Below are 233,930 nucleotides of genomic sequence, written 5' to 3' on the forward strand. Positions count from 1 at the left end.
AATAATAATAATAATAATAATAATAATAATAATAATAATAATACAGTAATAATAATAATAATAATAATAATAATAATAATAATAATAATAATAATAATAGAGGACTTCTTCACCCAATGCATTGTTGAACTCCCTCCCACAGGAGGCAGTGATGGTCACCAACCTAGATGGCTTTAAAAGAGGACGACAAATTCATGGAGAGAGGGTTATAAATGAGAAATAAAGCTGCTCCACTCATGTTCTGCTTGCTCATGAGTTTCCCTTTGTGGGCACCTGGTTGGGCACTGCTGGGCCTGGTGGGCTCCCTTTGGCTTGATCCAGCAGTGGCCTCCTTATGGACCTGAGCTATACAAGGTGATAATAGCTGGAACTGGCATGGGTGGTGGAGACCACAGAGAAGTAGATCTTTGATGTGACTGATCCTGTCTTCTGACCATGTCATGGCTGCCTGTCCTAATTGCACAGATGGGAGATGGTTGCACAGTCAACATGGAGTATGCAGATGTTGGATTTGAGAGCTTGAGCAGATTTTAGCAATGGGAAACTTGCCTTCTTGTCCTGCAGGTGTTCTGAAAATTAACCCCCTTCCAATTTTCCATTTTCCCATCCTCCAAATCCCATCTATTGTATGTAGGATTGCAGAGCAATTAAGGGTTTGTTAGCACACATAGTTTTGGCAGGAAAGGAGCTAGTGGTTTCAATTCAGTCAGGGAATCCGATTCCACTGGGTAATCCTGCCAGCCACTGTTTTGGTAACGAGTTCCTGGGGTCAAGGTTGGACAAAGCTGGAAATGCTGCTTTGTTTTGTTTTTTTTACCCTTTTTCCGCTGTAATGATTGCAAGTTAATTATTTTAAAGGTCATGATAGAAAATATGCAAAGTGATCACCTGTTTCTAGACTGCATCAATCTTGGAAATGTGCCAACATCTGAGCTGTTCACACTCCATCCTTTCATTTATACTACAGGGGCAAAAGGACAGGGGTGGGTTGAGTTGGGTCAGCTCTAATGTTTTTGCTGGGACATTTTAAGTGCTGAAACACGAGAGCATGAGAAGAACCTGCAGGATCAGGCTAAAAAGGGCCCATCCTGCCTGGCACCCTCTTCTTACCATGGCCAAATGCCCCTAAAAGCCTAGGAATCAGTATAGACTGCCTCTGGGCATGGAGGTTCCATATGAACATAAGAAGAACCTACTGGATCAGGTCAATGGCCCACCAAGTGCAGCATTCTGTTCTCATGATGGCCAATCAGATGCCAATTACCGGAAGCCCCCAAGCAGGACCTGAGCACAAGAGCACCCTCCCCTCCTGCAGTTCCCAGTAACTGGCATTCAGAAGCATCGCTGCCTCTGACAATGGAGGGAGAACATAGGAACCTGGTCCCTCAACCAAGAAGAAGGTACAAATTCCAAGGCTTCTCCCATCTTACTTATTTAGTGTCTTTGGAGAGGATGCTGAGCTAAGGACCAGCTTCCAAGAACCACATGCACGCACGCACGCACGCATGCACGCACACGCACGCACGCACACACATTTACACACACCACAAGCCTCCCCATCGGGAAGGCAACAATAAAGTTTTTGATAATTGATCATTGGCTGCTTATTTTGACTCTTGGGTGTTGCTTTTACCTGGGATGGAAAAAAAAGATGTGAAAATGTTCTCTTTTATTGAATTATAAGTTACCTATGCCACAAAAACACATCCTTGCCACGGTTTTGGTAATAAGTTGGTTTTATTCCGTTCAGAGGCAGGCGATTAATTAGCTAATATTATTTAATGGGCTGGCAGCCTTATAGCAGTGACTTTTCTATTTCAGCCTTGTTTCCCGCCCCCAGAAGCCCAGCTTTCGCCCCTGCCCATTGTGTCCAAAATGATGCCTGCCAAATGTTAGCTACAGATCTTTTGTTAATACTGCCTGTTAAATATTCATGCTGGGATATCTTTTAAAAATGAATGCTGGAGGAAACTGAGAAAGGAGGCAGGTCCTCAAGTTACCTGGGGCCACATGGCTGTGTCAGCCTCTGGGAGGCATCAGACAAACACTCACCCAACAGCCACCCAAGAGTGCGTTTTAGTGGCATAAAGAGACAAATGCCTGCAAGACAAAGTGTGTGGGTGTCTTCTGATGATCCCAGTAACCACCAATGCATGCTTGCATTGACCAGACATGTTCCTTAGGGCAATGCTGGACTTAACCCACAGAGTATGGCTGGGTTGGGAGCAGCGTCTTCCTTCCAGGCTGGCAAGGGACCTGCATCCTCCACAATGCTGGAATGCCACCTTCTGCCTCTGACACTTCAACACCCGCTCTGCACCCCAGCCTCTGCTGCCTGAGGCTGCTTCCTCACCCCATCTAACATTAGGGCCGGCCCCTCAGAAGGGTATTCCTATCAAAAAGTTTTGGAAAGAGGTGACACAGTTTATCCTAAGGCTGAACTGCACCCATCGCGGCCACGCAGTTGCAGCGACACTAACTCAGTTGTCACGAAAACCAGTATTTCTCCGTGTCTGGATTTTAGCACAGGTATTTGATTCCTGCATGGAGAAGACACCCCTCCTCTCCCTCCCCCCCCCTCCAATGCCCAATCGACCTCCTTCCCTTTCAGCCTCTCCCTTGCATAATGTGCACAGGAGGGCAAAAGGACAAGAGATCAGGAGTCAGCCATGGAGGGTGTTTGGTTTCCCGTCACCAGATCTGGGCCTCGGAGGCAACTTCCTCATGAATAGCTGGATTACAATGGCTCACGAGGACTTCACTGCTCAACACTAGTGAATTATGCACAAGTCCTGGCCCTGCGGAGCAGATGGCCTGGTGGAGGAGGTAACATGAGCTGGAGTGCCCAGAAGTGGAGGGCAGGAGAAAAGAGGGGGGGGGAACCTCTCCCTCAAAGCCTGGTGGGTACCACAGTTCACTTAAATAAATAAAAAATTAAAAGGAAAAACCACGGAATCCCAGGTGGATGGAGAAGTTTCTACAGAGTTTGCCAGCTTGCTCAAAATGGCAGCCCATGTTGAGGTCTGGCCCATTATGTTTTTCTGCCTGCCTGAGGAAAAGGACAAAATGGTGTCCACCCCACAAACAGTGAGGGGTATGCAGGTGTTTTTTGCTCTCTGCCTGCATGCGGACGGTGGCTTCCCTGCAAGGTCAGAGGTGAAGGGATGTTTTTATGAGGTCTCTGAAGGAACTTGTGTCTTGTAAACAGAGGAGATTAAAGTTAATGCAATAAGTCTATGTGTTCCCAGGTTTCTCCCAAATTAGTTAAGGGCGTATTGTATGCCAGGGCTCCCTGTGCAAAGGCAAAGCTCATTCCCCACCCAATACCCTTTATTGCATCATTATTGAAGGCCCCTGGGGTCACAGGGTCAGCAGCCTTGGATTAAGCAGCCAGCCATGGAGGTCAAAGTGATTAGTGTCAGGAATCAAGACTCAACAACACCCCCACCAGCACACACACACACATACATAAGAATGTAAGCAGAGCCTGCTGGATCAGGCCAGTAGCCCATCTAGTTCAGTGTCCTTTCAGTGGCCAACCAGATGCCCCAAAGGGAAACCCACAAGCAAGATTCAAGCACAAGAGCCCTCTCCTCTCATGTGGTTTCCAGCAACAGGAATTCAGAAGCATTGCTGCCTCCAGCTGGGTAGGCAGAGCTAGCAGCCCTCAATAGCCCTCTCTGTGAATTTGTCTAGTTCTTTTTTAATACCATCCAAGTTGGTGGCATCACTGCCTCAATTAATTAAGCTTAAGTCAATTAATTGACTGTATCTGTAAATGTATACAGGCTGTATCTGTATATATTTGCATATGATAAAGAAAACAAATACACTTGCTTTGTGTTTAGATGGGTTGTAGTATTGTATTCTCCTAGCTGCCCCAATCATCACCATCACCATCATAGTATGCTGTCCCAATAATTGGGGACACCAGGGTTCGAATCCCCACTCAGCCATGAAGCTCACTGGCTGTAACCTTGATCTAGACACAGTCTCTCAGCCTAGCCTACCTCACAGGGCAGTTGTGAAGAGAAAACAGAGAGTTAGAGAAGCATATATGCCACCTTGAGCTTCTTGGAGAAAAGGTGGGATATAAAAACAAACAATACAAGCAAACCAAATGTTGCATCTCTTTTAGACATAAAGGTGAGGTGAGCTGAAAGGTACTGTGAGCGTCACCTGGTCTGGTGGCCAGGACAGCCCCCCAGAACTGAAAAGAGGCAGACAGAAGCAAGCCCACCAGGCTCTGAGTTACCCTAGAGATGTAGCCACAGGTCTTGCAGCTGCCAGCCTCTGCTACTCCATTCCTCATTAACACTGGTAAATAAAAGCATAAAAGGTGTTTAAAAAGAAGGAGTCACATGCTAGTAAGAATCTGAGCCTAGCCCCCTGCCCTTCCACTAGTGGATTCCTTCATTTGCAGGCCCCCTTGCTCTGATCTGCCTTGGACACCTACCCAACCACCCCCTGGTGCCCTTGCGCTGGTGATTTTGCATGCCTTAGCTATGATTCTCGCACTGGAGCAGGTTGGAATAGATGACCCTTGGGATCCCTTCCAACTATAGAATTCTAGGATTCACCCATTACCTGAGCTGGTGCAGCTCACAAATCACCTTGACAGGCCAATCAAGGGGGGTCTCCCCCCTTTCTCTCCCCCCCAAAAAACCCCCACACAGTTCTGCCTTGTTGAAGGATGATTCACCTCCGGCAGTGCATTCTGGAGCCTCCAAATAAATCTGTCCAAAGAAAATATATTTTGCTCAAGAAGCAGCTCACTTTGGGCTTCCCACTGGGGTTATGCTTCCTTCTGCTGACCACTCTCTCACACACATACATGTGGACACAGACACACAGACACACATCCCCCCCTTTGCTCCTTCTCCACTGACAACTTCATCCTAATAGTCTCCCAGAAGGAGCGATGAATGCATAAGCTGCATATTGATCAGGCGGCCCCGTGATTGATGGCCGGATCTCTTTGACAGATGAGCTGGCTAACAGGGCTGCCAATACAGAAGCCCTAGGTGGGTGGGGGTCTCTTCCATGCAGCCCCCCAATGGCCTGTGACCCGAATGGGGCAGGCCGGCAATGTCCTAATTTCGGTGGGGAGAAAAGGCACCCCTTGCTTGTGCGTGATCAAATAATTCATTTGAAACTTAAAACACTTGGACACTGGCAGATTGCAGAAGGGGAAATATGATGGATTGTGGGTTGAAAAGAGCCGACTTGGCGACGTTAAATTGATCCGTTGGAAAATGTTTTTGTCTGCTGTGAAAAATGGGCAATATCTCCGCCGCGCCAAAAAGGCCTCTCATCTGGGAAATAATTTGCTCGTGATTTCCAGCAATGGGGTCCCCGCATTTCCCCCTGAATTTCTTCAGGTTTTAGCTTCTTTAAAGGTTTTGTGTGTTTTTCTGTTTTAGAAGAATTAAAAGGAAAGAAACGTTGCTAATACAGTAGCTTTTAATAGGGCATGGTAATAACAGGGCTGCCCTCCTTCCATTAAATCACAGAGGAGAGTCTTGTTAACCAAAAGCAGCTTCAGAATGTTCACTCTGAGTGGCCCTGACTCTGCAAAGGTTTCTTATAGCCCCAAGTGAATCAGGCTAATAAAGGCTGAGCTCTTTTCCAAGGAAGGATCCTGCAAACATTAGCCTCACTACCACCACTTATTCAGAGGATGCCACAAGAAGTGTGCTAGAGGCGCGAGCCCAAAGTGCATTTGTCTTCACTCCAGCCCAGAATCCTGTTTCACCTGTGGGTTTGGTTGCCCTCAAGGGTGAGTCTAGGGTTGCCAAAGGCTACTTAACAGACTTGCTCCAGGCAGAGACACAAATCTGCAGAAAAGTACTGAGTGCTTCTGGGCAACTAAAGATGATGGGAGGCTTACCCTTTGAGCCTGGATCTATTATGTAAGGTCCAAAGCCCTTTACTACATTTGGACATACTTTCTATACAGGTCACCTTCCTTGGAGAGTTCCTTAGGCATTTGGATGGCCTAGAGCCCTAGATCCACCTGTAGGTGTTAACCAAGAAGGGTGTCCTGATGCTTATTGCATTTTTATTGTGAGCTGAGGGAGCATTTCTTTCTCCCATGAACCCTCTAGTGTGATACTGAATTATTAAGTCCCAAAATGGGTGGTTGCCACATTCTGGAGAGATGCCCAGCCTCACTCTGGGAAGGGAATGTGCACATTGGCACCTATTATGACTTCCTAACCTATGTCCTGTTTTGTGCCCATTTTTGGGCACCACACTTTAAGAGGGCTACTGACAGGCTGGAAGGTGTGTAGAGGAGGGTTATCAAGAAGATGTAGGGTCTGGCAACCAAACCTTGTGAGAAACTGTTGAGGGAGTTGGGTGTGCGTAACCTGGAGAAGAGAAGCCATTGCTTGACAATGGAATAGGCACCCACAGAAGGAGCTGGACTCTCCTTCCTTGGAGGTTTTTAAGCAGAGGTTGGATGACCACCTGTCAGGGATGGTTTAGTTGTGATTCCTGCAATGCAGGAGGTCAAACTAGATGACCCTTGGAGTACCTTCCAACTCTACAGTTCTGTTTCTTTGATAACTACTGGCAAGTCAAACTGCTGGAAGGAAGAGCAGCCTCAGGCAGACTTGAACCCAACTCAAATAGCCAAAAGTCATGGTGTGGCTTCCTCTGGGCCTCTCTCAGTGGGGCATTGGTCACTGCAGTAGAAGACTTCCCATCTGGAAGAGAACCTGGAAATGCTTCATTTTCTTTCCTGGCAATTTCTCTTCGTTTAGCGTGTGTGTGTGTGTGTGTGTGTGTGTGTAAACAAAGCTGGGACAACATTGAAATTCAGTGATCGTGTTTTGCAGAGAAGCCTTTGGCATTATTCAAGGCATTGCTCAGCATGTTAAGAGCCAGAAGGAAATATTTGCATGCTAAAACATTTCTAAGCACCTTCTGCCAACTAAAGTTGCCCAGCCAACCAGTAAGTATGAATTTTTTGTAGCATGTATAAATCACGTTTGTGACAGATCCCCAAGAAATAGGGCAACCAAGATCCCTTGCTAATTCCCCAGCACAACCATTTATTGAAATTAGGCAGCTGGGATAAACTCTGGCCAGATCAATAATTATCTGTCTAACACTATCAAGCCCTTGCTAAGGACAGCTCCAGGCTCTTGCTTGCATGTTTGGAGTGAAGTTTCAGTCAAGGAGTTATTGACTGATTCAGAGGAAGGGATTGCAAGTCTCCAGGCCATTTCAGGAGGGGGATGGCAGCAGGGGGGCATCCGCAGAAAGGTTCAAAAGCCCTCTGCTCTTGGGTGAAAGAAGCTTACAAAATTATGCACGGCTTGGAGAAAGTGGATAGAGAAAAGTTTTTCTCCCTCTCTCATAACATTAGAACTCTTGGGCATCCAATGAAGTTGAAAGTTGGAAGATTAAGGAAAGTATTTCTTCACACAGTGTGTAGTTAACCTGGGAAACTCACGGCAACAGGAGGCAGTGATCGCCACCAACTTGAGAGGCTTTAAGAAAGGATTACACACATTCACAGAGTAGAGGGCTATGAATGGCTACTAGCCATTCAATGCTTCTGAAAAGCAGTTGCTGGAAACTGCAGGAAGAGAGAGGGCTCTTGTGCTCAAATCCTGCTTGCTGATTTCCCATGGGCAACTGTTCAACCAGTGTGAGAACAAGATGCTGGGCAGCTAAGGCACTGGCCTGATCCAGCAGGCAGGATTTGAGCACAAGAGCAAAACTCCCCTCCTGTGCTTTCTAGTACTTGGTGTTCAGAAGCATTGCTGCCTCCAGTTATGGAGGCTGAGCATAGACATTGTGGCTAGTAGGCATTAATAGTCCTCTCCTCCATGAATTGGTAGACTCCTCTGTTAGTGCTAGTGTTAAAAGAGTGTTTCCTCCATCCGATTTCTCCATGCCGTGCATCATTTTATGAACTTCCATCACACCGTTTCTTACCTTTCTTTAAACTAAAGAAGACCCAAATGCTGCAACCTTTCCTCTGAGAGGGGGGGTCACTCCACCCCCTTTCCTAAATCTTTTCCAGCCTCCTTTTTGAGGTGAGGTATACTTTTCCTCTCTGCGATATTAAAAAGGCCAAGCCAGGACTGGGAGTAGTAGTGAGGTGATCATCATACAGACCCTTCCACAATAGCTTCTTCTTCTTCTTCTTCTTCTTCTTCTTCTTCTTCTTCTTCTTCTTCTTCTGCTGCTGCTGCTGCTGCTGCTGCTGCTGCTGCTGCTGCTGCTGCTGCTGCTGCTGCTGTAATTCATGGTGGGAATGATTCATCCCACGAAAGTCCCACCCCCATGGAGAAGCTCTGTGATGGGGCAGGGAGGCTGCCTGACGGAAAGTAAGTTATGGATCACTTTCCAGTATGAGCAAACAAGAAGCAGCCCATGTATGGAAATGTTCACTTGAAATATGCTCCAGATTTGGTGAATCCATATTTATTTTCCAAAGCCTTCTTCTTCTTCCAGCAGATCTGTCATCCTCAATAGCTTAGCCAGTAGAGCATGAGACTCTTAATCTTAAGGTCGTGGGTTCAAGCTATATGTTGGGTGAAAGATTCCTGCATTGCTTTAAAATAGCAAAATGCTACTTCCCAGTCTTTTGAGGTCCCCTTTCCTCCTCTCTAAGCAGAGAAAGGTAGTTGTGATTCCTTTATTTAGTTATTTGAATTGTATACTGCCCTTCATTTGGTTCACAACACAATACAGTTCACAACACAATATAATAAAAAAATGTAATAAAAACAATAAAAAAGAACAAATATCCCCCACAACACATTTAAATGGGCATTGGATGTCAATCAGCCAAAGGCCTGTTGAAGAGGAAAGTTTTTGCCTAGCACTTAAAGGTGTATAATGAAGACACCACGCGAACCTCCACAAATGGGGAGCCACTGCAGAAAAGGCCTGTTCTCTTGTTGCCACCTTCTGGACCTCTTGTGGAGGAGGCACGCAAAGAAGGGCCTCAGAGGATGATCTCAGGAACTGAGTGGAGAGAGGTGGTCCTTGAGATATTGTGGTCTGGTCCTGAGCTGTTTAAGGGTCTTTGGACTATCCCTGTCCAGATAGGGGCACAGCTGGGCAACCAGCTGAAGTTGACAGAAGGCACTCCATGCTATTGAGGCCACCTAAGCCTCAAGTGATAGCAATGGATCCAGAAGTACTCACAAGCTATGGCCCTCCTTCAGAGGCAGTATAACCCCATCAAGAACAGGCAGCCTCCCATCCCTCTGGTTTAGTAAACCACCCACTAATGGAGCCTCAGCCTCATCTGGATTGAGCTTCAGTTTGTTGGCTCTCATCCAGTCCATTACCGAGGCAAGACAATGGTCCAGCAAATCCACTGCTACACTTCTCAAAAGAGAAGTAGAGTTGTGTGCCATCAGATAAAGGAGGTATGTGCATTGCTGACAACATACTCCAAACCTCCAGACGATCCTAGTGAGAGGTTTCATGTAGATGTTAAACAGCATAGGGAATAAAATTTAACCCTGAGGAATCCCACCTTGAAGGCTACACTGGGCTGAAGAACACTCCCCAAGCATCACCCACTGGAAACAACCATCCAAGTAGGACTGGAACCACTGTAAAGCGGTGCCATCTACCCTTAATACCTGCTCCAGAAGGATCCCATGGTTGATGGTATCAAAAGCTGCTGAGAGGTCAAGGTGAATTAACAGGGACACATTTTCCCTATCTCTCCTGATAGAGGTCATTATATACAGTGATCAAAGCAGTTTCTGTGCCAAAACCGGGCCAAAACCCTATTTGATTGTTGGAATGATCTGTCCTGAATCTCATGGCTACCATGGAGAGCAACCAAGGAGAACATCCATATTGCACAGCTCCCCAGGAGCCCAGTGGAGATGGATGGAAGCTCTTGGGGAAGTGATGAGGCAATGGCTAGGGAATATTGAGGTATCCCTATGCCCAAGGTTTCATCATCAGTAAGTTTATTGTGCTAGCCAAAGGCCATGACAAAAGCATAAAAACAAAGAATTTCAAATACAAAATATAAATATAAATAAGTTACCAACTATAACAGACAGAACCACCATCCCCAACGTGGAAGGAAAATCATGGCCTCCTCCCCCATCCTGTTACTTGCTTCCAATTAACTCCTTAGGAATTAAAAGCAAAGAAGCCTTGGGTGATTCCTGCCAGATTTGCAACAAGGAAAAGCCTCCCCCCCTCCAAATCTGTTTGTCTTGCTTCCCAGATTAAGGAATTAAGGATCAACTTAACTCTCCTCAAGTATTTAAGAAACGAACCATCTGCGGGAGAATCTAGGACAGATTACACTTAACCTGATTTCCAAGGCAAAACAGGAAGATGAGTACAGCTCTTGCAATTAAGGCTGATGGCTAGAGATGCATTTTCATAGAATCACAGAACTGTAAAGTTGGAAGGGACCCCAAACGGTCATCTATCCCAACCCTTAGGTGGGATAGATAGCCCTTAGGTGGCTTCCATTCAGTTCTATGGGATCAGTGATGCTTCACACAAGCTGATCTACATGAGAACGTAATAAGAACCTGCTGGATCAGGCCAATGGTCTGTCTAGTTCAGCATCCTCTTCTCACAGTGGCCAACCGGATGCTCAAGTGGGAAAACCACAAGCAGGGTTTGAGCACAAAAATCCTCTCCCCTTGTGTAGTTTCCAGCAACTGGTATTCAGAAGTATTGCTGCCTCCAACTCTGGAGGCAGAGAATAGCCATTGTGGCTGCTTGCCATTGATACTCCTCTCCTCCATGAATTGGTAGAATCCTATTTGAAGCCCCATATTAGTGGCCCCTGCAGGAGTGAGTTCCATAGTTTAACTCTGGACTGCACTAATGATTTTCTTTTATCTGCCCTGAATCTTCCAACATCCAGCTTAACTGAATCATTTTTGTTTCCCTTTCCTGAACGTTTTCCAACTTTCCCAAGGCCTCATCCACCTCAAACTGTCCTCTGGCCAAGCTGCTTCCCCACTGCAGCAATTATCCTCAGTTTGAGTCGTTTCCCAGACCCTGCATATGTCAGTCTTCCAGCTCCCCTCAATAGGTCCCCAGTGACAGGAAGCAAATCGATTTCTCCACCCTGGGATGGCGCAGACAGAATAACACATTGATAAATAGCCAAGGATTGATTTGCACTTAATTGACAATTTGGTGAACCCTGTTTTAAGAGGCCCCCGGGTCAGCTTGGGAGGGAGCACTCAGGGGTGATATATTGCCTGATCGATAAGTCTTGGCCTAACATCCCATAGTCTTAGTGAGGAAGCCGGGAAAGCTGTCAGCTTTCCATTGCCATAAATTAGCGGGTTGAGGGAGGGCAGGCAGTCTTCCCTCTGGGCAACAGGGGGCAGCAGAGACTTAGCAAAGGAGCCCCCCACTGGAAGCTACCCCACGCTCCTTCCAGCTCTACAGCTCTGTGGTTCTATGACTGTTTTCAGATTTATTCTGAAAGTTAGTAAGGATGGAGACAAGCCCATCTTGCAAATGAGGGATTTCCACAAAGACAGAGAGCTACCACCAAGAAGCCCCTGTCCCAGAACGGAGTCAACCAAGCAGCGCCCCCTAGTGGTGGCACTATCCACAAGGTCCCCCACCCTGCCCATCATAGTCTCATATAAATATAGAGTTGGAAGGGATCCTAAGGATCATCTAGTCTAACCCCCTGCAACAATCTCTCTCTGTGTGTGATGCAACAAAAGCCGGCAGTGCCAGTTTGCTCTGAGCAACTCCTTTCCATCCTGCATCTCTTGCATTCCTTGCCCTGCCCAAGTTCTGTTTTCCCCAACCTGGTGGCCTGCCCAGATGTGTTGGCCTGGCTGAGACCAATGGGAGTTGTAGTCCACAACATCTGGAGGGCACCAGCTTGCCCAAGGCTACTTTCAAGGCTTTACTCCATAATCCTAACTGTAAGTAATAATAATATTTAATATTTTATATATATACACACACACTGTGTTAATCCCATGTTTGAACTACAAGATTTGCTTGTCGAAATCAGAATCTGCCAGAGGAATTATCATATTGCATCAGAGCAAAAAGCAATTTGGTGGGAGCTCTGGGCTGTGTTTGGGGGCGGATTTCGAGGTTAGCCTTAATACCTCTTTGCAGGTCAGGAGGAGGCTGCCTCCTGCCTTTGTGGGTCCCCACAATGCTTCAAAGGATCCATTTGATGCTTTCCTCCCTGGGACGCTCAGCTGAAGCTCGTGAGGTTGAGGGAAGGGATGAGGACAACATTCCCTCAAGACATCTGATGAGGTGGCAGGATTTGGCCCTATAAGACACCAGCAGCACTGAGCCAGGATGCAGTCACCCTTAATTTGGAGGGTGCAGCAAGCCAACAAGAGTTAGGCTGCCTTGCTATCAATATGCTGATGACCCAAACATAAAAACAGGAGAACGTTTGAAGAGACTGCTAGATCAGGCCAAAGGGGATCAGGCCGTACATTCCAGCATCCTGTTCTCACAGTGGCCAAATACCCCAAAGAACCTAGGACTCTAGATAGACTGCCTCTGGACTGGGAGGTTCCATAAGAACATAAGAAGAGCCTGCTGAATCAGGTCAGTGACCCACCTAGTGGCCACAGATGCATTAATGGGGAACCTCAAGCAGAAGAGCCTTCTCCCCTCCTGTAATTTCAGAAGCACTACTAGCTCGAACCATGGAGGCAGAGCATAGCCATCCTGGCTAGTAGCCATCAAAAGCACTCTCCTCCATGAATTTATCTTATCCTCATTCAAAGCTGTCTAGGTTGGTGCCCATCACTGCCTCCTGTGGAAAGTAATTCCATAGTTTAACAAAGAAGGACTTTCTTTTATCTGTCCTGAATATCTCATAATTCTGCTTCCTTTGGATTGCCACGAGTTCTAGTGCTATGAGAGAGGGAGAAGGGGGAGGGGAGCTTTTCTCAATCCACTTTCTCCATAGCATTCATCATTTTGTAAACTTCTGTCATGCTTTCGGTCTATGGGAAAGCTGATTCAAAGTTAGGCCAGACAATTTGCAAATGGCAATTGGGCCAAAATGCAGCAGCCAGATTACAGCTTTAAAAACAGCTGCATTGCTTGCCAGTTTATTTCCAGGCATAATTTGAGGTCATTTAAAGCCCTAAATGACACATGCCCCAGTTATCTGAGAAACAGCCTCCTTCCAACACTACCGTTCTATTATTCTATGATTCTATACCAGGCATCCTCAAACTCGGCCCTCCAGATGTTTTGAGACTACAATTCCCATCATCCCTGACCACTGGTGCTGCTAGCTAGGGATCATGGTAGTTGAAGGCCAAAAACATCTGGAGGGCTGAGTTTGAGGAGGCCTGTTCTATACCCTCCAACATTTCTCTGGTGAAAATAGGGACATCCAGTGCTATTTTTCTAGGGGGAAAGGTGCCAGAACTCACCATGAACACCTCTTAGAATGGCAATGGTGCCCACCTGAGAGGTGCTAGAACTGAGTTTCAGTGAGTCCCGGTTTTAAAAAAAAGCATTGGGGGTGCCCTATTCCACACCCTCCAGCATTTATCTGATGAAAATAGGGACGGCCTATGGAAAAGCAGGACATTCCGGAATCAGATGAGAAACTGGGACTGCTTCTGTAAATCCAGGACTGTCCCTGAAAAATAGGGACACTTGGAGGGTCTGTGATTCCTGACAGATCTAGGCCCTTCTAGTCCAGCATCCTGTTCTCACAGCGGCTAACCAGATGCCTGTGGGAAGCCAGAAAGCAGGATTTGTGCACAAGAGCTCCTACCCCTCCTGTTGCTTCAAGCAACTGCTATTTAGAAGCATTGCAGCCTCTTAACTGTGGTGGTAGAACAGAGCCATTGACTTCTCCATGAAAATATCAGCAGAGGGGTCCAGCCTGGTAGTTCCTTTATTCTCATAGCCCTGTGGGGTGGCTGCTCCGGGGGAGAGGGCCTTCTCAGTGGCAGCCCCTAAGCTGTGGAACTCACTGCAGATCATAGCTGCCAAGTTTTCCCTTTTCTCATGAGGAAGCCTATTCAGCATAAGGGAATTTCCCTTAAAAAAAGGGATAACTTGGCAGCTATGCTGCAGATGTGTGCTGGGCACCTTTATGATACAGTTTCCAGAAAATGCTCAAGACACACTTTGTGGACACCTGAGACATACATTTTTGGGGCTCCTCTTATTCTGATAATTGCAATTTGGTTCAAACTATTTTTAATGTAGGTGCGATAAAAGGAATAGCAACCACCATGGGTATCTAAAGCAAGGGGGAAGAGGTACATCTTCAGTGTAGTTTCCAGATGTGGAAATCTCTTTAAAAAATTAAAAATCTATTGTGTATATAGAACAGATGGAAGAATTAAAATAGCAGGTGTAAATTAAAAGATGAAAAGCAAAACTATCAAACAGGCATGTAGAGTGAGTTCAGTGGCACAGGAGTTCAAGTACCAAGGTCCCAGTAAAGAAATTATTTGAAAATGATTCATAGATTGTACCGAACTCTAAGTAGGTTAACTAAGATTTATAAAAAGGAATCAGATATGTGTTGGAAGTGTAAAGAAGCGGAGGGAACCTTTTCTCACGTGATGGACATGTAAAAAGGTAAAAGTATATTGGAAAATGATTTATAATGAATTAGGGGGGAAATGTTTAAAACTGCTTTCCCCCCCCCCAAAAAAAAAAACCAGAGTCCTTTTTGTTGGGAATAACCCAGACAGAAATCCCTAGGTGTCAGAAAAGGTTGTTTATGTATGCAACAACTGCAGCCTGAGTTTTGTTAGCCCCAAAATGGAAAGTGAGCGAGGTCCCAACTAAAAAGGATTGGCAACTTAAGTTGACAGAATATGTAGAACCTATAGATTTAACACATAGAATAAGAGAGCAAGAAGAACATATATTTAAAGAAGAGTGGAAAACATTTATTGAATATATGGAAAATAACTGTATACAGTACAGCTGAAAACGCTGGCAGCACTCAGATAAATTCAACAGAGTAAATAATTTTTGATGGATATAAAAGTGGAAAACTGATTTGAATGGTTTAGTAAAAATATGCAGGATTGTATGATACGTAAAATGAACCATGGAAGGAGAAGAAGGGAAGTCATTGGATATTTTAAAGTGTGTAAAATGTTTATTTTTAAATGTAAAATTGAAAACAATAAAAATTATTGTGAAAAAACAAAGTCACAGTAAAGAATCATAGAATCAGAAGGGAACCAAAGGATCATCTAGTCTAACCACCTGCATTGCAGAAGTATCAGTATTATGAGATAATCAAATCAGATTTGCCAGGCTAAGGATGAGGGTTGCCTTGAAAATGATGGTTCCGCTGTATATGTCATAAAAGAATGCCAAATCCTATGAGAAATGTCTGGCGGTTCTAGTCCTTATGGAAATCTCAAATTATGCATAATTTTCTCAATTATAACCCTGTTCCAGAGGAAGTTGCAGCAAGTGTCCAGTGTAAGATTTCAGGCTGTTTTCCATTGAATTGCAATGACTATTTGAACTGCCAATATCTTACATAGGATGAATTCTTTTGACACTATATCTATGTTGGTATCATCGGAAATAATAGTTTATTTACCAATGTTTATCATTTCTGTCAAAATCAAGTCCCCAAAAATCTTGCACCAACTGACAATCCCACCGTAAATAATACAACCCCTCCAGCAATTAGGCAATGTAGGAGAAAACATTTTTGACATTTGCAAAAGAGGGCAGAAATCTTGGGGTTCTTAACCGTCCTTGGATTCCCTCTGTGTTCAGCTGCTCCCCTCTTGAATATGGCTAAACCATATCTCCCTCCCACTCATAAAAGCACGGGCCTTCTTGATGCTTCCCATTCTGAAGTGCCTCTTTCATGCCTTTCATCATTGCAATCATAAATGCTGCAGCCTGAAAGGTCCCAACTGTGTCTTTTTACATAATTAAAAGATGAAGGAGTTGCTCTCTGCCTGCCTGCCATCCATCCATCCATCCAGAAGGGCACCAAACACTTTGCATAAATTCTGGATCAGGAAAGGAGGTCCTTGCATGCATGCATACATATTTTATATTTTTAAACTTTATTAAAGTGCTGGAAAGGTTGCTTGGTCAATCAGATCCCAGGGGACATAAATCCAAAAGGCATTTGATTTGTTAGTCTTTGCTTGCTGTAAATTAAGCCGTTCTTGATGAAAAGGCTGACGGTAGCCACCACCAGGCTTGACAAAATGGGTTGCTGGAAGCTGGCAGCAGCCAATGAAACCCTGGAGTTGGAGACCACCCCCCATATTTGCCATTTGTCATTCCCTCACCCCACCTCCACAGGCAGCCAAGTCACTGTCAATCAAGGGTAGCCAATGTGGAGTCTCTCAGCTGTTGCTGGACCACAGCTCCCATCATCTCTGGCCAGCTTGGCCAGTTGTGGTCTGGGATGATCACAGAATCATAGAACTGTAGAGTCGGAAGGGATCCCCAAGGGTCTTCTAGTCCAACCCCTGCGGTGCAGGATTCACAGCTAAAGAATCCCTGATAGATGGCCATCTGACCTCTGCTTGAAAACTCCAAATTAAGGAGATGGGAGGTTTTAGTCCAGTGGAGGGATTGCCATTTTTCCAAATGAGCATCATCTTTTCAGGAGAAAAAGGATTTTCCCCAACACTAAAGAATCACAAAGCTGTAATGAACTATGGCTATGCTGCTTCCTAACCTCCTCCTGGCTGCATCCTTTGGCCATCTTGAACTGTAGCCACCCTCTGGGGAGTCTTTTGTTGTGGACCATGGATTTGGCAAGAGAACAGATTTTGTCCTATTGCAACCACACACAGAGAGAGGGGGGGAGGGTGCCTGTAGTCTAGAGCAAGAAAATAACAAAATTAAATTGTTATAGGGACTACATTCCTACATTGCAGGAAATTTGACTAGCTGATGCTTGGGGTCCCTTCCAACTCTACAATTCTATGATACATAACTTTGATGGAGAAGGAATTGAGTTCTGACTAACTTTTAGTTTTTATTGCGTTTACTTCCCACCTTTCCCCCCAACTGAGCTCAAGATGGTGTGTGCATGGTTCTCTTTCTTCCCATTTTATCCTCACAACAACTTTTTGAGGTAGGCTAGGCTTAAAGGCAGCAACTGGCCCAAGGTCATCCAATGAATGTCATGGCTGAGTGGAGATTTGAACCCTGGTCTCCCAGGTTCTACTCCAATACTCTAACGACTATACCACATTGGCTAATCTAAAGAAAGCAAAGGCAGACACCCTTGCTCCTTTTGTCTCCCAGAGGACAGATCCAAGATTTTCAGGTCTGAGAGAAGAGGGAGAATGAAATTATAAGTAGGATGCAACCTAAAATGGATTAGTCAAAACATCAGAGAGATAGGGAGGTCAGCAAAGAGATCAAAAGTACAAGGATAGCCTGGGGATCAGGAGGTCTCTTGCTCTGTCATTCTCAACCCCATGCAACCCCTCTTCAGCAAAGTGTGTTGCAGCCAAACTTCCAGCACACTCAGCAGCATGTTAGCTGATGGGAGTTGTAGTTCAAAACAACTAGAGGGCCCCCAGTTGGTGAAAGTCATACTAGAAAGGGAAGCTTTAATTGTTATTCCTGCATTGGAGGGGATTTGACTGGATGATCCTTGGGGTCACTTTCAACTAGAGAATTCTATGATTCTATTACTCTATTCCTCATAAATCCGGGTTGTCTGCCTGCTTGACTCATGAAGCAGTTAAGGGAACGCAGAGGATTTGTTTTTGTTTTTGTTTCATGGACTTGCAGTGGGGAGTGGGCTTAAAATACACCCAAACACAGTTTGGCGACAGCCTCTCTGTGAACCAGCAGAGCAATCATTTTAGACCAGAGTCATCCATCAGCTGGTCTTTGCTTTGGCAAGTCAAATGGACATTTTTCATACAATTTTGTCAATAGAAAACCCTGAGCTTATAAGGGAGATGAACGTTTTGCAAACTGAGCTCAGGGACGATGGGCTTGTGTAAATAAAACAAGCAGCTACCTGAAGGCTTTATAGTAAATAAATAAATAATTAATTAAGGATGGCCAAAACAGGAAAGTGAGCAGATCACATTTGTTCTTCCAGCATTTGCATTACACCGCATTGCGCTGTTTATTTATTTCATATATTTTTTTACACTGCTACATTGTTTTACAAACCCTCAAAGTGATTTACCCCAGCTGCAAATGTGTAGTGTGGTGGTTAGTGTGTCTGCCTAGGATCAGAAAGCTACAGGTTCAAATCTCTGCTCAGCTGGATCTCTCGCTGGGTGAATTGGGGCTAGCAGTGTTGCTCAGTCTAACCTACCTTACAGGGTGGTTGTAAGGAACCCTGAGCATCTCGGAGGAAGGGGTAGTGTTGTTGGAACAAGCCAGAGAGTCAAGTGGCTTAAGGAAGATCACACACTCCCACAAGAACATTGGGGTTCATTTGTAAGCTTAATATCCTATAACTTTTTAGGGTGGCAGCACCCATACTTTGGAACTGGCTGTAACTCTTCCAGCACCTGCTTAAAACATGTTGACAGTGTAACTGTTTTCAAGGGAATTTGCCTGTTTCATGATTACCACACACTAGGTCAATGTCTTCATCAAGCTATCTGCTTTCTACAGAGATGCAGGTGGGGTGCCCTTAGGGTGGAGGAATATCGCCCAGTGCAGGAGACAAACTCCTAGAGGAATGTGACACACAGAAACAGGACTGATAGCAGCCATGCTGTGTCTCTGGAGCTATAGAACTGATTCCATGTCCCCACTGTGGACATGGATTCTCAGCCAGAGGAGCAAGAAGAGCAGCTGCAGACCTCATAAGATAGTGAAGTGGGGCAGTGGAAGGTGCAGTGTACAAAATAACTCCCCAGACAAGGAAGAGACTTCTGATGGTGGCAGGTGACCCCCTGTGGAGGGGGACAGAGGCAGCAGTGTGCGGAGGAATGACTCATGGTTTCAGTTGTCTCTACATGAATGCACTGAGTATGGGAAATAAGCAAGAAGAGCTTGAGCTCTTAATTCAGGGTGGCAAATATGACCTAGTAGGCATTACTGAAACCTAGTGGGCTGAGATTCATGAGTGGAATGTAGATATAGAGGGGTACAACCAGCTCAAAAGGAAGGGAGGAAGAGGAGCATTATATGTAAAGGATGCGTACATGTGAAGAGATCCATGACTTGGAGCATGGAAGGCAGTTTGAGAGTATTGGGTAAAAACTGTAGGGGAGGGAAACAACAGTGACCTTACTGCAGGTGTCTGCTACAGACCTCCAAGCCAGACTGAACATTTGGATGATCATAGCTGCCAAGTTATCCCTTTTTTACAGGGATTTTCCCTTATGCTGAATAGGCTTCCTCGCGAGAAAAGGGAAAACTTGGCAGCTATGGATGATGCCTTCCCAGAGCAGATTACCAAACATTCTAAAAGGAGATATATGGTTTTCATAGGAGTCTTCAACTACCCCGATATCTGTTGGAACTTAAACTCTGATAAGAATGTAAGTCCAACAAATTCCTCCATTGCCTCACTGACAATTGTATTTCCCAGAAGGTGGAAGAAACAACAAGGGCTCTTGAATCTGGTTGTCACCAACATGGAGAAACTAATTGACAAAGTGAAAGTATGGGAACCTTGAGAGTAAGTGATTGTGTCCTCTGGAGTTTCACAAGTGCGATGCCACATGGTTCTGTCCTGGGCCTGGTGTTGTTCAACATCTTTATAAATGACTTGATTGAAGGAATTGAGAGGGATGCCCATCCAATTTGCAGATGGCACCAAGCTGAGAGGGGTAGCTAATGCCAAGAAGACAGAATTAGGATTCAAGATAACCTTAATAGATTGGAGAACTGGGCCCAAAACTACCATAATGAATTTCAGTGGGGACAAATGTCAGGTTCTGCACTTAGGCAGGAAGAACCAGCTGCACAAAGATAAGATGAGAGACACCTGGCTTGCCACTAGTACACGTGAGAAGGATCTAGGGGTCTTTGTAGGCCATAAGGTTTAGTCAAGATTAAGTGTGTTGCAGCAGCAAAAAGACCAATGACATCAACTTACTAGGAGATTTATAATCAAATTTATAATGGCAAGAACTGTTCAACAGTAGAACAGACTCCCTCAGAAATTAGTGGAAGCTTTTAAGCAGAGGTTGGGTGACCAACTGCCATGGATGCTTTAGTGGAGATTCCTGCATTGTACATAGCTGTCAAGTTCTCTCTTTTTTAAAGGAAAATTCCCTTATGCTGAATAGGCTTCCTCGCGAGAAAAAGGGAAAACTTGACAGCTATGATTGTAGGAGGTTAGACTAGATGACCCTTGGGGATGCCAAAGTCCATTTCCTGTTAGTCACCACCTGTTCAGACCCTATGAGTAGATGTGTGAAATTAGAGGTTTATTTTTTTTTTATTTTACCCCAGTGTGCACATTACATGGGTGGGGAGAGAAATGCAGGCTTTGCTTCTGAGATCATCCAAGACACATGCAATGCACAGGTCTCATTCTGCCTGAAACCTCATCCTGTCTCTGAATGGAGGTTGCAATACCAGAAGAGCCTGGCGGCTGGATCAGCCAAAAGGAGACCCATCTAGCTCAGTGGCCAGTGCCACCACCACAATCCTGATGCCTCCCAGTGGAGAAACATTGGCAGAAGGGATGCAGGCAGACAGCCCCCTCCCCCCAAAAACCCATCACACACACCCCAAGCCCACATCAAAATTTTCCTGACCCCAAACTTGGCAGCCATTTCAGACCCCAAACCTCATCCATCTACTGCGGAGTTTCTCTCCTGAACAGTTCATATATTTCCCATACAGCATTTTAAATTATACGTCTAAATGAGTCAAATAAATTATGGATAATAAAATCCCCTGCACATAATTTCCCAGCAGAAAAGGAGCCTCTAAAGAAATATTTTCTCTGCCACCACCTCTGTTCCCATTCCTTTGCCATATAACATTTATTCTAATATTAAAATGGCAGCCGCTCTATAAATTGTGAATCATTAAGGTGCTCCATCGATTTCTCCCTCCTCCTCTCCCCCACATTTCCTCAGACAGCCTCTGTGTGTGAAGATCAGTCTATTGGATTGAGATTCATAAGCTATTTGTGGGTCAAAGACCAAGACCTCGTGTGCTCGGGCTTCTATCAGCCCAAAGCTGATCAATGCTCATATATATATTTGATATATCCTGCTAAAGTGGAGTAAGTCACCATCAAAACAATTAGGGATGCAGGACCACTTGGATGAGGAATGTGAGAGGGAGGCAGTGGAGTTCCTGTAGAGATCCTGGTGGACCAGCCACAAAGCACCTGACATAAGAAGGTCAAAATAAACTGCTGGATCAGGCCAAAAGGAGCTCATCTAATCCAGCATCCTGCTCTCATAGTGGTCAAATAGACCTATGAACATAGGGATTCAGACTGCTTCTGGACTGGGAGTTTCCATAAGAACAAAACAAGAACCTGTCTGCTGGATCGGGCTAAAGGGAGCCCACCTGGTCCAGCATCTTTTCCTCATGGTAGCTAACCGATACCCTCAAGAGAAACCCACAAGCAGAACCTGAGCCCAAGTAGCAACAGGTCCACAGCAACTGGTATTCAGAAGCATCACTGTGTCTAGGTCTGCCACAATTGATCACTGAAGCTCCTTGACTCTCCAACCCTCCTGTACAGAAAGGGGTTCTCTGCTGGTTGCGTTCAAAGTGGCCCTATCTTAATGACACAACCATAAATGGAGAGAAATCTATCAAAGGTGGCTTCATCTTCAAGAAGGCTTACTGGGATCTGGAATCATGAATTAATGGGGTTCCAGATCTTGGGGAATTTTTAACAGAATCACAGAATTGTAGAGTTGGAAGGGACCCTGTGGGTGCATCTGGACCAACCACCTGCAATGCAGGAACCCCAGCTAAAGCATCCATGACTGGTGGCCATCCAACCTCTGCTTAAAAACCTCCAGTGAAGGGGAGTCCACCACCACAATTGTATATTGATGCCTATTGTTTTGATTATTTCCATCAATCAGTTTGTTCATTTGGCCTAAAACGTAGTATAAGGTAAAGGTAAAGGGACCCCTAACCATTAGGTCCAGTCGTGACCGACTCTGGGGTTGCAGCACTCATCTGGTGTTATTGACCGAGGGAGACGGCGTACAGCTTCCAGGTCATGTGGCCAGCATGACTAAGCCGCTTCTGGCAAACCAGAGCAGCGCACGGAAACACCATTTACCTTCCCGCCAGAGTGGTACCTCTTTATCTACTTGCACTTTGACGTGCTTTTGAACTGCTAGGTGGGCAGGAGCAGGGACCGAGGAACAGGAGCTCACCCCCGTTGCGGGGATTCGAACTGCCAACCTTCTGATCAGCAAGCCCTAGCGCCACCCACATCCCAAAAGGTAGTATACACACACCTAAAATGAAGAGAGAGAAATGAAGACATAAAACTCCCCTTATCACCTTCCACAAACAATGGTCCCGTCCACTTCCTTCCTTTGTTTTGTCTGGGTCTTTCCAGCTTTGCACAAATCCTTGGAACTAGTGGTCCCATTGCTACCACACAGACAATGGTCATCCCATTTAAATCTTTTATTAATGGTGATGCACATGGGATACTGGGGGGATGAGAAGAGAATCTCCTGAAACTCGTAGCAGAACAATAACCGGTTGTGTGTGTCTTTGATCCAGATAATAATGCAAAGACCTGGAAAGTAAGAAGCATTAAAATACTGAAAGGTAGTGAGCTTTGGCACTCAGGGAAATTGCTTGCCCATTTATAAAGTCTATTTACAATTGTTTTCCTTCCCTTTGCAATATTGCAACTAGTGGGAAATGTTCTGAAGTGAATGGATGGGATTTGGATGGTCTGGAGCCAAATCTCGGCAACACTGCACCTTGGGGAGTAAATATTAGGAAATAAATAAATCTAATATTAACGGTTGGTGATGATGAAGACAATGACTCCTTGAATTTCCACTGGGCTTTGCACCTCTAGGCTGGTAAGCGGAAAGCAGGTCCCAGGGAATCACACAGGAACAAATATTGAGGAGGGGAATATGGGAAAAATTAATTTCTGTTTGCTTGATTAAATTAATAGAACACCTTTTCCTCCAAGGTGGTGTATATGGTTCTCCTGATTCCTCGTTTACTCTCCACAACAACCCTATAAGGTAGATTCAAAATGCTTCCCCATTTTCATTGCCTTTTTTCATTCTGGAGCAGTGGAGGGCAGCTCTTGCATTATGGTGCGGCAAAGGTGAGACAAACAATAAACCAAAACAATTTATGGTATAAAATGTTACAGGATTTCTGCAGGAGGTTGCAGGATGTGCACCAATTGGAAACAAAGCAGTCTGTGTCCACCCCAAACCTTTTGCAGATGCACGCAGTCTGTGGGATAACCAGCCTGATATAACCAACAGCTTACGTCCAGATAGATGGATGGATGGATAGATAGATAGATAGATAGATAGATAGATAGATAGATAGATAGATAGATAGATATTGTCCAGTAGCACCTTAGAGACCAACTAAGTTTGTTCTTGGTATGAGCTTTTGTGTGCATGCACACTTCTTCAGATACACACACGATACATGCACACGAAAGCTCATACCAAGAACAAACTTAGTTGGTGTCTAAGGTGCTACTGGACAATTATATATATATATATATCTACTGTGTCAAACCAACACAGCTACCTACCTGAAGCTTAAGTCTAATTACAGAATGAATGGATTAATACCATAGATGGAGGGTGATCCAACGCACAGCATGAGGACTGCATGCGGACCTCAGTGCCTTTTTTGATGGCCCTCTGAAACATTTGACACACCCCAGCTCTCACACTGCCTTCCCAAAGCAGGGCTTTGACAGGGTTCTAGAATCCTCCTTCCTCTTTCTCAAAGTCTGGTTAATACTTTCCCAGCTTTAGGAAACAGGGAGGGCTCTAGAACCCTGGCAGAACCTAAGGCCTCCTTACCAAAGCCCGACACCTCACTCAGCCAGCTTTGAGAAGGCTGTACAACAGCTGTGTGTGTCAGATTTGGGGCTCACTCCCTGTCCCTACCCCCATCCCCATGGGTTCCATGTTGAAGTACACATTTGGTATGAAAAATTGAGCTGCTGTGTCATAGAGTGAGCTGTCATGCCAGGCTCCAGCTCCAAGCAGCAGATAATAACCCCCAGTGCCCCTCCCCAGCTCACCCTTTTAGGGTGTCCACCCTTTTAGGCTGGACAACCAAAAAATGGTGGCACGATAAGAAGGAAGAGAAAACTCTCACGCAGGGCAGTCTCGAGCAGGTAGGGCGCCCTGGTGCTGAGGGGCAGAGATCACTCCAGCGCCCCCACCCTTGCAGGGGGCAGTATGGCTTCCGCACGGCTTTGCCGCGCAGCGCCCCACCTACCGACCTCGCGCCACCGGGACTCTACCTAGAGCCGGCCCTGCTCTCACGGCAGAAATTAAAAAGCTTGAGGTGATATACCACAAGTCAGAAATGGCCACATCTCTTAGAGCATTAAAAGCTGCATGTGCAAAACTGCAGCTCTTAGAAACTGAACAGATACATAACTAGTATGAATTTAGCAACAAAGCTTCTCGACTATTAGCAAACATGGTAAAAAAAATGTAGAAATACAAATCTAATTACTGGGTTCTGCAACCTTGAAAGGACAGTATGTAATCACAAAGTAGAGATCAGCAACATATTCAGAGGATATTAGGCTTCTCTGTACTCATCTGACAACCTGCCTCAATAGAAGTAGATTTTCAGTCAGTGTCAGATGAGCACAGACAGTACCTAAATCAATCCATCTCTCAGGAAGAGGTTCTAGAGTTAATTAATAATTTAAAATTTGTGTGTTTAGACCTTTAAACCTCTCCCCTTAAACAAATTCAGACAAGACTCAAATTTTGGTTTGGTTTTTGGCAGAATTTAGGCCACTACTTTATTGATTACATCAGGTAAGTGGTTGCATAGGCTCTGGTTCATCTAGCTCCCTGCACTGTTGCAGGCAGCGCTGACCCAGGGCACCAGCATAGGTCAGCCTAGGGTGAACACCTGGAATGGCAGAAAGCCAGGGACTTGCTATGTCCACCACCCAGGTGTCCCCCTGGGCTCAGGCACGGGCACAACCCCCTCGCAGGGTTGACCAAACCATTGAGTCCCTGGATTCCTTTAATGGAATAGCCTTCACATAGGGATGGCGAGAGCGTTCCCCCATCCCTATCACCGGAACCAGAGCCTATCCGCAACCTTACAAGTTGTGACGATTTGCTACGCAGCAGGTGAAACCCAAGTGGCACCAGCCAATCAGCCAAGTGGGGGAAATTCCTGCCGTGCCCCTGTCCCAACGACAGACAACACACAACAGCATAGCAAGGTCAAGCACACAAGCCCTAAAAGTAGGGAGAGGTGGGCAGGTGTTCCAATGCACTGACCAAAAGAGGAAGCTCTGGGTCACGTGCATGGGCATATATAGGTCCCTTGATCGGTTTGGCTAGTGTCCCATTGGCCTGATAAAACCCAGCATCAAGGGACCTACCAATAGGGTGTTGTGGCTATCCAATCGTACCCACTCACAACACAAGGGTTTGGTTGCCAGGTCGCACTGCAAGACGTGCCCTCTTTGAGGGAGGACACAATCTGGAAAGTCACCAGTACTGGATGGCTTTATGGGAGAATTTTATAAAGCTTTTTGCAATGAGCTTGCCCCATGGCTGACTAAATTCTACAATTCAGTCCTAGATGGAGGGAAGCATCACAAATGCGGCATTCTTCAAATATTGAAACCAGGGAAAGAACCTATGAGAGCAGAGTCATATGCCAATAGCTCTCGTTATTGTAGATGCAAAGTTGTTCACAGCAATAATGGTCAAATGTCTAAACACTTTTATAACTCAATACATACCTCCACTTTAAATAGGGTTTGTGTTAGCCAGAAGCATCGCAAGTTCCAACAGAAGGGCACTAAACACTATACATGGGTTCAATAGAAAGAAAATAGATGGTGCATTAATCTCTCTTGATGCCTATAAGACTTTTGATAGAATTGATTCATTGATTTATTTGACACACCTGCTAACCAAATTGAAATTTGGATCTAAGTTCTTGCACCTCATTAAGCAACTATACTCCAAATCAAAGAAAGGTGGACCCCTTTCTTTAACTATGTTAATGACCCAAATCAAGACCCAAATCAATATTCTCAGTGGAGAGGTTAAGTAATATGTTTGAAAACTGGATGCAAAGCTTATGTCATAAGTCAATGGCTAGAACGAACACAATTAGATGTACTGCTGGATATGTGTTTAATGGTTCTTGTATTTGTATTCTTTTAAAAACCAACAACATTTTAAAAAGACAAGTTTTTCTGCCTGTGCAATGCTTTCTGAATGCTGTATGGAAAAGCACATGAACCTGATCTTCAGAGTGTTTGTAAGTAAACAAGTTTTAACTTACATAACTTTTAGTCTTTTTCTATGATAAGGGAAGAGGGAAGTACTAGAAGTCATAAGGGCATATTTGAAAGCCTAGATTTCCACGCTTTACTTTGCTGCATGTTTTGTGATTTTAAATCTCTATTGGGGTTCTCTCACCAAGTAGTACTTGCCTCAAACCTGGGTATTGGCACTGAGGAATTCTTCCCTTATATACCTTTTCCTTGCATGGGTTATGAGCCCAGGAAAGAATATTTTCATTGAGATTCCAGTGATGAATGTTTATGTGGACATTTCAGCTTTTTAAAATGAGTTTTTAAAGCCTGCTTTTAAAAGCAGTGAAATATTTTTCCCCTGATCTCTCCCAAGCCATGATGTTCTAGGCAAAGCTTTTCTGTTCTATCATTCTTTTCTTATTCTGAGTTCCAAGGAGACTGATCCCCCCTCCTTTTCTCACCCCTTTCCAAGTAGCCGTTCATTTTTTTCCTGAGGGAGATTTTTGAGAACAATCTCCCATTTTTTTTTCCATTTATCCTGCCATCATCTTTATTCTTTCTGGCTTTTTCTTTCTTTTTACAATGGATATACAATATCCCTTTGCTGCTCACAGCCCCAAACTGCGTAGATTTACAGAGGGTAACTTTACCCAATGAAAGATAAGATACAAAGTCACTCTGAGAACGATAAGGGTTATTTCTTGTGTCCGGCAACAAGAAAAGCCTATAGATGATGCAGCATTAATAATCAGATAGGAACAGTAGGATCATGTAGCAGTGTCTGTTATTATGGGTAGTCTTTCAGACTCCCAGCTACGGTAGTTTACACAAACAACTGTGACACAACCACTCAGATGATTGACAATTTACAGAAAGCCTTTGGATTTACAAGCAAGCATTCTTACTGAGCTTGGATGAAGGAACTATTCAAATTAAAGCTTGAGTCCAAGAGAGACTCTAACAGCCATGTGACACAGTTCCTAGCTATTACTAAGAAGCTGGAACTAGCAGATTTTAAAATGGATAAGTATGCTACTTTAGCCATTTGGACCAAAGTTCGAGACATTTGCCACTTTCTTGGATGACAGTCTAAAGTCAACTCTATTTGATGTCATTGGTCATTTGAGAGAGGAATGTGCTGAAAGGAGAGCAGGACTGATGAACCCAATGACTCAAACTATATGCCCCACTCTTCAGAGGAGTGTTAAGGCTCCATCCAAAAGAATTACTAACAAAGAAATACATATATCCAAATTTTGTGAAGCCCCTAAACCAGCAAAAAACCTCTTCATCTATGCAACCACATCCCAAGGGACAAGAGAATCCAAATAAGGGAAAGAAAGGACAAAGAAAGCAATTTTATTTTGCAAGAGAAGAGTATTGATGTGAACAGCTTTGAAATAAAATCAAACAATTGGTTAATAGATTCTGAATATATGCAGCATATGAGTTATGATAAAGATTCTTTGGAGGCATTGAGGATATTAACCCACAGTGGGTAGAAGCATTCAAATTGCAAACGGTGATAACATAAAGATTTGTGGTACAGGTTTTGGAACCTTAAACTGCAAACTAAGCAATAAATGGAAGGAAAATCGTGGATCAGCTCCTATATGTCCCACAATTAAATTGCAACATGATCAGCATGTCCATTTGGGACAGAAAAGGCTTATTCATACAATATGGAAATGGCAAATGCAAGGTAACCAGAGAAGGGAAGTTGTATGTTGAAACATGTTTGATTTATTATGTCTACAAGACTAGTCTTTCAGCAGACATTGTAAATGTGACACAGACTTTCCAGAAAAATGAAGCAGACCCCGAACTCTGTCATAGAAGGTTTTTTCACAGAGCCATCAGAGCAATCATGGAACAGCAATACAAGGAGCTTGCAACAGGGATTAAGGTAAACCAAAGTGCATCTGACCAGTTTCATATAACCAACATGCTTAAGACTAATTAAGGGGTTAATGCCAGTGCTTTTTTCCTTTAAAAAATGTTTAGGGGTACTCTCATTTTGACTCAAGAAAATCACCATTTTATAGTTCAAATTGGGAAAAATCAATACAGTAAATGGACAAAAGTACAAAGATTCACAAAATGTTTAGGGGTATGCGTCCTCCTGCGTACCCCCAGGGAAAATAGCACTGGTTAATACAGAGGAAAGTGTCTTGCCAGCCTTAGTGAGGTCACTTTCCCTTACCTTGGGAGGAGCTACGGTAAGTAATCAAGCCTATTGTTCAACCTTGCTCCTCACCTGACAAGCTCAGCATATGAAGAGGCAAAGCTGGTTGCTCCAGTTTACCCGCATGGCTCTCACTAGCCACTCTTGAGTTCCTATACCAATAATTATAATTTTAGGAACTTTCACCACTGCAATTTAGTCAAGTTTTACTGCATGTACAACTGTTCTGAATGCTGTATTGAAAAGCATGTGACCTATGGAGAGTTTGTAAGTAAACCCTTTTTAACTTACCAAACGTCTATGCTGGAGGAAGAGGGAAGTCTTGGAACTCACAAGGGCATATTTTAAAGGTCTAAGAGCCTATATTTCCATGCTTTACATTGCTGCATATTTTGTTATTTTAGGGTTCTCTCACCAAAGAATACTTGCCCTAAACCTGGATCTTGGCATCCATGAATTTTTCCTGTATATACATATTTTTCCCTTGCACTAAACAGTCTTCAGATTGTGTATTATTAACCACCCTGAAGAGACTATGTATGCAGTGCAGGAATCACAACCAAAGCATCCTTGACAGGTTACTGCCCAAACTCTGCTTAAAAACCTCCAATGAAGGAGAGCCCCCTACATTCTTAGTATGTTTCACAGTTGAATGGCTCTTGCCCTCAGAAAGTTCTTCCTCATGTTGGAATTTCCTTTCTTCTCATTGGTTCGTGTCTGGAGCAGCAGAAGACAAGCTTCCTTCTTCTTCCATGTGACAGCCCTTCAGATATTTGGAGATGGCTATAATCTCACCTCTCAGTCTTCTGCTCTCCAGGCTAAACAGACCCAACTCCATCAATCATTGCTCATAAGGCTTGAAAGATATTGCATAGGCCCATCTACTCTATTCCCTAGGGCCAAAACAGCATTCAACTCCTGATATGCCATAATTATGGTTTCATGGATCAGAAGCATCAATATGATCCTTCCCCCACTTTGGATATGTTTAGCCTGGAAAAGAGGACTATGAGAGCCATCTTCAAATATCTGAAGGGCTTTGGGAAGGACCCAAATTGACAGATTCAAATGTCAAGAAAGGAGATTCCAAGTAAACCTTAGGAAGAACTTGCCAACAGCAAAATCTGTTGGACAGTGGAAAGGACAGCTCTGGAAGGTGATGGACTCTCCTTCCTCGGGGGGGGGGGGGGTTAAGCAGAGGTTGGATGGTCAAGGGATGCTTTAGCTGTGATTCCTGCACTGCAGGGGGTTCAGCTAGATGACCCTTAGGGTCCCCTCCAACTCTGCAATTCTATGATTCTCCCTGTCCTTTGGATGTCCTTCTGCAAAGGACTTCATTAGCATAAAGAAATCATTCCAGCTTGCTATGCAAGTCCAATGTATTACAGTCTCATATATTTTCTGACATAACCGCAGGTCTTTATTGTTACACACTGAGGTCACTGACAAGTAATATATTCAATCGGTTAAGTTATTAGGGAGATAAATAATTCGGGGGCCATCTGAACTGTGAACCTTTACATTTTCCTTCCAATCTCGCCTGCTCTGGGGTAGTAATTCCATTAGGGTTATGAGTGCAGCTGTACATATATGCAAGGCCTTCCAATACAATTTCTTTATGGAGATAGGAATATTAAATTTTAAGCCAAAGGAGGATGTAATTTAACCAGCATTATTTATTGTGGACACAAATCCTTTACAATAGTGCAGGATAAAAGAATTAGGAAAAGGGAGATTCCGTAAACAATCCATACATATAGATATAGATATAGATAAATCAAATGCATTTCTGGATTTAATGAAATTGGATTTGAGGGTTGCCTAGAAACAAGTTTTCTGCTTGATGTTGGAGCAGAAAATCCAGACCCCTTTTTGCCAGCCTTGAGTTAGATTTTTTTCCCTAGACTACACACCAACACAATTATTCAATATTGATTTATGTGATTGCCCCCCCCAATGCATTTCTGTGATAATCTGTGATTAACCTTTATTAAGAAGCTCTTTTGCATAATAAGATGCAAAAAGAAGGGACCCATTGCAAGCAGCAACAGGAGGAGGGAGAGAAAGTTTTAGGATTGGTTCAAATCAGGAAGAGCCCAGGTGTGTCTGACATCAGTTGGGTCTAGTAGGGCAAAAGGCAAGGGGCCACCTGTAAGACGAGCCAGACCTAGCTGTGTCTCCCACTCCTCCTCCCTGTTGAGGTCTTCAAGGGGCAACTCTGAGACTGGACTGGTTGTAAGTCAAAAGGCAGGCAGTTGGGGGCGGGTTGGGGGCAGACTTGCTGCCTAACAGCCAGCACCTCATGTCCTTGGAGGTTTGCCTTTGGCACATAAGAATATAAGAAGGACCCTGCTGGATCAGGCCAATAACCCATCTAAGTCCAGTATCCTCTTCACACAATGGCCAAATACTCCAAAGAACCTGGGAATCTTGACAGGCGGCCTTTGGACTTGGAGGTTCCATAAGAACTTAAGAAGAGCCTGGCTGTTGGATCACACCAGCAGCCCATCCAGTCCATCACCCTGTTCTCACAGTGGCCAAGCAGACACCTCAGTCAGAAACCCACAAGCAGGACCTGAGCACAAGAGCCCTCTCCCCTCCTAAGGGTCCCAGCAACTGGTACTCAGAAGCATGACTGCCTCAGAGTGTGGAGGCAGTGTAGCCATTGTGGCTAGTAGCCATTGATAGTCCTCTCCTACATGAATTGTATAATCCTCTTTTAAAGCCATCCAAGTTGGTGGCCCTCCCTGCCTCCTGCAGGAGTGAGTTCCATAATTTAATTCTGTACAGCACAAAGAAGGACTTTTAGTTATCTGCCCTGAATCTTCCAACACGCAGCTTCATGGGATGTCCACCAGTTCCAGTGTTAGGAACGAGGGATAAAAGTTTTTCCCTGACCAATTTCTTCATGACATGCATAATTGCACAAACTTCCACCATGTCACCTCTTACTTGCCTTTTCTGTAAATTAAGAAGTCCCAAAAGCTGCAACCTTTCTTCATAGGGAAGTCACTCTGTCCCTTGATCATTTGGATTGTCCTTTTCTGTACCGTTTCCAACTCCTCAATATCCTATTTGCTTCCACCTGCCTGTCTGCTGAGCTCTTCCACTGAGGTCCTCCTGCTTCAGATGAAGTACAGTGGGGATGAGCCACCCATGGGTGTCATTTCAGCACCAGGCTTTTCCATCTGACCTAGTTTATCTCTTCTGATCTCTTCTATGCTGCTTTATTTTAATTCTTTATTTCATAAAATATATATACACTGCATGATTGTAAAAGGGGGGGGAGAAACCCTCAAAGCTGGTTACAAAATAATAGAAAAAGAAAATCGGGGGGGGGGAACAACAGTACTTTAAAAGATACACAAGCTTAAATTCAAAAACAGATTAGAATTAACATGGTAACAATATTGTGGCTCCTGGTTTGCAACTGGGGTAATGATGGACTGCAATGGGCCCTATGCAGATCTGGATGGGTTGCAGATTCTGTTTTCCTGGGACATGAATCTCTCTCTCTAGTGACATCATATTGCATTAGGTGTTTGTCTTCCAATCCTACATGATATGTCAAGAATTTCACCCAATATTTCATGGGTTCTGACAACCAATATGCTGTTTCCGAATCCCTTTTCTTTGCCATTTGGGTGCCTGATGCAAATATTCCCCAGCAATGTTTAAAACTGGTTGTCAAAATAATTAAACTTTGGAATAAAGTACCGGTATTTTGAACGGGAGGCTGTGCAGGGAAAGCAGGGGAAAGGGGAAGCCATAAAACTTCCCCTGTCAGTGTTATTAATTTCCTCATAGCAATATATTCAAATATCTCCCATATTTTAATAAGACACTTAGTTTAATGAAAAAGGAATTTGCATAAGAGGAACTCTCTAATTAGATCCTAAAGTCTTGTCCACCTAGATCCTTTACATATTAGTCCGTGTTCAGAACGACAAAAGGAAACTGGGTCTTTTCATACAGGCAGATGGATTAACGCAATGAGGCAGACTCACCGGAATCAGGGGCTTACTCATAAGTAATCTTGGCAGGCAGGGTTATGGGGCCTTCCCCCCTTTCCCAAGCACTGGAGGATCTGGTATGATATAGTGGTTAGAGCAGGCATCCCCAAACTGCGGCCCTCCAGATGTTTTGGCCTACAACTCCCATGATCCCTAGCTAACAAACCAGTGGTCGGGGAAGATGGGGATTGTAGTCCAAAACATCTGGAGGGCCAAAGTTTGGGGATGTCTGGGTTAGAGCATCAGACTAGGATCCAGGAGAGACCAGTGTTCAAATCCCTCACTCGGCCATGAAGCTCACTGGGTGTATCTTTGAGGCCTCTCAACCTCACCTACCTCCCGGTGTCGTCGTGAAGATTCAGTGAAGAGGGGAGGGCCATTATTGTTGTTATATTTATTTATACCCCACTTTTTTCCCTGACAAGACTCAAGGCAGAAAAGGTGGGATATAAATGGAAAATATTAAAAAAGTAAAAAAACAGATCAAGGTTTAGGTAGCTGAATAACCCATTTATGACAATTCTTCATCATCATCATCTTGGGGAACACACACGAAGACAGAGCATTGCAGCCAACTAAATTCTGCTCAGAGTAAATTCACTGAAATTCACTGAAATTTATTGAGTCATGCCCATCAATTTCAGTGGGTCTACGGTAAAGGTAAAGGTAAAGGTACCCCTGACCATTAGGTCTAGTTGCAAACGACTCTGGGGTTGCACGCTCATCTCGATCTATGGGTGTTTGTCCGTGTACATGCCAAGCAAAGTTTTGGGATCAGCTGAGTCGCCGATCGCTGGTGCGGGGCGGGGGCCGGTGAGTGTCACCCCCTCCAGGGCGGTACCCAGGGCAGCCCCCCCCCTGCCCTCCGTAGCAACACCCCTGACAGGCCTATGTGGTTTTTAGTGATAGATTAGAACAAATTGCAATCCAGGGGAGACCCAATTTGCCCTTTTTCTCCAATTGAGCTCTAAAGAGCAGTTTTGCCAGGGGGAAAGTAGCATGACAAGAAGTGTTGTGTGAAACACACGTCAGCATTCTACATGTGTCTGAATAGGTTTACCTAAACAAAATAAGATTCTTGCAGGTAGCAAAAAGGACAGTGAAGGTGTCTGCCTCATATAAATAGGCCAGAAGTTTCAAAGTTTGAGTGGTGAGCAAGACTCACAAGAGGCAGGACTCAGAGAAGCAAACTCAACATCCCCTTCTAACTAATACCAGTATATGTATCTGGTCCAGCCTTCGCAAGCCTGGAGCCCTGAAGATGTTTTGGACTACAATTCCCATCAGCCTCCACATCATATGGCTGTCCTGGCTGGGACTGATGGGAGCCTAGCTGTGCTTGACTGGGGCTGGTGTAAGGTAGTACAAGGCACATGGAGGGCCCCAGTTGGAGGAAATGCAGCCTTCTGACTCTGTTGCTGCTGCCATTTTCATATGGCTGGGGAGCGAGTTCCTTTCGCCCTGGCCTGTCTGTTGAGTCATTTAGGATTCTTCAAGCTCATCATCACCTAACTTGAAATGGGCACTAGGGTGATGACTTTTTTACAACCTCATTGCCCTGTATCATAATTTGATGAGCTTTCATTAAAGATTAGATAAAATCTTACTTTCAAAGAGATTTGATTTAAAAAACCTCTCACACAAAATGATTTTAAAAATTTTATTTATCAGTTTTTTGACCATTTTTGAAGTCACTGTAAGCTGATATAAAATTGAACCCAAGCTCATATATACAACATTATATACGGTCATCAAACACTCAAGGAAGCTTTTTTTAGCTGCAGTAACAGTATAGACGCCGCTAGAGGACGATGTTTTGCTACCTCTCCTGTAGCTTCTTTTCCCAGCATGCCCGGCAGGGTCTGCTGGCTGAGTTTTGAGGTCCCAAAAAGGGGCTTTTACCTTGCGCAGGTGTGACATTTGTATACCCTATGTTGCTAAGAACACTCCCCATTGTGGAATGTGGTGGTGTGTCCAAATTTGATATGAAATATATATATATAGAATTGTTAATACAATTTTATGAAATGGTAAAACGGCATACAAAAAAATTAAAAACTGTGCGTAACCTTTTTAAATATTTCAATGGAATATACCTCATTTTAGTCATTAATAGGCAAAAGTTCATCCATTTGTGCTACAGGAAATAATTTTTGAGGGGGGAAAATTGAAAAAGTCATCACCCTAATGGGCACCAGCCTTGACCACCCTCAAAGCTCTACTAGGCTCCCAGGAATATAGCAGCCTATCCAGAGTTAGGCCATCTGTCCATCTAGATCAGAATGCAACACAAGTGGTGGGGGGAACTCTGGTGCTTTGCTACTGAGCTACAGCTCTTCCCTGAAAATATAAAATAAGATTCTGGTCCTCATGGGCTGAATTAAATAGGAACATAGGAAGCAGCCTAACACCATGCCATGAGTCCATCTAGCTCAGGATAATCTGCATTGACTGCCATTGGCTCTCCGGGGTTTCATTCAGAGGATCCTCCAAGCCCTGCTTGGATATGCAATTTGAAGCTGGGACCATTTGCTTGCAAAGCAGTTTCTCTATCGTGGAGTTTTGGCCCTTCCTCGTCTAAGACAAAGCAAGATTCTAGTCATCATGGTTCTGAATTAAAGACAGGTCTGTGTGACTTGGAGGCCTCCCAGCCCCCTCACCATTAAAACCTGATCCTTATCCCAGGGAAGCAGTGTCGTCAAAACAAAGCACCAGATGACAGTAATACCAATTCACATCCATTTTCAGTCCCCAGGGATTAGCATCTTCTTGCCAGGGCAGGTAGGCTTTGTTGTGACTTAGAGAGATGCCCTGTTTGCAACCCAGCAGGCCCTGCTTAATCATCCCATCTCACTGCACCTTTTAAAAATATATTCAAAGGGCTGGCAGTTTAGGATTGACGACATCCAGGGCAGGCTGGTGTCAAGCGCTCCTAATGAAAATGGCCCCATTTGCTTTGGGTCCTGCCAGCTGCCATGAGTCTCAGTCCACAGGCATATGGAGCAAGCTGGAGCAAGGTCATTACCAGGAGGGCGGAAATTTATGGCATGCAAAGCAACATCTGTGGCTGCACCTTCTAGCTTCCCAGCCAAGTCAGGCTGGGAAGGAGGAGAATCATAGAATTGTAGGTTTGGAAGGGATCCCTAGGGTCATCTAGCCCAACCTTCTGCAATGCAGGAATCCCAGCTAAAGCATCTGTTACAGGTGGCCAACCAAACTCTGCTTATAAACCTCCAACCAAAGAGAATCCACCACCAGCTTCCTCTCTCCTTCTTCCCAGACGTAACCTTCCTCTTTGCAAACTTTTCACTGCATTTTTCACCCAGCCCTTTTGTCCTCTTCCAAATTAAACCACGTAAGCATTTTTGATCCCCCATCCATCAAAAGGCAACAGAGACTCAAGGAGAAAAAATTATATATGCCCCCCCCCTCTATGGATCTCAGTCTCTATTCCGTGTAAACTATCAATCCTTTGCAGCCCATAATTGTTCGCATTACTTTGGTAACATTAATTTCAAAAAAACCACTAATAGGGAAGAAGCTCTTTAAATTGGCAAGGAGATAAATGAGATCCAGTGAGGTGACCTTTCCCCAAACCGCAACGCCATGGAATCATTTTAGTGCCGTTTACATTTTCATCGTTCCTTGAAAAAATGTTGACAAGGCTTTCAGGCAGGGGCCTAATGTCTCATGTCCCCAGGAAAATGCAGCTAGAGAGCCAGCCAGCCAGCTAGCCAACCCTCCTTTTACAGGAGGCTTTTAATTAATGGCCTTCATAAATGAGAACTTTCATTAGTGCCACACCATGATTGCTGCTTCCCCAACATATTTCCCCAGAAGAGGGAAGGTGGGTAATTTTTTACTGCCGACACAAACCACCTCATCCATCTCATAGAATCATAGAATTGTAGAGTTGAAAGAGAATCTAAGGGTCATCTAGTCCAACCCCCTGCAATGCAGGAATATCAACTAAAGCATCCCTGACAGATGGCCATCCAACCTCTGCTTAAAAACCTCCCAGAAAGGAGAGTTCACCACCTTCCGAAGGAGACTGTTCCAATGTCGAATGTCTCTTGCCATCAGAAAGTTCTTCCTTGGATATGTTGCTTGCAGGTAGGTGGCCATTCCTTCCTTCTATGGGAGTGAGTTCCACAGTTTAACTCTGTGCTATGTGAAGAAGGCCTTTCTTTTATCTGTACTGAATCTTCCAACATTCAGTTTTATTGAACGCCTGCAAATTCCAGTGAATGTGGCCCTGTGGGGTTAGTGGAGTAAGCTGGGTCAGGCCCCAGGTCCACCTAGCTCTGTGTTGTCTGCATCATCTGGCAGTGACTCTCCAAGGTTTCAAGATGGAGTCTTTTCCCAGCCATACCTAGCTGTGCCATTGGGAAATGAATCTGGGATCTTCTGGATGCAAAACAGATGGTCTCCAACTAAGCTATATTCCCCCCCTCTGAAGTCTCTAGTCCTCATGGTGCTGAATGAAGGTCTGGTTTTAAAATGTCGGACCATTGGACGAGATGGTTGGACAGTGTTCTTGAAGCTACGAACATGAGTTTAACCAAACTGCAAGAGGCAGTGCAAGTCAGGAGTGCCTGGCGTGCTATGGTCCATAGGGTCACGAAGAGTCGGACACGACTAAACGACTAAACAACAACATAAACTCAGTACTGTCTACAATGACTGACAGGTGCTCTCAAGGGTTTCAAGGTGGCATCTTCCTCCAGCCTTATCTGGAGACACTGGGCTTTGAACCTGCTCTGCCACAGAGCCACAGCCCCCTTCGTTATTTCCCCATATTTGTGTATCGGAGGAGATCACACCTCTCATTTAAAAATAGTGGAATAGTGTCTATCTAAAGTGTGACTATCACACCGTCATTAATGGATCTGCTCCTGGGTTTAAAAGTATTCCTTATTATATAATCTTACACACACACACACACACACACACACACACCTTTCTCTTCTCCCCCAGTGCAATTCTCCTGTTTCAATGCCTTCCAGAGGCTTAAAGCAACAACTTGCCATCAGGAGCAGCAGAAGCGATTCCCAAATTAATTTAGATTTCATGCATTCTTGCTACGCCAGCTGGATGCAGCAGGCTCGATCTTATCTGTGAACAGTTCGGTCTGTCCCAGGAGGACACTTAGCAGTTTATAAATCTGTCCGGGCCTTAATGCTGATGACTAGCTTTCACCACAAAAGGTTTTTAAGGGGGTTGCACTACCCACAACCTACAAGATACGAACTGCAGTTCACAAAAACAGCACATGATGAATTTGTCTTGCAGATAATTAGTGTTTGTGGTCGATTCCCCTGCCATATCCTCCTTCTGAACCAAGGTGCAAACATACCTACCCCAGAGCGACATTTAATCCCCATCACTTGGGAGTTCCAAAGATATATTTACATGGTGAAGAAGGATCCCTCCCTTAGGCAGGCCACTCTGGTTTGCAATTATTGTTGTCATTAAAAAATCTCTTTGCCTCTCTTTAGCAAACTTTCGAAGCTGTTTAAGAACATAAGAGCCTGCTGGATCAGGGATGGCTGAAGTTATATCATTTTGCAAAGAAGCAACACTCTGGCCCCAGATGAGGTACATGCATCTAATGGTATGTTAAATGCCATTAGATGTCATGAGCTGAAACACCTGTCTCACCTAGACTGTGAGGAATTGAAGAGTAGAGCTGTGGGGGTGATCCTCCAGAGGGGTGTCCCCTGGCCCCCACCCTCCCAGCCTACAAACATAAGAACATCAGAAGAATCGGCTGCATCAAGCCAATGACTCATCTAGTCCAGCATTGTCTTCTTACAATGGCTCAACAGTTGCTTGTGGGCAGCCAACAAGGAGGTCCTGAGTGCAATAGCCCACTCACCTTTTGTGGCTTTCAGCAACTGGTATTCAGAAGCACTAGTACCTCCAACTATGGAAACAGGACGACCATCGTGACTAGTAGCCATCACTAGCCCTATCCTCCCTGAGTTTGCCAAATGAATACATCTCTCCAGGGCCTGGTGAGCAGCACCCAAGGATACTAAAGGAACTTGTGGGTGTAATCTCAGTGCCTCTGTCTATAATCTTTGAGAATTCTTGGAGAACAGGTGAGTTCCCTATGATGGGTTTTATTAGGTAGGTGAAGGAATATAATTAACTAAATATTACCCCTCTACAGACCCACAAGTGTGGGTTAACAGTCAAAAAGATCAGCTTACTGCTTGCATTTGAAAGTGTGGGGCTGAGCAGTGTTTAAATCCCATCTTAAGTAGTTTAATTGAAAGCACAGGATTTAGCCATTAGCCTGATCTCCCCTTTATTCCCCTTGAATTGACAACACATAAATAAAAATATTGCTTGTGTACTGCCTATGAAACTTAATAAGAATGTACCACTGGACAAGTTGATGTATATATATGTTGTTCTTGTATATACATGAAAATCAATAAAATTATTTGGATAAAAGAAGAAGAAACAGGCTAGAGACTGAAAAGTAAGTTTAAAGCATGTATTTTACTCACAGTCAAGCATTTGTCCTTAGCAGCAGCTTCAAGGGGGGAAGATGGCAAACTAGACATCTCCTGTTGATGGTTTCTTGACAGAGATAATTATGTGGTGATTAATGACAGCCAAGCAGTAAATCTTTGTTATCAGATTTCCTCTGGAAATACAGAGGGGAAAAGGAATCAACCTCTGATACTCTGAAAAAGTGAGAGGTGGCAGGACAGAAGTTTTTAAAATGATGCACGGCATGCAGAAAGTGGATAGAGAAATGTTTTTTCCTCCTCTCTCCTAACAGTGGAACTCGAAGCTGCAGGTTAGAAGATTCAGGGCAGATTTTTAAAAAGTCATTCTTCATGCAGTGCAGTGTTAAAATGTGGAACTCAGTCCCTTAGGAGGCAGTGATAGCCACCAACCTGAACGGCATTAAAAGAAGATTACAGTACACAAATTCACAGAGGAGAGGGCTATCAATGGTGGATGACTATGCTCTGCTTCCACACTTAAAGGCAGCAATTCTGAATCCCAGTTGCTGGAAACTGCAGGAGGGGAGAATGCTTTTCTTGTGCTCAAATCCTGCTTGTGGGTTTCCCGTAATGGGCATCTGGTTGGCCACCGTGAGAACAGGATGCTGGACCAGATAGGCTATTGGCCTGATCCAGCAAGGCTCTTATTATGTTCTTAGGCTTGTCGCCTTTGTGCCTTCTTTTAATGGCTTCCTAGAGGCATCTGACTGGACACTTTGAGAAATAGGATGCAGAGGCAGGTGGCTTTTGTAGGGTCTGATGTGTTAGGATGATGGAAGGGCACAGCCAAGGGTTGCATGGACCCTGTAGGGACAAGCAGGATGGTTAAAGTAAGACAGGTTGGGGATAGCAGAGAAAATAATTATTTGGGATGAGCCCCAGTGCCATAATGGGTCAGTGTGTCTGCCTGTTAACCAGAAGGTGGTGCTTTGACAGCTATGGGACAGCTATGGGCAGGATTTCTGCATTGCAGGGAGTTAGACTAGGTGACCAAGGTCCTTTCCAACTCTACAAATCTATAATTATGTGTACAGTGGTACCTCTACTTACAAATTTAATGCGTTCCGAACACACATTCGTAAGTCGAAAAAAAATGGAAGTCAAATCCCATAGAAATGCATTGGGAGAAAAAAATCGTAAGTCGAAGCAACCCTATCTAAAAATTCGTAAGTAGAAAAAATCCTATCTAAACTGCATCCAAGATGGCGGACGGAGGTCCGTTCGTAAGTAGAAACATTCGTAAGTAGAGTTATTCGTAAGTAGAGGTACCACTGTAATCCTTTCCTCTTCCATGAGGGTTTCCATATGGAATGAAACAAACTCACCACAGTTGTTACGAGAGTTGTAGGTTTCCTCTGAAAGTTTTTGTTCACTGTGGGAAAATAGTTTCTGGACATCTCCACTGTTTCACTTTCCTCCTTGAGGAAATACATCTAGGAAGAATAAAATGTACTTATTTTTCCCTAGTGAGGGAACATTAGATTGGATGTGCCTGAGCTTGATCACTACAGTGTGCTTAGGGCTTTTCACTATATTTTGTATTCCAAGATTTTCTACCTGTGCTATTCTTGATGCTGCATGGAAAAACACATGAACAACACATGAATTTGACCTTTGGAGTTTGTAAGTAAAGCTTTTAAAATCACTAATGGTCTGTTCATTGTGAGGGGGGTAGAAACCAGAGAAGCACTTTAAGTGGACTAAATGGGATGTTTAAAAGGTCTAAGTCTATATTCCTCAAGCTTCACCGTGTTGCATAATTCTGTGATTTAAAATGCTGCTGGAAGCTCTCTCTTGCTGGGGCGTGTGTTTAGCCCTATGCTTTGGATCTACGGATCCAGCCAATTATTTTATTAATTACCCCACTTGGGTGATCTATATGTCTATTTCCCCCCATAACCTCTTTCTTCTAAGAAAGAAGTTGCAAACACTACAATCTTTCCTCTGAGGGGAGTCGCTCCACTCCTTTGATAATCTTGGTTGCCCTTTTCTGAACCTTTTCAGGGTAGTTATTTGTACTGTGGTTACTTGACGTATTTATTATTCCTTTTATTTTTATTACATAATATTGATACATTGCTTGATTGTTTAAAAATACTTCAAAGCCGTTTACAAAAAGATAAAGCCAGAAAATCCAGAAAAAAAATGACAAAGGTACTTTAGAACATGCAAAAAGTTAAAATATAAAAACAGGTTAAAATTCATACAGCCTTAGCTGTACTTTTTGCAGCATATGTCAAAAGCATTTTTTGTTTAAACCAGCCTGTGCAGGTGGTTTTCTCTCCCATCCTTATGAATGAGTGGGAAGCTAAATTGACACTAGAGCACTCTATGATTCTATGATATCAAGAGGCCGGGAGTTCCAAAGTGTAGGCGTTGCCATACTAAGCAACCCCATTCTTACAAACGCAGTATTGGGGATGATGATGTGCACTCATCGACCTTTGCCATAATCATTACTAACTCCAAAATGACAAACACCTGTACTGCTGAATACATTTTTTATTATTCTGGACCCAGTTTCTCTTATTGAAAATAAATAAAAATATACCACCCCCACCCCAAAATAGTGTGGTGTGTGAACAGTCAAAGGTTTTGCAAAACAAAGGGCCTTTTTTGCTTGACAGTTCAGTTGCCTGCCTGCCTGTCCTTGCCTCTCTCCTGCCGCCCTCCCCACACTCTATGCCCCACCACATGGCTCTGTCCTCGGCACCAGAACAAGGCAGCCCCTGATGGCATCTGTGCTAGTCAAGGTCCCAGGAGAGGCCGGCGTCCCAGGAGGTGTTGGCCACAGCTCGGCAAATCTCTCCGCTCCATTAGGCACCAAATTGTGACATTAATTCTAACGGCTCTGTGGAGATGTAGCTGTCAGGAGTGATTTACTCCCCTCCAGATGACAGGGGGACATTTACAAGCCTTCCTGTGAGGCGGGGCAGGTGGCCTCGGGTTGTATTCATGCATCCCAAGCTTGGTGGCGGCAGTAGCAAGTAGGTGGAGGGTTTAATCCTCGGGAGGGGGGCTGCCAAAATGAGTGGGCTTGAGTGCCCTTGAATGATAACTGGATACAGAGGGGGAGAGTTGGTATTAAGGGCTCCCCATCAAAATAGCCCACATAAATCTCTGTGTATGTGTTTAAATGCAGCAAAGTTTTGGGTTTTTTGCGTGCTAGAGAGAGATCTTTTCAAATGTCCTTTATTACTGCCTCTGCTTACCGTAATTCTACATTCCAGTAACAAGAAAAGAATCAGCGGTGCCCAAAAGATGACCAAGAACATGCAAGGAAATTATAAACCAAGGAAAGTAAAAGAAACAATCAAACACATAGTTTGCTAACACTAGAGCTTGAAGACATCTAATGAAACTGAACGTTGTAAGATTTGGGACGGATAAAAAGAAACCCTTCTTCACACAGTGCAGAGTTAAACTGTGGAACTCACTCCCACAGGAGGTAGTGAGGGCCACCAAGTTGGATAGCTTTAAAAAAAGGACTGGGTAAATTCATTGAGAAGACTATTGAAGGCTACTAGCCGCAATGGCTATGCTCTGCCTCCACAGCAATGCTTCTGAATGTACCAGTTGCTGGAAACCACAGTTGGGGAGAGATACTGACAGTAGCAGAAGCTGTCCAGGGGTTCAGACAGGGGTCTCTCTGAGCCCCACCTGGAGATGCCAGTGTGGATTGAAGCTGGGATCTTCTGCTTGCAGGGCAGGTGCTCTGCAGCTGAGCTACGGCCCTTCCCCTGGCGTTAGATCTGCTTGGCACAGTGCTGCAGAAGCACAGAGATCACCTAAAAGTCATCCTGTGAGTTACACACAAGCTTTGTAACAAAGGTTGCTCGCTAATTCACACCCTGATCCCATGTTGTTTGTGATTCACCTGGTTGCCAGGTAGACGCAACCTGCCTGGAAACCTGCCGCACCTGCCTGGAAACTGTTTTGATGAGAGGATTGGGTTGGATTAGCAGCTCTTCATGCGACACGTCCTCTCCTGTTTTTCCCATTCTGTTTCCTTATGTTCACAAGGATCAGGTTTCCTACCACCTTGGCAATGAGAACGATGCAGGGTCAGGCTGCCCCAACATCTTTCTCTCTGCTGAAATAGAGAGCTTATGAGACTTAGGAGGCAAATGAGGAATTGTATTTATCCACAGGGTCATGAGGAGGTTTAGAGAAGGTTCATTTTCCATCCTGATGGAACCCAAGTGTGGCTAGTGGCACTGAAAGTGGCTTTATTGAGGGATTCCTCCATGGAAGGGGATCCCACAGGAATGGTCTTTGAGACCATCAAAGGAATGGGTCCTGGCTTCCAAAGACACCTCAGAAGGACATCAAAAGAGTCTTGTGGCTGAGGCCAGCATCCTGTCATCATAGTGGCCAATCTAGGAATCTAGATAGACTGCCTGAACCTGGAGGTTTCATACAGACACACTGGTCACACAGAAACCCATGGAAACCCCACAAGCAGACATGAGCACAAGAAAACACTGCCTTTCTGTAATTCCCAGCAACTGGTATTATTCAGATTTACTGCCTCCAACAGGGGAGGGAAAACATAGCCATTGTGGCAAGTAGCCACTACCACTGACCAGGCCTGGGCTGCCTTGACTTCAGACCCCTTCAGTCCACAGCCTGGGATGAAAAAACAGACACAGAAGACAGTAGGGGTCATTGGAGTGCCCCCCAACACTCCCCCCAATAGTGACCAGTAAGTGTGGGAGGTTTATGGGGTTAAAACCAGGAGAATATTTGAGCACATTGAGCATGAGGCCTCATTATTCTTTTGCTGACAAATTTATTGAAAGTCTTCACGGTATTTGGTCAGAGAGAAAGAGACAACAGACAGAACACATAACCAACAGGTAATATTCAGCATTACAGGTTATGATATACAGGAGTCTGCTTTGGAAAACACAGGGGTTCCTGGAAGAAGGGGGAGGGGGGATGCTTAGAAAACACCCCTTGCGTGTCCCTTGAGGGCTTTAAGATGGGTGCTTGGAAAGGGTCTGTCTCCAACGTACAGAAAGTCTTTGCCAGAGACTGTGTTAGGGAAGCTTTTGGCAATCAGGCAGCAAAGAAACGAATTCCTTTGCCATGACAGCCTCACAGAGGGGACTTTATCCCTAGCAAACTAATGAAATATGGACCTTGATTTGCAGTAAATGTTTAAGCTGCCATCCTGGATATACAGTACTCCGATGTACATACCCCATTGAGCTCAGACTTACTTCTGAGCAGACATGCATAGAACCTTAATTGACTCATTTGTTTGATTGCCCAGTTAAAAACCTTTTGCTCTCCAGTAAATAGGGCATATGCTTCTCTTCCCCCTTTAGAACTATGTTTCAAATCTTACACACAAATTAATGCAAGGGCCGGGTGGCTTCTTAAAGGACTAGCAACCTAATTATGCTATAAACTTTTACAGATAAAGCCCACAGTTTTATCTGCTGAAATGGATCACAATCCATCAGAGAGGATGCCACAATCTATTTGCCCTGCCTTTCCCTGACCAGTAAGATTGACTTCTGTTTTACATCTTTGGATCATCCAAATTTCTGTTTTATTCACCCTGCCATGCTTTTGCATGTTTTCATATTGATGAGTTGCTGGTTTGGGGCTGTGTGTTTTAATGAAATATTGTTCATTTTTAGATAGTTCACAGTGTCAGCTTTTTTAAAACATTCAAGGGTATTATAAATGCTTTTAAATACATTTATAAGCCTTTGAGGTGCCACGAGGCTTTTTGTTGCTGAAGGGAATAAAACCCTTACAACGAATTGACAGGAATTCCTTTGATCAGGGAATCAGCATCCCATCCCCCCATTTTATGTGGAATTGCAAGGAAATAGGAAGCCTGCAGGTGAAAAAAGGTAAAGGACCCCTGGACGGTTAAGTCCAGTAAAAGGCGACTATGGGTTTGCGGCACTCATCTCACTTTCAGGCTGAGGGAGCTGGTGTTTGTCCACAGCTTTCCGGGTCATGTGGCCAGCATGACCAACTACTTCTGGTATAACGGAACACCGTGACGGAAGCCAGAGCAAACGGAAACACCATTTACCTTCCCACTGTAGTGGTATCTATTTACAGTGGTACATCTACTTACGAATTTAATGCGTTCCGAACGCACATTCGTAAGTCGAAAAAAATTGTAAGTCGAATCCCATAGGAATGCATTGGGAGAAAAAAATCGTAAGTCAAAGCAACCCTATCTAAAAATTCGTAAGTCGAAAAAATCCTATCTAAACCGCATCCAAGATGGCGGACGGAGCTCCATTCATAAGTAGAAACATTCGTAAGTAGAGTTATTCGTAAGTAGAGGTACCACTGTATCTACTTGCACTGGCATGCTTTCGAACTGCTAGGTTGGCAGGAGCTGGGGTAAAGCAATGGGAGCTCACCCTGTCATGGGGATTCGAACCGCTGACCTTCTCATCGGCAAGCCCAAGAGGCTCAGTGGTTTAGACCACAGAGCTACCCACACCCCAAAACTGCAGGGAAATAGGAAGCCTGTGACAACAGAGGACTCACCCCCATTGGCCTCCAGCAACCACCTTCCCACCCAGTTGCCTACACTGCTTGGAGAGAAAGTAAAGAAGTGTGGGGAGATGTGTGGGGTGAGGTGTTTTCTTTCACCTTCTCTCCAATTAGGAAACATGGGTGGAGTGGAACAGAGAAGGCGAGGGATCACAGTTATTGCAGGGGGTTGGACTAGATGACCCTTGGGATCCCTTACAACTTCTATGATTCTGTGTCACCGCCATTCCTGGCAACTACGCCAGGCTCCCTGACAGTCCACAGAAGAACCACTTTTAAAAGGAGTAAATTGAAAAAGCACACAAACCCCATTTCCCACTCCAGGAGATGAATGACACATACAGACCACTGATCTCTATGAGCCTATGATAAAATGAGAACCGGTTCTGTAATTAATACACCTTATTCACAGCATGATGGAAATAATACAGCTAGTAGCCTACAAATTAGGGCCACCTTGGCCATTAAAGAAAAAGAAAGAAAGAACATTGCATCATTGGCGTTTGAAAACCTATGTCTTGGGTGCATGCATTTTTTATAATTAAAAAAAAAGGAAAAAACCCATTCTCCCTCCCTCTCTCTCTCTCTCTCATATTCTTTTAAGAGTCCTCTTAGAAGGGTATTTCCTCAAAATATCTCACCTCTTGGAAGTATTCACACACACACACACACACACTCCTTTCTTCTCACTGTGGAAAACTATTTTGAAGCTATGCAATTTTTTTAAGAGCTTCTGATGGGCCTGGGATGGCAGAAAGGTCAGTCCTTCCATTGAGACATGTATGGAGAACAGCATTATTTTAAAAAATAGAAACAAAACCAAAATCAACATCCCTCCCCAGACACACATATATCTTATGGAAAGCACAAGGTCTGTTAGGTGCTCAGCAGCACAGCACCCCGTGCAGAAGCTGCAACCATCCTTGGGGGAAATACAGTAACTTCCTGGCATTTCCCCATACCATTTGGTGCCATCAGTAGGGTTGTCTGGCCCTGTGGTTCAATGGCAAGTGGCCCAGCCCAGGAAGCACTTCCAGACTGTCAGTCAGGCCCAAAAGGCATCTTGGTCCATATATTTTTCTCACACACATGCCCCTAATATGGGACTAGTCCTGCAGTTGGGGCAGTGGATGTTGTAAGAGGATGTCCTCCATCATCTTTGCTGGCTGATCCCAACGCCAGTTGAAATAACATTGTCATTCCATTTTTAAAAAGTCTCAAGGGAGCGCGCACACCCTAGCCAGAAGTGATGGGCTCCGTCAAAACTGGGCATGATCCACTTCGTCCAGCCATGAGGCAGGACTCGCAGGGAAGTCTGGGTAGCCCCCGCTGCTCCCCGTGGAGAGGTCCGAGCCAGGTCCATTCCCTGCCAGCACCCTCATGGGCTGGGGCACGCCCTGTCCGCTCTGCCCCACCAGGCTGAGGCCACCATCAGGGTAAACCAGGCTGGACATCAAGGGCTGGTGGCCAGGCAGGGCCTGCAAAGGGCTGGTAGGGCGGAGGTCATGATACTGGTCTGGAACTGGGAGTCCACTGTGCTCCAGGGCAAAGCCTCCATTGCCCCCAGCCGGCCGCCCCAGGGCAGGAGAGTTCTCCCCAAGGCTCCCATAGACTCCGTTGGTGTGGCTGATCTCAGAAATAGATGGTTCATCTGGAAGAGAGGGGGAAAGAGAGAGCAGCTTTATTTTTATTTTATTTTATTTTATTTTTACTAGCTAAGAGGACTAGTGGTCAGGGATGATGGGAATTGTAGTCCAATACATCTGGAGGGCCAAAGTTTGGGGATGCCTGCTGTACAGTCATACCTCGGTCTGAGAACACTCTAGTTTGAGTACTTTCAGTTTAAGTACTCCGTGGACCTGGAAGTGTTCCATGGCGCGTGCATGCGCAGAAGCGATCTGCACAGTTCGCGCATGCGCAGAAGCACTCTATCAGCACTTCGCGCACACGTAAAAATGGCGCTCAGATTAAGTACTTTTCAGGGAGCAAATGGCTCTCCGGAACCAACTGAGTACTTACACTGAGGTATCACTGAATGGGAAGTTGTTGTTTTTTAAATGCTTAATGTTTTATTATTTTTATATATATGTTGGAAGCTGTCCAGAGTGGCTGAGGCAAACCAGCCAGATGAGTAGGGTATAAATAATAAAATTGTTATTAATATGAAATAGGGCGTCCCTATTTTCATTGAAGAAATGTTGAAGGGTATGCAATTCTACAATTCAATGTACCTGTGAAGGAGACCTCAGCGTCGCTGTCCGGGCCCTCTTCCTGGATGCTCTCCTTGTCGGATTTAGAGTTCCCTCTCGACCGCTTCATATTCCGGAAGTATTGCCCCCACCTCTGCCTTCCAGCGTCTTTCTTTAGCCGCTTCTCTTTCGCTCTCCGATTCTGGAACCAAACCTGAGGAGGTGGCCAGGAGAAGCTCTTAAATCTGCAACATTTAAGTGCTCCTGAGAAAGCCACTGGCATCCTGGGAGCTGCAATTCACCTCTCGCTGCAACATGGGCATTTCCGCAGAGATGTCCATCTCTCACTTATTTTTATTTTTCTGAGGGTTGAGCACTTGCTGCTCAAGCTCACATTTACAATATACAAAACCTCTGAAGTTGCGGGATTCTGTCACCACAGAAATGCTATTATATATAGTTTCCATCAGGTATAGGTATACCTGTGAGTTTAGGGCGGTATATAAATGTCATAAATAAGAATGAGAATAAGAATAAGACTAAATCCCAGCATATGAACTTGATTCTTTAGTGTAGCAGCAACTGCACTTTGGAACTCCCTGCCTCTTGATATTTTGGCACTTAGAAAGTTTTGTACATTTTCAAGTATTGTTACTTGATTTTATTGTTTTATCTTTTTGTAATCTGCCTTGAATGGTCTTTTTTAACAACCAGGTGGTTTATAAATTTTATAACATAAGCAAATAATATAATATATTGAAGATGCACCACTTTACCCTGGCCTTGTGACAGTAACTTGTTTTAAACTTTGGGGGGGAGTATTCAACTAAGTTTTATTCAGTGTAGATATGTTTGAATTAATGAAACTACCTTAGCCATGGTCATTCATTCCAATAGGTCTACTCTGAGAAAAACTTAGTTGAAAAAAGCCCTGTGTTTTTAAATTGCTGTAACCTTGTGGTGAAGGGCAGAGAAGACATTGAATAAATAAGTATTTATTTGCATTTCTACCTCCAATTAGCCATTTGTTACCTTAAGGTGTCCAAGCAGTTAATTTTTTATTAACAGTTAATTATCCAAGCAGATAAATATTTTTATTTATCACTTTTGCATTACAGTACAACAATTCAAAACATGCATGTAATGCAACAAATAGACAATATTTAACAGCACATTTAAATGCCAAATTGCTTTGATGAATTTATTGCTGTGTTTGCTTTATTTGCATGTTATTGCAATCTTTTGTTGTTCTTAATGCTATTGTGATTATTGTGCTTTGAGCTCAACATCCATTATTGGAAAAGCAAAACAAAAAATATCAAAGCAAAGCAAATATTTATATTAATAATTGTTTGTTTCATAAAAATTATACACCACTCAAATGTAAAAAAAAACCAACCAAGCAACCCCCAAAACAGTTTACAAGAAGATAAATCAATAAAATCAAGAAAAATCTGAAACATACAAATATACAAAAATAGATTAAAATCCACAACAACTTTCTAAGCATCTGGACCCCTTTGTCTTAACGAGAATGTTTTTAGCAACTAAGCAGTTTTTAGCAGCTGCCGAAAAGAGTACTGTACAGTGAAAGCACCTGCTTGCTTGATATCCAGAAGCAGGGAGTTCCAAAGCTACCACACTAAAAGACCAAATCCTTACAAATGTATAATGGGTATTATGTGCCAATTATGTGCCACCTATATTAGTGCCAATTCTGCTGATTGAAGCACTCAATAGGGTGTATGAGGGTAAGGCAATCTCATAGGTAAACTTGTCCCAAGTTGTTAAGGTTTTATATATACTAACACCTTGAACTTGGCTCAGCAGCAAATCAGCAACCATAGCAGATCTCTGAGCACAGCTGTTATATGCTGACAATGCATCAGTCCTGCCAGCAATTGTGCTTCAGCATTCTGCAGTGGCTGCAGCCTACAGTTAAAGCATAAGGGAAGCCCCACAAAGGGCTCAGTGCAGTAATCCAACCTTGAAGCAACCAGTGCATGAACTACTATGGCAATGCTTTCCCAGTTCAGGAATGGCTGCAGCTGTCGCAGTTGGGTGACAGTTGATATTAATAACATATCAGCAACTATTTTCCCAACCCAGCACAAACTCTTCTCTCTCTTTCTCTTTATTTAAACAGTTTATATACACTTAACTATAAAGGTCTCTAAGCAGTTTGCAAAGATGCAATTCCAGAATCAGTAAAAAAAAAAATACAATCAAGCATTAGTTAAAATGTTTGCTGGAAAATGCCTGCCCCCTCCCTTGCCCCACACACCCACCCTCAGGTGGGGTCACTCACCTGGACCACCCTCATATCCAGGCCAGTCTCGGAGGAAAGTTGCTCCCTCACATGTCGGGCTGGCTTGGGGGAATTGTTGTATGCATTTTTCAAGGTTTCCAGTTGTTTGGCTGTGATTGTCGTGCGGGGTCTCTTTGCTGTGGACTCCGCTTCTGCAAATGTCCCCAAGAGGAAAGGCATCAAAGATCCCAAAGCTCCAGGAACCACAAACCTATGACCCTAAATCAGCCCCCAGCCCATCCAATTCTCTGGATGGTGTTTGTTTATATTTTTAAGAATTCTTTATTGGTTTTTTTTCACATATCCAAAACAATACAAGCAAACATCTTTTCACCCCTAACCTTGTCTCCCTACCCTCCTCAGAAGAAAAGGTGTCTAGTAACTTTTACACGTGTGTGTGTCTGTGTGCGTGCGTGCACACTTTTCCATAAATTTCCAATAGGCAGTTGAAAGCCATATTCCTTAGACATTACAAATGAAATAAAGGCTGCCCAAACTTTTTAAAAGTCCTTTGTTATGTTGTTTTTCCTTCTTGTTCTAATTTTACACGTCTGGTTTTCTTCCAAATCTGAGCTGTCTGTTCAGTCCACATAGCTCTGGAAAGAGTTTGCCAATGCTTCATTTCTCTGGTCTCTTTTGAACTAATGGAATAAACAATTCAACATAAATGGGACTGAACTCTATAACAAATCCTGCATAGCAGGAGACTGGATGAGGTGACCTTTGGCATCCCTTCCAAATCTACAATTCTATGATTCAATTCTATGGAATCAATTTACAAATTGTACTGTTCATATTGTACTGTTGGAAAACCTGGCAACCTAAACATGTATTTTTTTTCCAGCAAAGGAGAGATAATTTGGGAATCCAAATATTTACACATGTAGTGAGATTTCAATACCAATAATCAGCCTCCATTAACCCAATAAAATAAACTTTTCCGAATCTTAACTCAAGCTGGATTTAGTTTAATCAAATAAATAGTTTTATTATAAAAGAGTATGTAAAAATACAAGCTCTGAGGCCTCTGACAAAATTTGAAAATTTATTAAACACAATGGATAGAGGCGGGGAAAGAGTTAATTTCAAAATGATACTCTTTATTGCTTAATGTAACTTACGGATCTATGGAACCCCTTCAAAAGATATGGGAACCAGATATCGGAACATAAATTCTTCTAATGGATTGGAATAAAATTTAGGAATCAACACCTCTAAAATCTGTTTCCAATTTTCTTAGGGAAACTGACCCAGTGACTCTGGCTCTGCCCATTTCCACCATATACCCCCTGACAGATTCCCCCTGATAGAATGTGGCCCTCAAAGAAAATACCTCACCCACCCCAGGTGTAAAGAGAGGTTGGAGAACTTCCAAAGCAGATAAAAACTCCATGTGACAATGAGTGTGCCAAGCCACTCCCTACTAGGGGAGGCAACCCCCTCAAAGTAAGCACTACTTTGTGACCATCTATAGTGAAAATGCTCCATAAATATTGGAGATGAAATAACAGGGAGCCTTCTGGGTGCAACCCACCTCTCTGCTTGGCTGTCTCGTAGTCTGCTTTGCAAACCAGGCGACTGTCCTCCATGAGGTAGAATTCGTCCCCTGTGGCCAGCTGCCGCTTGCAGACAACACAGGAGAAGCAGTGGAGGTGGTAAACGAAGTCCTGGGCTCTCCGCACAACCTGCGTTGGAGGAATCCCCTGTTGACAGGCCGCACATTTGGTCCCAAACCTCCTGTTTGGTCATTGAAAGGAACAAAGCTTTAGTTGTGATTCTTGCATGGCAGAGGGTTGGACTAGATGATTCTTGGTACCCCTTACAACTCTACAATCCTATGATTCTGTAAATTAATATGTTCTGATTCCTTCCTTGAAATTTTCCTTTCATTGCTGAAGAAACCATATTCCTGTTGTGGTCCAGGATCATTAGCCTTGCAGAGGGTTGGACTAGATCAGGCGTTTCCCAAACTTGTATCCCCAGCTGTTTTTGGACTACAAATCCCATCATCCATAGCTAGCAGGACCAGTGTTCAAGGATGATGGGAATAGTAGTTCAAAAATAGCTGGAGGCCCAAATTTGGGAAACACTGAATTAGGTAATCCTTGGGATCCCTTCCAATTCTATGGTTCTATGATGCAAAGAAAATGATCCCATGGTCAATTGGCAGCTCCTGGGTGTATTTATTATTTACTTATTTCATAAAATATTGTATGCTGCTCAATTGTAAAAATAAAAAATCTCAAAGTCATTTCACAAAAAAGATAAAGCATTAAAATGATCACTAAGAAAAATTAACAATAATGTAAGAAATTCAAAAAGTTAAAATAATAATAAAGACAAATTAAAACTCATCTTTAATTAAACAACTGCAGCAAAGTCTTTTGAAATAAATCAGCAGGGAGAAATTTTATCTCATAAAATTTATACATTGCTTGATAGTAAAAAAAAACAACCAAAAACCTCACAGCTGTTTCCAAAAAGAATGAAACAATAAAGTTACCAATAATAAGAATTAATAAGAATTTAAGACTTTTGAAAAGTTAAAATAACAATTGACTAAATTAAAACTCACACCAAGTGTCTGGAGAGGTTTGTCTAAACAAAAAAAAATGTTTTTAGCAGGTGCCAAAAAGAATACCCTGAAGAAGGTGCCTGCCTGATATCAATAGGCGGGGAGTTCCAAAGTGTAGGTGCTACCACACTGAAAGATTTGAGAACTTACAAATGGGGAATTTATTGTACAATTCTGCTGTTGAAGAGACCCAAGAGCATGCTGGGACACCTTCCCAAGAAATGGACACAGAGTGAAATCTGGAGTCAAGCGCACTCATCCCCCTGAAAGTCCATAATGCAAGTGCAAGTGGTACGGGGAGCTGGCTGTCTTTATTCATGCTGGGAGGGGAGTTCTGTCCATGCCCAAGCAAAGCCTGGTTGTTGCAGGTGGATCAGGCCAAAGGGGACGCATCTAGTCCAGCACCCTGTTCTCACAGCAGCCAAATGCCCCCAAGAACCTAGGAACTGAGATAGACTGCCTCTGGACCTGGAGGTTCCATAAGAACATAACAAGAGCCTGGCTGCTGAATTGGGCTGAAGGGAGTCTATGTCATACAGCATCCTGTCCTCACAGTGACCAACTAGATGCCCATTTTGGGAAGCCCACAAGCAGGACCCAAGCGCAACAGCAACTCTCCTGTTCCCCACCAGTGTTCAGGTAACCTGGCCACAATGAAGACAGGTGGCTGGACTAGACAGGCCACTGGCCTGATCCTGCACGGCTCTGCTGGTGTTCTTATGCCTCCAATGGACAACTCTTTCTTTTGCTTTTGCAGGATATGAATTGGCCTGAGTCCTACCTCCGGACAAGGCTTGCGGTTCTTTAGTTGTGATTCCTGCATTGTAGGGGCTTGAACCAGGTGGTCCTTAGGACGATCTCTTCCCCTTCTGTGATTCTTTGATTCTGTGACCTTATTTTGTTGCACAGGGGGTGGATCCCAACAGGGATCTCCCCTTAGGAAACGCACCCCCTTGTGGCCCATTTGATTCCCCCTCCTCCTCCACCCCCAGGACTCACTTAAAGAAGTCCTCCTTGCAGTAGACGCTCTCCCCGCGACTGAAGCACTTCTCCGCTAGCTGGACTTGACAATCACTGCACTTCAGGCACTTGCTGTGCCAGTGCCGGTCCAGCACCTTCAGGATGAAGCGGTCCACAATGTGCTGGTTGCACCCTGCGCATAGCGGGACCTCTGTCAGGGAGAAAGACACAGAGACACCTGTCAAGCCAGGTGTTTGCAACCTTGCAACAGGTTTGATGCAGCAGCAAAAATAGCTAATGCGATTTTAGGCCAGAGCAAGGGAAGGAATAGTACTGCTCCATTCTGCCCTGCTCAGACCTCACCTGGGGTCCAGTTTTGGGCACCACATTGCAGGGGGCTTAACTAGATGGCTTCTCGGATCCCCTCGGTGTAGGACGGAGTGTGAGAGGTGGGGGCACTGAATTTTTTTGCTTTGCACATGGTGCTGCTGAAATTTGAGAGCCCAAAGGCTGCCACTGGCCCCCTTCTAGAATGCTATGATCCTTTAGCTGTGATTCCTGCAGTGCAGGGGGCTGGACTAGATGGCCCTCATGGTCCCTCCTAATTCTGCAATGCTATGATCAATGATTTGAGAAAAAACAAAAAACAAACCATTTTTAAAGCATTCTAAAAGAAGTTTAAAATGTTCTCCCAGCCACTGATCTCAATGTTTCCAGAAACAAAGACTTTCCCTTCAAATTCAACGATTCTATGATCCCCAAAGGCCTTATGGCCGGTAAATACAGTAATAAATAAATTTTAAAAAATTAAAAACATAATAGAATATATCCCTTACAGGTGTTAAAAAGAAAACCTGGAGATTTTAGAGACATGCAGATTAGTTCGCTCAATTAAGTAATTGAGTGATTAATCTAGGCATCTCGCTCTCCCTTCAATTCTGCCTCTTGTACGCCCAGTTCTTCTTGAGCGGTCGCACAGTGCCTTGTGGATGGATGCCGGTGAGCCTTTTGAGGGGTGGGGGAGCGCAATATCTATCCTGCCCCCATTTCACTTCCACTGGGAAGCGAGCCGCTCATTGGCATCCCCAGGAACAGGGAGGTGGGGAAATAGAGAGAAATTGTTTGCTTAAGGCGCAAGCCGATCCTAAGGCACGGTGGCTCAGAAGCAAGGTAGCAGGATCATGGCCTTGGGAGCCGGGTCACCTGTTGCATTGCTCACTTTTACTGTGGCTTCCTCCGCCGCCCCCATTTGTCCTTTTTTTTAAAAAAAGTATTTGTTGATTTTCCTAGGGGCTAGTGAGCAGAGGAGGGGTCTTCCTCCGCCCTCCATTGGTGTGAACCCACCCACATCGCCTTCCTCCTCCACCACCGCCATCAAGTCCCATCAAGAAAACGAATCAAGTCCCATCAAAATCACCGCCAAAAATAGGAAAGCTAAATTATTGCTGTTCATTTTTTCTTACTGATAATTTTATGGTTTGTGTAAACTGCTTTGAGAGTGTGGGTGTGGGTGGGTGAGTTTTTAAACAATACAGCGGTGTATAAATTTTACGAAAGAAATATACGATAAGGATTCCCTCCCCCACCGCGCGCGCGCCCAGTCGCGGGCAGGGTGCGGAAACAAATCAAGGCTCAAAATGTGGTTTTAAAGCATCCAGCCCTGCCTCGTTTTTTCCTGGAACTTTCCTTGCTTTTCCTTCGCGTTTTGTTTCTTTTTTGTTTATTATTATTATTGTTATTATTATTATTATTATTATTATTATTATTATTATTATTATTATTATTATTTATTCTGTTGTTTGTTTATTTTCCACTCTGGAAATTTGGGTTTTGACGAGTTTCAAGTTCCTCCCCCGCCCCCCCTCTTTTTAAGGGAAGGCTGGTTTTCGTTTTCAGTCGCGGCACTCGTCGTATCCCCGAGAGTATTTTTGTGCGCGCTCCTGATTTATTTTAGATCCTTTCCTTGAACTTTTTCTGGCGAAAGACGTCAGCGCTTCAGATGCATTGCTTCTGACACAGAGGTTCGGGATTTTAGGACTCACCTTAAATTTAGGGTCGTGTGTTGTTTTAAAATTTTTTATAAAATACTGGGTTTTAGTGTTGCAACCCGCCCTGGGACCTTAGGGTGAAGGGCGGGCAATGAATAAATTCATGATGATGATTAATCTATTTGACGTTTATTGTTGTTTTAACCATCACAGTCGCATCAACCACAGGAATACACACACACACACTACAAAATGGAGGAACAGCTTCAACCGAAATATGCCTTTACATTAATTTATAGCAAAATAATATGAAAATGAATGAAAACTGTTGTTGTTGTTAATTCGCATTTACCTATATCTATAAAATTGAAAATAAATCCTGATAGCACTTTATTTAGAAAATTGTACAAAACACAGTGTATAATTTGAGGAGGGCGACAAAAAAGAAAGGTTTTGTCTTTCTTAGTTCAGGGAGACACTCAACTAAACATATAAAGTGTTGTTGTTGTTGTTGTTGTTGTGATGGGGAAGAGGATCCAAGCGCTTGAACCCAATCAAGTTTTTCCCCTCCTGGGCCGGAACTTGACTCCACCCTCCACCAAAAAAGCCGGAATGACTCGTTTGAGTGTCAATTTCTACACATGATTTCCTTTCTCTGGGTTCCAGACACGTTTTGTGAGAAGAGCAACCAACATCCAGGACGGGTCATTTCTTAATCTTTTCTCATGAAAAGCGACCACAAAGACTCTGTGATTGATTCCTGTACTGCTGAGGGCTGTACTAGATGGTTTTTTGGGGCCCCTTCCAACTCTACTATGATTCTACAGTATTAGTCTTCGCAAACGAAATAAATAAAAATACTTTCCAAAACAAAATAACCTTCCCCAAACGAAATTTTAAAATTCCCCAGGTTTAAAATAATAACAATTCTCCAGCTTGACCCTTACTAGGCTCAAGTCTCCGGGGGGTGGGGCTTGATTTCTTTTTACGGTTTTTAGTTCCCTTTTCGCCGGAGAGCAGCTGGAGAAAGGTTCAGGGGCGAAAAAGTCCCCGCCCCCAATCACAAGCCGATGCATTTACCAGGGTCGGGATAACAGTTGCATGGACCAGTAAGACTCTCAGGAACCCTTCCATTCCATCCTTTCTTTAAAAATATGTTATTAATATACAAAATAAACCACAATTAAATAGCATTAATAAATAGTTACCACCACCCTATTTTAGCTATTATTGGGATTTTTTTCTTTAAGAAGGCAGAAAACACTCCGGTCCAATATTTTCTCCGCTGCGACTAAAACAATCTTGTGTGTGCGACTGGCCGGTTGGAATTCACTCTCTATTTTACTTTTTAATAATAATGATAATGATAATAATAATAATAATAATAATTGAATTTTTGATGCCTTTGTAAATGCAAACACAACTCAAAATCGAATATCAAGAACATCCAGGGAGACATTTCTGTATATACTAAAACCCACTCAGTTTCGGAGAAGGTTACATTATATTATTTGCTGATTTCTGATTATTGATATTCATTGTTTCTCTTTCTTTATTATAGGAAGCAGCTGGCTATGGGAATAATAATAATACGGATTGATTGAACCAGACCATACTATATGATGAAGCAATAAAATCATGGCCAACAGCATGGAAATTATGGAGGGAAAATTGTCCCCTTTTTGCCTTTAGCTTTTAAGATAATTTTTCATTTCATTTCATATAATATAATATATACATTATACACAAACATATAATCAATCAATGAGTTTATTGTTCTAGCCAAAGGCCATGAGAAGTCCGTAGCAATATATTCATAAAATAATACAGAGGATACACCCATGATATAAACCAACATCCATTGTGTGAGATAAAAATCTGAAATAATTTCCCCCTGTTAAAGTGGTTCAGTTCTAGAGCTTATGTTGATAGTTTTTAGGCACCCGTTTCCCTTTTCAACCCGTTCTCCTCGTGTGTGTTCCTTTTGCGAAGTATAAGAGTCGTTTATATGATTTACATTAACCGTCCATCCAAGTGCGATTGTGCGCATATATATATATAGTGGGAAAGGTCCAATTCGGAGGACTTTCCAAATCTTCCTCCCTCGCAAGAAGTTTATTGGCGGCCCCGATCCACCGATCATTCTTTTCCCTCTCCCGCTCAGCCAACACCCCCAGCCCTAGCCCCTTTCCGATTTCCCCTTTCCGAGATGGACGGACAACTCTTTTCCGGACGTCTCTCCCCGCACCTCGCATCTGGAGGAGGGGGAGCAAATCCGAAGACAGAATTGGGGGCGCGATCCCTTTCCAACTCCTTCTACCCCGCATTGCCCGCAATATTTTATTTGGGTGGGGACTTGTCTCCCTTCAGATGAGCGCAGCGCCCCCCCCCATCTTACCTCTGCGGGCCAGGAGGGCGAGGAGCGTCTGTGTGCCGACGGGGGACTCCATCCTGCCGCACCTCCAAACTGGGCAAGACGGACGTAGGAGACTGGGGGCGGGGCGGTGAGGACAACTGCGGGACCCGCCCCTTTAAGGTGCGCGGTCGGGGGAAGCCCGGCCTGCCCGCTCACCTCCCCGCCCGCAGCTTCAGAACCACGGACAGCGACAGTGCAGCCGGGTACTGTTTTCTGAAGCAGCCGGCAGGAAAGCCGCTCTGAGTTTTGTTTTACAATCAACTTGTATACGTTTTACTAAATTTTACTAAATAAATAAAGGCCCGGGGGAAACATAAGGAACATACAATTAGCAGAGAACTAAAATGTTGTCTTAAAGGTTTCGAAAGAACTAATAAGAGGAGACTAAAATATTATCATCAATATTTCAAAATAAAAAGTCTTGGCTGCTGGGAGTTCCAGCCAAAGCGTTGCTTCCCTGAGTGAGTGCCTGAGTTGGTTTATTTGCTTCACGGTACACCGTGAAGGAGCCCCTTTGACGCAGAAGACCTAAGTATTCCTGACAGGTGGCCATCGAATCTCTGTTTTAAAACCTCCAACGAAGGAAGTTTACGGTTTGTTTTTTTTAAAGCGAGGGAACAACCTGCCATGCCATGGAGAAGCTGAGCTTTGGGCGTGTGGAAGATTCCTGTCTTCAAATTGGCTTGATCTGCATTCGTGTATTTCTTGTGAGCCGCCTTGAGACCCAGGTGGTCAGACGGATTAAAATATACATAAACCTTACCTTTAAACAAAAAAATAAAAAAATATAACAATAAAGGTTTTAGAAATCACTCAGTCACTCGATCAATCAATCAATCCTTTTTTGTTGCTGCTGAAAGAATCCATGTCCCTCTTCGTTGTCTTTCTATTATTTATTTATTAATTTCATATTTATTTCATACAATTTACACACTGCTTTGAGGGGGGAAACCTCAAAACAGTGTCCACAAAAGATGATTTGACTGAGAAAAATTTCGCAGCGAGAGTTTGAAACTAACACAGAATTAAAACGCTATAACAGGTTAACATTATTTCTGTTATTAATTATTAATTAAGCCTATATTATTTATTATATGTATATCCTGACTTTCCCTTAGGCTCCAGGTGGCCACAAATTAAAAGACAGAGAAAATACAAAAAGTTAAAAACATGCAAAAGAATACATATAAACCAGCCTGATTGTTTCATGGGGAAATGGACTTTTTGTGATGTTTTGGAACAACAATTTCAAACCTTATGCTGCTTTTAACCAGCTGTGACACGATTTCTTTATGTGCTTTATCTTTGGTTTATTATGTTTAATAATAAAAGAGAATGATAATAAAAACATGCAAAAGGTAATCACTGAAAAGGGAACTGAACTTTTCTGCATGCCCTTATTAAGCCTTTGCTCGGACTTTGCTCCCTTGGACGTGAGACCCGTTGACAGATAAAAGGCACTTTGCCAAAAGCCCCTGCCCCCGCACAACTTTCTGCAGCTAGAAATCCTGCCCTTTGGGCTCTATTACTCCCTGAGCTGCTGGTTTTCTAGTGGCAAGGGTCAGTTTTACCAGTGTTATAAATGCCCCGCCCCCACTGGCAGACCCCAAAAGGCGACTTTCTGCACCCTGGCAGGTCCTCAAAGGCACTAATTCCTGCATTGCAGGGGGTTAGGCTAGATTACCATTGGGGATCCCATCCAGCTCTGTAGTCCTATTACAGTACAGTACCTCCAAAGGTGATGGATTTTCCTTCCAAAGGAAACGCAGGAAGAAAAAGGAGCGCAAGGAACAGGTGCCCCCCCCCTACAAAAAAGGACGGCCCTTTGCTCGGGCTAGAGGCGTCTCCCACTGCCCATGGATCAATGGGTGGGGGTTGCCTGGGGAAATCAAGGCGAGAGCCCAATATCGATGGTGCACAGCAGGCAGGTGGGGTCGAGGAGTTCCCCAGAAGGAGAGTGAGGAAAACAGGCAGGAGAAGATGGATAGGGGTGTTCCTCTGGGAAGGGCCAGGGAGGCCGGACTCCGAAGGGACCTGGTCTTCGAAGGTCCCGGTTTGCCCCGAAGAGGTCCCGAAAGTCCAAGCCTGGGACGCTTTTCCCGTAAACAGAATCATAGAATTGTAGAGTCATAAGGTTTCCCCAAGGGCCATCTAGCCCAACTCCCTGCAACGCAAGAATCGCAACTAAAGCACCCCATGAATCAAACCAGCGTTCCGTAATTTTGCTTGGACTATGTAGATTGACGTCAGATCCTATCTGCATTTTGCAGAATATTGTGTAACCTTTTAAAAAAAAAAACTAAATACACATTATGTGTGCAATGCAAAATATAATTTATGTAACATAAACATTCTGCAAGTCTGCTTTGACGCCATGTGGGTGACAGCATGCAAGGACTATTGCTATTAATTATTCATTAATTTATTCACTTTATTTACCGCCTTTCATCAAGAGACCTCGGGGCGGCTTATAGCATAAGACAAAAAATACATTTTAAGATCAATTTCAGTTACTTTAAAAAGAATGTTGCTGTTTTACTTTTGAATGTATTAATTTTTCCTACCAATAAATTCATGGTTTTATTCTTCTCATAAACCACTTTGAGGCTTTTAAAGCATCAAGTGGGAAATAAAGATTATGAAATAAATAAGTGATAAAACTACATAGTTAGTTATTCAGTTTATATCCCACCCTTCCCCTGAAGGATATAAATTGAAAACTTAATTTATTATTATTATTATTATTATTATTATTATTATTATTTTGGGAATTTTTTTAAGGAAAGCGCTGCTGCTGCTCTCTCTCTCTCTCTCTCTCTCTCTGTGTGTGTGTGTGTGTGTGTGTGTCTCTGTGTGTGTGTGTGTGTGTGTTTAATTGTTTTTAATGATTGCTTTCCCTCCCTCTCTCTGTTTACACTGCATTTTGTTTGTTTCTCTTTTAACTGTGACCTACCTCAAGTTCCTCTCGGGGGGAAAGGCTATCAAAAGGGATATTATTATTATTATTAGTAGTAGTAGTAGTAGTAGTAGTAGTATGTTCGCCTCACTGCCAGGCCGATCCCAGCGTCTAAAAAGCGGCATCTCTCTCTCTCTCTCTCTCTCTGGCTTGCCTCATGAGCTAATCTCAGGTCCTTCATACTGTGTGTTGGCAATATGCAAAGTTATTTAAATTTAATTTGCTAATGGGTCGGAGGAAGGCAATTTAATCAGCTAAAAGGTTCCCCAGCTGGATGAGTTACTGCCCGTTATTCTCCAGCCTTTCCTTTTGGGGGTCCTTTTCCTCGAAGGCAGCATCCCACGACGGGTGGGGGAGAAAAGCACCACGACTCTCACCCAGGAAGAGCGAGCTGGCCCCACCCCCACCCCAAGAATTCACGACTGGCAGTGTGGAAGACACCCCTGTCCCTCTTTTGGATGATATGGGGAAAGGTGGCAAAGTGGGGAGGGGGGACGGACAGAGAACACTAGAATCATGTCGGGCTGGTAGAGACCTAAAGGTCATCTCCACCCCCTTGTCTCACAATGCAGGAATCTCAGCTAAAGCATCCTTGACAGATGACCATCAAACCTCTGCTTAAAAGTCTCCAATGAAGGGGAGTCCATCACCTTCCAAGGGATTTGGATGGCTTTTGCAGTCAGATTCTGTCCCCCACCAATGTTTATTGGAATCACCAGGCTGGGTGCTGAGAAATTCTGTTCAGCCCAAAAGCTTTCCAGTGCTATTCTGGGCCACCAGAAATCCACCATTCTTCTTTACCTTTTACCCACAGGGTGTTTGCAGCTCCATTCCTCTGATTGCAATCTGGTTAAACTTCGGGGGGGGGGTTAACTTGTACTCCACCCTGGAAGCTGTTGGTGAAGGGTGGGTAATAAGTCCTATAAAATCACATTGCATTGCATTGCATTGCACTGCACTGCACTGCATTATGTCCTACCTAAGACTATTTTCAACCTGCTGTAACAGGATTTATTTCCCTTTATCTTTGGTTTATTTTGTTTATTAATAAAATTAATATTTTTAAAAGCCCAAAAGGGGGTTATGGATGACTCACTCCTGAATTTCAAATATGTCTTTTTGACTTAGATTCAGCCAGACTTTAAAAAAAAATCATTCTCAGGACACGAAATTCACTGCCCCATTCCAGTTCCTTAGAGTAGAGTGTATTTAAACAAGAAGAAAAATTGAAGATGAGTAGCTGAGAGTCGTAAGTTATCAGAGAAGGCAAAAAATCCCAAAACCCAGAAATTAAACATGGAGAAATGGAGGGAACAAAAATCAATTGGATTTTTGTGGGGGAGGAAGTCTCAAGATGCCCCCAGAGGCAGATGACTGCCTTGAATGGGATGGCATCAGAGGTCATAGATCTGGCTGACACCCCTGTTTTCTTCCCTCAGCATTGGAAAAAAATACATTTGTGAAGGCCATTTAAAAGTATTACCTGTCTATTGGCAGGCCCCACTCAGCAGCCCAAAAACAAAGTCTGCTGGACCCTCGAATTCCACAGAGATTGCCAAAAGGATTTACTCTTCAGGAAGGACAAGGCCAGGAATTGTGCACTTTGATTCTGGCTGTCCATCCATCCATCCACATCCCATCTGGTGTAGAATTCTCATGCCTAAACGTACACAAAGATAATTGTGCTTAACCTAAGCTACCTTGCAGGGCTGGTGTGGAAATTCAATGAGGATTAGAACCCGGGAGATAACCAAGGTACAAATCCCCACTTGGGCATGAAGCTCACTGCGGGACATTGGGCTGTTTACTGGCTTCTCTCAGCCCAACCTACCTTCCTCATAAGGTGACCAAGGGTCTGGAAACCAAGCTTTATGAGGCTACGTCTCTCACATGGAAGATGGAGCAAGCTTGTTTCTTCCTGCTTCAAAGGGTAGGACCTGAACCAATGGCTTCAAGTTACAAGATAAGAGGAAGAATTTTCTGAGTGTAAACAATGGAACAGACTCCCCCAAGAGTTGGTGGACTTCCTTGGAGGTTTTTAATGAAAGGTTGAGATTCCTGCATTGCAGGGGGTTGGTCTAGATGACCCTCAGGGTCCTTCCAACTCTACATTTCTATGATTCTACTGTTCTGGGTACTCAGTGAGGACTAAAACCTTGGAGAGGCCAGGATTCAGATGAAGCTCAATGGGCCATGAAGCTCAATGGGTATGAACTTGGAGGTCTGTCACTGCCTTCTCTCAGCCTAAACTCCCTTGCAGTGTTGTTGTAGGGATTAAACCAGGCATAGGCAACTTGGCCCTCCAGATGTTTTGGGACTACAACTCCCTAGCTAGCAGGACCAGTGGTCAGAGATGATGGGAATTATAGCCTCAAACATCTGGAGGGCCGAGTTTGCCTATGCCTAGATTAAACGAAGAAAGGGAGAGAACCATGTATGCTGAATTGAGATCATTGGAGACAGAAAGGTTGGGGGGGGTAGAAAGGCAATAAATAAATGAATAGTGCAAAAGGGGGCAATACTTTTAAGTCATTTTAAAATTGTACTTTAATGCTGAAATCTGCCCTGGGCCCTTTGGGAGAAGGGCAGGTAATAAATAATAATAATTTCAATTCAATACGTTTATAGCATTAGGCAAAGGTATTGACAATTTCATTGTGATTTAGCAACCTACCAGCATAGCATTAATACTGTAGTGCAGAACATACAAAGAATCCTAGAATTGTAGAGTTGGAAGGGACCTCAGGGGTCATCTATTTATTTATTTTATTTTCTAAAATTTATACATCGCTTGATTGTAAAAAAAACTAACTAACTCAAATTGGTTTACAAAAGGATAAAACAAAAGAATCAAGAACAATTCACAACCATACATCAAAACATACAAAAACATAAAATACTAAATCCAATTTAAATTACTTCCATTCTCTAAGCATCTACAAACAAAGAATGTTTTTAGCAGTCACCAAAAAGAGTTCAGCAAAGGCACAGACTTCATATCAATAGGCTGGGAGTTCCAAAATACAGGTGCTGCCACACTAAATGATCAAGTTCTTACAAATTTGGAATGGGTATCATGTGGCTCAAACATTCTATGGTGTTTAAAACGTGTTTGTGGGTGGGGGGTTGGTTTGTTTTTGTTTGTTTTTTTATGTATTTTGTGTTCTCATTTAGTATTTTTATGTTGTGAACAACCCTGTGATCTTCAATGAAGGGCAGTATACAGTTAGTATTAGTAGTAATTCAACTGCTCAAAGTGGTTGAAAGGAAAGGTTGAGTAGGAAACTGGTCCCAAGTTGTTACGGGCTTTATATACTAACAGTAGCACCTTGAGTGCGTTGCAGAAATCAGTACTGAAGGAACCAATGCATGAACTACTGCGGGCAGCCTTTCCCGGTCCAAGCATAGCCGTGCAACCAGCTGCAGTTGGTAAAAAGCACTTCTGACAACTAAGGCTTCCTGAGCTTCCAGTGAATGACAGAGGTGGATTCAGAAGCACCCCCAAAGTGCAAACTTGCTCCTTCATGGGGAGTGCAAACCCACACACAGGAGAGGCAAATCACCCGTTTCTCGGACTCGGGACATCTAAGCCAACCTCCTGTAATGCAGGAATTGCAGACTTCCAAATAATAGTAATAGAGTAATAACAACAGTGACAAAAACACTTTAAAAAAAACCTCTTAATTTGAAAGACAAATAACAAATGAATAAAAAAGAATGTTTTTTTAAAAAAACAAAAAACAAATTCCTTGTGGTGCAAGCCTGACAAACTTTACTCTAAAGTAAGCCTCACAGAGTTAAGCGGATCTTACTCCTAGGAAAGCGAGTGCAGGGCTGAGGCTCCCAGACCCACCACCTCTGGGAATTGTCCCTATTTATTTCCTTGGTCCTATTTTATTTTATTTTATTTTTTATTTGGGGGTTTAACTTAGCGCCCAAAAAGTTTAACGGCACCCAATAGGGGTAACGTGTGTGTATTTCAAGGGATAAAAGGGCCGCCTGTTATATTATTATTATTATTATTATTATTATTATTATTATTATTTGTTATTATTATTTCTTTCTCTCTCCCCCCCCCAAAAGCACCCCCTAAGGAACAGGCAGGGAGGGCCTTTATGGAGGAGAGAAAAGCCCTAAGGCGCGAAAAATTGTCCTTCTTCTTTCTCCCCCCCCCTCCAAATTTGGTCTTATGTCCACACACAAAATAATTACACCCTCCCCCCAAAATCAGGCCCTCCATTTATTTATTTACTTCTTTATTTATAAAAATATTTATGATTGGCACAAAATATTTGAAGGACTCCTAACCTACATACCCCGCCACCCCGTCTATGTTTCTTCTTTCTTTCTTTCCTTCTTTTTACTCTTAAAAAGAATTTCGATTGCTTTGGTACCATCCGAATAGAAAAAGCGATGCGCCAAGAGGATTGGAGCGGGGGTCTCCCCAGACACTGCTCGATCCCCTGCCGGGGAGGATGAACTTTGGAAAAGGATTCCCTCCGTCGCTTCAGGACAACCCGCCCCCTCCAGCACCAAAAGAATATTTTTTAAAAAATGAATACACTGACATCCAGTAAATAAGGTCGCTGCAGAAAAAGGCGGAAGGAGATTAAAAGCCTCGAAAATTTCCTTACAAGAGATCAACCATAACTAGGAGGAGAAATCAATAATAGTTGTTACAATAGTAACGATGGTAGCAGTGATAGTCATAATAGTTGTAATAATTTGTAGTAGTGCAAAAGTAGTAATAGTAACAGTTGTAATAAAATCAGTACCAATAGTCCTAACAGTTCCGAATATAATAATAGCACCAAAAAGTAGCAACATCCTGACTTGGATCCCCGGCGCCTCCTGCGCTGCTCTGCCCGTCTCCAAAAAGCGACTTGAGGCACCTGCAGCCCCCACCTGCCCTCACCGGAGTGCGGAGCCCCCCAAGTTGTAGCAGCGTCTTCCTGGAGCTCCAACTTCCCATCCCCGCTAACACCGGTTGCCTTCACCTCCATAGATCTCCCCGCAAAGAGGACATCCCCGCAGACCTGCTGGACGCTGAGCGCTCTGCGGGTTTTTTCTTTCCTTCTCTTTCTTTAAAACCATTCCTTTCTTCCATTCTGCCTCCTTTTCTTTCAAAGTTCTTCTCAACCTTTCCTTCCTTAATTTATCTTTCCCCGTTTCTCTTTCCCCCCTTCGGACGCCCAGGCCAGATGGCCGCCCCAACGGCCAAGCCGCCTCCTCCGCGCGCCGCCGCCGCCCCGTCGGGTCCCCCTTACCTGCGTTCCGGCCGAAGGCGCAGGCCTCGGCGGGGGCCGCTTTCTCGGCCCGGGCTCGCTCCAAGAGCATCGTGCTGGGGCAGAAAGTGAGTCGAGGTTCCTGTTGGGGTTTCAGGGAATGGGAAAGGCACGCAAAGACACCCAACCCCAGAGGGAGCTCTGACTGCCAACCTGGAGCTCCGGGCGCTGCTGTTGCGGCTGCAGCGGGTCCTTTTTACATTCCCTCCGCGGAGCCCGGGCTGCGTCAGGTCGACCTCTGGCTATTCCCTGCGTTGCTGGGAACGGTTTGGGGTGGGGGAGAGGGAGGGGGTGACAGGACTAGCAGCAGCGAGGGATATCCCCTGGCAAAGCTTGTGGGCGTCACTTGAGCGGAGCCCCCTCCCCTCCCCAGGGGGCGCTCCTCCTCCTCTTCTCCCCACCTCCCCTCCCCCTTCCCGGGTTCACTTCCCATACCAAGAAGCATCCTTAACATAACAAAGCCCCCCAGAGCCGTTGGCAAGCCAGGCGAGGCGCCGGAGTTGTCCGCGGTGCTGAAGGGACGCCTGGCGGGCTTTTATCCACCTTCTCCTTCATCATCATCATCACCATCATTTAGGTTTCCACTATCTAGGACTCTGTCTGGAGGCGACCGGTCTAGACACCTCAATGAGGACTAGGGTCACGGTGTGTATTTATAAATTTATTTAGTTATCCAGTTGCTATTCTGCCCTTCCTCCAAAGGAGCTCAGAGTTGCACATGGGCTCCTTCAAAGGAAGGGTGGAATGAAATTGAAACTGAATAAATCATTATTATTGGGGTGCAGCTCTGAGGAATTTGCATCCCACCCACCCCCATTTTTGGCTTCTGAGTGCCAACTTTTTGTCCTCTTCCAGAAGACACACTGTTCGACCAGCCGCACCTTCCTAAAAACTTATCTAAAGTTGGTAAAAAGATGCTATTGATACCTAAGACCCAGCACAGCTTTCTCAAAAAACAAACAAGTCAGGCCAGATGAATATCATTTCTTTCTTGGTGGGTCAGGACAGGAGAATTCTGTGGACTTAAGTTTTGATTTCAGCAAAGCTTCTGACATAGTCCCACAGTATATTATTGTGGAGAAGTTGGTAAAATGTGATCTGGACAAGGTAACTGTTAGGTGGATTTGTAGCCAGTTGACTGACTGAACTGAAAAAGTGTTCACCAATGGTTGCTCATAATCCTGGGGAAAAGGGACAAGTGGGGAGCCACAAGGTTCTGTTCTGGGCCCATTGTTGTTAAATATATTTATAAATGACTAGGACGAAGGTTTTGAGGGGATGCTAATCCAATTTGCAGATGGCACCAAACTGGGAGGGGTAGCTAATGCTGCAGAAGACAGAATTGGAATTCAAGATGGCATTAACAGATTGGAGAATTGGGCCCAAACTAACAAAATGAGTTTCAATAGGGATAAATGTCAGGTTCTACACTTAGGCAGGAAGAACCAGCTGCACAAAAGAAGAAGAAGAAGATGGGGAACACTTGGCTTGCCAGTAGTACATGTGAAAAGGATCTAGGGGTCTTAGCAGACCATAAGCTTCATATGACTCAACCTGTAATACAGCAGCAAAAAAAAAAAGAAAAGAAAAGTGAATGCTACCCAGTGTGGCAAATTAGTAGCCAAACCTAACAAATGCATATTCTTACGTAGTTAGCATGAGAAAGGGCTAAGGCCATAGAGCTGTATTGCTGATGCACAGATACTCAGACCATAGAAACTGTAGAAATGGCTCTGTGTGATGTCATTTCCCCTCTTCTCCAGAAGATAAAGTAGTATTCTTGTCCTGCCTCCCTCTCTCTTCCTTTGACCAGTGTTAGATGTAGACATGCCTCTTGCTCCAGCTTTAGGCACAAGCCTGAAGCTGGTTATAGCTGTTACTGCTACTGTTGCTGTGAACCAATGCATGATTATAAAATGAATCTTATTTTTAAATTTACTTTACAAGTTTTTGCCTGATATTTTTGTTAAGTGGGGTAAGAAAGGGGGAGCCAGCTTACTTCATAGCTGAATCTGCTGGAAACAAGGTTTTCCAACCCAATTCCCATGCTTTTAATTTTGCCCCAAGTATTTTGAAACTCTGTCCAACCAACACATAATGGGTGCCTGGAATGATGAATTGCAATTAATATACTGTATACTCTTCTACTCATTAAAACCCATCCCATACAGAGCAGGGTGACCAAGATTCTCAAAGATCTTTAAACCTTATGAGGAACAGTTGAGGGAGTTAGGGATGTTTAGTCTGGAGAAGTGGAGAGGGGATATGACAGCCATCTTCAAATATCTAAAGGGCTGTCCCATGGAAGATGGAACAAACTTGTTTCCTCCTGCTCTTGAGGATAGAACCTGAACCAATAGCTTCAAGTCAGAAGAAAGGAGATTCTTACTAAACATCAGGAAGAATTTCTGAAGGTAAGAGTCAATTGGCACAACCTTGAAGATGGGAGACTCTCCTTCTTTGAAAGTTTTTAAAGCAGAGGTTGAATGGCCATGTCAGTGACTCTTTAGCTGTGATTCCTTCACAGCAGGGGGTTGGACTAGATGACACTTAGGGGACTCTTCCACCTCTACAATTCTATGATTCTATGACCATCCTTGAATTGAAGGGCAGCCAGATGAGACTCCCACCTCTACCTGGTGGAGGAGCTCAGTTTCATTACCTGGGGCAGGGCAAGGGCTTCTATGGTAAACTGTGTGATATTGACCAGATCACTGAATAATTGTGACCATAAATAACAATACTCCACGGTATATGAGGTGTTAGAGGAGGAGTAATACCTCTGGTGAGCATGTCCTGCTCCTTCTGGGATAGTTTGCCCACCTTTGGTCCCCACCCTGTCCTCAGCTCTTACCTATGTCTCCTAGATGCTGTCATCTTCTGACAGCAGCAACACCCCATTAAATTACTTTGACTGGCCAGCTAAACCAGGAGAGAGTAGCTGGTGTATCTCAAACCCTTGATGAATTAGGGCAGAGGTTTCAAACTGTGTGTGTGTAGGTGTGTCATGTGAACACACCCCACACTCCTTCCAGGGCTGGAAATTGGCTAGTCTAACCCCTGCTTTGCTAGTAAAATTTAATTTCTGTGTCACAAAATGATGCATGTCTAAAAAGTGTGTCACCAACACAAAAAGTTTGGAAAGCTCTGAGTTAGGGATTTATTCTGCATGCAAAGACAGGCTCCAGCAGATGAGACCAATAGTGGGTCCAACGGTGAAGAAGGCAGTTTCTGCATGTGCTGCAGAGGGAAGTGAGGCGCAGATGGGGCTCATCAAACCTCCACTGTCTTGCAGGATATCTTGGGGAGAAGAAATAGTTAAGATACAAACCCTACGCAAATCCAGAGTGTAGTCCCTAAGTCAATTGGGTAGCCTCTGATGCTTCCAACCAAAATCCAGCTGCTCCCTCATTTTTATTGGAGGTTTTAAAGCAGAGCTTGGATAGCCATATGTCAATGATGCTAGCTGGGATTCCCGCATGGCGGGGGTTGGGCTGGATGGCCCTTGGAGTGCCTTCCAACCATACAATTCTGACTATGTGAAGAAAGCTTGCATACTAATAAGAGCAAGATAACTGGTGCTTAAATTCTAGGAAGGCATGGGAGAACCTTCCTTCTTCAACCCTTCTCTTCACCAACGATAATCAATCCTGAAGCAGATTCAGTTTCTGCTGCCTTCCAGAGTGTACAGGTTCACCAAAGGGGGTTGATTGATTGCTATTCTATCCCACTTTTCTTCCAAGGAGCTCAAGGTGGTGCACATAATATACTCACAGTGGCCAACCAGATGCGCCAGAGGTAAGCCCATAAGCAGGATCTCAATATAAGAGCACTCTTTTGCTGGGGTCAAGTGAAAGAGGCGCAAAAGTGAGGCAGTAAGAGAGGACAAAAACCACCACCTGCTTTGGTGGAAGGAAGGAGAAACATGCAGATGGCAGGTTAGAATAATAGAATGGTAGGGTTTGGAGGAACCCCCATGAGTCATCTAGCCCAACCCCCTTCAATGCATCCCTGACAGATGGCCATCCAACCTCTGCTTAAAAACCTCCAAGGAAGGATGTTCCTTGCAAACTTGGTAGCCAAACACCATACGGATTTGCAAAACTGCCTGCAAAATCTCAAAACAAAATCAGAACCACAAACCTCGAGATCAAGCACCACTGACCACAGGAAAGCTCACTGCACACCCAGTTCCTTTTTCTAAAACGTTGTCCATGTTGGAAGGGCCTAGTCCACAGCAGCCTTCTGCATGTATTTAAAGAATGTGGCTTCTCATAATAAATCTTGGGATCTGTTGTTTACCTATCACAAATCTAGTTTCCAACACCCTCAACAAACTATAGTGCCCAGGATCCTTTGTGGGAAGGATTAGGGTTTAAATGTCCACTGTGTCTGAAAGATTGTATTCTTCGTCACTGCTCCCAGACAACTTTGGCACTCCCATCCTAGTGAAATTAGATTGGCTTCTTCCTTGCTGTCCTTCACCTGACAGGCCTTTGGGCCTGAAAATAATAGTAACAACAACAACAACAACAACAACAACAACAACAACAACAACAACAACAACGGTTTCTCATACTGCTGTATGTGCCTTTGTTTTGTTTTATTCTTTTATGATTTAATTACTTTTTACCTATTGATAGAATCATATAATTATACAATTGGAAGGGATGTTGAGGGTCATCTTGTCTAACCCCCTGCAATGCAGGAAAATCAACTAAAGCATCCATGACATCCAACCTCTGCTGAAAAACCTTCCAAGAAGAGTCCACAACCTTCCAAGGAGTTCCAAGTCACTATAGAACAGCTCTTACTGCCAGTAAGTTCTCCCTGGTGTTTATTTGGAATCTCCTTTCTTGTAACTCGAAACCATTGGAGTCCTACACTCCAGAGCTGTTAAGATCAACTTCAATCCCTTTAGTAGGTTTCTGGAGCACCAACTCAGTTTCTTGTGCATTGATGAAGCTATTGTCCCCAGATCCAGGTGTTTCCCTGCTGTCTGTAATATTGTCTCCCTCGCCCTCAAGATTTAGCTTACAGCCCTCCTGATCAAGTTCACGAGACCCTTAGCAAACACATTCTTTTCAACACATTTCCTGCCAGAAGGCCTTCCTCAAGGAAGCAGAGACCCTGGTCAAAGAAGCCAAACTTTCCTGACACCACCTGCACAGCCAATGGTTTACTTCAGAAATTTTCTTCTCTCTTCCTGGGACACTTCCTTTAACAGGAAGGTGTGTTGAAAAAACCACCAGTGCTCCAAGGATCTTCAGCTTCCTGCCCAGAGTCCCCTGCTATACGTTAAAGGCTGCCTGGCAGTTTTGTTTGCACCCACATGAATCTAAAGGAAGGGGTTGTGGTCAGTGGGCTTTATAAGACTCTGTGCCACTGAGGCCACCTGAGCCTCAAGGAACCACAAAGGATCCAGAAGTACCCCCAAGCTATGTATATGCTCCTTCAGAAGGAATGTAATCCCATCAACAGTAGGCAACCTCCTAACCTCCTACCGATACTATTTAGGGAACCACCCCATAACAGTGCCTCAGTCTTATTGGGATTGAGCTTCAGTTTGTTGCCTCTCCTACAGCATATTACCAGACCAGCACATCCACTGCCACAACTGCAGATGTAAAGGAGAGTAGAGCTGTGTGTCGTCGGCATATTTCTGAAAACCTACTCAAAATAACACCAGTCCTCCCTATGGGCACCCCTCCATGTCACTGTTCCAGGACAGTCTACTCTGCTCCATTGAGAAATTCCTCATCTTGCCCGGTGGCTCCAAGTGTGGATAGGTCAGCCTCAAGTTGCTGGACCTTCACTTCCAGCAAGGCAACCAGCTTCCACTTGTTACTAGTGTACTTTTGCACGTTCTCCAGCAGGAAGACAAACATGGCACAGGTTGCAGGTCACTGCAGCAGCTCCCTCACTCTCCATGTCTCTTGGTTCTACACACACTGAGACAGCACTCTGGGCTTCCTTATACTCTCCCACTAAACACCCTCACAAACACCCTGTCCATGAGCTCCCAGAAGCTGCAATCAGTTAAGCAGAACTGCTGCTGGCTGCTAACTCCTCTTCCAACTTACTGCCTCCTTCAGCATGTCTTCTTCTCAACAGTGGCCACAGCCCCTCAGACCATGTGCTCTAGGAGAGCTCACAGCCATACCCACAAACTCACAATCAAGCTTCCAAACAGCTCAGACAAGCAACCAGCCTTAATCCAAAAGAAACAAGCTCACACTCTTCAGACTCCTCAAATCCCCCACAGCCATCCCTATTTACAAGACTTGGTCATGATCTCACAGAGGCTGTAATCAGTAAAACAGAATTATCTTTTAAATAATATATTTTAGATGTTTTTGGCTTTTCACATTTCATCCGTGTTGTTTTAATTTGTGGAAGCTGCTTAGAATCCCACCTGGGATATAAATATAATAATAATTATAATACTATTATTATTTATAGTACAGTACTTTCTCAAGTTGCTGCCCCCTGGCTGCCCCATCATTCCAGAGTGATCCATGTTTCCAACAGGCTGAGCATCCCACCGGGGCAAGCTGGATTGGCAAGCTTCCCCACAGCAGAGTATTCAGGAAATATTTGCTATAGAAACTGTTTCCCTTCAGAAACCTGTTTCAAAAGCAAACTCCCTACACTTCTTCAAGAAACCAAGGTGTGCAAGACCAGCAGAAACACTTTAATGTCTGGAACACTTTAATGTCTGTGTGTGATGTGTGTGTTTGGCAGTTACAGGCACGTTTCAATCCAGTCCGTCCCACAACAGGGAGCTCCAGGAAGAGCAGTAGATGAGCACTTGGAAGGAGGGAAAGCACTTTCCTAGAACAAGAAATACTGCTTTTTGAGGAGAAGAAAAAAATCCCTGATCAAAAACCTTAAAGCTGCAGGCCAAGAGAGAAACCGGGGCTTCCTTCTGGCCTAAACATATGGACGGGGATGCCACAATTTCCGGCGCTTGGACCTCATCCGGAAAAAAAAGTACATGATCATCAGGAAGAAAGAGGATGCAACGTAAAGGACAATGCAGAGGCTCATGTCAATGTTGGAGAACCCTATCCCTAGGAAGTAGACAGCTGACTTCATTTCCTCCTTGGCCAAAGGCTTGTTTTGGTCTTTGGCTAGCAATATGTCCAATACGTGAGACTTGGGATCCAGTTGTTGTTCCCTATCAGGGATCCATTCTTCATTCCTTCTGGTGTGTTTCTTATGGGAGTTTTTGTCTGCCTCTTCTTTGGATCCCTCCTCAGTGTATGTGTAGAGAATGTTGCCACTGCTGTAGTGGTGCTTCAAGAACTGAAGGACTTGGGCTTCATTCCAGGCGTGCAGGCCATTTCTTTTTTCGTGGCAAAGAGGGCAAATGTCTGGGGTCGGCCACTGGAGTTTAGGGAATTTTGGGTCTTCGTTCGAGCCGCCTGTCAAGAGAGGAGCAGAGAAGGCCCCAGTTGGAGCAAATTAGTTCAGGAGCCCTGCATGAATCAAAGAATCATATAATTGTAGAGTTGTAAGGGACCCCAAAGGCCATCTATCCCAACCCCCTGCAATGCAGGAATTGCAACTAAAGTATTCATGTCAGATGGACAGATTACAAACCAAAGAATTAAAAAAGTGAATTTGCTTTACAAATCATTTGTCAAACTGCCAATATAATAATACTGTTAATACAAATCTTTGGTGCAATGACGTTTGGAAGGCTGCAGACAGTTCTGGTGGGCTCACTTTAAAAGGGATAAATGATTGGAAATGAATTTTAAATGTGATATGTTTTCTTCTTTTTTGTATTGTATTGTTGTTGTTTTTTGTATTGTAGGGTTTTTGTATTGTATTGTTTTTTCCTTTTTTGTTCTCTCTGTTTTTTGTTTTTTCTTTGCTCTTTTCAGATTTTTCATTTATTATGCTATGTAAAGTATGCAAATTTCTTTTCTCTTTTAAAAATTTGAATAAAAATTATTTTAACAATAAAAGGGAGATGGAAAACAATCAAGGGGATTGCTCCCTTATGAAGCAAGTGGAGAAATGGGGAGGGCTCTTGTGCTTGGATCCTGCTTGCAGGTTTCCCATTGGGCCAACAGGTTGGTCACTGTGAGGACAAGATGCTGGACACTGGCCTGATCCAGTAGGCTCTTCTTATGTCTTTATGTTGTTGTTTTTATGTCTTTATGTTGTTTGGAGCTATAGCTTTCATTCTTTAATACTTGGTGTCCATGCAAGTGGGCCCTGCAGTCCAATGGTGCTGCTTGGAGTGCCTCTTGTTCAATATTCCAGTCCGCCATTCTGTTTCCCAGGACACTTCCTTCCATTCTCAGTTTGGAGGAAGAGACTGCCATGGTTTGTTAGACCACAGCTTCCTCTGACAGCTTCCTCTGACAGAACATAGAACATAAGAGCCTGCTGGATCAGGCCAAAGGCCCATCTGGGGCAGCATCCTGTTCTTACAGGATGTGAACAGCTGCCTGTGGGAAGCCAGCAAGCAGGAACCAAGTGCAAAAGCCCTCTCCCCTCCTGCGGTTTTCAACAACTGGGATTTCAGAGGCATTGCTGCCTCTTACTGTGGACAGTGTATATAGCCACTGTGACTGGTGAATTTGTCTAATCCTCTCTTAAAGCTATCAAAGTTGATGGCTGTCATTGCCTCCTTCGGGAGCAAGTTCTGCAGAAGTACTTTCTTTTCTCTCTACTAAGCCTTCCAACACCAGATGCCCATGAGTTCTAGCATCAGGAGAGAGGGAGAAATATTACAAACTCTTATCATGTTGCTTCTTACTTGTCTTTTCTCTAAACTAAAAGACTCAAACACTGCAACCTTTCCTCATGGGGGAGTCACTCCATCCCCTTGATTATTTGGGTTCCCCTTTTCTGAAAGCCCAAGGTAGAGACTGGTCATCTTGCCCCAGTCCTGCTTTCACACCTGCCAGACGGGCGTTCACGACATTGTGCTTCTCCCAGAGCCACAGCACAGCCTCATCCAGGGTATTCACATCCTTCAGTGACTCCTCAGCCATCTTTTCAAAGTGCTGAGAGCACGCCTGGCACCCAAAGAAATCCCGAAGGTACTTCCTCAGGACCTGCAGCACCACCTGGGGGTTGTATTCAAAATCTGCAATGAGAGGTAGGAGGCCAGCAAGGCTGAATCAAAACCAAACTCTAAAACAAGCAGTGCCCATCAACATCCCCCATCGCATTTGGGCTGATTCACCTGCAGCTCAATAGAAATGGGACTACAGGGTGATTTGTCATCCATCATTGAGGAGGACTTAGAAATGTGTGGAATGTGTTGGCAATAATCAGACAAAGTCCACAGATCCAAAAAGGAGCACAAGATATATATTACATTAACATTTTCAAATATTTTTTAAATAATTGGTTGTGAAATTCGAGAGATGCCTTAAGCTAGGCAATTAAGGGAAGAGGGGTTTTTTTGGGGGGGGGGGTCACACACATACACAAAACATTTTTAATTATTTATTATTTTTATTGGTCTTGCTCTGCTTCTCCAGGACCTCAACTTTCTGAAGGAGTCTATTCCACTGTCAAGTGGCTCCTACCATCAGAAAGTTACTCCTAAAGTTGAGTTGGAATCTCCTTTATTTTAATTTATCCTCATTAGCTAATACCATAGAAGACTGAATCGGGATTCAAGATGACCATAACTGTTTGGAGAACTGGGTCCAAAGTAACAGAATAAATTTTAATAGGGACAAATGTCAGCTTCTGCACTTAGGTGGGAAGAACTAGCTGCACAAATATCAGATGGGGGACACCCGGCTTGCTAGTAGGATATGTGAAAAGGATCTAGGGGTCCTAGTATGAGCCAACAGTGTGATGCAGCAGCAAAAAAAAAAAAAACTAAGGCTATTCTAGGCTGCATCAACAGAAATATAGGATCCAGATCAAGGGAAGGCATAGTACCACTCTATTCTGCCTTGGGTCAGACCCCACCTGGAGTCCTGTGTCCAGGTCTGAGTGCCACAATTTAAGAAGGATATTGGTAATCTCGAACGTTTGCAATGGAGGGCGACCAAGATGATCAAGGATCTGGAAACCAAGCCTTAAGAGGAACAGTTGAAGGAGGTGGGTATGTTTAGCCAGGAAAAGAGACAGATGAGATATGATAATCATCTATAAATATCTAAAAGACTGTCATATGGACAATGGAGCTAGCTTGATTTCTCCTACTCTGAAGGGCAGGATTCGAACCAATGGATTCAAGTTACAAGAACTTGACTAAACAAGGAAGAACTTTTCAATAGTAAGATCTATTTGACATTGGAACGGAGTCCTTTGATAAATGATAAACGCTCCTTTGGATGTTTTTAAGCAGAGGTTGGATGGCCATCTGTCCGAGAACCTGTCTAAGATGCTTTGGTGGAGGTTCCTGCATTGCAGGGGGTTGGACTAGATGACCCTCAGCATCCTTTCCAACTCTACAATACTATGATTCATTTAAATCCATTGGATCAGGTCCTACCCTGTGGAGCATAGAATCATAGAACAAGGAGGAATACAGAATCAGAGCAGCAAAGAATTGTATAATTGAAAAGAACTCCCAATTGTTATCCAGTCCCCAGTCTAACACCCTGCAAAGTGGGAATCACAACTAACACATCCCTGACAGGTGGCCAAACTCTGCTTCGAAACTGCCAATGAAGGAGAGTCCACTGCCTTCTGAGGAAGTTCAAAATCTCTCCACAGAGCTGTTTTGCAGTAAGATTTGCAGAAAGATCTTGGGAAGCAAAGCACAGGGCTTGCTCATCTGGATAAATATGGGTGAATTATTCGGAGGGGATTGTTTGGATTGCAATTTCTCTGCACCACTCTTGAGGAGTTTAAGACAGACGGAAAGACTCCATGAAAAAGGCTCCTTCCTTTGACCAGGCGAGGGATGCATCTTGTGTAAACAGCTGCCGTCACCCGCCCCCGAACTGCTGCGATTCAGGGTAACCCTAATCTTTAAAGTGGGCAAGTCCCATCAAAGCCCACCTGCGGCTGGCAGGATTAGGGGGAGAATCCGGCTTTTTAGTAGATGGGATTTAAAAGCAAGCAATAAGGGGGGGAAAACACCTCCCAAGACCTAATCCAGCCGCCTGACCCAATTCTTTTGCCGTAAGAAGCGATAAAAAAATGTGGCCTGGTTTCAACGGACAGCAAAGTATGTGGAAGACACACAGAGACATGCAGACCTTCAACTTTCAACCTTCCTCTGGAATGGAAGAGTTGGCAAAGGAATTTCAATAGGGACAAATGCCAGGTTCTGCACTTAGGCAAGAATAACCAGATGCACAAATAAAGCATGGGGGACATCTAGTTTGACAGCAGTGCATGTGAGAAGGATTCAACAGTCCTTATATAAGCCAAAAGTGTGATGCAGCAGCAAAAAAACCTAATGCTATTCTACACGGCATCAACAGTAGTGTCTCAATCAATGAAAGTAATAGTACTATTCTGCCTTGGTCTGACCCCCCTGGAGTCTTGTGTCCACTTAAGGGTACCACAATTTAAGATATGGAAAAGCTGGAATGTGTGGAAACAAGGACTTATGAGGAACAGTGAAGGGAGCTGGGGATGCTTAGCTTGGAGGACAGGACACTTAAAGGATATATAATAGCCATCTTCAAATATCTAAAGGATGTCACACAAATATGGAGCAAGCTTCTTTTCTGCTGCTCTGCAGGGGAGGACCCACACCAGCACACTCAAATGGCAAGAAAGGAGATTCTGACTAAACATCAAGAGAAACGTTCTGACAGTAAGAACTGCTTGACAGTGAAATGGTTTCCCTTGGAAGGTGGAGGACTCTTCTTCATTGTGAGTTTTTAAACAGACGTTGGATGGCCATCTGCCATGGATGCTTTCATTAAAATTCCTGCGGGGGGGGGGGGGGGTTGAACTAGATGGGACTTGGGGTCCCTTCCATCTCTACAATTCTACGGTTCTATGATGCTGAATTGCAGCTCTAGCCTGTCATACACTCCTCATCTTTTTATGATGCAGCCTTTTCTGCGACTGAGCCAAATATTTTTCCAAAGATGCTCATCACACAAAGACAGCACTTAGGCAGCTCCCTTACTTTGCTCTTGTGCAAACAAGTGATCCAGCTTTCAGTGCATGGTTGCAAGAGGCAGGGAGGCCAGTGCTTTCCCCAGAACCCCAACACGTTCTGTTGCACTTGAGCTGACTGCTTCCAACTGCAGTGCATGCCCAAAGGATGCCAGACCCGCTCCCACACTCCTAAAATCAGCCTTCCTCTAACTGGTGCCTTCCAGAGAGGCTTTGGACTACAGCTCCCATCAGCCCCAGCCAGCAATGATGCTGAGGCTGATGAGAGTGGTAGTGCAAAGCATCCCTGGAGAGCTGCCTTAGAGTCTCAGAGGGACCAGCCATCTCCTACCTGTGTTGAACAGGACCTGTGGCTGGACAGCTGCCTGGACAGTCAGCACATGAAAGAGCTTCCAGAAGGAGCAAGGGTATCCCCGCAGCTCTGCCCGGCTGCCCTGGCACCCGACCCACTGGATGCGGCTGGGCAGGAACAGCCCAGAAATCTAGAAAAAGCCAGTATGTGTTAAATAAAACTACCATCATCATGCCATTAAACAAATCTTTGGAAGACAGTATGCAGTTCTGATCGCCTCAACTAAAAAATGGGATTACAGATTTGGTAAAAGTTTGGAAAAGGCCAACCAAAATGATAAAGGGGATGGAGCATTTTCCCAAGGAGGAAAGGTTGCATTGTTTGGGACTTCTTAATCTAGAGAAAAGGTTTGTTAAGAGGCAACCTGAAAGTTTTTCTACAGGGTGGATAAAAATCAATGATTTTTTTAAAAAAATAAAAAAAATGGGGTTTTTTGATTTAAATCGATTTTTTTGATTTAAATCAGATTTTTTAAAATAAAATGCTTTTTGAGGAAAATATATTACCATCCAAAGGTTATTCCATCATGAAATAAAGATCAGTTTTTTTAATTATGTAGAATAAGGTTGTATATGTTTAATTTTGGGGGTAAATAAATTCCATTAATCCATTCACAATGTCATGCTCTTCCAGAGGTTTTTGTAAGATTATTGGGCAGTTTTTCTGCCTACAAGATATTATCACAGATGCTTGGTTTACTTTTGCAGTTCTCAAAACTGAATTTGACTCAACAGAGATCACATGCCTCTTCTTCACAGCAAAAATGTTATAACATGAACAGGGTTGAGAAAAAGACCTTAATCCTATTGTTCTGCAAACCTATGAATACAGAAACAACCCCTTCAGTGCTAAGTTTCAAGTGGACAGTATTTATGGAGTGGACAGTATTTATGTTTTTCATGTGTAGGCTGGGCTGACAGTCTAAGTTTCTTAAAATATATATACCGGTATTTTGTTTTTGTTTAGCCAAATTAGTTAACAAACATGGATGTTTGTTGTTTAAGCAAATAACATATGCTGTAATGTTATTGTTTCAGTTGAATAAATCTATTTAAATTATTATTATTAAGGTAATGATTGTTTTTCTCCTTCCTAAGCACAACAGTAAAGTTGTCCAAATATGAATGATTAACCTATTAAACTGGGGATAAAAAACTAATATGAAAGGTTGTTATTCTAAAAATCTTCATCTACTTGCATATTAAAGTTATACCAGCAAGAATTAGTCTTTATGTAGAAAACTATGATTTAAATCAAGCCTTACTGACTAGTGATTTAAATCGTGATTTAAATCGTGATTTAAATCAGTTTGATTTAAATCAAATCCACCCTGTTTTTCTACCTCCCATAACACTAGAACTCATGGACATCCAATGAAGCTGAATGCTGGAAGATTCAGAACAGATAAAACAAAGTCCTGTTTGACTATGGAATTCCTTCCCACGTGAGGTACTGGGGGCCACCAACTTGGATGCTTTTAAAAAAGGATTCAACAAATTCATGGAGGGGAGAGTTATCAATGGCTACTAGCCAGGATGGTTATACTCTGCCCTCCACAGTCAGAGGCAGCAATACTTCAGAATCCCAGTTGCTGGAAACCGCACAAGACTGCTCTTGTGCTCAAATCCTGGTATCCCACAGGCAACTGTTGGGCCACTATGAAAACAGGAAGCAAAGCTAGATCGGCCACTGGCCTGATCCAGGAGGCTCTTATTATGTTCATAAATACCTGGACAAGCTGGGATTATTGTAACTGACTGTCATTTCAGCATCTGTTTGAAAAGCTCAAAACACCACCAACACCGATATCAGCAATAGTGACAAGACCTGTAGATGATTCTGCCAGGAGACCATGAGGGGCATGTACAATCAGCAGGGCAAATTGCTTTGAGGTTTTCTTTCCATAAACAGTGAACTACAAATTTTCTAACCAAAATAAATAAAAATATCAGGCACTGGGAGGTGGTTACACCTCTCTGTACCAGATTGCTGGAATCGGAAGTGGGGCGACTGTGCTCATGGTCCAGCTTGAGGACTTTTAAAGTGGTACCTGGACGACCACTCTGAGCACAGGATGCTGGCCTAGAGGGGCTTTGGTCTGATTGAATGCTATTAACTAGCTAGAGGGTGTGCAGAGGAGGGTGAGGAGGAGGATCAAGAGCTAGTCTAGAAACCAAGCCTTACAAAGGAACACTTGAGGGAGGTGGGTATATTTAACAGAGAGTTGAGATCACAGCCAGCTTCAAATGCCTGACAGGCTGTCACATGGAAAATGGAGCAAGCTTGTTTTCTGCTGCTTCAGAGGGGATGACTACATGACCCTACATGACTCTTCCAACTCTATAATTCTATGATCCAACTGCCAGGCATTATGGGACACACAGCTCACAAGGACTGTTGAAAATGCTATTTGTGAAGTGAAGTTGTCAGGCAGCAGTGTATTGGATCACACAGCTCCATCCCACATTTGCTATAGCAGCCATTTATAGCTAGTTGGGGCTAGTTGGGGCTTACCCGCATCTTGTTGTTCAGCAGATCAAGGATGGCATCATATGGAATTCTGTCCAGTGGGAGGCTGTGTAGCCACACTTTCAAGGTCTCCAACAACTTCATCACGGGCTGCTGGCCAGGAAACAGCTGCATGAAAGATGAGAAGGTTAACCACATCTTAGAAGTTTATTCTCACAGACAGACACTGTCCGCCATCTTTGCTCCTTCCACTATGAAGATTAAACAGAATTGGAAAAAGTGGTGATGGAAGGCAGTGCGAGCATGATCCATGCATTGCAAAAAGCGGCAAAAAAACAGTCCTGCTTACTTTCTACACTAGAAAGCAGATGCAGGAGAGACAAAACAAGAAGCTGTTCCTTCAAGTAATGAATAATAATTTATGGAACAGTGCCTCAAGATAAAGTGATGAACAGTGTCTTTCTTTCTAAGAAAAATATTTATCTTATTTATTTCCTAAAATTTATATACCACTTGAGTGCAAAAAAACACCCCACCCTGAAGCAGATGAAGATAAACCAAGAAAATAAATAGTTTAAAACATACAAAAAGTTAAAATACTAAAACAAATTAAAATCCACACATTCTAAGCATCTTGGTAGGCTTGTCTAAACAAGAATATTTTTAGCAAGTGCTGAAAAGAATACAGTGAAGATGCCTGCTTGAGATCAATAGGCAGGGAGTGAGTGACAAAGCCTAGCTGCTGCCACACTAAATGATCGAGTTCTTACAAAAGCAGAATAGGTATTATGTAACAGTGCCAGTTCTGCCAACTGAAGCAGTTAAGCGGCCCCATGTGGGGCAAGATGATCTCAAAGGTAAACTGGTCCCAAGAGGCTAAGGGCTTTGTATACTAATGGCAACCCCTTCAACTTGACCCGGTAGCAAATGGGCAGCCAGTGCAGATCTCTGAGCGGGGGTGTTATATGCTGACAAGTCCTCACTCGTGTCAGCAATCATGCTGCAGCATTCTGCACTGATTGCAGCCTCTGGATCAAGCGCAAGGGAAGCCCCTCATACACTGCATTGCAGTAATCAATCTAAGTAACCCAATACAGTAAGGCTAAAAATAAGTTAAAACTATAAAATCACAATACAGCTAAAAAGTCTGCTAGAATAAATAAATCTTCACTAAGTGCCAAAAGTTCAACATGAAGAGGTACTGCTACCTGACCTCAGGATTTCCACAAAACCTGGTGCACAATAATGGATGCAGCAGGGGCTCCTGGCAGGTCAAAGAAAAGTGGAGCAACCCACTTGTTTACCACTCAGGGGTTTCTCGATCAGCTTGATCCAAAATTAATGAGGCTGAATCTTTTTGAAAATCCTAATGTAGATAGATATATTCTCAAAAGAATTTGTCTTGGCAGCTTGAATAGTCACTGCTACTCAATGCATATATCTATATCTATATCTATATCTATATCTATATCTATCATAAAGGAATGCCAAAACATTTTAAAGTGGCTGGAGGTTCTACTTCTCACTGAAATAAATTATGTTATATATTAATATTATATTATATTATATTATATTATATTATATTATATTATATTATATTATATTATATTATATTATATTAGAAATAATGATCTTCCAGCACTGCAGGTTGTTAGACTAGATGACCCCTGGGATCCTTTCCAATTATATTATTCTTTACTGGAAACTTTGCTACTTTAACTTCTGTGCAACTGAACTCATTCAATGAGCCTGTTGTATGGCTTTGCTTTGCATCTTCTCATTTTTATCTTTTGTTATAATTGTTCTCTGTTTTATATGCATTATAAGACGAAACTTTACAGCAACAACAAAGAGAAAGAGAGAAGGCAAAGGATCAGTTTGATCCTCCTTACTGCACATGAAATAAGGAGAGGCAGCTTTCAGGCAACAAAATTCACACCAGATTCCCCCACACAAATCTCAAAGAGCACTCAGAAGGCTTCTCAGAGGGAGCAGAAAGGAGCTCAGGTCTTATGAAGCAGAGTTGCTGCAAGCAGCATTAGCAGCCAAGGAGCTAATCCTGCAATAATCAAAATCCGAAGCCTGAACACTGAGCAAAGATCCCAGCGACTTAGCGATGCTCTGAGTGCTATTCTTTAGAAAAAGCAAGTACAGTATAAGACACCCAGTAATCTGGCATCAGCCCAGCTGTTTTCACACTGAGATATTTAGGCTCAACAAAATGGAGTTAAAATCTTAGGGATAGGGGAGGATAAAGCCCAGGTCACATCAACAGAATGCAGGCTGCAATTCCCACTGCTCTGTTGGGAGAGAAATACATGTACTCTTAATTTCAGAAAATGCTTGTCTGGATTTTTCATAGAATCATAGAACTGTAGAGTTGGAAGGGACCCTAAGGATCATGTAGTCCAACCCCCTGAAATGCAGGAATCATAACTAAAACATCCCTGACAAATGGTCATTCAACCTCTGCTTAAAAACCTCCAAGGAAGGAGAGACCACCACCTCCTGAGGGAGTCCAAACCATTGTCAAACAGCTCTCACTATCAGAAAGTTCTTCCTAATATTGATTGGAATCTCCTTTCTTGCAATTTGAATCTGTTGGTTCAGGTCCTAACTTCCAGAGCAGGAGAAATAAAGCTTGATGTCATGGACTGGTTGGACACAGAAGAATGGTAGGAGGAACCAGTGGAGCCTGGGGAGTGGCGGTGGGAAAACCATGAGTGGTCAGAGGGAGACTAGGAAGAGAAGGTGTCAGAAGCTGAAGAGGTGACGGGGCTTAGTGAGCAGGGAGAGTCTGTGGCAGAGAGAAGTCCAGAAACAGAGGCAGAAGCTGAAACAGGAGGGTGGTAGGAGAGAGGCTAAGAGAAAGAGAGGACTCAGGCTGCTGAAGAGTCATGGGTGTCTCCCCCTCCTGCTGTGTCAAGCTCCCTACCACCCAGTCTCTGAGAACCAGAAAGAGGCATGAAGCAGGAAGAGCAAAGACAGCCACGCAGGCACAGTCATCCAATGCTTTGATTTTTTTTTGGAAAGCAGACATAGGTGGCTGTGAGGAGGCAGGAACCTTAAGTCTCAGCAACTAATTCATGGGGCAACACCTAGCACAGTGTGATTGACTGCTGGTTCGTCCCTGCCAGTTGCTCCATCTTCTACATAACAGCCCTACAGATATTTGAAGATGGCTCTCATATCATATCCTGTAATCTGCTTTATAAAGAAGCCTTTTTCCACAACTTTTTTGATTTTGTTGCTTTTGAAAGGCAGCAAAAAGCAGCCTTGGTTTTAATTTGACCTTTGTGATGGGCTGCAGGGTTGGTGGCTGTTAATTCTTCCCCTCCACATAAACACATCAAAGTTTACTTTATTGGATGTTTACTTCGGCTGATGCAGAGTCCTCCATGGGGCCAGATTTATGGTGCTCTTACCAAATGCAATAAAAAAATCAGAAACGTTTACCTTGGCAAACAGCAAAACAACATCCTTGAAGGTATTCAGCTTGTCTCCTTCCAGAGTCTTATGAGTGGCGAGCTCGATCCTGAGCAAGTAATGCAATCCGGACTCAAGGTCAGCCATGTACAACTTGGATCTGGAAAACAGGCAACACACATGGAGAATGGGAATTTTCAAAGGGGCAGATGAGTTTGTTTGCCAGGAAGAAAGCAAAAGCACTGGAGAACTGACATCACCAACATGTCAAAAAGAGGGTTTATCCTTAGCAGTCTGTGCTCTGAGGTTGCTGTATCTTCCCAGAAGTAACCAATATGTGGTAGATTCATTCCTTGCCTCAGATGTGGGGGTATTCCCCTCTGGAGCAGCAGAAACTGTCTTCCATGTGACAGCACATTGGGGATTTGAAGAGGGCAATCAAATCTCTTCTCAGTCACCTCTCCTATATGCTAAACGAAGCCAGCTCCCTAAACAATTGCACATAAGGCTTGGTTTCCAGACCCTTGATCATCTTGGTCACCCTCCTCTACATGCGTTCCAGCTTGTCAATATCCTTCTTAAATTGTGGCACCCAGAACAGGACACAGTACTCCAGGTGTGGTATGACCAAGGCACAATACAGAGGTGCTATTACTTCCTTGCTCTGAATGCAAGACTGCAGTTGGTGCAGCCTAGAATTGTATTAGCTTTTTTGCTGCTGTACCACACACTGTTGGCCCATGTTAAACTTGTGATCTACAGCATTCTTGAATGATTTGTATATACCTGCTTGCTTCAGAGGGCAGATCTCAATGGACAGAAGATTTGCCAGGTCATAAACTGCTTCTTTCACCACAAGCCTCCTGTGGGGTACTCAGCTGCTCAAAAACGTCCACATCCCTCAAGGCTGGACACGGTCCAGACATCTATTAGGGTTTTTTAGTGGCTTTTGAAATGTCAGAGTTTCAAAACTTTTGCTGGGGGTTGGGTGTCATCCAAGCAAAACCAAGTATCATGGAAATGCTTTCACAACAACCTGGCTTTTGGGCAGAGTTCTGAAACGGTGATGTGCCCTCATCTGCTGCAGGTGCATGAACAAGGGGGCGACCACCTGCAAAACCTTTGCACTTCATTTCAGTATCAGGCATGCAGAATCACTCTCCCTCTCTCTCACACACAAATGCCTGGGGGAGATCTGCACACCCCAGGACCTTTTGTATGCTGCATCTTGGGGCAAATACTGACACTACCTCATCCCTTGCAATAAACAAAAGCATGTTAGCAGCAAACCTTCCTCCCCCCTCCCAAAAAAGTTGAATTATACAAAATTTTGGTGTCACCACATTTGCAACACTGTAAATAGTTCTAATGGCCTCAAAAAGGTTATTGTAGAGTTGGAAAAGGTTCAGAAAAGGGCAAACAAAATTATTAAGGGAATGGATTGACTCTCCTATGAGGAAAAGTTGCAGTGTTTGTGACTTTTTAGTTTAGAGAAAAGGCAAGTAAAAGGTGACATGGTAGTTTTAACAATTATGCCTACATGGTGGATAGAGAAAGGTTTTACACCCTCTCATAACAATAGAACTTATGGACATCCAACTAAAGCACATTTGCCAGATGTCCATATCTCAGGCCTTTTCATTTCAGGGGGTCTACTCTGAGCAGAGTTGAGCTGTTGCCATGAAAGGGGGAGCCGAGCAGCACCACTTACTTGTCAAAGTCTTTCCATTCTTTGATGTCCTGGTTTTCTTCTTGGTTTTGCCTGATGGCTGTTGGTGGAGGTTTTCTTCCGATGCCAGGGAGTGACTTTAAATAGGAAGAAAAGAAAGACCGAAGCGGCTTCAAACTGTGTATGGAAGGACAGTGCAAAAGTTAAGAACAACTGAAGCTCAACAGGCAGAGAGGAACAACAGTGCATTGACAGAAGACACAATCTTCACTGGGCTCAACAGAAATTCTCCTCTGCAGGTTACAGGGGAAAATACTGCCTCTGAGAAAATATCTCTCTACACACAGATTAAGCCATGATGCTTATTATTATTATTATTATTATTATTATTATTTATTATTATTATTATTAAAATTTATATACCACTCTCAACCTGAAGATCACAGGGCAATTTACGGTACAAAAACACAAAAATACCTAACATAGTTACAAACAAAATAATTACCCACCAACCCCCAACCCCCCACAGTTTAAAAGGCCAGGGAGAATAAAAATGCTTTTGCCTGGCAGTTAAAGATATGTAATGAAGGCGCCAGGCGAGCCTCCCTGGGAACAGCATCCCACAAACAGGAAGCCACCACAGAAAAGGCCCATTATCATGTTGCCAACCTCAGGAACTCTTCAGAAGTGAAGAAGGGCCTCAGATGGTGATTGCAGGGTCTGGGTTGGTTCATATGGTTAATAGGAGAGATGGCACTTGAGGTATTATGGTCCTGAGTCATTTAAGTCTTTATAGGTCAAAACCAGCACTTTCAATTGGGCCTAGAAGCCAATTAGCAGCCAGTGCAGTCAGGTCAAGATTGGTGTTACATGCTCAGACTGCCTTGCCCTAGTGAGCAAGCAGGCTAGCAAATTCTGCACTAGCTGAAGTTTCAAACCATCTTCAGAGGCAGCCCCACATAAAACATGCTGCAGTAATCTAACCTAGAGGTTTCCAGAGCATAGACAACAGAACTTAGGCTGTCCCTGTCCAGATGGGGGTGCAGTTGGGCTACCAGCCAAAGCTGATGAAAGTCACTTTGCACCACCAACATCGCCTGAGCTTCAAGCAACAACAATGGATCCAGAAGCACCGAAAAAGTGTTTACCCATTCCTTCAGAGGGAGTATAACTCCATCAAGTGCAGGACACCCCCATCCATCCACTCTAGTAAACTATCCACTAACAGTGCCTCAGTCTTATTGGGATTGAGCTTCAGTTTGTTAGCTCTCCTACAGCATATTACCAAAGCAAGATAACAGACCAGCACTTCCACTGCTACACCTGCAGATGTAATGGAGTAGAGCTGTGTGTCATCAGCATATTGCTGACAACATACTCCAAAACTCCAGATAACTCCACTCAGCTGTTTCAGGTAGATATTAAACAGCATGAGGGAAAAGATCAAACCCTGAATAATCCTGCATTGAAGGCTGCACATCCAAAGAGAACTCCCCACACATCACCCTGTAGAAACGACCATCAAAGTAGAACGAGAACCACTGCAAAGAGAAGCCACCCACCCCTAACTCAGACAGTCACTCCAGAAGGATCCCATGATCAATGGTACAAAGAGGTCAAGGAAAATTAACAGGGAAACATTTCCCCTGTCTCTCTCATGACAGAGATCATCATATAGGGTGACCAAAGCAGTTTCTGTGCCATTTTATTAAGGTAGCTGTTTCTAGATCCCCCTTCCCCTCTCCACAATAATCACTGGCAAAAGGTTTATTAACTGTTCACAGGGCAGGGGGTTGCTTTCAAGAACTTGCACATTTGTAACAGGAAATGTTTATTAATCTCCACACTCTTCTTACATTCAGAAAATTGTAGAGTTGAAAGTGACCCCCAAGGGTCATCAAGCCCAACCCCTTGCAATGCAGGAAGCACAGCTAAAGCACCACTGACAGATGGCCACCCGACCTCTGCTTAAAAGGAAGGAGAGTCCACTAGCTTCCGAGGGAATCCGTTCCAGTCAAACAGCTCTTACCCTCCGAAAGTTCTTTCTAACGCTTAGTTTTAATCTCCTTTATTATCATTTGAATCCATTGGTTTGGGTTTTCCCCTCTGAAGTAGCAGAAAACAAGCTTGCTTTGTCTTACATGTAACAGCTCTTTAAATATTTGAAGATGGCTATCCTATCTCCTCTTCTCCAAGCTAAATATATCCAGCTCCCTCAACTGTTCCTCATTAGGCTTGGTTTCCAGGCCCTTGATCATCAACTGGACACAGTACTTCAGGTGTGGTCTGACCTAGGCAGAGGAGAGCAGTACTGTCACTTTGCTTGATCTGGACACAATACTTCTGCCAAAACTAGAATAGCATTAGCTTTTTTGCTGCTAAATCACACTGTTGACTTGTGTGGTGTGAACTTTACAGTCTACTAAGACCCCTGGATCCTTTTCACATGGACTGCTGGCAACCCATCTTATATTTGTGCATCAAGTTATTCCTGCCCAAGTGCAGAACCTCACATTTGTCCCTATTGAAATTCACCACATCACAACTCACCCCTGCTCACACTTACATGTTGATTAATCCATGGGATCCATTGGGATAGATCAGGTAAGACGAAGGGACAGAGGTAATGCTGAGCTTCTTGAGAAAAGCCGTGTTGGAATCCAGCACTCGTTTTACCACAATGTTTTCATACTGACTCAGGTCCAAGATCACCTGGGTGTGGGTAGAAAAACACAAAGGTTATATGCATGCTGCTGCAAGTTGACCTTTCTCGCTGCAAAGAAAGCCAAAGCTTACTCAAAAGATGTAGACATGCTATGGTTCACTCGCCAGAGAGAGACCAGGACGAAGAACCCACACATATTTCTGCATTGCAGTGGTTTGGACTAGATGACCCTGGGTTCCCTTCCAACTCTACAATTCTAGGATTCTATGTTTACTCTCAAGTATATCCCACTCTGCTCAACAGGATTTATCTGCAATGATGCACAGGATTATAGCCTTGAGCGGCTAACCTAACCCCCCATAGGCAAAGGGTGACCTCAATTCCTTGGCCAGTTCTTGGAACAAAATGTCTTAATATAGGGACATAAACCCAAACACAAATCCCAGCTTCTTTCCACTTCCTACTGCCTCAAAACCTTTTATCGTCACGTTTTCTAATGCGATTCTGCATTAATGAGGACCAGAAATGGAAGGTTAAGTCTCAGGTCCCAGTAATAAGGCCAGATATAATGTCATAAACACCCAGCTTGCAGAAAGGGCTCCAGTCCAAAGACACACAAACACTCATAGCCCAGTGGCCAGTGACCTTCCTTGCAGTCAATAAGCTTTCCTTAACTCACTGAGGCATTTCAAACCCCACAAAAGCTTTTTCCAACATGAGGCACACACAACAGCATGTCTGCCTGCTGCACCCCCTAATGAATTAAGCAATGCATACTCAAACCATGGAACTCCCTCCCACAGGAGTTGAGGCAGTAATGGCCACCAACTTGGATAGCTTTAAAAGAGGATTAGACAAATTCACAGAGTGCTATTAATGGCTACCAGCCACAATGGCTGTGCTTTACCTCCACAGTTGGAGGCAGTAATGCTTCTGAATACCAGTTGCTGGAAACTTGTGCTTGTGTTCCACACACTGGTTTCCCACAGGCAGTTTGTTGGTCATTGTGAGGACAGGATGCTGGCCTAGATCAGCCCCTGGCCTGATTAGGTAAAGATTACATTACCTCTCGCCCAACATACGAGTCTGCGCTTTCAAAGATGACAGCAGTGAAATGCTGAAAGCCTTTATTCAAGAGAGAAAGCATTTCTTCTGGCCTTAAAAAAAAGAGACAACAGTCATTTGACAGGGAATTTAACTGTTTCACAAGTGCAGGATCATCTTTCTTGTAATTACCAGTATGCTTTAACAGATCCTCTTCTCTTTCTCATTCTCTCTCTCTCTCTCTCTCCCCCCCCTTATTCTCTCTCTCTCTCTCTCTCTCACACACACACACACACGTTTATTTCTTTTCTATGTTTTTAGGTTTTCAATTTTGTCTGGAGGCCTCCTTTAGTTCATCAGGGAAAGAGGTGGGATTAAATAGAATCCTAGAATTGCAGAGTTGATAGGGACCAAAGGCCATTTAGTCCAACCCCCTGCAATGCAGGAACAAATAAAGATAATAAGTAACAATAATTTCTCCTTCACTTTGCCCTACTGCCAAGTCCATTGGAGTCCAAATCAATTGCGGAGTGATAAAACCATGTACTGCATGTAGCAGTGTGATTAATCAACAGTAGAAAGGATTCTGGGAGCTTTGATATGAACAGTTAGCAAACAGTTTGGCAAATTTGTTTGCTTCCCAGGAGTAAAAGAAAGTCTTCTGTTTTCGCCTGGCACCTAAAGATATGTGACGGTTGTGTCAGGCGAGAGCATTCCACAAAATGGAAGACTCCACTGAAAAGTGTGGGAATGTTCAGGAATGTGGATGAGGAGATATTGTTTAATATATCCTATCCCCGCTTGCGCTAGCAAGCACAAAACTTTAGCAGAGTAAAACATTCCCCTTTTGCAAAATACACAGCAGAAGAACGTTTGCGCAGGCTTGATTTAAGCCACTAAAATAAAGTGTATTTTCCTGGTATTTCCCCTTTTTCCCTCTTAAAAGAAAAGACACAACACAATGCTCTTAAAAGTATAAAAGATGTTTACTTACAAGCATCTCGAGGTACAGCACACTCAAGAGGTAGACTTGCTTAGTTAAAAGGTAATATATACATTGTGAAGTTCACTTATAAGAAGTGAGACTCCATCTCATCTCTCTCTCTAGGCTGGAGGCCTTGAGGGAGAGACTCACTAAGATGTGTGTAGTCCAAGAGGTCTGGTCCAAGAGAGGGAAAATGGCTGTTTCCTTCAGGATTTATCTGCCACTTCCTCAACTCATTTGCATGTGAAGGAAGAGGAAACTACGCTTAGTCATATCCTCCTCCTCAGTCCTCCAAGTGGACTATCTAGGGATTGTTGTGACTTGACTGCACTTAACCCTTTGCATCCCACAAACCCCTTCTCAGGCAATTCACAACATACACAAAAACATACATAAATAACTTTAATCAACCACCCAAGAGTCCCAGCTTGCCACGAAGATCCTGGAACTTCTCTCTTGGCAGGGGCTTTGTTAGGACATCTGCAGTCATCTGGTCAGTGTTGCAGTAACACATTTCAACAAGTCCATCCTCGATCACCTGGCGTATGTAGTGGTACCTGACCCCAATGTGTTTGGTGCGTGCAAGGAACTTTTCACTTTGTGTCAGCTTCATACTGCTCTGATTGTCCTCCATCAAGCTGACAGGTCCCGTTCTTGGCACGCCAAAGTCCTTCAGGAGCTGATCCAGCCAGGGGATCTCTCTGCAAGCTTCCGAAGCCGCAATGTACTCAGATTCTGTGGACGATAAAGCTACACATTTCTGTTTATAGCTGCCCCATGCAATAGCTCCGTCCCCATACATAAAAACATAGCCACTTGTGGATTTATAATCCTTATTGTCCCCAGCCCAATCCGCATCAGTGTACCCAAGCAGTTTAGGGTCTCTGACAGCTGGCAGTTTTAATTTACAGTCCATGGTTCCCTTTAGATAACGAACAACCCTCTTAACTCCAGCCCAATCATGCTCAGTGGGACAACTTACTTTCCTACTTAGGATCCCCACTGCACTTGCCAGGTCAGGTCTGCATGTGGTAACCAAATACAAAAGTTTGCCGACCGCTGACCTGTATTGCGTGTTGTTTGGCAGCAACTTCGAACCTTGTTGATTCTTCAAGAAGTCTGTGGCCATCGGTGTCGCAACTGGGTGTGCGTCCTGCATCTGCATGCTTTCAATCAGTTCAGTTATCTTTTGCCTTTGGCTGAGTAAGAACGATCCATCCTCTTCTCTCTCAACTTGAATTCCCAAGTAGTATTTCACTTTTCCAAGTTCCTTGACCTCTACTTCCCTGTTGAGGTGTTTGACTATGTCTTTATAGTCTTTCTCATTTGACGTAGAAATTAAAAGGTCGTCAACAAAGGCTAAAATGTACGAAAACTGTCCATTCCTTTGTTTGGTGTACAAGCACTTATCAGCAGTCCCTTGCTTGTACCCAAGCTGCACCAGCATCTCATGGAGTTTCTGGTTCCAAGCCCTCGCTGCTTGCTTCAAACCATAAAGTCCTTTCTGCAGCTTGCACACTAGATGTGCCTCATTTGGTTTAATGAAACCTTTGGGCTGCTTCATATAAATCTGCTCAGAAATTTCGCCGTGAAGAAAGGCTGTCGCAATGTCAATATGGTAAACTGACATTTGCTTAGATGCTGCAATACTTAAAAGTAGTCTGACACTGCTGTATCGAACTGTCGGTGCAAACACTTGATCGTAATCCTCTCCATACTTCTGGGAAAAACCTTGTGCCACAAGCCTAGCTTTGTAGCGTTGCACCTCCCCTTCTGAACCCTTTTTAACCTTGAACACCCATTTACTTCCAATTGCTTCCTTACCAGGAGGTAGTTCTGTGAGTGTCCAGGTCCTGTTCCGATGAAGTGCATCTATCTCCTCCTGAGCAGCTTTCCTCCAGAGACTGGCTTCATCTGGTGGCATCCTCTCTATCTCTTCCCATTTGGAAGGTTCCTGTGGAGACGCCGACCTTGTAAGGTAGGACAGCCGTAATGGTGGAACACCTCTGTTGGTTCTGGATGAGCGTCTGACCTCTGGTCTTTCGACCGCATCAGCTTCCTCATCCTCCTCCAGCAGTGGCATATCCCCATACAGCTGCTCGTCATCATCTTCGTCTCTGGTGCTGCCAGGGGCCTGGACCTCCACGTCTTCTCGGGTGTCACCTATAGGGGGTGCTACGACACTAGAAGTTGGATTAGTACTTTGTATTGGTTCAAAAGGAAAAATCACAAATTCCTCATCCTGTGGCTCCTTGGAACAATCAATGGCAGTGTCCTTTGTATCAACTTTGCCTTGCTCATCGAAGTAAATTACATGCTGCGAACTTGTCTTGCCAGTTTGCGGATCCAAGACTCTATATCCTTTTCCTCCAGAAGCGTACCCAACTAGGATCCCTGCCTTCGCTCTGGAATCAAGTTTGTGTCTGTGCTCCTTGGGCACATGATAGTAGCACAAACTTCCAAATACACGTATATGTGACAAATTTGGGGCTTTTCCATGCCAAAGTTCAAATGGTGTGCGCTCTGCGCCTTTTGTGGGCAGTCTGTTCTGAAGATAGACTGAGCAACGAGCCGCTTCACCCCACAGCCTGTGTGACAAGTTAGCTTCCTTTAGCATGCACCTTGTCATTTCCAAAATGGATCTAAATTTCCTCTCTGCAATTGAGTTTTGTTGGGGTGTGTAGGCAACTGTGGTCACGTGTGATATGCCTTCTCTAGCCATGACGGCCTGCATCTCATGTGAACAAAATTCCCCACCATTATCGGACATTAAAATGGAAGGGGCTCGCTGGAACTTGTTCTTGACCATGTTAAGATAGTCCCTGAACAATTCCACTGTCTCACTCTTCTCCTTGATAAAGTAGGCTACGCAGAATCTCGAGAAATCGTCCAAAAATATCAAAATATATTTATTACCTCCTAGAGAAGACACATTCATTGGTCCACATAGATCTGTATGGACAATGTCCAATACTTTAGTGCTTCTCTTCTCTGCACAACGTGGGAAAGAAGGTTTAGTTGCTTTCTCACTAACACAAGTTATACATTTTGATGTTGGTGTATTTGTGTTGCTTTGCTTTACCTGCAGACCTCTCACAAGATCACCTTTCTGTAGTTCCAGAATAACGTTGGTGTCTCTGTGTCCAAGTCTCTTGTGCCAGAGTTCCAGACTTCCTTCGTCCTTTTGACTTGGTTGCGCCACCTTTGCAGACTGGTTCTGCTGGTTCTCTGAAACATTAAGCTCATATACACCATCCTTTAGTGTGCCTTGAACATAAACTTCATCATGCTTAGTCACAATACATTGTCCTTTTTCAAATGTAATTTTAAAACCTTTCCTGTCCAAACTGGACACGCTGAGTAAGTTGCAATTAAGCTTTGGTGCAAACTTAACTTCAGTTATCTTAGTATTAATTGTTTCATGATCTACGTTGAATTTCAAATTCACAGTTCCTGAACCAATTGCCTTTACAATGTTGCCATCAGCAATCTCAATTTCAGAGGTTTCATCCCCATTAATCTCATTAAAATACTCCTTTTCATAACAGAAATGAGAACTCGCTCCACTGTCAAGAATCCACTTATTGCGCTTATTTTCACAATCCTGGACAGCTAAACTCCTCTCCTGCATCAACATGGTTTGCTCATGACTCCCCTTCTTAACACCTTGTGGTTTTGAGGGGTGGGATTCAACTTTATCCCCATTTTGACTCTTGCAGTTCCTTGCTATGTGGTTTTTCCCATTGCATTTAAAACAAATTATTTCTCTAGATGTCTGTCTGGACTTTCCAAAATGCTTGGATGCATAGCTGCTATCCTTCCTCCTTGGATTCCTTTCTTGAGAATCAAGGCTATCTCTGCATTCCTCTCTTAAATGGTTGATAAGCTCATTAAAAGTTAAATCCTTTGTGTGATCCATTATACTTTTAAATGGAGCAAACGTAGGTCCCAATGATGCAAGCATAAACGTTACTTTAGTCACATCATCAAAGGCTCTGGGAGTAAGGGCAATTCTTTGAACAATCTCAGAAAAATTCTTAAAATGCTCTGTAAATTGTGCATAAATGCGTTCAATGTCCTCTAGGATCTTAGATGCATCATCTTCAAAATTTATCATTGATAGATGCTCATTCCTCAAACTGCTCAAAATTATGTGCTTGGCTTCATCATTTTTAATACTCCAAGCTTCTATCTTAGCTAAAGCTTCTGCATCGGTTCCTGTAGGCTTTTCTTCCTTAATGGCCTGCAGAACACGCCTAGCAGCAAGATAAACTAAAACGCGCTGCTTCCACTGCACAAAATTATTGTCATCCAGCAGCATAAAACTTGGTCTTGCCTCACTATCAAAACTGGAGCTTGCCATCTTAAAACTTCAAAAATTTCCAAAATTCAAAAATCTTTCAAAAATCAAATTCAAAATCTCAAAAATATCTTCACTACCTCTGAGCTTTCTCAGTGCTGTAAACTCTGAGGGAGGGGAGGGGTAGTTAATCCCCCAAGCACACTGCAGAACAAAGAGACCATGTGCTCAACCAGGAAATCCTAACTGGAAAAATCCTACAGAGTTCAAAATCACAATCCAAATCAATCCTTCAAAAATACACAAAATACGCAACTCTGGGCCGCAATAACCCTTTGTGGGAATGTTCAGGAATGTGGATGAGGAGATATTGTTTAATATATCCTATCCCCGCTTGCGCTAGCAAGCACAAAACTTTAGCAGAGTAAAACATTCCCCTTTTGCAAAATACACAGCAGAAGAACGTTTGCGCAGGCTTGATTTAAGCCACTAAAATAAAGTGTATTTTCCTGGTATTTCCCCTTTTTCCCTCTTAAAAGAAAAGACACAACACAATGCTCTTAAAAGTATAAAAGATGTTTACTTACAAGCATCTCGAGGTACAGCACACTCAAGAGGTAGACTTGCTTAGTTAAAAGGTAATATATACATTGTGAAGTTCACTTATAAGAAGTGAGACTCCATCTCATCTCTCTCTCTAGGCTGGAGGCCTTGAGGGAGAGACTCACTAAGATGTGTGTAGTCCAAGAGGTCTGGTCCAAGAGAGGGAAAATGGCTGTTTCCTTCAGGATTTATCTGCCACTTCCTCAACTCATTTGCATGTGAAGGAAGAGGAAACTACGCTTAGTCATATCCTCCTCCTCAGTCCTCCAAGTGGACTATCTAGGGATTGTTGTGACTTGACTGCACTTAACCCTTTGCATCCCACAAAAAGGCCCTGTTCTCCCCCCGGCCCCCTCCCATGGGGGGGGGCATAAAAATAGGCCTCAGGCGATGATTGCAGGGTCTGGGTCAGTTCATTCAGAGGGGCTGTCCTTGAGGTCCTGGGTCCTGAGTCGCATAAGAGTTTATGGGGGAGGCAGCTACTGATGGCTACTAGCCAAAAGGTCAAAGCTCTGCCTTCACAGTTGGAGGCAACAATGCTTCTGAATACTAGTTGCTGGCAACCACAGGAGGGGAGAGGGCTCTTATGCTCAAATCCTGCTTGCTGGCTTCCTACAAGCTGCTGTTTAGCCACTGTGATAACAGGATACTGGACCAGATGGGCGACTGGCCTGATCCAGCAGGCTCTTCTTATGTTTGTAGATGAAAACCAGCACTTTGAATCAGGTCCAGAAACTAATTGACAGCCAGTGTAGTCAAGCCAGAATTGGTGTTATATGCTCAGACCATCTTGCCCCAGTGAGCAACCTTGCTCCCAAATTCTGCCTCAGCTGAAGTTTTTAAACTATCCGCAGAGGCAGCCCCATTTATTACACATTGCAATAGTCTAATCTAGAAGGTTACCAGAGTGTAGGCTGTCCCTGTCTATACAACTTATTATACTGAATGCAAAGTACTCACATGATTGGCTCTAAAGGGGGACAAGCAGGAGGTTTCGTTTCCCGGGAGTGATTCTGCAGGAAGTCGATCATGGTCTGACGAACTGTCTGCAGTTCCCGATCAGAGCCTGCTAAGGAGAGAGAACAACAATGAATCATAGATTTCTAGAGCTAGAAATGTTCCCAAGGGTCATCTAGTCCAACCCCCTGCAATGCAACAACAATACAGTCATACCTCGGGTTAAGTACGCTTCAGGCTGAGTACTTTCAGGTTAAGTACTCCGCGGACCCGGAATGTTTACTTCCGGGTTCCGCCGCGCGTTCTATCGGCGCTTCGCACACGTGTGTTATCGCCGCTCAAGTTAAGTACTTTTCGGGGTGCGAATGGCACCTAGGAACCAATTAAGTACTTAACCCGAGGTACCACTGTACACCTCCGTGCAGATTCCTAACATACTTTGTTCTTTCCCCTGCTGACAAGCAGAATGGCTCCATTCACAACTTTCCTCTGATCTGGTAGAGGAGGCACACAGAATTTTGGAACACTTAGTTGCCTGAATCACTCAATGCCACCTGGTGTCTCTGAGAGGAAGATCTGGAGGTGACTACATCTGCCCAAGAAGACCCTGTCAAGAGTCGAACACAGGAAACCCTATTTCAACATTAACCTATGACAGTGGTTTTCAACTGGTGGCCTCTGTCCCTCTTTCCTTCCCTCCCTCCTTTGATGCCCTCTCGCATCTCTGCCTCCCAAAGGCTTGCACGGCTGTTTATTGCAGCAGCCCTGGCTACAACCTCAGCAGGCAAATGGTGCCTCTGGGGTTGGTCAGGGGGTGGTGGTTGCCAGGAGCTGAGGCAGCCTCAGAGTGAGCAAGCAAGTGGGCAAGGGAGCCCAGTCAGTCCACTAGCAGGAGAGGAGGTTGAGGGAACACTCCACAAGGGAGGGTATTCAAGAAAGGGGAAGAGGCTGCCAACTCTGCAGGCAAGGGGTGACAAAACTCGGCTCCTGAGCCCCACAGGGTTGCCACCGAAAGAATGTAGCTCATCAAGGGAGCCATGGACTCAAAATGGTTGAAAACCTCTGATCTATGAGATCACATTAACCTATGAGATCACCTTACTCCACATGTGCCCACTCGACCATTTTGATCAGTGGAACTGGTGCTACTATATGTGCCACATAATAACCATTCTGCATTTGTAAGATCTTGATCATGTAGTGTGGCGGCACCTGCACTTTGGAACTCCCTGCTTATTGATATCAAGAAGGCGCCTTTACTGTACACTTTTCAACACCTGCTCAAAACATTCTCATTTAGACAAAGCTGTCCAGATGTTTAAAAAGTTGTTGTGGATTTTAATCTGTTGCAGTATTTTAACTTCTGTATGTTTTAAACTATTGTACATTTTTATTGATTTTCTTGTTTTATCTTTTTATAAACCAATCTGAGCAGTTTTTTACAATCAAGTGGTAAATGAATTTAATGAGATCATAATAACCATCTTTTGCTTATCAGGCTTTGATGATTGCTGCTTGAGCGTGTGTTTTAAATGTTATGGGCTTAAATAGAGTTTTCTCTTAAGCCAACTTGAGTATTCTTTAGTCTTTTGATACAGGAGTCCCCAGTGTTGCTGCTTTGAGTAAATAAAGCGCATATTCTAGAGAATTGGTCTTACCATGGTAGTTTTCTCCTGTTGTGAAGTCTTTGGCAAAAGCCCTGAAATACTGGAAGAGAAAAGAGAAGAGGGTTTTATTAGAATAGCCACCATCACTGCTCATAATAAACAGAATAACGTAAGAAGATCCTGCTGGATCTGGCCATTGGCCCATTTAGTCCACCATCCTGTTGCTTGTGGGAAGCCTGCACAAGAGCACTCTCCCCACTCCTATGTTTTCCAGCAATTGGTATTCAGAGGCAAAGTCCCAAACGCTGCAAACTTTCTTCATAGGAGAACCACTCCATCCCCTGGATAATTTGATTGCAATCATGTCAAGCACCTCTAGAGCAGCTCAGCTCATTAGACACCAATACTTTTTTTTAAAAAAAAGCAACCTTGAAGCCTTTTAAGTTTGTAACTTGCAGGAGAATCACTCCCGATCATCATTCCTCAAGACATCCAAATGCAAATGAACCACCTCGTGAATTTTTGAATGTTGAAGCTGGTTAGGTAAGCCTGGCAAATGAGAGGATGGGTCTTTCAACACTCATCCCCCCCCCCCCGGAAAAAGATCCTCTTGCAAATCTCTCCCTCCCTCGTGGCTTGCCCAGCCCTTTTTCCTGGTTGGGCAACTTCTGAGAACAGGATGCCAGACTAGATGGGTTAATGGCCTGATCCAGCAAGGCTCTCCTTATGTCACCTGGGGAGCCCTAATGACTGGCTTTAGGATCAAACTGGTACCACAAGATTCAAAAGGTGGGGGAGAGTACTCACAAGCATCCCTGTCTGTTTGAATAAGCAGAAATGTTTCTGCCAGGTGTGTTCCTGGAGTCACTTACCCTAAAAGTGGGATAGTACTGAACCCCATAATCTTTGCAGGTCTCATAGTTCACTTCATCCCCGCAGTCCAGCACCCCAATTCTGATGGCAGGTTCCCACTCTGAAAGGAAACAGGCAAAGACTTATTCCTGCATTTCCAGGAAGCAACTGCACTCCATTTCCCCTAAAGACCACTTGGGACCAGTTTACCTATGGGTTGGAATATATGATCCTAGGGTTCTCTTCCAACTTTACAATTCTAAAATGAGCCAATGTGACAGTAACATTTTATGGCACTCCAAGCAATCGGCTTAATCTCTCCCACAGGAGAAGGCGAAGGCTACAAGACTCATTGAGTCAAAATCCCCTCAGATTCTCAAGTTGCATTCATCAGACATGGCACAGTTAATAATACCCTCCTCTGTCAGAGCAATTCCAGCAGTTATCAAATCCAAATTTCTCTAACTGGTGTAAAATCTGGCAATGAGAACCTAATTGGTCTGGTTTTATTATCCCTTTGCCATCAACAACGATCCTGCAAGGTAGGTCAAGCTGAGAGTTCCTGACTGGAAGTCACCTAGCAAAGCTTCATGGCTTGAGCAGAGAACTGAACCCAGGTCTAACTTGTGAAAACCTCAACCACTGTATCACCACCTGGTGAGGGGTGAAATATGGCCAAATATCAGGGGCGTGTGAATCAATGAAAACTGACAAAGCAGTGTAGCCAATTACAGATTTCACTTTGAGGTCCAGGGGCCTCTGGTTGTATGCATGCATTTGAGCCCACCCAAACAAGAACCTGAACTTCTCATTTTTGAGGATACAATGTAGCTCGAATAGTAATTGTAACTCAATGGAAAATAGCTCCAAATCTTACACTGGACAGTTGATACAACTCACCCTGGAAGAGAGATATAATGGAGAAAATGATACATAATTTTATATCAGTGATTTGACATTGTTTTATGACATACGACATATATAGTAGAAGCATAATTTTCAAGGCAACCCTTGTCCCAAGCCTGGCAAATCTAGAATTATTCCTGCAGTGCAGGGGGTTGGATTAGATGACCACTGGGATCCCTTCCGATTCTATTTTTTATTGCGACTTTATTACTTTAACCCATATGCAACTGTACTTATTCTACAAGCCTATTTTCTAGTTATTTTTCATCCTTTAATTTTCCCATTATAATTGTTCTATCTGTTTTATATACATTATAAACTGAAATTTCAAAGAACTTTACACTAAAAAGAACCTGAATTTTTCTTTTTTAAATGTATTTATTGAAGATTTTCAAACACAGAAAACATACAAAAATACAAAACACAAGAAAAATACAAAACACAAAAAATACAAAATACAAAAATACAGAAAAACAAAAATTCTAACTTAAATCTTGATCATAACACTTAAGACTCCCTCGACACTCCCCACCTTGGGTCCCTATTACAATATTATTTAGACAGTATTCATTGTTATTTAACACATCTTAAACATTACTCTCTCAATCCTTTATTTCTATATTCAACTATAATTTATTAATATCACCTTTAATCTAATATTTCAAACCAAATATTTCTACTTTCCCTTTATTCATTCTATTAAAATTTTCCCTTCTGCCTATAATTTTTACTAACAATGATTCATCATTCTAATATTAGCTCATGTATGATTATATTGTTTTAGACATAATAATGTATCTCCCCCCTTCCCCCAGATCCAGATTCTCCAAGAGTTTTCAGCGAAATCCATATGTCATACCAGTATTGGGCCTTCCATTCCATCCTTCCTAACAACATTTATATTCTACTGACCCGCTCCCACCCTTTCCCATAATTTCCACAAGACATTTTTACCCCACTTCTGCTGTTTCGTCCCCCATCCACCTGTACCCTCCTTTCTAACTTCCCAGAGCGTGCCCTGTCCCCCCTCTCTCACTGGGAGGGCAAAAGCACACCCTGGTTCCTCCTTGAGGTGTTCTTGAATCCAATCCTTTTGTGTTCCACATCTCCCACTTGTGGAGCATTCTGCCATTCTTCTTCCTCCTCCTCTTCAAATTGTACAGCTTCTTCATACACCATGGAAATGTCCAATGTTGGTGATTCCTCTTTGTTCTCAGCATCCAATTTTACAACTTCATTTCCAGTCCTATTTTCCGTGCAGCTTTCTCCCTTTGCCTCTTTTACTTGTTTATTATATTCACGCAGCTGCTTGGTATACGAATTCAGTTCCTTTCTAATGTCAAAAACTTCTATTATACTCCATTTTGTTACCCAGTCTGGGTATCCTTTTAATTTCACAAAGTCCAATCGCTGGTCCCTCCAGGGACCTGGACCTGGCTTCCTGGGGAGCTTCTTTTAAGTCCAATTGTTAATAAATTAGATACTTCGTTTCACCTTCCCGACCAGGGATCAGGTTACTGGATCACAGTCTCTCAATTGGAAGAGGTCGACTCCGTTTTTAAACCTCTTCCGTGGCCAATTCTGTTGAATCGTAAACTTTTAGAGTTCTTTTACTCACGGTTGCCAAATTTTGATTTCTTTTGCATGGGAGAATCCACTGCTCTCCGCCGCTGGCATGAAGCTTCGCTACCGTGAGGGTGACAAGGACACTCAAAATGGCCCCCACGACTACCACCCCACTCTACCCGGGGCTCTTAACCGAGCTTACCAGAGAGTAGAGGAGTCAGAATTAGGGCACTGCTGAGCACTTCGTCCCCATAAAGCACAATATGGGGCTCTTTCGGGTAGCCGTGTCGCTTTCGCGGCTTCTCCCCCCCCCCTGCCCCGCTGTGCCGGGTTGCCTTGGAGCTCGAGGCGAACCCCGCCGGACGGCGCTGGCAGCAGACCGGAAGTCCAAGAACCTGAATTTTTCTTTTTGATTAGCTTAAAAAATCCAAGGATCTTCTAGGGAACTTGCCCTTTCGAGTTTGGTGAAAATGTGTGTTCCTAACATTATAAGCCGAGCATTCTCTTCTTGCTACATAATGAGATGGGTAGGTTTTCAGGGAGTGGGAAAAGGGTAAAGTATTCTGCAAAACTTTTTTCCATATAGTGTTGGGATGGGCCTAATCCTCCCTTAAAAAAAGGTAAAGGTAAAGGACCCCTGACAGTTATCTCCAGCCGTGAATGACTCTGGAGTTACAGCGCTCATCTTGCTTTACTGGCCAAGGGAGCTGAGGTTTGTCCGCAGTTTTTCCGTGTCATGTTGCCAGTAAGACTAAGCCGCTTCTGGCGAAACCAGAGCAGCACATGGAAACGCCGTTTACCTTCCCGCTGGAGCAGTACCTATTTATCTACTTGCACTTTGACGTGCTTTCAAACTGCTAGGTTGGCAGGAGCAGGGACTGAGCAACGGGAGCTCACCCCATTGCAGGGATTTGAACCACCAACCTTCCGATCGGCAAGCCCTAGGCCCTGTGGTTTAGACCACAGCGCCACCCATTTCCCAATCCTCCCTACCAGACACAATAAGACCTTTTCGGGACTGAGGACTGCATCTCCTCACTGCAACCCCTTCAGGGGTCACCCATAAACCAAAGAGAGGGAGCTGCCACCCACAAAGTCACTTTGACAAACACACACACAAACTAACTGCAAGTCTTTGGATGCTTGGGGTTTATGGAAGTTATTCCTAGAGAAAAAAATAATTTTTAAAAAAGGAAAAGGAAAACACCCATTTATAAAATTATGCATGACCTGGAGAAAGTGGGTAGAGAAAAGTTTTTCTCCCTCTCTCATACTACTAGAAATGTGTGAGCATCCAGTGAAGCTGAAAAAGAAAGTTCTTCTTAGTCAAATTGTGTAGGGAGGCAGTGCAGGTGGCAGTGATGGAAACCAACCTAGATGGCTTGAGAAGAGAGGGCTTCTGATGTTATGGCTATGCGACTGCTACACTGCCCCTATGGAGGCTTCTGAATAGCAGATGCTAGAATCCACAGGAGGGGAGAGAACTTTTGTGTTCAAATCCTGCTTGCTGGTTTCCCACAGGCAACAGTTCAGCCATTACGAGAAGAGGATGCTGGACTAGATGGGCCATTGGCATGATCCAGCAGGCTCTTTTATCTCTTACTTTCCTCAGAAAAGGGACAAGTGAAAATATGGAAGCCTCATCAGCCCAAGAGAAGGACTCTCCATTATAGGTTTTTAAGCCATCTGTCAGAGATGCTTGTGATTTCTGCATTGCAGGGGGTTGGGCTAGATTATCCTTTGGGGTCTCTTCCAACTCTAAAATTCTATGAGTCTCTGAAACTTGCTGAAGAAATGCCTCCTCCCCTTATCTTTTATTTTCCTTTGGAAAAGCTGCCATACTGACAGCTGAGCAGACACCAGACTAGCTACCAACATCCCAGAGCAGATGGGGGAGCGTTCAGGCAGCCACACAATAGCCACCAAGCCACATTTGTCCCAGGAAACACAAGCACGGAAAGTTTGGCTTGGGGTGATCTGCCTCATTCATGATTCAGCACTGCACTCCCCTTCCCCACCTGTCTCCTCAGGCCTCAAGCAGAAAATGAGCCAGGGGCATCACAAAACCAATGCAAATAGCTTGTCTCCCAACAATGCTAGCCCATCTCCAAACAAATACTTGGTTAAGTGCAGCAGCTGGGAGATGGGTTGCTCAGCCTTCAACAAAGGGAGGGGGGTGGAAGAAGGCAGCCATGCTTCAATTCACCCTTCCATTCACAGGCTCATAGTTATGTTGCAGGCTAGAGATTTAGATCACAGAAGAGTTGGACAGAACCCCAAGGGTCATCTAGCCTACCTCCTACAATGCAGGAATCACAACTATAGCATCTCTGACGGACTGGCATCTAACTTCTGTTAGTCAGCACAAGTTATGTTACAACAGCAAACATATCAACAAAAATCAAGCAAACCTAAATGCTAAAGTTGGGAGATGGATTAACGTGATTAGTTTGTCATGGAGCAATGAAGCCAGCCAGCTTGTTTGCTTACGGTAGAATCCTAGGCAAGTGTACTCTGAAGTAAGCTCCACAGAGTTGAAAATCCATATAACCTAACTCTAACTGGCACATACAGTAGTTATATATAAAACTTGCTCCCAAAGGAGGCACTGACCACCAGCTTGAATGGCTTTAAGAGAGGACTGGGAAAATTCATGGAGCAGAGGGACAGCAATGGCTACTAGCCATGATGGCTATGCTCTGCCTCCACAGTTGGCAGCAGTAGTGCTTCTGAATAGCAGTTGCTGGAAGTCACAAGAAGAGAGTGTGCTTTTGTGCTCAAATCTTGTTTGCTGCCTTCCCACAGGCAATTAATTGCTTGGCCACTGTGATTATGGACTGGTGTGATCCAGCAGACTCTTCCTATGCTCTTTATGTTTAATAAAAATCAAGCGAACCCAAGATGGCTTAACATTATTTATTTGTCACAGAGCAAAAACAATGCTATGTCACATATCCAACCAATTGTTTGCTTATGGCACAATCCTAGGACACCTACTCAGAAGCAAGCTGTGCAGAGTTTAGAGACCATATATGCAAAAATGAGGCAGGTGAATTACAAAAAAAGCTTTAAAAGTGTGAATAACCTTAGCCCTACACCCCAAGAAAAGTCTGAAATTCAACTGACCCCCAAACCTCAATTGCCTCTCAGCCAGTAGTGTCTCAGAGGGGAGTGTCAAAGCAGGGGCCCCACCACCAAAAAGGACCTCCCACATATGAGCATACCACAATCCTCAGAGTCGGAATAGCCAAAACAAAAAACCCAGATGTATATGGGATTAGGTCTCTCGGGTATCTAGGCTTCAAAATGCATATATAGCTTTGTAAACCAATGCAAGTAACCTGAAGTGTGCTCAGTACCACATTGACAGCCTGCGTCATCCTTTTAGGATTGGCCCAGTGTTCATGGCAGGCAACCTTGACAGCAAGCCAGAGCTTCTGAGTCAGCTTCAAGGACAGCTCCAGGTAAAGTACATAACAGTAATCCGATCTCAAAGCTACCAGCATACCTGGCAAGACTCTCTCAATCCAAGGACAGTGATAAGCCAGCAAACTATATTTTGAGAAAATTATAAATTCATTGACAACTACCCTTGGAGATATGTAGGTTCTGTTACCATGATGTACACAGAGAATTTGATATACTTTCATGCTGCAAAGGCCAAGTTCTGAACTCTTGAGGTTACCAACAACAAAAATTTGAAAGCACAAAAGCAAAGGTCTTTACAGCCACAGCAGGCACTGCAACTTTCCAACAGCTTGACCTCACTCTTCCATTGTCTCCCAAGACAAACAAATACCAACAACTTCAAGATTTAACTATCTGGAACCCCTATTGTTTACTAGAGAACCTCTTTTGGTCAACTCAGTAAAGAATTTATTATTATTATTTTTTGCTAACCAATCAAAAAATGTAGGAAATGACTAAGTTTGTCTCCTGTGTCTCACCAAATTGTATCCTGAAAAGACCTCTCAAAACCCACCCACATGCTTTAATGTTTTTCCCCAGAAGATAATCACAGCAGAAAGAGTCCTTCCATAGAACCACAGTTTGAAGGGACCTTGATCGTCATCTAGTCCAACCTCCTGCAATGCAGGTGATAAACAATCTCTGCATATTCCAGCATCTGCACACAGCCACCCTGGAGAACATTTATACAGGGCAAAGCCACACATAAACACTCTGGAGTGGCCTTCAGTTTTACACCCTTACTGCCTACCTGGGATGCAGAAAGTCATGGGCTCTTCTTGTGTTCTCATGTTTTAAACTAGATTTGTACATGTAAACCACATACTTCCCCCAAAGAATTATGGGAACCACAGTTTATCCCTCCCAGAGCTACAATCCCCAATGCCTTTAATAAACTACAATCCTCAGGATTCTTTGGCCATATGCTTTAAATGTCTGGTGTTTCTCCAGACAGCTCTCTCAGCAGAGTTTTGCTTTCTGCATAATGACATCCTATGCAGAATTTAGAGAGCTGCAACCTCTGTGGTTACTAACCGTGATGGCTATGCTCCACCTCCACTGTCAGCAATGCTTCTGAATACCAGTTATTGGGAACTGCAGGAGCAGAGTGTGTTCTTGTGCTCAATTCCTGCTTGTGAGTTTCCTACTGGAGCATCTTGTTGGCCACTGTGAAGCCAGCAGGCTTTTCCTATGACAGAAGTCTGCTGAGCGGGTTTGGGCAGGGTATGTAATCAGTTAAGCTTTTAAAAGTGGTAATCACAATGTCCTCAGCTGGGAAGCCCCAGGGGAAGGTGGATAACTTCACTGCTTTCTTTCTCACACCCTGAACCAGGAGCTGGAGGAGAATTTCTCATGGTAGAGCCATCAGGAAGCTGAGAAATGAGAAGGGCTGTGGGGTGTAGAATGGCTCCCCACCAGGTCTCATACAGGACAAGAGAAGACTACAATTGTTGAAGCTATACACTGTTATCCCGCTTGCTGCAATGTCTTCTCAATTTGGACAGAGGCCGTCACTGGCATCATCTCAGTCCTAGAAATGGATCTAAGTTTCACATACAAGCCAGCTATGGTGGCCTCTCTGTCAGCCATTTAGAACCTGCAGCAATAAACCCTAATCTGTTACATCCCCCAATTAATATGCCAAATGCATTCAGTTGTAGCCCTGGAGAAACAAGCACTCTGCAAAGAAAGCTGCCTTGCATCCCTTCAGACCATAAACAGCTGCACCCTGCTCTGTTATCTAGATATATCTAGATCTGTATATCTATTTGTCTATACATACATTTTATAAGTAGCAATAAGTAAAATAAAAGGCCTGTTTGTTGTCACCTGCGGCCGTCTGACCAGCCTTCCACAACCTGCTGGCCCCTACAAGATGTTCTGGACTCTACCAAGCACCAACTTGGGGAAGGACTGGGGGAGGAAGTGCCAGGTTTGAATCCCATCCCAAGCCATGGAGCTCATCGGCCTATGCACTCTTCCCACTCTGGCCTACCTCATAGGGCTGCTGTGAGGGGGGGGGAAAGCTCGAACACTTCCCTCCCAAACATCCTTCTCCTCCTCCTCCACCAACAATGATGCTCACTGGAGTGGCCCCTGGACCAGCCACTCTCCTCCACCACCACCACCTCACAGCATAACCTGCTTAAAGTGTGGGAGCCAGTGGTCGAGTTCTGGTTAAGAGTGCCAAAATAGGATCTGTGTGGGACACCAGGGCTCAAATGAACACCCCTCCCCCACTAAGCCATAAAGCTAATGGGGAGAAGATAAATGCATAATAAATAAGGCTGAGAGAGTAAGGGGGAAGGGGAGGGGCGCGCCCCAATCTATTAGGCGCCCCCATCCTCTTAGCTCGCTCACCGCGGACGTCCCCGGCCAGCGCCTTCCAAGTGGGCGCGAACGCGACGCAGTGCCCGCAGGCCGAGGAGTAGAACTGCACCAGCCAGGCCGAGGGCGAGCCCCGCAGAACCTTCCGTATTGTGGCGGCCTCTAGCACCCACACCGGGTCCGCGCCCGCCTGGTACAGCCGCGCCCTGGCGGGAACCACAGCAATCATCATCGACGCCGCCAACAACACACGCCATAGCGGCAGCACCTCCTGCCACCACCCCCATCGCCGGCGCCCGTAGCCGCCGCCGCCGCCAGCCTCCATGATCGGGTGAGCCTGGCTGCTAGGCCGCCCTTAGCAACGGACAGCCGGCCTTGGAAACAGGTCTGGTGAGGACCGATGGGGCGCGGCTACCCGCCCGGGTCACCATTATCCACTCAGAAGGCGAGAACTGGAGCGGGGGCGTGGCATCTCCTCCCCCTATCTCAAATGCCTTCTCTGTTTGGATGTGAGAGAGAGAATGAGGGAGCCCGGCAGCCTTAGCAACGGGCCGTCCCCGCCGGGTCAGGACCAAGGGGGCGTAGCCACGTGTCCGCGTTCTAGTTGCCCAATCAGCGGACATGGGGGGCGTGTTACGCAAACTGGCACGTCGAAGCGTTTGTCGGGTCCGCTGTGACCTCATGATTCGCAACAGGCTTGTATGTGTTTGTTTGTTTTTAAATGAGCAAAAATAAGTCTCTCCTTCCTCAACAGAAATAGGTTCATTATTTCTGGTGAATCGGAAGTACCCCAACTGATACCGAAATACAAACATGGCATACTCATATACATACACAAGCACACATGTATTGTTATGAATTTGTGGGTGCTAGGCGCCCTAAGTTACTGTGTTTAAAATGTAAAAAAATCCTTCAGTAGCACCTTAAAGACCAACTAAGTTTTTATTTTGGTATGAGCTTTTGTGTGCATGCCGAAGTGTGCATGCACATGAAAGCTCATACCAAAATAAAAACTTAGTTGGTCTTTAAGGTGCTACTGAAGGATTTTTTTTTATTTTGTTTCGACTCAGACCAACACGGCTACCTGCCTGTAACTTAGTGTGTTCAGTAGGTGTTCTAATTTAATTAAGGCTTAGAATGTTTTAAACTCTGTAAGACCCATGTGTATTTCAGCCTGTGTATTAGACACTTCTTAATCCTCTAGAATTAGCATGTGTTATGGGCTAATTACCTCCTGTATTGAGGTAATCACCTGAGGGACAGGTATTAGGTTCCAAGTTGGGGCTGCTTTCACTCTAAAGCCAATAGCTTACAAAAGAGGAAGTAATGTGAGCCAAAAAGCTTAGTGAGCAGGAGTTATGTGACAAGCAGAAAGAAAGAGGCAGATAAATGGCTGAGGGCTGTTTGAGGATTGCAGCTATAGAAGAAGCCTCTTGGAGTGTGGTGCAGGAAACCTCCAAAGTAGGCTCAGGTTGTATATATGGGTAAATAAACCATATGCCATACAGACACCACTGTCTCCACTGTGCCTTGCTTTTCCAAAAGGAAATACAGACCTTGGGTAAGTGTACCTGGAATCTGACACCCTCAGAGACTTGGGTGGTGTGTAACAATATACACACAGAGACACAATCTACATTGCTATTTAAGTTCTGCAATTTTCATTTCCCCCCTTTTTATGTGTTACTGTTTCAGATTTGTAATGTATTAGTCTAGTAACATTGCTCTACAATGCTTAAAATGTTAACAAGCTTGATGTGATTAATATGTTAAAAACACAATAATAAAAATGAAATTGTGGAGGGCACCAGGTTGAAAAAAGCTGTAGCAGCACATACAAAAATCTAGAATGGCCGTGTGTGTGTGTGTGTGTGGTATACAATAAAACAGGACATACAAGTACATGGTATAAAAAGAGCAATCTTAGATTTTAGCAAATAATTCACTATCCCTTGTAGCTGTTTTTTTTATTCCAACACTTTATTTATTTCTATACTGCTAAATTACCAAACATATCAAAGCAGTTTAAAACTTTAAAAAAGATAAAAACTATATAAAAGCATTTTAAAATTAATAACCATTTTAGAGAGAGAGAGAAAATCTGACAATAGAATGCACTCCCTCAGAAGGTGGATAGGACTCCCATTTGTTTTTAAGCAGAGGTTAGATGGCCATCTGCCATGAATGCTTTAGTTGAGCTTCCTGCAATGCAGGGGGTTGAACAATATGACCCTCAGGGCTCTTCCAACTCTCTAAGTCTACTAGGATGTGAAGCACCACACCATACATTTAAACACACATTCAAAATGCATGACTTCCAAAGAATCATGGGAACTGTAGTTTTCCCCCTCACAGAGCTACAACTTCACACGTCCCCAGGAAGAGGGATTGATTGACAGTGGAATGAACTCCCTCAGAAGGTGATGGACTCTTCTTTGTTGAAGCTTTTAAAGTAGAGGTTGGATGGCCACTTGTCAGGGATTCTTTAGCTGGGATTGCAGTATTGCAGGGGGTTGGACTAGGTGACCATTGGGCTCTCTTTCAACCCTACCATTCTATAATTATTAAGCCACTCTGGAAATACTGTAGCTCTGTGAAGAAAATAAGAGCCTCCCAACAATCCTCAGCACCCTTAAACTACAGTTCCCAGGATTCCTTGAGGGAATCCTGACTCAAATGGCTGGTGTGGAACCCTTTTTCATTTCAAGTTTTAACCAAGAGACTTCTCTGCTTCCATGTGTGCCGCTGCTTCTTTTTAAAACTGTTTTCAGTGCAGGAAACCACTTTGTGGTCCCTGAACGGAATTTAAATGAACCCAAGGCATTTCAAGGGATGGAGAACAGGACGCCGTTTATACCTCATAGAGGCCCTTGTTTTCAGGAAGGATTGCTGCGTGCGTCAGTGTCTGAAAAAGATGGATGGTGGGCAAATGAAATGCAGAGTTTAACGGAGAAATAATCATTTCCTATGAAAGCTAATGACTCCTCTGGAGGCCGCTACTAAGATTTATTGACCCAAGAGGTTAATATTGATCAAAGGCAAGGCAAAGAAAATATTAGACCTTGAAAGAAGGAGAATCACGAGACGGAGGCCTCGCTGGTAACGATATATCTGGCTGTCAGCCTGGAGAGTGCTGGGCACATAATGGTAAAGGGAGTTTAATATGTCTCCCGTGTTCCGCAAGCCCCATTTTGACTCTCCAATCCGTTATTTTATAGCTAACTCCTTCCCTGGCTCAGCTTCCTGATTAATCTGTTCTAAAGGGCCGCTCTCCAATTGCACCACTTGCTCGAGATGGGTCCTTTATATCCTCTTCGTTAATTTAAAAAAAACTATAAATCGCCCCCCTAAAATGCCACCCTGGCTTTTGATTATGCCATTCCTTTAAAAAAAAGGGGGGGAACATGTGGGTCAAACTTTTCTCCACACCAACAAAGCACTTGAAAATTGCTAAGGGTCTTGATGGACCACTTAATGATATTCTCCCCCTGCCCGCCTTAGCAACTGTAGATGCTGTACGATTCTTTAGCTGTGATTCCTGTATTTCAGGAATCAGATCAGGTGGCCCTTTGGGATCCCTTCCAACTCTACAGTTCTATGATTCTACTAGTTGACCTTCCCACGCGTTGCTGTGGGTTATCCCTGTGGCTGCCCCCACCCTGTGACAATCCATGACGTGTTGCTGTGCCTGACTCAGGGTCCTTGTTTCCCAGGAAAGGGGGAGGGCGTGTCCGTTCCCCCCTGGACTATGTGTTTTTTCCTCTCCCCCCCCCCAGTGGTTGTGTCTCATCCCTGTGATTACTCCCATCCTGTAGTGACCCATGAGGTATCCCGTCCCCCCTCCCCCCACCCTGTGGCTCCCCTCACCCTACATCAGCCCATGACTTATTTGGGCCCCTCCTCCCACCACCACCACCCAGGGTTCCACTTGGGATAGTATTTAAAGGGCTGTAGAGCTGAGGCCTAGTCTGTAATGTGGAGCCGAGGCCTAGTCTGTGAAGTAGAGCCAAGGCCTAGTCTGTGGGCTTTAATGTAGAGGCGAGGCCTAGTCTGTCGGCCTTGACTTGGGCTAGTATTTAAATGCGAGCCGAGGCCTCAGCCCTGTATCTTCATTCCTTGACCCTGGCCTGACTCTGTGGGTTGTCTGGTAATGGCCGCCTTGGTGGTTTCAGTTGCTTGGTTGATGACATCATTATTTGGCGCCGTCCTTCAGAGCTTTGGCTGGTGACAGTGCACGATCTGCCTTTCTATTGGATGCTGCTGGAGTCTTCAGAGTTTCTGCTGGTGATGTCTAATTTGTGCGCCACTTTTTTGTGTTTAATCATTCTTTTAGGTATGAAAAGTATGCTTCTCTGGAATTTTTTTTTTTAATGCCAGATCCCTCCCTGATGGGCTTTGTCCTAAGCTGTTGCATTTTGGTTCAGCGGTTACAGAGGAAGGGTGTTACATCCGCGCACACAGTGGGAACATAGATAGATAGATAGATAGATAGATAGATAGATAGATAGATAGATAGATAGATAGATAGATAGATAGATGGACCTCTTGTAGCCTACACACTTCAGATGAGGACAAGTCATTGGTTTTCATGGAGGTATTTCATGGAGGGAGTAGAAGTTGCTCTGATGGAGACTCATGGGGTGCGGGAAGATCCTCGCCTTGGCAGGAAAAGGAGACATCTTGTTCAGTCAGTGATGGCATATCATTGCTTCCAGATGTCAGAAAATCGTCAAAAGGTGATAACAGATCTTCCTTCATTTGAGACAGAAGCTCATCGCTGAAAGTCGCTTCGTCGCTTCGCAAAAGGCAGCTCTTGACTTGGGGTTCCTCCACAGGTTTGGGGGAACTTGAACCAGGCACTGCCACCCCAGATTCCTCTTTGCTTTGACTATGTATGGCATTTTGATTTCCTTCTGCTGCCAGATCTGTGGTTTCAGGGGAATGCAAACAGGCGCTATCCTCTTCATCACCCAGTGATGCTCCAGTGATCTGTGCAGCAGCACCTTCACAAAGCCTGCTGTTGCTGGAGCAACTTTCATCACCTGAATTTTCTGTATAACTAATGGCACTCTCCAAAACGGACCGGGATTTGGAGGAACCGAGTGAATCCTGGAGTTGGTCAGTGATAGGATTCACACTTTTCAAAGACACTTCAGGTGCTTCTCTTACAGGCATGTGTTGGCTTTTAAATTTGGATGTGTTTCGATCTTCACCATCCACTTCAGCTTTGCTGGGGGTTGATAAAGGGTCCTGACCCTCAGGATGCTGAAAGTCCCAGCTAGGTGAGGAGGTGTTCTTCTCTGTCCCAGTCCATATATGAAACAACATCTTGCCCTTGCTGTTTGCATGAGGCCACTGGTCTGAAACTCTGGAAGAGTTTGCCTCTTCTCTGGTCTCTGGTGTCTGGGCTTGAAAGAGAAGGGGTCTTGGCCTTCCACGGTTTGATAATACCACAGAATCAGATTCGCTCTCTGGCCTGCCTTCTGGGGCCTTTTCCTGGCTGCACATAGGTGGCATGCCATCTTGATTTGAATGGGCACTCCAAGAAGCAGCTCGGAAGTGGTGTCTGCTGCCAGATGACAGCAACTCTCCATCCACACCAGTTTCCGCCTGTGGCACAGCAGAGACTGTAGGAATCCTGTTGCCACTACAACTGTCAGGGGGCTGTTCCTGGAAGGCAAATTCCTCTGGCAGGCTCACATCCGTGTCTTGAGAGGAGTCCTCCTCTTCGAAATCAGAGACAGAAAGGGAACTTCTGGAGATATTGACTAGAACCGCATGAGCCTTTAGAAATTCAGAACCAAACCGGGGACTCCCCAGCGTTTGAGAAAAGCCAAATGATTTGGCAGAGGATGTTTCAGAAGACAAACTCCCTGGACTCCTGTCTGAGGTGGAACTATGAGGATTGTTATCTTCTTTGGGATTCTCTGTCAGGCAAACGTTCTCCCTGCAACGCTCTTCCTCATTTTCCACATGATCTGGAAGGAAATAGAAGACAAGCAGTTCTTACTTGCTAACTGATTTTTTATTTTATTTTATTTTATTATTTTGTCACAAGTAACAGTGCAAATGTTTGAGAGGCACAGAAAAAAAATCAGTGTGCCTGTTTGATATTATCTGGTCCACAACTTAAGGATGCAGAGTGGAGAAATGGTTATTGCACAGAGAGAGAAATGATACTAAAAATATAAGGTCATGATTTTGCGGAAGCACAACCAAGTGGTCAATAACATAACCAAATCCAGATAGAATAGGAAAAATTATAGCCAACCGGATGTCCCAATGGGACAGCTGCAGGCAGGATCCAAGCACAAGAATCCTCTGCCTTTACTGTGGATTCAAGCAATAGGTATCCAAAGCATTGATGCCTCCAACAGTGGAGGAAGAGCATAGCCATTATAGCCAGAGGCATATGAAGTGTGGGCGGAGGGGGTGGTCTGCCCCAGGTGCCACTCGGGGGGTGGGGTGACAAGAGGCGCGCACAGTCCGTATGGGCTGCCTCTCGCATGGCAACCGTATGGGCTGCCGCTCTCGCGCACCATCCATATGGGCATCCGTACAAGCTGCCTCTCGCACAGCGACAGTACGGGCTGCTGTGCATGCGCACTCCATATGGGATGCTGTACATGCACACTCCGTAAGGGCGTCACATGTGCGTCACTGGGCGGTTCGGCCCGCCCCTCGCCGTCCCGTCCCAGGTGCCAGAGAGGGTTCCTCCGCCGCTGATTATGGCAAGTAACCATCAATACTCTTCTCCTCCATGAATTTGTCCAATCCTCTTTAAGCCAGCCACATTGGTAGCCACTACCTCTTGTGGAAGCAAATTCAATAGTTTAACTATGAAGGACTTTCTTTTATCCGTCCTGAATCTTCCAACACTCTCCATTGGAGTTCTCGTGGTATGAGAAAGGGAGAAAAAGTTTCCTCCATCCACTTTCTCCATGCCATGCATTGTTTTATAAACTCCTATCGCGTCACCTCTTGCTCATCTTTTCTCCAAAGTAAAAAGTCCCAAATGCTGTAAACTTTCCCCATCACAAACACATTCTGCAACGTGCCCCACAAGCATCTTTTCTATCCTTACCTGTGATCTCTAAGCCACCAGGCTCTAGGATGGGACCTGCAGATCCTTCCCTGGAAGAATTAAGATGCTCAGCCTCTTGACACCCCAGCTGTGGCTTCCAACCAGGGGATGCTGCTGCCATCACTTGATCCCTGTGTGACAACACTTTCCCACACTTAGTGCCAAGGCTGCATACAGAGAGAGGGCAACAAATCAATTGCGGGGTTATGGAATCATAGAATTGTAGACTAGATCATCTAGTGCAGGCACCCCCAAACTTCGGCCCTCCAGATGTTTTGGACTACAAGTCCCATCCTCCCTGACCACTGGTCCTGTTAGCTAGGGATTATGGGAGTTGTAGGCCAAAACATCTGGAGGGCCGCAGTTTGGGGATGCCTGATCTAGTCCAAACCCATGCAATGTGGGAATCCTAGCTACTACTAGTCCTGTGTCCAGTTATCACAGCTAGCAACCATTGAGAGGCCTCTATGTATTTGGTTACTGTAATTTGTTCCACGTGGGGTTTTCCTCGACCCAGAGGCTGCAGTCAAGGAAGAATTCTTGCCTTATCAAGGAATGAGGACTTGTCGACACCTGTGCTCAGAGATCTGGACTAGTTATTGATCTGCTACCAGGCCAAGTTCAAGGTGTTCCCATTAGTATACAAAGCCCTTAACAACTAGGGGCCAGTTTACCAACAAAATCCCCTTGCCTCACATGTGGCCACTCAACTGCTTCGATCGGTGGAAGAACACGAATCTTTTAGTGCAGCAGCACCTACACTTTGGAACTCCCTGCCTATTGATTTATCAGGGAGGCACCTTCATTGTATTCCTTTCAATGCCTGCTCAAAACATTCTTGTTTAGACAGGTGCTTAGAAAGTGGGTGTGAATTTTCACTTGTTTTAATATTTTAACTACTTGTATTTTTAAAATATTTATTTTTTTCCTTGGTTTTCTCATTTCATCTTTGTCAGCTGCTTTGAGGGTCCCCCCCACACACACACACACAATCAAGTGGTGTATAAATCTCATGATATAAATGAGTTATGGAAACGGAATAAGGTGTCCAAACACTTCCAAGGACAGTGTGTTTGCGGTGGAGCTGGGTTAGCCATCTCTCCCCATTCCTTGCCCCATCAACAAGAAGCAAAAGTGAAGGCAGCCATACTTTCGACAGGCCCGGCTGACCTATAATCAATAGTGACGTGACTTATAGATCAGCTCCATGCAAAGATTTATTGGAGAGCCTTTCCATTAACAAAACATGTAGCCTTCCGCTGGCTCCCAATGCTTGGTTTATGGGAACTGACAGTACATGAAGGGTTTGCGGGGGTAGGATTTGTGGTGGGCTTGTGGAGCAGAGAGTGTGGGCAACGCCTACAGCCTCCCCACTGGAGCATCACAAAGAGCCCTTGGCACTTCCTCAGTGTCACACAGGCAGGCCCTCCTGACTTGACGTGCTCTGGGGAGACAGTGAGAGGCAGAGCCAGGAAATGGAGAAACGGACAGCCCTTGGATGGGATCAGACCAACAGTCCATCTCTCCTGGGCATAAGAATGTAAGAGCCTGCTGGATCAGGCCAGTAGCCCATCTAGGAGGGGGAAACCATGCGTGATACCCTTAGCTCCTGGGGAAGGGGCTAGAACTACAACAGATAAATAAAAATAAGTAAATAAGTAGCACATAACAATGGGGAGTTTTTAACTTAAGTCCTTGTCCACTTGACAGCTCAGACCAGCGGCCACTTTTAAGCCAAAAAAAAGAGAGGAGGGTTTATCTTTTTATTCCTTACGTGTTGTTAGCCTCTTCCTGGAGTCCTCGTCTGCTGCTTCTGCCTCCTGAACTCCCTGAAGATGCTACACTGAAGGATCCTGGACCAGAGGTCTCCTTCTTGCCCCCTTCCTTCTCCTCCTCCGTCCCCAGCACAAGAGCTCTTTCAAAACATACTGGTTCTCCAACATCCTGAAATGGGAAGGGAGAGAATTTATTTTGAGGGAATAAGGCTGAGGTTCCTGCATTGCAAGGGGTTGTGCTAAGACTACCCTTCCTTGGGGGGTCCCTTCAACCTCTCCAGTTCTATGAGCTTGGAAGATGGTGGCTTCTCCTTCATTGGAGGCTTTTAAACAGAAGTTGGATGGCCATATAATCCCCGTTCTGCATTTGCAAGTAATCAATCTTTTAGTGTGGCAATCTTTGGAACTCCTTGCCTGTTGATATCAGGCAGGTGTCTTCCCTGCATTATTTTCAGCACCTGCTAAAAACATTTTGTTTAGACAAGCCTGTGTTTAGAAAACTGATGAGTTTCAATCCATTTATTACTATTTTAACTTTTTGAAAGTCTCAATTTATTGTCATTCATTGTTTTGTAAACGACCTTGATATTTTGTTTTGTTTTAGGATTAAGTGATGTATGAAACGAATAAATAAATAAATGTGAAGTTAGCATCCTGCAAACAGCTGGAAGGGAGAACCCCTGATGGGTCGCTAACATTAGGTACAGAGGTTTATTTATAAAGCCCTATATTTATGCCCATTTCTCACTGTATTCATGACCATTTGAAAAAAGGGTGCACAATTTTTCCAGGGATTGGAGTGGAATAATGTTGGTAATATTGTAGGTGCTAGTCAAAAAGTGGTCTCCACTCCACAGCTGGTGTTTCCCTGGTTAAAACAAATCAACCTGCATAAGGTAAGTATCAAGGCATTATCTTTTTAGCATCAGGTGAATATCTTTTTATTTTTTATCTTCTGGGACCTGTTTAATTGTTTTAATCTTTGCTGCCTGTTTTTAATTTTTGATACTGGTTTTTTCATTTCATTATTATTTTTCCAAATCAAATAACAGTGTGGTGTGGTGGTTTAGAGTGTTGGGTTATGATCTGAGAGACTAGTGTTCAAATTCCCACTCAGCTATGATGATGATGATGATGATGATGATGATGATGATGATGATAAAGATAATAATAATAATAGTTTGCTGTGCAAATGTGAAACTTATATCCATTGCTCTGCCTGCTTTTGCCTCTGGCCCCACCACTACTATCATGTGGCCCTTGGATGGTGGTTGAGAATGGAATATGGCCCTTGGGCTGTGTTGTCTTTAGCATATGCGCCGCTAGGGTGCAAAGATCTGTCCCAGAGCGGCCAACATCATGAAAAGAACACAATAAGCATAAAAACAGACATCAGTTAATTAAAATACATCTTAAAATTAATTCAGACAAGTTAAAATCCAGGCATGTGGCAATTATCAGGGTGGAATTGAGAGTGGTTAATAATTGCCAGGGCCAACTGTTTTCACTGATCATACAAGGACCTGTGAGTGGGTTGGGAGCCTCCTTCGGGCTTGTTTTATACAAAGGAAAGTAAGTCAAACTGCATACTGCCAAAGGCTTGGCTATGAAGCTCACTGGGTGACTTTGTGCCAGTCACCATCTCTTAGCCTAACCTATCTCACAGGGATGCTAAAATGGGGAGGAAGAAGAGAACCATGTACACTGACTTGAGGTCCTTGGACAATGAAGGTGGTGTATAAATGTAATAAATAAATAAATAAATAAATAAATAAATAAATAAATAAGAACTCAGGGCCATCTAATGAAGCTGAGTGTTGGAAGATTCAGGACAGATAAAAGAAGGACTTCTTAGTTAAACCATGGAACTCACTGCTACAGGAGGCAGTAAGGTGGGTGGCTTAAAAAGAGGATTGGACAAATTCATAGAGGAGGAGAAGGCTAATGATAGTTACTTGCCACAATGGCTATGCTGTTCCTGCACTGTCGGAGGCAGAAGTGGTTGAAGCTATAGCAGGGAGAGAGGGTTTTTGTGCTCTGGTCCTGCTTGCAACTGTTCAGCCACTGTGAGAACAGGATGCAGGATTAAATGCATTAGACTGATCCAGCAGGGCCTTTTCTGGTGCTCTTATGGAACCTCCAGATGCAGAGGCAGACCATCTGGGTTACTAAGTCCTATAGCCACTGCAAGAACAGGATGCTGGGCTTGGTGGCCCATGGGCCTGATCCAGCAGGTTCTTCTTATGTACTCGTGTTCTTAACTTCCATCTCCTGTAAAAAACCAGAAGGATCTTCTCCTGCCCAGAGGCCAGAGGGGGGACCTCTCTGCCAGCCTGAGCAGCTGCTGCCAGCACTGCGCTGTCCACCTCTCCTCCTGCAGGAGCTCATTCTGCTGCTGCAAGAGGAACTGCCTCTCCTGGTGGGAAGACCTGGAGAAGTTCTGCAGGTGCTGGATTTCCACCTGAAGGGAAGCAGAGGAACAGAGGGAATAAGGCTGCCTCCCCTTTGACCTAAGAAGAGCCAGCTGGATCACAACAGTGGCCCGCCTAATCCAGCATCCTGTTCTCACAGCGGCTGAATACTGGGAATTGAGATAGAGTGCTTCTGGGTCTGGAGGTTCCATAAGATGACTCTTGGGTGCCCTGATCAACTCTATGATTCGATGATTCGATGATGATGATGGTGATACTAATAATGTAGAATATCAGCAGCCCTGAAGGAGACCCCCTTTTATAATCCCAAATCATATATGGCTTGGAAAGGAGTGGGAAGTGCAAGCCCCATACCTGGCTGGTGGGATCCGTTGTCTCACTCATTTCACCAGATTCTTTTGCAGGGATGGTTCTGCCAAGGAGCTGGTTGGTGGGAAGGGACTTTAGGCCAGAGACCTGGTGCCCCTGGGGGGGAAAGCTGCCAGCAGATGCCTTAGGCTGGAGCCCTAAAGAAAGAACATACGAGCATCAGAAGAGTCTTTTGGATCAGGCCGAAGGTGGCCCATCTAGTCCAGCCCCCTGTTCTCAAGCAGGACCCGAGTGCAAGAGGACCCCCCCCTTCCTGTGGTGTCCAGTAACTGGCATTCAGAAGCATTGCTGCCTCGTCATTGAAACAGAGAATGGTCATGGTGACTAGTAGCCCTCAATATCCCCTTTCAAAACCATCCTTCGCTGTGGGAGGGAGTTCCACAGTTTAATTATGTGCTGTGGGAAGAAGGACTTTCTTTAGAATCTACCCAATACTATTTGTGTTTGGCAGTCATCAGGTGGTGGCTTTTCTTGTCCTGTTCTGACATTTGCCTGCATAATGCCCTCCTCTCCTTTACGCACATGATCCTGAGTGTTTTAGAGCACAGAGAGTCTCGCATTAACTGTCTGAAGTGTCACACGCCCTATTTAACTCTCAGGAGGAGCAGTTTGCATCTCAAGGTATTATTCAAAAAACACTCTCCAGCCCCAGTCTGCTAAATTGCTTCTTGCTGATGACACCCTTGCAAGGTTTAAGCAGAATCCAACAAAATTCCTAATTAAGATAAGCAACAGATTAGCGTTTTTTTCTTATTTTAGGCTGGACAGCAGTCTGTTCCATCAATGGCAAATTCTCTGCCCTGTTTTAAAAACAGTGTCAGCAATAACCACTTAATCCAAATTCATGAGGCTTCACTTTTAAAAACATCGCAAAATAAGCTGCCTTCTATCTATCGCCACTGGCCCATCTAGCTCAGCATTACCTGCACTGACTGGTAGCAATAGCTCTGCGGGTATTCCCAGCCCTACCTGAAGCAGCCGCAGGGGATTGAATCTGAGAACCTTCTGCACACATTGGCCTTCTGCAGCAGAACAATGGCCCATACCCTACAAATAAAGATTATACAGTAGTCCTTGTGGTTCTTGGGAAAGGGCTGAAGATGCTGGGAACTGAACCTGCAAATCAGGTGTCTGCTTCAGGGATGGGAGGCTATTGCTCTCTGTTTGGGATAAGTGGGTGGTTTAAACCTTGCCAAAGGCACTACTGTACAGTGTTTTTATCACCTTGTGCTTAACTAGTAAGAGAACAGCGCTCTCTGGTGGCATAAAAAAGACAGTGGAGCCCCTCCAGAGGACATACAGTATATTACTGTATAGCTTGCATTAGTGGAGAACAGTAATTTAAGAGGCACCTAATGAGCTCAGATATTGGAACTTTGGAACTCCCTGCCTCTTGATATCAAACAGTTGCCTAAATTGCACTCATTTCAGTGGCTACTAATAACATTCCTGTTTAAACAAGCCTGTCCGGATGCTTAGAAAGTTTAAACTATTGTGGCAAAAAGAAAATTGATATTTTTTTAAATTATGTATACCTTTGTATACATAATTATACTGGAAGGACAGATCATGAAGCTGAGGCTCCAATACTTTGGCCACCTCATGAGAAGAGAAGACTCCCTGGAAAAGACCCTGATGTTGGGAAAGATTGAGGGCACAAGGATAAGGGGACGGCAGAGGACGAGATGGTTGGACAGTGTTCTCGAAGCTACCAACATGCGTCTGACCAAACTGCGGGAGGCAGTGGAAGACAAGAGTGCCTGGCGTGCTCTGGTCCATGGGGTCACAAAGAGTCAGACAGGACTAAACGACTAAACAAACAAAAAACCTTTGTATACCTTTTTGAGCTTTTGATTTGTTTTACAATCAAGCAGTATATACATTTTATGAAATAAATATAAAAATAGAAAATATATGCTGTCTTAATTAATTAATGAGTATTTTATTTCTCCTTTTTGCTGTATGAGCTTGATAAGCAGCAAGTTTCACATTAAAAAGTGATTGCTGCTTTGCAGGGGGTTGGACTAGATGACTTCCAACTCTGCAATTCTATGATCTAAGTGCCTTTACAAATTGTCTAGGGGCAATAATATTTTTTTCCACTCTAAGGTCCAGCACACAAAGAAAGGTCTCAGATGATGATTGCAGGGTCCGAGTCAGTTCATATGGGAAGACAGGGCCCTGAAGGTATTGGAGTCCTATGTAGGTCAAGACCAGCACTTTGAATTGGGCCTGGAATCTAATTGGTAGCCGGTACAGCTTCTGAACTGTCTTCCTGGGCAGCCCCACCTCACTTCTAGGCAGCAGTCTAGCCTAGAAGTCACCAGAGCATAGACACCAGAAATTAGCTGTAACTGGCTTGGGTGTAGCTCGGACACCCAACACCAGAGGAAGGGAGGGAGGGAAGAAAAGGTTTCACAAGTGCATCTCCTCACCCTGAATCTTCTCATGATAGGGCTTCTCCCTGGGGTCTTCCATTCTGAAATTCTGGTGGGGGGAAATGCAGGTTTCCACCAAGGGGCTGGTTTGTGGCCTGATATGAACAGAAAGGGAGAAACATAAGCTGCATTTATTTATTTGCTGGACCGTACTGATTAAAAGCAAAGACCCCTTGGCAGTCAACATAAAATAAAAGATTCTTATGAAAAATCGCAATAATAAAAATAGGCCATGGAAATTAGGGATGTAAGCAATCAAGTGGTGCATACTTTTTATTAATTAATTTGAAATCAATATATCAATCAGGTTCCTCTCCAATAACTAAACAGAGGATTTGTTTCTAGTACGAGAGAGATCAAGACAGCTACTCATCCAGAAAGCAAGGGAAAGTAATTACTTTCAGACTTTAGCATGCCACACACCCTAAGCATAGAAACATAGCATTGCAGAGTTGGAAGGTACACCCAAGGCTCATCTAGTCCAACCTCCTGCAATGCAGGAATCTCAACTAAAGCATATCAGACAGGTCCTCTGCTTTAAAACCTCCAATGAAGGATGGCCCACCACATTCTGAGGTTTTCTTTTGATGAAAATAATAAGAATAACAAAATTTTCATTTGTTGTTCTGCCCTCTTTTCCCGTGGCCCTTCCCACCACTGGCAGGTGGCCCCAGAAGGCTTCTTAGAAGACAATGTGGCCCTCAAGTTGAATAAAGTTCCCCCCGGCCATCCCTGTACAGAAGACGGAAGAGCATCTGACATTCCTGGCAGAGATACCAAGGCCAAGTCAGAGGGACGCAACAAGGAAGCCCCTGGGATCCTCTGCAAAGACTTGACTGCCAAGCTGAGCTAAAGGGATTAGAGGGAAATGTGTGAAAAAGCAAAGAAAAAAAAGGACATTTTATGGAACTCCAAGAGAAGGGACAGAACAGCAGCGGATAGAAGGGAAATGTTTTTATATCATCCACAATTAAATAGGATTGAATTTAAAAGGAGAATATGTAAGGAGGAGCTCTCCCACTGAGCTATGACCCCCTAAAAATAAAGTAAGACTCTGTTTCTCATTTTTGCTCGATTAAACAGGGAACACAGGAAGGCACCAGCCCTACCTAGAAATGCATTTGGGGATTGAATCTGGGACCCTCCTGTACCTGGGATGCTTGGCTACTGCGCTATATGACCTTTCACTGCAACCCCCCCCTTTGTTGATGGTAAAGGAGCAGGGTGCCATGCCCTCCTGCTCTCACCCCCCAGCTCCCAAAGAGAACACCTTAATACCTCTAATCTCTCACCCCACAAAGGATGAGTTCAGAAGAGACCAGGAAAAAGAAAACCCAGCTCAGCCTTTTCTGTCTGGTTTCTACACTTTGTCTCCCAAGCCTGGTCAGCCACAGCTGAGGATCTCTTCCCCCATCTGGACAGGAAGGCGTTTCCTGGGTCTGAAGACACCCAGCTGTTGCTGTCATAGAGACGCCCCCCTTTTTGTGGGGGAGAAGGAATAATAACCCAACCCCCTGCAATGCAGGAATCACAGTAGAGAGACTAGGAAATTCACAGTTGTGCCAAAAGAGTTCAACTGAAAGAAATGGAATCCGTAAGGATTGACCACAGGATCTATCCCAACCTCCTCTTCTCATGCAGCTGCCCCAAAAGGAAGTCCCTGAGCATCTGTGGGGATCCTTTGGTGCACCCAACTCACATGGCCTTTGCCTGGGCTAGCAGTGCCACCCTGTGGTCAATTGTAGAACTGTTCTTCTTTCTTTATTGCATTTAAAGGTAAAGGGACCCCTGACCATTAGGTCCAGTCATGACCAACTCTGGGGTTGCGGCGCTCATCTCGCTTTATTGGCCGAGGGAGCCGGCGTACAGCTTCCAGGTCATGTGGCCAGCATGACAAAGCCGCTTCTGGCTAACCAGAGCAGCACATGGAAACGCCATTTACCTTCCCGCTGTAGCGGTACCTATTTATCTACTTGCACTTTGACGTGCTTTCAAACTGCTAGGTTGGCAGGAGCTGGGACCAAGCAACGGGAGCTCACCCCATTGTGGGGATTTGAACCGCCAACCTTCTGATCAGCAAGCCCTAGGCTCTGTGGCTTAACCCACAGCACCACCCACGTTATTGCATTTATAGCCCACCTTTTTCTCCAGTGAGTTCAAGGGCGGTGGTGATTAGTCCCCTTCTCTTCATGGAGTCCCCACAACAACCCTGTGAGGTAGGTTAGGCTGACAGCGAGTGACTTGTCCAAGTGAGCTTCATGGCCATGTGGGGATTTGAACCCTGCTCTCTCCCAGGTTCCTAGTCCTCATTTAATCCCCATGGGGGTTAAGATGAGAGGCGGTGACTGGCCCCAAGGACACACAGTGAGCTTCATGGCTGAGTGGAGAATTGAACCCTGCTGTCCCAGATCCTACTCTGACACTCTAAAACTACACAACACTGCTCCTCTTCTCTGGGTTCATATTAAAACACACACACACACACGAGCAGGCACCACACAAAGCCAAGCTTTCCAAACTGTGTGTCGCGACACATTAGTGTGTCAGCTGCACTGTGTAGGCATGTCGCGTGAACGCTCCCCAAGCTCCTCTCAGGGCCGGAAAGGGGTTAGTTTAACTTCCGGCACGCTAGTAAAACTGGATTACTGTATCGTGAAATTATGCATGTGTAAAAAGTGTGTCACCAACATGAAAAGTTTGGAAAGTTCAGCCATAAAGGAACTGTTCATGAACAGAAAGTCACTGTGCTTCCCAAAATCCTTGGACTACCATTTGCAGAAGCTGAAAGCCGCAAAGGGGCTCTCCGGGAAATGGAGCACCCAAAATCCTTTTTAAAGATATTTGAATTTTGCATTTGGCAAGGAGAGTTTAGAACAGGCATCCCCAAACTGCAGGCCCTCCAGATGTTTTGGCACACAACTCCCATGATCCCTAGCTAAGAGGACCAGTGGTCAGGGATGATGGGAATTGTAGTCCAAAACATCTGGAGGGCCGGAGTTTGGGGATGTCTGGTTTAGAACATAACAGCATAAAGAGAGACCTGCTGGATCAGGCCAATGGCCCATCTAGTAAATATAAATAATAAATATAATAATTTATTATTTATACCCCGCCGATCAGGCTGGGTTTCCCCAGGCATTCTGGGCGGCTTCCAACAAAATATTAAAATACAATGGTCTGTTAAACATTAAAAGTTCCCTAAATAGGGAAGCCCAGCATCCTGTCCTCACCATGGCCCCCAGCCACATGCTCCCAATGGGAAACCTACAAGCAAGATCTGGGCACAAGAACTCATCCCTCCTGTAGTTTCCAGCAGCTGGCTTTCAGAAGCATTGCTGCCTCCATCTGTAGCATCAGAGCACAGCCATCGTGCCTAGCAGCCATTGATAGCCCTCCCCTCCATGGATTTGTCTAATAATTTTAAAGCCATTCATGTTGGTGGCAGCAGCGACTTCGATAGTTTAACTCTGTGCTGCATGCAGATTAGACCAATTCATAGAGGAGGAGAGGGCTCTGGGTGGCTACAAGCCATGATGGCTCTGCTCTACTTCCACAGTCAGAGGTAGTGCCAGTTGCTGAAAGTCACAGGAAAGGAGAGGGCCCTTGTGATTGGGTTCTGCTTGTAGGTTTCTTGCAGGCATCTGGCTGGCCACTGTGGGGACAGGATGTTGGACTGGACTGGCTATTGGCTTGATCATGCAGGCTTTTCTTGCATTCTGATGGGGCACCACAGCAGCAGTGAAGGTCCATGAGGGTCAGGAGGTGCTTACCTTCGGGTGAGGAACTGCAGGTGTGGTGTGGCAGGTGAGGCACCTGGCGTCTCGGGGGAGGGTCCTCTTTCAGGTCCCCTACTTGCAAAAAAACCTTTAGAAGAAAAGGAAGGATTACTGTATGTTCCTGCGTATTAGATCACTTTTTAACCCAGGAAAATTTTCTCAAAAGTCAGGGGTCATCTCATACGCCGGGTCGTATTTCTTATATGGCGAGTATATCCCAAACTCTATATTTTAACTGGAAAAGTTGGGGGTCGTCTTATATGCCCAGTCATCTTATACGCTGGAATATATGGTATGTATGGACGGCTTTGAGGCCCAAGCTCAGTTTTTTTACAATGAGGATGACGTCTAGGTGTCAAATGGGTTTTAATGGGTAAGAATTGTAGAGTTGGACGGGATCCAGAGGATCACCCAGTCTAACTTCCTGCAATGCAGGAATGTGCAGCTGTCCTGTTGCAGGGATCAAACCCACAACCTAGGCATTATCTGAACCACACTCTAACCAACTGAGCCACCTTCAGTTAGTTTCAATTTATCCCTCCAGGAACCCATGTTTGTGGGTTAAACAGAGTTTTAAAATCCCATCCTTGGCAGCAGATGGGATTAGAAGTATAGGAATTAGGCTGCAAAGCTTCTTCTTGAGCAAGTCCAGCAACAAAGTAATCTAGCTTCCACCTTTCTTACCCCTCTAAGCAAAGAAATCGGACAACAGACTATGATTACTAACTCAACAGTCTTGCATTGGTCTTCAGCTACAGCAGTAGTACAAACAATGCAGGTAAAATACTTAAGAGACTTTCAGGCGGTTCGCAATTTAGCAGAACCTGCTCCATTGGGTACAGTACAGGCCACATGATCTCCTGCAATGATTTTGCAAAAAAAAATGCAGATAAAGTCGCTCAGATTCAGGAAGAGGTAGACTCTACCGTGGGAGCAGGGCCGGGGCGGGGGAGTGCTAGAGTGCTGTCTGGTCAAGTTGCGTGGGATCAATTCCAATCTGTTACTTCCGAGGATGTGGACAGGCTGCTTGGACGAGTGAAACCAACCACCTGTCTCCTTGACCCTTGCCCATCCTGGCTCATGGGTGTAGACAGGGGGGGGCAGGAGGGGGCAGCTGCCCCCCCTAGAAGCAAAAAATTATTGTATTTTACAGACCATAACCAATACTTTGCCCCTCCAAAAACTGAAGTGGAAAGGGCTTTGCTTTAGCAAGAGCAGCTCTCCACTTGCTGGGGGCGGGAACACAGCTGTAACAAAAACACATCAAATAAATAAAGCAAAGTGGCTACCAGTACTTAAGCAGTTAAGACAATGGAGCAGAATATCCCTTCAGGCAAGGTCCACCCTATTCACCCTATTGTTATTCAGTGGGAGTTGTTAATGGGCATTCAGGGATCGCATTAACAGTTCTATTGGCGATTTAATGAGGGTGCAGAGGATTCAATTTGACTAAGGTGGCCCTGCAAGGCTAAAAGGAAGTGAATAAGAAGGGCTGTAGCTTTGATAGACACAGTGATGTTTATAAAAAGCATTGGTGTTCCAGTCTGCCCCTCCTCCTGCATCTGTATACTGTAAATCAGGGGTGGCCACCTCCCAAGAGACTCTGATCTACTCACAGAGTTAAAAACTGGGAGTGATCTACCCCCTTTTGGGGGGTTCAGGTCAAAGCTGTTGAGTTTTTTTAAGGAAGGGAAGCCCTGTTTTGGGGGGTTTAGGTCAAACTTGTTGAGCTTCTTTTAGGAGGGAGGGAGGCCCATTTTTGTTTAGGGCTTCAGGTCATAGTTCAGCTTTTTTTAGGGAGGAGGAAAAATTTGGGTGAGCTTTTTTTAGGGGTGCCAGTGATCTAGCAGTGATCTACCACAGACATCCAGTGATCTACTGGTAGATCACAATCTACCTGTTGGACGTGCCTGCTGTAAATCAAGCAGAGAGAAAGCTGCTTACAAGGCTCCTGTACAGGTGTACCGGTATCTTCCTCTTGCTGCAGAGTTCTAGCATCACAGCGTCACCCAGAGGCACCCACAAATGTGAGTTATCCCTCTCTCTATTTCTTCCTTCCTTTCCTCCCTCTTCCATCCTCAATAAAATACTGGGGGGGCAGATAAGCCCCACATAGAAAGCCCATCAACATGGGGGGGGGAGGACTCTTTAAAATACAGTATTTACCAGTAATTTCTTTGGGGGGGGGAGGCACCTAGGCCTCTAGGAGTTGGCTGCTATGCCTAGGACAATTCAAGAAAGCAGAATCCTGCATATGCTATGGTAATATATCAATAGAATCATGGAATTGTAGTCGGAAGGGACCACAAGGGTCATCTAGTCCAACCCCCTGCAATGCAGGAATTTCCCCCCAATGTGGGGCTTGAACCCACAACATGGTTGAAATATTATGCTGATATGCAGCAACGCCTCGGAGCCATCGAGACTGCGGCCCTGTCTTGCCTCGCCCTCGCCTGCCCTGCCACCCCCTCTCCCCTGCCCGACCCTCCCATCCTCTTGCTGCAGAGTTCCAGCATCACAGCATCACCCAGAGGCACCCACAAATATGAGGTATCCCTCTCTCTATTATTCCTTCCTTCCCTCCCTCTTCCATCCTTAATAAAATACGGGGGGGGCAGATAAGCCCCACATAGAAAGCCCATCAAAATGGGGTGTGTGTGACTCTTTCAAATACGGTATTTACCAGTAATTGGGGGGGGGGGAGAGGCACCTAGGCCTCTAGGATTTGGCTGCTATGCCTAGGAGTAGGACAATTCAAGAAAGCAGAATGATGCATATGCTATGGTAATATATCAATGGAATCATAGAATTGTAGTCGGAAGGGACCACAAGGGTCATCTAGTCCAACCCCCTGCAATGCAGGATTTTTCCCCCAAGGTGGGGCTTGAACCCACAACATGGCTGAAATATTATGCTGATATGCAGCAACGCCTCGGAGCTGTCGTGACTGCGGCCGTGCCTTCCCTCGCCCTCACCCGCCCTGCCACCCCCTCTCCCCTGCCCGACCCTCCCGTCCTCTTGCTGCAGAGTTCCAGCATCACAGCGTCACCCAGAGGCACCCACAAATATGAGTTATCCCTCTCTCTATTTCTTCCTTCCTTCCCTCTCTCTTCCATTCTTAATAAAATATGGGTGGGGGCAGATAAGCCCCACATAGAAACCCCATCAAAATGGGGTGTGTGTGACTCTTTCACATACGGTATTTACTAGTATTGGGGGGGGCACCTAGGCCTCTAGGAGTTGGCTGCTATGCCTAGGAGTAGGACAATTCAAGAAAGCAGAATGATGCATATGCTATGGCAATATATCAATAGAATCATAGAATTGTAGTCGGAAGGGACCACAAGGGTCATCTAGTCCAACCCCCTGCAATGCAGGAATTTTTTCCTAAGGTGGGGCTTGAACCCACAACATGGTTGAAATATTATGCTGATATGCAGCAACGCCTCGGAGCCGTCGTGACTGCGGCCGTGCCTTGCCTTGCCCTCGCCCACCCTGTCACCCCCTCTTGCCTGCCCGACCCTCCCGTCCTCTCCAGCCAAGCAGGGTAGCCGCCGCCGTTGCCAGCCCCAGAAGCACAAGGTGGCCGCTGCCGCCGCTGCCGCCACCACGATGTCGTCAGGCCAGCTGGCCCTGTAGCCCCGCCCACGTTCCCACTTTGTGGCCCCGCCCCTGAATGATCATGGCTTGCCCCCCCCCCCCTAGTTTTGATCCTGGCTACGCCCTTGTCCTGGCTTATAAAAGCAATCCAGGAAGGGCTGGGCGATGGGCTTCGCGGGTTGGTGAATGCTTCTCTCTGTGAGGGAGCCTTCCCAGACCCGCTGAAAGAGGCGGTTATTAAACCGCTTCTTAAAAAACCATCTTTAGATGTGGCCAATGTGGCCAACTATCGCCCAGTGTCAAATCTTCCATTCTTGGGCAAGGTGATTGAGCGAGTGGTTGCTGAACAACTCCAGGCACACCTGGAAGCAGCGGACGATTTGGATCCCTTCCAGTTGGGATTCAAGCCTCAATGGGACTGAAACTTGGTTGATGATCTCCAGTGGCCTAGGGACAAAGGTGAGAGCTGCTTCCTAGTCCTGCTGGATCTCTCAGCGGCTTTTGACACCATCAACCATAACATCCTTCTGGACCGTCTAGAGGGGTTGGGAGCTGGGGGCACTGTCATACAGTGGTTCCTCTCCTTCCTCCTGGGCCATGTTCAGAAAGTGGTGGGGAGGGATGAGCGTTCAGACCCCTGGGTTCTCACTTGTGGGGTGCCTCAGGGTTCTGTCCTCTCCCCCATGCTTTTAAACATCTGCATGCAGCCGCTGGGAGAGATCATCAGGGGGTTTGGGCTGGGTGTTCATCAGTATGCGGATAATAATAATAATAATAATAATAATAATAATAATAATAATTTATTATTTATACCCCGCCCATCTGGCTGGATTTCCCCAGCCACTCTGGGCAGCTTACAAGAGAAAAATGAAATAAAATAATTAAACATTAAAAGCCTCCCTAAACAGGGCTGCCTTCAGATGTCTTCTAAAAATCTGGTAGCTGTTTTTCTCTTTGACATCTGATGGGAGGGCGTTCCACAGGGCAGGAGCCACCACCAAGAAGGCCCTCTGCCTGGTTCCCTGCAACTTGGCTTCTCGCAACGAGGGAACCGTCAGAAGGCCCTCGGTACTGGACCTCAGCGTCCAGGCAGAACGAGGGGGTGGAGACGCTCCTTCAGGTATACTGGACCGAGGCCATTTAGGGTTTTAAAGGTCAGCACCAACAACTGTGCTCAGAAACGTACTGGGAGCCAATGTAGATCTTTCAAGACCGGTGTTATGTGGTCTCGGCGGCCGCTCCCAGTCACCAGTCTAGTTGCCGCATTCTGGATTAGTTGTAGTTTCCGAGTCACCTTCAAAGGTAGCCCCACGTAGAGCGCATTGCAGTAGTCCAAGCGGGAGATAACCAGAGCATGCACCACTCTGGCGAGACAGTCTGCAGGCAGGTAGGGTCTCAGCCTGCGTAGCAGATGGAGCTGATAGACAGCTGCCCTGGACACAGAATTGACCTGCGCCTCCATGGACAGCTGTGAGTCCAGAATGACTCCCAGGATGCGCACCTAGTCCTTCAGGGGCACAGTTACCCCATTCAGGACCAGGGAGTCCTCCACACCTGCCCACCTCCTGTCCCCCACAAACAGTACTTCTGTCTTGTCAGGATTCAATCTCAATCTGTTAGCCACCATCCATCCTCCAACCGCCTCCAGGCACTCACACAGATGATACCCAGCTCTACCTCTCTTTCAAATCAGAACCAGTAAGGCGGTGAAGGTCCTGTGTGAGTGTCTGGAGGCAGTTGGAGGATGGATGGTAGCAGGCAGAGGGCCTTCTCGGTAGTGGCACCCGCTCTGTGGATTGCCCTCCACCAAATGTCAAAGAGAACAACAACTACCAGACTTTTAGAAGACATCTGAAGGCAGCCCTGTTTAGGGAAGCTTTTAATGTTTGATGGATTACTGTATTTTACTATTTTGTTGGAAGCCGCCCAGAGTGGCTGGGGAAGCTCATCCAGATGGGTGGGATATAAATAATAAATTATTATTTATTATTTATTTATTTATTATTATTATTATTATTATTATTATTATTATTATTTTATTATTACAGTCAAAACTGTTTCAGGCTTGTGCCTGGGAGTGGAGCAAGCATAGAGCATGTCTGGTTGAGGAGAGAGAAAGGGAGGAAACAGGAAGTTACATATTGGGTGCTGAGATAGCTCAGCTGGTAGAGCAGGGACCAGCAACCCAGGAAATGCCTCAGCTCACCTTTCCACCTTTCCTTGATGTTTTTTGCACTGGCTGCATGTTGCTCTTCCGCCTCAGAGGAAAGATCCCACTGCGGTCCCTGACCATGAACTCTGGCAATGGACAAGAAGGCCCAGATCCTCTCCATGGCGACCTGGGTTGCTACTGCTGCTGCTCCTTCTGGACGGAGAGAGTTCTCCTGAGCATGCAGTGATGGACTACGGAAATGGTTGGGCTCCCAAAAGGCATTTTCACATGCTGCAGGTGGAGCTTCAGGCTTTGAGGTGGCAGAAGGTCCCTCTGACAGAGATGGGGGTCCCGTTGGCCACCCTTGGTCCCCTGAAGATTCAAGTGGCCTGTTTCTGGCTCTCAGGCTTTTTGTCTCATTTTCTAGCCGCTCACTGAGGCTCCTGGCGAGAAGGGCAATGGCTCTGACTTTCTCTTGTTTGCTTCTGTGGGGAGAAAGTCTGGACAGTTCCGGTGGGGCAACGTCCAGGTCCCTCAGCCTTAGAGGGCTGTGACTAACACTAATGCGAAACAAATCTGAGCTTCTGGTCACCTCTGCTATCTTGGACACCTCTGGACACTCCTCACTGACAAGACAAAAGAACCAGAAAGGAAGGAAAACATTTTTCAAAAACCCCAAAATAGGACTGGTTGCTTCAATTCTATCCCTCTTCTCAGCACCTGGGACCGATGGCAACCATCTTACCTGGGAAACCCTACCTCACCCCTCAGAAGAGCATGTGATGTTTGGCGGACCCAATGCGAGACTTCCGATTCCTGAAATGGAAAAGAGCATCCACTTTGCAAAAATGCTGGATTTTATTCCCCCCCCCCCCAAAAAAACCTGGTGCCCTCCAGTTAGAATCTCCTTTCCTGTCATTTGAATCCATTGGTTCAGCTCCTCCCTTCCAGAGCAGCAGAAAACAAGCTTGTTCCATTTTCCATGGGACAGCCCTTTAGATATTTGAAGATGGCTATCATCTCTCAGTCTCCCTTTCTCCAGCCTACCCAGCTCCCTCAGCCATTCCTCTTAAGGCTTGGGTTCCTTTATCAACTTGGTCACCCTCCTCTGTCCACATTCCCATTTGTTAATATTCTTCTTAAATTGCAGCACCCAGAACTGGACCCAGTACCCCAATTGGGATCTGACCAAGGCAGAATAGAGCAGTACTATGACTTCCTTTGATCTGAACACCATACTTCTGTTGATGTAGCTAAAAATAGCATAGAGGGGTTTTTTTTGCTGCTGCATCACACTGTAGACACATGTTAAGCTTGTGGTCTACTAAGATCCATAGATCCTTTTCATAAGTACTACTGGCAAACCAGTTGTTCCCCCCATCTTATATTTGAGCAGCTGGCTATTCCTGCCTACATTTGTCCCTATTGAAAATCATTTTGTTAGTTTGGACCGGCGCTGTGGGTTAAACCACAGAGCCTAGGGCTTGCCAATCAGAAGGTTGGCAGTTCGAATCCCTGTGACGGGGTGAGCTCCCGTTGCTTGGTCCCTGCACCTGCCAACCTAGCAGTTCGAAAGCACTTCAAAGTGCAAGTAGATAAATGGGTACCGCTCCAGCGGGAAGATAAACGCTGTTTCCGTGTGCTGCTCTGGTTCGCCAGATAGTCATGCTGGCCACATGACCTGGAAGCTGTACGCTGGCTCCCTCGGCCAATCATGCGAGATGAGCACCGCAACCCCAGAGTCGGTCACGGCTGGACCTAATGGTCAGGGGTCCCTTTACCTATCCAATCTGTTAAGACCATCTTGAATCCCGATTCTGTCTTCTCCGGCATTACCGTAGCTACCCCTCCCAGTTTGCTGTCATCTGCAAATTTGATGAGCATCTCCTCAATTCCTTCATCCAATTTGTTTATAAAGATGTTGAGGAACACTGGGACCAGGACAGAATCCCGCTGCATTCCCCTTTTTTGCTGCTCTCTCTTGGACTTTTGAATTACAGCTCACCAACCATTCTTTCCACCACTCAAACACACATCTTATATCCTTACTGGGCTCCAGTGACACTTGGTGTACTTTGTGGACGTGCTTCCCCGGTTGAACTTCTCACCCACTTCCTCCTCTGGGTAAGCCTTTCTCCTGCTGCTGTTGCTGAAGGCTTCTTTCTGCTTCCTCTCCACCTCTTTTAGCCTCCTCTTCCTTGCCTCCTGCGCCTCCCTTAAAGCTCGCTTTTCTTCCTGGGCCATCTTTCTCCTTTCTGCCATCTTCTGCACCATAAATTCCCGGACCTCATCAAGATTGTAGGGGATCCTCCTCCTCTGTCCCTCCAACCTGGGCTGGTTCTCCATTCGGGAGGTCTCCTTCATCCTCCCCTTGCGGATGGCTGAGAGTATTCTGGGGCACATCCACCCAGTGTCTGCAGATGCACTGTGGACCTTGGGGGAATCCTTGGTTTCCATCCCATTGGAGCAACCTGCTTTACCCTTGCTTCCAGTTTGCCTTTGCAGATTTCCTGCCTCCCTTTCTAGATCTGAATATTCCTGGCTCCTGCAGCCTTGGCAGATTTTGTTCAATCCTGCAGCACCATCTGCTTCTCCAGCTTCTGCTGTTCCTCTCTCCATGGCATGATCTTTGTGGTGCGTGCCACCTCTCCTTCCTAAAGAGCTTTGTTCTACCTGGGACATGGTCAACAAACCTTTTCCCGGTTCTGTGGAAAGCATAAGAACATCAGAATAGCCTGTTGGATCATGCCAATGGCCCATGTTATCCAGCATCCTGTCCTCACAGGGGCCAAATACCCTTAAGAACCTGGGGATCAAGACAGACTGCCTCTGGAGCAGTCACTTCCATAAGAATCAATCCAAAGGGGGCCCATCCAGTTCAGCATCCTGCCCTCACCATGGTCAACAAGGTGTCCACAAACAGGACCCACTTTCCCTTTCTCTGGTTTCCAGGAACTGGATTTATTTTGTTAAACCACCAGTTAACCACGAGGCAGCAATGCAGCAAACCATGTGTCATGGAACACAGTATGGGAATTGTAGTATGGACAACTCTGAATCCTTGGTTTGAAGCAATGTATGCTGGGAGAGGCAGCAGGGCAGTCTGTGTCTTTAACAGCCCTGGCCGTGTCTCTCTCTGCTTCCCAATTAGCTGCCTGCAAAGGAATGTGTTAATTGCCCTTTCGCAGGAAGAAGACCCAGGTGATACCTGTTACCTCGTGACATGTAAAGGGAGGGGGATGAAAGGCCAAATTAAGGAATCCCTTCCACCTGAGGTCGACTCGCCCTCTACGGAATTAAGAAGGAATGAGGGAAATGTCTTTACCACCTGCCAATATACAATTAGAGAATAAAGTTAAGACAGCTGAAAATGGATGGGTTACATCTAAGGCCATTGGCAAAAGTTAATTGATGTGGTGTTCTCATTGGTGGGATAGCGCAACCCCAGCTGTAAGAGGGGAAGGGGGGGCCTGGGGGCTCTGCCTTCTGACTGTTTGCAAAAGGATGATATTTACTGCCTTACGTATTTATTCTTAGTTAGAGCAAAATTATATACTTATTTTATTGTTTTCTATATCTGTAACCTTATAAGAAATGTGCACCGCTATTTTAAGTTGTATGTTTTATACTTTTTAAATAAATCCTTGAAAAGGAATATTGTTTGGACCCTGAGTGCTTGTCCAGGGTGGGGCAACTAGTCCAGTCCCTTAACCAATTGGCCACATACTGAGTGTTAGGCTGCACAAGCGAGTGGGCCTGGGTTTGAGTAGAGAAACCAAACCAGTTGAATTTCTGCCTGCTTCATAAGGAGTAGCCAGAGGCTTGCAACCTAGTAACAAGACGGAGAGCTATCCCTTTTAGACTCTCTGGCCAGGTGCGAGTAAGAAAGGGTGGTGATAGCGAACTACTGATAATTGTTTTGACTACGGTTCACAAGAGACGTGCCGAGTTGTGTGTTTCCCACCAGCTGCCCAAGTCAGGAGATTGGCTGGGAGGGGCAAGTAGGAGCCAGCATTCATTACACCATGCTTGTTTCAGTGGAGATCTATTTTCACAATTATTTTTAAAGCTTTGCTCTCAAGAAATGGGAGTGGGGAGGAAATGTCAAAGGAGGACCATACCTGGGGTGCCCTTTTCTGCCATCCATAGAGAGCTGCTGTTCCCCGGCTTTGGGTATTTCTGGGGTTGGCCCAGGATCCTCCTGGCCAGCTTCTGGCCTTCCCTCCAGGCAGAAGGACCAAATAAATGGGCTCCTAGATTAAACACAGCAGGAAAAGGGTCTTTGAGGAGTGAGACACTCTCCAACTGCATTTGTACCTGCAAAAACTCTGGAACTCCCTCCTTATTGACATCAGGCAAGCACCTTCACTGAAATCTTTTCAGCACCAGCTAAGAACAGTTTTCTTTAGACACGCCTGTCTAGGTGTTTAGAAAGCTGATGTGCGTTCAAATCTATTCTCACACTATTATTAACTCTTCAGATGTACTAAATTACCGTTGTTACAGATAGTTTTGTTTTGTCTTTTTTTGTAAATCACTTGGAGGGTTTCTTCTATGATCAAGCAGGGTTGTGGACAACGTAAGGATAGCCTGCTGGATCAGGCCAGTAGCCCATCTGGTCCGGCCTCCTGTCCTCACAGTGGCCAACCAAATGCATCTTGGGAAACCTGCAAGGAGGGTTCAAGCACAAGAGCCCTCTCCCCTCCTGTGGTTTCCAGAAGCAACTGGTATTCAGAAGCATTGACCATGGAGGCAGAGTAGAGCCATCCTGGCTAGTAGCCATTGATAGCCCTCTTCTCCATGAATTCTATTCCTTGTTTAAAGCTCTCCTTCACTGGAAGTTTTAAGTGGATGTTGGATGGCCATCTGTCAGGGATTGTTCAGCTGTGATTCCTGTTAAAGACCGGCAAGACTGAACCTGGCTTAAAAGCCAACTATACCAGTTGAACTCAGCAGAGTAGCGCAGGCACAGCGGAAACTTCTTGGTTGCAAGATGAAAGCAAGTTGCAGGAACACAGGTACTCACTGCCACTAGTACTGTGTAACTATATACAGCTTTATTTACAAGAACAAAACAACAAACGGTACATAGATCAGTACTTCTATCTCTCTACAACACAATAACCACATCAGAAACACACCACCAACATAGCTGCCAAGTTATCCCTTTTTTTAAGGGAAATTCCATTACTGTATGCTGAATAGGCTTCCTCGCGAGAAAAGGGAAAACTTGGCAGCTATGCACCAACTCTCCACACAACCCCACAAATTCACCCTTAGTCTAATAAGGTTACTGAACCAATCACCAAGCTGTTGCTAAGGCTCTATCACTAGGCAAATTATCCAGCCCTGGAGATTGCTGAATCACTCTTCTGGGCATGTTGCCAGCTATTAATTGTTATATGACCAGATGCACGTACTCACACAGTGAAAAAACCTCAACAATTCCTGCATTGTGGAGGGCTGGATTAGATGACACTTGGGTGTCCCTTCCAACTCTACAATTCTAGGATTCTTTGCCCACCTACCTGAGCCTCCTTCCCCGCTCCTCCTTCCCATGAATAGATGAATATTTTACAGCCAGTGTGGCTTAATTTTTCATTAACTGCTTCAAATCACTAATTCATCATGGTGCTAAGCACTTTGCCTCTGACCTCTGACTTCCCATCCATCTCACCACTGACAAACGACGAAAGGGACCTTCCTGGGGACTGATGCTGACAGGTTCCCTTGATGAATGTGGGTGGTGGCAGCCCTCCCTGCAAGGGAGGCACGCTAGTCATTTTTCAGACCACTCGTTAAAACAAAGCAGGAGGGAGGAGGAAATTATTGTCTATTTCATACATTTTAAACAGGGTTCAGCGAGCAAAAAAAAAAACCCCTCTGCTGATGGACCAGAAACAGGGGATAAGTTTACAAAGTTATGCCTGGCATAGGGGGAAAAAATAGATAGAGAAAAGTTTTCCTTCCTGTCTCATAACACCAGAACTTGTAAGAATCCAATGAATCTGAAAGTTGGAAGGTCCAGGACAGATAAATGAAAGTCGTTCTTAGTTAAACTGATGGCCACCAACTTCAATGGCTTTAAAATAGGATTAGACAAATTCACGGAGCAGGGAAGGTTTATCAATAGCTAACCCTCATGAGAGAATCAGTGTGGAAGGTGTAGTGGTTAGAGTGTTGGTTGGGAAACTGGGAGAGCAAGGTTCAAATCCTTCCACTTGCACATGAAGCTCACTGTGTGGCCTTGGGCCAGTCACTTTGCCTCTCAGCCTAACCACCTTGCAGGGTTGTTGTTGTGGGGATTAAATGAGGGGGGGCATGCTTGTGTTGGGAAATAACTGGGGAATACCAGTTAATCCTGAAGTCCTGCAAAAGAAAAGAAAAAATGGCTAGCTGGCTGCATGGAATCAAAAAGCATGAAATGCAGGAATGAATGAATGAATGAAGAATTGGTCCAAGCAGCACACATGCAGTCCACCATGACTTTACCTCTCTCTTTCCGAGACATCTCAGGGGGAGGAATAATGTGCGATTTGCGCCTCTTCTCCTTTCCTGGCATTCCTCTGCGACCTTCACCAGTGAGAAAAGTCACACAATACATTAAACTCAGATTTTGACAATGCACCACAAAACCACAAATAAATATATATTTTGGGCAGATTCTCCAGCAGCCAAATCCTGCTATCACTTGGACATCCCAGCACCTTCTTTCCATCAAAGAGTTCTGGGAACTGTAGTTTACCTCATGTTGCCCTGCAGTTCCCAGCAACCACCAGCAGATTACACTGCCCAGAATTCTTTGCATGGGGAAATGTTCTTTGAATGAGCACACAGCCGTTACAAGTGAACTGGTGCAACATTAATAATTTTGACAAAATGGGCAAATTCCTGCACAAGAACAGCTATTAACCATGGTGGTTACTCTCTATCAGAAGCAGTAGTCCTTTGAATACCAGTTCCTTGAAGCCACAAGAAGGCTGATCATGTGCTCGCATCCTGCTTGTGGGCTTCCCATAATGGGCACCTGGAGGGCCACTGTGAGAACAGGAGCCTGGACTAGATGGGGCCCCTTGGCCTGATAAACCAGGGCTCTTCAGGTGCTCTTGTGAAACCTCCAGGCCAAGAGGCAACCTATCTTGATTCCTAGGTTGTTAGAGGCATTTGACCAGTGAGAACAGGATGCTGGACTAGATGGGCCATGGACCTGATCCAGCAGGCTCTTCCTATGCTCTTAATAATAATCCTTTGCAGGGATTTCTGCATTGCAGGAGGTTGGACTATATGATCCTGGCGGTCCCTTCCAATGCTACAATTCTGAGTCCAAAGCAATTACCTGTGTTAACTCACCTTCAGAAGCTGGATCCGGAGTGTCAACAATGTGGGCAGCCACCTTGCCAACCTTCCTCTTGAGAGGCCTTGTACCCAGAGTGGGGGCTCCCTCACCAGGACAAGGGGTCTTGGGCCTCCCCCCTCCCAGAGCACGGACAAGACACCGCCGTTGCTGCTCCAGTATCCGCTGCTGCAACTCCTGAAGCTTCTTGTCTGGAGGGAACTTGCCTTTGAGAGCCTCCAACAACTTCTGAGCAATATGGCAATGTCCCGGGATGCTGGCTTTAGATTTTGCCAGGTGGCCACCACCCTCCATCCCCCAGCCTTCAGCTGGGGGGACCAAGGAAGATGGGCAGAGCTCCATGGACCCCCTTCCGATGGATGGATCTTGGCAAGATGAAGCAAGCTGGGAGTCTCGTTGAGGGGCCAGCCTCTAGCCCAGAGTCACAGGATCCAAGGCCCCAATCCTGGGTGAAGGGGTATCTTGTCCATCCCAAAGGAATCCTCCTTCAGCCTAAGGAAAAAGCCAGGAGAGTCATTGCAGAGTCCCTTCCACCCATTTGCAGAAGAGAGGAATCCAACAGGTGCAGCTTCCCAAGCAGGTAGGAGCAAGGAAAGGAGCTGGGTAATTCAGAGCTGGCCCTGGCGTTTGGCTGCCTAAAGGGGAGGTCAAGGTGACTCTCTGCCTGGACTGGCGGTGGGAAGCAGAAGCTCTGAGACCCTTAGCACCATTCAAAACTTCATTAAACACAATGGGTAGAGGGGAAAAGGATTAGTTTCTGAATTGTACAATATAGTGCTTAATGTAAATTATGGATCTATGGAACAGCTTAAAAAGATACAGGAGTTGGATATTGGCACACAAATTGTTCCTGAGGATTGCAATAAAATTTCAGAATGGCAACCATTAAGGTCTGTTTCCAGTTTTCTTAAGGAAAACTCCTTGAAATCACTACACAGATGGAACTGCATTCCTTTCCAAACGTAAAAATAATAATAATGTTTTCTTCTGTATCACCTTATTGGTGTAGTGATTAGACAATAGAGTGTCGGGGTAGGACCTGGGAAAGACCAGGGTTCATCCATGAAACACACTGGGTGATATCTTGGGCCAGTCACTCACTCTCACCCTAGCCTCCCCACTCTCCATTTAATCCTCCCAAGGCCAAGAGAGCTTCATGGCCGAGTGGGGGGATTTGAACCCTGTGCTCTCCCAGGTCTGAGCTTACAATGGAAAGGTTCGCAACATTAACACCCCTGAAGGTAACAGGTTTGGATTCAAGTAGAAATCAGGCATGGCTCTGTCTCCCAGCTGCCCAGCCTGCAATCTCACATAACTCAACTCCCAACGGTGGCTTTTGTCCTAACTACCAAGGGCGAAGGTGCAGGGTGTCAAGGAGCAGTTTGCCAACAGCACTGCTCGAGCACCGGACAGACGGCGGCAGGATCCTCCACTCACGGCTGCAGCAGCGCAATGACGGCAGCTCATGCCACCACGGCCGGGGGCGGTGGGGCGAGCCCCCCCGCGAGGTGCCATCTTATCACCCCCACCCCTCCTTCCTCCGCCACTGCTAACTACCAGTTGAGGGAAGAGGACTCACCCATTTGTCATCTGGCACAGAGCCACTTCCTTGGTTACTTTAACTACCGATACTTAGGCCATTAGCTCACCAGGAATCTAGCCTGGCTATTTCAGAAATTAAACCAGTACTGGATCCAGGAATTAGAAGGGGGCTCAGGCCAGGGGTGCCAATCTGAATAAAAGATGGGGGTGCAGGTAAGCCCCGCCCCACATATTTGATCACATGCCTCAGCAATACCCATCAACTTGGGGGAGGACGGCCCCAAATCTTTTATGGGGCGGAGCAGAAGGGACCTTGGTCCCCAGGAATTGACTCCTATGGGTCAGGCATACAGTCTAATACCCTCCCCAAATGAATAACAATATTTTAAAACGCCACAGAGGCAGAGACTCATAAATAAATAAATGGGATTTCTTTGTGGGTTACCTGCCTCTCACCAGGACTTCCTGCTGCAGGATTTGGCTAACATTTCATGCCTGGGTGAGGAAACGCATTTCAGGATCTGTATCTCTGCAACATATAGTTATGCTATGGACTCCTGCAAGAGGCAGGTGTGGCTGTCTATTTAGATGGCTTTTTAAAATTAAAGGAGAAGTGGGCTATTGATGGTTACAAACTAGTCTTGATAGCTATCCTCTGCCTCCATAGTCTGCAGGAGGGCAGAGGGCTCTTGTGTTCTGGTCCTGCTTGCTGGTTTCCCACAATGGGAATCTGGTTGGCCACTGTGAGAACAGGTTGCTGGGCTGGATGAGCCACTGGCCTGATCCAGCAGGCTCTCCTTATGCTCTTACAGTTAAAACAGATCATAGATTCACAGAATTGTAGGGATTCCAAGCGTCACCCTTTAAAAACCTGATAAAATAAAGGATACTGTATTTATTTGCAGGTTACCTGTCTCTTCCTGTGACTTCCTGCTGCAGGATTCGGCTAACATCGCATGTCCTGGATCAGTGAATGTGTCTCGGGATCCCTTCCTCTGCATATGCGGAGAGCATATGTGGGGCATTTCATCGCTTTTTCTCTGCTGGCAACAGGCAACACACGCCTCCGGTTTATGTTTTCCCTGACAGCAGCTGTGTGTATCAACACTTGCCTGCCTGGGCTTGCCAGTCCCTGGCACTTCCTTCAGTTGGAAGGAAAGACGAGGAGGAGGACCTTGGCAGCATGCAGAGTCAAGCCTGCACACCTCCCTTTCTGCTGCTCTCTTGTCTTAGTTTGATGCTCTGGGCCCGGAGAATAGGCATTCCACAAAGCTTAATGTTAAACTGTGGAACTCCCTCCAGCAGGAGGCATTGAGAGCTACCAACCTAGATGGCTTTTTAAAAGCAATGCTTCTGGATACATACCAACTGCTGGGAACAGCAGGCGGTAAGAGGGCTCTTCTGCTCAAATCCTGCTTGTGGGTTTCCCTAAGGGGCATCTAGCCCTACAACGCATTCCTGACAGGTGCATAGCTGCCAAGTTTTCACTTTTCTCGCGAGGAAGCCTATTCAGCATAAGGGAAAATCCCTGTAAAAAAGGGATAACTTGGCAGCTATGCAGGTGGCCATCCAGCCTCTGCTTAGAAACCTCCAGTGAAGGAGAGTCCAACACTTTCAGAGACCACAGAATCACAGTGGGAAGGGACCCCGCCAAGGGGTAAGCAAGGCAAGAATCCTAGCTGGCCCAGGATGGGGAAACGGCGGCCACCTGCGGCGAGGCCCCTGTGCGTTCAGCAGTGGGACCTTCATATTTAAATTTTAAATCCAAAGCCGGAGATGGGGTAGAATGGGAAAGACGTTGCAAAGGAATCAAGTCCTTTAAATTCAAGACAAGTTTCCAGTCCTCATGACCCAAGAGGATTTTATTTTGGGGGGGCGCTCGGGGTGGTTGTGGGGAATATAGCCCTGCGTCAACCAGCCCCCCAACTTCATCCTTACAGTTAAGCTTACTTTCTGTATTCGAGGTAGGGAGACACAAGCGCCCGCCCTCCCGCGAAAGCGCGCAGGAGGGCGGGCGGGAGAAGAGGTGGGCGTTGACGTCAGAGCCGGGGGCGGGTCGCCCTGCCTCCAAATAGTCGGGGGTGCGGGTGAGCCGCCGTTGCCGGCCGGCTGGAGACGGAGGAGGTGCTGCCCGCCCCTGCTAGTCTGCCTGCCCTCCCGCAGCGATGTCCCTGCTGGCCCCCGAGAACGCCTCGCCGGAGACCCCAGACAAGAGATTGCATTCCAGGTAGGGCAGAGTGGGGGCTGGACAGACAGCCGAGGCGAGGGGCGCCTCCTCCTTTTCGCTACCCCCCTCAGCGCTTTGCGTTCGGGGGCGAAAGCTTGCCGGGTTCCAGGAGACATGGGGCTCCTCCCCGCTCGGGCCTTGGGAGGTTTTCCAGGAAAGAAGGATGGTTCCCTCGCCCTCGGGGCTGGAGAGAGCCCCCTCCCCGTTTCCCCTTTGCGGGGTCACCCTAACCCCAGGACCGTCTGCATCTCGCGCGCTCTCTGTGTGGTTCTTAGCCATTAATAGGAAATAGTCTACAGTATTTCCTTTTGGGGTGTTTGGAGGGAAGTGTTCCCAAGGAGCTTTGCTGCTGGTTGCAATAGAGGGTCTGCCGAGTCGGACCGCTACAGGTTCCAGCACTCACTGGCAGCAGCTATCCGGAGTTTCGGGCAGAGGAAACTCTTCTCCCCTCCAAATATATATATAAAGTAAGGTTCTGCTTCTCCTGGGATGAATTAAATAGGAATGAAGGATTGCGCCTTCTACCGAGCCAGACTGCTGTCCCATTTAGCTTAGTGTAGTCTACTACACGGACTGGCAGCGGCTCTCAAGAGTTTCAGGCAGTGGGGCATGCTCAGCCCTTCCTCCGAAAAGTACAGTGAAGTTCTAGTCCTCATGGTTCCGAATAAAGGACTTAATTAAACAGGAAGCATAGGGGCCTTCCACACCGTAGCTTGTGGGTGCACCACTGGGGATGCTTTGCAACCCACGGTGACCCCCAAAATAAATTGGGTGAAGCAGGGCTGGACAGCAGTGAGGATCCTGAGGTGCTTGACTTTTTCTTAGGATGTCCTAATGAGATCCTGGAGTCATAGGCTGCACCTGCATTTAAAGTGCTGCAATACCACTTTAAGACAGCTTCCCCTAAAAACTCCTGGGAATTGTAGTTTAAGGGTGCTGAGAGTTCTTAGGAGATTCCTCCACACCCATCCCAGAGCTGCAGAACCTAGTTCCCTGGGGAAGAATTAAACCACTCTGGGAATGGGGAACAGGGGCCTCCTGACAACTCAAAACCCCATAACAAACGGTTCCCATGATTTTTGGGAAATCGGCCACAGCTGTTTAAAATGGTATATAATCCATTTTGTTTAAAGAGCCACATGTTTAAACAGCCACAGCTGTTTAAAATGGTATATAATCCCGCTTTAAATGTCTAGTGCTGGTAAGGCCTCAGAAAAACTGCAGGTGTGTATCTGTGGTTCTTGCATTCCAGGGGGTTGGACTAGATGACCCTTGGGCCTTTCAGCTCCATGATTCCATGATGATTAAGGGCCTGATTTTGCAGAGTCAGAAATGCTGGGGTGTGCTTTAATTGTGTATTGCAGTGAAACTCCAGGATTTCTAAAAAGGCCTTGGGTGCTGGGTCTGTGTCCGGGGGAAGACCACCCTGCAAAGGGGGGTGGGTGGTAGAGAGAGCATAGCCATTGTAGCTAGTATCCATTGATAGCCTCTGCCATGTCACCTCTTCCCTCTCTTTTTCTCTGCCTGGAACCCTGGAGAGCTGTTGATGCTACCGGCCAGAGCAGGAAATGCTCATTTGCATTGGGAAGCTCCCTTATGTACTGAGTCCAACAAGCCCAGCATTGCTTACTTCGACCATCAGCAGCTCTCTGGGGAAAGTCCTAGTCCTCATGGTTCTGAAGAAAACATAACCCGGGGCGTTCTGCATGCAGCACAGATGCTGTGCCACTGAGCTACAGCCCTTCTAGGTTGGACTGAGTTGACTGCCTGCGTTCCTGTGCCATTTGGAAGCCATTTTCCATGGCCAGAGAAGCCTAGACCAGGGCTACTATCTCGCTGCTGGATCAGGCAGCTGTTTCTCTGGGCCACAAGCTGCCTTGCTGCCCCACCCCTTGGCCCAGAAACCACAACCATGTTGGATTTGGAACCTGGTCCCTAGAATGTGGGCTCCTCGGGGAGGCGGGAGAGAATGTCAAGCGTGAACAGAGGCGAGCAACCACTTTTGGAGGGGGCCAGTGTTTCCTTTTCCTTAGCAATCCTCTACTTAGCGAACATAAAATTACAGGGTTCATTCCAGGGACCTGCAGTGAGGCAGCTTCTGGATTTACAAGATTTGCCAGGAGAGGAGAGTCCATGATCCCCAAGCCCCCATGCAATGCTTGCCTGATACTGGAGCATATTTCTCTCTCCTGTTAGAACTCCTGGCTCCCCTTTAAACAGAAAAATAATTACGGGGGGCAAGGGGAGTTTTTTAAAGAAGAGTCTGCTGGATCTGTCCAGCATCCTGTCCTCACAGTGGCTGAACAGTTGCCTGGGGAAACCTGCAATCAAGACCCGAGCACAAGAGCAACACTCTCCTCTCCTGCGTTTCCCAGCAACTGCTGAGAAGCATTGCTGCTTCTAACTGTGGAGGCAGACAATAGCCATTGCGGCTAGTAGCCTTGACAGCCTTCGCCTCTTCCAAGAAATTACCTAATCCTGTTTTAAAACCATCCAGGATGGAGGCCATACTGCCTCCTGCAGGAGGGAGTTCCATAGTTTTGGGCCAACAACTATTCCATCATGGGATTTGAGTTACTTACCTGATTGTGTATATGTGTGTGTGTTTTTTAAAAAATATAGATGGTTTTTTTTTAATGGCATTCAGGGCGGATAAAAGAAAGGGCTTCTCCACGCAGCACATAGTTAAACTACGGAACTGTCTCCTGCAGGAGGAAGTGATGGGCACCAACTTGGGTGGCATTGAAAGAGGTTTAGGCAGATTCACAGAGGAGAAAGTTATCTGGGGCTGCTTGCCAGGATGGCTGTGCTCTGCCTCCACAGCTGGAGGCAGCAATGCTTCTGAATCCCAGATGTTGGAAACCGCAGGAGGGGAGAGTTGCTCTTGTGCCTGAATCCTGCTTGTGGGCTGCCCATAATGGGCATCTGGTCCTCCACTTATGTGGAGAGGATGTGAGGGTAAATGGGCCACTGGCCTGATTCTTCTAATACTCTTATGGAACCTCCAGGTCCAGAGGCAGTTTAACTGAATTGCTAGGTTCTATCTATGGGGTATTTGGCCACTATGAAGAAAGGATGCCATTGGCCTGATCCAGCAGGCCTTAAGTTACTCTTGTTTGCATTGGTGCTGTTCCCACCCCCAGCTCTTTCCAGATCCTTCCACGTCTCTTGCGTATTGAGTAGCTTCTGAAGGAGCTTGCAAGAAAGCAGGGCCGGCCCGTAGGCAGGGCTGGGTGGCGCAATGCACCAGGGCGCCGGACTGCCAGGGGCGCCGAGCCGCTGCGTCCGCGGCAGTCGTCCGGCGCCCGAGCCGTGTGGCGCCTGAGGCGCCCGCCGGAGTCCACCACAGCCGCGCAGTGTGGGAGGGGGCAAGGGCTGACGCTCCCGACGTTCGGGAGACCTTTGCGCACGCGCAAAGCGGGGCGCATGTGCACAGCGCGGCTGTGGACTCCGGCAGCCGCCGTGCAGGGCACATGCGCACAGCGCGGCTGTGCTCAAAGGTCTCCCGAACGTCAGGAGTTGTCCGGCGCCCGCCAGACAGCCGCGAGCCGCAACGACGACTGTGGGAAGAAGGAGGTAGGCCAACTAAGGCCACCTTGTGTGAGCCCCTCCCCTTCAAAAACCAGGAAGTGCCCAAATCTGAACGTGAGCACACAAAGTTACATTATACCAGCTGCCTAGTACCCAGCCTGGTGCCCTGGCCTAAAACGCCCATCATCCCCTGACAGCACATTTGTGCTAGCTGAGGAAGCCAGGACTTGCATTCAAAAACATGTGGACGGCATCAGGTTGGGGAAGACTGGTCAAATGGCCCAGCTAACTCCAAAGGCAGCAGCTCTCCACAATCTTGGACTGAACTGTTTCCCCATCTCCTGTAATAATAATATTTGTTTTTATTGTTACCCTGCCCATCTGACTGGGCTGCCACTCTGATATCCTTTAGCTAGAAAGTGAACTTGAGACTTATGTAGTCAAATTATAAGTTCTGTCACTAAGTTATCACAGGGCGATAGATAGCTTAGTGATAAAACTTTAGAAAATCCAGTACCAATGGTATTTGACTCCATACAAAGTTTTTTTATTTTTATTAACTCCATACAAAGTAATTTTATTGCAAGATTAATTAGATAGTAGTAGTAATAATAATAATAATAATAATAATAATAATAATAATAATAATAATAATTTATTATTTATACCCCGCCCATCTGGCCGGGTTCCCCCAGCCACTCTGGGCGGCTTCCAACAAAATATTAAAATACAAAAATCCATCAAACATTAAAAGCTTCCCTAAACAGGGCTGCCTTGAGATGCCTTCTAAAGGTCTGGTAATTGTTGTTCTCTTTGACCTCTGGTGGGAGGGCATTCCACAGGGTGGGTGCCACTACCGAGAAGGCCCTCTGCCTGGTTCCCTGTAACTTGGCTTCTCGTAGCGAGGGAACCGCCAGAAGGCCCTCGGTTCTGGATCTCAGTGCCCAGGCAGAACGATGGGGGAGGAGACGCTCCTTCAGGTATACTGGCCAAGGCCGTTTAGGGCTTTAAAGGTCAGCACCAACACTTTGAATTGTGCTCGGAAACGTACTGGGAGCCAATGTAGGTCTTTCAGGACCGGTGTTATGTGGTCTCGGCAGCCGCTCCCAGTCTAGCTGCTGCATTCTGGGTTAGTTGCAGTTTCCGGGTCACCTTCAAAGGTAGCCCCACATAGAGCGCATTGCAGTAGTCCAAGCGAGAGATAACTGGAGCATGCACCACTCTGGCAAGACAGTCCACGGGCAGGTAGGGTCTCAGCCTGCGTACCAGATGGAGCTGATAGACAGCTGCCCTGGATACAGAATTGACCTGTGCCTCCATGGACAGCTGTGAGTCCAAAATGACTCCCAGGCTGCGCATCTGGTCCTTCAGGGGCACAGTTACCCCATTCGGGACCAGGGAGTCCTCCACACCTGCCCGCCTCCTGTCCCCCACAAACAGTACTTCTGTCTTGTCGGGATTCAATCTCAATCTGTTAGCCGCCATCCATCCTCCAACCGCCTCCAGGCACTCACATTGCCTGGCACTCACATTGCCATAAAGCTCCAAAATATTACCATGAAATTGTTTAAAAGACAGGGGAAGTCTTGGGAGCACAGTATTATTAAATTTAGTCTCTGCTGCTTAAGCTTGGGGCAAGGAAGACAGCACCTCAAGTTTCAGATAGGTTTTTAAATATCTAGGTTTTAAAATATTCCTGCGGTTTTCCGCAACTGGTCTTTGGAAACATTGCCCCTTCCGACTGTGGAGGCAGAGCAGAGCCAGGGTTACCAGTAGCCACTGAGAAGCCTTACCCTCCACAAATCTGCCCACTGCTCTTCTAAAGCTGTCCGAGTTGGTGGCTGCTTCTGCCTCCAGTGGGAGGGAGTTCCACAGTTTACCTATGTCCTGCTGCCTCCCTTGGGAAGCAGCAGTTGTGGTGTGTCCTGCCCGGGGCCCGAGTGACGTTCAAAGGTTCAGCAATTTGTTGCTTTCTCAGTAAACAGTTTATTGCCTTTGTAATTACTGTGGTGGCAGGCTGCTTTTTCTGGTGTGGCAAGTGAGTTCCCTGCCACAACAAAGGGTGGGTTGCTTTCTGCCCCCCCCCCCATTCCACTGCCCTCCTACTTTCTCCCAGATCCTGGCATGCCCTCCTGGTGGTTGTGTTATTGTGGGTGAGGAGTTGTTTAAGATTGGGTGGCTGTCTGTAGGCAATGAAAGGTCTTCCTCCCAGAGCTTGAGAAAGAGAACTGTCATTGTCTAGGAGAGGTTGTAGATCTCTGATGATGCGTTGTACTGTTTTAACTTGGGAGCTGTATGTGATGACTAGTGGTGTTCTGTTATTTTCTTTTTTGGGTCTGTCTTGCAGCAAGTTCTCTCTGGGTATCAGTCTGGCTCTGTTGATCTGCTGTTTAACTTCATCAGGTGGATATTTTAGTTCTAAAAAGGTTTGCTGTAGATCTCTTAGGTGAGAGTCTCTGTCTGTAGAGTTGGAACAGGTGCGGTTGTAACGTAGGGCCTGGCTGTATACGATGGATTGTTTGGTATGTTTGGGATGGTAGCTAGAAGCATGTAGATATGTTTGTCGGTCAGTTGGTTTTCAGTATAAGGTGGTGTCTATACGCCCACCCTGTGTTTTTATAGTAGTGTCCAAAAAACGTATTTCTTGCATAGATTGGTTCATTTGTTTGGTTGATGGTGGGGTGAAAGTCATTGAATGTCTGGTGGAAGGTTTCCAGGGTCTGTTGACCATGTGTCCAGATAATAAAAATATCGTCAATGTATCGCAGGTACAAGAGAGGTTTGAGTGGGTAGGAGTTTAGGAAACATTCTAAATCTGCTGTGAAGATGTTGGCATACTGTGGGGCCATGCAGGTGCCCATGGCTGTGCCGCTGATCTGGAGGAACAAGTCATCACCATATTTAAAGTGGTTGTGGGTAAGGACAAAATGGCAGAGTTTGGTAGCAAAGTCCGCTGTGATTTTATCTGAAATGGTGTTCCTTATGGCTTGTAAACCATGTGTAAATCGCAGGCTTGTATGTGTGGAGTGTGTTTTACTTTGAGGGGTGGTTTGGGGACCTCGGCACACAAAAAAACAGTTTGTTTATGTTTATGTTTCCTGTTTTCTTTCCCCAAGCAGAGATAATATGTAAGTGTGGTGTCAGCTCCCTAAAAAGGTCAACAACTCTGGGAAATGGGGGGGGGGCGCGCCAGAGGGATCTTTGCACCATGGCGCCAGATATGCTTAAGACGGCCCAAATCTTAGCACAATTTAAATAAAGAAGAGTGAAGCAAACACATGCACACTACTCATGCGAGCTGGGAACAGAGATAGCATTATGGGATTCCGGGGGACAGATGCACAGGGTGGGCAGAGAAGCATTCCCAGAAGCATGGTGGCAGCATCAGAGAAACAATAGTGTCTTTAAGAAATGTGGACAGAAGACAAGCTCTTGTCAGAATTTGGCCAGCTGGGAAAGGGTCAACAGGGTGACTGTCAACTTCAGTTTGTCTGGAGTTTCACATTTCCCTTCTCTTATCTTTAAGAGTTTTACTCCTGCATTGTAGGGGGTGGGGCTAGATGACCCTACAGTTCTACAATCCCATGAGTCTGTTGACTTAATGCAACAACAAATCAATGCAATAGGGGGGGGAAAGAAGTGCAAAAAAAGCAGTGTGTGATATCTGGGAGAGACTTCCTATTAGGTTGAGAGAGGACTTGAGGCCGTTGGCTGAACTAAATTTCATGTTGTACTGTGGAGAGGGAGTCCTCTGTGCCTGTATTTAGAACCACAGAACCGTAGAGTTGGAAGGGACCCCCCCCCCAGGCTCATCTCGTACAATGCTCCACAGTGCAGGCATCACGACCAAAGCATCCAACCTCTTTTTAAAGATCTCGAATGAAGGAGAGTTCACCACCTTCCGAGGTCATAGAATCATCAAATTGCAGAGTTGAGGGAACCCCAGAACAGTCCAGCACTCTGCAAAGCAGGAATCACAGCTAAATCACAACAGCAACTTGTGACATATAAGACAAAATCTTGCCAAAAGAGCACATAATTTTCCAGGACCCTCCAAGCCTTTTGGCAACACTTATTTTTATTTTTATTTTATCATCATTATCATCACCACCACCACCATCCTCTTATTTCATTTCATAATGTATGTAAAACAGAGAACCATTATAACAACAGATGAAAATTAAAAGATGGAAAAACAAAACTATAAGGTACATAGAATGAGTACAGTTGCACAGGTAGCAAAGTTCCAGTAAAGAATCATAGAATTGGAAAGGATCCCAAGGGTCATCTAATCCAACCCTCTGCAATGCAGGAATATCAGCATTATGAGATTATCAAGTCTAGTTCCAGATTTTCCAGGCTTGGAATGAGGTTGCCTTGAAAATGAAATGTCTGCTATATATGTCCTAAAACAGGCATTCCCAAACTTAGGCCCTCCAAATGTTTTGGACTACAATTCCCATAATCCCTGACCACTGGTCCTGTTAGCTAGGGATCATGGGAGTTGTAGGCGAAAACATCTGGAGGGCCACAGTTTGGGGGTGCCTGTCCTAAAAGAATGCCAAACTCCTGTGTAAAGTGCCTGGCGGTTTTAGTCCTCATTGATTATCAAATTTGGTGTAATTTTTTCTATTATAGCTATATTCCAGAGTGGTCCCAAGGGCCCAGTGTAAGATTTTGGGCTGTTTTCCATTGATCTTCTATATCCTTTTTGAGGTGAGGCGGCCAGGAGGGCTGTGCTAACTCTGGGGAGGAAGGAAGGTTTGCGCAGCGAAGTCTGTTGAGCATCTGGTTGCCATTAAAGACCCAAGTGGGTCAGAGTGCCTCAGAGAGAGGAACAGGAGAAGCTCCCCCTGTAATTATCCAGAGCAAACCCTGACCATGTGATCTGCAAACGGATGTACAGGGCCTGGACGCCGTGTTCCTGGCGAGATGAAAAGAGCAGCTCCCTGGCAGCCGGCCGGACTTGGCAAGGGCTGTCATCATGGATGGATTGAGCCCAGCCAGAAGCCAGCCCAGGCACCTTCTGCACCACACTGGGTTGCTGTGGTTAGCTAATACAGCCTCTGATTTCTCACACTCGGAGGAGCGGCCCAGAGGTTGCTTGGTGTTGCAGAGGCTGCTTTCCAGAGTAACCAAAGAGCTGGAAGACCAATTTTCAGCATCCTTAAGAAAATGCCATCCAGTCCAGTATTCACTTCTCACAGTTTCCAAATGCCCCTAAGAGCCTAGGAGTCCAGATAGACTGCCTCTGGGCCTGGAGGATAGACACTAGGGCTAGTAACCATTGATAGCCTTCTCCATGAATTTGCCCAATCCTTTTTTAAAGCCATCCAGTTTGATGGCCACCACTGCCTTCGATGGCAGTGAGTTCCACAGTTTAACTATGCATTGTGTGAACAAGAACTTCCTTTTGTCTATCCTGAATCTGAATGATCACCTTCTGCATTTTCCCTTCTGGGTGACACATGGCTTGCGAGTAAGTCCCCTTTCCCATGACCTTCAGGAGCCCTCCTCCATTTTCTTTCACCATGGGGGTTGCAATCAATCAATTCCCCATCCCACGCCAACCTCTGTTACTCAACAGTGAACCCTGCGTTTGATCAACACAGCTTGTTGAGGTTAATCGATTTTGGCTAATGTGACACCCAATGAACAGTGTCTGCTTTGCTGTGCTTGGAGTCCTCATTTGCCTTTTATTTTATTTTTAAAATGAACACCCTGCCTTTCTGCTTCAAGGATGAGCTTTCAGAGCAATGCATAATGATGGATAATCAAAATGAGTTTTAGACAACGGCAGATAAAAAGGAAAAGACAGCAATGAGTTAGCAGTAAAAACATACTATTTCATTTCTTCAATTTATATACTACCTTTAATCAAAAGACACAAATCTCAGTAGATATACATATTGATAATGTGATCTTGGCAGTGCACATCATCATGGGAACTCAATGGGAAACAGCCTAAAATCTGACATTGGGCATTTGGGACCCCTCACGATGGACTATAGCTATAATAGAGAAAATTGCACTTAACTGTGATTTTGATGAGGGCTAGACCCTCCAGCAAGGGACCCAGGTGGCGCTGTGGGTTAAACCACAGAGTCTAGGGCTTGCTGATCAGAAGGTTGGCGGTTTGAATCCCTGCAACGGGGTGAGCTCCTGTTGTTCGGTCCCAGCTCCTGCCCACCTAGCAGTTCGAAAGCACGTCAAAGTGCAAGTAGATAAATAGGGACCGCTCCAGCGGGAAGGTAAACGGCGTTTCCGTGCGCTGCTCTGGTTCGCCAGAAGCAGCTTTGTCATGCTGGCCACATGACCCGGAAGCTGTCTGCGGACAAACGCCAGCTCCCTCGGCCTATAGAGCGAGATGAGCGCCGCAACCCCAGAGTCGGACACGACTGGACCTGATGGTCAGGGGCCCCTTTACCTTTACCTTAGAACCTCAAGACACTTTTAAAATGGTTTGGCATTCTTTTATGAAATAATGCAGTGAGACCATCATTTTCAAAAAACAACCCTTTTCACAATCCTGGCATACCGGGAACAAGACTCATCAGATATGCTGATATTCCTGCATTTTCAAGGGTTGGATAATAAGATGACCTTTGGGATACTTTCCGATTCTATGATTCTTTCCTGAGACTTGGGTATTTTAAACCCTGTGCTACTGGACTCATTCTACATTCCAGTTTTATGGTTTTTTCTTTTTCATCATCCTTTAATTTCCATCTGCTGTTCTCATACATTTATATAAAGTGATACACACACACACACACACACACACACACACACACACACACACACACATCCCCAGAAATATCCGAATGTCAGTGCACAAAAAAACTTAAGCAAGATAAAAACCTGAACAATACTAGTAATAAATAACTATAATAATATATTTGCTGTACATGTTTGCCCCCATAGGATGGAAGCCTCTTGCTTGGAGCTGGCCCTGGAAGGAGAGCGTTTGTGCAAAGCCGGGGATTTCAAGGCTGGGGTTGCCTTCTTTGAAGCGGCTGTTCAGTTGGGAACAGAGGACCTGGAGACACTCAGTGCCATCTATAGCCAGCTGGGCAACGCCTACTTCTACCTGAAGGAGTATGGCAAGGCTCTGGAATACCACAGACATGATCTCACCCTAGCTAGGTAAGTGTCCTGCTGCCAGAAGTATGTGTTTATTCTCTCATTATGAACATCAGAAGAGCCCTGCTGGATCAGGCCAATGGCCCATCTAGCCCAGCATCCTGTTCTCACAGTGGCCAAATACCCCAAACAACCTAGGAATCTAGATAGTCTGTCTCTGGAGCTCTTGAGGTCCCATAAGAGTGTCAGAAGAGCTTGGCTGCTGGATCAGGCCAGTGGCTCGCCTAGGCCAGCATCCTTTTCCCATGACGGCTGAACAATTGCCTCTAGGAGAAATCAGCAAGCAGGATCCGAGCACAAGAGGCCTCTCCCCTCCCGTGGTCTCCAGCAACTGGTATTCAGGAGCATTGCTGCCTTCATTGTGGCTAATATCCATCAATAGCCTTCTTCATCCTTTAATCTCTCCACTCCTTTTTTAAAGCCATCCAAGTTGGTGGCCGTCACTGTCTCCTGCAAGAAGGAGTTCCGTAGTATCTGTCTGGCAACGGTCAGCTTCATCCATGCCATGCATATTTTTTATAAACTTTCCTGCATTGCAGGGGGTTGAACTAGATTACCCTTGATTAACATTATGGGCTGTATATATTGGCTAGAGTTAGGACTGGCTGTTATGCTCAGTTTCCTTGAAATAATGGATAGACATTTGTGGGTGGTGAGAGCAACAACAAATACATATAATATACAAAGATTATATAATTTGCCTACGAAATCAGCAGCAGGTACCTTCAATGTATTCCGTTCAGCACCTGCTGAAAACATTCAGGTGCTTAGAAAGTGGATGTGAATTTTAATCTGTTTTAGTATTTTATCTTTTTGTATGTTTTGAAATATAGTAGTGTAAAATTTTATTGTTTTACCTTTTGTAAACAGGTTTGGGGGGGGGGTTTCCTTACAATCAAGTGGTGTGTATACATTTTGTGAAATATATATTCCACAATAGTTCATCGATGTCTGTTTTTAACTTAGTTACAGGTAGGTAGCCGTGTTGGTCTGACGTAGTCGAAACAAAAAATAAATTAAAAAATTCCTTCCAGTAGCACCTTAGAGACCAACTAAGTTTGTCATAGGTATGAGCTTTCATGTGCATGCACACGAAAGACAAACTTAGTTGGTCTCTAAGGTGCTACTGGAAGGATTTTTTTGTTATTTTTTGTTTTTAACTTATTATTCTACAATTTGGGGAGGGGGAGTTTCTGTAAACCACTGAAGTGTGTGTGTGTGTGTGTGTGTGTGTGTGTGTATAATGACAAATATTTTTGTTAATAAAGGACATTATTAAAAGTGGATTGAAATGGAATCAAAAGTCAATGGTTACCTAGTCAGAGGGAAGGGAAGAAAGGACAGAAGGAGACAGAAAGAAGGAAGGGAAGGGCCCCATTGGGGTGCTTCATTCCTTCCCATCCCTACCTGGGTCTTCTTTGTGGTTTTGCTGGAGTGGAGCCACCCAGGACTTGCCTTCTGCTTTCTCTCTGCAGGACCATTGGGGACCGCATCGGAGAGGCCAAAGCCAGTGGCAACCTGGGAAATACGCTGAAGATCCTCGGGCTATTTGATGAGGCCCTGGTCTGTTGCCAGAGACACCTGGACATCTCCCAGGAGCAGGGAGACAAGGTACCTGCACACTAAAAATAACACCACAGGAGGGAAGAAATGCTCTGGGGCCTGATCCATCATGGCCTGATCCATCATGGCTCCTCATATGGATGTCAACAGTGATAGCAGAGCTTCCATGCCCAGGGGCAGTCTTCCTGTGAATGACAAGTTGGGGTGGGTGCTGCTGTTGAGCTCAGGTTCTGATTGTGGGTTTTCCATAATGGCTACCTGGTTAGCCAATAAGGACAAGATGCTGGACTAGATGGGCCACTAACCTTATGCATCCATGCTGAAATCAACCAGTGTAAGAGAGAAACCCAAGACAGCATGAATACCTTTTCTCCCCCACCTCTTCTAGGTTGGAGAGGCGAGGGCGTTATACAATATTGGGAACGTCTACCACGCCAAAGGCAAGCAGCTGTCTTGGAGCTTGCCCCAGGAGCCCAACTACTTGCCCAAGGAAGTCCAGGAGTGTTTGGAGAAGGCTTCCCAATTTTACGAGTGAGTGGCAACCCCATATTGAGGCAGTGAGCCTAGAATTATAGAATTGTAGAGTCATCTAGTCCTTGCAATGCAGCTCCAGTGCACCTAATATCCAGCGGAGGCCGGGCTGCGGGGTCTTTGTAAAAATGCCCCATTCTCTTTCAGCCTCACTTCATTCAAAGATGCTACCCTTGTTGCTCGCCTGCTGTGCCTCAATGCCCCCTTTCATGTGAGATCTTCCGTCCTTGAGGATGGCCCCCTCACCAGAAGAGCCTGCTGGATCAGGCCCATGACCCGTCTGGTCCACCAGCCTGTACTTGCAGTGGCTGAACTGTTGCCTGTGGGAAACCAGCAAGCAGCATTTGCTCACAAGAGCGCTCTCCTTCCTGTGGTTTCCAGCAACTGCTGTTCAGAAACATCATTGCTTCCGACCATGGAAGCAAAGCATAGCCGTTGGGGCTGGTTGCCATTGACAGCCCTCTCCTCCTCCATGAATTTGTCTACTCCCTTTTTAAGGCCATCTAAGTTAGTGGCCATCACTGCCTCCTGTGGGAGGGAGTTCCATAGTTTAACTAAGAAGTATTTGTTTTTATCATTCTGTCCTGAATCTTCCGCCATTCAGCTTCATTGGATGTCCACCAGTTGTAGTCTTAGGAGAGAGAGAGAGAGGAAAACTTTTCTATATCTGCTTTAACTTTTCTATATCTGCCAGGTCAATGATCCACAAGACCACTGCCATCCACAACCTGATTGTGGATGGAGGCTTTGGCCTGGCATGTGTGACAGAGACCTGGCTGGATGAAGCAGATGGGCCTGTCCTTGCCGCTGCTTGTCCACCAGGTTTCTCTTATGCACAGCAACCCAGGCCATCTGGGCGGGGAGGGGGGGTTGTAGTGATTTTTAGGAAGTCATTAGTTTGTACCAGGCGTCCTATTGGTGAGACCAGGTTTTCTGAGTGCATATTCTGGAATTTGGGCAATAAGGGCAGTACAGGATTCCTTTTGATGTACCGACCTCCCCGCTGCACCAAGGATTCCCTGCCCGAGCTGCTTCAGGTCGTGTCGGATGTGCTCCTGGAGACACCTGGCCTGGTTGTCTTAGGGGATTTTAACATCCATGCTGACACGACCTTACAAGGAGCCGCACGGGACTTCGTGGAAAGCATGGCCTCCATGGGGCTGTCCCTGAATAAGTCTGGCCCAACTCATAGCCGCGGACATGCCTTGGACCTGGTGTTTACCTCTATGGATGGTGGTGATCTGACACTAAGTAAAAGCGAAACTAACGAAGTGCCATGGTCAGATCACTACCTGGTGCAACTGGACTTCTCCGCGACCCTTCCCCTCTGCAGGGAGGTGGGACCTATTTGGATGGTCCGCCCCCGCCACTTAATGGATCCAAATGGTTTCCAAAGAGTGGTAGGGGATGTCTTATCCCATGTTGATGGCCTTTCAGCCAATTCCCTGGTGGCCCGCTGGAATGTGGAGTTAACCAGGGCTATTGACTGTTTGGCTCCGAAGCACCCTCTCCGATTGCATGGAGCCCGGACAGCCCCGTGGTTTTCCCCAGAGCTGAGGGTGATGAAACAGTCGTTGAGACGGCTAGAGCGCCGGTGGCGGAAAACTCATTCTGAATCCGACCAAACACGGGCTAGAGCTCATCTTCAAGCCTTCCAAGTGGCAATGGCGACGGCGAAGAGGACCTTCTTCACCGTTTCTATCGCATCTGTAGAAAACAGCAGCAGGAGACTGTTCCAGGTGGTTCGCAATCTATCTGAACCACCTTCGTCATCAGGGCCTGGTAGGGACCCCAATATCTCCTGTAATGCTTTTGCAAAGTTTTTTGGAGATAAAGTCGCTCAGATTCAGAGGGAGGTAGACTCCACTGTGGGAGCAGGGCCGGGGCAGGAAAGTGCTAGAGTCCTGTCTAGTCATGTTTCATGGGATCAATTTCAATCTGTTACCTCCAAGGATGTGGACAGGCTGCTTGGACAAGTGAAACCAACCACCTGTCTCCTTGACCCTTGCCCATCCTGGCTAATAAAAGCAAGCCGGGAAGGGCTGGGCGATGGGCTTTGCAGGGTAGTAAATGCTTCCCTCTGTGAGGGAGTATTCCCAGACCCGCTGAAAGAGGCTGTCATTAAACCGCTTCTTAAAAAACCATCTTTAGATGCAGCTAATTTGGCCAACTATCGCCCAGTCTCAAATCTTCCATTCTTGGGCAAGGTGATTGAGCGAGTGGTTGCTGAACAACTCCAGGCACACCTGGAAGAAGCGGACCATTTGGATCCCTTCCAGTCAGGATTCAGGCCTCATCATGGGACTGAAACTGCCCTGGTCGCACTGGTTGATGATCTCCGGCGGGCTAGAGACAAAGGTGAGAGCTGCTTCCTAGTCCTGCTGGATCTCTCAGCGGCTTTTGACACCATCGACCATAACATCCTTCTGGACCGTCTAGAGGGGTTGGGAGCTGGGGGCACTGTTATACAGTGGTTCCGCTCCTTCCTCCTGGGCCGTGTTCAGAAAGTGGTGGTGGGGGATGAGTGTTCAGACCCCTGGCCTCTCACTTGTGGGGTGCCTCAGGGTTCTGTCCTCTCCCCCATGCTTTTTAACATCTACATGCAGCCGCTGGGAGAGATCATCCGGGGTTTTGGGCTGGGTGTTCATCAGTATGCGGATGATACCCAGCTCTACCTCTCTTTCAAATCAGAACCACTGAAGGCAGTGAAGGTCCTGTGTGAGTGCCTGGAGGCGGTTGGAGGATGGATGGCGGCTAACAGATTGAGATTGAATCCTGACAAGACAGAAGTACTGTTCGTGGGGGACAGGAGGCGGGCAGGTGTGGAGGATTCCCTGGTTCTGAATGGGGTAACTGTGCCCCTGAAAGACCAGGTGCGCAGCCTGGGAGTCATTTTGGACTCACAGCTGTCCATGGAGGCGCAGGTCAATTCTGTGTCCAGGGCAGCTGTCTATCAGCTCCATCTGCTACGCAGGCTGAGACCCTACCTGCCTGCAGACTGTCTAGCCAGAGTGGTGCATGCTCTAGTTATCTCCCGCTTGGACTACTGCAATGCGCTCTACATGGGGCTACCTTTGAAGGTGACTCGGAAACTACAACTAATCCAGAATGCGGCAGCTAGACTGGTGACTGGGAGCGGCCGCCGAGACCAAATAACACCGGTTTTGAAAGATCTACATTGGCTCCCAGTATGTTTCCGAGCACAATTCAAAGTGTTGGTGCTGACCTTTAAAGCCCTAAATGGCCTCGGTCCAGTATACCTGAAGGAGCGTCTCCACCTCCATCATTCTGCCCGGACACTGAGGTCCAGCACCGAGGGCCTTCTGGCGGTTCCCTCGTTGCGAGTAGCCAAGTTGCAGGGAACTAGGCAGAGGGCCTTCTCGGTGGTGGCGCCTACCCTGTGGAACTTTCCCAACAGATGACAAAAAGGAAAACAACTACCAGACTTTTAGAAGACATCTGAAGACAGCCCTGTTCAGGGAGGCTTTTAATGTTTAATAGATTATTGTGTTTTATTCTTCTGTTGGAAGCCGCCCAGAGTGGCTGGGGAGACCCAGCCAGATGGGCGGGGTATAAATAATAAATTATTATTATTCCCTATGCTATACATCATTTTATAAACTTTCTGCCCAAATGCTGCAACCTTTTCTCATAGGGGAGTCATTCCATCCCCTGCATCATTTTGGTTGCCCTTTTCTGGCCCTTTTCCAATTCTGCAATATCTTTTTCACAGGAGGCTGCCAGAACTGTACATACCGTAGTATTTTCCAAATGTGGTCGCCTCATAAATTTGTTTAATGGAATTAGGATCTGGGCTGTTTAGTTTCAGTTCCTTTCCTAATGATCCCTAGCATGGAATTTACCACTCAGTGTGTCATCTTCATCAAGCTCTCGGCTGTGACCCCAAGCTCCTGTTTCTGGTCTGGCACCGCCAGTTCGGACCCCTGGAGCAAGTACATGAAACTGAGATTTTTTTGCCCCAACATGCATCACCTTACACTTGTTTACATTGAATTGCACATGCCATTTTGCCGCCCATTCACTCAGTTTGGAGAGGTCCTTGTGGAGCTCCTTCATATCCCTTTGTTCTCATGACTCTGCTGTCCTGTCCCCCCATTGATTTTCTGTGTGTCACATTTTTATTAAGCTTTAAAATCCTTAGTTGTGAACTTCAGATTTCTTATACATTCCCCTTTTAAACTTTGACATCCTTCCTTTTCTTCCATGCTGCTCTTAATCCCATCCCATTTATGTACATTATTCTAATAAACACTTCACTTAGAACATATTACTCTATTTCATATATTATCTTTTCCCCCTGCTGCTGATATTTCAAATCCTGATTATGATATTTTTTTTCTAGATATTGCAACAAGGGCTTCCATTCTCCCATGAAGGGGCCGTCATGTTGCTTTCCTATTTTTGCTGTTAGTTTTACCAGTTCTGCATTGTTTTCCCCCCATTTATTGATTGCAAAACGAGAACAACAACAACATATTTTCTTTTTGGGGGGGGGGATTCCAGAAAGAACCTCTCTCTCGTGAAGGAGCTGGGGGACAGAGCTGCCCAAGGCCGGGCATATGGCAACCTTGGTAACAGCCACTACTTGCTGGGCAACTTCCCCAAAGCTGTCGCTTTCCACAAACAGGTGAGGCTCAGGTGGGCTTTGCGTTTTGGGGGGGGGAGCCGGAGCCTTCCATTCTGTGGGTCCCTTGATCTGCCCCCCCCCCCAGCCCCTATGCTGTGATCTGGTGACAGGGAATCTCAGTGTCAAACTACAGACATAAAATAAAGCCAAAATGTTTTTCTTTCTTTCTAAAGCATGTTTCTAGCCCTCATCCATGCAGAGAGTAACTTGGCCTGGACTGGCTGAAAACTCCCAAACTGAAAAGCCTTGTGGGCAGAGGCTGTTCAGCGTTCCTTTTGTAGGGTGTCTTGGAGGGGAGCTGGGCAAGACACCCACACCTCAGTCACGTTCAGCCCTTTCTTCGTGAATTTGCCCAGTCCTCTTTTAAAACCATTCAAATGTGTGGTTCATCGCAGGCCTCCTATGGGACTTCTGTAGTTTAACTCTGCACTGCCTGAAGAAGTCCTTCCTTTTCTCTGTTCTCCACTTCTATGATTCCCACATTTTGCTTCGCTGGAGGCTCATGAGCTGCAGCGTTATGAGATAAACTTTTATCTGTTCATTGCCTTTGCTTTCTACCTTTCATACCAAAGCGGTTTATAAGTGAAAATACTTTTAAAAGCAAAAAGTGACAATATTTATAAAATTTATAAACTGCTTGTTCAAAAAAGTAAAATGAAATCTCCAAGCAGCAAACATGTCTGATTAAAAAAAAAACATTTCACCACTAGAAGTTGGAAATCCCTAAACCAATGGTATGCTACAGTTTGTTATTAGTAGAGTTATCTCAAGAGCGTTAACAAGGGGACAAAAGAAACATGGCCATTTTTATGCTATTCTAGATTGTTCAAATGGTCTGACTTGTAGAAATTCATTTTTGACCCATCACCATCTAATTCCTGTAATGAAGAAATAGGGGAAACAATTAATAATGGAATAGCTGCAATAATAGGAAACCATTGTATTATAATTCACCCGATTCAAATCTGAAGTGGGTTTCCTGTATATACAGAAATTCCTTTATGACGACTCATTACCCTGTATCTAGTTGATTGATTTTGAGATTGTTTTTAGCTATGCTTCTTGCATTTTTAGTTGTCTTTGTTGCACCAAAATTTCAATTTTTTAAAAAACCACACAATTCTCTGTACAAAATGCGACTGAACACACCCAAACAAATGAAAAACAAATTTGTTTGAGATGGCAATCGAAAATGGAGATAAAATCAACAAGTGCAACTGGCTCATGTGTGGTCTTATTTTTATTTATTTATTGCATTTATACCCCATCTTTCCTTTCAAGGAGCTCATAGTAGTATCCATGGTTCTCATCCTCTCTATTTCATCCCTGCAACAACCCTGTGAGGTAGGTTAGGCTAATAGGCCGTAACTGCCTAAAGGTCACCCAATGAGCTTCATGGCTGAGAGGGGATTTGAACCCTGGTCTCCCCCAGGTCCTAGTCCAAGACCAGTACACCCCACTGCCCAGTGTTTTCACCGGAGCTGTTAACCACCTCTCTCTCTCTCTCTCTGCCCACTTCCCTTCCAGCGCCTGGCCATCGCCAAGGAGTTTGGCGACAAAGCGGCGGAAAAGAGGGCCCACAGCAATTTAGGGAATGCCCACATTTTCTTGGGCAGGTTTGACATCGCTGCAGAGTATTTCAGGTAAGAAGATGTCTCCCTACCACTTCTCAACCTGCCATGTGATATTATTCTTATTTATTTATAGCTCACCTTTCCCCCCATAGAGCTCAAGGGGGTGTACATGCTTGTGTTCATTCTTCATTGAATTCCCCACAAGAGCCCTGCAAGATAGGTTAAGCTTAGAGGCAGTGACTGGCCCTCAAGGTCCTCACACCAAGTGAGCTTCATAGCCAAGGGGGAAATCGGAACTCTCATCTCCCAGGTCCTAGTCCAACATCCTAACCACTGCACTGCACTGTCTCTCCCTCTCTGCATGTGTACAAGTGAGTGAGAAATGGCATACATCTGTTGTGGTACATCTCAGCTATTTCTGCAGAGAGGTTGAACACCCCTAGAGACTGGGAGAGCAAATTCCTGCATCACAGGGAGTTGGACTGGGTGACCCTGTCAACAATTCTATAATACTGTGCAATCCCAAGAAGCACTTTCCATTACTGCTTGGCTGGCTGGCCACAAACGTGTTCATTTCCTGTCTGCCGTGCCGTCCTGTAGAAAAATCTAAAATGCAGGAAATATTTTATTCGCTTCCATTCAGAGCATCCTGCTGCCACCAGGAATCTCCTCTGATTCCCTGTCCATGAACTTTAGATAAGCTCAGACGAACAAATCCTCAGCAGGCACAAGAGCTACGATAATAATAAAAATTAAATATTGTAACATTGGCCTGGATATCTATTTCAAACCTATATTTACGGTGATATATTAATTCAGCCAACCAAGATAAGTGTGGAGGCTTTTGAGAATTTGAAAGGCTTTCACGCTTTGGTAACATTTCCTTGGTCTGAATAACGATAATAACACAATATGTTTAACAAGGAAGAGTCTTGTGGCAGCCTAAAGTTCCACCAGTTTATTACTGCATAAGCTTTTGGGGACCACAGTCCACTTCACCATCATGTCCACAGAAGCTTAAGCTGCAATAAATCAAATTTATTAAAATGAAAGATAATAATTGGTAAAATGATTAATAGATTGAGGTGCTGCAAGACTCTGTGCTTTGCTGCAGGAGTCTGCCATACTTATTCTATTCAGTTTCCTGCAGGCTTACCTTTTTTTTACGGTTTAGAAGGGGAAAACTATCTCTACTCGCTTCCAAAAGAAACCCACCACCACTTTACTATCCTGTTTTAAAAAATGTAGTTTGAGCCACAGAGTTGTTAAACAGGGCTTTAAAATGCTTGAGGTCTCCCATCCTTTGTGTACATCCCGGAAAGCCCCACATGGGCTACCCTGCCACTGAACAGAAGAAGAGCCTTCTGGATCAGGCCCCGGACCTATCTGGTCCAGCATCATTTTAGTCCAGCCATCAGGGTGCTTTACCTGTGATTTCTGCAGTGCACAGGGTTGGGCTAGATGACCCACAGGGTCCCCACCAGCTCTACAATCCTAGGATGCTATGAAATCAGCCTAGTGGGTTTATGGAAGAACAGGTCTTTTTGGGTAATGTTTTGGAACAACACCTTCAAGGATCATGTCCAGCCTTAAGCCGTTTTAAACCTTTTCTTTATGCTCTTTATTTTCGGTTTACAGCATTTTGTTTAATAAAATACATTTTCTAAAGGAATCTGCTTTTTAATGCAGGAAGGCACTGCAGCTCTCCAGGCAGCTGAAGGACCAAGCCGTGGAGGCTCAATGCTGCTACAGCCTGGGGAACACCTACACCCTCCTGCAGGACTATGAGAAGGCCATCGATTATCACCTGAAACACCTGGCCATCGCCCAGGAACTGGGAGACAGGTGAGGAGGCAGTGGTGCAGCCAGGCTTAGAATCATATCATAGAATCCTAGAGCTGTATTCCAAGGAGGGACTCCCAGGGTCATCCGCTCCAACCCCCTGCAATGGGACTTGATGGAACTTCTTACAGGGAGCCCTCTTTGGACAGCCATGTGCATGGCAGGGTGGGCAGAATTTGTTCATTTAACTATGCTTTCAAATGCGTATTTCCATTTCTGCTGGTCGCTGTTTTCAGACCTGGTTTTAATGCCTATGGCATTGCAGGGAGAGATCGGGGCAGTTCTTTCCATGGCCCATGAACTGCAAGTGGCCCACGATGCCATTTTGACAGCCCTTGGCAATTTTCAAGAGGAGGCGGGGAAACATTGAACATGAATTATGAATATATATTTTGTGCCATGCTTCATGTGTATTACATTCGTTTCATAGTTAAATATATTGAATAGGAGCTCAGGACTGCAATACCTCAAGGACCTCCTCTCCCCCTATAAACCATCTTCAACTAGGCCTTTGGCTGGTTAATATTGCACAGCCTTTTGAATTTGTCTGCGGGACTGGGGTGGTTATTGTTTGGCGGTTTTGTTTTACTTAATTAGTTGTTTTTATCTTTTTTTTTTTATTCTGTGACCTGCCCTGAGAAGGGTGGTATATAAATCTAATAAGGTTGTTGTTGCTGTTGTTGTTGTTGTTGTTGTTAGGTGGGCGAATAATACATGTTGATAGCCAGCTGAGGCCACAAGGGGGAGACAGAGATTTTGTGTGGAGTTGCACTTTGTCTTACTGAAGCAAGAAATCACTTGTGGAATTCAGCATAATAATACTAAAGTTGTGTAGATGGGGAAATTCCACTTCCCATCACCCCAAAGGCTGCTTCAGGGGTTCTCTCCACACATGCAACCCAGTTTTGGGAGCAAGAGGGGAAGTCTCAGAGTGGTTTACAGCCTGCATTAAGACATCAAATCAAAGAATCCCAAAATAAAGCATTCCCAAAGAAAATAAAACATAGTATAGACATTCCAAGCAATGCAATTAATGGGAGACTAAAATATTGTCTTCAAGATTACAAAAGAAGACATTACAAAGGTCAGTATAGCACTCACAATGAATGCAAGAAAGTTGACAAACTGTACAGCAGGAAGAACTTTCTGACTGTAAGAGCTGTATGACAGTGGAACAGACTCCCCTGGGAGGTTGTGGACTCTCCTCCTTTGGAGGTTGTTAAGCAGAGGTTGGATGGCCATGTGTCAGGGATGTGGAATTTCCTACATTGTTGGGGGTTGGACTAGCTGATCCTCGGGGTCTGTTCCAGTTCTACAATTCTATGTCTATATGTCATTCTACCTGACTGGGTGGTGCCTGGCAATCTCTACATGCCTTGAGTTGTCATGATGCAGGGAGGGGCATGATAGGAACATAAGTGAATAAATATACCTTTCCTTTTCAGAGTGGGAGAAGGAAGAGCTTGCTGGAGCCTGGAAGATGCCTACATGTCTCTCGGGAACCGTGAACAAGCCTTATACTTTGCAGAGAAACACCTTGAAATCTCCCAAGAAGTAAAAACATTTTTTAATTTGTTGGTGGTCTGTCACATTTAATTACTTTATAATGTTGGGGGTGTCCATAGACCTTTAGCAGCTGTTCAGTGCTCCTTGCACATTAGGATTCCCGCTCTGCAGGGGGTTGGGCTAGATTACTGCTGATTGCGTGACTGCTAATTGCAGCCTCTGGGAGCTTGTGACCAGGACTTGTAAACAGGGGTGTTTGCAGCGGCATTTAATGGGGGAGGCCAGGAATGCTGTCTCATGGGCAACATAGGACCAAGGGGCATGGATGGCAAGGGAGCTGCTGTAGTGACTTGCAACACCTTTGCCGTGTTTGTCTAAGAATGTTTCTGGAACATTGCTGGAAACCACACAGGGGCAGGGGACAGGGAGGGCTCTTGTGCTCAGATCATGCATGTGGGCTTCCCAGCTGGGAATCGGGTTGGGTTCCCTCCCAACTCTACAATTCTATGATTATTTGACCACAGGGTTGACTGCTACAGCTCAGAGGGGTTCAGGCAGAGTTTTGTCCCTCTTTGGGGTCTGAGCTGGGAACAAATGTGGGTTGTTGGGGGTTTTTTTAGTGCAAGAAGGTAAAGAAAAACTGCTCCAAGGAGCAGGTGTGGCTAGAAACTGGCCTTTCAGGATGAGGCCCTGTGGACATGTCATGTTGGAAATCTGGGATGCCAGGACCCAAGTTTGGGGCAAGTACTCTTTGGTATGAGAAACCCAGCAGAGATTTAACATCACAGAACCTGCAGCAAAGAAAAGTGTGGAAACATAAGCTGTATAATGTTTAAAATGTTACCTCCCCAGTTGCTTGGTTACAAAATGGTAAAAGCTCCTAAACTTTTGGTATAGGAAAACAACTCATTTCAAACTCCATTTTGAAATCAAAGAGGCTGGAGGGAGCAGTTCAGAGTTCATGTGTAGACTGAGTATAACAAAAGACTTAGTTGCCCATTTCCTCCCAAGGTGAGGGGAAGGTGAGGGCAAGTGACATAGGCAGAGCCTGGCAGGACAGCTTACTCCATGGCCTTAATCCCTTCATGCAGTAATTAAACTCACAAGCAGACTGGTTATATGAGGCTGCTTACCCTATATATTGAGATGGTGGCATTGTAGCTCAGTGGTATAGAGCACTTGCTTTGCATGCAGAAAGTTCCTATTTATTCAGCGCTTGCTTTGCATGCAGAAGGTTTCTATTTATTCAGAACCATGAGGACTAGGACTTTCCTTTATTTTTAGGGGAAGTAGCTCAGTAGCTCCTGCCAACCTAGCAGTTCGAAAGCACATCAAAATGCAAGTAGATAAATAGGAACCGCTACAGCGGGAAGGTAAAGGGCGTTTCCATGTGCTGCTCTGGTTTGCCAGAAGCGGCTTTGTCATGCTGGCCACATGATTTGGAAGCTATACGCCGGCTCCCTCGGCCAATAATGCGAGATGAGCGCGCAACCCCAGAGTCGGTCACGACTGGACCTAATGGTCAGGGGTCCCTTTACCTTTACCTAGCTCAGTAGCAGAGCACCTGCTTTGCATGCAGAAGGTCCTGGATCCAATCCCTTCTGGCTTTTCCAGGCTGCACTGGGAAACGTCTCCTGCCTGAAGCTTCAAGGAGCCACAGCTGCCAGTCAATGTGGACGATACCAAACTCAATGGACCAATGTCCTCACCTGGTATCTTCCTCTGGACCATTACAATTCAGCCCTTAATTCAGACCTATGAGGACTAGAATATTCCTTCGTTTTAGGGAATGGTAATGAATCTGCCTGAAGCTCTTGAGGAGCCACAACTGCTAGTCAGGGAGGAGCTAGTCACTGTGCTAGATAGACCAATGGCTGGATTCAGGATCTTATCATGACAGTTGAGGGCATCCTCAAGAGTATCCTGATTTTACGTGGTTCCTGCTCTGCAGGGGGTAGGGCTAGATGACACATGGGTGTCCCTGTCAGCTCTACAATTCTATGAAATGGGAAAGGAAGACAAGGCAGAGCGAAGCCTGAGGACCTTCTCATCAGTGTTACACCCCCTATTATTAACCCTTCAGCTGTTCCTGATAAATACACTTTGCTGTCCTCTGAGTAGCACAGATTACTCAGCAACAGATGGGAAGAGAACAATGGGAGGTTCCACGGAGGTGGGTAGCTGGGTAAGGGCTTGGATGTGAGGAGGAGGAAGAGGAGAGTTCCCTAGATAATATAATGGCAGAACTGGCTTGAAGTCGGGGCTAACACATATGCTTCCTGGCTCCGTTTCAAAAGAAGACCAAATAGGTTTTCTTTTGAGGGAAGGCAATCCAGATTCTTGTATATTTCAGAGCTTTGCACTCTAGATAGACTGCCTCTGGACCTGGAGGTTCCATAAAGGCATAAGAAGAGCCCTGGAGCTGGATTAGGCAAAGAGGGGTCCACCTAGCCCATAGCCAAGCCAGTGCCTCAGTAGGAAGCCCCCAAGTAGGACTTGAGCTCAACAGAATTCTCCCTACTTGCAATTCTCAGCAAATGGCATTTCTGCCACTTAATTTATTAATTATTTATTTCCTAAAATTTGTACACCACTTGATTGCAAGAAAAAGAGAAGAAGGAAAAACCACCCTCTGGTTTCCAGAAAAGATAGAGCAGTAAAATTAACACTAAGAAAAATGTATAGCAATAATTTGCAGCATACAAAAAGTTAAAACAACAGTAGACTGGTTATTTGTTCTGTTGTGATTCCTGCATTGTGGGGGTATGGACTAGATGAGTCTTGGGGTCACTTCCACCTCTACAAGTCTATGATTCTATCTTAACTTATCTATTGTATTCATCCACCTTTGCTGTATTGCAGGCATCCCCAAACTACGGCCCTCCAGATGTTTTGGCCTGCAACTCCCATGATCCCTAGCTAGCAGGACCAGTGGTCGGGGAAGATGGGAATTGTAGTCCAAAACACATGGAGGGCCGAAGTTTGGGGATGAGTGCTGTATTGCATTCGCCTGACTGTTACTGGCTCAGAAATTATCAATATCTGGACTGCTGAAGACATTTTTATCGTTCTGTGTCTAGATATCATTACAGCATTGATTATATATACAGATACACACACACACACACACACACACACACACACACACACACACACACAAAAGCACACACAAAAGCACACACAAAAACCAGACAGTAACAAATTAAAACTCGCATCTGGACAAACTTGTTGAAACAAGAATGTTACAGCAGTTGCTGAAAAGAACCCAGCAAGCATGCCCACTTGAAATCACGAGGCAGAAGTTCCAAAGATGTGTGCTTGTTCCATGAATTAATGATGGCTAATAATACTTTGCAGGTCGGAGATCAGGATGGGGAGGCCACAGCCTCCTTAAACGTGGTCCAGCTGAGGGCAGTCCTGAGCCTGAAGCAGAACGGAGAGGATCTGGAGACCCCCGTGGCAGGAACCGGTTATGAAGTGCAGGGTGAGTCAGAATTATTATTATTCATATTGAAAGTGTCTGCAGGTTCTAGTCCTCATCGATACAGGATTGTGCATAATTTTCTCCATTATAGCTGTATTCCAGAGTGAGGGGTATTGAGTGCTCAATGTAAGATTTTGGGCTGTTTTCCACTGAGTTGCCATTACTATTCATGCTGTCAAGATCATGTATCAAATTCTTTTGACAATATATGTCTACATTGGTATCATCAAAAAAGTATTCAGTCACATTAATTTTGGGCAATTTCTTTAGTAATATTTATCATTAAATTCCAAACATCTTGCACCAACTGGCACTCCCACCATAAATGATAATACCGGTATATACCAAGATCATTGCAACCCCTCAGACAATTAAGCAGTATTAGAGAAAACATATTTGACATTTGCAAAGGAGGACAAGACCATCTTCAAGGGATTTCAGGTGCCTCAATATTTGTTTATGAAATAAAATCATGCCATGTATTTATTTAAAAGGTCATTCAAGCTCTGCCCTTTAGAGATTTTTAGTTTCTTTTTCAGCCCAGATGAGAACTGCTGGCAGCACTTCCCTGCACCCCAGAGTCCAATTTGGCCTCCCTCTCCTTTTGATAGGAGCAGCGCTAAGGACTGAGCTTGGGTAAACTTGAGTGCATGATTTCTGGCGTGGGAAGAGGATTGGGAGCTGCATCAATCCAGCAGAGCTCTTGATCTGGAGCTCTCAGGGGCAGCAGTGACCTCATTCATCAGGCCCTTGAATGGGCTCCCATGTTGAGACCTCATCAGGAGCCGGAGGACAAAATGTTCCTGAAGAGGAAAACAGAAAAGAAAATGCAAAGTTATTTATTTTGTTTATTTTTTCAAAGTGGTTTACAAAAAAAAGGGAAAATAAAAGTTCACATCAATACTTTAAAACAGACCAAAGAAAGTTAAGATATTAAAAATGGGCTAAAATTTACATTCTAAACAGGAATGTTTTGGGCAGATACCAGAAGGATTTCAGCAAAGGCACCTGCTTGATATCCATAGGCAGAGACTTCCAAAGTACAGGTGCTACATAGCAAGAGGCTTACAAATGCATCTTTGGTGGCCCAGAGAGGCAGTGGAACTTAAGGGACATTGTGCAGAGGTGAAATTAGCTGGAGGCTTTTTTGGCCATATCGTTGAAACAGAAAGGAGAGGAATGGAGGCAGGCTTCTAAACAATGTTGGGCTCCAGCTCCTAGCAGTCAGCATGGCCAATGGTTAGCAATGATGGTGGGAGTTGTAGTCAGCAACATCTGGAGGGGAGGTACCAGCTTGAAGAATGCCTTGTGAAGATGGCCCTGCTAGGAATTTTATTGTCTTCAATGCTCTGATACTGTGAAATCTTGCTTGGGATTTCAGGGCGTGAGGGCTTCAGAACTGGAGCCTCTCTTGTTTTGATTTATGACCTTCATGGCTTTGATGAAAAGTTATCTTTGGAAATGTGTGGCCAGTTGCCGCTGGTGTCATTCTCCCTAGAACTGGGGTAAATCCCTAATCTTGGATAAGAGACATTTTCTTCACTTTCTCATAAAAACCACAGACCACAGCCCCTTCTGAAACATGTGGATTCAAACAGTACTGCCAGACACAGACATGTAACAAGGAAATATGAGACTCTCAGTTGGAAGCTGAAGAGCCTTGGGATACAGGTGGCCTTTTCATCACTTTTCATCACAAAGGGCTGTCTCCATGTGCTCAGCATGGCCATGGGAGCTGGCTGGCATTCTGATGCATTCAAAGTCAACAGACGCGCCCCAACCACAGCACTAAAGTGGTGCCTTTCTCCGCTTTGTTTGCACACCTCCAAGGAGACGCAGGTCAGCAAATGCCACTTTTTGCACCTTCAAGCAGGGAATTCTGTTCTACTTGGGGCTACTCTGAGAACAGGCTGGAGCTAAACAAGTCCTTGTTTGTCCCCTGAGAGCCAGGCTCTCTGAATTGCCCCAGCTTTAGTTATGATTCCTGCACTGTTATCCTTATCCTTCCACTGGCAAGTGAAAACTTTCTTTTTCCAACAGACTTTGGGGAACTGACTGCTTTTAATGAAAGGGCTGATGTCATGCTGTTTTTATTGTAATTATTTGTGTGGTTTTAACAGAGTTCTCTCTGTGTGTGTGGGGGGGGTTAATTCAGTCAGTATTTGTTTATTACCGGTTGCTTTTCCCCTATGTTTTTAACTGTTCTTGTTTTTATCTATAAGATGCTTGAGTCCCTATCAAGGAAAAAGGCGGAGTACAAATATGTGGGAATATGATGCATATGCTTGCGCTCCCGGTTATAGAATTGTAGAATTGGAAGGTACCCTGGGGCGGTCATCTAGCCCAACCCCTGCAATTCAGGGCGGGGACACTGCATCCCTCTGTCTAATTTCATGCGGCCTTAAGTCCCAAAGCTCCTTGTGAATGATCAGTTCTTGAGCATTATATCCCTTCTTCAGAGAGGAAGTGGGGTGGCATTGCCAAATATTGAACCTTGCTTCATTCACTGCCTGTTCTGTACAGTGTCTGTAGGGAGTTGCCCAGTAGGGAATCCAGGAAAAGGTTGCCTACACCTCAAGGAGAGGCAGGTGGGGCTCTTCAACCTAGGAAGGTAGCCCATCTAGGAAAAGGAAAACCCATACCCAGCCAGCCATCTCAGTGCAGAGCCGGTTGTGACTAGTAGGGGTTGTGGTGGGTTATGAGGCGGTGCCGTGTGGTGGTTAGAGTATCCGACTAGGACCTGGGAGTGTCCAGGGTTCAACTCCCTGCTCGGTCATGAAGCTCCCTGGGTGTGACCTTGAGAGGCCAGTCACTACTTCTGTCAGCCCTACCCTACCTCGCAGGGGTGTTATGGGGATTGAATGAGGAGGGAGGAACCCCTTTGAGCTCATTAGAGGGGGAAAGGTGGGATATAAATGCAATAATTAGAAAATAATAAATTTGGGGGCAAGTGCAGATTTGGAAGGAGGGCTGTGTTTCCATTCACCTCTTGCATTGAAGAGTGCAAATCTGGGAGATTCGCTTTTCAATACAAACTCCAAACTTGGCTCCATGGCTGTGACCTTGCCAGGGCTGTGGCCTCCCAACAGAAGCAGGGAGATGCAACGGCTGGCCTTATCCTCCCAGCTCTTTTGTCAGCAAAAGATGTAAGCTGTGGGCTTCCTTTGACAGGCCCACTTGTTTTTCTCCTTGAAGGACTCGGGTTTGTTGTTTTAATTACAGTTCTTTGGCTGATTCAAGATGCCGTCGGACTTAATTACAGCTTAGCTCAGAGGCGGCTGGGATTTCTAGGGCGGCTGGGGTGCTATATCTCCCACTTATTTTGAGAAATGTCTTTGCCACTGATGCAAGAGGCTCTCAAAGTAATCGGGAAAAGGCGTGAGGGATCCGGTCTCTGCAAGGCTCAATAATCCCTGACAGGTAGTCAGCCAACCTCTGCTTAAAAACGTCAAATGAAGGGACTACAACTCCCACTGCAGTCAACGGCCAGGGATTATGGGAGTCACAGTGCAAAAAGTGCCCCACGGAGGCTTTTTTTAGTGGTACAGTAGTTTTTAACTGGTTGGTGTGTTTTTTTAATGCATTGTTTGATTTTGTTTGTAAACTGCTTTGAGGGTGTGTGTGTGTGTTTACAATCAAGTGATATATAAAAATTTAGGATACTGTAGATCAGTGGTTCTCAAACATTTTGCTTGGGCCACACTTTCAGAATAAAATTTTGCTCACACTGATTTTTTTTATTGATAATTAATGCATTGGAAAACAAACGGAAACATGTTTGGGGGGGGGGGGAGAACAACCAGCAGTGCTTGATTTATAACATAGAACATTTATAACATATTATACTTTATAATATGTTCATGGGACATGCAGAAAGTATAAAACAATGCGGCTGCATAAGAATGTAAATCATTCCCAAAATGCAATTATAAGTGAGCCTCTTCCATATGTGCCTTAAATGTACTTACAAAGTGCATGAGAGGTGTGAGTTTGCTATTGCCAAGTAATCTCATTTATATTAGGTCCGATTTGAGACAAACAAACTCTCATCTCCTCATCAGCACAAATAAGCCTTTGTCTCTTCCGATCTTTCATATTTGTCAGAGTTTAAAATCCCTGTTAACAACAATATGTCGTGGAGAACAGTAGAAGAGGGGTGATTCTGGATCACAACCAGGATTTGTCCTTGGTATCTCTTGATACACTTGCTCTCATTTTGAAAAGACATCTATCCATATTCTGCATATATATATATATTGACACTATATTACACTGAAATCTTTAAATGTTTCTTTGATTGCCCTTGAATTTTCCCCTCCACACTTTCCATCCTTTCCTGCCACATCAGTGTGGCGAGTCACACCCTTTAAGAACCACTGCTCTGTACTGAAGCAAATCCTGCCATGTAAAAGATTTCCCAAGTCTGCTCTGATGCCATGTGGATGACTGCATTCAAGATTCATAGAACCATAGAACTGCAGAGTTGGGAAGGATACCAAGGGTCATCTAGTCCAGCCCCCTGCAATACAGGAATCGATACAGGAAACTCAACATCTGGACATGCATTTGTCCTGGAAGACAGCACTTCCTGCTTGGGAATTATTTCGATTAATTTTCCCCAATAGTTTGCAATTAAACAGACAAACAAAAATCATAGCAAATAAAAAATATGAAATAAATATATAAATGTATTCCTGCATTGCAGGGGGTTGGACTAGATGACCTTTGGTGTCTCCTCCAGCTCTACAATTCTGTAATTCAATTATGTGATTCTATACATTTGGATAACTGCCTCATCCACGACACCTGCCCAGGTGACCTTATATTGCTGCAGCTCAATTAATGACTTCTGCTGTTAATTATTATTTTTTAACTGGGTGTTTGTTTGTTTGTTTTCGGCCATGAAGGTCACATCAAGACGGTGGTTGGCCAGCTCACCCACCCATCTCCTGTTGCTTTTTCAGGGGCAAGGCCCAAGATGATCCAGAGGAACCGCATGAGCAGCCTTGAGTTCCCATCAGAAAAGGTAAAGGGAGACATCAGTTGATGGTGGGGAAGAGGAGGAAGAGGGATCTTGAAGACATATCTGTTTAGGCCAGCATCCCCCTGTACTTGAACTTCCTGATTGATGGGTTTTAATCGGGGGTTTTTTATAATCATAATAAAAAACAAAGTTTTAATTTTTATGCTTTTTAAGTGGCTTGTTTTATTCCACATTTTATAGTAATCCTGAAAGTTTTCAGTGCTTCAATGGAATTCTTTTACCACATGTTTTAATTACAGACAGATTTTATACCTGTAAACAGCTTAGAAGCCATTATAAATCAGTAATGACAGGCCACATTCAGCCTGCGTCTCCTTCCTTTCTGGAATGGCATTCCTCTCTAGAGTGGCAGGGCATGGAGGGTGAGGGAGAAGGGGCAGCCTCTGTCGCCTCTGTCATGTGGCTCCCAGAAGATCACTCCTGAGGGAATGTGGCCCCCAGCAAGAGGGAAATGCCTTGCAGCAAGGTGTCTCCATCTACAGCAATGACCTCTTTGTCACTTCTCCTCAGGATCAGAACGGAGACATGGAGATCCCTGGGAAAGAATTCATGTCGCTGTCGGTCAGATCCAGGAAACACAGGGGAAGCCAGTCCATCCCAGACAAGAAGATTCCACCACCCAGCGAATCCCCGTTGGAGACCAGTGACGTACGGTTTCAGCTCTCCCGACTGGTAAGGAGATGAGGCGGGCATGAACAGTACCCCTCACCTAAAAATTCACAAATTGCTCTTCTTCCTAGGTTTTTTGGTGTCCGCTGTGAAGGACCCCATTGCATGAATGCCTTTCATTTCATTCTTGCTTATTTCATAACATTTATACACTGCTTGATTGTAGGAAAAACCTCAAAGCAGTCTACAAAAAAAAAATTAAAAAATCAAGAAAAAATTGCAACAATACTTCCAAATATACAGAAAGTTAAAATGCTAAATAAGTTTTAAAACACACTTTCTAAGCATCTGGACAGGCTTGTCTAAACAAGAATGTTTTTAGCAGGCACTGAGAAGAGCACAGTGGAGGTTCCAAAGTGTAGACACTACCACATTAAAATATAGATTTCTAAGGAATAATTTGTGTATTAATTTGGAGTAAAGGATTATATCTAAGTATTATTTTAAGATTAAAATTGTTAGTTTTGGAATTGTATAATCAGGAAAATTGCTAAGATGGGATATAATTAGACTCGGGAAGGAGGGAGCGGGGGAGTCGAAGTTATGATAAAGATATTAAAATACTAAGATTGTAATTTTTTTATTCTTTTTTCCTTTTTTCTCTTTTTTTCCCCCTGGAATTTTGTCCAGTTTCTTATTTGTGCTGTTTTGGTTTTTTTCTCTTCTTCTTTACGTCTTCTTATTCTTTTTATACAGTATTTATACAGTATTTTATTAGAATGATTTTGTGATTGGAAAATGTTAATAAAGATAATTTAAAAATAAAATAAAATATAGATTTCTTGCCAATGTGGAGCAGGTGTTATTTGGCACATGTAGTAGTGCTATTTGGAGTGGTTGAGTGGCCACCTGTGGTGCAAGGTGACCTCACAGGTAAACTGGTCCCAAGTTGTTAAGGGCTTTATCTCTCATCAGCGATAGTGCTGCAGCATTTTGCATTAGCGGCAGCTCGTGGTCCAAGTGCAAGAGAAGCCCCACATAGAGCACATAGCAGAAATCTAGCCTGGAGGTGTTTTTTTTTAGGTCATATTTAGGAAAGTTATTTATGCTGCGCATAACTGAACGACAGAACTACCACCCACAGGAGGCAGTGGTGGTCACTCAATTGGGTGGCTTTAAAAGAGAATTGGGCAAATTCATGGAGGAGGAGGTTACCTGTGGCTACTGGTGATGGTGGCTATGCTCTGCCTCCACAGCTGGCAGCAGCAATGCTTCTGAATACCGGTACCTGTTGCTGAAAAGTGCAGGAGGGGAGAGTTATGTTCAGGTCCTGCTTGCTGGTTTCCCACAGGCATCTGGTTGGCCACTGTGAGAACAAAAAGCTGGCCTAGATGGGCCATTGGCCGATCCTACAGGCTCTCCTAATGTTCGGGTTTGTGGAAGCATGTGGCGTCCTCCTATTTCTCTGCTGCTGTGGTTTTCACGTTGGGCATTTGCTTCTCATTCTCCTGGCTGAATTTGGACTTATTATCTTAAAGGTCACCTTGAGCATTCTTGGAACGAAACGGAAGGGGGGGGGAGGATCTGCCTCTGACTTTGCAACAATTCAACAGCCCCAAATAAATAGGATGAAAGTGTGTTTTGTTGCTAGGTGAGATTCAAGCACCTGTCTTATGCCTGGTGCTCATTGCATGCTACATTTCCCCAGATGTGCAGGAAAGGTACAAGAATCTCCCGCCTGGGTGGGGGCTTCCAACTATATCCAGTCATTGCTCTTGTGAGGAATTCCAACTGGCTTTCCATCCATTAGCTGGGATTCCTGCATTACAAGGGCTAGAAGACCCTTGGGGGGTCTAGAAGACCCTTGGGAAGGCTAGAAGATCCTTGGGGTCCCCTTCCAACTCTACAATTCTATGCTTCTATGCCTTGGAAAGTAGTGAACTCTCGTTCACGGGGGGGTGGGGGGTTAAGAAAGGTTAGGTATCTGTCTGTCAGGGATTCCTTTGCTGCGATTCCTAGGCCACCCGCCTCCCTGGCAAGGCCATGTATAGTCAACGGAAAGCGCAGAGAAGTCACACTGACAGCTTGCAGATGTGTGTTCCTCAAGATTGTTTAGATATGGAGCCATTTTTGGAGCATGCTGTTAGCATTATACTCTTGCTGGGACTGAGATGCCCCTTTTGAGAAATAATAGGGGGCGCGTGCGATGAGGCAGCCATCTTGCGGCACCCACTGTGCGAAACCTGCCTATCTCTTTCTATATCTGCAGCGTAGGGGAGCCCTCCTTGGACCCCCGCAAAGAGGGAGCTTTGCCCCACCCTCTGCGACAATGTGCCTAACGGAGTGGGCGGTTTTGCTGCAAGGCAATGAAAATGACATTGGCTGAGCCATTTCTCAGGAACCGTCACTTCTAAGGAGAAAAATAGGAATGAGGTAGAATCAATCCAGGCCTCTAAAACTGCAAATATTTAATTTCTCGGGGTGTCTGGAATGCTTCACTTGTCGTTTCCAACTGTTGTTAGCTGCTTCTAATATGGCCATTGTCTGAAATTAACGCCTCCTTATAGAATCAAAAAACTGTGGAGTTGGAAGAGACGTCAATAGTCTTCTAGTTCAACCTCCTCCAGTGCAGAGATCCTGGTGTCCTCCAAAGAGTGCAGAACAGCAGCTAAAGCCCCCAATACTTTACATGGAAAACTAACCCATTATTACATGGGAAATTTGTTGTGATGTGGGGTTTGTGATTTCAGCTCTCTTGACATAACATGCTGGAGACAGTTCTCTAGTAACAGTTCTTTATTAAAGTGAACAAGACTGACTCTGAGGGCAGGAAGGCTACATTTATAGGGACAGGGAACTACGGTAGTTAGAAAGGGATACATTTTGGAGGGAACAATATCAGGCAATCCCAGTGCTGCCTTTTGGAGGGAACCAATAAGACAGAGGATCCAAATACAGCAGCTTAAATGAACCAATAGTAGCTGTACCCTCTGGAACCAAAAGGCAGTTACTTTATCCTAATGCAAATACAGACAATAATAATACAGAGATAAAATCCTTTGACTCAATACACAACAAAATTTACCCATTATTTAGAAGGGAAAATAACAGCGACCTCTTTTTTTTCTCTGTTTGGTGGGATTTTATTGACTACATTTTTTTTTTAAAGAAAAAGACTTTTGTCTCTTCCACAAGCCTTTCAAGAAATCTGGGATAAGGAGTCCAAATTACAAGAATTAATAATAGAAAATGATTTTTAAAAAACCATTGGGGAGGATGTACAAATTCTTATTGGATTGGGAATTAAAAGATGAACTAACTAAAAATGTAATGATAAAGTGGGCTACAGATAATTGGCAAAACGATCTCTATAAATCAGTGGGAGGAACTGTGGAAAACTGATCTAAATTTTACGGCGTGTGCGACAATTAGAGAAAACGTATTTAAAATGTTCCACAGGTGGTATGTAACCCCAGAAAGGATTGCAAAAATTTATAAATCTGGAGAAGGAAAATGCTGCAAATGCCAAAAGAAAATTGGAATTTTTTTATCACTGCTGGTGGACTTGTCCAAAGGTAGCTGACTTCTGGGATAAGATACAGTATACGATAAAATGAAAAAGATGATGAAATGTACTTTTGAGAAAAGCCCTGAAATTTTTCTATTGAGTCTGATCCCATCTAATATACCAAAGGATAGAGCAGGCATCCCCAAACTGCGGCCCTCCAGATGTTTTGGCCTACAACTCCCATGATCCCTAGCTAACAGGACCAGTGGTCAGGGAAGATGGGAATTGTAGTCCAAAACATCTGGAGGGCCGAAGTTTGGGGATGCCTGGGATAGAGTAAACATCCTACTCTATGCAAGTGCAGCTGCCAGGATTCTTAAACTTTTTTCTTTTGTTTTTCTTTATTTTTCTTTTTTCTTTTTCGCATTGTTATTGTTTCTTTTATGTATGCTTTTTATTATTCCTGGTGTAAATATCCTTTGTTTATACCAATTTTTTTTTCCTTTTGTCTTTGTAACCTTTTAAAATTACCTGAATAAAGAATTTATTTTAAAAAAGGGGAAAAAAGAAATCTGGGATAAGCAACAGGTAATTGGCTGAGAATTTTTCTCAATGTACTATAGAGATTTTTGCTCTTGGTACTCCTTGTGCCTCTGATGGTTTCAATTATGGGCTTACCTTTCTGTATTTCTTGCAAGCACATCACTTGCTCTCGCATTTCTTTTTACGGTAAATATTCATAAAAATTATTACACTTTGTAGCCGAGATGGTCATACATCAAACAACTTTGCTTGTCGAGAAAAGTAGTGAGGGGAAGAAAAAAAGAAAAGGAAATTATATAAAGGAGAAAAGAGTTAAGCATAGCAAGAGAGAGAGAGAGAGAGAGAGAGAGAGAGAGAGAGAGAGAGAGAGAGAGAGAGAGAGAGAGAGAGAGAGAGAGAGAGACTTTATTATTGGAAAATATCTGTTTCCAATGGTAGAGCAGATAATAGGAATAATAGCCTGGGTAGAATATTCATAGAGAGAGCTGATATTCTGCCCCTCCAAGAGAATTGTAGTGTCTGCCACCTTTTCAGTTTTCATGTGTTTGCATGCTTATATTATTGTATGGGTTATTTGTGAATCTGGGTGCAACCAAACCCCTTAGTAGTTTATTGGACTTTTTTTATTGAAATCTGAAGGGTTTGCAGAAGGTATTTATCACTAGAATTGTCATGTTTATTCAGAAGCTAAGGGTTTAATAGTATTGATCTTGTAACTGAATGCTTCTCCAAAGGTGTTTGGAAAGTCCATGTACTTCATATTGATGTTTCTAGTTTGGTAAATGATAATGCTGTATCATTTGCATACTGTGATATTTTGAATTCTTGCAAGCCAAAGTTAATTCCATTAAGTCTTTGGTTGGTTCTTATCAAACTTGCTAATGGTTCTAGAAATGTTTTGCAAACAATAACAGAGATAATGAGCACCCTTGACATGCACCACACTAGTGATTTTAATGGCTTTAACAAGTAACAATTGGTAATGAAAACTTTCACTCATGGGTCCTTATATAAGATGCCAATCCATTATTTGAATCTGCCAATAATATCATTTATTGAAGGGTTCTTATTGTTCTTGCTAGAATAGGCCATGCAGCCCTATCAAAGCCCTTTTTGCATCCAAAACAAAAACTTTCATTTCTTTCTTAATTCAACCAATATTCTGTTTTGTTATATTGTAATTTCCTATTTTTTTATAAAACTAGTTTGATCTGGATTTACATTTTTAAGTACACTTAGAAATTATGGAGAGCCATTTTGGCATCTTGGTTTAGTAAAGAAATTGGTCTATACATTTGGGGTTCTTTAGGATCCTTATCTTGTTTAGGAATAAAATTAATTATAATTTTTGATCATGAATCCTGGAGTTTTTTTAATGAGAGAGATGCATTGTTGTATAGTAAGATATTAATTTATTGGGAAGAGGTTTATCAAATTTGCTGGTCAAGCCATCTGGCCCATATGCAGTGAAAAAATTATGTTATGTACCTTTTCCTTGGTGACTTTTGATTCCAAGACTTTGAGAACTTAAGCTGAAACTTTAGGCATCATAATGTTTAGAAAGGCTTTATCAATCTGTTCTTTAGTTGGGTTTTGTGGTGTATCTAAAGATTGATAGAATTGTTGAAAATAATTTGCTATTTCTGCTCAAAAAGATGTTGCCCTTTTATTTTTATGTTCTATAGATGGAATTAAGGTTTTTGATTGTCCATCTTTTAGTTGATAATGAATAATAATAATAATAATAATAATTTTATTAATACCCCGCCCATCTGGCTGGGTTTCCCCAGCCACTCAATTTAGATGGTCTGTGTTACTGTGTTCAAACAATTGTTGTTTGATCAAATGTATTTTTTGAATTTTTCAGTTTGAAGTTATTGATACACATCAATATTATGGAATTTTATTGTCCCGCTGCCTCCAGATCATGTCTTTGTTTGTGATTTATTTATTTATTTCACTTATATACCACCTCTTTCTTCCAATGAGTTTAAGGTGGTGTAGCTGATTCTCCTCTTCCCCATTTCATCCTCACAACAACCCTGTAAGGTGGGTTAGGCTAAGAGATGGTGACTGGCCCAAGGTCACTCAGTGAGTTTCATGGCTGAGTGTTTCTTTTTCTATGATTGTTTTGAATTAATAATAATAATAATAATAATATTTATACCCCGCCCATCTGGCCGGGTCTCCCCAGCCACTCTGGGCGGCTTCCAATAGAAGAATAAAACACAATAATCTATTAAACATTAAAAGCCTCCCTGAATAGGGCTGCCTTCAGATGTCTTCTAAAAGTCTGGTAGTTGTTTTCCTTTTTGACATCTGTTGGGAGGCTGTTCCACAGGGCAGGCGCCACCACCGAGAAGGCCCTCTGCCTAGTTCCCTGCAACTTGGCTTCTCGCAACGAGGGAACCGCCAGAAGGCCCACGGTGCTGGACCTCAGTGTCCGGGCAGAATGATGGAGGTGGAGACGCTCCTCCAGGTATACTGGACCGAGGCCATTTAGGGCTTTAAAGGTCAGCACCAACACTTTGAATTGTGCTCGGAAACGTACTGGGAGCCAATGTAGATCTTTCAAGACCGGTGTTATGTCGTCTCGGCGGCCGCTCCCAGTTACCAGTCCAGCTGCCGCATTCTGGATTAGTTGTAATTTCCGAGTCACCTTCAAAGGTAGCCCCACGTAGAGCACATTGCAGTAGTCCAAGCGGGAGATAACTAGAGCATGCACCACTCTGGCAAGACAGTCTGCAGGCAGATAGGGTCTCAGCCTGCGTACCAGATGGAGCTGATAGACAGCTGCCCTGGACACAGAATTGACCTGCGCCTCCATGGACAGCTGTGAGTCCAGAATGACTCCCAGGCTGCGCACCTGGTCTTTCAGGGGCACAGTTACCCCATTCAGAACCAGGGAATCCTCCACACCTGCCCGCCTCCTGTCCCCCACGAACAGTACTTCTGTCTTGTCAGGATTCAACCTCAATCTGTTAGCCGCCATCCATCCTCCAACCGCCTCCAGGCACTCACACAGGACCTTCACTGCCTTCACTGGTTCTGATTTGAAAGAGAGGTAGAGCTGGGTATCATCTGCATACTGATGAACACCCAGCCCAAACCCCCTGATGATCTCTCCCAGCGGCTTCATGTAGATGTTAAAAAGCATGGGGGAGAGGACAGAACCCTGAGGCACCCCACAAGTGAGAGCCCAGGGGGTCTGAACACTCATCCCCCACCACCACTTTCTGAACACGGCCCAGGAGCAAGGAGTGGAACCACTGTATAACAGTGCCCCCAGCTCCCAACCCCTCTAGACGGTCCAGAAGGATGTTATGGTCGATGGTGTCAAAAGCCGCTGAGAGATCCAGCAGGACTAGGAAGCAGCTCCCACCTTTATCTCTAGCCCGCCGGAGATCATTAACCAGTGCGACCAGGGCCGTTTCAGTCCCATGATGAGGCCTGAATCCTGACTGGAAGGGATCCAAATGGTCCGCTTCTTCCAGGCGTGCCTGGAGTTGTTCAGCAACCACTCGCTCAATCACCTTGCCCAAGAATGGAAGATTTGAGACTGGGCGATAGTTGGCCAAATTAGCCGCATCTAAAGATGGTTTTTTTAAGAAGCGGTTTAAATCTCTTTCTTTTTGGGTAAACTGTTTCCATTCATATGGGGTTTTTTAAATCAAAAATTCATGAATATGGGCTTTTGCTGCATCCCAGACTACCAGCCAGGCAGGGCCTTAGTTGGGGTGCGCAGGGAGGAATGGGCCTTCGCTGCGTCCAAAAAGCGGCGCCTCTGAGGGGAGGGGAGGGAGGGAGGGAGGTCTAGCAGGGGGGGAGAAACACCCGGGACATGCCTCTTTCCTCTCGAGGGGAGGGGTCTCCTGTGAGCCCCGCGTGGCACCCTCGTTCCCTCTTGGGTCGCGGAGTTGGGGCCCCTGCGAGGCTCCTAGACCCGAGGGCTTTTCATTCCGCCTTTTAGCAGCGCTGTAAGCGGTCCTGAGGCCTTTGGGCACGAAGGGCTCTTTGGGCATTCAACCAATGGCAGCAACGACCCTAATGGCGGAGTCTCCTTCCCCCCCATGCCCCCCCCCGTGAGGCTCCATGTCCCAGGTCTCCCCCTTGGCCCTTGCTGTGTCAGGTCAGAGCAGCCAGGTTGGCTTGCACTGTCCAAAGCTCCTGCCGCAGCCTCGGACAAGCTCCTCAGGGGCCCAAGGTGGATCTGGCATCCACACACGCATGGCACTCTTACACGCCACCCCAGTCTCCACAGCACCAGGAGATTCCAGGGTTAAGGTCCTTCACTCTGTGGTTCCTTTGGAAATGTGGCACATTGGAGACCACCGTGTCCCTTTGATAAATGGCTTATTTACACAATATCTAGCATCTGAGCCTGCCACCCCAAAAGGCACCAGGCTGGCACCTGACTTGTATTTTAACATGCTAAATTAGAAGGGGAGTCCAGGTGGCCCACAGACCGTGCCCTCTGAGAAATGCACACATTTGACCCAGGTGTGTACTTAACAGCTCTCCTATTCTGTAGAAAAGTAATGGGAAGTTACACATATATACAGCCTGAGCCTACAACAGGGGCCCACAGCATTATGCTCTCAAAGAGTTCTTGCTTCTCCCATGGCTACAGTCTTAGATGCCAACAGAAATCAGCCATAGCCCTCTATCCCAGCTCGCTGCCTATAGACTGACACCTTTTCCTTAAGCTCACATCAAGGAAACTGTAATCCTAAACATAGCTCTTAACTAACAGAGCTAGAGGAGGGGGCCCACTGCTCTGCTACGTGGTACAGATTTTGCTAAGGACCTTTGCTTTCTTAATGGCTGCCATGGTCAGCCATTGAATCCCTGCTGCATCTGCAGAGGGCAACCAAAATGGTCAAAGGCCTGGAAACAATGCCTTATGAGGAACGGCTTAGGGAGCTGGGTATGTTTAGCCTGGAGAAGAGAAGGTTAAGGGGTGATATGATAGCCATGTTCAAATATATAAACGGATGTCATATAGAAGAGGGTGAAAGGTTTTCTGCTGCTCTAGAGAAGCGGACACGGAGCAATGGATTCAAGCTACAAGAAAGAAGATTCCACCTAAACATTAGGAAGAACTTCCTGACAGTAAGAGCTGTTCGACAGTGGAATTTGCTGCCAAGGAGTGTGGTGGAGTCTCCTTCTTTGGAGGTCTTTAAGCAGAGGCTTGACAGCCATCTGTCAGGACTGCTTTGATTGTGTTTCCTGCTTGGCAGGGGGTTGGACTGGATGGCCCTTGTGGTCTCTTCCAACTCTATGATTCTATGATTCTAGGTCATCTAGTTCACCCCCATGCAGCTCGAACCCACAAAAGGGGGGGGTGCCGGAGGGATCTTCGCACCATGGCGCCAGATATGCTTAAGACGGCCCTGCAGCCAGGTTTCCTCTGGCATAATATTCTGACTAAAATAATTAATTCAAAATGTTGTGCTATCTTATCTCTAATTTTGCAAAATGAAGTTGTCTAACCGCCATTGTTTATCAGATGAGGTTTCTGCAAATTATTTATTTATTGAAACTGGGGAGTGATTGGGTGGATTTGAGTTTCATTCATCTTTCCTTAGAAAAAATATATATACAGAAATATAAATTATTAACATGAGAATAGAAAGTGAAATCTTTATCAGTAGGATGGCAGAATTTACAAATATATGTTAATCTGTGTTCTTCCACCTCTCATTTCTTATGATGGTATAGTACTCTTATTAAATCCTAGAATCATAGAATTGTAGTGTTGGAAGGGATCCCAGGGTTCATATAGCCAATCCCCTACAAGGCAGGAATTGCAACTAATCACTTTCTACTATGCATCTTATCACAAATATCCAGAGAACCAGCTTTATCATTTCTGCTTATGAATTTAACATCCCATGCAAGCCTTGGTTCAGCTTTTATGTGTTTGTCGCATGAAGTTCTATTTTGCTGTTTGAGTTAGGTGGATAAAATTCAATAAAATGCTTTCCAAAAAGAATAATATTTCACCCAATATATTATATTGTACAGTATTAGGCTCAGTCACAAGCTACCTGAAGGGTTGTATCCTGATGTATGAACCTTCCTAGGCTCTGAGGTCTATGGGGGAGGCCCTTCCCTCCATCCTGAACCACTCCTGGGCCTGTTTGGTGGTGGGGGGCGGCATGGGACAGGGCCTTCTCAGTGCCGGCTGCTCCCAGACAACTTTGGAACTCCCTGCCTGGAGAAGCCAGACTGACTCCCCCTTTACTGACATTCCACCAGCAGGCAACTGTTTTATCCTGGCTGGCCTTTCATTGAATCAATTGTAGAGTTGGAAGGGAGCCCAAGGTCATATAGACCAACCCACTGCGATGCAGGAATCCCAGCTAAAGTTCCCTGTTTTTAAGGAAAGGGTTTTTTAACTTATTTGCAGAGAGCTGGGCTAGATCAGTGTTTCTCAACCAGTGTGCCTCCAGATGTTTTGGGACTACAACTCCCATCATCCCTAGCTAGCAAGACCAGTGGTCAGGAATGATGGGAGTTATAGTCCCAAAACATCTGGAGGCACACTGGTTGAGAAACACTGGGCTAGATGACCTCCTGCGGAAGTGAGTTCCAGAGTTTAACTCTGAGAAGAGGACTTCATTTTATCTATCATGAATTTCTCAATATTCAGCTTTGTTGGTTGTCTAGTGATAAGAGAGAGTGAGAAAAACTTTTCTCTACCAGCTTCCTTGCTCAGTTTGCAAGGCTGCCCTTTCCATTGATGGATCCATGTGGAGAGGATGTGAGATGCCTCCTGGTCTCTGCAGTCTCTGGCTCCTTACTGGCCTATCTCCAGCAATTTTGGGGGGGGGGGGTTGACACACAAGTTGTGGACTCACTTTGACATCTGGATTTAGGGTGGCTGGTGGCTGATGCACACACTGAGTGGCAGACTGGCTTTTTCCATGTGGATGGCAAAGGGCACCCTTGTCATTGATGGCTGCCTGGTCGCAAATGTTCGCTCTTTGCTGCCTCTCCTTGCAGAGATGAAGCCTCATCCCTGATCCCAGAATGAGGTTTGCTAATGATTTATTAAAGGTGCTTTTGGACAGTCCTAAGAAAATAAGAAGAGCCTGCCAGATCAGGCCAGTGGCCCATCTTGTCCAGCATCCTGTTCTCATGGTGGCCAAATGCCCCTACGAACCTAGGTATCTAGATGGACAGCCTCTGGACTGGTAGGTTAGATACAGGTGAAACTCGGAAAATTAGAATATTGTTGAAAAGTGCATTTATTTCAGTAATGCAACTTAAAAGGTGAAACCAATATATGAGATAGATGCATGACATGCAAAGCAAGATATGTCAAGCCTTTATTTGTTGTACTGTAATTGTAATTATTTGTTGTTAGGCAGGTATGTAATTAATCAAATGTAATAGCGATGTTTATTTTTGTTTAGTTTCCTATTATTGTAACTATTTGTTTTATTACTGTGGAATTTCCAAAAGAAAGCATTTGTAAAAATTAAAAGAAAGATAAAAAAAATAATAAGTTGCATTACTGAAATAAATGCACTTTTCGACGATATTCTAATTTTCCGAGTTTCACCTGTAGGAACACACAAAGAGCCTTCTGGATTGAGAAGAATACAGTGAAGGCACCTGCTTGATATCAATAGAGGGGAGTAATAATAATATCTTTATTACGGTCATAGACCAGCGAAAATAGAGGGGAGTTCCGAAGTGCTAGTGCTGCCACACTAAACAATCAAGTTCTTACAAATGAGGATCAGGGATTACCTGTAGCCAGTTCCACAGACTGAAGTGGACATATATATGGAGTAAGTGGACCTATATATGGGCATATATATATATGCTTTTGCAGGCAAACTGGTCCCAAGTTGTGAAGGAAGAAGAGTTTGCATTTGATATCCCGCTTTATCACTACCCGAAGGAGTCTCAAAGCGGCTAACAATCTCCTTTCCCCTCCTCCCCCACAACAGACACCCTGTCAGGTGGGTGGGGCTGAGAGACTTCAAAGAAGTGTGACTAGCCCAAGGTCACCCAGCAGATGCATGTGGAGGAGCGGAGACATGAACCCGGTTCCCCAGATTACGAGTCTACCGCTCTTAACCACTACACCACACTGGCTCTCCAGGACTTTATATCCTGACATTAACCCCATGCCCATGAACTTGGCCAAGTAGTATATTGGCAACAAGTGCAGATCTTTGAGCACAGGTGTTAAATGCCAGCAAGGCCTTACTGCTGGCAGCAGTCATGCTGCATCCCTGCAAGGATGCCTGGTTTTGCACCTGTCAGTTAAACTCTGAACTAAGGCAGGTTCGTAATGAGTTCATATGCAGAAACTGCCACTGACCTGGAATGTCAGTAAGGAGCAAAAAGCACCAGGGGGGGGGGGCTGATTAGCTGCAATTCTTGAATTGCAGGGGATGGACAGGTCACAAATGTCTCCCAGTGTTTCCAGAACACTGCTGTTTCCCAGTGTTTCCAGAACACCATATCTTGAGAGAGGCACCGTTCCTGAGAACAGGGGCAGACATAGTAAGGTGCTGCTCTGAGTAACAATGGAGTGTGGGGCTTCTGGGATCTTTGGTACTTGGAAGAGAGGTTCCTTCTCCCCCCCCCCATCCCTGATAGGGGTCCAAAGGTGCTCTGGCCAACATTACCTTTTGTGGCTACTCAGCTGCGAGCCATATATTCCCAGAAGGCAAAGGTCTTGATCTGCTCCATCAAAACCAGAAGAAAAAAATAGGAGGATTTGGCGCTGGAGTCCACCTCTCCCCATGGTAGTCAGCCAGCTCTCTAGAGAATGGTAGTCAGCCAGCTCTCTAGAAGGCTCCCTTGTCTCTAAAGAGAGCATAGCCTGGGGGTGTTTTGCGTGGGGCTGGTGCAAAATGCGAAGAATTTTGGAGTTTGTTTCTTGTTTGAGAGTTTTTTGTTGTTCTTGTTCTATTCTTCTTCTCTCTTTGCTGCTCCGGCTGCCTGACTCAGCCCACTGTAAAAAGCCTGTATACTTTGTTAAAAGCCCACGGATTTAGCATTGCAGGGGACTGGAACAGATGACCCTCGGGGCCCCTTCCAACTCTACTACTCTATGATACACAGCACATAGTTAAACAATGGAACTCAATCCCCAAGAGGCAGGGATTGCCAACTTGCATGGCTGTAAGAAAAGATTAGACAAATGCATGGAGGGCTATTGATGGCTGTGTTAGCCCCTTTTGTGGGTTCAGAAGCATTGCTGCCCATGTTAAGGCAGAGCATAACCATTGACAGTCCTCTCCTCCTCCATGGATCCATCAAATCCTCTCTTAAAGCCACTCTCAACTGGTGCGTCCCTGACTCCTGCGGAAGGGAGTTCCGCAGTTTCACTAGGCACTACCTAAAGAAGGACTTTCTTTTATCTGCCCTGAAGCTCCCTGGGAAACCGTCACTGCCTCCCAGGGTTGCTGTTGTCACTTTGAGTTCCTTGGAGAAGCAGGTGGGATAGAAATGGAATAAATAATTACCTCCCAACATTCAGCTTCACTGGATCCCCACGAGTTCTGGAGTTATGATCAGGCTGTCCCTCCCCCCTCCCTCCCCCCCCTCTCTCTCTTTGGGGGTAGAAAAGAGGGAATATCACCTTTCCCCCAGTGCAATTCTTGCTCCCATCCCTACTCTGAGGCTACTGGGGGCGGTGTCTGGGCTCCTCCCCGACTGCGCTGGGCCTGGCAGGCGACTGGCCGCCTGGCGAGACTTTGCCTCTGCCCCCGCCCAGGCGCACCATTCACGCGCCTCAGCTGGGAGAGGAGAGCGGAGGTTCTTGCTCGCTGCAGCGGCGGCACTTCGGAGTCGGGATGCCCGGAGCCCTTCGCTGAGAAGGCAGGTGCGTCCCGCGTCCCGGGCGGCGGGGGGGGCTTGGGGGGAGGGGGGGCTTCCCTCCCGTCTGAAGTTTGTAATACTCCCCCCCCCGGATCTTCCCCTTTCTCCAAAGGGGCCAGGAGAAGAGGCGCATCAGTGCCCGCCCCGGGAAGAAGATGCTAGCAACAGCCCGGGCAGGTGTGCTCAGTCGGACCCCAGGAAGGGAAGATGTCTCCCCAACGGCACCTTGCTGCAGCGCGTTCCTCCGCTGATAACCTTCTTCTCCGGGCGACTGCTTTCCCGCCCCCACCCCCCTGATAGCAAGTTGGCCGGGTGCCCCAAAGAGCGGGGGGGGGGCTTCCCCAGGCGATCCCACAATCAGTTAACACAGTCGAACTCGTGGGGCAACCAGTGAAGCTGAAAGTTGGACTCAGAGTGGATAAAAGTAATGAATTTAAACTGCAAAACTCCCTCCTGTGGGAGGCAGGTATGGCCACCTATTTAGATGCCTTTAAAAGAGAGATAGACAATTTCAGGGAAGAGAGCATTAGTGATTACTACCGGTAGTAATGCTTCTGAATACCTAGAAACCTCAGGAGGGGAGAGGGCTCTCGCTTCCCATGATGCAGGCATCTGGTTGGCCACTGTGAAAACAGGGTGCTGGGCTAGATGGGCCACTGGCCTGACCTAGCGGGGCTCTTTTGATGTTTTCATGGAACATCCAGCTCCGGAGGTAGTCTATCTCAATTCTTAGATTCTTTGGGGTATTTTTTAAGCATTGCTTTTTGTCTCCATCTGAGGATTCTTCCTTTGCCCCCACCCTGCCCCCATTGATGACAGTCATTTAGAGCAGTGTTTCCCAACCTTGTGCCTCCAGATGTTTTGGGACTACAACTCCCATCATCCCTAGCTAGCAAGACCAGTGGTCAGGAATGATGGGAATTGTAGTCCGAAAACAGCTGGAGCACAAGGTTGGGAAACTGGTTTAGAGCAATGGATGAAGGATGGGCAGAGTTGGGCTCGCTTTGCTCCAACCCTGTCACACACAACCCTGCAAAATTAGCTGCCTCTTCTTTTTCGTCAGAAGCAAGTTCTCAGAAGTTCTCTCACCCACAAGGGTGATCAAGATCCTGTGATTCCTGGTTGGACTAGATGACCCATGGGGTCCCTTCCAACTCTACCATTGTAGGATGCTATGATCCAGAGTCTAGAGCAGCCCTTCACCACCCTGGTGCCCTCCATAAGTTTTGGATTGTGACATCCATCTCCTCCTGCCAGCACAGCTGTTTGGAAGTCAGTTTGATCAGCTGAGAGCCAGCCAAGTGGGTGAAGACTGGAGCCCTCATTCTCTGGACTCTTGTGGGTGGCAGTGATCCATGGGGTGCTCCTGAGAGTGGGTGGCCAAGCAGAGGGAGAGTTTTGTTCGTTCTTTGCATCACACGGCCAGCCTCTTCTGGAAAACGCTCAAAGCTCTGTTTGCCATCCACCCTGTTTTTCAACAACCCTGCAAAGAAAGTCAGGCAGAGGAGTGGCAACTGACCCAGAACCACACCAGGCAGCTTTGCGGACTGTACATCCCCCCCCCACTAGATGGTGCTGGGGATTGAACCTGTATGCAGAGCAGGTGCTGTCTCCATCCAGCTACAATCCTTTAAAAAAAGTTTATGGTTCTGAATTAAATAGGAAGTAGGAAGCTGCCTCAGAGCAACGGGTCAGGCGATTGTTCCATCTCGATCACTACTTTCTACACTGTCTGGCAGCAGCTCTTTGGGGCTTCAGGCAGGGGGCTTTGCCAGGCCTACCTGGAGACACCATTGTGGATTGAACCTGCAACCTTCTGCATGCAAGGCAGGTGCTCTGTCCCTCTGCTGCAGCTAAAAATAAAGCAAGATTCTAGTCCTCATGGGTCTGAATAAAGGGCTGAATTAAACAGGACTCTAGGAAGCTGCCTTATACCACTTCACTAGACCATTGTTTCACATTGGTTTTGTACTGTAAATGACGTTTTTGTGCGCTCTGGCTTCAGTCACGGTGCTCCGTTGTGCAAGAAGCGGTTTAGTCCTGCTGGCCACATGAGCCGGAAAGTTTGTCTGTGGACAAACGCCGGCTCCCTTGGCCTGAAAGCAAGATGAGTGCCACAACCCCATAGTTGCCTTTGACTGGACTTAACCATCAAGGGGTCCTTTACCTTTTTACCCTTTACCAGTACTACTATAAACACTGGCTGCCAGCAGTGGCTGTCCAGGGTTCCAGTCAGGGGACTTTCTCCTAGCCCTACCTGGAAATGCTGAGATTGAATCTGGGGCCATCTGCATGCAAAGCAGATTCTCTACCTCTGAGCTACAGCCCCTTGAAATCTCTAGAGCAGGCATCCCCAAACTGCGGCCCTCCAGATGTTTTGGCCTACAACTCCCATGATCCCTAGCTAACAGGACCAGTGGTCGGGGAAGATGGGAATTGTAGTCCAAAACATCTGGAGGGCTGAAGTTTGGGGATGCCTGCTCTAGAGTGTCACACACACACGTACGTACACACATCTAATTTGGCCCATGGAGTGAAGGTCAGGGTAGTCACCTGAACCTGACTCTCCAGCTCACACATCTTCCAACAAACCCATCCAGGTTTGCTGGGAAATCATAGAATCATAGAAGGGAAGCAAGGGTCATTTAATCCAACTCCCTGCACTGCAGGAATCTCAGCTAAATCATCCATTGCAGGTGGCCATCCAAACTCAGTTTAAAAACCTCCAAGAAAGGAGAGTCCACTACCTTTCAAGGAGGTCCATTCCACTGTCAAACAGCTCTTACCATCAGAAAGTTCTTGTTTCATCATAATCTCCTTTCTTGTAACTGGAAGCCATTGGTTTGGGTCCTACCCTGAGGAACAGAAGAAAACAAGCTTCCATGTGACAGCCCTTGAAAATGGCTATCACATCTCCTCTCCATCTTCTCTTCTCCAGGGTAAACATGCCCAGCTCTTTCAGCCGTTCCTCCTAAGGCATGGTTTCCAGACCCTTGATCATATTTCTCATCTTCCTCTGCCCACCTTCAATCTAGCTTGTCCTTACCCCCCTTAAATGGTGGTGCCCAGAACTGGACACAGGCAGATTAGAGTGTTAGTATGACTTCCCTTGATCTGGGCACTCAACATCTGCTGACGCAACCTAGAGTAACATTAGCCTCTTTTGCCGCTGCATCACATTGTTGGCTTAGTATAAGCTTGTGGCTCATACTAAAACCCCTGTACCCTTTTCAATCCACTGCTGTCAAGCCAGGTATCCCTCATCTTTTATTAGTGCATTTGCTTATTCCTGCCTAAGTGCAGAACCTGACATTTGTCCCCATTGAAATCCATTTGGTTTGTTCAATAGGGACAAATGTAAGGTTCTACATCTAGGCAGGAACAACCAGATGGTTAGGTTATAAACAGCACTCAGGGAGCCAGGGCTGGACTTGGAGGTGGCAATGGCCAAAACGTAGAATCCTAAATTGTATTTGGAAGTGACCTTGAGGGTTATCTAGTCCAACCCCTTGCAATGCAGGAATCAGTGGCCTTTCTGTTTAAGACAAGGTTGTTAGTGGCTGTAACCACCTCAACCCCACAAAGGGCCTTGAATTACAAAGGTGAGGTTAACCTTCAAGCTTGCCACGGATTTGGGGGACCAACAGTGAGTTTGAGGATGAAGTAGTTGAATTCTGAATCCGGTTTCACTTCAGTTTGGGTGGGCATAGGATCCTTTCTCCCCAGAGCCATGTTGAGTCAGGATGGCATGAAGCTAAACATGGGAAGATTCGGGATTAAAGGAAGTGTTTCTTCACTCAGTGCATAGTAAAAATGTGGAACTCCCTCCAGCAGGAGTCAGTGGTGGTCACCAACTTGGATGGCTTTTGAAAAAGGATTGGACAAATTCATGGAGGGGAAGGCTATTAATGGCTACTAGCCAGGATGGCTAAATTCTTTCTCCCTCCGTGGTCAGAGGCAATAATGCTTTATAAATACCAGTTGCTGAAAGGGAGAGGAGAGTGCTCAGGTGCTTTGGGGTTTGCTTTGAGGGCATCTCGTTGGCCACTGTGAGGACCAGATGTTGAGAGTACGTGGGGCACTGGGCTGATCCAGCAGGATTTTCTTAAGCTCTTATGTCAGAAGATGCTATATTGAACACTGGAACTTCTGTGACCCAGTCTCTCTGCAACAGTGTTCCACAGGAAGGATGGCTTTAAAAAAAAGAAAAGACTGGGCATATTCAGGGAAGAGATGGCTACTAGTCAAGATGACCCTGGGAGTTTGGGAAGTGAGAGGGCTCTTGTGCTCTGGTCCTATGTATGGGTCTCCCATTGGGGCATCTGGTTGGCCACTGTGAGGACAGGCTGCTCGACTAGATGGGCCCACTTTGCCCTGATCCATCAGGGGCTCTTCTGAGGTTCCTGCAGATTGTTACAGTTCTGCTATTCAGAACTGAGTAATTCTAGACTTTCAGATACTAACATGGGGAAGAAGGGTTGATTCACCAGAATCACAGAATTAGAAAGGACCCCAAGGGTCACGTAAGGCTACCCACTGTAATCTCATCTAAACCATTCCTGACAGCTGTCATAGAATCATAGAAACATAGAGTTGGAAGAGACCACAAGGGCCATCCAGTCCAACCCCCTGCCAAGCAGGAAACACCATCAAAGCATTCTTGACATATGCCTGTCAAGCCTCTGCTTAAAGACCTCCAAAGAAGGAGACTCCACCACACTTCTTGGCAGCAAATTCCACTGTCAAACAGCTCTTACTGTCAGGAAGTTCTTCCTAATGTTTAGGTGTCCATCAATGTTTTGCTGTCCATCCACCCTCTGCTTAAAAACCACCAAAGAAGGAGAGCTGGCCTTCCTTTCCTTCTGAATTCCTTCCCTTCCTCAAAGAACCTTCCTCAAAGAACCAAGGCAATTTAATCTCATTCTCATTCTCACTGAGTCGTCTTTCTGTTTTAAGTGCCATAAGGCCGGCAGCTAACTTTAAATACTTGTGGGGGCTGCAGGAGGCGAAGTGTGGGGAAAACTCACTCCTAGGAATAGTATTTATAATCAGCAGGTGGTGCCATTGGAGGAGGATGGAATTGGAATAGGCAGCACAACAGCTTAACTCATAGTGGGGCATGAGGCTTAACTGGGCTCAGAGGAAGGAAGTTTTGCAAACTTGGAAGACCTCCTGGTGCCCTTCAGATGCATTGGACTACAATGCACACCAGCGCCCAGGCAGCACAGCTATCAGATGACTCTGGGGCTGGTGCAATTTGTAGGGGAAAGTGTTGTTTACAGAGAACCAGCCTGGCAGCTGATTTAGACCCAGGCTACTCAAGGGATTTTTTTTGACCTGCACATAGTTTTCCTCCAGGCTCAAGAAAAAGCAAAAATAGAAGGAAAGAGAAAGAAGTTGGGTGTTCCTGCTCAGCAGGTGGTGGCAGCAGGGGTTGTTGCCCCAGTGCAGTGGGTGGCCAGTCACCTGCCCAGGCCAACCTTGATAGTCAGTTCCCAGGTCACACAGGAGGCTTCTTTGGGCTTGTCCTGGACAAATATCTACTCTAAAAGGTAAAGGGACCCCTGACCATTAGGTCCAGTTGTGACCGACTCTGGGGTTGCGCGCTCATCTCGCATTATTAGCTGAGGGAGCCGGCGTACAACTTCTAGGTCATGTGGCCAGCATGACAAAGCCGCTTCTGGCGAACCAGAGCAGCACACGGAAACGCCTTTTACCTTCCCGCTGTAGCAGTCCCTATTTATCTACTTGCACTTTGACTTGCTTTTGAACTGCTAGGTTGGCAGGAGCTGGGACTGAGCAACGGGAGCTCACCCCGTCGCAGGGATTCGAACCCAGCTAAAGAATCCCTGACAAAGGGCCACCTGCCCTCCATTTCAAAACATCCAGGGAAGGATATGATAAATAATAATAATAATTAATAGTAATACTTCAGTTGTGAAGCTCACAATTTCCATTTATCATCCTCCCCCTGCCGTGCTGCATGAATTCTGCCCCATTTCTGCTCTACAAGACTTTGCCACAGAGAGAAAAGAGGAGCACAGATTCTCTTCTGGGCATTTGGGGCTTTTCATTTCTCATCCTTCTACCCCCAACCCACCATGGGCACAGACCTGCTGTGATTCCTGCATTGCAGGAGCATTGACTGGATGACCCTTGGGGTCCTTCCCAACTCTACAATTCTAGGATTCTGTGACAATGGGGACAACAGCAAACACCAACGCAGCTGTGCAAATGCCCCCAAATTACAGCTCTTCAGAACAAAGCGATTGGTGGTTGACCCAAATGAGCACCTTTTGCCAGACAGCCGGGTTATTTTTATCCCAGCCTCCCTGTATGCAGGGAAGCCCCAGAGCTCTTCCTGACAGCCTAACGCCCAAAGAAATGGCCAAAAATACAAGCAGCCGCATGGATCCGTTATTGTATGCATACACACTCTGCCCCACAGGAATAATAGAATCGTAGAGTTGGAAAGGACTCCCAAGGGTCATCTAAGCCAACTCCCTGCAGTGCAGAAACCACATCCCTGGCAGACAGCCACCCAACCTCTGCTTAAAAGCTTCCAAGGAAGGAAAGTTCACCATCTTCCGAGGCAGTCTGTACTGAGCGAGTCCCTCTATTCCACTGTCGGAACAGCTCCTGCCCTCAGGAAGTTCTTCCAAATGTTCCTTTCTTGTCATTTGAAGCTGCGGGTTCATGTCATGAACAAGCTGCCTCCGTCTTCCAGGTGGCAACCCTTCGGATATTTGAAGGTGGCTCTCATGTCTCCTCTCAGTGTTCTCTTTTCCAGGCTAAACCATAGCTGCCAAGTTTTCCCTTTTCTCACGAGGAAGCCTATTCAGCATAAGGAAATTTCCCTTTAAAAAAGGGAGAACTTGGCAGCTATGGGCTAAACATCCCCATCTCCCTCTCAACCATTCCTCATCAGGCTTGGTTTCCAATACCACCTCTGCACACCTTTCCAGCTTGTCAATATCCTTCTGCAGAGGGTCTTTTTGGGGGTGGGGGTTGCTCAAGATTCCACAAGTGGTCTTTAAACCTGGTTCCCTCTCCAGGAACCATCAGAACAAGAGAGAGAGTGAGAGAGAGTTATTGCATAAAAAACATAAGAAAAGCTTACTGCATCCAGCCAGTGGCTCATCCAGTTTAGCATCCTCGTCTCACAGCGGCCAACCTGATGCCTGTAGGAATCCCTCAAGCAGGATCCAAGCACAACAGCCCTCACACACACACACACGTGGTTTTTAACAAGTTTTTATAAAAAAATAAAAAGTTTATTTATTATTCAGTAATTTACAAAAATAAAATTCAAACTCAAATCAAGTTTGTTTGCAAAATACAAAACTCAAATAATACAAGTTCAAATAACAGGTTATTGCTAACAAAAGAAAAAATACTAACAAAAGAAAAAGTACCCCTTGCCCAGCCTTTCGTGCCCTCCACCTGCTCCACCCTGTGCTAACTTCCAGCCTATTCTCTGTTTCGGTTTACGTATCCAAATTTCTTTTTGTATGCCTTTTGCATGTTTGGTTCATTCTGTTTTTTTAATTTATATTTTTTGAGCCCTCCACCTGTCTGCTAAAAGGTCAGCATTTTCCACAATTTTTGCTTTATATTCGTCAAATTTCTTCCAGTCTTGATCAATTTTCTGCTTTGATATCCCTTTACTTTCTCCTGCTTTCCTTGCCATATTTTGATATCTTACCATTTTGATTTGCTAATCTTCTATTTTCGGAATTATTTCGCTTTTCCAATTTGTAGCGGTCAGAAGTCTGGCTGATGCGGTAGCATACATTGTTATACACCTGTCTTTTTCCTTTATGTCTTCACTTAGCATTCCTAGCAAAAATAATTCAGGAACTTTCTTAAAAGAATATTTCAATATTTTGTTCATTTCTATATAGATCTTATCCCAAAATTCCCTGATGATTTTGCATTGCCACCATATGTGCATATACAAGCCCACCTCCTCATGACACTTCCAACATGTATTATCACTTCCTTTGTATATCTTCGCCAGTTTCGCTGGGGTAAGATGCCACCTGTATTGCATTTTTAGGACATTTTCTCTTAAATCATTATTCGGGGTGAATTTGATATCTCTGATCCATTATTTCTCCCATTTCTCTATCATTATTGCTTTTCCTAAATCCTGTCCCCACTTGATCATGACTTCTTTCGTTTGTTCCTCTTTTCAACTTCAGTGGATTTTGTCAGGGGACTGATTTGTAAATCCGGGGACTGTCCCCAGGAAACGGGGACGTCTGGTAACCTTACTCTACCCCAGAAGCCAGAGATTCCCCAAACCAGCAGGGACTGGGTTAACAGCACAGCTTGCTACTGAACACAGGGAAATAATTCATCTTCTAGCAATGCTGAAGGGAGAAAATAAAACACACACACTCACTTGGCTTCTATTTAAGGCAGCTTCGAAATTAGCCACCCAGTGGAGGAATCTGGCCTTTTGAGCTGCTTGAAGACTGACCAGGAATTAAGAGAGAATTTTTTTAAAAAAATCTCCTCCTTGCCACCCAATGGGGTTTCGGGGGGTGGGGTGGATCTACTAATGAAAGATAATCCAAGTCTCAAGAAAAGCCCACAGCCAGTGGGTAGAGGGTGAAAGCAGAGGCAGATTTCGGGAGTAGTGGTAGGTAACTCCCTAATGAGGAGGACAGAAGTGACAGGATGTCCTGGGAGTTGTGCTATCTTCCAGGTACAAAGGTTAACAACGGGGCAGAGAAGTTGCCACAACACCTTCCTTTTGATTCATAGGGGGTACAAATGACACTGCCAGACACAGCCTTCAGCATACAGCAAAGGGACTATGAGAGTCTGGGCAGGGCTTTTGAGCACAGGCGGTTTTTCCATCAGTCCTTCCCGTTGAAGGTCATGGCCCAGGAAGAAAGAGGAAAATACTGGAAGTAAACCACCGGCTGTTCAGGGAAGGTTTGGCTTCCTGGTCCATGGTCTCTGCTTCCTTGAGGAAGAACTACTTGCCAGAGATGGCTCACACCTGACATTAGTTGGCGAGAATTTGTTTGCTAAAGGTCTCGCAAACCTGATCAGGATTGCTTTAAACCAAATCCTGAGGGCGGGGGAACAATATTACAAACCACAGGGGAATACCAGGTACTGGGAATAAGAGCTTCATTGATGCACAGGAAACTGAGGTGATGCTCCAGAAACCTCCTAAAGGGCAGGGAACTGCAAGAAGGAAGCAGCTGGAGGGAATGGCTCAAATGCACAGAGCAGGGACACCATCTTGGGGGGGGGGGACTGAGGGCTCCCTCAAATTTTTGAGGGAAGTGCCTCCTCAAAATTGCACGACTCCACACGACATGCTCACCTCACTCTCACACGCTACAGGGTGTGCTGATGTCACACAAGCCGCATGGCATGCAGACAACATTGTCAGCACACCCTGCGCATGACATGAGAATGCCCCATGGTGTGGGTGCATGACATCAGCACTTTCTTGGTCAATGTATGCCAATGGAGAGGGGAGGGGAACATACCGGTAGTTTTATTGTGCCTTTGAATTTATCCCAAACTTTCCTGCCTGCTTCTCACCTCAACATTTTGCAAGTTAGGTGTCTTCCCGCTTATAAAACGTACTGAAAACCATCAACAGCATGCTGATATAGTGGCATCTAAGGTTGATCTTGTCTGCTTCATACACTGAGCCACCGGGTCCCAGAGTTTATGCTCCCTTTGCTCAGACACTGCCAGCCCTAATTCTTGCCACTGTCATGTCACAACATTCACTTTTTTATTCTTTAGGATTTTCTTATGCACTACTCTGCTCTCACTCATATTTCCCTTATTAATTTAAGAACGTTCTCTCCCCCCCAAAAAAAAACCCATGATAGCTCATAAAATATTTTGTTTTGTCTCCTTGCATTGCCCATCAACTCACCTTCTTTGGTTTCCCTGTATGCCACTTGTAGCACTAGGATTGATCAGATAGTGTCTGATGACTGTGTTAATATACAGAAAATCCAAGACCGTATTTGTTAAATTGTTCATAAGGTGATGTCGCCAGAATCTTATGTATATCGTCATTCACCTTCAAATACCATTTCACTCTCATCATACCCAAAGATTTGCCAGCTGCACACAGGTTCTGCTGGGAGCAGGCAGTCCAGAACAGGGGCTAAAATAATTGAAAGTGGGAAACAGTTCTTACCAGGACATCTTTTGTTTTCAGCAAGCTGAAAAGTGGTGGTGAAGCTCTGAAGTAGTTTGTGACACTTCCTCCCTTATTGTGTAGAAAAGTAAGTTGGCCATTTGAAGCATCCGCTGGACACGCATCTAATATTTTAAAAATCATGCAGGAACGCCCCCCCCCAATTCTAGTAGTTTCCATCCTTGAGGGTTGATTCTCTTGTCCATAGAAGTGCGAGGGAAGAGGGGGGGGATATCCTCCAAGTCTAGCCTTTGTGGTACTAGAATTCTCTCTGAACCATCCAGATGCTGACGTTAAAATCCCTGAATAGTAGAATTTGGGCACCCCACTTATTTGAGCTATAAGAGTTGTGGGATCCCTCCAAATCTTAGCCACCACAGCTAAATATTAATGCAGGAAAATGGGCCTCCTGCCACTGCATTAATCTGTAGTGGCAGGAAATATTCACATAGGAGACCAGACTCCACAGCACTGATTTCCCCAGCTTAATCGGGGGGGGGGGTGTTGCCTAACCCTCACTTCCTCATCCCTTTAATTGCTTCTTAACTGATGGAAGACTTTCCTGGGAGCATCCCGGTAAATGCAAGGGGCTGATATGCTATAGCCAAGTTTCTTGTAGGCAGATAATATATTTTTGCAGGAGCATTGTCAAATCTTTGTCTCATTTCCTGTTGTCCCACCGTGCCAGGTTCCAAGTGACAAGGGAAGCTCCACATAGAGTGCATTATAATAATCCAGTGTTTTAATGATATTAATACTATTTTTGAATATATATATATATATATATATATTCAAATCTTGCCATCTGATTTTGAAGAGCATGTAGGAACTGTGATGCATTTAAGACAGCTGAGTTCTGGTTTTGATGATCCACTTTAAATATGGTGGGAAATTGGGACTGGAAAAAACTATTATTATTTCTTCTTTGCAGAAAATCAAGCGGGTGCCTTCGGACGAGGAGTGCTTCTTTGAGCTGCTGAGCAAATTCCAGAGCAACCGGATGGATGACCAACGCTGTCCCTTGGAGGAAGGCCAGAAGGTGCCCAAAGAAGCTACGGTGGCCACCCTGGTGCCTGCCCTGGAGGAGAGGACCTGTAAGTTTTTGTTGAGCTGCTCCCGGGGCCCTTGCTGTGCTGGGCTATATTAAGTCCCCTTCTGTCTTAAAGGAAGATAAAGGAAGGAAGTCTTCATGCAGCACTGTTAATCTGTGGAACTTCTTCCTGCGGGTGCCATTGAGGGTCACCAACTTGGAGGGCTTTAAAAAAGAATTAGACAAATTCATGGAGGAGAGGGCTATCAATGAAGCTGGATGTTGGAGGGTTCATGGCAGAGAAAAGAAAGTCATTCATGAAGCACAGTGTTAATTTATGAAACTCCCTCCCCCGAGGCCATGATGACCACCAACTTGGATGAACACATTCTGAACTCTGTGCTGAATTAATAAGTCTATCCTTTTATCTGCCCATAAGATAAGCTCTGCAGCTAAATCAGGCCAAAGGGTCCCTGTCTAGCCCAATATCCTGTTCTCACAATGGCCAGGCAGATTTCCCAAAGGGAAACCCACATGCAAGATAACTCTCCCTTCCTGGGGTTTCTAGCAACTAGTGTAATCAAGAAGCGTTTACTGCCCCAACTGTGGAGGCAGAGCATAGCCATCTTGGCTAGTAGCCATCAATAGCCTCCTCCTCCTCCTCCTCCTCCTCCTCCTCCTCCATGAACTTGTCTAATCCTCTGTTAAAGCTGTCCAAGTAGGTGGCCATCACTGTCTCCTGTAGTTCCACAGATCAATTCTGTGCTGCAAAATGAATCCTCTCAACATTCACCTTCATTGGATGCCTGCGAGTTCAAGTTGACACTTCCTTGCATCAAGATATTAAGCAGGGGTTTGTGTGCATGGACCAAGAGAGGGGGGAAAACCAGGCACAGGAGATGCAGGCAGAGCGCCAAAGCTGCGAGGCAGGCAGGAGGCAGTGTTGAAAAGGTCAGGCTGTGTTATGACAAGGAGCGGGGTTGAGCGAGGCTCTCTCGCTCCTAAAAATAGAAGGAGAGCTTCTTGTCGTCCCTGCTGATGCGGGAGCGCCCCTGGGGGCTCTTGCTTTCCTCCACAGGGCCCACACCACCTCCTGCTTGCTTCAGAGTATTTGGACACAGCGCCTTATTGCTTCATAAGAACATACAAAAGCACTGAGGGATCAGGCCAACGACCCATCTAGTCCAGCCAACCTTGACATCTGAAGGGGGGGCATTCCACAGGGGGAGCGCGACTACTGAGAAGGCCCTCTGATTGGTTCCCTGTAACTTCACCTCTCACAATGAGGGAACCACCAGAAAGTCCTCGGAGGAGGACTTCAGTGTCCGGGCTGGACAATGGAGGCGGAGATGCTCCTTCAGGTATACAGTGCCGAGGCCACTTTAAGTCAATGGCCATCACTTCTAATTGTGCTCGGAAATGTACTGGGAGCCAATGTAGATCTTTTAGAACCAGTGTTAAATGGCCCCGGCAGCTGCTCCCAGTCACCAGTCTGGCAGCCACATTCTGGTTTAGTGGTAGTTTCCACGTCACCTTCAAATGTAGCCCCACATAGAGGGCATTGCAGTCCACAGTGGGGGCGGGGATAACCAGGGCATTTACCACTCTGGAAGACAGTACGCAGGCAGGTAGGGTCTGAGCCTGCGTACCAGATGGAGCTGGTAAACAGCCGCCCTGGGCACAGAATTCACCAGTGCTTCTATGGACATCTGTGAGACCGAAATGGTCTCCAGGCATCACACCTGGTCCTTCAGGGACACCGTTACCCCATTCAGAAGTAGGGAATCCTTCCACCTGCCCCCCAGAAAAAAGTACTCAATCCAGTGACCACCATCCACCCCCACCCCCAACCGACTCTGTTCACACATCTGTCTAAGCTAGCGGGCACATCTTATGCCAGGAGTTCTGCAGGGTAACTATGTGTGTTGCAAGCTGCTGAGCAAGGGCTGTTGCTGGGACTAATTCTGGGCAGTGTGTTCCACAAGATGCTGGTCTTTGCTGATATAATCCTCGATTACTTCAGAGCAAGCAACCTGGAAGAATTTCTAATCACTGCACTACACGTTGTTGTTGTTGTTGTTGTTGTCGTTGTTGTCGTCACCATCATCATTGTCACAGAATTGTAGAGTGGGAAGAGATTACCAACAGTCATCCAGCCCAGCCCCCTGCAATGCAAGAATCACAACTAAAGAATCCCTGATAGGTGCCCTTCCAATCTCTGCTTAAAAACCTCCAATGAATTCTGAATTCATAGGGTTGGGAGGGAGTCTAAGGGTCATTTAGTCCATCCCAGGGTCTCCCCAGGGTTCTGCTTTTTAATGTACTCAGTTATACTGTAAGCAATTTTTTTTAAAAAAAACTTTATAAATGACTTAAATGTAGGAATTGAGAGGGATGCACACTGTATTTGCAGATGATGCAAAACTGGGAGGGGCAGCTAATACAGTGGTACCTCCGGTTACGAACTTAATTCATTCTGGAGGCGTGTTCTTAAGCCGAAACCATTCTTAACACGAGGCACGCTTTCGCTAATGGGGCCTCCCATGACTTCTGCTCGCATCCCAGGGCAAAGTTTGCAACTAGGGGCATCTTCTTCCAGGTTAGCGGAGCTTGTTACCTGAAGCATTAGTAAGGAGGACAGTACGTAACCTGAGGTTCCACTGTACCGCAGAAGATAGAATGAATTTCAATGAGGACAAATGTCAGATTCTGCACTTGGGCAGGAATAACGAGATGCACAGATATAGGTTGGGGGACACCTGGCTTGACAGCAGTGGATGTGAAAAGGGATCCAGGGATCTTAGTAGACCACAAGCTTGACATGAGTCAACAGTGTGATGCAGCAGCAAAAAAAAGAAAAGAAAAGCTAATGCAGTTCTAGGCTGCATCTGCAGAAGGAAGGAATGGGAACTGAGCTTCACAACTAAAGTATTATGGTTATGATTATTATCTCCTTCATTGGAGATCTTAAAGCAGAGGCTGGGTGGCTACCTGCTAGGGACACTTTAGCTGAGTTTACTGTCTTGCAAGCGGTTGGACTAGGTTTGGGGGTCATCTATTCTGTTTCTGCAGTAACATTTCTTTCATCCTGTGCACTGGCAGCCCAGTCCTCAATGGCCTCCCCACAGACTGAGGAGCTCTTCGACCTCATCGCCAGCTCCCAGAGCCGGCGGCTGGACGACCAGCGGGCCAGCGTGGGCAGCCTGCCAGGCCTGCGCATTACCCCCAACAACCTAAGCCACCTCCGCAGGGAGGGTGGCACGCAGCAGGAGCCAGGAGACGAGTTCTTCAACATGCTCATGAAGTGCCAGGTATGTTTTGAACATGGCTAATCACTTGACATCATTAAACCCACTTCAGAAACTGTCAGTTCCTGGTTTATGAAAATCTTGGGACTTATTTTTTTTGCTCTTTTCTTTTGGGGGGCGTTGATGTTGTGGAGGGGTACTCATCCAACTCTGAAGGGGTCATTTTCAGAGCACTGGTCCATAGAACCACTGAATTTCAGAGTTGGAAGGTACCCCAAGAGTCATCTAGTCCAACCCCAGGCAATGTAGGAATCGTAGGTAAAGCATCCAATGATTTAGAAATATCTGTACCACGATACATTTTTAAATGTCTGAGTGCATATATGCAAACTCATGTGAGACTTTTTAAAATCAGAAAGAAGCTGACCATTATGGGGGAAAGATGTATTCTCAATTGCTTGCATAGGCCAAACAAAAGGGGAAAGTATTCCAGAGAGCAAACATCCTGTTCTCACAGTGGCTAACAGATGCCTCCATTAGGAAACCACCAAGGAGGATCATAGCACAAAAGCGCTTTCCCCTCCTATGAGTCTCAGCAACTGGGATTCGAAAGCATTACTGCCTCCAACTGTGGTGGGCAGAGCATAGCCATCATGACTAGTAGCCATCGATAGCCCTCTCCTCCGTTACATTAAATGCTCAGTTTCTTGTTGTTATAAAAATAGCCGATCAACAACACTCCTGCAGGTGATCTCAGTAATGGAGCTAGAATGTTATAGTTTCAGGCAGTCCCTTAGACCTAAGTTGTTCAGGGCTTGACCCCAGCTCAGGAGATGGCCACCAACTTGGATGGCTTTAAAAGAGGGCTGTTGAGGACTATTCACCACAATGACTCTGCTCTGCCTCCACGGCCACAGGCAGCAATGCTGCCGGAAACCACAGGAGGGGAGAATTGGTGTTGCACTGGAATCCTGCTTACTGGTTTCACATTTAGGTACTTGGGCGGCCACTGTGAGAACAGGATGCTGGACTAGGCAGCCAGAGAAGATTATAGCATGGAATCATAGCATTGGCAAAGACCCCCATTGGTCATCTAGCTCAACCTGCTGCAATGCAATTTCTGGGCAGTATTCCACCAGCTACTGGTCCTTGCTGATAAGGTTCTCATGACTTGGGAGCAAGTGACCTGAAGGACCATCAGTGAGTCTTGGTCACAAGTTAACTACGCCAGTGTGACGTGGTGGTTAGAGTCTGGGAGATCAGGGTTCAAATCTGCCATTGGCCATGAAGTCCACTTTGGGGCAGTCACTCACTCTCAGCCAACCTACCTCGCAGGGTTTTTGTGGGGTGGGGGAGAACCATGTACATCCCCTTTAGATCATTGAAGGAAAGAAAATGCAATAAATAAATAATAATCCCAAGGATCATTTAGCCCAGGCATCCTCAAACTTCGGCCCTCCAGATGTTCTGGACTACAATTTCCATCTTCCCCGAACACTGGCCCTGTTAGCTAGGGATCATGGGAGTTATAGGCAAAAACATCTGGAGGGCCGCAGTTTGGGGGTGCCTGATTTAGCCCAACCTCCTGCAGTGCAGGAATCACAACTAAAGAACCCCCAACCTTTGCTTAAAAACCCCCAAGGAAAGAGAGTCCACCACCTTTGGAGGTCATAGAATTGTAGGGTCTGAAGGGACCCCCCCAAGGATCATCTAATCCAACCCAGTCCTAAACCACCTGGCTCTGCTCCTCTCTATGATGCCTCCCTCCTTCACTTCTTCTTCTCATTCCTCCTCCCCTCTTGCCCCTCCCTAGTCCTCTCGCATCGATGACCAGCGCTGCGCAGCCCCCGATGCCACCCCACGCGGTCCCACTGTGCCAGATGAAGATTTCTTCAGCCTCATTCAGAGGGCCCAGGCCAAGCGCATTGACGAGCAGAGGGTGGACCTGGCCTTGGGTGAAGAGGAAGCCAAAGAAGAGGAAGCACAGCCCAGGCCCAGCTAAGACCGGTCCCCTGTACAGGGTCTGGACTGAGCCCTAGTGCTGTGAGGACACAGGCGCTGGGGGCAAGACACTGGGGCAATCTCAACTGTAGCAGTCCCGCCTCAAGGGAGTGGCTCTGAGCAAGGCCCATTTCTTGGAGGGGGGCTGTTATCCTAGAGATGCTGGGGATGGAAAGTTGAGTTTGCCTCTACCACTAGGGGCAGTCTACCTCTAAGCTCCTAGAGACATTCATAAAAATGTACAGTTGGAAGAGTGCCCCTAAAGTTCATCTAGCCCAGCCCCTTGAAATGCAGGATTCACTGCTAAAGCATCTCTGACCGATGGCCATCCATTGGCTACAGGGAAGAGGACAGGAGCAATGGGGGAGGGGGTTGCTTTTCACTCCTTCCCACATCTCCGAGCCCAGTCGAAACTGGAAATCAAGCCAACTGCAGGAATATCTCTGCCAAGATTCAATATATTCACTAATTTATTCTCTCTCATATATATATATACATAAATATATATATATCTCAAAAGAGGGGTGTTAGACAATGTAATTTCATTGAGGGGCGGGGTCCTTTATCTGCATGGTACTTTTCCCCATCCCCGTAAAAATCCAAGAGCTGCCAAATGAATTTTGTGGGAGAAGAGGGGTGCTTATTAAACATTTTTGGAACTCAACGTCTTTTGGTGTTTTATTTCATCTTCCAACTCTGAAAGCAAGAGGAAGCTGGGAGGGGGGAGAAGAGTCTAATTTGCCCCACATGGCGTTTTGGGGGCGGGGGCAACAGAGAAGGGTCACTCCCAGCTTCCCTGCCGTTATTTGGCAAAGGGCTAAACCACATTCCAGGTGGCTCAAGCCATCCCTTCTGATGGATCCTGAAACCAGAATCCTCTCTTGGGATTTGGCCACCAGCCCCCACTTGAAATATTATTTTGCCATTTTTAAATAGCTGATGCTCCTTACAAAATCACACCTCGCCACTGTACAGGGTGCAACTTGGGGCCTGGCCCTCTTCTATGGATTTGGAAGCATAAATTGCAGGGTGCAGAGGCACTCCCAGTGGCCATCTAGCTGAGCCCCCTGCAAGGCAGGAATACAACTAAAGCATGCCTGACAGGTGGTCATCCAACCAATCATGACATTGGATGACCAGCATATGGGTGGCCCTGCCTGGCTATCTGCATGGGGGAGATAAAAGAACAGGCCCACCATGGCAAGCACACCTGGTGCACAGCTTTGCATATAATTAGGGTTTAAAAAACAAAAACAAAAAACCCAATGTTAGGAACATCAGAAGTGTCTGCTGGATCAAGTCAATGACCCATCTAGTCCAGCAACACTTGCAGGGCCGTCTTAAACGCCCCTGCCGCGGTGGGCGGGTGGGCGCGGTGGGCGGGCGGGCACAGCGCGATCTCTCTGGCGCCCTCCCGCCCCGTTTCCCAGCGCGGTGGGCGGGTGGGCGCAGCGCGCAGCGCGGCTCCCACAGGCGCAGCTGCGCGGCGGACCGGCCGGTCAGCGGGCGGGCACAGCTCGCGGCGCCTTTCTGGCAGGCCGGCGCCATGGTGCCCTGCGCCACCGGGGGTCTACCTAGAGCCGGGCCTGAACACTTGCATGTTAGAAACCAGCAAGCAATCCAAGCACAAGAGCTTTCTGCCCTCTTGTGGCTTCCAGAAACTTATATTCAGAAACATTGCTGCCTGCAACTGTAGGGCTCAGAGCTTGGCCATCATGGCTAGATGCCATCAACATCTCTCTCCTACTGCATGAATTTCTCTTATCCTTCAAAGGCATCCATGTTGGTGCCATTAGCTGCCTTCTGTGTGAGTAGCATAGTCCAAGAAGGACTTTCATTTATCTGACCTGAATCTCCCAACGAACAATTTCATTGGATGTCCATGAGTTCTAGTGCTATGAAAGAGGAAGAAAAAAAATTTCTCTCCACTTTGTCCAGGCCATGCATAATTTTATAAACTTATCTTGTGTCACCTTTTCCTCACCTTTTGTCCAAGCTAAAAAGTCCCACACACTGCAACCATTTTTCATAGGGGAAGTCACTCCACCACCTCTCTTAATCATTTGGGTTGCCCTTTTCTAAATGTTTTCCAACTTTAATATCCTTTGTGGAGTTTATAGTGTATTGACATTGCACTCAACACTGCAAGAGTCAAAGTACTAAGGGGTCATAAATCAAACACAATCAGATTCTTCCTCCCATCCTTTCACTAGCTCCGTTTTAAAAATCTTTTCTGATGTACTGCTGCCCTCTGGTGGAAAATCTCACACCCCACACAAAATACCTGTTACAGGTGTTGGTCTGACGTAGTCGAAACAAAATTAAAAAAATTCCTTCCAGCAGCACCTTAGAGACCAACTTAGTTTGTCATTGGTATGAGCTTTCGTGTGCATGCACACTTCTTCAGATTCAGATGCATGCCCACGAAAGCTCATACCAATGACAAACTTAGTTGGTCTCTAAGGTGCTGCTGGAAGGAATTTTTTCATTTTGTTTCGACAAAATACCTGAACATCTTTTCTGAGGCTGCCAGGCCTCATCTGGAGCAACCTTTTGCCAACCTGCTACCCTCCAGGGACTTTGGACCATGGTTCCTCCCATAAAGCAGAAGGCTATATTGGGAGCTGATGGGAGATGTGGTACAAAATGGCTTGAGGGCACTTAAAAATGTTCACCGTCAAGCCATTTAAAAAAGTGTCAATGTGCTTGAGGATTTACGGCACTTCTCCTGGAACAGAGCCAGCCCAAGCCACCCACACCCCTTCTTCTCATTGAGTCCTCTCAGTTTGGGAAAGTCAGTCCCATGCACCTTCCACTTACAAGGTTGAGAGTAATGGCTGTATTGGCTCAGCACACCAACACCCTGCAAATTTCAATCGGAGAAGCACAGATCTATAAGGACTAGAATCCTACTTTTGCCTGCTCAGTGGCATAGCATTCTCCTTGCATGCAGAAGGCCCAGGGTTCCCTTTTGTTCAGAACCATGAGAACTAGAATATTCCCCAAACCACATTGTCCAGCATCAGTCCTACTCAGTGGCCTTGACACACACCTGATGTGCGAGTCAGGAGCAGCTGTGACTACTCAACTTATAATAAAATTTGGAAGGAAATAAAAAATGATACGGAAACTTGGTCTAGGTTAAAACTGACACTATGGGGAAGAATTTTGGACAAAAAACATGAACATCCTCCCAAAATTGTTATTCCTCTTTCAAATGATCGCTATTATAGGAAAAATGGAGTGCATACATGGAGAAAAGATTTAACTAAGTTTATATGGCAGGGCAAGAAGCCACCTATTAAGTATAAATTGTTAATGGATAAAAAAGGGGTGGCTTCGCTCCTCCAGATTTAAGAACATACTACGAAGACTCATGCCTATGTTGGATCAGAAAATGGATGCTGTTAGACAACACAGACATACTGGATATAGAGGGTTGGAATAATAGGTATGGATGGCATGTGTACCTTGCGTACAATAAGGTCAAGCTTGGTACATAAAGGGTTCTTAAATCATATAATTAGGAACTCACTGTATAAAGTGGGGATAAAATATCAAAATTTACTAGAACCCAAAATACTGTGGAGACACTCAGTAAAAATATATATGGGGGAAATGGGGGGAAAGTGGGCTGCATACAACCAACTCCTAAAAGAAGAACATGGCCAATTGAAATTGAAAACTTTTGAGGAAATTAAACAACATTGTACAGTACTGGTTGGTTGCAATACCATCAATTAAACATTTTCAATTTGGACAAAAAAAATTGCTTTGGAAAAGAAGAATCTAAATTACGAAAAGAACTATTAGAAAACACAAGGAAATTATTATCAAAAGCCTATAATTTACTGTTAGAGTGGGACTTAAAAGATGAGGAAGTAAAAGAGGTGATGATCATGTGGGCCCAAGATTTCAGATATACCATCTAGATAGAGCAATGGGGAAAATTGTGGAAGCAAGATGTTAGATTTACTGCTTGCTACACAATAAGAGAAACCTGATGAAGATGATGTACAGGTGGTACATGACCACCATCAAACTGGTCAAGATATACAGATTAAAATCAAAAATCAGATATTGATATGCATTGGCTGAAGTTCATAAAGTTAAGGGTAAAATACCGAAAGATGGTTACTGGGGAATAAGTAAATAATATTAATTACAAGTAATGAAAAACAAAAGAAGTCAAGCTCTGGTGGAGGGAAGACACAATGGTAGAAATAAGGAAAATATACATTTACACATAGATTTTTATATATAGCACAATCTGGAATGGATTGTAAAGAATGATAAAATGTGTAACTGAATGTAATATTGCAAAATAAAATAGAATAAAACCAGAAAAGTCAGCGAATGTGTTATTGGCACAGCATCTGATCAGAAGTGAGGGCAGCGGAGGCATCTGGTCTTTCTGCTTCTCTTTGCTCTTAAGAAGCAGCCACGGATAGCGACTGTCTCAAGGAGACGCAGGCCATCAACAGCAGCCTCTCCAAGCCAGCTTAGCCCAGCGGTTCCATCGACCAACGCATTGCTTGGATCCCCCAATCGCTTCCAGCAAAAATTTAATAAATTGTTATAAAAAGTAAAGAAAGTTGGTGTGAATCTTAACCGGTTGTATAGTATTTTAACTCACTTTATGTTTAAATTTTTTATTGTAAATTTTCCTTGATTTCAATTTTTTAAAACTTTTTGGGAACCACTTTTAGGGTTATTTACAATTGAGAAGAAGTGAGGGGCCAGGAGGTTCGAAGAGATGAATTAAAGTATCTGAAATAACTGCCACAAAGTCTTTTTGTATCCCCGCCACTCGAAAGAGACTGGAGCAATCCAGTCACATCAGACGTCCTCCTGCGTCTCCATCGGGAGGCTGGTCCGAGGTTCCTGTCTGCTGAGGGTCCTCCAACAGGATTTCCCAGGCATCTTCACCAGCCACACGCCTAACTTTCTCCCCCCTAGCTGCGAGGATTTCTTCCACGTTCCTGAATTGCAAAACAAACAAAGGTTTTATAAAAGAGGCAGCAGCCCCACCCAGGGCAGGAACTACCGTAGCAGCCTGAGTTTGAAGCGGGGCAAAAGTCTGCTGAACTGGGTGTACTGCCCTCTCATGCCTCCATTCCCTATGCAGTATGTAAAATGGGAGCAGCAGCAACTGAAAATGTTACCTGTAACAGACTAACATTTATCAAAATATGCCTTTTTAGCAAAACGGTTGCCAATTTTGAGCCCAGCCCACTTGCATTACATGTGTGCATGAGGGAGAATCAGTGTTTATACAGTCAAAGAAGCACAGAAAAAGAAGACTAGGGCAGATAAAACAAAGTTCTTCTTCAGACATCACATCCACATTTGTGGAACTCACTCCCACAGGAGGCAAGTGATAGCCAGCAACGTGGATGGCTTTAAAAGAGGATGAGCCAAATTCATAGGAGGAGAGAGCTATCAATGGCTAATAGTCATAATGGCTCTGCATTGGAGGCAGCAATGCTTCTGGATACCAGATGCTGGAAGCCACAGGAGCGGGGAGAATTATTGGGCTCAAATTCTGTGTGCAAGTTTCCCATTATGGGCATCTGGTTAGCCCATAGCTGTCAAGTTCTCCCTTTTTTAAGGGAAATTCCCATATGCTGAATAGGCTTCTTTGCGAGAAAAAGGAAAACTTGACAGCTATGGGTTAGCCATTGTGAAGACAGGAGGCTGAACTTTGACCTGATCCAGAAGGTTCTTCTTATGCTCTTGGGGGGGGGGGGGACAGTGTGAAACAATAACCCATGCACATGTATTTAATAATGCTTGGTGGGTTGTTGGATACAACCATGAATGATTCTAAATTAAAACTTAGAGAATAGATCCCTAACTTAGGTCCATTAATTTCAGTGTGCTTATCCTGAGCATGATACATGTTACATACACAACCGTAAATTTTTAAATCATTTTCATCTTGCACACTGATGAGAACTCTCTTCTCAACATATTCCATGAAGGCCAAGGAAGCTGTATCTACAAGAACGTTGAAAAAGGCCTGCAGTTGTCCTCACAGTGGCCAGCCAGATGTCCTAATGGAAAAAGCCCTGAAAAGGTTCCCCACTTGTTCTTCCCAGGAACTGGCATGCAGAAACACACCACCTCTGGTAAAACATAGCCATATATAGATAACAGGATTGTGCAGTTAGAAGGGATCCAAAGTGTCATCTAGTCTAGCCCCCTGGTATGCAAACCTCTTTCTGTCCATCTCCTCTTCTGTGCCATGTTCTTTTAGATTGTAAGCCTGTGTGGGTTGGTTGTAAGCCTTTTTTGGCTTAAACGTGGGGTGCAAATGCTCCAAATAAATAAATTCAATGTGTACACTTTGGCATACTTGCCTACTATGGGATTTAGTCCCACCCACCACCAATATACAGACCCTCACCCGGGAAGAAAAGTCATATGAAAAGTCATAGAATGGTAGAGTGGGAAGGCACCCCAAGGGTCATCTAGTCCAAACCCCTGCCATGGTGCTCGCTCACCTTTTCCCAGCCAGGTCCGAGAACCAGCCCAGGTTATCTGCAATGATGTGATGGTTTTGGCAGCCAGGACATTTCACAATCACCACACCATGGTGATATGCTGCCTTGGAAATGGTTTTGGCTGACCGCGTCCCACACACCTGAAAGGGAACCCAAAAAACAACTTGACCATTGTGGGCAGAAAGAGTCCCCCCTCTCCTCTCTGCATTACTGCCCTGTCAAACTCACAAACTCCTGTTGAAAGTCTGAAGCTACTGTTGCCAGTCTGTAGACAACACTGAGCTAGATGAACCCCAGTATTCCCTATGGAAGCAGCACACTGCTCCTATTGTCATTAGTTTTAACCTGTAGCTTATTTTAACTTATTTTAACTTTCTCAATGTTTTAAAGTATCGTTATTTTTATTTTTTTGTTTTATTGTTTTATCTTTTTCGTAAATCACTTTTATTTTTACAATCAAGCAGTGTATACATTTTATCAAATAAATAAAATTAACACTCTTGCCTTGTTACCCCAAGTTCTCTCTCTTAACTATATGACCCTCTGGGCAGAGAAATCGTTCCCTGCTTTCCTTTCTACTCTTCTCCACCAGAGGACGCCATCCTAAGTGCGACTTGGACTACTACTCCCATCAGCCTCATCACACAGGACTTACTTGCTGGACTGATGGACGTTGTAGTCCATCCAATGCGAATCTAGGCTGCTTCCTTCATCTTGGGGAAGGGGCTTCTCTTTCGCTCGCTGCTCCAAGAGCTCCTGCCCCCCTTGGCCCTGATAATCGGGCCTCATTTTAGATTCCCATTGTAATCACTATGAAGCGCGGTAAAGAAAGGCCCGGCCAAGTTTCCAGGAGCAAAGATGGCCGCCACGCCGTCGCCGCCCACACTGCGTTTCCATCCCCCAGGGCTCTCTGCTCCGCCTCGCAGCAGGTTCTTTCGGCCTTTTCTCTCGCCTCACCAATCACTTCAGACATATACGCACACAAACTCACGGACCTTACACGTGTACACGAGCCTGTACCCCGACGCGGCCTTCAAGTCCTGAGTCGCCTTCTCTTCCTGGTGCGCTCCACCGCTCAGGTTGCGTTGCTGGAGAGCCGTGGCGAAAAAAGAAGACGGCGGTGGAGGGAAAGGGGCCGTTCGCCAAAGACCTAGCCCCCGCGTTGTTCCGAGCCTGAAGCGCCCCGTCAGGGCGCCAAGGCGCCTCAAAAGCGCTGAGCAAGCCGCCGTTGTCGCCATCTAAACCCCGGGCAGCAAATAAAAAATAAAAAAAATCACTAGGTAGCCGCGGTCGCCATTTTAACTCCGGGCAGGAAAAGGCGGGAGGGAGTTTCCGGCCTTTTTAAACCAGAGGTCCTTTGAGATGACTTTTAAAACCATGGACCACACGGGCTGAAAGCTGCAATAGCTGTCTTGGATTTCAGACTCCGTGGCCTTCCCCAGCCCTAGGTAGAGATGCTATTGCGGAATAAAGCAAGATTCTAGTCTTCATCGTTCTGAACAAAGGGCTCAAATAGGAATCCACCTTTGAGCAAGTTGAGCTATCTAGCTCAGTATTGTCTACTACTCTGACTGGCATCATCTCTTCAGGGTTTAAGATAAGGGTATTTCCCAGTTTACTTGGAGATGCTGCCATAATCTTCCACCCAAAATATAGCAAGAGCCTAGTCCTCACAGTTCTGTCCTGTTAAAGGGCTGCAAAAAAGTAGGTACATAGGGACAGCCTTCGAGTAAGTCAGACCCTTGGCTCAGCATTGCCTGTACTGACTGGCAGGGGCTGAACCTGGGACCTTCACTACTGCTAAGCTGTGTCCCTTCATGAAAGAAGAAAGCAAGGTTCTAGTCCTCATCCTATATAATAAAGTGCAAGTGTCTCTTGCGTCCAGTCCCTGTGTCCCTGGGTTTGCGCTACTGCACATGTGCCCCACGGATTGGACGCAGAGACTGGACGCACGTACACACACACTCTCCCCACCCCCACCCCCCTGAACAGTGTTGAGAGGACATAATGGAAGGCACCATTGGGGATTCCCCCCTCAAGAAAAAGTAAAGAAAGGTGGAGTTATGAGAAGGGGGGGTAGTGTCCGAAGAGGAAAGGAGACAAAATTGTGAGGGAAATTGGTGACAGTTTGGGGAGGGGGGGGGAGAGTCCGACTCTGAGGGGAAGGGGAAGTTGCCCCATGTCGGACCTCCTGCCTGCCTTCTTCCCTCCCTCGCCCTCCCGCCCTTCAAGCTCTGGCCGCCACTCCCCACTCGACTGGAGGGAAGCGCAGCCGCAACTTTCCCCTCTCACGGCTGCTTCTTTTTCCCTTAGCTCGCGCAGGCAGCGCATCCCGGAGAAGCCCCACTCGCTTCTCTCTCTCTCTCTCTCTCTCTCTCTCTCTCACACACACACACACACACACACACACACACAAACCGCCCGCCTGCCGCCACAGCAAACCACCCAGGGGGAGCCTGGGGCCCTCGATGCACATCCCCGCCGGTGGAGGCGGAGACGGAGGTGACGCCTGCACGGTCCCAGGGCTTCCCCTCCGTTCCCGCCCGGCTAGCGCCCATTTACTTAACGGGCTGAATTACACTAGTAGTGAATAAAGGGCTGAATTAAACATCGGCATAGGAAACTGCCTTCTACCTCGTCAGAATACTGGCCCCTCTAGCTTAATATTGCCCACACTTGTGGTGATGATTTATTTAATGTATATGCTGCCCTTATACCCACAGGTATAGGCACCAGGGTTTCAGGCAGAGGATTTATTCCCAGCTCCACCTGGTGATGCTGCTGGGGATTGAACCTGAGGGCCTTCTGTGTGCAAAACAGGTGCTCTCCCACTGAGCTACGACCTTTTTTCCATTAAAAAAAATGTGCCTTTGATCAGTGTGTGCCAGGGTACAGTCCCCTGCCTTGATACAAAGCAGGAAATATAGAATTGCAGAGTTGGAAGGTACTGTACCCCAGAGGTTCATCTAGAGTCCAACCCCATGCAACGCGCCAGACCAGACTCCTTTGTGTGCAAAGCTGCTTTTCTCCATGGTTCCCGCAACAAGAGCTCCCTCCTCTGAATTGGGGTCTCTTGTAAATCTGAGGCTCATATATATGGGGGGCTGAGGGGCCTGCCATTCAAATGGTGTGCGTGCACCACGCCATGTGCACCCCCCAGAAAAAATATTTTATTCAAGTTGCCACCCATGTTGGTGATGTTGTCTGGTTTTGAAATGTGCTCTCTCTTTAGAGCACAGGGATTTCTACCTTTCTTGGTTTTGCCAGAGTTGCCCCATCAATGGGTGTGGTCCTCAGAATATAGGATATCTGTGGGTGCGAAGAAACCCTTGACCTTTCATCCCATGAAGCTGAACTTTGGAAGATTCAGAGCAGATTTTTAAAATGTGGGATGACCAGCTTCATATAACCAAATGCTTAAGTCTACTTAGTGCACGAAGGAATTAATGCTATAGAATAAGCTGTCCTACCAGGCTTAGCAAGGTCACCAGAGAGCCCTATCACTTGGTTGTAGCTCTGGAAATGGTGCTTCTTCTTTTGGGATGAGGATACTGAAGTGGCCAGCTAAGGTCATTATGTTACAAAGAAACTTATTTGACAGTTGAGCAACCTCCTCCATTAAATTCCAACTCTCACCATGCACAGAACCCAAAGAATTGGAAGAGGCCTCGGGGCTTCATCTAGACTGCCCCCTCAAACCCACAGTATCATACTCAAAGCCACAATCCATATTTATACAGACAATAAGTAGAGTTTAACTGACAGTTTCCAAAGTCAAACAGAAATGTTAAGTTCAAACTCTTCTGAATGGTTTGTGTGTGGGAAGTTCCTTTACCTATAGGCAAGCTCCACGTACTATATTGATGTTATTAATTTGAACCTTTTCCAATGTAATCCTTCTGCATTGTCCTTCCCAGGGGCACTTTCAAAGAGTGACAAAGATCCAAAAAAGTGAACTCAGCACAATTGGATGACAGCCATGAACCAACAGAACAGCAGGGCTAAAGCAGAAGAGTGTGGCAAGCTTAGGTAGGGATCAGATTTACAGTAACTATATTTTACTATGATTGCTCCTGCCTTGGGCTATCTCTCCTGAAGGTTGTGATGCGTGTGTGAGCCTTCTAGTGCACAGTCCCTTTTGTGGTGGTGCTGTCACCAAGCGTAGGCCCAACAATGCTGTCGGGCCATCACCATTTTCAGGTGAGTTTCAGGTGTTTTTTTGTTTTTTACAAACTATTGAAAAATGTTAAAGCAATTACCAAGCAATTGCCAAGTCTTCGAGGACAAATGCATGTCCAGATATTTGTTTTTTTTAAATAATCATTTTAAAAATTAATCTTTATTAAATTTTAAAGCATGTACAGGTGTTGTCTTGAATTCAGTAATTCACATGGCATTCAAGCAGACTTGTAAATTCTCTTACATTACAGGTTAAGTTCTCATCTAGAACATTTAACTAATTTCTCCATATTGGCTGCTGTGACTGAAGCAGAAGGGAAATCACTGCACTGTTGTTAATAAAATATTTAAATTGAGACCTTACAAACCCATCTTCCATTTTAATTCCTCTTATCACCTGATAAGTGTTCCATAAGTGCTATATTCCACACATCTTGGGTCCAACTTTCTGTGGTGGGGTTTCAGTTGTGTACTAGCAAATTCAGATGGTGCAAATGAAAGCTGATTTGGAGCTCTTGCAGATCACACCCACTTCCCCCAAAAGACTGGACTTTTTGCTACAAGGAAAATGTAGTGTGTGGAAAGTGTGAGATGATCATTCTTGGCTTTGACACAATATCTAACCTCCCCACAAACAAATCAAAGTGAAAGCTCACTAAAGAGCCAGTGTCCAATCTTCCTACAAGTGAATCAGGTTAACAGCTCATAAAAAGTCACCTATAAATGCCCTGTGTCCCTTGGGAACTAGAAACCTTGTTGTTGACTGGGTTGTGTCCAAGACAGTCCCTCCAGGATCCACAATTCCTTTTTCTGCGGAGCACACACCCTCAGGAGCCTTCAGTGTCTGTGTTGTCACTGCCTGATGTGTTCTCCCAGTCCACGGTGTAGTACTTGCCCTTCTGGGCTCTCCTCAGGGCCCTCTTTCTGCAAAGTTAAGATCCAAACTTGTTTAAAGTGTGGGGGGTGGGGATTTGTTGCGCCTCAGATGTTGCTGAACTACAGTTCCTATCATCTCTGTGGTGGCTGATGGGAGTTGGAGCCCAACCAACTCTGAAGGGGGTGCTGGTGTCCTAACCCACCTTTGGAGGCATGAGTGCCCACAGTCCTTCAGTCTAAGGAAAGTGCTGGACTCTCCTTGGTTGGAGGGTTTTAAGCAGATGTTGGATAGCCATCTGCCAGGGATGCTTTAGTGGCAATTCCTGCATTGCAGGGGGTTAGATTAATGCAGCGTTTCTCAACCACTGTTCCGCGGCACACTAGTGTGCCGCGAGACGCTGGCTGGTGTGCCGCGACGTGCGGCGACGAGAAGGGCGATTTGCATTGTCATGTGCCTGGTGGCCGCCAATGCACAGCACTGACCCGCCGGAAAGCAATATTTCTCCTCCTCTTTCCCAAAGCTCAGTGCAAACGAGCCTGGCGGCCGCCAATTCTCAGCACTGACCCGCCGGAAAGCAATATTTCTCCTCCTCTTTCCCAAAGCTCAGTGCAAACGAGCCTGGCGGCCGCCAATACACAGCGCTGACCCGCCGGAAAGCAATATTTGGCAAGTGTTTCTTACAGTCATAATTATAATATAGGGCGGCACAGAGTTAAATTTTTAAACTTTTTAAATGGTGGTGTGCCTCGTGATTTTTTTCACGGAACAAGTGTGCCGTGGCCCAAAAAAGGTTGAGAAACACTGGATTAATGGCCCTGGGGTCCCTTCCAACTCTACAGTTCTATTACAGTTCACTTGCTATCTAGTCCAGCATCCTTTCCTGACAGTGGCCAACTGGGTGCTTCAATGAGAAGCCTGAAAATAGGATCTGAGTGCAGCAACTTCTGGGATTCCCATGAACTTGGGGGTATTTAGAAGCATTACTGCCTCCAACAGTTGAGGTTAGTAACCATTGGTAGCCTTATTCTCCATGAATTCATAGAATCATAGTTGGAGGGGACCCCAAGGATCATCTAGCCAAAGCCCCTGCAATTATGAATAAAAGTCCATAATTAATCAAAACAGCCTGATTATTACTAACCATCCCCAGAGGTTGGTCACCTCATCTCATTCCTCACAAGTCTCCCTCTGCCAAATAGATTGAGGAAGACCAGAGAATAAGGCTATCCATGGCTAGCAGCCACAATTACTATTCTTTGCCTCCATTGCTGGAGGCAGCAATGCCTCTGAATCCCAGTTGCTGGACAACACAGGGCAGGGGGAGAGAATGCTCTTGTGAAGGCATCTGAAGGTCATCCTGTTGAGGGAAGTTTTAAATGTTTGATGTTTTATCGTGTTTTTAATATTCTGTTGGGAGCCGCACAGAGTGCCTGGGGCAACCCACTCAAATGGGCGGCATACAAATAAAATTATTATTATTATTATTATTATTATCATTATCATCATCATCATCATCATCAAATCCTGCTTGCATGTTTCCTGTTGGGGCATCTGGTCAGCCATTGTGAGGACAGGATGCTGGATTAAGTAGCCTGATTCAGCAGTCAGGCTCTTCTCCTTCCTGCACTTTGTAGCAGCAACAAGGGGATGGGTCTGCATTAGGCAAGTGTATGGGGCATGTGTGCTTTACCTCCGGTAATGCTCAAAACTGTCCTTCATTCGCCGGCGCCCCTTCTCTGCCACCTCCCCATCAAGTGGACTGCTTTCCTGGAAATGCAAAGCAGAATTGGGGCCTGATTAATTTCAGCCATGCTACTTTGCATGGAAGGCTCCTCCACAGCTAGAGCTGAACTCAAGGTAGGTTACAGTGAGGAGCATCAGGAAAGGTGATTTGTGTTAGATCCATGCCCAGAATTTGGCATCTAGCGAGCAGCTTGGAATCCCTGAGACTCCTGATGGGCGTTGCAGGTGGTAAATGCCTGGACCCCTGGAATTTTATACTGCTGTGGAGACTGGAGTGGTGTGTAACATTGTCAGTAAGGAAAATTAACAGCAATAATTTAAGACTTTTGAAAAGCTAAAACAGCAATAGTCTCAAAACAAATTAAAACATATGGTATATAAATATACAAATAAAGATATAAAATACCCCTGGGGATGGAAGAAGCTGGATTTTGCTGAATTGCTGGTTGGAGGATTCTGCAGAGAGATAGAGAAAGAGAGAGAGAAGGGAAAGGGTTAATTTTATTGACCAACTATTACTTGCTGTTCAGAATTTAAGGCCTAGTGTACCAGCTTGCATCCAGGGTTTTCTGGTGTAAGATAGGCATGTGTAAAGCCACTGCATTGCCCATTTGTGAATATTAAGATCCTGGCTGCTAAACAGACCAAAGGCTCATCCAGCCCAGCCTCTTTTGCCCAGTAAACAACCAGCTGCCTACCTCAAGCAAGACAGGAGTGTAGGAACAATGCAGTCATAAGAAGAAAAGCCTTGCTGGATCAGATCAAAGCGGTTTCTTCTAGTCCAGCTTCCTGTTCTCACAGTGGCCAACCAGATGCCCATTGTGGGAACCCTGCAAGCAGGACCCAAGTGCAAAAGCAATTCTCTCTTCTTGTGGTTTCTAGCACCTGGTATTTAGAAGCATTGCTATCTGTCTCCAATTGTGGCAGAGATGGCCACAGAAAGTGGTATCCTTGGTTGAAACTTTCTGTTGAGTTGCAAATGCAAGCTGCTGGCACTGTTGGCACAAATTAGTTTTGCAAGCCCTGGCTGAGAGAAGCATTTCTGAAGTGGGATACCAGAAGCAACCTAAGCAGTAGAGAGCAAGACCAGCAGCCCCTGGAAGAACTTGCCTTTGTTTGCACCTTTCATGTCTTCATCTGGGTTTCCAAGGGGAGGAAGCTTCATGCAAGGAAGGGAGAAAGAGAGTTAACATAAGAGCCTGCTGGATCAGGTCAGTGTCCCATCTAGCCCAGCATCCTGTTGTCACAGTGGCCAATGAGATGCCAAAGAGAAACCAGCAACTAGGATTTGAGTAGAAGAGCACTCTCCCCTCCTGCAGTTTTCAGCAACTGCTATTCAGAAGCATTACTGCCTCCAACCATGAATGGCAAAGCATAGCCATTCTGGCTAGTAGCCATCAACAGCCCTCTCCTCCATGAATTTGCACAATCCTCTTTTAAAGCCGTCCAAATTGGTGGCCATTGCTGACTCCTGGGGGAATGAGTTCCACAGTTTAACTAAGAAGGACTTTATTTTATCTGTCCTGAAGTTTCCAATATTCAGCTTCTTTCTCTAAACTAAAAAGTCCCAAATGTTTCAACCTTTCTTGATAGGCAAGTCACTCCAACCCTTGATTTATTTGGTTGTCATTCCGTGAACCTTTTCCAATTCTAAAAAATCATTTTCAAGAATGGGAAATAAGAGCCTCTGCTTGCAAATGAACAACACTGATTTATTCTTTACTCATGAACAGAAAACAAAAGCAATCAGAATCAGGCACACTTTCACAGAACTTCAGCACAAGGACCCCCAGCTAATCAGTGACATACATACAAAAAAAAAAATCCCTTGAAGAAGTCCTCTCTACTAATAATCCCATTGCAGCTCAGGACCACATTTGTTTGTCCAACAGCAACAAAACTGTAACCTTCAGAAGACCCTGGCTGCAGGATGAGGCCAAAGGGGGCCTATCTAATCCAGCATAATGGTCTCACATTGCCAAACATACATCCCAAAGATAAGTAGCAGCCACCATTCTAGGGTATACCGACTCTGTCGATGGAAGCTCCATTTCGGAATCATAGGAATCTAATACTGCAACTGGATCAGGGCAAAGGGGACTCCAGCCTTCTGTCCTCAAAGTGGCCTACCAGATGCCTATTATGGGAAACCCCCAAGTAAGATTCAAGTGCAATAGCAACTCTCCCCCTTGTGATTCCCAGCCACTGGTATTCAGAAGTAGACTTCCCCTGGGCACGTAAGTTCTGTGCTCACAAAAGACTTCCACGAGAAGGGCCCTGCAGCTGTATCATGCCAAAGGGGTCCCCATCTAGTCCAGCATTCTGTTCTCACAGTGGTTGGCCACATGCCTCATTAGGGGGCTCCTAGCCTGGATTTTGTTGACAGAAAAGGAAATGGGTTCACCCTCCCTTTTGAATTTGGCATCACATCTTCCACCTGATGTCAGGTGATGAACAAGTGGGCATAATTTCATTTATTGGTTTATATTTATTGATTGATAAATATATATATATACAGCTATTCAGAAAAAATGTAAACATTTATACACAAAAACATGCATAAAATAGGTTAAAATCAGAAAAAGATGTATTCTTCATTCCCTGCATAAGCCTGATGGAATGCAAAAGTTTTCAGCAGGCCAGGCGTTGGAAAGTTGAAACGGAAGGCATCTGCCCAAACCATTTTGTTGGCTAAATATTTAGACTTGGTACACTGGAGGTTTTTCACCCCAGTCAGTTAAAGGTTATTTGCTAACCAGACCCCTGACCCTGACCCTCAGCCCCAAATGAAGCAGACAAATGACATCAGAACAGCAGAGGCACTGAGCCAAGAACGTTGATCACAACTCACTTCTTGGGAGCTCCTGGAGGATTCTTCGAAATCTGAAGTCTGGAATTGCAAGATCATTGTAAAAGGTTAGGAAGTGGGAAGAATTAAATTACACACCTGTGCACACATTTCCAGAGAAAGTACAGCATGAACAGGTGTGACGCGTCTCATTTGGCTGCCACGCCACTCACTTCTGCCAGCACCGCCACTGCAAAATCTCATGGCAACACTCACGCTCCATGAGATCTCACCGGAAATCGCCAATGCCAATGCTAGCACTGCTTCTCTTCCAGCAATAAAGGCAGAGGAGGCAGTTGAGGAGGTGGGGTATCTATGGAACACTACTTTGGGGACTTCTGCTACCTGAGGCACCTGTTTCACCCCGCTTCATGCATGGGCCAGACCTAGGCATGAGGTTGCAGCCTTGGTGAGGGGTTAGTAGGCAGGGAAGGAAGGAAGGGGCACCAAGGCAGAATCTTATGTCTCTCAATGGCTTATGTCTCTCAATGGCTGCAGGCTGTGCCATTGGAACTCTCTGTGCAGTCCTCAAGGGCCACATAGGGCACATTGGCCTCCAAAGTCACTTCCAGACTCAGTGTTAAGACCGTGTTCATGGAAGACGATCTTACTTGGCTATGAGTGATCACGGAAGAAGAAAGAAGAAGAAGATCGCAGCAGTCAATTCCCCAACAATCCAGGTTACTGAGACAAGAAGAGCAGGAGAGGATGCAGCCAGCACACCAGAGAAATGTGATAAATTGCACTCCAGGACCTAATTCAATGAACAGTTACTCTGAAGTATGGTACATTTTCAAGCATTCTGAGGGTTTGGAGTAGTGGTTCAAGTATCAGGATGGAAGCAGAAAGACATGGGTGCAACAGCAGCACATCCACTGGCACTTCCAAGCAACTGGCACCTAGAGGCATTCTGCCTCTCACAGTGGAAGTGGAGCACAGCTATCTTGGCCAGCAACCACTGCTCTCCATTAATTTGTGAAGATCCCTTTTAATGACATCCACATGAACAGCCTGCTGGATCAGACCATAGGCTCATGTGGTCCAGCATCTTGTTCTCACGGTAGCCAGCCAGATGCCTATTATGTGAAGCCTACAAGCGGGGTTGAACTAGATAACCCTTGGGGTCCCTTCCAATTCTACAATTCCATGATTCTAGGACGTGAGCGCAACAACAACACTCTACCCACTTGAGAGACCCAACAGTTGGAGGAAGAACATAATACAGCGCCTGGGTGCTGAATCAGATGAAAGGGGGCCCATCTAGTCCAGCATATTGTTCAAACAGTGGCCAATCAGGTACCTATTGTGGCAAAGCCGCAAGAAGAACCCAAGTGTTACAGTAACTCTCCTTGCCTGTAATTCCCAGCAACTGGTACTCAGAGGCAGACTGCCCATGGGAAAGGAGGTTCTGCTATCTCGATATACAGTACCTCCTTAAGAAAAGCTGTTGGATCAGGTCAGTGGGGGTACCTATTCCAGCATCCTGTCTTCACAGTAGCCAACCAGATGCCCATTATGGGAAAACCGCAAGCAGGATTTGAGCATAAGAACACTTTTTCCTCCACCTGCGGTTTCTACCGTGTTTCTCCAAAAATAAGACACCGTCATATTTATTTTTCCTCAAAAAAACACATGGTGGCTTATTTTCAGGGGATGTCTTTTTTTTATTATTAAGTATGGTTGTACCGGTAGGTTAAACTGCCTATCACTATGGCTTATTTCCGGGGTATGGCTTATTTTCAGGGTATGGCTTATTTTCGGAGAAACACAGTAGCAACTGGTATACTCAGAAGCATTGCTGCCTCCTCTTAACATGGTGGAAGGGAACAGGCTCATGGATAGAGACACACCAACCAGAGGCAGCGCCTGGAAGAGTTAGCCTACCAGTGCCGAAGGGTCAAGGTGCAACCTCTTCAACTTGGCTTCAGTGCTGAGCAGCTGACCCTCTTTCTGGAAGAGCTGCAGCTGCAGCTCATCGCATTTCTCTCCCAGCTCCCGAATCTGCTTCCGGTAGAGATCCTTGTCCAACAGGCTCTTGGAGAACTGCTTGTGGAATCCCTCTTGGGTCAGGAGGGCCTAGCAAGGTGTGGGTGGGTGGGGAGAAGATTATGCTTATGATTATTTTTATTATTGTTGTTATTAGTTAGGAATGTGACTGCTCTGAACTCTCTCCATCTAGACCCAGGTTGTATATATGTATATGAAAAAAGCAATATATCATAAAAACACCACAGTCTCCACTGTGCCTCACTGGCCAAAAGGAAAAACAGACTCTGGTAAATGCACCTGGAACCCCTGGAATCTCATACCACTCAGAGATTGGGGTGCCATGAACATTATTATTGCGCCCTTCCTCAAAAAGGAGGCCAGTTAGGTGAAAAACACTGTAAAATATTCTTTCATTAATTTTTATTAACATTATTTTAATTGATTACCTGTCCTTACGCCTAAGGTCCCAATGTGGGTTACAACAATCCAAAATACATCAAAAACAATGTCAAAAGTCTTACAATTACTATTGTTCAATTACTATTGTTCAATTACTATTGTTCATTTGGGGGCAGAAAACCAGTTGCTGGAAGCCACAGGAGGGGAGAGGGCTTTGTGCTCAGGTCCTACTTCTAGGGTTCCCTTTGGGGCATCTGGTTGGCACTGTGAGGACAAGAGGCTGAGATAGGTGGGCCCCTTTGGTCTGATCTAGCAGGTTCTGCTTACGTTCTTATGGAACCTCCAGGCCCAGAGGCAGTGTATATTGATTCCTAGCTTCTTATGGGTATTTGGCTATTTTTTGAGTCGGGAGGTGCACGGGGACATTGCCCTGGCAGCCCCTACCTGATCTCTTTCAGAAGCCACCTCCTCCATCTGTTTCAGGATGACCTCAATGCGGTCCTGGTATATCTGGGCATCATTCTGCAGGGATGCACACTTCAGCTCCAGCATCTCCTTCTCTTCCACAAGCTGCCAACACAAGGACAGAAGGCATTGGAAGGCTAGCAATAGAGATTTCTCCTGTGCCACAGAGGTTGGATGGCAACTTGTCTTGGAGTCTTCAGTAGGAACTCCTGCATTGCAAAGGGTAGGACTAGATGACCCTGTCCCTCTCAACTCTACAGTTTTATGAAACTACACCAAAAAGAGGCATACTGGATACATAGATTCGGATCATTAGCACCCACGGGGTTAAATCTCCAAGCAGAATTTAGTGCCTTTCTATGAACGAGGAATTTCAAGGATATGGTGGGGGACGTTTTTATCCTATTCATGAAATTATTAACAGTTGTATATCTTTAAGAGTTTCTGGTGTTGTACTTCTTGTAAGGATTTGTTGATTTGAAATGATTTACTGATTGAACCTTGTATTTAACCTTGTAAGTAACTGTTGCATTTCATCAATCTTTGAGAATTGTGAGCTTCAGTAGTCTTGTTAAGCCTTTACACATGAACCTTTGGTGAGTAATTTTAAACATTTCTGTATGATGTTTTAAAGAAATGTATAAGTATTTATGGTGCATCATATGAATTTCTTATTACTTAAGAAAGAGTCCGTCCCCTGAGGAAACCATTCCTGTGAAACGGGGAAGAAGCTGGCCACCCGTCGGATGAGATAGGAACGTATGGGAACAGATAAGAACGCATGATACATCATAGCACTTTATTGTCGGACTTGATTTTTTCACTTTATACTGGACTTTCAAGACTTTGAGCATGAGATTTTGTATACATTTTTGAATCTCCTTGTATATGTGAAGGTTGTTTATACATTTAATATTTGCACCTCACGGTGGTTTGCCTTTTCATCATTTATACAGTTTAGCTGCATGAAGCAGCTGACTCCCTTTTATCCCTCCTGCAATGAAATAAATGCTTTACTTACTTATTTGAGGACACAGTCATGCATTATCCTATGCAACAACAAGAAGAAATGCATGTAAAAATATTTTTGGGTAGAAATGCAGCAAGATAGCTTCTGACACATGTCTGAAGCTGCTACATTAAAGATGGAGTTCATGCAAATGTGGAACAGGTATTATGTGGCACCTGTAGTATCAAATCATGTACTTCCTCATTCCTCTCCCTACAGAATACCCCACACCCTCAGAAAGGGGTCCCCAGCCAGCCACGTACTTTATCCCGCTTGTCCTCTGTCCGCCGCAGCATCTGGCGCAGGTCATAGATTGTGTTGACCAGCTTCTGGTGCTCCCCCAGCATCTGTGTCCGCTCTGCCTGCAGGGCCTGAATGGAGATGTCCTCCTCCTCAAAACTACCTGTCTTGGTGACCTTGGAGCAGAAAGAGAAAAATGCGTGTGAGGCCCATCTTTCTCAGTAACAGAGTATTTGCCTGGCATGGAGAAGATGCCTAGATAGACTATGTGTGTGGCAGCTTTCTATATTTCTATCTAATTCAGCCCTTTACTCTGAATCGTGAGGACTAGAATCTTATATTTTTTAAAGGGAAGGACTGTAGCTCAGTGGAAGAGCATCTGCTGTGCATGCAGAATGTCGCTGGCTCAATTCCCAGTGACATCCCAAAGCAGAGCTGGGAATATCCCTTACCTGAATCCCTGAAAAACTGCTGCCAGTCAATTTCCACAAATGGTCTGATGTAATATAAGGCAGCGCCCCATATTCCTGTTCAAGTCAGCCCTTTTTTATGAACCCTGAGGACTGGAATCGTATCTCCCTGGCTGGAACCCTGGGGAACCCCTGCTGCCACTCAGTGTCAACAATACTGAGCTAGATGGTCCAAAGGCACCATCAGAATAAGGCAGTTTCCTCTGAGCTGACTGCACCCTTTCCTGACCCTGTCTTGGTAACCTAGGGGTGTGAGCGAACTGAATGCTGCAACTAGTTCTAGGTGAAGACTGTAGAGAAAGTTCTACCTCCCTTGTTAGAGGAGTAAATGCCTCTGAATAACAGTTCCTGGGGATCCCATGTGGGGAGAGCACTGCTGCTGTGCTCAGGTCCTGCTTGTAGGCTTCCATTGAGGTATTTTGGTGGCCACCTTCAAGACAAGATGATGGCCTGGTCCAGCTGCTAGGTTCTTCTTAAGGTGGCCTGTTTTGATAGCAGAACCTTCATGCTCAGGGACACTCTACCTCTGAATACTGGATGATGGGGAACAATAGCCAGAAAGTTGCTGTTTTACTCAGGTCCTGCTTGAGGACTTCCCATTGGGGCATCTGGATGGCCCCTGTGAGGACTGGATGATGGACTCGATGGGCGTCATTGGTCTGATGTGGCAGGGCTCTGCTTATGTTATTATAGAACCTCCAGATTCCCAGGTTCTTGGGGACATTTGGCCACCGTGAGAGCAGGATGCTGGGCCCTCTTTGGTGTGATCTAGCTGCCACTGGGCTCTCCCTCCCTTTTTATCCGTCATTTTCATTCGTTCATTCATTCATTCATTCATTTACCTACCTACCTGGCACTGTGCCTACCTGCAGGGTGCTCTCCAGCTCCTTGTTCTTAGCCAGGAGCAGTTCCTTCTCCCGCTGTATCTCCCACACCACCTCGTGGCTGGGACGCTGTTCAATGGCGTGCTTGAGCTTGAGGGTGTGCTTCCTCTCCAGGCGGCAGTCATCCTCTGCCTTCATCAGGCTGTGCCTCAGACAGTCAATCTGAGCAGAGGGAAGCAAAGCCCATGGAGGGGAGACAGACGAAAAGGAATAATAGAATTGTGGGGCTGGAATGGACCACCAAGAGTCATCTAGTCCAGCCTCCTGCCATACAGAAATCCTGGCTAAAGAATCCCAGACAGATGGTGGAATTGAGATGTTTTGGGAGTGGAATGAAACCTTGGATACAGAGATGTAAAGACATCCTTAGCTGGCAGTGATAGAGCTGAGAGAGAAAGGACTCTTGTGTACAACTTGGAGTAAATTCCTAGGGGAAAGCTATCAAACCTCTGTTTATTTTATTGGGAAAAGAATGGAAGGGTCATTTTAAAATCATTATGGAAAACACGAGCAAATAAAACAGGAAATGAGAACGGAAGGTATGGAACTGGGTACGAATTAATGAATACATAGCAAGGAAAGAACTATGGAATGCTATTTTAATATATGAGCACAGCAGAGAGACACTTTTGTGAACAAAGATGGAAAGACTTATTGTTTAATATGGAGGAATTGTTGTTGAGGTTATTGGAGACAAAGTTGAGTAGAGAAAAACCATTGTTGACACTTATTAACTACAAAAATTAGAGAGCACCTTTTGGACTTTTTGTGTAAAAAGGAAAATGAATTAATTTGAGACATTTCAGTCAGGAGATTGGGAAAATATTGCCCAACAGAAAGTAGATCAATTGGATGTCATTCTAGAGTGAATTTTTGAATAAATTATTTTACATAACTGACAGAAAATTGGAAGTCCTTTTTTATTTGTCTTCTTCTTTCTTTCTTTCTTTCTTTTTCTTTTTTCTTTTGTTTTCCTTTGGTGTCCTCTGCTTTGAGCCATTTTGGGGGTCCAAAGATTGCACACACATGTAGGTAATGGATGGTGAGAGGTAGGGAAGGGAAGACCTCCCAGAATAAGAGCCTGGGAGCAGAAAGGTGAGTGCTGGGAGGTTTCACCACTTTCTGTGGGAGGCAAGGGTTAAGAACTACTTTTGAAAGAGGACTTTGTGTTTCATTTTCTCTTTCTCTGTTTTAATTTCATTTATTTTATCTTTTTTTATTATGAAAAATCTTTAATAAAATCTTATTTTGAAAAAAGAATGAATCCTGAACAGATGGCTATCCGATCTCTGTTTTAAAACTTCCAGCAAAGTCGGCCACCTTTTGAGGTCCCATAATCATAGAACTGTAGAATCAGGAGGGACTCCCAAGGGTCATGTAGCCCAGAAGAATCCCTGCAGATGCCCATTGATGCATTTCTTCTCTATCACCCTGAGCCACGTTTCAAGAACCAACCCTTTTCTCCCTGCTCTGCTTTAACTGCTCCACCCTACTCCCACTCCTCAGCTGCCACAGGTGATAAGATGGTTACCAACCTCCAGCTGCAGGTCCCGGTTCTTCATGAGTGCCACATTCTTCTCCTCACTCTGCCGAGCATAGCGCATGGCCAGCTCGTAGTTCTCGTCCTTGCAGCACTTGAGCTCCCGGCTCAGGCTGTCACGCTCCTCCTTCATCTTGTGGGCCCGCTCCTGGTGCTTGCGCAGGACGCTGTCCCGCACCCTCATCTCCCTGATGACATCCTCCTTAGCCCTGAGCAGGACACCCGTCTCCTGGAGCTTCCGCCGCTCCTCACGCACAGCATTCTGGAGCTTGGAGATCTCGCTCATCAGCAGCTCTGTCAGGCTGGACTCCCCAGCCGTGTCTGTGGGGAGGAAATAAAATTGTAAAGTTGGAAAAGGCAGTCAAGGGTCATCTAGCCCAACCCTCTGCAAAGCATGAATAGCATTCAATCAATCCCATACTCTCAGCATGTCATTTTGGGGTTGCCAGGATCAGCATCTCTCACCTATCAGGTGTCCTGGATAGGTGAGGGGTGTTTAAACCCACCAGCAAAATTTATTATATTTACCTATAATCATTGAGAAAACCCGGGTGGGCTCGTTGCCTGTGATTTTCTTATAGAGGTGAGGATAGTAGAGCTCCAGGCTCTCAAGAAAGGCCACGAAGCCCTTCTGACCTGTCCGCTGAAGAATGTCAAGGAGTACCCCTGAAAAAAACACGGAATAAAAGGGTATTTAGCCTAAGGTATCAGAAACTAGGTTGGAGGATGTGTGGGAGATACAGTCAAATTTAACAATGCCTATTCTAGCTAGTTCACAAGTGAATGAGTTAAGACCATGGGGCTATATTGGTGATATGCAGACTCAGACCATAGAAATGTAATTGGTACATTTTCCATCCTCTCCTTGGAGAAAAGAAGCAAAAAGTACTTGCTGCTCCTTCTCCCCCCTCTCTCTTCAACCAGCCATAAAGGGGGATGTGCCTCCCCTTGCTCCAGCATCAGGTACATGCCTGAAGCTGTTTCTGCTCTAAACACAAGTATTTTATTTACCTGCATGTACTTTTAATGTTGCTACTAACAGCAAATGCTTAACTGCGAGTAAACTATATGTTTTAAGCTTACTTTTCAATCTGTAACCTGTTTCTTTGATAAACGGGGTAACAAAGGGGGAGATCAACCTAATGACTAATTCCTATGCTTTCAATTAAACTGCCTAAAACTCTGCTCTCCCCATCACTTTTAAACATAAGCGGTAAACTGATCCCTTTGTCTGTTAATCCACACATGCTGGGAATAGAATATAGTTACATATATTCCCTCACCTACCTAATAAAATAAATCAGGATTGCTGTGAGTATCTCAGAACCCCCCCCCCAAAAAAAATTCCTGACACTGGCCTGGTTTACTCATTTATTTGTTTCATAAAATTTATACAGCACTTGATTGTAAAAACAATCAGACCTCAAAACAGTTCTCAAAAAGATAAAACAAGAAAATCAATAAAAATTTAAAACATACAAAAATAAACTAAAATGGATTAAAAATTACACCCACTTTCTAAACATCTAGGCCGGCTTGTCTAAAAAATGTTTTTAGCAAAAACTGAAATGAGTACAAAAAAAGGTACCTGCCTGGTATCAAAAGGCAGGGAGTTCCAAAGTGCAGGTGCTGCCACAGTAAATGACTGAGTTCTTACAAATGTGGAACAGGTATTTTGTGGCACATGTGGTAGTGCCAATTCTGCTGATTTGAGTGTTCAAGTGGGCACATGTGGGGTAAGGTGATCTCAAAGGTAAACTAGTCCCAAGTGGAGTCAGCCTGGTCAGATCATGTGACGAGGGTCAGATCTGCACCATACCATTAAAGCACATAGCTTTCCCCAAAGAATCCGGGAAACAGCAGTCTAACGGTACTGAAAATAATAGCTCTGTTTAAGGGAGAAACTACTGTGATATTTGTTGTGGGAAGCTATGTGCAAGGCTAGAGGTGAGTGAGCTATTGAAAATTTACCTGCTTTCCTTTTCCTGATCACAAGGCTGGGGTCGTTAAGGATCTGTTCCTCATCATCGTGGTTGATGACTTTGCACTGGCGGAGGTAAGGGGTTATCCTGGACGGGTCAACCACTGAAATTAGCTTTACACGGTGGTTCTCCAGATTATTCCAGCAGCTTTCATTGTCATCATCCGGCTCAGACATGGCAGAGGGCAAAATAAGGAGTGCCTTCCGCTCTTCAAAAAGCACTGGGGGAAGGTACAGATGTGCCCTGGAAGGTCAGCGAAATAAGGTTTCCATCCTGTACTTGTCACAAATGGTGCCATTTCTGTTCTGCTGCAATTCAGCTTCTGCTAAATATACATGTAATTTTTCACTATCTATTATGGTCAAAACTAACAAATTGTTATAGGTAAATGTAAAGGGGCCCCTGACCATCAGGTCCAGTCGTGCCCGACTCTGGGGTTGCGGCGCTCATCTCGCTCTATAGGCCGAGGGAGCCGGCTTTAGTCCACAGACAGCTTCCGGGTCATGTGGCCAGCATGACAAAGCTGCTTCTGGTGAACCAGAGTAGCACATGGAAACGCCGTTTACCTTCCCGCCAGAGCGGTCCCTATTTATCTACTTGCACTTTGATGTGCTTTCGAACTGCTAGGTGGGCAGGACCTGGGACCGGACAATGGGAGCTCACCCCATTGCAGGGATTCGAAACACCGACCTTCTGCTCAGCAAGCCCTAGACTCTGTGGTTTAACCCACAGCACCACCCCAATTTCTGAGCAGTGTTGAGACTCCAAGGGTTCCAGGCACTCACCCAGGGTTCAGTTTCGTTGGAATGAAGGTCAGCAGAGACCAGAGGCGCCAAGTTCCATTGGGGGTCCATTAGTCACAGTTTTGGATCAAGCATGGAACAAGCAGTGTCTCCAGCTTCCAATCTGCTTCCAGCTCAGTTCATACACACCTCTTTGGCCCTTGTTCTCCTGCCTAGCAGCTACAGTAATATTTAGTATGTTTGTGGGGTTTTATGCCAGTGTCACTTGAGTAGGTTCTCTATTCATTTATTTTATATGTATAATGTCTCACATCAAATGTAAAAAAAGGACTATATGACTTGGAAAAAGACAATGCACATTTTTTGTGGTAACCATAAATTTTTTTAAATTTTTTTTTTAAAGCAAAACAAACACACAGCTTCTAAAACAGAGAGAGGGCTTCCCCCTGCAGAGTGGGACACCCTCAGCCTGGCCCTTTTCTGCTTCAGCTTCCTTACCTACAGATCAAAAACAACAAGATGCTTCACCCACACCCTGGTTTAGATTTGTGTGTTTGGATAAAACAGCAGACAGAGAAAGAGCGAGCCGGAAACTCCCCTGAATTGCTTCTGACCTCAAAGGTGGCCTTATGACACAAAGGACACCCTTCTCCCTCCCCTGACTCAGCATATCTAAATCTGGCAATTTTAGCTTTTCCCGCTTTCAGATGTTTTCCTGACTTACATTCTTCACATTTCCAGTTTGTTATATTTTAAGTTTCTCTGAGAATTCACCAGCGTTTTAGTGCTGGAAGATTCAGGGGAGAAGGAAGGACTTCTTAACCCAGAGCATAAACTATGGAACTCACTTGAAGGGCTTTAAAATAGAATTGAACAAATTCATGGAGGATGAAAAGGCTATCAAAGAACTACAAAATTGTAGTTGGAGGGACCTGAGGGTCATCTAGTCCAAACCCGTGCTGATGGCTACTAGCCGAAATGACTATGCTCTGCCTCCACTGTCAAAGGCAGTAATGCCTCTGAATACCAGTTGCTGGAAGCTACAGGAGGGGAGAGTTGCTCTTGTGCCCAGGTCCTGCTTGCCGGTTTCATTTTGGAGCATCTGGTCTACCACTTGTAAAGGCAGGATGCTAGGCTACATAGGCCACTGGCCTGATCCAGCTGGCTCTTCCTATGTCCTTAGTGCAACTTTCTCTTAATATGCACATGCTTTGCTGGCAATTTGGCCTACCACACAAAAATATTTGCAAAGCAATTTCCCCAAATTTGACACATTTCTGTGTTTCATTCCGTTTTCATTCCCGCTTATATGCATTTTTATGCACACTTTATCTTGATCTCTACCTTTTTGCATCTATTACAACCGAGGTATGACTGTACTTGTCTGGTGAACTGCATTTCACATTTCAGAGAAGTGCTTCTTTTTGGTATTGTTTCAGAATCGAATCCCCACTACCCACCCCTTTCCATTATTAACTGAGCATTTCTAGGGTGAAATCTATTAAACTGTTCCAGGAGGAAAAAAGCAAACAGAGATCACTTTTAGAGTTTGGTATCCCTGCTATGGTGATGAACGTAGAGGAGGATTCTTCTATTTTTTATTGTCATATTTAATGCCTATTGATGCAACATAAGAAGCTGCCTTCTACTGAATCATACTGAATTGATCCATCTAGATCAGTATTGCTTGCACTGACCGGCAGCAGCTCTATAGGTTTTTCAGGCAGAGGAGTCTTTCCCAGCCCGACCTGGATTGAGCCTAGGACTTTCTGCATGCAAAGCAGGTGTTCTGCCAGTGAGCTGTGGCTCCTTCTTTTGACATACAGTAAAATATTAGTCCTCATGGTTCTGAACAAAAGGCTGGATTAAATAGAAACATAGGAAGCTGCCTTATACAAACTGAATTGGTCCATCTATTTAGGTCCATCTGCACTGACTGGTGTGGGTGTCTTGTTCTACATGCAAAGCATGTGCTTTCCCACCTGAGCTGCAGTCTTTCCCCTAAAACCAACTTAAGATTCTAGTCCTCAGTTTTAAGTAAAACAGGAATATAGGAAGCTACCTTATTCAGAGTTAGGTTCAGCCAGCTCTGTCCTTTCGACACTGGCTGGCAGCAGCTCTCCGTGGTTTCAGTTAAGGAGTGCTTCCCAGCCCTACATTAAGATCCCATTGGAACTTTCTGCATGCAAAGCCAGTGCTTCACCACTGAGCTACAGCCTCCCTCCCTTCCAAATGTAATAAACAAGCCCTTCCAGCAACCCAAAGCCAAATTCAAAATACTATTCAAGAAACAACACAATGCATACCCTCCAACATTTCTCTGATGAAAATAGGCACTTATTATTATTATTATTATTATTATTATTATTATTATTATTATTCATACCCCACCCATCTGACTGGATTGCCTCGGCCACTCTGGGTGGCTTCCAACATATATAAAACAATAATAATAATAATAATAATATTTATTATTTATACCCCGCCCTGGGTATCTGGCTGAGTCTCCCCAGCCACTCTGGGTGGCTTCCAACATATATAAAACATTAATAATAATAATAATAATAATTATTATTATTATTATTATTATTATTATTATTATTTATACCCCGCCCTGGGTATCTGGCTGAGTCTCCCCAGCCACTCTGGGCAGCTCCCAATTGAATATTAAAACAACACAGCATTAAATATTAAAAGCTTCCCTAAAATGAGGATAGCTGCTTATTTCCTTGACATCTGATAGAAGGGCATTCCACAGGGCAGGTGCTGCTACTGAGAAGGCCCTTTGTCTGGTTCCCTGTAACCTTGCAATGAGGGAACCGCCAGAAGGCCCTCGGCGCTGGATCTCAGTGTCCGGGCTAAATGGTGGGGGTGGAGATGCTCCTTCAGGTATACAAGACCAAGGCCGTTTAGGGCTTTAAAGGTCAACACCAACACACGGAAACGTACTGGGAGCCAGTGTAGATCTCTCAGGACCGATGTTATATGGTCCTGGCGGCCGCTCCCAGTCACCAGTCTAGCTGCCGCATTCTGGATTAGTTGCAGTTTCCGGGTCACCTTCAAAGGTAGCCCCACGTAGAGCGCATTATGAAACATAAAAAATTTAAAAACTTCCCAATACAGATGCAGAAGGCTCCAAGTTCAATCCCCAACAGCATCTCCGAGTAGGGCTGGGAATGCTCCCTGCCTGAAATCCTGGAGACCCACTGCCAATCAGTGTAGACAACAAAGGTCTGACTCAGTACAAGGCAGCTTCCTATGTTCTTAGATTCCCACACACCTGTTCTAATAGAAATCTCAGGAAGCCTTTGGCTACTAGCCATGTCCTCTCCTTTCCCCAGGCCACCTCCACTCCAAAAAGATGTGTGAGAGGTTGCCGTTCCCTTCTTCCCTTTTCCCACACTCAAAGCAATTAACTTAGACTCACCTCCTGAACAGAGGCTCCCCAGAGACCCCCCTGGGAGTGGCCCAGCAGCCCCTCTGCCACGCTGGATAAAGGAAAGGCCAGCTGGCAAGCAAGGCAGGCCACAAAAAAGGGAACTGGCCAAGGCAACGAGAAACAACATCCACCCCCCTGGGGAAGAGGAAGTTGCAGGCCAGGACAGTGTGGGAATCAGAATTGCATTTCCGTGCTATCTAGAGACAAACCCTTGGCCTGGTGAGTTTCCAGTGTTTGTCTTGCATGTCTGTCAAAAGCTTTTGCAATGCAGGGTTTGGGACTAGATGTCCCTCTGTACAATTCAGGGTGTCCAGATTTGAGTGCAAACCATCTCAGCACACACATCATACATTTAACACACATGGCTCCCCACCCCGAATCCCGGGAATGCATATTTTAAGGATGCTGGGAATTGTAGCTCTGGGGCGGGGGGGGGGAGTATA

At 45.3% G+C, this 233,930-nt stretch overlaps 6 protein-coding genes and 2 long non-coding RNA genes across 14 annotated transcripts; 3 read left to right on the forward strand and 5 right to left on the reverse strand.

Moving 5' to 3' along the window:
- Positions 1 to 46,901: 46,901 nt before the first annotated feature.
- LHX3 (LIM homeobox 3) lies at positions 46,902 to 66,371 on the reverse strand. Its single transcript, XM_088665423.1, has 6 exons — positions 66,302 to 66,371; positions 53,714 to 53,885; positions 51,674 to 51,876; positions 50,140 to 50,291; positions 47,874 to 48,045; positions 46,902 to 47,293 (listed from the first exon to the last, which is right to left on the reverse strand). Exons 1-6 carry the CDS (start codon positions 66,369 to 66,371, stop codon positions 46,902 to 46,904), a joined length of 1,161 nt encoding a protein of 386 aa, XP_088521549.1.
- Positions 66,372 to 73,012: 6,641 nt separating this feature from the next.
- QSOX2 (quiescin sulfhydryl oxidase 2) lies at positions 73,013 to 107,968 on the reverse strand. Of its 4 annotated transcripts, none has more exons than XM_035113176.3 (12): positions 107,619 to 107,968; positions 99,338 to 99,438; positions 98,517 to 98,565; positions 96,862 to 96,967; positions 90,036 to 90,126; positions 88,871 to 89,016; positions 86,347 to 86,481; positions 84,666 to 84,795; positions 81,255 to 81,377; positions 78,720 to 78,870; positions 75,240 to 75,428; positions 73,013 to 73,746 (listed from the first exon to the last, which is right to left on the reverse strand). In XM_035113176.3, the coding sequence occupies exons 1-12, from the start codon at positions 107,908 to 107,910 to the stop codon at positions 73,253 to 73,255; spliced, it is 2,007 nt and encodes a 668-aa protein (XP_034969067.2). In that variant the 5' UTR covers positions 107,911 to 107,968; the 3' UTR covers positions 73,013 to 73,252. The 4 variants fall into 4 exon arrangements, with proteins under 4 accessions (XP_034969067.2, XP_034969066.2, XP_088520840.1 ...); XM_035113175.3 differs by having other exon boundaries at positions 96,862 to 96,970; XM_088664714.1 differs by lacking the exon at positions 75,240 to 75,428.
- On the forward strand, positions 107,694 to 122,746 carry LOC148686616 (uncharacterized). The gene is made up of 3 exons (XR_015948688.1): positions 107,694 to 108,284; positions 117,049 to 117,145; positions 122,348 to 122,746. It is a non-coding gene; the product is annotated as an uncharacterized LOC148686616 (long non-coding RNA).
- On the reverse strand, positions 109,547 to 141,241 carry CCDC187 (coiled-coil domain containing 187). 2 transcript variants are annotated; one of them, XM_060270129.2, is made up of 14 exons: positions 141,018 to 141,241; positions 138,562 to 139,057; positions 137,704 to 137,784; positions 135,333 to 135,464; positions 133,261 to 133,916; positions 131,957 to 132,027; positions 131,266 to 131,837; positions 125,454 to 125,547; positions 121,681 to 121,778; positions 120,215 to 120,292; positions 119,231 to 119,382; positions 116,444 to 116,613; positions 114,670 to 114,836; positions 109,547 to 113,563 (listed from the first exon to the last, which is right to left on the reverse strand). In XM_060270129.2, the coding sequence occupies exons 2-14, from the start codon at positions 138,905 to 138,907 to the stop codon at positions 112,185 to 112,187; spliced, it is 3,996 nt and encodes a 1,331-aa protein (XP_060126112.1). In that variant the 5' UTR covers positions 138,908 to 139,057; positions 141,018 to 141,241; the 3' UTR covers positions 109,547 to 112,184. The 2 variants fall into 2 exon arrangements, with proteins under 2 accessions (XP_060126112.1, XP_034969927.2); XM_035114036.3 differs by lacking the exon at positions 120,215 to 120,292.
- Positions 141,242 to 142,172: 931 nt separating this feature from the next.
- On the forward strand, positions 142,173 to 204,838 carry GPSM1 (G protein signaling modulator 1). The gene is made up of 14 exons (XM_035113168.3): positions 142,173 to 142,334; positions 152,790 to 153,011; positions 154,484 to 154,619; positions 154,960 to 155,102; positions 159,627 to 159,750; positions 161,278 to 161,393; positions 163,014 to 163,169; positions 164,612 to 164,720; positions 168,030 to 168,156; positions 173,121 to 173,182; positions 173,711 to 173,872; positions 198,827 to 198,989; positions 202,028 to 202,236; positions 203,987 to 204,838. The coding sequence occupies exons 1-14, from the start codon at positions 142,273 to 142,275 to the stop codon at positions 204,173 to 204,175; spliced, it is 1,980 nt and encodes a 659-aa protein (XP_034969059.3). The 5' UTR covers positions 142,173 to 142,272; the 3' UTR covers positions 204,176 to 204,838.
- On the forward strand, positions 187,601 to 197,988 carry LOC148686617 (uncharacterized). Its single transcript, XR_015948689.1, has 3 exons — positions 187,601 to 187,713; positions 187,822 to 188,133; positions 197,917 to 197,988. It is a non-coding gene; the product is annotated as an uncharacterized LOC148686617 (long non-coding RNA).
- A 3,972-nt stretch (positions 204,839 to 208,810) lies between the features above and the next one.
- Positions 208,811 to 212,006, reverse strand: DNLZ (DNL-type zinc finger). Its single transcript, XM_035112555.3, has 3 exons — positions 211,676 to 212,006; positions 210,681 to 210,820; positions 208,811 to 209,156 (listed from the first exon to the last, which is right to left on the reverse strand). The coding sequence occupies exons 1-3, from the start codon at positions 211,916 to 211,918 to the stop codon at positions 209,009 to 209,011; spliced, it is 531 nt and encodes a 176-aa protein (XP_034968446.1). The 5' UTR covers positions 211,919 to 212,006; the 3' UTR covers positions 208,811 to 209,008.
- Positions 212,007 to 215,000: 2,994 nt separating this feature from the next.
- On the reverse strand, positions 215,001 to 233,628 carry CARD9 (caspase recruitment domain family member 9). Of its 3 annotated transcripts, XM_035112375.3 has the most exons (13): positions 233,476 to 233,628; positions 229,295 to 229,548; positions 227,852 to 227,989; positions 227,319 to 227,644; positions 225,766 to 225,945; positions 224,453 to 224,605; positions 223,160 to 223,285; positions 222,212 to 222,403; positions 220,331 to 220,369; positions 218,590 to 218,638; positions 217,886 to 217,935; positions 217,427 to 217,503; positions 215,001 to 215,783 (listed from the first exon to the last, which is right to left on the reverse strand). In XM_035112375.3, exons 2-13 carry the CDS (start codon positions 229,479 to 229,481, stop codon positions 215,687 to 215,689), a joined length of 1,614 nt encoding a protein of 537 aa, XP_034968266.1. In that variant the 5' UTR covers positions 229,482 to 229,548; positions 233,476 to 233,628; the 3' UTR covers positions 215,001 to 215,686. The 3 variants fall into 3 exon arrangements, with proteins under 3 accessions (XP_034968266.1, XP_088520844.1, XP_060126281.1); XM_088664718.1 differs by lacking the exon at positions 222,212 to 222,403 and having other exon boundaries at positions 233,476 to 233,604; XM_060270298.2 differs by lacking the exon at positions 222,212 to 222,403 and having other exon boundaries at positions 229,295 to 229,630; positions 233,476 to 233,590.
- Positions 233,629 to 233,930: the final 302 nt, after the last annotated feature.

This window comes from Zootoca vivipara, chromosome Z2 (genome assembly GCF_965207765.1).
Source record: "Zootoca vivipara chromosome Z2, rZooViv2.hap1.1, whole genome shotgun sequence".
Lineage (NCBI taxonomy): Eukaryota > Metazoa > Chordata > Lepidosauria > Squamata > Lacertidae > Zootoca > Zootoca vivipara.

Excerpts from the sequence above, each read along its gene's own strand:
- DNLZ (XM_035112555.3), bottom strand. The coding sequence starts at position 211,918 with ATGGCGACAACGGCGGCTTGCTCAGCGCTTTTGAGGCGCCTTGGCGCC. Across the intron at positions 210,821-211,675 it reads GGCTCGTGTACACGTGTAAG|GTGTGTGGGACGCGGTCAGC; the intron begins GTCCGTGAGTTT and ends GTTCCCTTTCAG. Across the intron at positions 209,157-210,680 it reads TCGGACCTGGCTGGGAAAAG|GAACGTGGAAGAAATCCTCG; the intron begins GTGAGCGAGCAC and ends TTTGCAATTCAG.
- CARD9 (XM_035112375.3), bottom strand. The coding sequence starts at position 229,481 with ATGTCTGAGCCGGATGATGACAATGAAAGCTGCTGGAATAATCTGGAG. Across the intron at positions 224,606-225,765 it reads AGCTGGAGAGCACCCTGCAG|GTCACCAAGACAGGTAGTTT; the intron begins GTAGGCACAGTG and ends TTCTGCTCCAAG. Across the intron at positions 217,504-217,885 it reads AGCTTCTTCCATCCCCAGGG|GAAAGCAGTCCACTTGATGG; the intron begins GTATTTTATATC and ends TTGCATTTCCAG.
- CCDC187 (XM_060270129.2), bottom strand. The coding sequence starts at position 138,907 with ATGGAGCTCTGCCCATCTTCCTTGGTCCCCCCAGCTGAAGGCTGGGGG. Across the intron at positions 132,028-133,260 it reads CCAAGTGTCACTGGAGCCCA|GAATCGGAAGTCTCGCATTG; the intron begins GTAAGGATATAA and ends TTTCCATTTCAG. Across the intron at positions 119,383-120,214 it reads ATCCCCTGCGGCTGCTTCAG|GGCTCCAGCCTAAGGCATCT; the intron begins GTAGGGCTGGGA and ends TTCTTTCTTTAG.
- GPSM1 (XM_035113168.3), top strand. The coding sequence starts at position 142,273 with ATGTCCCTGCTGGCCCCCGAGAACGCCTCGCCGGAGACCCCAGACAAG. Across the intron at positions 153,012-154,483 it reads CATGATCTCACCCTAGCTAG|GACCATTGGGGACCGCATCG; the intron begins GTAAGTGTCCTG and ends TTCTCTCTGCAG. Across the intron at positions 198,990-202,027 it reads TGCCCTGGAGGAGAGGACCT|CCCAGTCCTCAATGGCCTCC; the intron begins GTAAGTTTTTGT and ends GTGCACTGGCAG.
- QSOX2 (XM_035113175.3), bottom strand. The coding sequence starts at position 107,910 with ATGGAGGCTGGCGGCGGCGGCGGCTACGGGCGCCGGCGATGGGGGTGG. Across the intron at positions 90,127-96,861 it reads CCCCCTTTAGAGCCAATCAT|GCCAGAAGAAATGCTTTCTC; the intron begins GTGAGTACTTTG and ends CTTTTTTTTAAG. Across the intron at positions 81,378-84,665 it reads TTGTTTTGCTGTTTGCCAAG|CTGTTTCCTGGCCAGCAGCC; the intron begins GTAAACGTTTCT and ends TCTTTCATGCAG.
- LHX3 (XM_088665423.1), bottom strand. The coding sequence starts at position 66,371 with ATGCTCTTGGAGCGAGCCCGGGCCGAGAAAGCGGCCCCCGCCGAGGCC. Across the intron at positions 51,877-53,713 it reads TGCAAGGAGGACTTCTTTAA|GAGGTTTGGGACCAAATGTG; the intron begins GTGAGTCCTGGG and ends ATGACCAAACAG. Across the intron at positions 50,292-51,673 it reads CGAGACAGCCAAGCAGAGAG|AAGCGGAGTCCACAGCAAAG; the intron begins GTGGGTTGCACC and ends GGACATTTGCAG.